General features: G+C 39.3%; 14 protein-coding genes, 1 long non-coding RNA gene and 1 other non-coding gene across 19 annotated transcripts; 7 read left to right on the top strand and 9 right to left on the bottom strand.

The window, feature by feature from the left end:
- The first annotated feature begins 52,128 nt into the window (after positions 1-52,128).
- Positions 52,129-64,173, top strand: LOC134656003 (dihydrolipoyllysine-residue succinyltransferase component of 2-oxoglutarate dehydrogenase complex, mitochondrial-like). Its single transcript, XM_063511519.1, has 9 exons — positions 52,129-52,571; positions 58,113-58,232; positions 58,789-58,951; positions 59,705-59,872; positions 60,027-60,187; positions 60,830-60,988; positions 62,641-62,774; positions 63,396-63,553; positions 64,016-64,173. The coding sequence occupies exons 1-9, from the start codon at positions 52,129-52,131 to the stop codon at positions 64,148-64,150; spliced, it is 1,641 nt and encodes a 546-aa protein (XP_063367589.1). The 3' UTR covers positions 64,151-64,173.
- A 4,038-nt stretch (positions 64,174-68,211) lies between these two features.
- LOC134655651 (uncharacterized) lies at positions 68,212-82,073 on the top strand. Its single transcript, XM_063511086.1, has 9 exons — positions 68,212-68,499; positions 68,684-72,101; positions 72,147-72,500; positions 72,911-73,102; positions 74,704-74,823; positions 75,597-75,683; positions 76,750-76,920; positions 78,895-79,083; positions 81,799-82,073. The coding sequence occupies exons 1-9, from the start codon at positions 68,372-68,374 to the stop codon at positions 81,874-81,876; spliced, it is 4,737 nt and encodes a 1,578-aa protein (XP_063367156.1). The 5' UTR covers positions 68,212-68,371; the 3' UTR covers positions 81,877-82,073.
- Positions 82,074-82,807: 734 nt separating this feature from the next.
- Positions 82,808-104,014, top strand: LOC134655898 (ras-related protein Rab-1A). Its single transcript, XM_063511394.1, has 5 exons — positions 82,808-82,992; positions 83,544-83,808; positions 94,241-94,372; positions 94,976-95,194; positions 103,641-104,014. The coding sequence occupies exons 1-4, from the start codon at positions 82,979-82,981 to the stop codon at positions 95,174-95,176; spliced, it is 612 nt and encodes a 203-aa protein (XP_063367464.1). The 5' UTR covers positions 82,808-82,978; the 3' UTR covers positions 95,177-95,194; positions 103,641-104,014.
- LOC134656165 (U6 spliceosomal RNA) lies at positions 101,697-101,800 on the bottom strand. The gene has a single exon (XR_010097481.1). It is a non-coding gene; the product is annotated as a U6 spliceosomal RNA (small nuclear RNA).
- A 5,123-nt stretch (positions 104,015-109,137) lies between the features above and the next one.
- On the bottom strand, positions 109,138-112,314 carry LOC134656150 (uncharacterized). Its single transcript, XM_063511676.1, has 3 exons — positions 112,180-112,314; positions 110,617-110,730; positions 109,138-109,235 (listed from the first exon to the last, which is right to left on the bottom strand). Exons 1-3 carry the CDS (start codon positions 112,298-112,300, stop codon positions 109,138-109,140), a joined length of 333 nt encoding a protein of 110 aa, XP_063367746.1. The 5' UTR covers positions 112,301-112,314.
- Positions 112,315-116,579: 4,265 nt separating this feature from the next.
- On the bottom strand, positions 116,580-126,219 carry LOC134655721 (two pore potassium channel protein sup-9). 2 transcript variants are annotated; one of them, XM_063511183.1, is made up of 8 exons: positions 125,929-126,219; positions 125,649-125,836; positions 124,608-124,825; positions 122,545-122,719; positions 121,781-121,887; positions 120,716-120,834; positions 118,187-118,301; positions 116,580-116,713 (listed from the first exon to the last, which is right to left on the bottom strand). In XM_063511183.1, exons 2-8 carry the CDS (start codon positions 125,773-125,775, stop codon positions 116,609-116,611), a joined length of 966 nt encoding a protein of 321 aa, XP_063367253.1. In that variant the 5' UTR covers positions 125,776-125,836; positions 125,929-126,219; the 3' UTR covers positions 116,580-116,608. The 2 variants fall into 2 exon arrangements, with proteins under 2 accessions (XP_063367253.1, XP_063367254.1); XM_063511184.1 differs by having other exon boundaries at positions 118,196-118,301.
- Positions 126,220-126,445: 226 nt separating this feature from the next.
- LOC134656044 (bifunctional glutamate/proline--tRNA ligase-like) lies at positions 126,446-147,108 on the top strand. Its single transcript, XM_063511560.1, has 14 exons — positions 126,446-126,565; positions 126,656-126,988; positions 127,498-127,648; positions 128,319-128,432; positions 129,182-129,308; positions 129,597-129,789; positions 131,314-131,485; positions 133,400-133,558; positions 139,080-139,154; positions 141,565-141,709; positions 143,251-143,498; positions 144,349-144,556; positions 146,385-146,944; positions 147,024-147,108. The coding sequence occupies exons 1-14, from the start codon at positions 126,529-126,531 to the stop codon at positions 147,106-147,108; spliced, it is 2,607 nt and encodes an 868-aa protein (XP_063367630.1). The 5' UTR covers positions 126,446-126,528.
- LOC134655684 (bifunctional glutamate/proline--tRNA ligase) lies at positions 146,986-229,036 on the top strand. Of its 2 annotated transcripts, none has more exons than XM_063511132.1 (20): positions 146,986-147,146; positions 189,060-189,251; positions 189,666-189,860; positions 189,940-190,155; positions 190,549-190,740; positions 193,251-193,412; positions 194,865-194,969; positions 198,529-198,633; positions 199,699-199,860; positions 200,487-200,604; positions 201,542-201,690; positions 202,740-202,940; positions 204,576-204,612; positions 204,967-205,047; positions 205,680-205,819; positions 206,747-206,873; positions 225,364-225,605; positions 226,366-226,526; positions 227,867-228,010; positions 228,803-229,036. In XM_063511132.1, exons 1-20 carry the CDS (start codon positions 147,108-147,110, stop codon positions 228,966-228,968), a joined length of 2,934 nt encoding a protein of 977 aa, XP_063367202.1. In that variant the 5' UTR covers positions 146,986-147,107; the 3' UTR covers positions 228,969-229,036. The 2 variants fall into 2 exon arrangements, with proteins under 2 accessions (XP_063367202.1, XP_063367201.1); XM_063511131.1 differs by having other exon boundaries at positions 194,865-194,974; positions 198,534-198,633.
- LOC134655681 (protein PF3D7_1417600-like) lies at positions 149,799-157,119 on the bottom strand. 2 transcript variants are annotated; one of them, XM_063511124.1, is made up of 5 exons: positions 155,079-157,119; positions 153,299-154,990; positions 152,356-152,633; positions 150,638-151,002; positions 149,799-150,126 (listed from the first exon to the last, which is right to left on the bottom strand). In XM_063511124.1, exons 1-5 carry the CDS (start codon positions 157,085-157,087, stop codon positions 149,890-149,892), a joined length of 4,581 nt encoding a protein of 1,526 aa, XP_063367194.1. In that variant the 5' UTR covers positions 157,088-157,119; the 3' UTR covers positions 149,799-149,889. The 2 variants fall into 2 exon arrangements, with proteins under 2 accessions (XP_063367194.1, XP_063367195.1); XM_063511125.1 differs by having other exon boundaries at positions 155,100-157,119.
- On the top strand, positions 171,908-173,473 carry LOC134655704 (EF-hand domain-containing family member B-like). The gene has a single exon (XM_063511163.1). The coding sequence runs from the start codon at positions 171,908-171,910 to the stop codon at positions 173,456-173,458; it is 1,551 nt and encodes a 516-aa protein (XP_063367233.1). The 3' UTR covers positions 173,459-173,473.
- On the bottom strand, positions 174,000-174,956 carry LOC134655741 (allergen Tha p 1-like). Its single transcript, XM_063511207.1, has 2 exons — positions 174,741-174,956; positions 174,000-174,196 (listed from the first exon to the last, which is right to left on the bottom strand). Exons 1-2 carry the CDS (start codon positions 174,916-174,918, stop codon positions 174,015-174,017), a joined length of 360 nt encoding a protein of 119 aa, XP_063367277.1. The 5' UTR covers positions 174,919-174,956; the 3' UTR covers positions 174,000-174,014.
- Positions 204,252-204,528, bottom strand: LOC134655768 (uncharacterized). Its single transcript, XR_010097463.1, has 2 exons — positions 204,417-204,528; positions 204,252-204,375 (listed from the first exon to the last, which is right to left on the bottom strand). It is a non-coding gene; the product is annotated as an uncharacterized LOC134655768 (long non-coding RNA).
- On the bottom strand, positions 215,016-224,607 carry LOC134655713 (phenoloxidase-activating enzyme-like). Its single transcript, XM_063511174.1, has 9 exons — positions 224,491-224,607; positions 223,905-224,062; positions 222,616-222,761; positions 221,161-221,297; positions 220,474-220,636; positions 218,797-219,005; positions 216,788-216,942; positions 215,753-215,849; positions 215,016-215,186 (listed from the first exon to the last, which is right to left on the bottom strand). Exons 1-9 carry the CDS (start codon positions 224,549-224,551, stop codon positions 215,026-215,028), a joined length of 1,287 nt encoding a protein of 428 aa, XP_063367244.1. The 5' UTR covers positions 224,552-224,607; the 3' UTR covers positions 215,016-215,025.
- A 1,331-nt stretch (positions 229,037-230,367) lies between the features above and the next one.
- Positions 230,368-231,029, bottom strand: LOC134656059 (uncharacterized). Its single transcript, XM_063511577.1, has one exon. The coding sequence runs from the start codon at positions 231,002-231,004 to the stop codon at positions 230,372-230,374; it is 633 nt and encodes a 210-aa protein (XP_063367647.1). The 5' UTR covers positions 231,005-231,029; the 3' UTR covers positions 230,368-230,371.
- Positions 231,030-233,350: 2,321 nt separating this feature from the next.
- Positions 233,351-234,102, bottom strand: LOC134655865 (uncharacterized). The gene has a single exon (XM_063511355.1). It carries the CDS (start codon positions 234,047-234,049, stop codon positions 233,378-233,380), a length of 672 nt encoding a protein of 223 aa, XP_063367425.1. The 5' UTR covers positions 234,050-234,102; the 3' UTR covers positions 233,351-233,377.
- A 565-nt stretch (positions 234,103-234,667) lies between these two features.
- LOC134656042 (zinc finger protein OZF-like) lies at positions 234,668-242,902 on the top strand. The gene is made up of 11 exons (XM_063511558.1): positions 234,668-234,768; positions 235,065-235,193; positions 235,541-235,663; positions 236,977-237,142; positions 237,529-237,653; positions 238,477-238,558; positions 240,078-240,264; positions 240,701-240,849; positions 241,405-241,476; positions 241,965-242,057; positions 242,751-242,902. The coding sequence occupies exons 2-11, from the start codon at positions 235,071-235,073 to the stop codon at positions 242,900-242,902; spliced, it is 1,272 nt and encodes a 423-aa protein (XP_063367628.1). The 5' UTR covers positions 234,668-234,768; positions 235,065-235,070.
- Positions 242,903-288,358: the final 45,456 nt, after the last annotated feature.

Below are 288,358 nucleotides of genomic sequence, written 5' to 3'. Positions count from 1 at the left end.
CCCCTAGTGATTTCTACCTATTTCCGAGATTGAAGGAATACTGAGATGCAAGAAATTTGAAGACGACGACGCGGTAGTCGCTGCAGTACAAGATTTTTTAACTACTCAAGATGAAACCTTTTTTAGAAATGGAATTTTAAGTTTAGAAAAAAGATATACTAAGTGAATTATGCTAAAAGGTGACTATGTCGAAAAATAAAATAACATTTAATAAAAGTTATATATAACATACTCATTCTCACTTTTTATTGAACGCCCCTCGTATTCACCTCGCAAAATATTGCTAAAGATTGGAAAAATATACTGTCATACCCGCAGATAAGTATATACCCGCGAGATAGTAGTTACAACAACTACCACTCATATGTATTTAAGGGGTGGTATATAACCCTAATACCCGTATAAGACGGGGTGGGAAGACGAAGACGTGGAACTATATAGAGTTGCCCGCGTTAGTTACAATAACTCCCACTCATATGTAGGTACAGGGGGCGGTATATACCTACCTACGCGATAAGACGGGGTGGGGGCGTGAAGACGGCGTGTGAAGACGGGAATGGAATTATATAGAGTGGTAACCTGAGCGTTTTTTTTTATACAAAGGGACTAGGACAAATAAAACTATGGCGAAAGAGAGTCAACATGTGCCGAGAACCTTCAATAAAATTTGTAGGCCCAAAATGACACTGAAAGTCGCAAAACGCTAGCACAATAGCTGAGAACAACATTGACAAATGACCAGCATCCTACTAACTGGCATTTACATTTACTCCTCGACTGTTGTAGTTAAAATACTTAGGTTTTAGATTCATAAGTCATAAGTATACCTACTTTTTATTTGTTTAAAAAAATATTAAGCGCAATCAAACGTGATAAACTCGATGATTGTTGTCGTCATCAATGAACTTGATAATTCGTTTTATCATTTTACTAAGCATATAACTTTTTATCTTGTTTCAGGTACTGAAGGAATGGGGATACCTAAGTGGTATTTAAAGCAGCGTCATTAGAAAAATCAAAGGAATATGTACCATTTTAAGCAGTACGTAACATACACATTTGAATTTTCCCTTCGATCATATTCATCGTTCACATCCACTCACACCGAAAGATTAATATCAGGTGATTTCTTTCTTTACAAGTAACGACAAATTTTTGAAGATTCAAGATGGCGCTGCTTTCGAGATCCTTGCTTAAATGGAGAGCGAGAAGAGAGAAGAACAAGCTCAATAAGCTTAATAAGATTACTGTAAATAACGTAAAGTACCTAACAGTACCTACCCTAAAACCACCGAACTATAACTCGTCTAAAATCTCCCAACTATTGTCAAAAACGAACTCAAATATCTTCGTCTAGGTGTAACTATAGTCTGGCAAACACAACTAGTCAGTCAGTAAAAACGAGAAAATTTATATTCATCCCTTTCTCTTCATAATCATGATTCATGATGGTGCCGCCATCTCCTTCGAGGTCTGCCGTGACGCCGCGATTATGGTTGGTGTACACTCGGTAGATTTTCTTCGTCCACAAGTCGTCTGGCATACGACTGATGTGTCCAGTCCAGTCCCATTTAAGCTTAGCGTTGTATCATCTCTAGCCGTATATTTCGGGGCCCGCTCGACAGAAGCGACTTTCGAGGGCGAAAGCAGTTTGAAAGTCGCCGGTATTGATCGAGCGTCTTCCCCGCGCCCCGCCCGCAATTTTAGGGTGCTAAGAAAATTGCGGTTCACACAGTTTCACAATTATTTTCGCAAAACAGGGTAAATCTAAACATATAAATGTGCTACTCTATGTAAAACGTCAAAACTATTTAGTGGGGAACGCTTAAATATTATTTCAGTGTTTTTAGATTATTTTTTTAATGTTTTGGCAAAGCTAACAATAATAAGTATTGCAAACACGCCTGTTATTTGATAAATAGTTAAATTAATTGACCAATCAATGCGGATCACGATTTTGAACAATAGAGAGGTTGGAAATGGAATGCCACACAAATGTACACTTACTAACAAAAGTCGGTTTAGTTACATTACAACATTTACACCACGGCTGGACCGATTTTAATTATTATCTTTTGTTATTTACACGATACTAGTTTTTGCCCATGTCTGCGTCGAATGATTGTAATAAGATAAGATAAAGTTTATTTCATTGAAAAATATCTAAAAAATTAAAAACAATCATAATTCGCTCAAATAGCATAATAATGATTGAATAAAAAACTACCCAGTATCTTTCCCCGGGCCTCAAATTATCTCCATATACCACATTTCGTCTAAATCTGCGGTTTAAGCGTGAAGAGGTAAAGATATTTTTTTTACGTTTTGCAGATTGTATTTTTTTTCTTCTATATTTTAGATGTTAAAAAATAACAATAAAACTCCTGTAAGACTTACATATAACCAAGGCCCGAAGAGCAAATGCGGATTTGAAATAATTTTTATTAAATTGAAAAGTTACTGTCAAAATTTTTTATAAATCCTCGTCATCATTCCAGACGAAGTCGCGGGTACAAGCTAGTATCACATACGTCTTTATCGTGGTGCCTGGTTATTATGTAACAGATACGTGTACCCGGGCGCCGTAGGGTTGGCAACGCGACACCGCTGCCGCTCTTCACTTGATAAATTACCACTCGAGATCGCCGTCTAAATATGGGGCATTATCTATGAAAAGGGACCTTATTGTCGATGGCGCTTACGCCGCACAGCGTCGCGCGGCATTGTATTTATATCGGAGCATCGTTAATAATGGCGTAAGCGCCATCGACAACAAGGTCCCTTTTCATAGATAACGTCACATATGAGTTCACGTAGGACTCGCGGGCGCGGAGGCGGGCGCGAAAGCGGGCGCGGTAGCGGGCACAGATAATTTGGCGATTAGGTGAATACCCAAATAACAATGACTTGTTATTAAATTAATTGCCATATTACTATACATACAAACCTTGAATTTCATGGTGGTCAATATAATAGGTACCTACATGACATTTACATACTATCTTCTTCAACCTAGCGTTTTCCCTGCCTAATAGCGCCAGGGTCCGCATTCCTGCTCGGTCATTTCCACTTAACACACACACTACATACACAATACAAATACTATTTATTGCACATCTGAATACAGAAAACAACACAATGAACACAAACTCAAGTAGAGGTAAACAACAGGCCGTCTTAGCGCTAAAAAGCGATCTCTTCCAGAAAACCTTTAGATAGCGGAAAATAATTAAAAAAAATATGGAGCAGGTCATCCAAGTCGGCCAACCCTCCATACGGAATAAATTAATGTAAGTCTACCTGTCAAAAGTATCTTTCACTCATTCAGCCGCAGCCCCGAAAAAACACAAACCAAAATATAAAATAAGTTTTTGGCAAAAATTTCATTTTTGGTACATGCTTTTATCACTGACTGTACTTTTCTTACGACAGACAACTAATACTCATCGAGACAATTCTAAAAACCCCTAACACAATTAGCTTGCGTTGTTTCATCACAGAGTTCCTATGGCCACCTCCTGTCTCCATCATCAGATCAGCTCGATGGTACCATAATATTGCATTGTCACCCGACTTACATGTGTATGCAAAATTTCAGCTCAATCGGAAACCGGGAAGTGGATCAAACTTGCAAGATTTGATTACAGACAGACAACGGTCAGGTGAAAGTAAATAAAAGCTTGTAATAATAAAAATAAAAGCTTGTAATAATTAGATTTGTTCCCAATTCATCTTTCTAGTTTCTACTTACGAATTGTTTACCAGCGCTACCCGGGCGCCGTAGGGTTGGCAACGCGACACCGCTCCCGCTCTTCACTTGATAAATGACCACTCGAGATCGCCGTCTATTCGTAATTATCACGATAAATATTAGACGATAAACACGAGGTTTGAATTACGTCTGGAATGGAATTATGTACATTATTTGAGGGGCCGTGGGATTGCTTAGTTGGAAATCGATAGCGGTGAAAGTAAGGTTTCATTGAGTTTCGTATTTATTTTCACCCGTAATTTGATTGTGTTAAAATTTAGGTATAATTATGTTGCTAGATAAGTTTTGTTCAAAAGTCACCTTCATCAACCTTCAAGAAAAAAGCGTATTCTTACTGTACAAGCCGATAACGCACTTACAACCCCTCTGGTGTAGCGGGTAGTTTATTCAATAGGTATGAGAATTCATTGAAATTAAAAAGCTACATACTGCGTAGATGCAACGTATCTAGATTGATTTGGATTGATTAGGACCAGCCCTAAAATCAATTACAACATTTAAAAACCTACACGAAAACAAATTCAGAAGGTCCATTCTCAAATTAACGAATTAAACTACAAAGGCGACCTCGCGGCGACCCATTAACCGTTCGGATTGGTTCCCCGAAAACATTTCAGTCTTCACTCCGCATAAATAATGGACATCCTACAAAGTGGGCATTAAGACGGGGCGTGGATCGATAGCAGGGTGACCACACTTTAAGGTTCGTTCCTTGCGGGGGGACGGGTCGGGTCTCTGCGGTCGTGGCGGGTGTTTCTTCTTTCGTTCCTTCGGCCCCGACGCACACATGCAAGCTAACTCCACGGCCAGTTTGCGAAGAACTTTGACAATTCATTCCGTGGCTGTGTTGCTAGAGGGGATCCCACCCGCGCGGGGGGTGAGGTAGCTCTTATTAAACTAGTCGTGTTTATATCTTCTTCCTTTCCTTTAGTAGGGTGGGTGGGGGTGTTTATGTGTGTGTGTGGGTGGGATCCGCAACTTTAAGACTGTTAGTGGGGTCGCAATCAGAACTAGTGCTTTTCATTAGAGGAGATGGTTATCGCTGAACGCTGGTACGTGTTTTGTTTGACGAGAACGGCCGGGTATTTGCTTTCGGATTGTTTTTTTTTTAAAGATATAATGGAAGTATAACATAACATAGTATGGGATGTAAAAGCTAGGAATGCCAGAGTGTTTTTAAGCTGTAGATGGATTAGATTAAACGTTAACAATGTACTTACATCTAGTTTTCGACCAATAACCATCTTCTCCTGAAAAGGAGGTTCTCATTTGACATGATATCTCTTGATATGACATTTCTCCTTCTTAATATACCTATACCTATTGGCAATATTTGAAGGAAGTTTCGCTTCCTGCCCAATGTTCCCAAAAAATGACATTTTTATTTTAATGGATTACCAAGATATAAAATAATAATAGGAACTATGGTTTTAGTCTTAATCACAAAATTGGCAAAATTAAAAGGAAGACAATTATTATTATAATTACATGAAATAGATATTAGCTGTCTACTAAATAGTTAATTAATTTATAATGTTCATTTTTATGAACATTTAGCACAAATGTTATAATTTTAGCAACAACAAAAAAAAACATACCTGTTGCATATTAGAGTCTAATTGTGAACCTCCTTTTTTAAAAGTTCGTTAGAAGTGATGATAATGTATTACATCGTTGTATTTTAGGATACACATACTTATCTATCCTAAAATATAATTACCACGAACTTCGGATACCTATTGCAGGTATTATACCTATTAATAGAGTGAAAACCCCATTCAAAAAATTAAATCCTTCATGAGACTAAGTTGAAAAGCATTTGAAGTAGAAAAGGAAAGTAAATCCTCGGTAAAAAGAAACTCAACGCTGTCTGGAGTCGAGAAATAGTTAGGGACGTCAGCTTGCAGCCAGGGTTGCCGCCCATGCGCTAATTTACTAAACCATAAAATCTAGAGATGCCACGAATTTGTTAGCGAACAGTTTTCATAATAATTGTGACTCAAAATGTTCACATGTCATGCCGAATATTCGGTATTCGGCCAAAACCACAATTCGTAGCATCTCTAATAAAATTACACCCGTGGAAGAAATTATAAAAAAATAAGAAAGTAAAAGTCACTGTTTTATTTTACAATTACATATTTATCGATGTGAAGAAGAAAAAGAGAAATCTGTTAAATACTTCTTAACTAGAATGAAGACAATAGCTGTAAGGTATGATAATCAGTGGCGGATTTCCCATAAGGCACAGTAGGCACGTGCCTAGGGCGGCGAGATATTAGGGGCGGCAAATTGTGACAAGAAAAATCGCTGATGATAACAAGAAATAACTTAAAATTAGGCCAGGCAACGAATTCTCAAAAAAAGGTATAGAGGGAAATGCTTGGAACACAATTTTTGACTTCGTAACTTTGTTTGAACTAGTTAGGAGGTGAACATATCAAAAGTGCCCGGCCGTAGCCTTTGAGCCGGGGGAAGAGGGAGGTTTGAACTTCTTTGAAGGTCTTATTTTTCGGTTTTTCGCTTATATCTCGGAAACTATGCGTTCTAACGACCGATCATTGTACAAAATGAAAGCTGATTAAATTTGCTACAAGTTTTATTTAGTACAGTTTTTCGATATCTTGAGGGCCCTCCACAGTTGTGCGCGAATCGCGGCGCGAAGCCGCGAACGCGAGTGTGGTGTCGATTTCACAGATTGATCACGCCTTCGCGCCTTGTTTCCCGTTTTTTGTCAGTTTTTCAGCCAGCGTCAAAGGAGGCGCAAAGCGCGAACTTGCAAGACTCCACAATACACACTATTTTGGCTCATCAGTTGCAAGATAAATATTAATTCTATTAGATAAATATATAGCGGCTATATTTTACGGTTATACAACAAAACAAAATGGAAAAATAGCTACAACAAGTATGATGCCTTAGATAAATGACAGTTAAACTCGATCAGCTGATGCTTTTCAGCCATCTTGGCCCGAACTAAACTGCGAAATCACCGAGAAGTTTGCGAGTGTGGAGTCATAGGTACGTCAACGTCGCGATATGTTCGCTCGGCGAAGTCGAAGTGTCTGGTCTGGAGGGGGGCTTGTATAGGGCCCTCCACACTCGTGCGCGAATCGCGGCGCAAAGTCGCGAATGCGAGTGTTGAGTCGATTTCGCAGATCTGCTACACTGTTAAAATCTTTCGGGTTCCTTTCCTCGTGAGCACCGTGAATATTATTGATGGAAATTTAATGCAAAATTATAGACATTCAAGAGCGGCTATCTCAAAAACTAAACAAGATACCTATCGAAAAACTCGACTGTATAAAACTTGTAGCAAATTTATTCAGCTTTCATTTTGTATAATAATCATGTCACAACGACGCATAGTTTCTAAGATATTATAAGCGAAAAACCGAAAAATGAACCTTCAAATCAAACCCTACCCCCGCTCAAGGGCTACGGCCGGGGACTTTTGATATTTTCACCTCCTAACAAGTCCAAACAAAGTTACTAAGTTAAAAATGTGTCCCAAGCATTTCCCTCTATACCTTTTCTTTGCCTGACCTAAATGTAGTCAATATGATGGGTGCTGATGCTGAAGGGGCGGCTACAGGGTCTGGGCCTAGGGCGGCAAAGACTGCAAATCCGCCACTGATGATAATGTACACTTAATTAAAAATACGTTGTCATTAGTGAGTTATGAATGCTGTGTCATGAGTGAGTTTTTATAATACTAACAAAGTGGAACTTGTTGTCTAAATAAATAAACGTTTATTATTGTTAACTACAAAACCAGTAGATATGGTAATTGATATTTCATAGCAGTGACAACCCTAGCCATGCTAAGTCCTAACGGTAAAAATAGTAGGAAGCTTAACATAAAATTGTCTTCTTACAGCGGGTAATGCCAAGTGATAACTGCCATGAGTACAGTTTTCAGACTAAACCTATTATCTCGGCTCTAAGGTTTTCAAAGCATCGTTATTAGAAGTTTGGTGCCTTTGATAGGGAATTTTTTTAAGAAAAACATTCCGCCAAATAATTTCCAAATAATTTCAGGAACATTGTGAAAATACTTATTATTGGATTAAGTCGTATGTATAATATGTTGGGAAAGGAGTAGGATAGACGGGAAAAATGGAACCTGATAATTTTCACATCAAAGTGAAACCAAACCAAAAAAGAAAATATTTCATACTTTACTGTGGCAACCCTAGCCGCGTTAAGTCCTCTCGAACGTTAAAAAATGTAAAAGTAGTAAGATTAGCATAAAATTGTCTTCTTAATGCCACGTGATAACTGCAATTAGCGCCATTTTCCGTCTAGACTTTTATTCGGTCTGGGACTATACATATATGATGTGGTTTTAGGTTCGAAAAACCATAATTTAAACTCGGAATTTAGAGTACTATTTAATGAGACAAAGAAAAAAAGTGTCCCCAGTTTTGCATATAGTTTTTGGGTGTCAGTTTTGTAAGGATCCATACAAAATATACCTACTTATGTGAAAATGCGTTACTAAACTGGAATTTTAATTGGGATCTAGATAATAGGGGTCATTAATTAGTGAGCACAAACACACTAACACACAAATAGCTTCACACTATACAGTTTACACATAAACCTCCGTTCCGTCGTAGGTAAGAAGGGAGTCGAGAATGCAAGCCGCTAATGAGTTTCAAATAGTCGAGCGAGGCCGGGACTCGCGGTTAGCACTTTTACCAGGCGTGACTCACTCCGCGATTTCATTGTTTTGCTACAGGTAGCTAAAAGTACATCCGTTCCACACCAATATTGGTGGCTAGCCATAAGCCGCGCGTGGCGCTGTCGCCACCTAGCGGCTATATCTGTGCTGATCGTAACAGCCGCGTTTTCTTAGAGAGTGTCTTCTGTACCTAGTACTTACTTATTTATTCTGTGACTTTACGAGTATGTTTTCGATGTTGTAGTTCTTAATGGCGTTATTCATAAACTTGATCAGTTGATGATCGTCGTTTGTCCCTATCTGTCGTTATGCCATAGAGAGGGACAAACGACGATCATCAGCTGATTAACTTAGCCAGACGATTATGAATAACGCCGTAAAACTTAGGGAAAGCAAGGCAAGCTATACCTAACTGTAGGGCTAAGATGGTCGGTTTTTTATCATCATGCCTAACTTCTAACATACATATGTAAGTGTGAAAGTGACGCATGACATGACAAGTGATAAATGCATGACATGACATTCGTATAAATCGGGGATGGAAATCATTTACGGGATCACATTGACATTGGGAGCCTGGGGTCCGCTTGGCAACTAATCCCAGGAATTGGGGTGGGCACTAGTTTTTACAAAAGCGACTGCCATCTGACCCTCCAACCCAGAGGGTAAACTAGGCCCTCATTGGGATTAGTCCGGTTTCCTCACGATGTTTTCCTTCACCGAAAAGCGACTGGTAAATATCAAATGATATTTCGTACATAAGTTCCGAAAAACTCATTGGTACGAGCCGGGGTTTGAGCCGGGAATGACCTCCGGATTGCAAGTCGCACGCTCTTACCGCTAGGCCACCAGCGCTTTCACCACCATTGCCATTGACACCATGCCGAAGTAAAAATATCTAAAATTAAAAAAACCGGCCAAGTGCGAGTCGGACTCGCGCACGGAGGGTTCCGCACCATCAACAAAAAACAAGCAAAAAAACGGTCACCCATCCAAGTAGGTACTGACCTCGCCCGACGTTGTTTAACTTCGGTCAAAAATCACATTTGTTGTATGGAAGCCCCACTTAAATCTTTATTTTATTCTGTTTTTAGTATTTGTTGTTATAGCGGCAACAGAAATACATCATCTGTGAAAATTTCAACTGTCTAGCTATCACGGTTCGTGAGATACAGCCTGGTGACAGACGGACGGACGGACGGACGGACGGACGGACAGCGGAGTCTTAATAATAGGGTCCCGTTTTTACCCTTTGGGTACGGAACCCTAAAAAACGACGTGTGTGTTTGAAAGTGGATTGAATTATAATTTTTAAACGAAAAACAAAAGTAGTTTCAAGAATTTCCAAACTCCACTAACCATAATTATTTTTAATTATGTGTTGTCGCCGGCATGTCCCGAATGAGCGACAGACCTATGGTGTGAACTGTTTATAAAATATACAGCAACAATGAGGTCCGAATCTGGAAGGTCCGAGGTCATATTTTCATTAATACGGGTGCCCCGGGGGCCCGGGCTTGTCGGCTGAATCCCAATGTTCGTATTAAGTATACAATAATTTCTGGCGAACTTTGCTGTAGTAAGATTTATAGGTTTAATGTTTAATTTTGGTGAGTTAAGAAAGATATTGTTGAGGCCTGGGTGCCTAGCCAAGATGTCAATCGATTGCGGCATATCTATCGATACGCTAATGTTCTCTCTGTCGCACTACTTAAGTATGTAATATGAAAGAGTGATAGAGAGAGATTACCTATCTTATAACAAGCCAAGATAGATACCTATCTTGGCTTGTTTTTTCATGTTGGTTGGTGAAATTGAACTTTAAGTGGTTTTTTTATGATACATACTTACTAATTAGCGTTCATTGGGATTTGTAATGTTTTACATTTGGTCTGGCGAACATTTTTGTGTTTCACTCAATAGGAAAGTTTGTTTAACCCTCGCAAAGTTCAAACTTCCACTTTTCATTTTGGAGTCATTCGCTTGCTCGGCTATCAAGGAGTTAAACAACTTCGAAATTAGTAAATTATTTACACTGAATTATCTAGAATACTTACGAGTGTTATAGGTGTTTGGTACTTATTTGGCGTTCGACGAAATGATTCGTGAAGAATTCTGCAGAAGCTAGTTTGTGGTAATTAAAATTGGGCTTCAAATATTCCATTACAAGTAATAGTTTCAGCCATATTATCCAACCGTCCAACTGAAACCAAAGCTAACAGAACACATAATATGCCCTAAAGATAACCCGACCAACTTTATATTGATAGAGGGCCAAAATTTAATATGAAATATTTCCAACTGAACTATCGTAACTATCGTACACTACACGCACACATACAAGTTAAGTACAAAGTGGGGTGTCTTTGTTGTACATTAAGGAAGGGCTGAAGATGGGTAGGGGAGGGGAGGGGGTGCGTTTTGTATTCGGCGCCCGTTTACGATTCGCGCCCGACGATTTCATGGCGTCACTGTTGGTTGGGAATTTCTTTATTAACGGGTGTGGTTACATTTTTGGGGTTTCGGGTCGATTTTTTATTGATTTTGTTAAATTTTTCATTAAATAGTGGTAATCGGTGCCAATTCTTTATGTTGACTAGGTACTAAAACAATACTTATAGGAAAAAAGGTACACAGAAAGAAACATCCTTTCATTTGTTGGTGGATTTTTTACTATTTTCAATTGAGTAACGCCAGTGACGTCACGGACGGTAACACACACTGTCACACTCGCGATACTTCCTTAGCTTATAAATAGTATTCTAGTCTAAATTTATAAATATAAACAAAAGAGAGGAGGGTTGACTAGTTTAAGTTATTGCCTTGGTTTTATACTGTAATGCTGTGTTACTTATTTTATCAATAAATAAAATAAATAAAAATAAACTAGGTAAGTAATTATGAATTATAATGTATTTCCTATAGGTTATTCGTAAAAACTTTATATTAGAGTCGAACCATGTTTAAATTTCGAAACATCTAGTCCGATTTCTTAATTAGGTAGGTACCTTGCGCAGAATTTATTTAAGAATTTTTTATTGGTTTCAATTTTATTTTTAGTCGTGTATATGTATATTATGTATTTTACTAATTGTAACTTGTACTGTGTAATTCGTACTTACCTTCTGATCTGTTGTTATATCAATTTAAGATACTATCCAGCGTGTTATGCAGTAGTCGAGTTCAGTAAAATTATCAATTGAATCAAAATTCGGCTTTTATTTTAAACTTTTTTAGCTAGGTATGTCAAAAAAACATTACAAATTAATCTCAAGTTAATTAAACACTTATTGCCAACACATTATTGGTATCGTGATACTTAATTAGTAGTTTTTTCTGTTTTAATAAGTTATTTTTGAGCATCTGTAATTTATATCATATTTAAGTGGAAACTCATGTGCCTACTCACTACTGTATTATTCATTTTAAGGTATACTGTACAATTATAAGCTATAATTAAATAAAAATAAACAATAAAATACAGCAATGTAAACTCAAACATATCCCTTCAAAGTGTTCAAAGTATCTGAGAATAAAAAGCGTCAGCCGCGGAAAGTTACGCGGTTTGCGGCGCGTATTTAAAACTCATTAGCGGCCGGTCTTACCAGCAGAGTTCTGTTCCAGATACAGTGTTAACTGGAAACTTTAGCTTTTTGTTGCAATTGGTGTAATTTTTGTACATGAATTCCTATAGATACATAAACAAAGGGAAACAACTGCCGTTTTGGCCACCTCTTCTAGCTAAAAAAGATTATCTCAGCCTGTTATAGTGCCCCACTGCTGGGCAAAGGCCTCTCCCCTTGATCTCCACAACTCCCGGTTTTGTGCTTTTTCCGGCCAGTTACTGATAAAGGTATATAAGTCCGCCATTTTTGTCTGAAAAAAAATATAATCAACACAAAAAAAAATAGTGTTTATTCCTGATACAAAATCTTCACACATGTCAAAATAAACTACATCTATAAGTTTAATACATAGAAAAGGTAGGTATTAACATTCAGTATACTTATTATCATTTTTTTCGCCACTTTCCCAGGTTGTGCTCCGTCGATTTTCGCCCTCTTTCCGGTGTCATTATGCTAATATTGTATACAGAGGACAATACCCTTTATAAATTATATGGAGCATTATACGAATGTTATATGAACGGGTGACGGTATAGATGAAACTGCAAATATAAGTACGAGTATAATTGTGAAATATTTCCAAATATGTATTAATTATTCCATATTTAAGTACGAATAAATACGGTAGTCGGTCTTATTGTATAGTTGAAATCACTACATAGTATAAAACAAAGTCGCTTCCCGCTGTCCGTCTGTCCCTATGTATGCTTAGATCTTTAAAACTACGCAACGGATTTTGATGCTAACGACCCGCCCCGGCTTCGCACGAGTTAACAAATGATACATAAACCTTTCTCTTGAATCACTCTATCTAATAAAAAAAGCGGCCAAGTGCGAGTCGGACTCGCCCATGAAGGGTTCCGTATTTAGGCGATTTATGACGTATATAAAAAAAACTACTTACTAGATCTCGTTCAAACCAATTTTCGGTGGAAGTTTACATGGTAATGTACATCATATATTTTTTTTAGTTTTATCATTCTCTTATTTTAGAAGTTACAGGGGGGGGGGGGGGACACACATTTTACCACTTTGGAAGTGTCTCTCGCGCAAACTATTCAGTTTAGAAAAAAATGATATTAGAAACCTCAATATCATTTTTGAAGACCTATCCATAGATACCCCACACATATGGGTTTGATGAAAAAAAAATTTTTGAGTTTCAGTTCGAAGTAAAATCTTAATGCGGTTCACAGAATACATCTACTTACCAAGTTTCAACAGTATAGTTCTTATAGTTTCCGAGAAAAGTGGCTGTGACATACGGACGGACAGACAGACGGACAGACAGACAGACAGACAGACAGACAGACATGACGAATCTATAAGGGTTCCGTTTTTTGCCATTTGGCTACGGAACCCTAAAAACCGCATCAAAATCTGTTGCCTAGTTTTAAAGATCTAAGCATACATAGGGACAGACAGAGCGGTAAGCGACTATGTTTTATACTATGTAGTGATCAAAACAGAGATACTAATAGAGATGAAGACGGATTCGGTTTCCGCCATAGAAGTGCTCTGTAATGTAATTTAATTAAATCACCTCTTGCATACATTTATTAAACAATTTAACAAACTACAAAAAACCTACCATGTTTAAATAAATAGCTACTGAAAAAGTGTTATTTTAAATTTTCACGATTGTTACACATTATTAAATTGTAAAACGGGACTTAATCGCGTACGTCACAGCGTCACAGTGACGCGGTGGGCAAAGTTAGGTTAAAGGGCAAAGTTTTAAACTTATGCGGTATTTAAGTCTTAAAACTTAAATATTAAGTCTTGTTTTACAATGTAATAAAATGGTATTTTTTCAATATGAAGTAGGTACCTACTCGCATTATCCTGACAATCAATTTTATAAATGAACCTCAAGGTGAAATATTTGTTTTTACCAAAACAAGGTTGCGTAGATAATGCCTAGACCGCCTCCATTACACCTGTCCACCAACCTGTAAACAAACAAGCAACTATGACCTCTATCACCATGTGCTAAGGTTATGTTCCAGTCTAGATAGCACGAAAATGAGGTATTTTCGACAGGTTCCCCCGCTAATTTTCTTTAGAGCGCTCCGATGGTGCGAAAAATTGTGTTTTTCAAAGGTTTTCGACGAAGATCGGATTGGACGAGTTATGCAAGCGTTCAGGCGAATTACTCTTATGAGAAAAATTCTGAAAATAGTTTGTAAAAAACGGTGAAAATTGTTTTGAAATGTTATAAATGTTGTTACAAACTAATGCAATGTAAATCTAATAAAACTATTAAAACGGATTATATCGCATATATTGAATTTATTTTACATCCTGACGTTCAGAGACACGTACATGCATGTACAAGTACATGTTAAGAGATTTGATTAAGTAATTGAGATGATGGGATTTTTTAAATATCTATTGTAAGACAGAGCTTCTTTGTTTAATTGGTAATCAATTTTCTGGTTTATCAATATTCTTCTCATCTTGTATTTAAAATGTATGCAGTGTTTTGTGCATAATATTAAAAAACTTATTATGTTCTAAATAAACTGGTGTAAGAATCTAGTGCATAGCACCATCTGTTATGGAATAGTCAAAACTAAGAGTTGTAACCTACTCGTCACTAGATGGCCAATGAACTAAAATTAGTTCCATCGAAATTCCGCACGCAGCGCTACAGTCGCGTGTTTAGCGTAAGCACGCCATCTTGTGTCGAGTAGAAGTATTAATATTTAAAATTGTAGATTTGAAACTTTTGAAAGGGTTTATTTATAATTAAATGTAATTTTTAGAAGGACTGAACATTAATCGTTCTCAAAACACTGTAGCAAAAACAATACACTCCTTTTTTGGGCAGTCGTGTAAAAATATAAGAATATTTATTTATACTTTTAGGTGACGTTTGTAAATTTAATAATGTTACATAAAATATGAATAAAATAACGCAGTTTAGTAAAATGAATTTTCATTCATAACCATTTAGAAAATTCACGGAATAAATACTTGTCATTGTTTCATTTTATTTAAAATCATCCACGCAGCTACTGAATTTGTAACTTCGTGTGAATGTAATTTAATTTACTTTTAAGTACGTACCTGCCTATAAAGGTACTCAGGTAAATGGTTGGTTTGCATTGCTTAATTATAGTGTTTCCAGTTTAATCAAATCAATGTCTAATGTATAATTAAATGCCTTAATTATACATTAATTAAATGCCTTTTATTGCAATTTAATGCCTTTTATTGTTATGAATATACCAGGTGGGGCTAAAAATTAAACATAATCATGTAAGTACTCCTCAAACTCACCAGCATTTGTTCAGACTTTTAAAAATAACTTGTGTTTTGATTTTTACTACTTACACCTTAAAGTTTATTTTTTATGACTCAATGTATTGCGAATTTTGTTATTTTAAAAGCGTGACAAGCAACGTCAATTAAAATGATGATAGTGTCCATTGAAAATAATAAGTATTTAATTTGTATGAAAAATAGGAAATCTAAAAACTTCATAATTTTCAGAATTATTGAACAAAAGTGTCATCGTTTGGGGAGTAAAGTAGGTCTATGTTTTAATTATTTACTCATGTTACAGCCCCATCCGATATACTTGTATGACTGTAGATATGATGATTTGTAGGTCACTCAGTTTGTAGTAGACAGTCAAAGTCTGACAGTCGTACTCGACGAAACGCCTCTTACTAAACGATATATGATCGTGACGTCACACTTGAGTTGAAACCGTTTTGAATTATGGCAAAAAAGGAAATTTTATGTTGACTGCGAAATATTGATGGCAATCTATTTTTTATTAAAATATAAAGAAACGAATGGTACCACTTTTTTTAACTTTGGATGTTATATAAAAAACTTAAATTTTGAAATTTGTATTTTTTTATCACTTTCATATATGTATTAGAACAAATTAAATTATTTTCAGAAAATATCTATAAAATATAAAATATTAATACTTCCATATATATATGTCGGCGACAGACGGTCCCGATGGCGGTGGGCGCGTGGGGGTAGTACCTAGATGTATTACTTCACAGCCAAAATAGTAGGTATGCTCATGGACCTAGAATATTACGGACGGACTGTCACCTAAGACAAACTGTGACACTGCAATGGCGGACGGTTTGAATGTGTGCGTGTAGACGAGTGTTACCATGTAACACAAATTCTCCCCTAATGGTGAAACAATTATTTTTAATATCGTCCTTGTTTTCAAATAAAAAAATTAGGACAGTTTTACGTTAGACAATAAAAAAGGTGTGTACGTATCTGATTTTATAGGTCTTGAAAATGCGCAATATTGCACAATTACTTTGTGCAAACATTATTTTCAATACCTAATGAATAATGATAGTTAGCATCGTAATGAAATCAGTTCGTCATGTTTTTTTAATTTATACATTTAACTTGAAACATATATGGTTTTCAACAAAAGAAATATAATACATAACAAACAAACGTTAACTATCAAACATGCATGTAAGCGTCTAATCTCCTTAGTATCGGGAAATTACCATACCAACCTAGTTTGAAATGCACAATCAATAATTTAACCATTTACCTAAATGATCTCTTAATACATAATGATTTAATAAGAAGGGTATCAATTACCCTACTTTCGGGAAATTACCCTATTCATGTTCCTGGTCACACTCCTGTTTTGCAGTTTGATAATTTATAAACAACAAATTATCGTGATTTTACGTACTAATTGATAAACTTAAGTATGAAAAGTTATTCCGTGACTTTTTTTCTTTCGATCGGTACAATTCTAGCAGGATTTAACTACGCATGCCGCGATATTTTATATTTTTCTTCGACATGTTTACTTCAATGACGTTTCGATTCGTCTGACGGCAAACTGGTGGATGTGGGCTGTCAATGTGTGTGTGTCACGCGTAAATACTATGAAACTGGTGGATGTTGGAATCACAGTTGTGTTGTAAGCGAAACTCTGTCCGTAATATTATAGGTTCATGGGTATGCTACCTACGCATGAAATAAACATTCGGACTCATTAACCATACTAGTGCCTACTATTATTTGAGTACTAAATAATAAAAATAACTAAACGATCTTACGATGGAATCGGAATTCAATAAAAATAAAAAGATCACATGAAATCGTTCAAATCTTTATTTAAGTCAAACTAAACCGGTTCCAACCCTACACCTCTGACCCGAGAAGATTTAACCCGGCAACAAACTCGGCGGGACACATCTTTTCAAAACAACACATAGTTTCTTTATTTTACAAAAGTAAGCTTCTAATGGCACATAAGAAATCAAAATAACACTTGGAATAAAACACTTAGCTAAACGGTTAAACAACGTGAGAATCTATACGCTTTCAGAATAATCCTTCAGGTGTAAGCCTTCAGGAACGTAGCGAATTAGGCACGAGCTTGGCTAACGTCCGATCTCTAGCGCGGTCCGATCAAGAAGAAAGAAGCCAGTTCCAGCGGCGGAGCCAACCGCTCCCGCCTCCAATTCAAGTTGGTAAACCTGCCTGACCAGTCTACCAACATAACGACAAAAATGCCTGCCCGTGCCTACGTTCACTCAAGATAGGTACACATCTTGACGTTCCAAAGCCTTCTACCTGTCACTTTAGTTCAACAATACGCCAAACATTGCTAATCGATTCTATACAGGCGTCTAACTATGAACTGTAATGCCGCAACACGTCTCTCCGGCGTCCCGCTCCGACACGGCCGTCCTGCGCTACACACGTCCTCGTGTGTGGGTGTATGCATTTGATACTGAAACAAAATACTCAGCACAGTATCTCATCGCTCGGTCATTCCTGACCAACAATTTGGGTCTCACTCAAATTACTATTAAAATCAAACTTTGTTATCAATCAAACCAGAAAAAATAATTGTTCAAAATTACTTTAACAATCCTCAATTCTCTAGTCAAAAATAGTCCATCGAGCAACGACTAAATAAAATAATCATCAGTAATCATCGCCGCTATCTAACGGATACACTCCAATAATCATCGCCTCCATCTGGCGGATACTCTCAAATTTATGTGAAAACAGAACAATCCCAAACATCAAAAACACAAATCACAACAGCTCTAATTCATTGCTCGACAGTATCACTACTATTGTCGTCAATATCAATTTACAGGGAAATTATCTGGCATTTAAAAAAAAATTGGTCATATGTGATCTAAATTTTTGTAAGACATCTTAAAATAATAACATTCTGAATTGATAGTTTCAATTTTACTCATATGAACACAGTACATAAACAGGAATTCATTTTTAACAAAACAACACCAGTCCTTCGGTGCATTGCCAGTCCTTCGGCAGATACCAGACCCTCGTCAGAAGTAACCATCTCAGCCGCGTAAGTGCTACTCCTCGCAAAGAGCATTCTGCACATAAAAAGCAGACCACGTGCACCTCTTACATGCTCCGGCACTTCTGATGCGGTCACTAAACAATACCCAGTCCATCGAAAGCAAAACACTAGTGCCCAGTCCATCGGGCGTACTTTCAGTCCATCGAAAGCAAAACAGTATTGCCCAGTCCATCGGGCATGCCTTCAGTCCATCGAAAGCATGACAGTATTGCCCAGTCCATCGGGCGCGCCTTCAGTCTATTGAAAGCAAAACAGTAGTGCCCAGTCCATCGGGCATAATTTCAGTCCTACGAAAGTACAAGCTTTCAGTCCGTCGAAAGCAAAACAATGTTAACAGTGAATTCCAAAAAAAAAGAAAATAAAAACAGGTCTTTAAATCATGTTACTCAGAACCATTGGTACTATCAGCGTCAACTAATCAACTGAAACTGAACATTACTGATCAAAATCACTAAAGATAGCTTTCTTCTTTAGCTTTAACAACAGAAACTCGCTCAAGACTTCTATGCAGAAGTAAAACATCTCAAAATAATCCCAACGAAATGGGAACTGCTCACCAGCTTAATAAAGTATGATGCACGCGACCAAGTCAAAGGTGGTGGTGGTGAGGTCCAACCCAAGCACGGAGGCTGATCCTTTCCGCTTGCCGTTGCCGTTGCTGTCGTTTATCGTCTAACTATGAACTGTAATGCCGCAACACGTCTCTCCGGCGTCCCGCTCCGACATATACATACATATTTTTAAGTGCCCAATTTATTGTAATTAATCGCTCATTTTTAATCTAATAAACTAGATTATCTTATAAAATTCGACGTGTGCTTCATCTCAATTCTTTACCTACTCAAAAACGTTCGGGAAATCGGGCCTCGTCCCAGTGGACAGGAAAGTTAACGATTTGGATTCAATGATATTATATAACCATAGATAGGTTATCCTCGTACTTGAGGAGCGCAAAAAATTCTTCCATATTTATTTCTGTGCCTACGAAGAAATCTGTTATTTTTGTCACACTCGTTGTTAAACATAAGGTCGTCTCTTTCTCTTTCGGTGTGCCGGAGCTCGTTAGCACGTGCACATTTCTCGCTTGTCCAGCCGCGACTAAAGGCAACTTGTCCAATTTGTCACAAGTTACGCGCTTCAATTTTGGAATACCTATAACCTATCTTGAGTTATAAATCATTGTTTGGATTAGGTTATTAAGGTTCTCATTACATATCATTTAGGTAATTAATCGAAGGTTAGAACATGCCTATAAGGCCAACGGCCTGGCAAGAAAATTAGGCCTTAAAATCCACAGGAAAGACGCATAAAAATGTTTTAACCTCTTGCGCAATCAATGTACGTTACGGTCTAATAGGGCCCACTGATTACCAGTCCGCCGGACGATATCGGCCAGTCACTTGTTCGGAGCTGTCACCTTTTGCGTTTAACTGACAGGCCGATATCGTCCGGTGGACTGGTAATCAGTGGGCCCCTTAACTGAGAATCTGGTCTAGATTTGAAATTTATTTAGGTAGGTACATTTCCAGTTCCACTTTTACCTACTTAGATATATAAAATGTATATCGGTGGGAGCGAGATGCATAGTACCTACCTAATGTCAAATCAAAACCAAAAAAAGTCAAAACCAAATTTCAAAAGTTCGATCACAACCAAATGTTATAAGTCCGATTACTCCAGATCCAGACATTGTCGAAGTGTTTCCCGATCACCCCAATTCGGTGTTTACAATGCAAACCAGTTACCCGTGTCCGGCTCCACGCAGCTGCCGGACTCATCTCAATCCGTCATAGAACACGAAATATGTGATACGAACGATTGTAATGTTAATTAGGAATTTTTAATAATTATTGTAGCAACTGCTCATCTCAAATGTACCCGTCGTACAACACGAAATGTGGGATGCGAACGAGTATGTAGGTAAATGTAAAAAATGTTATTGTAGAAAATGGAAATGGAAAGTTTGTTACAAGTAACAATAGGACATTACGATACAAGTGCCAATTACCTTTTCGCACGTGTATTGTACAACGTTTTACTGTACATTATGACTAAAATTTTCGACATAGGCACGTATTGTGCTAGTTACCGCACTAGGGCGGTAAAGTAACACCTGTACTGTAGTTTCCCCGAATCATTATTATTGTTATATATAAAACTAGCGACCTGTCCCGGCTTCGCACGGGTTAACATATTATACATAAACCTTCCTCTTGAGTCACCCTATCTATTAAAAAAAACCGCATCAAAATCCGTTGCGTAGTTTTAAAGATCTAAGCATACAGACAGACAGACAGACAGCGGGAAGCTACTTTGTTTTATACTATGTAGTGATGATGTGTGATGCGAACGATTGTAATGTTCATTAGGAATTTTTAATAATTATTGTAGTAGAGCTTGGAAATGGAAAGTTTCTTACTAAATGTTTGCCTGAATCATTATTATTGTATGTGTTATTAAAATTAATTGAAACTTATAAATACCGTAAAATATGCTTACTTTTGCTCCCCTCTGGGTAATTGTGCTCCAACTGTTTCTAGATATAAAAATATATCACCACATAAGTGTTACAACGTGATAGTAGTGATTGTCTACTTTAAATCAGCATGCTAAATATACATATATAAATCGCACATATATACATTGCTGTATACATATATATATGTCACCACATAAGTGTTACAACGTGATAGTAGTGATTGTCTACATCAATCAGCATGCTGTACATATATGTACATATATGTTGTTGTAAATCGCTTTCTGTTTTTGTTCCACTAACACTTAGTTTTTAATCTTAATTGTTACTAACCATTATGGACCATTGTTGTCTTTTAAATAAATAAATTGAATTGAATTGAATATATAGTTGCCACAATACTTATATCTACCACAACACAATCATTATAAAACTTAAATTGAATCCCTAATTTTGGACAAAAAAGGCACATTTTACTGTAGTATGATTCTATACTTTTAATGCTGACTTTACCGTGACGTACATAATACATAAAAGTGCATAATGTACCTAATGTAATCCCGAGAAAATGATGCTAATAAACTTACATTGTGACATCAAAATAATCGGCGCGATTCGGGAAATGATTTAGAGATTCACTAGATATGAAATAGTAAAGATATGTGACGTTCCAGCAAAAGGTACCTTATGGCGGCTGGCGCTTACGCTATTATTAACGCCGCTCCAATATTCAGCCGCGGCAATGGTACATTTTGCCGTGGATCGTCACATATAGGTACATTTACTATTTCATATCTAGTGAATCTTGATCTCTAAATCATTTCCCGAATCGCGCCGATCTTTTAAATGATATCAGTCGCACGTGCGTCTTGTTCACGCCAATAGGTACCTATATGTACATGTACGAACAAGTACGAGCGACTGACATCCTTTGTGACTGATGTCACAGTTAGGTTTAAATTGGCCTCCATGTGCGTCAAATCATGCATGCACCAAACAGGGACAACAAACATACTAAACTAATCCGTGTTAACTTGAACCGCCGTGCCGGGCCGGACCGGGTCGTATAAAGGCGCTGACATCAGAGTAAGAGTAAAAAGTGAACGGTACTGTCGCATGCGAAAGCGTTACATCAATGTAACGCTCTGGGGGCCTACCGCGAAAACTGAAATTCGCAAATTGCGGGGATCTTTGTCTAATACTCTAATGAAGGCGTAGGTAATAAGAGTGACAGAGAACGATGCCCGCAATTATCGTGAACTTGTCGGAATGGCCGGAACGTTGATCATGAACTGTATCTTGCTGTTGTTGATCTTGGAAAAAAAGTACCTACCTAAGTTAGAACTTAATAATACCTAAAGTTTCCAATTAATGTAACATATTGAAATATAATTGTTATCATGTTAATTACTAATTTGACGTCTACGGTGAGTAAGATGTAACATTATATAAATAAATAAATGAATGATAGCAATTTATAACCTTTTTTTTCATGAGAATAATCCTATGGTACAAATATAAATTTATTGAATTTGGAAACTTTAATTCGATTTCGCATTGTCTACAGATAAAATATAGGTGTGGTAAAATATGAAATATCTAATTGGAAAGCTTAAATAAACACATTTAGAAACTTTTACATTTCCAATTTACGTCAAGTCATCAAAAGTTCAATAAAATCTGTGTTAGGGCCGATTTTCATTTCTCGATCGATTTTTTTCCTTAATTTTCTATAAAATTTGGTTTATATGTACATAGATAGAGTTTTCTATTCTGTACTTTATAAGCGCGATTTCACGTACAGTACCTATGTCCTAAAAAATCTTCCATTGAGTTACGAAAAAGTATGGTATTTTCGAAACTCAACGGGAAATTCATAATTTTTTTTCGGGAAAAGTTATGATTTTATAATTATTCTGGTCAGAATAAGGAGCTCTTTAAACCAGTCAAATGTTATCCAAATCTACCGAAAAAAATCGACAATAATATAAACGGCCCGTTATCGTATCCAAACACTTCTGTCCCCGCCGGTACCTGTTGAGCTCGCATCTTTTTATTCCCATACACGCGCTACTAAAAATCGAATAAATCAAAATAACCGATCACCGCACAAAAGCTCATTCACAATTTAAACCAGTTTTATTCCTTTTTAACTGAAACCGCGCAGCATCCGCGGCCATCTGGCCAGCTATTGTGCGTAAGACAATCTCGCGATAACCGGTTTTTCTTTTCACTATTATCCTTTTTATTCTTATTTTGAAGCTATTTAGGGCAACGGCCAGTCAGTGTGCGGTGAATTACGAACGTGGAACGGTTTGTTTTTGGTTGAGTAAAAAAAAAAGTGTAGTCATGGGAAATAATCAGAGATCAGTTTATTTTTTTCCGTTGAAGACGCGACTGTGTGGTAAGAAAACTCTATTTTTTTTCTCTTATTATACTCTCGCAACCTACTTTGTCAGTATAATATATATAGGCGCGAAATTCAAATTTTCTATGGGAGCACAACTTTTCGCGCCTACTTTTTCTACTGACGGAAATGGATTGCCAAACTATAGTTCTGAGTAGGTAGATATAGATAGTCAAGCAGATCTTGTCAGTAAAAAAAAGGCGCGATATTCAAATTTTCTATGGGATGCTATAAGTTATAAATGGTACCAATTGTATCTATGTGCGTTTTATAACCGGATAAGTGGTATTATCACTTTAAAGGATATTCCAGTTTATTTTCAAGCATTGAGTGAAAATAAATACTTACCGTTAAATCACCCAACCATAGTCCTGTATATACATATACTACCTCCAACTATGGTGTAAAATTTCAATAGTTAGATACCTAATACGCACATAAATGTGCTAATACGTAATTAAATATCAATGTTGTTTTTGAGTTTTGTCTGATTAAAAAAAAACACACTTCGAATTTAAAATAAATGTCCCACCTGAACATATTTGAGTTAATTTTGCACCATAGTAATTAATTTTGCACCCTTTCTACTATAGTTGAGTAATTTTACAGTACGTACAAGTTAGACAAACTGTCGAACGTATGGTGATTTAGTAGAGGCCACTTAATGTATGGTAACGGTCGTCCGTGTCGTCTTGCTCAGATCTTAATTAAAATCGACCCTTCATCAGCTATTAGTATACGCTCCCATATGTATACGTTTACATAAGATAGGTTACCTTCATCAGACCGACTGGTATAGTCAGTGACATGCAGCGACTGCATGTCATTGCAAATGCCATAATGGCATATATCCTCGCAAGTCCCCGTGTACTGGTACAAGTACAATTAATTCTAGATTTGAACTCATTTGTTTTTTTACCAACCTCGCTCGTAACACACCACTTACCGCAAACGATTCAAATCCCATCCTTACCCAGACCCAGGCAATAAGCAGCCAAAAAAGTAAATCGGCCGATACCGCCGCCATTTGAGTATCGATTTTGAGTCCCCTTTCTCTTATTATTATTTTTTACATAACAAAGAAGAAAATATAAAGGAGGAGTCTAGGGCACGCGCCCCCGGCCGTGTCTGTGTGGGTGCGTAGTGCGATAGTGGTGGTGTGTTTGTGTGCGTGAGTTGAGACGATCGGCCGCGAGAGCGAAATTGGGGGAGTGATTTATAGGGCGAATGAGTGGTCTTGATGGTTATAATACATTTTCTAATAGGAGCCGTGAATTTCAGTATTTTCAACACTGTACACGAGCCCGATTCAGAGGGCCTACCGCGAACCACGTTCGACGTGTTGCCTCTCTGTTGCACTTGTAAATTCGTACGTAAGTGTGACAGGGAGGCAACACGTCGAACGCGGTTCGCGGTAGGCCCTCAGAACCCACGGCGGGGTCCCGTTGTTTCCCATAAAGTTTTAAGTCAAAATGTATTGTTTGTCATATTGTCATTAGTCATAAAACTGAAACCGTTAACATTTCAGGTTTTTCGTTAGGTTATCCTATAGATAGGTTAGGTAAGGTTAGGTTTGTTTTATGGCAATCCTGAAAAGTGACGCGTTTCTGAACCAAATGCATTATGACTAACGAAAATGCGGGCAAACAATAGATTATGGCTTAAGATTATTTGGGAAACATTAGGGACACAGATCTAACAACTTGTTACGGACTCAACTGGGGTAAATAGGGATGGCTGGGGTGAATAGGGACAAATTAAAATGTAATTTACCTGACAATTACTTACAAAATGCTTACACAAATTATATCATTCGATTGACAATAATAGTAGATTTTGTATGATTGTGTGGATATTTTCTAAGTAATTTTCAGGTACATCATATTTTAAGTTTTGTCCCTATTCACCCTAGCCGTCCCTATTCACCCCAGTAGACGGTATCTAAATGATATCAGTTAGTTTTAATTCGCACGTTCATTTCGCTAGGACTTGCCGTAGATCTATTAGCGCGAGCGAGACGCACGGGCAAACGATACCTAACTAAATTGGCCAAATTGACCTCGCGGTTTTGATACGACCTTCGTGCATGCGAAACGAAGTAAGAGTCGTGCGTGAGATGCACCCTAATCGCCAATACGATCGTCAAGGTCGTATCAAAATCAGTTCACACCCGTAACAAGTTGTTAAATCTGAATCGGGCTCCAGCTCATCCGGCTTGACCTTACGAAGTACGAGCGAAATGCAATATCATTTTGATGTCACAATGTATGTTTGAAGTACTAAAACGACCAATGCGGTGGCTTCTGTGTGTGGTCCCATAGAGTGGCTTCGAATAGCTTGACTATGAGTTTGAATAATCAAATCCATATCATATAAATCAAATCCATAGCAGACCAGACCAGCATAGCAACTATCAAGGTGACTCAAACGCTCCATAAGAAGCAAGGAGCCGAAGAAAGCATCTCTTGGCTCTCCCCTCCTTGCACACACACACACACAAGTCACACAACTGTGTTTGTGTATTTAAAAAAATACTTGACACGTACACGCATAAGCGCAGCTACCAATAGATTCATTAGACACATTTCTTTGATACAGCCCTGCTTTTAGCGATCTGTAAAACCACCTTACGTTTTCAGTTCGAAAAAGGAATTTCGCGCGTATGCCAACCTAAACCCGATAGCAATAGGGGTTGTTTTTATTTTCTTCAGCGGTAATACATAATGTTGTCTAGGAGTAATTGCGTCTTTGGCTGTTTTTTTTTTTCTTTTCCCTTTTTGCTAGGGTTGGGACCCTACGTCGAGATGGCGTTTGATGTAAGCACGTCTTAAGATGAATGCCGAGGGTTATGAAATTTTGATTGTTGTATGTATATTTTTGTATAGGTGTATTTAGCAAATGTCTGGCGATTATGAGGGACAAAAAGTGTATACAGTGAGGTTTTGGAATAATTTTGTAAACACGCATTGCATTTTTAATTTTTTGTAGGAGAAATGGCACGGCCGTTTTGGAAAAAATAAGAAAAGTTATACAACAAGAAGACAACATAAAGACTAAAGTAAATAAAAAATAATAATTTTTAACAAGAAGAAACGTCTGCGAGCGATGCTATTAAGCTTAGAATAAATTTAAAAGTGGAAATATTACTGTCTTGGGTGAGACTTGAACTCACGGTCTCTGGGCCAGAGACCGTCGGTCTGATTCAAGACAGTAATTTTTCTTCTTTGAAATTTATTCTAAGATTAAGTACATACCTAGTTGAATCGAGCATCGTAGGTACTCGGTACAGGCCCAGACAATATATTTCCCCACTGCCTAAACTTAATAAATTCCTCCATTTTGAATAAAATACCAATAAACACGAACAGACATAAATCTTCATGTATCAATAGTTCCTGAGGGGAGGGGTGATCAGTTTCGATATTAGGGTAAGATGGATAAACCGCGGAATGCGAGGGATCGCATTAGATGCCTTGTTTATAATAATATCCGCATTTTCTATACATTTATAATAATTATACAGATGTAGGTGAGGTTTGTGCAGCATTACGGTTTTATGCAAAACTGTCCTAATCTTACTAAGATTAGGACAGTTTTATGTTACAGTAGAATGTTTTTAATTCTATGGAACTTGCTAACTATTATGTAAACAAACCGCCATATTGAAATTGTCTCTGAATGATATGAATTTACTAGTGACTTTTGTTTTCATAGTTAGCAAGTTCCATAGAATGACACTTTAGACACACATAATACCTACTCACTCATGCGCCTGTACACAGGTACACATCCTAGTTTCACATGTTTCATTAGGTATTTCTCTAATTTAAATATTGCATGTAGAGTCTGTGCGGAAAGAGCAGAGTCGTAGAATGTATTGGATCCCATACATTTCACGACTATTCTCTTTTCGCACAGACTCTAACCGGGAAGGACCTGGCTCTTGGGACACAGGGAAACCTACTTTGAGAGCCAGGTAGGTTGCAATAGCGATTATATTGTTAATTTATTTAATTAATTATAAAAAAACACACTCCAGGCCGCGTAGCCAACATGCCAATCCCTTACGCTCCGTAGCGATCTAAAATCTAAACACTAATAGAGAAGAGTGATAGAGAGACATAAAGCGGTTCGATGGCGAAGCGATAGCGATAGTCACCTTGGCTAGGCCGCCAGTAATCGTTGAGAATTTTGGTGGCAGTATTTTTAAGTAGTGGCAGAAATTCGGTCAATTTTCCGACCGGTCTGGCCTCGTGCGACCCTGCCTATGAAGCCGATGGTCCTGGGTTCGAATCCCGGTAAGGGCACTTATCTGTATGATGAGCCCAGAGAATTGTTCCTGAGTCATGGATATTTTCTATGTAGGTATTTAAGTATTTGTATATTATATATATCGCGATCGTTGTCTGAGTGTTGTTGTTGTCTACCCACAACAGAAGCCTTCTTGAGCTTATTACCGTGAGACTTGGTAAATTTGTGTAAGAATATATATACCTATAATATTTATTTATTTAGCCGTCAAATTATAAGACCATTTGCTTTACACTTAATAAATTAATTTATGTTTAAACCAAAGCTTTACGGGTCAAACCGGCGGAGCGTTTTACAGCTAATAAAATTCTAATCCATCTTGTCTGCTGAAATGATCATATTAAGTTTATATATTTCTAATCTAAACCCTGCGGATGCCACCTGAGCGTAAAACTTGTAATTATCTGTACAATAACCCCCTCTGAATGGTCTGTTATTGAAACCAGGCTACCCGCTGAGAAGAGCTGCTTGGACAATAGCCGGCGTCGCAAATGATAGGCGAATAGCGTCACGGACTCACGCTTGACCGGGTCGGGGTCGGGCCGGAGCTTCCGGCGCTTCGTTTTCTATGGAAAGCACCACGTGATCACCGTCATACAACATGTCCTTCTTGTATGATAAGCCGTCATACAAGAAGGACGTCGGACGCCTCGGCCCGGGCCCGGCCCGGTCTAGCGGTTGATAGAGAACGGCAATCGAAACTTAAATAATGTATGGAAATAATCACGCCTGCGATGAAAAGTCGAGTCACATCATCATTTCTATACAATATACTTAATGTACGTCTTCATTGGCGATTTCTACAGGACTTAATTGTTCCTTGGCTAAGCCGCCATCAGGCCAATTCAAACTTACATTTTGACATCAAAATGTAAGTTTAATTGGCAAAAGATGTAAACTCGTTATCATTTGCGCGAGTAGGTACCTATTTCACTCTTACATGCACTGGCACGACTGGCACGAGTGATACGCACGGGTGAATGAAAACAATGTGACACCATTTATATCACAATATGAGTATGAATTGTCCTTTTGTTCCAAATAGCCCGTACCATGAGTCACTGACAGTGTCAAAACTGACATATAACGCTATCGAGAACGTAATTTACTCTCTTTACATCTCGCTCGAACTAATATGCGAGTACGAGCGAGATGCATAGAAAGTAAATTACGTTCTCGATGGCGTTTATGTCAGTGCCCAACTGGTGGTAGCCACACCGCTACCGCTTATAACTCGGCCCACACAGAAGTTTACTTGGACTGTAAGTAGCCGCGTGGGCCGTATTTTCACGCGTGACTGACCACGTTATTTATCTGTCCCGGACATGTTTCAATAAGTTTATTTATTTAATTTCACATATTTAATATTCTGCGGATACTAGGTATACGAATAATATTAGAGATTCAGATTAGATTTTTTTTTTATTAATTTTGACGATGCGTGTTGCAGAAATTGCAGATGACTTTAATTGTGTGTAAAATGTACATTCTGTTTTGACGAAACCTAAGGATGAGCAAAAACAAAACATATTAGAAGGGCGCAAAATTGTAGTTAGACCATCATTGGAGCATCCGCCGCTTAACTTTTCCATGACAGATGGCCAGTTTCATAGAAAACGAGGAGCTGGAAGCTCCGGCTTGGACCCGATCCGGTCTAACATGAGTCAACCTTAAAATGTTAAAGTTGGGTCGATAAAAAACGAAAACATTTTTAGGGTTCCGTAGCCAAATGGCAAAAAACGGAACCCTTATAGATTCGTCATGTCTGTCTGTCTGTCTGTCTGTCTGTCCGTCTGTCCGTCCGTATGTCACAGTCACTTTTCTCCGAAACTATAAGAACTATACTGTTGAAACTTGGTAAGTAGATGTATTCTGTGAACTGCATTAAGATTTTCACACAAAAATAGAAAAACAAACAATAAAATTTTGGGGTTCCCCATACTTAGAACTGAAACTCAAAAAATATTTTTTTCATCAAATCCATACGTGTGGGGTATCTATGGATAGGTCTTCAAAAATGATATTGAGGTTTCTAATATCATTTTTTTCTAAACTGAATAGTTTGCGCGAGAGACACTTCCAAAGTGGTAAAATGTGTGCCCCCCCCCCCCTGTAACTTCTAAAATAACAGAATGATAAAACTAAAAAAAATATATGATGTACATTACTATGTAAACTTCCACCGAAAATTAGTTTGAACGAGATCTAGTAAGTAGTTTTTTTTTAATACGTCGTAAATCGCCTAAATACGGAACCCTTCATGGGCGAGTCCGACTCGCACTTGGCCGCTTTTTTTTCTGTTTTTTTTTTCATTTATTATCAAAATTAAATACAAGAAAACCATTAGGTACCTATCTACTTAACGTTTTTACTTTTTACCTTTAGACGTCATAAAATTCAAGGTAAAATGTGTGTGTGAATAGATATATATAGATGCACAGTTCGTTGGGCGGCTAGGGCGGGCCGCGGCGGGCGGGCGGCCCCACCGGAAATGCTAGTTACGTCACCTGACATCGTCTGCAATCACTGCCCGGTCCGGTTCGAAGACGAGTTCCTATTAATTACTTTACAGGGTATAGCTGGTCAACCAAATCTTGTCAGTAAAAAAAGGCGCGAAATTCAAATTTTCTATGGGACGATATCCATTCGCGCCTACATTTTTCAAATTTGCCGCTTTTTTCTACTGTCAAGATCGTTGACCAAGTATATTAATACTTTATACATACAATTTAGAATATTAACCTAGACAGTGGCTCTGTTAGCTGTATACCTTGCGAGTATAACTTAATACAAGAAATGTACCTATGTCTCAGAGATTTTGAAAAATTTTCATAAATTGAATCGACAAACCAAATTTTCTTAAATTTTCTTTTCTGCCCAATGTAAGCTGAAACGGAGACATTCGCTAACGCTTGATCATCGGAACCCTAAAAGAATCGGCTAAGTGCGGTTCCGTAGATTCCGTACCATTACGAAAAAATCAGCAAATAAAATCACGTTTGTTGTATGAGAGCCCCACTCAAAACCGTTTATTTTATTCTGTTTTTGTATTTGTTATTATAATAACAGATGATGATGAAATACATCATCTGTAAAAAAATTAATTATCTAGCTATCACGGTTCCGCCTGGTGACAGACAGACGGACAGTGGAGTTTAAAGTAATAATAGGGTCCCATTTTTACCCTTTGGGTACGGAACCCTAATAAAAATCGGCCTCTAAGGACACTATATAAGTATCAATTAAAATTCTAGGTACCTATTCTCCCATGGTCGTCCTGAATTGAGTAAGAACCGCGTAAGAACCAACCCACTTGTCCTTCCCGGGCTTACAACTCTTACAATCTGAGACAAATTAAGACCGTGTCGGTTTGATTACGGACGGACAGAGAGGATAATGGACGACCGTCGACCGCTTCTTCATAAACGTAGTCCCCATTTTCCTCCCTGGGATATAGACATTAAGGAAAATATTTTAACAGAAAAATTTCCCAACTCCTTAGGTCCAAAGACTCTACTCGCCTGATCTAAATCCAATGGATTATAGTTTGTGGTCAATCTTAGGGACAAGGGCCTGTGCTACTAAACATATAAGTGTAAACGCTCTAAAAGAAACACTTACCAGAGAATGGGAAAAAATACCCTTGGAGGAGCTGCGGCATTTCGTTGAAAATTTAACAAACGTTTGCGTTTATGTATCAAATTTAAATCTTCTCGGGGAAGAGGTGTAGGGTTGGAGCCGGTCTACCTAGCTTTATTTGACATTCATAAGCGCATTGTAATTATGCCTACTTGAATAAACTTTTATCTTTTATCTTTATCTTTATCTTTAAAGCGAAAGGAGGCTGTTTTGAAGACAATTAGTTCTTGTTGCATAAAAAGATTGTAGTTTTAATTTTTAACTTATTTTGTACTAGTTACGCAAGTAATTAAAAAATAATTAGAAAAAACGTTGTCAACGTATTTTTGGGCCAGCCTGTATGTATTCATCATTTGTAATTTTGTCATTTATTACCAGCTGTTTAAGTTGATATTCGAATAGTCATTTTCCGGATTATTTTTTTCTATTACCAACTCGATATAAAAAGCATTGCACGACCGCTGCCAAGGTTGAGTTTTTATAAATATTTTTTTAACACTTTTAATGTCAATGTATCATACTCGTATATGAAACAAATAATAATAGACACAAAATATATAGTTATACTTCGTCAACCAGATCTTGACAGTAGAAAAAGGCGGCAAATTTGAAAAATGTAGGCGCGAAGGGATATCGTCCCATAGAAAATTTGAATTTCGCGCCTTATTTTACTGACAAGATCTGCTTGACCAGCTATATGTGACTTACAAGGGGGCAAATTTGTCGTTTAACTCCTTGTTCTAATATTCACATCGATACCCAAACAAGCGAAAGACTCCAAAATTGAACCACGAGCGAGTGGTTCGAAAAGTAGGACCTTGAGCGTTGCGAGGGTTTCAAGGTACGAGGGTTAAACAAACTTTGCTACCGATTGTAACAGAAAACTTCACCAGCAACGTGAGGAAAATTATATTAAATATCTATCATTAAACTTTTACCCCCTTATTCATAAACGTTTACTAAAGTTGGCAAGCCGATAATAATCGTTTGTCCCTTTCCATCATACCAATACGTCGGAAAGTGACAAACGATTTTTATCGGCTTGTCAACTTTAATAAACGTTTATGAATAAGGTGATTAAAAGTCAATTCCATCGGCCAACATGAGCAAACAACTTAAAATCTTAAGAAAAGTACAATAATCACCAAAAACAACGTTCAAAACAAGTAGAGTCTGTGCGGAGAGAGAAGAGTCGTGGAATGTATCTAGGGCCCACTACATTCAACGTCTCCGAACAGACTCTATGTTGCAATGAGTCTAAAAAGTTTGTGTTATGTTATAAATACTTGTATTTTATATTTTGTTTTTTACCCTGTACAAGTCTACCAACCCAAAGGAAACTTGAACAATGCAGCCACCGCCAAAACCGTTCAATTTCCGAACCGTGCAAACTTGCCAGCCTCAAAAATTCCGTTATTATTTCTATCGAGAAGATTCCGAATTCGAAATAACGACGCCCCGGAGCGCGGCGCCGGGAAAGTTCCATGAAAGTTCTTAACCTCATTAAATATCCAATAATTCACGAATTTATGTCTTCATTTACATAAGGAAAAGATAAAGACAAGACGCCCCTTCGCCATTTTTATTTTTTAACGAGGGGTTTGCGATTTCGCTCGCTCAGCGCGTGGTCTATTGCTCGATTTCGGCCATTTTTGGAACCCCTTCGAATTTCGAATTTGAAGTGCATTATTTATTGCGAACGCGGTATTATTATATTATCGCGGTATTATTTTGGGATTGCAAATATTAGGGTTGGCACAAATATATCAAATTGAAATTTAATGACATTACTATCATGAGTAATGACACTAATGACATTACTTTAAAGAAATTATATTCTTAAATAATAACAAAATTAAGTATTTTAATAGTTTTTGAAATTTTGGTAGGTATGTCACATAATAATTACTATAAGTCAATAAGTAATCACACGAGTAATACACGTGTTACCGCGTTTATTCGTGTACCTAGTAACAACGTAATTTGGTAAACGGCGAGAGAAGAGAGAACTAAAGTCTTAAAACAAGGCCCAGGCGGTAAGCAAGCCTTAAGTTATTAATACTTCCATGTGTTGGTTCGTAGCGAAACTAAGTTTAACGGGCCAGGCGGCGAAGGTAGCATAATGGGCTAGTTTCCTACTAGTCAAATCAGCTTCTTTTTTAGAACTATCAAAACGATTTCATAATATGGAATTTATATGAAAACGTGTGTAGTGACGTCACCGTCAACTCACTTATAGTTGGTCAAATCAATTTGTCAGTAAATAGGAACAAAAAAAACTATACTTACTCATCCTTTTCTTTAGGGTGCTAGTACGAATATAAGACAAAGATAGTATGATTCTCTCTGTATATGTTTGAAATTAGACAGTCATTTGACACACTATACTTTTTATATTTCCATCCGATTTATTAAATAGAACTTGTGCTTAAAAATAACTGCTATCTATTTTTTTATAATAATTATATGGTGCTTTATTTCATGCATGGTGTGAAATAATTTATTTCAAATACAGTCAAATACCCTATTGGGCCGTATTTTATTTTGTTGTCTTTTATTTTTTATTTTTTGTCAGGTTTCGATAAAATTTGGTGGATAGATAGAATTCCCTATTCTGTACAACATGAGCGCGGAAATTTAGATACATTTTTTGTCTCAAATTGGGATTTATCGTGTTATTTCGACCAGAATGAGGCGCACTTCAACCCTTATATAAAATTATCAAACTCTGTCAAAAAAGTTAAATCGACAAAAATATAAAAAAAAACATCTAAATACGAGTGTACTACTTTATTTATGTGTTATGAACATGCAAGATACCTATTTAAAAACAAAGAACTTTTTTTAGTGTAGGTATCCGTATCTTTCAAGTCTTTTTTTTTCACTCTTCATTTGTCTTTGCCATACATATACACTTACCTAAATATTTTATCATTTTTGACCAGCCAATTTTCACTTCCACCGTTATCAGTTAGGTAAGTAGTCGGCATCGGTCGGAGCAAGTTGTGCCATCTCAGGTAATAAGTAAGCTACTGTTTCAGCTTAAACGATCAGACTTGCCGCGCAAACAAGGCGGCCGCTTCTAGTGACGGGGTGTGAGGATATCGATAAAAATTGTCGGCGGAAATTTAAAAAATTACCGGCAATGTAAAAAAAAATATAGGTGTGCCTAGCAGTGGCGGAGCGTCCATAGAACTCGATTCCCACCGGCTTGCCCATTTAAAGACATAGTCTGAGAACATTATTTTCTGAAGATCAGAAATCCCAAGGAAACAGCAAGCCAAATAAACTTCGGCTTACCTAGTGAACATTTTTGACACGCCGGTACTGGTACCTAGTATTTTGCATTTATAACTTAGCAACAATGACGGTCTTTTCGTTAATGAGCCTAAAAATATATTACACTACCGACCCGCCCTGGTTTCGCAAATTATACGCAAAACCTTCCTTAAAAATCACTCTAACGGGCAGTTTTGTTACTAAGAAGTCTCAATAAGTAGGTACGAGGGGCGTTCAAAATATTCTCGGTATTGATATCTTACAACCTCTTCTAAAATTTCTTTCGTTACTGGCCGCTAAGGTTTATTCATTGACATTAAAAAAAAGTATAATTCGAACCGAGATGTTCTTTTGTTTTTCTGCAATTGCTGAACAAACATGTACATCATGTGGGAATTGACAATGTTAACTAAATTAGAACATCGATGCGTGATAAAATTCTTGACAAAACAGGGTAAAAATCAAAAAACCATAAAAGAGGAAATGGATTGTGTTTACCGTGAGTCTGCTCCTTCTTTATCTACCATTCAAAAGTGGTCAGGCGAGTTTAAACGTGGAAGGGAGAGTGTTGAAGACGACCCTAGACCTGGCCGGCCTGTAGTAGCTACTTCACAAGAAAATATTGATAAAGTGGAAAAACTTATATTGGAAGATGGTCGAGTGAAGGTAAAATCTATAGCACAAGTAACCAATCTCTCTATTGGTACCGTACATGATATTATCCATGACCATCTTAATATGTCAAAAGTAAGTGCAAGATGGGTTCCGCGAATGCTGACTCGGCTTCAAAAAGACATGCGTGTAGTTTGTTGTTCCGATTTTATTGACCTGTGCGGTGAAAATCCTGATGAGGTGCTGCAAAGAATAGTTACTGGAGATGAAACCTGGGTTCATCATTATGACCCAGAGAGTAAACAAGAGTCCATGCAGTGGCACATTAAGGGTTCAGCTCATCCCAAGAAGTTCAAGGTCATCCCTTCAGCTGGCAAGGTCATGGCCACGATATTTTGGGATTGTGAAGGAGTATTACTGATCGATTATAAAGAAAAAGGTGTAAATATCACAGGACAGTACTACGCTAACATTCTACGTCAATTAAAGGATGCAATCAAAGAAAAGAGGCGAGGAAAGTTAACCAAAGGTGTTATGCTTCTGCATGACAACGCCCCCGTCCATACTGCTCATATTGCCAAGGCAGCTATTGTTGAATGTGGGTTTGAAACTGTTACTCACCCACCGTATAGTCCGGACTTAGCCCCCAGCGACTTCTTTTTGTTCCCCAATCTTAAAAAGGATCTGCGTGGAAATAAATTTTCCGATGATGAAGCATTGAAGGCGGCAGTGGAGGAGCATTTTTACACCAAAGATAAAAAATATTTTTATGCAGGATTAAAAAAAATAATTGATCGATCTTTTAAGTGTATGAACATAGGGGGGGAGTATAATGAAAAATAAAAATATCAAACTTTTCGTACTTGTTTGTTTTCATTCTCATACCGAGAATATTTTGAACACCCGTCGTATATAGGTAACTTACACATAAAGTGTAGTATAATTTCACGCAAATTTAGCGCGAGTAATAACAAAAAAATATCCTAGGGAAGTAATGGTCTTTGAACCAGTGAAACCTGTATCGAAACGTCGGTAAATAAGGTAATAAAATAAATTTCGCGATAGATCCGTCTATAAATGTGAGTTAATATGTGTTCAAAACGCGAAAGTTTTAAATATTATAATGGTCTTTGTTTTAATTTCTGTCACTAAATTTATTTCCTTCATCCCTCTCGCGCATGAGAGGAGGCCTGTGCCCAGCAGTGGGACGTATATAAGCTGAAATTATTATTATTGTTTTTTATTATAAATTTAATTATCACCAAAAACATTACACCCCGTGAATATCCATAATGCTGTCGCCCCAACCCTAGGCCCGGTCAGCCCGAGTTATACTTTCTTCGGCCATAAGTCCGGTCTTGGTCGGCAACTTGCGATTTATTGAATACCGCCCATAGTTGCGGATTACAGTTTGTCTTGGCAGAATGCGAAATTAGCGATATTGTCTAATATTTGTCGATAAATCGTTGAGACTTGGAAGTTACTTGGATTGTTCGAATCATTTGAAGGGGACAGTTTTGATTTTAAGCGTGAAGATTTCCAGAGCGGTTAATAATAGGGGATGTCATATTAAAACATAGTTGATAGATACACTTCTTATGTTAGTTATTTTTTCCAAATTAATCTCAAATTTCTTTGTGGGAGATGAGTTTTATTAATCTTGTACAGTCGTCATCAGATATATCGGAGCGGCCAAGGCGCTCACAAACATCTGTACAAGGCGTTAGAGTGCGTGTTCAGATATTTTTGAGCACCTCGGCCGCTCCAATATATCTGATGGTGACTGTACCAACTACATACCTACGTACAGTCAGCAATACTATAAGCTTAGTACCCCTGCATATATTTTTAACACTTTCATATTCAGGGGTGGTAAGCTAATTGTAGGTATGGCTGACTGTACGTATGTAGGTACAGTCACCTGCAATAATATGTTACTCTTCGAAGGCCGCAAAAATATGTGATGTGACACGCTCTTACGGCTCTACAAATAAGATCGTGTCAGATATATATGTTTGTGCGGCCATCGTTGTGTAACATATTATTGCAGTTTAGCATAACCCTCCTTGCCTCGGTTAAAAACGGCCCCCATGCGACTTCGCAAATCCATTCACGAGCCAAGGAAGTTCTTAATATATTCTCTCAAGTGTGCGCCGGAAGGAGCTGTGTGCCTAGCGGGGGTTTGCAGTTTTAATTCTCAGCGAGCAAGATAAAGATGTCCGTAATTTGTGAACTTCGGTATTTGCGGTAGGAACACGGCAATGACGGGACTGGATTCGTATTCAGGAACTTTAAATTTTAAGTTTTTATATATTAAAGGAAAATTGAAAAATCTAGAGTCGGACAAAGCCCTGTACGGCGATTAATGACGAAGTGTGGCTATGCCATCATTATTGACTTACAGGGTCCATGTTGTGTAATGTGTTCGCAATAAATGCTTTTGAATTTGACTGTTTTTCGTTATAAACTGAAATAAATGTCATATACGATAGAAAAGTGACTAAGGCCTCGGCTGGTGCCCAAGGTTGGAATCGAACCAGCGTCCTCTGCAATCGCGACAGATGCCTAAAACTACTCGGCCCTGGGTCAGAGCAGCATGTGTCGAATTTTTCCCTCATATACTTACCTATGCAATTTCTTAAAGTGGTAACACACTATCGCACCGCACCGCGACCTTGGTGCGTCGCACCCATAAGTGAGAGCGAGATAAAGATAGGTATATCTATGCGGTGCGATAGTGTGTAACGGGCCTTAAGGGCTTTATGGCGTCCTCTACCACTCTACCGCGCTATGGCGCTCTTTATGGTATTTCTACTTAAAATAACACAAGTTAAAAATATTTCCATTAAAAAGAAATTGTGTCGTCATAGTATTTTTCGTTAGGTTTAATAGTTTTGTTATAGAAATAGCAACCCCCAAAGAGTAGTATAATATATATATGGCAACCCCCCTGTACGGCTACCATCAGTTTGGCACTGACATAAACGCCATCGAGAACGTAATTTACTTTCTATGCATCTCTCTCGTACTCGCATATTAGTGCGAACGAGATGTATAGAAAGTAAATTACGTTCTCGATGGCGTTTATGTCAGTGCCAAACTGATGGTAGCCGTACTGTAAAGGCGCACAACCAGTGTGTTGACGTCACACCGGAACGAGTAAGACTTCCGGCGAAACATAAATCGTAGAATTTGGCAACCGCGCCTGAGACGGGCTCACAATTGCTTTGTCTTAGGGCCCGATTCGGATTTTGTAATAGACATCTATTAGATATCTTTTAGACATCGCCAAGATACGATAACGATATGTTTAAGATCTAACCTGTCAAATTTGACATTTCCGCGATTCTGGAGATACTCTTGAACGATTTCCACAAGATATTACTTAGAGATCTAATTCACATCTAATAGATATCTAACACGATCTATACTAAAAGTGACATTGGTTGCCCGAATTGCGCTGCAAAAGAAAACTAGTTGAAATCTAAACTATAACGTATCTAGAATGGATCTAGTACGTGTCGTCTCTTGTGAATATCTTGAAGTTCGAATACGGCAGTTAGTCTATTGCTTATGCTGGCATTGTTCAACCACAAACTACTTATTATTAAAATTGTACAACGGGACTTAATCGCGTATCTAAGTTACCTCCGACGTTTCGAGGACAATAGCAGAAAGAGTTAAGGAACATATTGCTGTCAAAAATCGTCAGGTGATCAAGTCTGCCGTGTTTACTGGAGTGTAAGGTTTTGTTATATTGATAAAAGAATTTAACATTAATTATTAGCTACATTGACTATTCTGGTGACGTCATGTCCGATGGCGGCAAACGGGAGTGAGGTGACCTGGCGCACAAGGGCATTCTGGGCGGGAGATCGTAACCGAACGGACGTCTGATATTGTTTACAGTGAAGTTGTTGGTTTTGTGAACTTAAGTATAAAACAGCTTTGAAATATAATTACTTTTATAAACTACAAGGTGTTGGTTATTTCCGAGGTTGTTTACAAGTCAGCCAGTGGGATAACGAAATTCCGTAAGTACTCGCTCACATGTATATTTTGTTAACAATGCATATTATAACAAATATGATTAAGGATCCCTTGTTCAATAAGGTGATGGGGTAATTTGGAGACGAGTGTATAATCAGGTTAGGTAGCATATGTGTAAAATATTATGAATATTTAATAGAAGACTCAGATTTGTAGAATAAAATGCTTTTATTTCGATAAACTATGGGTTAAATTGTGACATCACCTGTTTCCGTACTTTTTCGTTAGTGACAGACGATCATGTGGTGCAACCACGTGTTTTAACTTGATAACCACGTGTTTTATAAAACAACATTTTGAATTACGCCTGCCACGTGGTAGGTCGACATGCGGGTTATACCACCGACTTTGGGTTCTTTCTTTGTTTATAATTACCAAAAATATCAGATATGGGTGTACCTCAAGGTACTATACTGTGGATAAATGAAGGTTGGAATTTTTTTGGAAAACTTAGGATTTTCAAAATTTTTGATTTGTCAATCGTTGGGCCTAGGGTCCACAGGGGTATCACAGGGGGGCTAAATTTTCATTAGTTTTGCGCTAGGACGCACCGTTTTCGAGATATAAAAGAAAAAAGAAAATTTAAAGTTCTAAAGTTACTCTATACCTCCCTAGTTGAAGTACTAATGCTACCATACGACGAGTTTCAGATAATGAATCAAGAAGATGGGAAACACCGGAGCTTAGTGACTCCAGGGCGTGACCGATCCCGATCGAGGCGCAGTGAGACGAACGTGCGACACAGGAGTCGCAGCCGCAGCCACAGCCGCCGCTTGAGGGAGCGAGAGCTAGCTCTAAAGGAAGAGCGAGAGCGCATTCGACAGATGGAAGAGGATCTGCAGAAAGAAAAGGACGCCGAGCGTCGCTCACGGAGGAGCGAACGAGGATCGTCGTCAAGATGGAGCCGCGAGCGCCGCAGCCGCAGCCGACCACCGAGAGCCGGGACCAGCCGCGAGCCGCGCAGCCGCAGCCGAGAGCGGGGACCCAGAGCAACGCGTGACCGGGCAGGAAGGGATTCCACGAGCATCGATCGACGACATAAAAGGTCATGTAGTCCTTCTTTCTCTTCTAATGATATTGTTAAAATAATCAAATCCATTAAAGATGTCTTACCGTCTCAGCCGACAACACAAAGCCAAATTCCGATTAATAGAAATATCGACCATAAAAACATTATTCCAGAATTTAATCCATCCGAAAAAAATCAAAGGATTGATGTGTGGTTAAAAAAAAGTCAACGAGTGTGCTAAAGTTTACGGCTGGGACGAAAAGACTGTTATACATTTTGCTATGCAGAAACTGACAGGGTTAGCTAAGACTTGGTTTGAGAGCCTTAATACAATTTTGTTTTCATGGGATGAATGGCAAACTAAATTAACTAACGCATTTCCATCAGAACAAAATTACGGGCAATTACTAGAAGACATGTTGAAACGTAGGAGTAAGTACCAAGAATCCATTGAAATTTACTTTTATGAAAAATTAGCGTTGCTAAACCAATGCGAAATTACGGGTAGGTGGGCAGTCGACTGCCTTATCCATGGCATCGGTGACAGGACTATGCGATCGAGTGCGTTAGCTTTACGATGTGAGGAACCCGATCAACTGCTCAAATTTTTATTAAGCAATAATAAAGAATCATCCGTAAATTTTTCGTTGCCTAAAGAGAGGAGCGTAGCTGGTAGTGATGATAAGACGTCTAGTAAGGGCGGCGCGAAAGTAAATCCTAACATATTTTGTTATAATTGCAAGGAGAAAGGGCATATTTATTCTCGCTGTCCTAAGCCTCTAGTTAAATGTAGTACGTGCCAAAAGGTGGGCCATAAACCAGAGATGTGTAAGCTAAAGTCGGACTCTGGTTCGACAAAGGCTGACACTGTACCTAGAGTTATGCGCATATACGGATCTAACCCATCCGACAAATTTAGAAAATCAGTACAAGTTAATGGTGAGACAATGGCAGCCTTTGTCGACCTAGGAAGTGAAGTCACTCTTATACGAGAATCCAGTTTCTCTCATCTTGGGCTTTCTCATGATTGCATTCCTAGTGCAATGATAGGGTTCGGTGATAAGCTGGTGCAGTCCTTAGGATCGGCAGAGTTGACAATAACAATTGATGGCGTGTCTGCCACCGTTATGTGTAGGGTAGTTAATGATAGCCTTCTTGAGAAGTCGATGCTCATAGGTCAGACTTTTTCTGAGCAACCACATATCGTGGTTTACAAAGATGCAAATAAGTTGCAATTTTTACACATAGGTACAGAGCTTCCTAACTTACCGGACCGAGTTGATGAGAAGTTAGAACGAGTAAGAATTGTAGCACGGAACAGGATATATGGGGTAGCTAGCGTAAGAGCCGCCACTGGGACAGAGTTTAGTGGTAGCGTTGTGTTAAATACGAATGTGGTAGGGAAACCTCAAGATCAGTATGTAGTTTGCGGCGGGATTTATGAGGTGAATAAGGGTAGTCTTTTTGTAACGGTTATGCCCTGTGCTTCGTCTTGTTACCTACAAGAAAATTTTGTATTTGCGCGAGCAGAACGTGTAGAGGCGGTATATAGGTTGTCGGATATAGGTACAACATTATGTCAGTCTGAAAAGGAAATACCTGTAGAAGAAACCGCGTCATCACCGTTTGATGAGAAACAGCTCCACATAGGTAAAAATGTTACCGAAGGTGATAAAAACAAGCTCGTTAAACTTCTCAGCCGTTACGGTGATTGCTTTGCTTCTGATTTAGCCAGCCTAGGTTGCACTAATACAACCGAAATGAACATAGAGTTAAATAGTGAGCGACCGGTCGTATATAGACCCTACAGATTGTCACATCATGAACGTGAGAAGGTCCGTGCGATGATAGATGATATGTTACAAGCCGGTATAATCAGAGAATCCGTGTCTAATTACGCTAGTCCTATTATACTCGTCCGAAAGAAGGATGGCGGCGTCAGGCTTTGCGTCGATTACAGATTACTGAATTCAGTAACTGTAAAGGAACGCTACCCAATACCGGTGATAGAAGACGAGATCGCTCGTCTGGCCGGCCAGTCATGGTTCATCACGTTGGATCTGATGTCCGGGTACTATCAAGTACCAATCTCAGAAGGTAGTAAGCATTTGACAGCGTTCGTCACGCCGGATGGCCAATACGAATATAACCGTATGCCGTTCGGCCTGGCAAACGCGCCAGCGGTGTTCCAACGTATGATGAACCGTGTACTGGGACCGGCCAGATTCGATAAAGCTACCGTGTATATTGACGACCTGTTAATTTTTGGTAAGACCTCCGCGGAATGTCTGAGTAGGTTAGAAGAAGTCCTTTTGTCGCTTAAAAAGGCTAATCTGAAGCTTAACTTATCTAAATGCAGTTTCCTACAAAACGAAATCAATTATTTAGGGTTCGAAATCAGTTCGGCAGGCATGCGGCCGGGAAAGACAAAAATTCAATGCGTGGTCGATTTCCCACGACCTGAAAATGTGCATAATGCTAGACAATTTCTTGGGCTCGTGAGTTATTTTAGAAAATTCATACAAGGTTTTGCTCAGTTAGCCCAGCCTATAACAAAATTACTTAAAAAGAATGCCATTTGGGAGTGGGGAAACGACCAGGAAGAGTCGTTTACAAAGTTGAAAGAAAAGTTAGTTGATAGGCCTGTACTAGCAATCTATGATCCTACTGCAGAGACCGAACTGCACACGGATGCGAGTAGGTTAGGCGTAGGCGGAATTCTCCTTCAACGACCCGCGGGGAGTGGGGGTTCTTTTCATCCGGTGGCGTATTACAGTCGCCAAACTACCCCGGAGGAGAGGAACTTCCACTCCTATGAATTGGAGACATTAGCCGTGATATGCTCGCTTAAAAAACTGAGAGTGTACTTATTAGGTAAACCATTTAAGGTAGTCACCGATTGTAGTGCCCTCCGCTCCACCTTCGTAAAACGCGATCTTATACCTAGGATCGCCAGGTGGTGGTTAGCGTTGCAAGAATTTCAATGCACGGTGGAATATAGGGCAGGAACTAAAATGGCACACGTCGATGCACTATCTAGAAATCCCATTACTGATGTAGATACCGAATGTCCCGAACAATACCCTTCTGTCATGACAATTTGCGATGATGACTGGCTTCTTACGCTACAAATGGGTGATTCGGAACTGTGCCGCATCCGCGATACTATTAGTAGCAATCTAGACCCCAAAGGCGTAGAATACATTAGATCAAATTACGTTTTACGGGACAATAAAGTATTTAGATGCATAGGCGGTGATAAGGAATGTTTGAGGTGGGTAGTGCCGAAGGGCGCAAGATGGCAAATATGCAAGCGTAATCATGACGATATAGGTCACGTAGGTTTTGAAAAAACACTAGATAGAGTTAAAAGAAATTACTGGTTTGCAAAGATGAAAAAGTTTATAAAGAAATATGTAGGAGCATGCATAGAGTGCGCGTATGCCAAAAAGGGTACAAACGCAAAGGAAGGCCTTTTACATCCCATAGAAAAGATTGAAAAACCGTTTCATACGCTGCATATAGACCATCTTGGGCCCTTCGTTAGATCAAAAACAGGACACACTCACATATTAGCCGTAGTAGATGCATTTACGAAGTTCTTATTTATAAAACCGGTTAAAAACACGAAAACTCAGAACGTAATCAGGGCATTGCAGGATATATTCGACACCTTCCGGGTGCCTGATCGAATCATTAGTGATCGTGGGTCATGTTTCACTTCTCATGCGTTCAGAAGGTTTTGTTTAGACAAAGGCATCAAACATGTACTGAACGCAGTGGCCAGCCCGAGAGCAAATGGCCAAGTCGAGCGATACAATAGAACGATCCTTGACTCGCTGACAGCTCAGGGCCTTGGGACGGATGAGAGAGAATGGGACAGGGAATTAGGGAAAATTCAGTGGGGGCTAAACAATACAGTGCAGAAGACAATCGGTAGGGCACCAGCTGAAGTTATGTTCGGGGTTGAAATGACAAGCGAATATAATCCTGTGTTAAATCAAGTTTCAGATAAGGCACAAAATGATTCGTCCTTAACGTCTATTCGTAGAGAGGTTAAGGATAGGATTGACAAGGCTCAAGACGCTCAAAAACTACGTTATGATCAGGGTAGACGTCCTGCGCGTTCCTATAAGAATGGTGATTTAGTAAAAATTACTAAAGTAGCATTCCAAAACAATGGCAAGAGTACCAAACTTATGCCTTCATACGAGGGCCCCTTTAAAGTCGTTAAAGTACTAGGTAACGATCGTTATAAGGTAGCTCCCATTTCTGGTTATGAAGGTATGAAGAATAAACGGAAAACTACAGTGGCTGCGGACAGAATGCGTCCGTGGATCCATATAGCCTCATTAGAAATCGATAGCGATAACGAAAGCGATAACGATGTTTCTTACATAGAGGAGGTAGATGATTCAGAAAACTAGATATCGCAAATGTATTTTTTTTTGTCTCGTTTCAGGTCGAGTGCTAGAAGACGCGGAAATGGTTGGCGTGCTTAGCTTGGCCTGGAACGAGATGAATTAATTTGGATATATGCTCGATTGCATATTTGGTTACAAGGTTACAAGGATATTTGGTTACAAGGTTACAAGGATATTTGGTTACAAGGTTACGAGAATATTTGGTTACAAGGTTACAAGGATATTTGGTTACAAGGTTACAAGGATATTTGGTTACAAGGTTACTAGGTTATAAGGATATTTGGTTATAAGGCTACAAGGATTATTGGTTATATGCCTACAATGATTATTGGTTATAAGGTTTCAAGAATAATTGCATACAAGGCTTTTTAGTTATACGATTACTGGATTATTTGGTTATATACATAGTTCCCATGATAAAGAGTTAAATATCTACTTGGATAAATGATATTTTTTTTTTAATAATGTAATTAGTATTTGAATAGATAATCACTTGAACATAATCTTAATTATGTAACAGGCAAATTGATATTAAAATATATATTTATAAAATACCTACTTAATCAAGAAGCTCCATTGGAGATGTAAATTTGGAAGTATAAATTACTATAAATACTTTTAAATAGATTTTATGTCTACATAGATTGTTTGATAATTTATATAGTTTTCTAGAAAATTATCTTAAATGTAAAACTATTTCTAGGGCTGGAATGTCCTTGCTCGCCGAGTGTAAGGTTTTGGTTTCACCAGATACGTGCCTGGGGACATGCACGTCATCAGGATGGTCGAGTGTAAGGTTTTGTTATATTGATAAAAGAATTTAACATTAATTATTAGCTACATTGACTATTCTGGTGACGTCATGTCCGATGGCGGCAAACGGGAGTGAGGTGACCTGGCGCACAAGGGCATTCTGGGCGGGAGATCGTAACCGAACGGACGTCTGATATTGTTTACAGTGAAGTTGTTGGTTTTGTGAACTTAAGTATAAAACAGCTTTGAAATATAATTACTTTTATAAACTACAAGGTGTTGGTTATTTCCGAGGTTGTTTACAGGAGTCAGGACCAAACCACTGGATTGAGCTGTATAACCCTAAAATCCTGTCCACGGATCGTCATTTCTACAGCAGGAAAGTACGGGAAGCTATTGAAATCAAAAAACATAGTAATTTCTATCGGGACGAGGGTTTCAAGATCTCATCCACATGGAATCCAGTCATTAGTAAATGTAAGCGTAAACGAATATCGGCAGTCGATAAATCGAATATCGTTAGTGTTGTGTGTCGACAGAGTGACATCCCTAGTGCGGAAAACGTTCAAGCTGATAAACAAGACCAAGTGCGGGTAGTTCGAAAAACTCGCGCGGTTAGAAGATGCCGATGTTAACTTTAGCCAGTCTTCTCCGGGACCACAGGGACAACGTCGTCCTCGAAACATCGGAGATAAATCTTAAAACTTAGATACGCGATTAAGTCCCGTTGTACAATTTTAATAATGTGTAAAAATCGTGAAAGTTTAAATCAGTGTTACACAAACTACTTAGGTATCAAGTTACATGTACGTAGTGTGCAATAAACCTTAGCAGTTTATTTTACTAGTGGCTTCTGTGAGCTGTAGACCTCGCGAGCATGACTTATTATTTATTAGGAGCCTATAATGTCCCACTGCTGAGGGAAGCGCTGGTGGCCTAGCGGTAAGAGCGTGCGAAATGCAATCCGGAGGTCGCGGGTTCGAACCCCGGCTCGTACCAATGAGTTTTTCGGACTTATGTACGAAATATCATTTGATATTTACCTGTCGCTTTTCGGTGAAGGAAAACATCGTGAGGAAACCGGACTAATCCCAATACGGGCCTAGTTTACCCTCTGGGTTGGAAGGTCAGATGGTAGTCGCTTTGGTAAAAAGTAGTGCCCACGCCAATTACTGGGATTTGTTGCCAAGCGGACCCCAGGCTCCCATGAGCCGTGGCAAAATGCCGGGACAACGCGAGGAAGATGATGAATGTCCCACTGCTGGGCAAAGGCCTCCTCCTGTAAACAACCTCGGAAATAACCAACACCTTGTAGTTTATAAAAGTAATTATATTTCAAAGCTGTTTTATACTTAAGTTCACAAAACCAACAACTTCACTGTAAACAATATCAGACGTCCGTTCGGTTACGATCTCCCGCCCAGAATGCCCTTGTGCGCCAGGTCACCTCACTCCCGTTTGCCGCCATCGGACATGACGTCACCAGAATAGTCAATGTAGCTAATAATTAATGTTAAATTCTTTTATCAATATAACAAAACCTTACACTCGACCATCCTGATGACGTGCATGTCCCCAGGCACGTATCTGGTGAAACCAAAACCTTACACTCGGCGAGCAAGGACATTCCAGCCCTAGAAATAGTTTTACATTTAAGATAATTTTCTAGAAAACTATATAAATTATCAAACAATCTATGTAGACATAAAATCTATTTAAAAGTATTTATAGTAATTTATACTTCCAAATTTACATCTCCAATGGAGCTTCTTGATTAAGTAGGTATTTTATAAATATATATTTTAATATCAATTTGCCTGTTACATAATTAAGATTATGTTCAAGTGATTATCTATTCAGATACTAATTACATTATTAAAAAAAAAATATCATTTATCCAAGTAGATATTTAACTCTTTATCATGGGAACTATGTATATAACCAAATAATCCAGTAATCGTATAACTAAAAAGCCTTGTATGCAATTATTCTTGAAACCTTATAACCAATAATCATTGTAGGCATATAACCAATAATCCTTGTAGCCTTATAACCAAATATCCTTATAACCTAGTAACCTTGTAACCAAATATCCTTGTAACCTTGTAACCAAATATCCTTGTAACCTTGTAACCAAATATTCTCGTAACCTTGTAACCAAATATCCTTGTAACCTTGTAACCAAATATCCTTGTAACCTTGTAACCAAATATGCAATCGAGCATATATCCAAATTAATTCATCTCGTTCCAGGCCAAGCTAAGCACGCCAACCATTTCCGCGTCTTCTAGCACTCGACCTGAAACGAGACAAAAAAAAATACATTTGCGATATCTAGTTTTCTGAATCATCTACCTCCTCTATGTAAGAAACATCGTTATCGCTTTCGTTATCGCTATCGATTTCTAATGAGGCTATATGGATCCACGGACGCATTCTGTCCGCAGCCACTGTAGTTTTCCGTTTATTCTTCATACCTTCATAACCAGAAATGGGAGCTACCTTATAACGATCGTTACCTAGTACTTTAACGACTTTAAAGGGGCCCTCGTATGAAGGCATAAGTTTGGTACTCTTGCCATTGTTTTGGAATGCTACTTTAGTAATTTTTACTAAATCACCATTCTTATAGGAACGCGCAGGACGTCTACCCTGATCATAACGTAGTTTTTGAGCGTCTTGAGCCTTGTCAATCCTATCCTTAACCTCTCTACGAATAGACGTTAAGGACGAATCATTTTGTGCCTTATCTGAAACTTGATTTAACACAGGATTATATTCGCTTGTCATTTCAACCCCGAACATAACTTCAGCTGGTGCCCTACCGATTGTCTTCTGCACTGTATTGTTTAGCCCCCACTGAATTTTCCCTAATTCCCTGTCCCATTCTCTCTCATCCGTCCCAAGGCCCTGAGCTGTCAGCGAGTCAAGGATCGTTCTATTGTATCGCTCGACTTGGCCATTTGCTCTCGGGCTGGCCACTGCGTTCAGTACATGTTTGATGCCTTTGTCTAAACAAAACCTTCTGAACGCATGAGAAGTGAAACATGACCCACGATCACTAATGATTCGATCAGGCACCCGGAAGGTGTCGAATATATCCTGCAATGCCCTGATTACGTTCTGAGTTTTCGTGTTTTTAACCGGTTTTATAAATAAGAACTTCGTAAATGCATCTACTACGGCTAATATGTGAGTGTGTCCTGTTTTTGATCTAACGAAGGGCCCAAGATGGTCTATATGCAGCGTATGAAACGGTTTTTCAATCTTTTCTATGGGATGTAAAAGGCCTTCCTTTGCGTTTGTACCCTTTTTGGCATACGCGCACTCTATGCATGCTCCTACATATTTCTTTATAAACTTTTTCATCTTTGCAAACCAGTAATTTCTTTTAACTCTATCTAGTGTTTTTTCAAAACCTACGTGACCTATATCGTCATGATTACGCTTGCATATTTGCCATCTTGCGCCCTTCGGCACTACCCACCTCAAACATTCCTTATCACCGCCTATGCATCTAAATACTTTATTGTCCCGTAAAACGTAATTTGATCTAATGTATTCTACGCCTTTGGGGTCTAGATTGCTACTAATAGTATCGCGGATGCGGCACAGTTCCGAATCACCCATTTGTAGCGTAAGAAGCCAGTCATCATCGCAAATTGTCATGACAGAAGGGTATTGTTCGGGACATTCGGTATCTACATCAGTAATGGGATTTCTAGATAGTGCATCGACGTGTGCCATTTTAGTTCCTGCCCTATATTCCACCGTGCATTGAAATTCTTGCAACGCTAACCACCACCTGGCGATCCTAGGTATAAGATCGCGTTTTACGAAGGTGGAGCGGAGGGCACTACAATCGGTGACTACCTTAAATGGTTTACCTAATAAGTACACTCTCAGTTTTTTAAGCGAGCATATCACGGCTAATGTCTCCAATTCATAGGAGTGGAAGTTCCTCTCCTCCGGGGTAGTTTGGCGACTGTAATACGCCACCGGATGAAAAGAACCCCCACTCCCCGCGGGTCGTTGAAGGAGAATTCCGCCTACGCCTAACCTACTCGCATCCGTGTGCAGTTCGGTCTCTGCAGTAGGATCATAGATTGCTAGTACAGGCCTATCAACTAACTTTTCTTTCAACTTTGTAAACGACTCTTCCTGGTCGTTTCCCCACTCCCAAATGGCATTCTTTTTAAGTAATTTTGTTATAGGCTGGGCTAACTGAGCAAAACCTTGTATGAATTTTCTAAAATAACTCACGAGCCCAAGAAATTGTCTAGCATTATGCACATTTTCAGGTCGTGGGAAATCGACCACGCATTGAATTTTTGTCTTTCCCGGCCGCATGCCTGCCGAACTGATTTCGAACCCTAAATAATTGATTTCGTTTTGTAGGAAACTGCATTTAGATAAGTTAAGCTTCAGATTAGCCTTTTTAAGCGACAAAAGGACTTCTTCTAACCTACTCAGACATTCCGCGGAGGTCTTACCAAAAATTAACAGGTCGTCAATATACACGGTAGCTTTATCGAATCTGGCCGGTCCCAGTACACGGTTCATCATACGTTGGAACACCGCTGGCGCGTTTGCCAGGCCGAACGGCATACGGTTATATTCGTATTGGCCATCCGGCGTGACGAACGCTGTCAAATGCTTACTACCTTCTGAGATTGGTACTTGATAGTACCCGGACATCAGATCCAACGTGATGAACCATGACTGGCCGGCCAGACGAGCGATCTCGTCTTCTATCACCGGTATTGGGTAGCGTTCCTTTACAGTTACTGAATTCAGTAATCTGTAATCGACGCAAAGCCTGACGCCGCCATCCTTCTTTCGGACGAGTATAATAGGACTAGCGTAATTAGACACGGATTCTCTGATTATACCGGCTTGTAACATATCATCTATCATCGCACGGACCTTCTCACGTTCATGATGTGACAATCTGTAGGGTCTATATACGACCGGTCGCTCACTATTTAACTCTATGTTCATTTCGGTTGTATTAGTGCAACCTAGGCTGGCTAAATCAGAAGCAAAGCAATCACCGTAACGGCTGAGAAGTTTAACGAGCTTGTTTTTATCACCTTCGGTAACATTTTTACCTATGTGGAGCTGTTTCTCATCAAACGGTGATGACGCGGTTTCTTCTACAGGTATTTCCTTTTCAGACTGACATAATGTTGTACCTATATCCGACAACCTATATACCGCCTCTACACGTTCTGCTCGCGCAAATACAAAATTTTCTTGTAGGTAACAAGACGAAGCACAGGGCATAACCGTTACAAAAAGACTACCCTTATTCACCTCATAAATCCCGCCGCAAACTACATACTGATCTTGAGGTTTCCCTACCACATTCGTATTTAACACAACGCTACCACTAAACTCTGTCCCAGTGGCGGCTCTTACGCTAGCTACCCCATATATCCTGTTCCGTGCTACAATTCTTACTCGTTCTAACTTCTCATCAACTCGGTCCGGTAAGTTAGGAAGCTCTGTACCTATGTGTAAAAATTGCAACTTATTTGCATCTTTGTAAACCACGATATGTGGTTGCTCAGAAAAAGTCTGACCTATGAGCATCGACTTCTCAAGAAGGCTATCATTAACTACCCTACACATAACGGTGGCAGACACGCCATCAATTGTTATTGTCAACTCTGCCGATCCTAAGGACTGCACCAGCTTATCACCGAACCCTATCATTGCACTAGGAATGCAATCATGAGAAAGCCCAAGATGAGAGAAACTGGATTCTCGTATAAGAGTGACTTCACTTCCTAGGTCGACAAAGGCTGCCATTGTCTCACCATTAACTTGTACTGATTTTCTAAATTTGTCGGATGGGTTAGATCCGTATATGCGCATAACTCTAGGTACAGTGTCAGCCTTTGTCGAACCAGAGTCCGACTTTAGCTTACACATCTCTGGTTTATGGCCCACCTTTTGGCACGTACTACATTTAACTAGAGGCTTAGGACAGCGAGAATAAATATGCCCTTTCTCCTTGCAATTATAACAAAATATGTTAGGATTTACTTTCGCGCCGCCCTTACTAGACGTCTTATCATCACTACCAGCTACGCTCCTCTCTTTAGGCAACGAAAAATTTACGGATGATTCTTTATTATTGCTTAATAAAAATTTGAGCAGTTGATCGGGTTCCTCACATCGTAAAGCTAACGCACTCGATCGCATAGTCCTGTCACCGATGCCATGGATAAGGCAGTCGACTGCCCGCCTACCCGTAATTTCGCATTGGTTTAGCAACGCTAATTTTTCATAAAAGTAAATTTCAATGGATTCTTGGTACTTACTCCTACGTTTCAACATGTCTTCTAGTAATTGCCCGTAATTTTGTTCTGATGGAAATGCGTTAGTTAATTTAGTTTGCCATTCATCCCATGAAAACAAAATTGTATTAAGGCTCTCAAACCAAGTCTTAGCTAACCCTGTCAGTTTCTGCATAGCAAAATGTATAACAGTCTTTTCGTCCCAGCCGTAAACTTTAGCACACTCGTTGACTTTTTTTAACCACACATCAATCCTTTGATTTTTTTCGGATGGATTAAATTCTGGAATAATGTTTTTATGGTCGATATTTCTATTAATCGGAATTTGGCTTTGTGTTGTCGGCTGAGACGGTAAGACATCTTTAATGGATTTGATTATTTTAACAATATCATTAGAAGAGAAAGAAGGACTACATGACCTTTTATGTCGTCGATCGATGCTCGTGGAATCCCTTCCTGCCCGGTCACGCGTTGCTCTGGGTCCCCGCTCTCGGCTGCGGCTGCGCGGCTCGCGGCTGGTCCCGGCTCTCGGTGGTCGGCTGCGGCTGCGGCGCTCGCGGCTCCATCTTGACGACGATCCTCGTTCGCTCCTCCGTGAGCGACGCTCGGCGTCCTTTTCTTTCTGCAGATCCTCTTCCATCTGTCGAATGCGCTCTCGCTCTTCCTTTAGAGCTAGCTCTCGCTCCCTCAAGCGGCGGCTGTGGCTGCGGCTGCGACTCCTGTGTCGCACGTTCGTCTCACTGCGCCTCGATCGGGATCGGTCACGCCCTGGAGTCACTAAGCTCCGGTGTTTCCCATCTTCTTGATTCATTATCTGAAACTCGTCGTATGGTAGCATTAGTACTTCAACTAGGGAGGTATAGAGTAACTTTAGAACTTTAAATTTTCTTTTTTCTTTTATATCTCGAAAACGGTGCGTCCTAGCGCAAAACTAATGAAAATTTAGCCCCCCTGTGATACCCCTGTGGACCCTAGGCCCAACGATTGACAAATCAAAAATTTTGAAAATCCTAAGTTTTCCAAAAAATTTCCAACCTTCATTTATCCACAGTATAGTACCTTGAGGTACACCCATATCTGATATTTTTGGTAATTATAAACAAAGAAAGAACCCAAAGTCGGTGGTATAACCCGCATGTCGACCTACCACGTGGCAGGCGTAATTCAAAATGTTGTTTTATAAAACACGTGGTTATCAAGTTAAAACACGTGGTTGCACCACATGATCGTCTGTCACTAACGAAAAAGTACGGAAACAGGTGATGTCACAATTTAACCCATAGTTTATCGAAATAAAAGCATTTTATTCTACAAATCTGAGTCTTCTATTAAATATTCATAATATTTTACACATATGCTACCTAACCTGATTATACACTCGTCTCCAAATTACCCCATCACCTTATTGAACAAGGGATCCTTAATCATATTTGTTATAATATGCATTGTTAACAAAATATACATGTGAGCGAGTACTTACGGAATTTCGTTATCCCACTGGCTGACTTGTAAACAACCTCGGAAATAACCAACACCTTGTAGTTTATAAAAGTAATTATATTTCAAAGCTGTTTTATACTTAAGTTCACAAAACCAACAACTTCACTGTAAACAATATCAGACGTCCGTTCGGTTACGATCTCCCGCCCAGAATGCCCTTGTGCGCCAGGTCACCTCACTCCCGTTTGCCGCCATCGGACATGACGTCACCAGAATAGTCAATGTAGCTAATAATTAATGTTAAATTCTTTTATCAATATAACAAAACCTTACACTCCACTTTTTCCAGCCTTCCCGATCCTGTGCAGTCTCTGGTCATTCCTTTAAAAAGGAGTCTAACTCGTCTCACCATCGCCGACGTGGTTTGCCAACTCCTCGTTTTGAGCTGGGCTGCCACTCTGTGGCGATATTGGCCCACAGCTCACTCGCAGCCGAATGCCGAGTGATAACGTAACACTGAAAAATGTGTGGCTCCGAAAACCTGCACCGACATAAAATCAACCTTTAATCATCAAACCTGCTCACAGAAGTCACGAGAATCGGTTGAGAATTGCGACCAGCGGACGGGCTACCTACCGTGAAAACCGAAATTCGCAATTTGCGGGGATCTTTCTCTTTTACTCCAATGAAGGCGTAATTAGAGTGACAGACAAAAATGCCCGCAATTTGCGAACTTCGATTTTTGACCCGAATACGAAAACATTTTGCCCAAGCTGAAAGTGCTGAAACGGAGGCCTCCATTTACCCATCTAAGTTGTAAGACCCTGTAAAGGTTCGTCTGTAGATAATTTCAATTACATCTTAGAATTCAAGTTACCCCAATGCATTCAAGAGACCCCAAGATCGCCATTCAACAAATTAGCCCAAAAGATAACTTTAACATCTTTCACAAACTCTTATCTTACCCACGTGACAAGAAAAATACCACCTTAAGGCATTGAAATACAGTCCAAATTTTAATCAAACGCCAAACTTTAATTAGACATTTTCAAAGTTACTTCGTAAGTGAGCATCGATACAAGGTCTACGAAAATGTTCGGTTTAGGACGTTGTCGTAATAAACAAAGGTTGCGAGTGTCTACGGTGGTGGAATGTCGGGAGAAGCGTTTGGATACGACAAGGTTGTAAGTATGCTATTCAGGAACCGGACGATAGATTTCTAATCAAAGATGCGGGTGAATCTTAGCAAATTAGAGGGGAGCTACCCTTTATGGATAGGGCTGGCGATACGACAGACGATATTTTTTCATAGTACCTATGAAGTATGAAGTCTTTAAAAGTAGGGTTGACTTTTTACATACATTAGGGTTTAGATACATTAACCCTCTTCTTAGCAATGTATCTTGTGAGAAATGTAATATACTTTGTTCTTTTTTAGGGTTCCGTACCCAAAGGGTAAAAACGGGACCCTATTACTAAGACTCCGCTGTCCGTCCGTCCGTCCGTCTGTCACCAGGCTGTATCTCACGAATCGTGATAGCTAGACAGTTGAAATTTTCACAGATGATGTATTTCTGTTGCCGCTATAACAATAATTACTAAAAACAGAATAAAATAAAGATTTAAGTGGGGCTCCCATACAACAAACGTGATTTTTGACCGAAGTTAAGCCACGTCGTGCTTGTTTCTTTTTGCTTGTTTTGGTCTATTTTTTGTTGATGGTGCGGAACCCTCCGTGCGCGGGTCCAACTCGCACTTGGCCGGTTTTTTTTTAATTTTATATAAGTAATAGGTAGGTACTTAGGTACATGTTAATATTTACAATTTTTTTTTAAGTTTATAGGTATACCTATACCTATACTTCGTTTTTTTTTAGGATTAGAAATTTGGTAAACAATCTTGACGTGTCTTTTAATTGAAAAACACATTTTAAAAATAAGTTGCGGTAAATATGTAACAATTATGAATCTAATACGATCTTTTATAGTCTTCAGTCTTCTGCTTTCATAAGTAATAGTTATTGATTTTTAAAAAGTGTTTTTCAATTAAAAGAACTTAATTCAATTTGAGGAACAAAATACCCACATCACATTTTTTGTTAGTTCACGACTTTTTTAATTTTCTTTCCTTGTGAACTTAAATTGTTAAAAAAAACGGTTAACAATATTTATTTAAAATATAATCTAATACCTTTAAACGAGCATAGGCGACCATAGGCGGACCCCGGGTCCTCGCGCCCCGCGCGCGGGCACAGCTGGGATTGACGCCAGGATGATGATGATGATGACCTTTAAACGAGCAATTCTTGCATATTTATTTATTTATATATTTATATGTATATATATTTCGGGGATCTCGGGAACGGCTCTAACGATTTCGATGAAATTTGCTATATGGGCGTTTTCGGGGGCGAAAAATCGATCTAGCTAGGTTTTATCTCTGGGAAAACGCGCATTTTTGAGTTTTTATATGTTTTCCGAGCAAAGCTCGGTTTCCCAGATATTTGTTACTGACACCCCTGCATATTATAACCAAGAAGCTCGCTCGACAAGTCGACATATCGTCTTAAGTGGACGGCTCTAATGTCCAAAATGCGTCTGGTTCTTATGTGTGTGTGTGTGTATGTATGTATGTATGTATGTTAGGTGACTCATGGACACAGCAACTCCATTAGTTAGCCTAAGTAATTTATTTCTTGTGTCTTATCACTTTAGAGATTTCTAATAATTTCTTGTGTAAGATACCTCTACTTCAAATAGGCACATTGAATTTTTTTACAAAATCTAGTTGAATAAGTAGATAGTAAATTAGCATTTTTACAATAAATTGGATAGGTACTATAAAATATATGAAAACAAAATTATATAGGTACCTATAAATATACAAGTTTCAAAATAAAGTTTTACTTTAGATTTGAATTCAAAAGTGAGTTAACTAAATAACATAATACAATAGTCGTAAAATAAAATAAAATAAGTATTGTTAATTAATAATGAGCTGAGTGAGCAAGTATTGTGATTTTAATAAAAAAAAGTGGAAAAATTAAGGCAGGGCAGTAGTTTTTCCTCTTTTAGATTTATTCTAAGCTTAATAGCATCGTTCACAGACGTGTCTGCTTGTAAAACAATAATTTATTGTGCTTTTTTTCTCTGGATTAAAATATTAAATAAATAAAATCTTCAGTTAGCCACCTAGCGTCAGAGACGCCAACTGACGAAAAAGTGGACATTAATACCACCGCCATCTAGCGTCGAGTAGATAGATGCAAGTCGCGCTTTTCATAGTTGCCTTTTACCGCGGGTTTTTGACCAATTTACTTTAAGCATTTATTTTAAAAGTGTTGTTTGCGTAAGGTCAAAAAGATTTTTTGGTTACATAATATCAAAATAAGTTAAGTTATTATTATGTAAAATGTCGAGCATATTTACGACCTATTCATAATAAAATTCTGTCAGAATTAAGAAAAGAAAATTTACGTCAACGCTTGTCAAGTAATATGAAAGTTTAGCATTGTTTTTCGTAGTAAATTATTAACGTTATAATTTATAACGTATTTAGTATTTAAAAGAACATGTTCAGATGTAGAATAGCGTGGCTTGTAAGTGTTTTATTTTGTAAGTCGTTATAACTTAACTAGGGAACTAATCGAATTATTTTATGAAATATCTTTTGATTCGTTTTTTTAGGTAGTCACACTTCAGTCAACTTACTTATAAATAATGATGTGTTGTTCTCTTTAGAGAAGCTATATTTTATCACATAAATATACACTATAAATATAATACCTAACTGATGAATATACCTACTGTGATAAGCAAATAATTTATGCAATCACATATTATTTCTGAATTGAATCCTCTCAATTGATACTTGACATTCGCCTCAAACTACGTCCATACCAGATTTCATCTAAATTTGTTCAGCGGTTTAAGCTCGAAGAGGCAACAGACAGACAGACAAGAGTTTCTTTCGCATATATAATATTAGTAGGTTAGTACTTTTCTTGAGCATATTTTGCGACGTTTTATTTTATAGCATTGTTTAAATGTTTACAGATAGTTCGAAGTCAAAAAAACAAATGGGTTCATTTACACCACGCACAGAAATTCATCCCACGAAGCAGTTACCAGAACAATCACATTCACATGACTCACAGCCATTCATTGAGGTATGAAATTATAAACTCATGTCTAAGATCAAGGTGGATAAGAGCGACTTGTAACATTTTTGATTGAGAAGACCGTCATAACCTCCTAAGGCCCAGCCATACAAATGAAAAATCCAAAATTTGCCACTGAAATTTGAACCTAAAGTGATGAAATAGAGTTGATTTAGCGTTATTTGATAATTGAACGAAACAAAGCAAAAGCGACTCTGTTCCAATTGAATATGATTTAAATTTCATCGAACTGAAGAAGTACTATAGGTAGGACCTCGGCCTTAGGAGGATAGGGCAAGAACTCTGATATTAATTTGTACACGTACGTTGCTCAGACACAGTTAGAAAGGAAAAGCTACGCTCGTTCTGGTCTACCGACCTTCTGTAAGTGGGGTATGTGTACAAGCGCAAGATAAAGAAGTGACGAAAGAGCCTGTAGACGGTCTTACCTGATAGACGTTCTTTGCCACGTTGACCTTACTCACTTTTATTATGACTCTACCTACAGCATGTGTCAGATATTCGGGGTACACTCCGCCTATTTTTGAGGCTTTTATTTCAGACAATTCGATTGAAGACAATCGTCAAGGTACTTTTGACGCTAAGCGAAGTGGAAACATTTTCAGTGAAGTTATAAGTAAAATGTTTTTATTGTGTCCTAGTTTAGTCTCTGGAGAAGGAGGATTAGGACAGCCGACCCCAATTAGAAATGGGACAAGGCCGGAAGAAGAAGGAGATTGTGTGCTAGTTCCATTTCAATAAATAAAACCTTGTAATAAAAAGAACCATGTGTCAACAGCCACTCAAAGTTGAAATCGAGAGCAGCGCTTCGCTCCATCCATTTCGCTGTTGCGCTGCGGAAAGAAGAGGAAGTGAAAGCGCCCAATTTTCCCGACTCTGTCACCACTGGCGATGTTAAGTAAGTAGGTATAAGTTGTGCCGTTCCCGAGAACGTTCTCCGTTTAGTCGTTTAGATACTACGGGGAATATTCTTGAGCGAGAACGTTCTCCATGCAAAGCAGCTAGAGAACGAATTCGAGAACAGCACAACTATAAGTATATTTAACGTTTACGGGAGAGGAGTAATGATCCCCGCTCTGGATCTTGGCTAGTCCAACAAATTTCCATTCCAATAACGCTGTATTGGAGAATGCTGCAACCATAATGGGAATTCTTGGACTGGGCTGGGTGCAGGGGGGGGGGGGCATTATGTACCTAAATTATGTTCGTTGAAGCGCTGTATTATGTGAAAGTTCCACAGGTTTTATGACAGTTTCACTGTTAAACTAACAGGCTAATTTGAAAGTAAGTACCTAAAGTACCTATACACTTGACATAAAACGATATCTGTAACTACAGGGGTTACATTCCAGCTGCAAAGGTGACTTTATGAATGGAATTCATTCATTCATAAAGTCACCTTTGCACTTTTGCAGTCGGGTGCGCATGTAAACAAATGACATTGTCTTTGACAGATATATAAAGAAAGAAGGCGACGCAGTGGCCATGGACGAAGTCGTGATGGAGATTGAAACCGACAAGACGGCGCTTCCAGTCATGTCCCCGGGTCACGGGAAGCTCGTGAGGTACCTGGTGAAAGAGGGGGAGGCTATCAAGTCACAGCAGCCCTGTTTTATAGTAAGTATATGAAACAGACAAGACGGCGCTTCCAGTCATGTCCCCGGGTCAGGGAAGCTCGTGAGGTACCTGGTGAAAGAGGGAGAGGCTATCAAATCACAGCAGCCCTGTTTTATAGTAAGTATATTATGAAGTCCGGCAAGGCACTTACGGGTATTTTCACTTGAAAGTGTACCATTTACTATTTTTGGAAAAACCATCAACTTTTGGGTTATTTTCTAGTCAAAATCACGAGGACTATATAGTTATCGATTTAAAAAGGAAAAGGTGTCTTAAAATGTGACAGTTTTGTGACGCATTTTTGCGTACCTACATTTTTGTATAGACCCCAGTCCCCAGATTTAATTGGATGAAAGCTGGGGACACTTTTTTCTTTCTTTTAATCAATAGTCCTGTGTGATTCTGAGTCGAAATTACCCAAAAGTTGTTAGTTTTTTGAAACAAAGTAAATGGTATACTTTTTTCTGAAAACCCCCTTACAACGCAGAAGCGTGTTACAACCAGAAGGTGTCGGTGTCCATGGGCGACGGTAATCGCTTACCATCAGGCGATTAGATAGATAGATACCTACTTTAAGAAGATTATAAGTGTAGTGTCATCAACCCATCGCATATATTTATAGTTTTGTTGAACTTGTGGCAGTCGAGTTTGAGTTCTCTGGTAATTCGGGAGTTATTTTTCTTTGATGGAGGGTGTTGTTATGACGTCCCGCGGACACCAGCCGGGTTTACATAGGGTAAATGTTTTTTATAGGTAGATGTAACTGGCGTGGCGCCCGCTGCCGCCCCGGCCGCCGCCCCCGCGCCTGCTGCCGCCCCCGCCCCCGCCCCTGCCGCCGCGCCCGCCCCCGCTGCAGCGCCGGCCGCAGCCCCGGTTGTGTCCAAGGTCGCAGGCAAAGCGAAAGTAGCAGCGGGACCTACCGTAAGAATTTTTTTTAAACTATGTATTAACTTTTGATGTACCAGAACTTAAGGCAGTAGAACTCCCTGCCTTCGGCTCTTCATGGTAACACATTCCCATAGTTCAATATAGCAAGAGACAAAAAAAACACACATTTAAAATTAATTAATTTCAGTTAGCAGCGCAACGTCTCACAGACCCCACGAAGACGATATCAGGCACGCGCACCGAGCATCCCGTGCCTATGAATAAGATGCGCTTGCGCATCGCGCAGCGGCTCAAGGAGGCGCAGAACACCACGGCCATGCTTACTACCTTTAACGAGTGTGATATGAGGTACCAACTTCGTATTTTCGATTCATCGGGAACTTTATAATATAGTCTACAATTTTTGTTCGAAGGGGTGAGGTCATCAAGTCAGGGCCAACCTCATCAGGTTCTCATCATCTAGGGATCCTAGTAAAATTGAGGGTACTCTTCCAACACACCTTTGATTTTTTGGGGATTTGGTGAAATAGAAACTGTAGATGAAAATGAAATCCATAGGTATTTTATCCGAAACTAATGGAAAATTTTATAGATATTAAAAACCGTCCATTTTCGAAAAATCAGAATCTCTCTTTTTTTAAATATTCATGACCTTTTGCACTATGTTTTAGCAAATAAAAAAAAGATGATTCTGATTCTGCAGTACTGGCACTTAACACCTCGACTTTTTTTTTTTTTTTTTTTTTATTTATTTCAAAAAAATACTTATGTCTAGGTATACAAAAGTTTCGCCAAACTGTAGACAGTTTGTTGGCGAATAGTGCGCTCTCGATTATAAAACTGCCTTGTCCCGTATCCGTCCCAGACAATTTGAACTGTAATTAACAGTTGGAAGGTAATTCAGTAGCAAATTTTTGACACTGGCGTTCGAGGGGTAAACCAATATTTCATTTTTTCTATAATATTTATAGCAGTTTTTTTTTTTCATAGCAAGCTCATGGAGTACCGCAAGGCCAACCTAGCCGCGTTCACGAAGAAGTTCGGCGTGAAGCTCTCCTTCATGTCCCCGTTCCTGAAGGCCTCCGCCAACGCGCTGCTGGACCAGCCCGTCATCAACGCGGTCATTGTTGACGGCAATATTGTTTATAGGTATCTTCTCTTCTTTCCATCCTGTTACCCCCCGCTGGGGTGTAGGGCTCGAATCTTTTCCTTCCACTTACTCCGGTCCTGGGCAGCTTTTGGATAGCTCCGTTCCTGAAGGCCTCTGCCAACGCGCTGCTCGACCAGCCCGTCATCAACGCGGTCATTGTTGACGGCAATATTGTTTATAGGTATCTTCTCTTCTTTCCATCCTGTTACCCCCCGCTGGGGTGTAGGGCTCGAATCTTTTCCTTCCACTTACTCCGGTCCTGGGCAGCTTTTGGATAGCTCCGTTCCTGAAGGCCTCTGCCAACGCGCTGCTCGACCAGCCCGTCATCAACGCGGTCATTGTTGACGGCAATATTGTTTATAGGTATCTTCTCTTCTTTCCATCCTGTTACCCCCCGCTGGGGTGTAGGGCTCGAATCTTTTCCTTCCACTTACTCCGGTCCTGGGCAGCTTTTGGATAGCTCCGTTCCTGAAGGCCTCTGCCAACGCGCTGCTCGACCAGCCCGTCATCAACGCGGTCATTGTCGACGGCAATATTGTTTATAGGTATCTTCTCTTCTTTCCATCCTGTTACCCCCCGCTGGGGTGTAGGGCTCGAATCTTTTCCTTCCACTTACTCCGGTCCTGGGCAGCTTTTGGATAGCTCCGTTCCTGAAGGCCTCTGCCAACGCGCTGCTGGACCAGCCCGTCATCAACGCGGTCATTGTTGACGGCAATATTGTTTATAGGTATCTTCATATCAGCCTTTTATCGCCCACTGCTGAGCATAATCCTCTCTTCGAGTACGCCACTTATCCCGGTCTTGAGCCAATCTCATCTAGAAGTGACCCGCAATCTTCCGAATATCATCCACCCAACGAGCCAACGGACGCCAGGCACTCCTTTCGTCTGAAAGCGGCCACCACTCTTTTAACATTTTGGTCCACCTGCCATCACTCTGCCTGGCATCATGTCCCGCCCAGCTCCATTTAAATTTGGTAATGACGTATCCGACGTATAATTGGTATAGACACTTAAACTAGAAATGTTTGATTAAGAGCCAGGAAATCTCCCACCGCTTTGTTCAAGCGAAAAATTGCAGGATTTATTAAAAATTTCAGAAAATTTTAATTTCACAGATATGTGGTAGTAGTAGTAAACTCTTTATTGTACAAAAAGACATATTAAAAATAACATACAAGTAGTGAGAAGTACAAAGGCGAACTTATCCCTATGAAGGATCTCTTCCAGTTAACCTTTGAGTAGATGAGAGGAGAAAGTGAAAAGAGGGTGACGAATGCAGCAAAAATTGAATGGGACAAAAAGGAATGGGGAAAAGACACTAAAATTGGAAAGAATTAGAAAAATATAAAGCGCTATACAATAGAAATATAGACAAATTAATCAGCCAAATCAGATAACCATAGCTTCTTAACGTCTCCTTGAACGACGCAACCGATTGCGCCTGCCTCTGCCATATGTATAGGTAGTTTGCATGAACTTGAAATTTTTCAGTAAGTAAGTAAATCTTTATTGCATACCATGGTATGTATACCTACATATTTCAAATTATGGAAAGTTTTAGATGGGCCCCGGTGGGGTGGGGCTGGGTGGGGCTTTATGTTAATTTTCAGGAGAAAAATAGATAGGAATCTATTATTTTGATGTTACAGGGATTTCGTGGACATCTCAGTAGCAGTGGCGACGCCGCGAGGGTTAGTGGTGCCGGTACTACGGAACGTGGAGTCCATGGATTACCCGAAAATAGAGCTCACTATAAACGGCATCGCGGAAAAGGCGAGGAGCGGTTAGTGACAAAACATACAAAGCTTACCCAAAGGCCAGACCGCGTGCGCTTCGAGTATGCTCGTACGACGCTGACGCCCCGACCAACTTACGTTCTATCTGTTATCCTAAAGGGACTCACTGATTACCAGTCCGCCGGACGATATCAGCCTGTCAGTTGTTCGGAACTGTCACCTTTTTCGTTTAACTGACAGGCTGATATCGTCCGGCGAACTCATAATCAAGGGGCCCTTAAAGGCCCAGGGATTTTTGTAGACAGACCTCTCCGTAATACGTCGACACTTCGTTCATAGAATTCATATAGATGCGTATGTTATTACTGACTTTGTTTCTGCAATGTCGGGGCAGAGTTCTTACTTCTTAGCTTAGGGCCAGTTGCACCAAACCATCTGGATGAGGAGTTCCGTTAGTAGCCTGTCAATTTTGCGTGGTACTGGTACCCGCACCCCACCCCACACTAGCGTATCCTGAGCCTCAGCGTCTACTCAACTCAGGTCAGGGCAGGGACGCTATTTTCCATAGCGCTGACTAGACATCGACGCTCCAAAGACGCGTCTCACTCACGCTCTACCTATCCGTATTTTTGCGCATAGACCCACTAATCCAGACATTCATATTTCAGGCAAACTGACCCCAGCGGACATGCAAGGCGGCACATTCACGATCAGCAACGGCGGCGTGTTCGGCTCGCTGCTGTCCATGCCCATCATCAACCTGCCGCAGTCCGCCATTTTGGGCATGCACGCCATTTTCCAGCGGCCTGTCGCTGTCGGGAAAAAAGTTAGTACACAATGGATTAGCACTGCACCGAAACTTTGCTGCTTGCATCAGTGTTGAATATAAACAGTTTCTAAGTATAGGTCCAGCCCTTTATCCGTGCGTTCCAGGGTCTGCCGACTAACTTAACCATTTATACAAGTTTAACTGTACTGTATAAATAAACGGTTAACTCTGAGTTAGTTGACTAACCCTGGAACGAGCAAGTATATTATTGATAAAACTGATTGAGGTGGAACTTTGTATGGGGAATCTCAGAGGGCCTCAGTGGTTCGCGCACTGTGGCTGCTCACACGCATATCGCATTTGTTTAACTTGAACGCCGCGCTGCACGCCTCTTTTTAAATCATCCACAATGCCATGTCGTCAGCATACAATTCCTTCATCGGAAAATGTATTTAAGTAAATTTCGTTATATGCCTCTTACCAGTCTTACTATGACACAAACTTATGATCTTTTTCTAGATCGAAATCAGGCCCATGATGTACCTGGCACTGTCCTACGACCACAGACTGATCGACGGGCGCGAAGCGGTGCTCTTCCTCCGAAAGGTCAAGTCAGGAGTTGAAGACCCAACGTCCATCCTCGCTGGCATGTAGCGGAAGATCCAGCTTGGAACCAGTGATTTGCCTTCAAAAGGACATAGCCGTGTGATAGAATTTTATAGTGTTTACAGACGGCCGCACCGGACCGCGCACGTTTTATCGTGTGTAAGGTAGTCCGCCGTACGTCTTCGTCCTTTAAGGAGTAAGGACGCAGCTAGCTATAAGTGCGAGCGAAAAGGGGATATATTGACCACACCAACGTCGCGTCCCCCGTCTGTACCGGCTTTTAAAAGTTTGTCTCGATATTCAACAACGCCATACCCATGCGCAATTATTAAAAAAAATGCTGTGTCAAATATTTAAAGGGCCCCTTGTGCGCGAGTGTGGGCGCTTTAAATATTTGCGTATGCACATAGTCTGGGGGTCACGTCTCATAGGGAGCTTAATGGCGCAAACGAGCACTCGATACATGGTTGCTATACTCTGCTCTGGCCCACTCAGTTTGTCAGTAGAAAAAGGCGCGAAATTCAAATTATCTACAGGAGGACAAGACTAAACTGCCAAACTAGGTGTGCCAAACTATTTATTTTGTTTTTATGACACCTCTACTAAATTATGGTCTATGTCACATAATGGATTATCAAAACCTATTAAAATGACGTAGGGTAATTCGCCAGTAGGTAACTGGCCACCCTAAACTAAAAATGAATTTATTCACCTATAAACAGAATTAATTTTTTAGCTTTTTTATTATTTCATAGGTGGCTAGTATGTAATTATGTATGTATGTATGTATGTATAAACTCTTTATTGTACAAAACAAAAATTTATGGCACAGGATAGGCAGTACAAAGGCGAACTTATCCCTTTAAGGGATTTCTTCCAGTTAACCTTCTTGCTAGTTCTTGAAGGCTGGCCAGTTATTGAAACCTTATATACTAAAATTAATTCTGTTTAATAGGTGAATAGAACTCATTTTTATAATAGTTTATTGGTGGCCAGTTATTGGCCGGTGGCCAGTTACTGGCGAATTCCCATTTGCTTCACCTATGACTTGTTGTATATGAAAGTGTATTATGGATGTTTGTTTTAGTGTAATGACCGGCCTGAATAGCCTATAGCCGCTATACTTACTCAACCTCGTATCTGCAACACCCATTTGATGACAAAAACACCCGTATTCCGAATGAAAGAAAAGCGACATTTCCATCAAATGATGCAGAATGAGGTTGAGTAAGTATAGCGACGCTATGTACTTTAATAATGAAGTCAATATATACGTGAATTTGTTACGCTCTTTGTTTTATTTATTTCGTTTGGGAGTCGTCCATTAATAACGTAAGTGTTCAATGAAGGGAGTTCAAGCCAAATGTGGGGGCAAGAATCACATATATCGTTTTCTTTCATGCACGAATAGTGAAAAAATGCGAGAAAATTATATAAAGCATGTTTTAGACTAAAACATGTGGTACCCGATTCCTTATGGTTGAAAACGTAATCGGGCAGCTTAAATGTCCATAAGTGAGAGCGAGAAAGAAATATCTCTGTCGGTGCGCCGAACCAAGGTCGCGGTGCGGTGCGGTAATCTGTTCAAATCTGTTACGGCTCACTTGCTATCGGGGCATAGATATGAGCGCCGCGCCGGCGCGCCGCCGCCGCCGACAAAATTTTCGCGCCGCCGCCGCCGACGCTGCGCTATCGGCGTGGCATCGGCGTGACCTTGGTAGTTACTACTACTTTCGGAATCAGATAATATATTTTTAATCGAGTTTAGATCATTAACGGCACCACTTCGAATAGTTTAAAGGCATTCAAAAGGTATTATAGGCCCATATAATTAAAAAATATCGAAGGCAAATGCAAACTTATATGTCTAGTAACCGCGCTAGTAGTCTTGGGGAAACGAAATTATTTAATATCAATTTTAACATCAATATGCTTGTAATAAACATACTGATTTCCTTCAATTTTTATTGTGGAACGTTCCACATTACAATTTATATTGTATATATACGAGTACACTAGACATATGTCAATCACAATGAAAAAAATAACTGTGATCAACTCTGGCTAACGTGAGACTCGAACCCACATCTTTGGATTACCGATCCAATGCATAACTAATTTTGCCAGCTAACCATCCGTCATTTACCGCGAATTTAACCATTGCAAGCATGGTTAAACGTCTTTAAAAGGTATTAAATGGGGTTAATTTTGAGATATTAAGCGTTTCCACGTCCAAATGTCCGGCCGTTGGCGAAAGGCGTCGGAATCGGGTCTCAAATATACTTGGCCACTGTTCAAATTTCAAGCTTTGCTCTCTCGCAACTCAATCTTTGGCCTTGCATCGTTCGCATGGAATTAAGCCGCTATCTGAACCTGCAAGTTTTTGGCCCTGTTTGGAGCTCAACTTTCGGCCTGTTTTAAAACGCTTGATCCTTCGCGCGTCCTTATGCGATCTTAGCTCCATTGTAGCTCGGCCTTTGGCGTCGCACGAATGCGCCCGCAGGAAAGCTCCAGATCTTTAACACTATGGCTTCAGTCTTTATCGGCCTGCGCCCTCGCTCTGCTCTCTTGCAGCTCGGCCTCGCACAGAAGCGCGCCGCAATCAGCGCTCTAGGCGTTCGGCCGTCAGCCAAGCTTACACTTGGCGTTCGATTCTTAGCTGTATGCTTACCTGCAGCTCATCCTCTGGCCTCGCATTGGGAGGCGTCGAAATCAAGTCTTCGGTGTTACATGGAGCTCGGCGTTGGGCCTCACTTTTTGACATAAATTGGTTTTGATGAATCGATATTGGTTAATGACGGAGCTCGATTTTCTTTGGACTGTCGACAAGACGTTTCCCTGATACAGTCAATCCGCAATTTTTAACTTAGCACAAAAGATAAGGGCCTCGCTAAGATCTTCCGGCCAGAGCCTCGCCAAGATTAAGACCGCCTCTGATGCCGCGCGATACCGCTTATCCACAGTTTATACGATATCAATTTTTTTCGTACCATTATTCAATAAATTATCCTTGAAAATAAAAAATGCATTTATTTCATAACTTTCTTACAGCAAATACATGTTTTTTCGGTAAAATTTTGGTTTGAATTCTTTTTTCATTAATCGAAGGTGTTTCAAGGCCACGCCGCCGATTCGCCGCCGCCGCCGACCAATTTTGACCGGCGCGCCGCCGCCGGCTATATGCCTATCGGCGCTCATATCTATCGGGGCATTATCGGAGCCTGACCAAGAGTCGTTTTCCGTTTCTCTTCTTTTTCTCATCTTTATGAATATAATATGGCATGTAAAAAATACAATTAATATTTTTGCATATGAATCGGGCCCGTTCGCAAGTATGGATGTATTGGCCTTTGGTAAAGGTCCATTACGGGAAACCTGTGCAGAACACACGTATGCAGTGGAATGAGATGGACGTATGAGGTTTGCGAAAGTAGTGTAATGCACTGAAACAACTTGGCTTGATCATTTGATCAATGCCTGATGCGTTTGTCAAAGGACTGTCTCATTTCAAACTGACAGAGAGAATCATACCATCTTTGTCTTACACTAGTACTAGCACCCAAAAGAAAAGGATGAATATAGTTTTTTTGTTCTTATTTACTGACAAATTTGGTTTGACACATAGATGGTAGGATATGATAGATGTGGTATACCTATGCTTGCGTCCGTGAGGGACAAAACATAGGCAATGCGACACTATGATTGGTCGAATTTATTTGTTGCCCACCATAATCCATACTAATTTATGGTGAGAAATAAAATAAAATGTGAGACTGTGACAAGGACAAACAATAATAGCGCTTTCGCGGCTACTCCCACTGAAAGATACATAAGACTATCCCGTTCGGTCATTTCCCCCCACCCCTCATGCCTGATCCAGTTAAAATACTAGATTCATGGTTTGACACGTTTGCTACCTTCTATGCGCGTAGCATTTTATTAAACTTCTTCTTCTTCTTCTTTGATTTTATGGCGGTCTGGCCAACATTTTATTAAACGACTGATAAACTACTCGATTCTAAATCGATTGCGAGAAAAACATTCGATTCAATGGCAACATTGATAAGTGTCAAATTATCAACAATAAAAAAAAAATTGCTTGGTAGATACGGATTGACGGAAACGTTTGCTCTGTATTTTTATTATTTAAGCGGGATTACTTGTTTATTCACGAGTTTTATCTAAGTTTCGACGCTATTATTACGTTTCTCTATAAATATTAGTTTTATTTCTCATTTTTGTGGTCCGAATATGTGGTAAAACCGCAAAATGAGGCGAGGTCATTCTGGCATCGGTGGATGGCGGAATGAAAATCCAAGACATTTTTGGCCTCGCGGAGGCGGTGTTCCTCGGCATGGACCTCCCCAACAATACCCTCTACTGGACCTACCCGCCAAGTAAGTCAAAATAAACACTAAGCAGTAAATAATTCGATTGCATCATATTGCGCGCCTAAAACGTGCCCTAAGTTTTTTTATTTACTTACGTTATTCTGCCTTCATCTTATTGTAATAAATTACTGGTTAAGCTTGTAGTTAGTAATTAGTTTGAAATTATAAACTTGTAATTTCTTGTTTAAAGATATGGAGGGCCAAGAATGAACAGAGGAGGACAACATTACAATCCTCACATGGGACCAAACCACCGAATGCGAGGAGTTGATCGTAGATCATTTGGACCTCACGATAATCGGCCTCGATTTCCAGGTCCCTCCGACCGGTATAACTATCAACCCCATTTAAGAAATGATGACACCAGCGATAATTACAAAAATTTAGTCAGTTACTGTGAGAGCAGAAAAAATGACCACAGCCGCATTAATAGTATGGGGGATATAGACCATAGGCAAACCTTTAATTCGCCTCATACTCCAAAACCTTATGGCCCACATCCTATTTCACCGTGGGTGCACCCTCCAACTGAAGACAGGAGGGCTAGTTTCGAAGACAGAGTTCATAGACGACCAAGCCAATACCATGAGAATGTAGATGGGAACATTATTCCCAATTTTACAAGCCATAGACCACCGTCATCTGACCATTACGGAACAAATGTAGCCTCGGCTATAGACAACTCGAATTCATTCAGCCGCTCTGTTGATGACACTGTAGATATTGTCAGAAGAAGGCTATTAAATCGGAATGAATCTCATAATAATACAGATCCTTCTACGGATCAGAACCCGAGGGCAGATTCCGAGGCAGCGTCAACCACCTTATACCAAAGTGAACCAGAGACACCTCCGACCAGAAAGAGGATACAGAGACGAAGACAGAACACACAGTCTAATTGTGATAAAATTAAAAACAAAATTGTTCACCAGTTATTCAAAATGGACAAGGAAAAACTTAATAAGCTGATGGACAATCCAAATTCATCTTCTAAGTTTGAATATGCCATTAGCAGTCTTATAACAGAGTCTCAAAACAGCTTGGACAGACATTTGAGGTCTGTTGCAGAGAAGTCACTATGTAGCTCAAGTACAGAGTTTATACATGATGACAACAACACTATTTATGAAGATACATTTTTGAAACAAATGCAGTGTATCCTAGAACCTCAAGATACAGTTTTGCTTGAAGATATCAAGCCGCTGGTAATGGCTGAGTTAAACAAAGTTCTGCAATTAGACGAATTTGATCAGAGATTTGAAAGAGGAGACGAAGATCCTAATTACTACCTATCGGAAGAATTGGCTACCGATACAGACTATCCTAATAACTATGCATATGATAACACAGATTTCAGTAAAGATGTACTGCCAAACTACCCCGAAGAAGAAAACCACTCTTACTATGAAGACAGGCAGTTTTCACCAACCAACTTTCCTGAACAAGACACTCCAGAAAGTCCAAGAGGGTGTGAGCAAAATGAGCAGTACAACTATGACCAGCCTGATAAATTATTTGAAAGAAGAGCTGCTAGAAAGAGTTGTGACTACAGCCAGCTCAAGAAGGAAAGTGCTGAAAGTCGCCACCAAATGAGACGCAGCATTGATGAAGAACGGAATAGGTTTAATGATGCAAGACGTAAGCTTGTGACTCCACCACCAGTGTTTGATACAAACGTAGAGCAGCTCTCTGAAGAAGAAGATCCTTTTGCAGACTTAGACAAGCAGTATCATGTTGCTGTTGACCACAATTTTATTGAAGAGGAATTGGACAAACAATACATGGCTGCTAATGAGAATAACCTTGTCAAGAACAATAATGAAACGAAAATAGAACCAATAAGCTCTGTTAAAGATGTTTCGCCAAACAAACCTATCAAAAAGGAAGTTTTGCTTAGCCCAGAAATAGATCCAGTTTCTATAAAAAAGGAAATTGATAACCAGTTACTGAATATTGCGAAATCTCCCTTAAAATTGTCTTCTTCCACTAATAAAGCTCGGAGGAGTCATAGAACAAGACATTCAAAAAGTGAGATAAAAAAAGAAGATAGTCATGTATCCATTCATGACACTAATCAAGGCAAAGATGATAATCAAGAATTGAATACTGAGAATATAAAGCACGAAAACAATCCAGAGCTGACGGACAGCCAAGAAAGCTTAAAGTCAGAAAACTCGAATACAGTCAAGTCTACTATTGCACCAAATTCTCGAAAAAGATCCATTGATCAAAAACCTTCTCATCGAAAAGAAAAGCGCAAAAAGAGTGACGTCAGTCCTGAAGCCAATAAACAGATATTAAATAAAAATATTATCATAAATGTAAATGATTGTGGTTCAAAGTCCACAGAAAAGAAATGTGATACGGCTAAGTCCATATTCAATTTATTTTTCTCTAAGGACGAAAGTGGAAAAGAGTTACCAAAAGAGGGTAAAACTGTCGAATCCAGTGATAAAGCTTATTCAGATAAATATGTTAAGAGGAAAGAAACACCTAAAAAGAAAGATAGTGGAGATAAGAGGAAACGTTCCTCAAACAGTCATTCCATTGTTAGCCCTATAGATAGCAATAATAGTTCTAGTGAAGCACAACCCAAAACGGATAGTAAGAATAAGCTTAAAACAATAGATATGTTTGTGACTCATCCAGTTAAAGTATCCAATGTGCACCAAGCACGTAGAAATACAGCAATAGCAACAGTTTCTAAAAAAGAAGATAATATTGACAAAAATACACCACAATCCACCAAGGTGACCAAACGAAGTGTGGGGACACAAATGATTCATAAATCACGTAATAAAGAAACACAGACAACTTTGTCTAAAAGCTCAGTATCAAGACTATGTCAAACAGAAGTTAAAAGATTTACAACAAGAGCTATTCAAACTGATTCTGTTGCTTTCGGAAAGTCGCGTATTAAATCCAGTGACACTTTTGAAAGGATGAAAGAAATTGATCTCGAAATACAAGTATTACTACAAGAGAAGTTTAAACTGTACAATTCTATTGAGACAAGAGAATCATGTTCTAATGCTATGCAGAATTTGGGTATGACTGTATTAAATGTTACTCCTAATGAAGATAAGGATGATGATACTAATGACGACGGCTTATCCGAAGACGTCATAGTGGATAATTTTACCAGTATCCCAGTGGAGGAATTGGAACAAATTGCTTTTGAGAGTGTGCAGGATATACCCATTGAATCCCCTAAAAAGAGTAAACGCAGTCAACGTCGTGCTGCGTTAGAGAGGCAACAGAAAAGCTCTCAGAGTCCAACTGTTCGCAATAAAACCAATAAGAAATCAGCTGCTCCCAACATATCATTAATAGAGCAGATTATTACTGATGACCGGCCTTTAGAAGATATCATATCCCTGGACGATTTTGAAGATCCAGGGGAAGCCCCAGTCACAAAGAAAAGCAAATCTAAAAAGGCACAAAAATCTAAAGCTAAAAAACAGCCTCCAAAAAAAACTAAATCTACCAAGCTTGCTGTCAATCTCTCTGATTACATATTAAAAGAATGCCAAGTAGTTTTAACTAGAGAAGACTTCAGCAAGTACCTGCCTAGTTCTAAGAAATCAGATGAACCGCCAAAAGAGCCTGTAGTAAAAGATGAAAAAGTAAATGAGCTTAAACCGCCAAAAGAGCCTGTAGTAAAAGATGAAAAAGTAAAAGAGCCTGAACCTCAAAAAGTAGTAATAGAAGTACCAGATGTAGTAGAACAGACAGTAGATCCTACTGACATGTTAGACATGTTAGATGTATCCGAAGATATAGTTATCGGGGACAATTGTGAAGTCAAGTCAGGAGAGAAGGAGACAGAGAGAGTATCGATAGGTGATGACATAATTGTGGATAACAGTCAGTCGTCAGATGATGTGGTGGTGGTAGAGGGGCAGTGTGAGGATGAGTGTAAGATGTTTGACTACTCATCAGATGAGTCTCTGAAGCGAGAATCAATCACGGTCACTGGAAATGCTGATGCTGTGCTGGCAATAGAGGTATGTGCACTATTACTGAATAAAAAATCTCTGTATTTTGAAGTCTATAGGGCCGCCCAGAATTGGGTGCTTAGCCAATATGACAATTGTTGATCGAAAACGCCAATCGATACTTGTTTAGGACCCATGGGGACCCATTTTCCTCCCCGGATATTGACATGGAAAAAAAAACAATTTATTGTCTATTTCCCACGTGACTTTTATCGTTTTTTTTTTATTTAACACATTCAGTGCCGAAACCCGACTATCGGGTATTTTTTTATGATTTAGTTCCCAGGCCGGACAACCATTAGTCGGGATCGTGGTACTACAGCTTTATATGACGAAATTTTTGTGGCCTGGCGCGGATGTCTTGGTCGGTGGCAATGAATGTGTTAAAAAAAGAAAGCTAGAGTTTCTAATTTTTTCAGGCTATAGACAACAACTTCGTGGCAGCATGCCTAGACGGCAACGTGTACCATTTCAACAGCGACGGTCAACTGTTGACCACATTACGAGGGTCAAACTTGGCGGTCACCTGCCTGATCATCGTCAAGGAGAAGTACGGGACCACTGTGTACACGGGCTCTCTGGACTCGAGGATACGATACTATGATTTAGAGGTACTTTAAATACTAGTGGCTCTATGAGGTGTAGACCTCGCAATGGGGTTATGGCGCCATCATAGCTTGCCCTGTCAATCCCTAGAATTGTGTAAATTTTTTGTTTTTTTAGGGTTCCGTACCCAAAGGGTAAAAACGGGACCCTATTACTAAGACTCCGCTGTCCGTCCGTCCGTCCGTCCGTCCGTCCGTCTGTCACCAGGCTGTATCTCACGAACCGTGATAGCTAGACAGTTGAAATTTTCACAGATGATGTATTTCTGTTGCCGCTATAACAACAAATACTAAAAACAGAATAAAATAAAGATTTAAGTGGGGCTCCTATACAACAAACGTGATTTTTGACCGAAGTTAAGCAACGTCGGGCAGGGTCAGTACTTGGATGGGTGACCGTTTTTTTGCTTGTTTTGCTCTATTTTTTGTTGATGGTGCGGAACCCTCCGTGCGCGAGTCCGACTCGCACTTGGATGTCCTGGATGCCAGCCCTTTAAGCCAAATCTCATAGAAAAAGGGGCAGGCTATGATGGCGCCATCTATACAAACCTTTGACAGTTGCCAACCCCATTAGCTTAATCACTATCTTCCTTTCGTTGTCTCGGCATTTTGCCACGGCTTATAGCCTGGGGTTCGCTTGGCAACTAATCCCAAGAATTGACGTAGGCGCTAGTTTTTACGAAAGCTACTGCCATCTGACCTTACAACCCATAGGGTAAACTAGGCCTTATAGGGATTAGTCCGGTTGCCTCACGATGTTTTCCTTCACCGAAAAGCGATTGGCAAATATACATAGCAAGATTGTGAAATTGATATGTCATGCAAGCCAGCGGTGTAAATAATCGACCGCGGAATCACCGGAAATTGACACCATTATTTTTTTATACTGATGCAACTTAGCATTCCGAAGAATTGCAAATTGCTAAGCTTGTAAAATCTTGTATCATTAACGCATGTGACCTATTTATGTGCACTCGGCAGAAAGGCGAATTGTTTAACTTTACATTTTGGCACATAATTACATTTTATTTTGTCTTTTAGTTTTTCTATAAAAAAAGAGCAGAATCAAAATCAGAATCAGAATGCTTTATTTGTAAAACATAGGTATACATGGGTCTTAGGTTACATTTGAGCGCTTTGTTTTACCGGTTGGCATACAAATGTCAAAGAGAACTAAAATATAATTTAGTCTTGCATATGTTACCTTTATAAAATAAATAAATTACAGTTACAATTATTATTAAGTACATTATACATTTAAATTTAAAATCCAATAAAATATAATTCAAATAAAATTAAAATATATCATTAGTCATGGTTATAATTAACTTGGAGGATACAACTAAACGGAGTAGCCATTAACAGGCTTTCCCCTCTGTCGAAAATAGGCGGCCAACGGTCATACACAATGTATGGACTGACGTTTATCTGACATGGCTATTTTTACGTTACGCATACATTTGACGTTCCCCTCCCCCGCAAAAATCGGCAGACTGTTTTGTACAGAAAATTACAGACATGGCGTCTCCGTTTGATTATATCCTCTAAGATAATTAATGTTTATGTCATATGTATGAGAAAATGTAGTCACGATATATTTTTTTCAGACTGGGTTGGAGAAGGGTCCGGAATGCAACGTGCTGAGCCCCATCCAGACCATGGACCGCGCGTGGGACACCGTATACGTGGGCACCAGAACGGGTTTCGTCACGCAGTATGAATGCAAGGTGTTCAGATAAATACATTTTCACTTCTCATTCTCGTAAAATTGAGGTTTAAGCAGGCGTGTCTCACTCCGCGATTTCGTCGCTTTGCTACAGGTAGCTAAAAGTACATCCGTTCCGGCCCCAATTTTGGGGAAAGCCATAAGCCGCGCGTGGCGCTGTCGCCACCTAGCGGCCATATCTGTGCTGATCGTAACAGACGCGTTTTGTTAGAGAGTGAGTCTTCTGTACTTAGTACTATTATTTATTCTGTGGTTTAAGCCACGTGTAAGCGGCGCAAAGTTGCTTTTTATGCTCTAGAGCATAAAGTAAAATTATCTATTACGACTCTTATTGACTGCCACTGCTGCAGCTGGCGACCGGCGCGCCTCCGACCGGACCGAGTACGATTTTCGGCCAAATCGGGCATAAATGCCTCATTTTATCCTCGACCTATATTGCCTCGCATGAAATAGGTTGCTTTATGCCCTTGTTGTAAAATGAAATTAAGGTGTAATGAAACCAAAGCTTATAAAAGCCTAAAGCCTAAGCACAGAATAAGAAGATTCACTCTAACAAAACGCGTCTATTACGATAGATATGACCGCTAGGTGGCGCAACCGCGAGCAGGCGTCCGTTCCGTAGCGGCGCGCGGCAACTACTATGGCTAGACACCAACATTGGTGCGGGCCGCATGTACTTGTAGCGACGCGACGAAATCGCGGAGTGAGCCACGCCTGACCTAAGTTTTTAGTAAACAGATTTGTAAGTGTCCTAAAACTGTTTCCTCGTTTCAGAACAACATGCTAATACCGCGGAGTACTATGAAGTTCTCGGAGCAGTCGATTCTGGCCCTTCGTGCCCTGAAGGAGGGACCTCGGAAGGTAAGATGGTAGATCACTGACAATCCAACCTCTAGACTGAGCTTAGGCCAATTTCTTCATGAAACCGATGCTGCCAAAAATACGGGGGTGCGGGGGGACGAGGTGAGCGAATCCCGTGCCGTGATTGGTCCGTTCAAAGACACGGACCAATCACGGCACGGGATTGACTCGAAGATGGAGTAACGCTACCGTATGTGTGGCAGAGGGGGTAGCGCGACTATGCTATGTCTAGAGGTTGGATTGTCTGTGTGCTAAATAGATTCGGCTCACAATGGAAGAAGACAGTAAATAATAACATTGCCTAGTTTAACCCCCGACGCTACTCAAATATTACTTATTTTGTACTTATATTTTAAGGTATATTACAGAATACAGATTTTATTGGTAGGTATTTCACCTTACTATACATTTTACGTGTTTTTATATCTAAGTATGTTATGTACTGTCATGTCATAAGCGCATTGTAATTATGCCTACTTGAATAAACTATCTTTTATCTCTACTTATTTTAACCCGTTAATGGTGAAGATTTAAACATATACACGATTCAAGCCTCACTTTAAAGTCCTAAAAAATACAAAAAATGATGTTATAAGTTATTACATGGCATCTTCGATATTTCTTTGATATTCTAGAATAGTATTTAGGTAAGGATAATGATTGATCAATTTAGCTAAAATAAATTAAATGCAGAAATATACATAAACAACTGAGATACCGAAATGGAATACTGGTTCATTTGTATGAAAAACATACCGATATTCGGTCCCTGGGTATAAGGTGGTCCTTTTTGCCATATAATATCTAAGTGCGCCCTATAAAGGGTTAATACAGTCAGCAGCAGAAGTTGCTAAGCGGGCGAGGTGTTCAAAATTACCTTGACGCGCTCTTATTCTCTTAACAATAAACTCGCGTCAAGATCACTTTGAACGGCTCGCCCGCTTAGCAACTATTGCTGCTGACTGTACAATACAGTATTTCACTAGATCACTTTTCCCTTAAAAGCTCTAGAGTAATAAACTTTGAAGTCTCAGAGCTAAACAAAATATACATATTCTTTTTTTAGGTGTTGCTAGTGGCAGCGCGGTCCGAAAACGTGACAATCAAGGACGCGCAAACAGGTCTCCTCATGCGGACCCTCGAGGGTCCACGCATGACGGTCTACACGCTCGTGTTCGAGGAGGGTAAGGTCTACTGCGGCACCTCCAGCCACCAGATACACGTGTTCGATTACAATGTGAGTACTAGTGTAGACTAGAAAGGTCTTATTCAAAGTTACAATATGTTTTTCACCTCAGCAGCTCGAACAAGGGTACTTTGCTACTTAAAAACAGTGAACAAAATCGCATTTTGCTCACTGCTTTTAAGTAGCAAAGTACCCTTGTTCGAGCTGCTGAGGTGAAAACTTAATTGTTGGTATATCTTAAGAAAACATGAGTGAATAGGTAAGTGATGAAGAAGGAATACATTTTTCGGGTTCTCTAATATGTTCTCACTGCTGAGGTGAAAAGTTTTGTGAACTACACGAGATCAAAGTTATTTACATCTCGTGCGCTTTTGAGTCCCTTACTACGCTCAAGATTCTAAATTATAGAATCTTTCGCTTGCACGGGACTCAAAATAAGCACTCGAAGAAATATCAAACTTTGATCTCTTGTTGTACAAATAACTACCTATACAATAGCCTTCTGAGACCCAGAAGCATTTGTTTTGTTTTTGAATTTGGAACCCTTAGGCCAACCTCCATTCCACTAACCCGGTTACTCGGTCAGGTGTAACCGAGTAACCGGGTTACCATGGTTACCAGTACAATTTGACACTAGGTTAACGGTTTAACCACTTAACCCCGGGTTAGTGGAATGGTGCAACTGGGCCTTAGTTACTTAATGAAAGTTAAAAATAATTTTTGGAATATGTACAAAAATTTGTACGCAGTGTTTTAGGAGGATAGAGACCCGAATCGAAAGCGAAAACAATTGATGCTTCTAAGCACGTGCTGCCCCCTACATTTCACGCTGGCTCTATTTTGGGCTGTCGTCTAGTGGCTTAGATCTAAAAATGGAAACTTGATATAATGCTTCGCACCAATGAATAGGGGGCTTCGGTGCTGCCTTCTACAGTTCACGCACGCTCTATATACGTAGCGAAGCGCATATAGCACTAAGAATGCTGTTTTATTTTAACTACATCGTATATAGCGATAGGACCGCGATGCATTCTTGCTTTATCAGTTTCATTTTAACTGTATAAGCGAAGCTATATACAACTGTGTTATAGTTCGGCAGAAGAAAAAATGGGTTAATTAAAAAAATGCAGGCGCGAAGGGTCGTCTTCCATAGAAAATTTGAATTTCTCACCTTTTTCTACTGAGAAAGCGGGTTTGCCAGAGTATATATAGGTATAGTTTGATTGGGCAAACCAAATTGTCAGTAAATAAGAACAAAAAAATACTATTCGGGCGCTAGTCATAATCATATATTTGCACATAAAAAGGGTTTTACATAGAGGTGTTATAATTTTATAAAGTTACGTGTCCAAGCCTACTAGTACTAGTGTAAGACAAAGATAGTATGATTCTCTATGTCTATGTTTGAATTGAAACGAGACAGTTTGACAAACTATACTAAATAATTGTAAGCCGATGGTCCTGGGTTCGAATCCCGGTAAGGGCATTTATTTGTGTGATAAACACTAATATTTGTTCCGGAGTCATGGATGTTTTCTATGTATATAAGTATGTATTTATCTATATAAGTATGTATATCGTCGCTTAGTACCCATAGTACAAGCTTTGCTTAGTTTGGGGCTAGGTTGATCTGTGTAAGATGTCCCCCAATATTTATTTCTTCTTCCTCGCGTTGTCCCGGCATTTTGCCACGGCTCATGGGAGCCTGGGGTCCGCTTGGCAACTAATCCCAGTAATTGGCGTGGGCACTAGTTTTTACGAAAGCGACTGCCATCTGACCTTCCAACCCAGAGGGTAAACTAGGCCCGTATTGGGATTAGTCCGGTTTCCTCACGATGTTTTCCTTCACCGAAAAGCGACTGGTAAATATCAAATGATATTACGTACATAAATTCCGAAAAACTCATTGGTACGAGCCGGGGTTCGAACCCGCGACCTCCGGTTTGCAAGTCGCACGCTCTTACCGCTAGGCCACCAGCGCTTCCCCCCCCCCCAATATTTATTTATTTATGTTATAATGTGTAGAGCGGGTCGCACTGCGGCACGCACTCGGGCGGCAAGGGCGCCGTGTGCCTGCGCGCGACGGGGGGGCTGCTATTTGCGGGCTGCTACGACGGCTGCGTGTACGTGTACCGGCAGGGCGGCGCGCGCCCGCTCGCGCAGCTGCGCGGCCCCGGCCTCATGCTGCTGTCGCTCGCCGTCGTCGGCACCAAGGTCAGCCCTAGCGTCCATGTTGGCGACCATAATCATTATAATGTGTAGAGCGGGTCGCACTGCGGCAAGGGCGCCGTGTGCCTGCGCGCAACGGGGGGGCTGCTACGACGGCTGCGTGTACGTGTACCGGCAGGGCGGCGCGCGCCCGCTCGCGCAGCTGCGCGGCCCCGGCCTCATGCTGCTGTCGCTCGCCGTCGTCGGCACCAAGGTCAGCCCTAGCGTCCATGTTGGCGACCATAATCATTATAATGTGTAGAGCGGGTCGCACTGCGGCAAGGGCGCCGTGTGCCTGCGCGCAACGGGGGGGCTGCTACGACGGCTGCGTGTACGTGTACCGGCAGGGCGGCGCGCGCCCGCTCGCGCAGCTGCGCGGCCCCGGCCTCATGCTGCTGTCGCTCGCCGTCGTCGGCACCAAGGTCAGCCCTAGCGTCCATGTTGGCGACCATAATCATTATAATGTGTAGAGCGGGTCGCACTGCGGCAAGGGCGCCGTGTGCCTGCGCGCAACGGGGGGGCTGCTACGACGGCTGCGTGTACGTGTACCGGCAGGGCGGCGCGCGCCCGCTCGCGCAGCTGCGCGGCCCCGGCCTCATGCTGCTGTCGCTCGCCGTCGTCGGCACCAAGGTCAGCCCTAGCGTCCATGTTGGCGACCGTAATCATTATAATGTGTAGAGCGGGTCGCACTCGGGCGGTAAGGGCGCCGTGTGCCTGCGCGCGACGGGGGGGCTGCTACGACGGCTGCGTGTACGTGTACCGGCAGGGCGGCGCGCGCCCGCTCGCGCAGCTGCGCGGCCCCGGCCTCATGCTGCTGTCGCTCGCCGTCGTCGGCACCAAGGTCAGCCCTAGCGTCCATGTTGGCGACCGTAATCATTATAATGTGTAGAGCGGGTCGCACTCGGGCGGCAAGGGCGCCGTGTGCCTGCGCGCAACGGGGGGGCTGCTACGACGGCTGCGTGTACGTGTACCGGCAGGGCGGCGCGCGCCCGCTCGCGCAGCTGCGCGGCCCCGGCCTCATGCTGCTGTCGCTCGCCGTCGTCGGCACCAAGGTCAGCCCTGGGGTCCATGTTGGCGACCATAATCATTATAATGTGTAGAGCGGGTCGCACTGCGGCAAGGGCGCCGTGTGCCTGCGCGCAACGGGGGGGCTGCTACGACGGCTGCGTGTACGTGTACCGGCAGGGCGGCGCGCGCCCGCTCGCGCAGCTGCGCGGCCCCGGCCTCATGCTGCTGTCGCTCGCCGTCGTCGGCACCAAGGTCAGCCCTAGCGTCCATGTTGGCGACCGTAATCATTATAATGTGTAGAGCGGGTCGCACTCGGGCGGCAAGGGCGCCGTGTGCCTGCGCGCAACGGGGGGGCTGCTACGACGGCTGCGTGTACGTGTACCGGCAGGGCGGCGCGCGCCCGCTCGCGCAGCTGCGCGGCCCCGGCCTCATGCTGCTGTCGCTCGCCGTCGTCGGCACCAAGGTCAGCCCTGGGGTCCATGTTGGCGACCATAATCATTATAATGTGTAGAGCGGGTCGCACTGCGGCAAGGGCGCCGTGTGCCTGCGCGCAACGGGGGGGCTGCTACGACGGCTGCGTGTACGTGTACCGGCAGGGCGGCGCGCGCCCGCTCGCGCAGCTGCGCGGCCCCGGCCTCATGCTGCTGTCGCTCGCCGTCGTCGGCACCAAGGTCAGCCCTGGCGTCCATGTTGGCGACCGTATTCATATATTCATATTTATTTGCAGTAAAAGGGTTACTTCCAGGTCTTAAAGTTAGGTTAGTAATCCACCTTGATCCGCTATCTCATGACAGCATGCAAATTATTCTTAAAACTACATTCTACAACATTCATATAGGTATTTACAAAGTACATTAATTAGCTATATACACTTATACACAATACATTTACATTAATTTATGAATAATGTCAAGTTAAAATTATGCCAAATAATAAGAAAACAAATAATTAAAAATCAATACATTTTTCATGTCATCATGTTTTTATAATTCCAAAATTCTTTCAAGTTGTAAAAACAATGATCTTGGAGTGAATCATTGATTTAGGACAATCAATATATATAATAAATAAATATTATAGCACAGGGCGGACCCGCCCACGCCATACATCAAAAATCATTTGCGTTTATATGTGTGCGCTGCACGTCTGTACACGCGTCATTGTGTATGTGTGGGTAAGTCGCTTTACTGAGAGGACGCCAGATTCATGTCGCGGCCAGTCGCGGGGCGAGGTAATGCGAGTCGGTGCGTGGCCGTTCTGTATGATAATACTATTACTTATTCTGTGATTAATAGGACAGTCTTACACCGTAGAGAAAAAAATACATAGATTTCTCACTCCGTACATCAGTTTTGGTACCAAAAAGACTATTATTTTCAGTGTCTACATCTAGCATCGAGTAGCGGAATTATCAGTACTGCTACATCTATTGTCAAGTAGCAATACTGATAATTCCGCTACTCGATGCTAGATGTCGTGACATTGGCCGCTGGCATCATGGGCGTGTCAGCACTGTACGAAAAATCGTCCTTCTTTAGCTTGGTACAGTCACCTGCAATAATATGTTACCCTTCGAAGGCCGCAAAAATATGTGATACGCTCTTATGGGTCTACAAATAAGATCGTGTCAGATATTTTTGCGGCCTTCGTTGTGTAACATATTATTGCAGGTGACTACTGCTAAAAGGAATAAATAATGTTTATTTTTTGCAGATCATCGCCGGATACAAGGACAGGAGTTTGTACATATGGAAAATTCCACTTAGCATACTAAAAGAAATGATTTTGTAAATTCTATCTTCTACCATACTTAGTGTTGTAGACGTTTTGCACTGTTTTAACTGTGTGTTAGGTTATTTTAGTTACGGGAACATGTATTTTACTTTATTAGATCGTAATGTTTTAATTAAAGTTTAATTAAAATGTTAATTGGTTTTAATGTATTTGTTTTATTTATAAGAGAACTAATATTAAAAATTTACTATAAATTTTGTCTTATTTTTAAGCCATTCTCCAAAGGAATAGTGAGAGTTCTTATTTAAAAAAGCAATTTAGAGTTTGCAAATTGCAAATTGAGGACTCACGGGTCATGCGTCTTATACACCACCGTACTGTATATAAAATAACTGACAAGGACCTAGCAATACATGGCAATACGTAGAAGTGATTTCTATCGTGTCTCACGTACCTATATTTTTATCCTCGTAAGACCGTTTCTACACTTGTAAGTTTTACTTACGTAAGTAGGGACAAAGCTATTTGTTAGAATGAGATAACGATATTCATCTCTCATTCTCTAGTATAGCTGTGTCCCTACTTACGTAAGTGAAACTTACAAGTGTAGAAACGGCCTAAGTGTCATAAGATCCACCACACAAAATTTTCCTATTTTTATTAATTTGAACCTTGTTGGGATGAATTTTGTTTGTGGAAGCAATGAAACAAAAGAAATATTATGTTGTAAAAAACTCAATCCTGGATTTTCTCCAAGTTTTCCTTTATAATCACTTAACAATTTAAATAACGAACATCTCAAAAACATGAAAAGCACGTTATAGAAAGCGACATATTATATCACTTTCTTTCTTTTCAACCCTAGTGTTGTCCTAATCGAGTCCTAAATGAGTTAATTAAAAACCACAGATAACAAATATCGATTCTCCATTTACTTTTGTTATTTATGAACGCAGTTTACTTTCTGCCAAGTGGCACTCCTGTGAACGTTCTGACTTACGTCAGTGTGGGTGTTTCGGTTTCAGTGTGGCGGCCATTATTCTACGTTTAATTATTTAGTTTTTTTGCTGTTTAGTGCTTTACCAAACAAAGAACTTGAATATTTTAGATATATTCTCTAAAGCCATACTTTTGGACAAAATACGTTTATAGTACAAATATGAATCCAGAATAGTAAGTACCAATTCCATATCGTGGCGATTGAAAACAAGGCTGGGCAGAAATCCGTTCTATTTCGCATATTCATTGTCTCTCGATACAATTTCTCTTTCACCTTAAACAATTTTTAAACGTAAACCTTTGTTTGAAGTGATATTAAGCTTAAACATTGAAGAATGATGTGGTGACTCATTGTGTTCGTGTGAGGTACATTCGAGGAATTTATGGAGAAAAAATGTAATCGAGTGTAATATATGAATGGCGCACTTGCTAACTGAGATCATGAGACGGCCACGATTACACTCTGAACTCTGCGCGTGCTAGATTTGTGATGAAATATTTTCTCTTTGTTACTCGTATACGCCTCCTTTGCAATCGCATATTTATAATCTATGTCATTTCAAAGTTTGCTCACGTTTGTCATTCATTCTACGAGTATCACATAAAGTAAACGATAGTACTGTTTGAAGAACACTAATATGGGTCTGATTTGCATTGTCTTCACTGTAACAATCTTTATTTTAATATTTACAAGCAATTATTAACTCCAATACTATCCTTTCCAGCGACTATCTGTTCAAGCTGCTCCTTATCGGAGACTCCGGAGTGGGCAAGTCCTGTCTCCTACTCAGATTCGCCGATGACACATACACAGAAAGCTACATCAGTACTATTGGTGTGGACTTCAAAATTAGGACTGTAGAATTAGACGGCAAGACAATAAAGCTACAAATATGGGACACAGCAGGTCAGGAGCGGTTTAGGACCATCACCTCGTCATACTACAGAGGGGCACATGGCATTATTATTGTCTACGACTGCACAGACCAGGTCAGTATTCTGATATTATCTTGTATTTGGGTTGGTCAACAGTATCTTGTTGTTCTGTGCCTTTGCATGCAGGCTACTTTGAGGGTTTCTTTAAAAAATTATTAATAATGTTTTTTTACCATAAATTGAGTTTCAATAGTGACCCAAAAGGCAGAGCCATGGCAACAAAATTGGCAAACAACAAGAAAAAATGGATTGACCCTTTCATAGTTTTCTTATTGTTTTGGTAATGTTAAAGAAACTGAAACCAATAGCTACTCATATCCAATTAATTTAAAATCAAAGCTTGGTCAGTTCTATATATGTATGAACATTAAATAAATAAAGAAAAACAATTGGCAGCTAGGTTAAATTTTGTTCATACTTGGTGCTTTTGGCGGTCAATAGATTAATGACACATGAGGTAAATCAAGTTCAAGTTTTAGCTATATCTTGGTAAATACATGCCTTGTAAATAACTGATTAAAGTGATTAAATACCTACTTTTTCCTGAATAAAATACAATGAAATCAATGATCTATTGCAAAGTAGATACGATTGTTTATAATTATTAGTACATTATACATTTATTTTTTATAATCTGTACATTTACTCACGTTACACAAGCACATTTAATTATTGTACACATACTAACACAGATTATATAAAAATACATAGAAAATAAACTTAGTAGCTATAACAACAGGCAGTCTTATCACCAAATAGAAATCTCATCTTAGCAAGAAAATTAGTAATATCAGGTGTGGCTCTCTCCGCGATTTCGTCGCTTTGCTACAAGTAGCTAAAAGTACATCCGTTCCACACCAATTTCGGTGGCTAGCCATAAGCCGCGCGTGGCGCTGTCGCCACCTGGCGGCCATATCTGTGCTGATCGTAACATACGCGTTTTGTTAGAGAGTGAGTCTTCTGTACCTACTTGACAGAGAATACGTAATCAAAACAACATATCATATTGTATTTTTCTAGTTTGTCCTCTACTGTTTACAAGTTATTTGTAGATAAGCTAAAAAATACTTAAGTATTTTACTTATGGTTCAATGTATCAAAGTCCTATTATGACTCATAGATAAACAGATGATCATGTTCAATATAATAATTGATTCAATAAGATAAGGGCATGAATAAATTGCTCATGAACATTATCTGCCAGACCATCTACATACAGTAGAATCCGCTTATAATGACATCGAAGGGAAGTGACAAAGACGTCATACTAAGCGGATGTCATATAAAGCATAGTGGATGAACTTCTTATTTTTGTTAATTTTCCTGAATTAATCTCAAATGCCATTGTAAGAGATGAGTTTTAATAACCTTGTATCAATCAACAACTTACACGCCACGTACGCACGCGTACTCGCAGGGAAAGACGTGGGGACGGCCACGAAACCTAGCGAATGTGTCAGTATAACCGGACATAATTTCATGAAAACAGGATTTACGAGGGGCGTTCAATAAAAAGTGAGAATGAGTATGTTATATACAACTTTTATTAAATGTTATTTTATTTTTCGACATAGTCACCTTTTAGCATAATACACTTAGTATATCTTTTTTCTAAACTTAAAATTCCATTTCTAAAAAAGGTTTCATCTTGAGTACTTGAAAAATCTTGTATTGCAGCGACTACCGCGTCGTCGTCTTCAAATTTCTTGCCTCTTAGGTATTCCTTCAATCTCGGAAATAGGTAGAAATCACTAGGGGAGAGGTCTGGTGAATACGGAGGATGCTTAAGGATATCGAACCCAGCATCACGTATTGCAGCCATTGCAACGGCGGACTTGTGTTCCCGTGCATTGTCCTGATGGAACAACACAATTTTCGAGAGTTTACCTCGCCGTTTTTCACGGATCTAATTGCGCAATGTTGCTATTTGTTTGGCATATAAAGAGCCCGTAATAGTGGCTCCATGCTCGAGATACTCAATCATTACGACCCCTTTACCATCCCAAAAAACAGAGCCCATGACCTTACCGGCAGATGGGCCCACCTTGAATTTCTTCGGAGTTGGAGATGATGGCCTTTTCCATGTCATAGACTGCAGTTTCGTTTCAGGGTCGTAATGATGGAGCCATGTTTCGTCCATTGTTATAAATCGCGCCAAAAAAAGTTCCCGGTCTTGCTGTATCAGGTCCAAAGCTTCTTGACAAATCTCGACTCTAGTTTGTTTTTGCGTGTCAGTAAGCATTCTGGGTACCCAACGCGCTGATACCTTTTTCATACCCAAGGGTTCATGTAAAATATTATGCACGCTCCCCGTTGAAATCTTTACATTTTCAGCAATAAAACGAACCGTGACACGACAATCCGCCAAAACTAAGTTTTCAACTTTTTTCACAATTTCTTCAGTTACTGCTGTAGTAGGGCGTCCGGAGCGGGGGTGATCCATGGTCGATGTTCTTCCACGTCTAAATTCGGCGCACCAACGTGCGACTGTCGAATACGGAGGAGCATTAGACCTTAAAGTGTCCCGTAAATCTAAATTGACTTGGTCCATAGAAAAAAATTTCAAACACAAGTATTTGATAACGGCGCGCAGTTCAATTTTCTCCATTTTCGCTAACGTACTCAATAGCATCGCAAAGAAATCGCCGTATTTTTTTTTAAACAAAGAACAGTTAGTTTTTTTTTTCATGGCAATCAGCTAGGTAGATTAGCTTTGTCGGCCAGTATTTACTTTCCTAATATTTAAAGAGTTTGCATCTCATTCTCATTATATATTGAACGCCCCTCATATAGGTCATAGTAAGCGGTTTGTCACTATAAGCGAAGTCATCTTATCCGACTTTGTCACTATGAATATTATATGAAAACCAAACTTTGCACAGTAATTAAGTCATAGTAAGCGGTTGGTCAGTCTAAGAGGAGTCATAATAAACGGATTCCACTGTACATACTTTAGTTTAATTTCCAATACATTTAGGGCTGCCATCATCTGGATTTCCCATGATTTATCTCAGTTTGGACACTTTTTCTCTCCTATTAGAATAGAAAGAGCTCGTGATTCTGTGTAGAAATAACATAAAAAATCCCAAATATGAAAAAAAAGTGTAGGGGACAACAAAAAAAAACGCCCATTAATCAATTAAAAGTGATAATGTTATCAATACTCCAATCAAATACTGATTACCAATACCATATATTATTAGAATGTATATATGGTTGTTATATATTATAGTCCTACACAAGTTACACAAAGTTATTTTAACCCTCACATTGATTTAAAAGTGTAATTTTTGAAACTGAATCTGTTTAATTAATATAAATTCTAAAGAAGGTCAGTGAAAGTGTGTAGAAAGTACAGAACTAGATCTGTATCAATATTTCCTAATTATGACCACAGATCCGAATGGTTTACGCCAATTATATTTGCTAACGGTAAACATAATTATCACGTATTTGCTAACACTATTAGATAAATATAATTGTCACGAATTATTCTCCGTACGGTCAGCAACAGCTTATAGAACAACGCGCTAAAAGTACAGTTGTAGTATAGGTTGCGTTTCACATAGAGTATCATCTCTTTTTGTAAAGCCATTAGATCAGGGGTTTTCAAAGTGGGGGGCGCAGGGCCTCGGGAAATTTGAACACGATTACCTAATAGTTCTCCGTCTCCTTGCATCGAAGCGAAAAGGGGGGCGTGGGAACTTCATTTTAGGCAGCAGGGGGGCGTGCCTGAAAAAAGTTTGGGAACCCCTGCATTAGATAATGGTAGAAACTTTTCGTAGTCTCCTTCGTTGCTATTGATGATGACTACATATCACAGTCAAGAAAATTTATTTATGTAGCATTTCGTACCATGTCACAGTAGCAGTCAATATGAAACCCTCTTGGTGTCTTATATTATTGTCACTGTGACAGGGTATATACCTAAATAAATTTCCTTGACCATACATATTTTATAATTAATTTTATTATAAATATAACGATCCAAAAGTAGGTTACTAAGTTTTTCCGTGTACCTCGGTGACCTAGCGTCCAATTATTGGGTAACCTTCAAGATAACTAGTTTACGCGTTCAATACACTGTGCGTAAATTATTATGTTAAGAATCTAAACGTCTTTGATAATCTGCGTCTTAATTGTTTATCTATTGTTCTATGTTTTAGCGGTTCGCACGAAATATGCAATCTAATTGTTTTTATTGTTGAACAAAGTATTCGTATTATTATGAATCAATTACTCCTAGATGATACGACCAAGTTGTCCATGTCCCCACTATATACATACTTCGTATTTACCATTATTTTTTGATAAAGCAAAAAATAACCAAAATAAAACTTTGTGACAAAGACCAAATGTTTGGGAATCAGTAGGACAACAATATGAATGTACTGATTTATACAGATATTAATAGAAAACACATTTGTCCTAATGAGGGCGCCACTGGACGGTCGAACTAGTCTATACCTAAGAAGCACTATCGGATAGATTTTCAAAATTCGTAAAACAATAGGGAGTATTACTGCAATGTTTTGCCGCCAGAGTGCAGGCAGCAGTAGTGACTTAAGTATACCATACAATAACTTATACCTACATCCTGTACCTTAAACTGTTTTTTGACCAGTTTTCTTTTCACATACAATCAAATATGACATTAATACATCAAGGCGGTTTGTTTACAAAGGGTCTACCGGGAAACGCGAAATCGAAACTCAGCTACCTGCCACTTTATCACTCGAATATGCAAGAGTGATAGAGAGGTTAGATAACAAAATTTCGACTCTTCGTTTGCGGTAGACCCTTAGATTGTGGCTTATTGTGGGAGTGACGCCACCTACGCAGAGTTTCGCGTATTATTCCCTATTAAACAAACATTTCTAAATAATTACAGTGCCAGCTCATTAGTACTCAAGTACGTATAATTTGCACTAAAACCGCCTGTTTGGCGGCGCGCCAAGTTCGCCTAACTTCAATATGTAAACAATGCCAGGAACCACTAATTACATAAACACTGACGTCTAAACTAAACAGTTAATGCTAAGAGCGTAAGTTTACGTTCAAATATTATTGTTTTATGTAATTTTCTCCTCAAATGGGGCATTCTCTATGAAAAGGGACCTTATTGTCGATGGTGCTTACGCCGCACAACGTCGCGCGGCATTGTATTTATATCGGAGTCGTTAATAATGGCGTAAGCGCCATCGACAATAAGGTCCCTTTTCATAGATAACGTCACAAATATATTAAAACGATTCACGTTTTTTAAGTCGAAAATTGCTTAACATTTTTCGGCCATAATGAGGAGCTTCATGTACGTTCGAAGTCTTCGAACCTTTTCTTATCATATATGTATTTCTTGGAACTTATGTAAGTACGAAATATTCCATATTTACCTGTCCGATAGATTATCTTTGGGTAATGTTGGACCCCTAAAGTCAGGTAAAAATATTAGCTGTTAGGGCCGGCGCAGACGGACTGCAACTTGTACGTGAACTGCACGCCGACGTTGCAGTTGGCGTGCAGTTCCCATAGAAATTGCAGTCGGGTTGCAGTCCGTCTGTATCGGCCCTTACTGTTAGAAAATTTCAACTATAAACTACTATTGTTAGCAGTCCCAACTAATCGCCAAAATGTCGCCATAATCACTGAGAAGTGAGAACTGATAATACTCTGCGTGTCTATGAGCTTGGGGTCAATGACTCATTATCAAGCTATTAATGTCACCTGTGATATATACTCGGCGTGGATTGACTGAATATGTCTGCGTTATCGTAGTTTAATTAAACTTAAGATAGTGCCTACGGCCTTACACTACACTACATATCTCTTACAGACATGTGACGTTATCTACGAAAAGGGACCTTATTGTAGATGACGCTTCCGTTATTAGGTACGAACGATGCTCCGATATAAAGATATAAATAACGCCGACGCAGTGCGTCGTAAGCGCCATCGACAATAAGGTCCCTTTTCAGAGATAATTCTACATTTATGTTCCCTGTGAAAGTGCATTACAATTTTCTTTTGCTGTAAATAACACAAGGAAGTATAGGATAAATAAGACATCAATGAACATAAGGCATAGAACATATTTGTGTAATTTTTAGGCAAAACGGTGTTTATGTCGGTAGTCAATAAGGCGCTTCTGCCATAAACATTCAATTAGAAATTGACCTTAATCCTTATACATTCAAAATTTACACAATATTTTAACAACACAGTACAATAACTCAAACATAACGCTGTTTTAGCGTGACATTCCATTACAAGGCAATACTTGTCAACTTGACCAGGTTCTTGTTCTTGAAATAATTCAGTGAAATTAGATTCCTTTATACATATTTGTAAATCTATTACTAGTAGTTCGCCCCGAACTGAGAACTCGCGGTTCGTCAAAAAGATCAATTGAAAGCAGTGCTACTTAGTCCAAGATGGGCATTTCGTAATTGAATCCTGATTCCACGATTACTTGAAATTACTTTTTAATCTGATTACCGATTCCCAGATTAGGTACTTTGTAATGTAACAATACCGAATTACTAAGTACAATTCCATTTGAGGAATCAGGAATCAATTTCTCGAATATTACAATTACTAGTAATTGGAATCAATGTCGATTCCTCATTACAGGAATGCATTACTTGATTCCTTTCAGATTACATTTCGTACTACTACTATCAAAAGTACATTTCGATAGTAGATATAGATGTTGTTGACTTACTAGGATGCATCTATATCTTATTTGAAACAGGTGCGCAGATTTCGAATATGATGACCATGACCTATAAAACGACATCCATGACGACTTTTATGACATAGTGCATGGCCGCCATCTTGGATTCCAAAATAGTCATCATTTTCGAAATTTGCGCCGGGCCTAAACCTATAAAACGACATCCATGACGACTTTTATGACATAGTGCATGGCCGCCATCTTGGATTCCAAAATAGTCATCATTTTCGAAAACTGCGCCCCCTAAAACCTATAAAACGACATCCATCACGACTTTTATGACATAGTGCATGGCCGCCATCTTGGATTCCAAAATAGTCATCATTTTCGAAATCTGAGCCCCCTATAACATATAAAACGACATCCATGACGACTGTTATGACATACTGCATGGCAGCCATCTTGGAATTCAAAATGGTCATCATTTTCGAAATCTGCGCCCCCTAAAACCTATAAAACGACATCTATGACGACTTTTATGACATAGTGCATGGCCGTCATTTTGGATTCCAAAATGGTCATCATTTTCGAAATCGGGGCCCCCTAAAACCTATAAAACGACATACATGACGACTTTTATGTCATAGTGCAAGTCCGCCATTTTGGAATCCAAAATGGTCATCATTTTCGAAATCTGCGCCCCTATAATCTATAAAACGACATCCATGACGACTTTTATGAAATACTGCCTGGCCGCCATCTTGGAATCCAAAATGGTCATCATTTTCGAAATCTGCGCCCCCCAAAATCTATAAATCGACATCCATGACGACTTTTATGACGCAGTGCATGGCCGCCATCTTGGATTCCAAAATAGTCATCATTTTCGAAATCTGCGCCCCCTATAATCTATAAAACGACATCCATGACGACTTTTATAAAATACTGCATGGCCGCCATCTTGGAATCCAAAATGGTCATCATTTTCGAAATCTGCGCCCCCTAAAACCTATAAAACGACATCCATGACGACTTTTATGACATACTGCATGGCCGCCATCTTGGAATCCAAAATGGTCATCATTTTCGAAATCGGGGCCCCCTAAAACCTATAAAACGACATCCATGACGACTTTTATTTCATAGTGCAAGTCCGCCATTTTGGAATCCAAAATGGTCATCATTTTTGAAATCTGCGCCCCCTATAATCTATAAAACGACATCCATGACGACTTTTATGAAATACTGCATGGCCGCCATCTTGGAATCCAAAATGGTCATGATTTTCGAAATCTGCGCCCCCTAAAACCTATAAAACGACATCCATGACGACTTTTATGACATACTGCATGGCCGTCTTTTTGGATTTCAAAATGGTCATCATTTTCGAAATCGGGGCCTCCTAAAACCTATAAAACGACATCCATGACGACTTTTATGACATAGTGCTTGGCCGCCATTTTGGATTCCAAAATGGTCATCATTTTCGAAACTTGCGCCCCCTATAACCTATAAAACGACATCCATGACGACTGTTATGACATACTGCATGGCAGCCATCTTGGAATTCAAAATGGTCATCATTTTCGAAATCTGCGCCCCCTAAAACCTATAAAACGCCATCCATGACGACTTTTATGACATAGTGCATGGCCAATATTTTGGAATCCAAACTGGTCATAATTTTCGAAATCTGCGCCCCCCAAAATCTATAAAACGACATCCATGACGACTTTTATGACACAGTGCATGGCCGCCATCTTGGATTCCAAAATAGTCATGATTTTCGAAATCTGCGCCCCCTATAATCTATAAAACGACATCCATGACGACTTTTATAAAACACTGGATGGCCGCCATCTTGGAATCCAAAATGGTCATCATTTTCGAAATCTGCGCCCTCTAAAACCTATAAAACGACATCCATGACGACTTTTATGACGTACTGCATGGCCGTCATTTTGGATTCCAAAATGGTCATCATTTTTGAAATCGGGGCCCCCTAAAACCTATAAAACGACATCCATGACGACTTTTATGTCATAGTGCAAGTCCGCCATTTTGGAATCCAAAATGGTCATCATTTTCGAAATCTGCGCCCCCTATAATCTATAAAACGACATCCATGACGACTTTTATGAAATACTGCATGGCCGCCATCTTGGAATCCAAAATGGTCATCATTTTCGAAATCTGCGCCCCCTAAAACCTATAATACGACATCCATGACGACTTTTATGACATACTGCATGGCCGTCATTTTGGATTCCAAAATGGTCATCATTTTCGAAATCGGGGCCCCCTAAAACCTATAAAACGACATCCATGACGACTTTTATGGCATACTGCATGGCCGCCATTTTGGATTCCAAAATGGTCATATTTTTCGAAATCTGCGCCCCCTAAAACCTATAAAACGACATCCATGACGACTTTTATGACATAGTGCATGGCCACCATCTTGGATTCCAAAATAGTCATCATTTTCGAAATCTGAGCCCCCTATAACCTATAAAACGACATCCATGACGACTTTTATGACATACTGCATGGCCGCCATCTTGGAATCTAAAATGGTCATCATTTTCGAAATCTGCGCCCCCTAAAACCTATAAAACGACATCCATGACGACTTTTATGACATAGTGCATGGCCGCCATCTTGGAATCTAAAATGGTCATATTTTCGAAATCTGTGCCCCCTAAAACATATAAAACGACATCCATGACGACTTTTATGACATAGTGCATGGCCGCCATTTTGGAATCCAAAATGGTCATCATTTTCGAAATCTGCGCCCCTCAAAACCTATAAAACGACATCCATGACGACTTTAATGACATACTGCATGGTCGCCATTTTGGAATCCAAAATGGTCATCATTTTCGGAATCTGCGCCCCCTAATACCTATAAAACGACATCCATGACGACTTTTATGACATACTGGATGGCCGCCATCTTGGAATCCAAAATGGTCATCATTTTCGAAATCTGCGCCTCCTAAAACCTATAAAACGATATCCATGACGACTTTTATGACATACTGCATGGAGTGCATGGCCGCCATTTTGGAATCCAAAATGATCATCATTTTCGAAATCTGCGCCCCCTAAAACCTATAAAATGATATCCATTACGATTTAATGACAGTGCATGGCCGCCATCTTGGATTCCAAAATTGTCATAATTAAAAAAAAAAATCTTTAAAAAAACAATATTATAAATGTGTAAACCGAGCACTTTCATTTGATACCAAACTCGACCATACTTTCTTGCAATTAACATAACCAGAATAGCAAGACCCCTCACAAATGGCTTTTTAGCATTTTAAGCTCTTCTAGCTCAATAACCTCTTGTTCAAGCCAGCTCAAAATGTAATGACTAAAATATAATGCCCTCGACTATACGTTCACCCAATTTCATTTAAATTAGAATAAATTTACTTAAGTTATTGAGTATCAAACTATCCTCTGAAAGTTCAGCTTAAAAACATTGAAATGCCGGGACGTGCCCCTAGCCAGCCGTGTGTTCAAAGTCGAATGTAAGAACTTCGCTTCGCTTCGCTCGCTCGTTCGATTAACCCTTTGACCGCCAAAGATGTCAACTGACGCGCGCGGCTACAGCCCAATATCAACATTCATGCATTCCGACAAGGTCCACGATGACGCGCCGCACACGATAGGCGTGGCGTTCAAAAGGTTAATTAACGATATTTTTAGGGTTCCGTACCTCAAAAGGAAAAAACGGAACCCTTATAGGATAACTCGTGTGTCTGTCCATCTGTCACAGCCTATTTTTTTGTTATTTCCCAGGATTCGTTCAGCAACGTGAAGCAGTGGCTTGAAGAGATCGACCGCTACGCGTGCGACAACGTCAACAAGCTGCTAGTCGGCAACAAGTGTGATCTCACCACCAAGAAAGTGGTCGATTACACCACGGCCAATGTGAGTGTATTATACTTTATAAAATAATTGGTTTACCTAATAAGCTAACTTGCTATAACAGTTTTGAATGATTCATGGTTAGTTTCACCTAGAGTTACCCGTGAACAAGCAAGATGCATGTAACTGCGTCGAAATACTCGAAATATCGGGAGCTCGAAAACAATACAAAGGGTAATCACGGTTCATATCCCGGTCGATATAACTCTAGTGAAGCTAACTTGCAGTTTCTAATATTCTGTCAAGTGAATGTTCGCGCATTATGTTGTATCTCTTTCATCGTAAATTATTAGTAATTTTTGTAGGAATGGAGACATTTGTTAATCGTAGAAAGAATTCGCTGTAACATAATTGTTATGGGATTGAAATCAACAAATCGTCAAACAAAACCATACGGTTAGGTTCGCGGTACTAGATTTAGGCTAGTAAATACTAGCAGAGTATTTACTGGACAATGTTTAGTACCTATTATATTTGGGACTTGGTTGATTTTAATGTAGACATAGAAAATATCCGTAAATGCCCTCATAAACCCCTATTCGAACCCGGCACCACTTTACTACCAACTACCAGCAGCCATTTTGACATCACCTAACCACCTTCAAGCAATACGCGGAGCAGCTGGGCATCCCGTTCCTGGAGACGTCGGCCAAGAACTCGACCAACGTGGAGCAAGCCTTCATGACCATGGCGGCCGAGATCAAGGCGCGCGTCGGGCCGCCGTCCGCGGGCGCCGCGCCCGCCGGCGCCGCCGTCAAGATCGAGCAGGGCCGCCCCATCGACACCGGCAAGTCCTCGTGCTGCTGAACGTGAACACGACACCAGGTGAGTCCTTACACCCGCTAACATACACCTGCTCTATCTTACTATGTACTTCAATAGGCCACATGACTAATTTTCAATCGACACCGGCAAGTCCTCGTGCTGCTGAACGTGAACACGACACCAAGTGAGTCCTTACACCCGCTGTCTATCTAACTACTTCAATAGGCTACATGACTAATTTTCAATCGACACCGGCAAGTCCTCGTGCTGCTGAACGTGAACACGACACCAGGTGAGTCCTTACACCCGCTCTCTATCTTACTATTACTGAATCGTGATTAGAAAGGGATTGAGATAGCTGTCAATCCATATTGATTTTGACGTAAGTGTATGGAAATCTGTTATTTCTAATCCCTTTCTGATCGCGGCATGATAATACTTCAATACGCCACATGACTAATTTTCAATCGACACCGGCAAGTCCTCGTGCTGCTGAACGTGAACACGACACCAGGTGAGTCCTTAACCCTTAAATACATGATTTTTTCGTTTTGCCCGAAATTAATATATATATCACATAATTATTTGCCGTTTCTAGGAAAAATAGTAAAAAAAAATATATCATCGATTTTCACTGGGAAGTTGCATAGTCTAAATCATATTTTTGGAAATATATAGCTATTAGTAAGGGGTATAGGAAAAATCTTAACTGCCAACAGAAAGGTACACTATTTGTGATGTTCCTATGATAAAATTTGTAAATATAAAATAATTACAAACCCCGAAAAATCTGCCCAAAATCACATACTAAAAATCATCAACTTCCAGGTTTTTCCAAGTTTTCCGACATTTCGTCTATAAACAAATGTAACTTTTATAAATTAAAATACTGCGTAAATTTATGTAATAATTCGGAAAATTTATTAGTTTTACTATTAAAATAATATACAAGAACAAATAGAATTTGTTTAATAATGCATAACATTTGATGTTTATGTTGTGTGTATAAATGCATCACTATGCATTTAAGGGTTAAACACGCTCTCTATCATACTACTTCAATACGCCACATGACTAATTTTCAATCGACACCGGCAAGTCCTCGTGCTGCTGAACGTGAACACGACACCAGGTGAGTCCTTACACCCGCTAACATACACCTGCTCTATCTTGCTCCGTCAAATTACCGTGACTTAGGGCCAGTTGCACCAACCACATGTGACTAGAGATGGGTAAATACCAGAGAGTGGGTATTTACCCGGTATATACCCGATATTTACCTACCCGCGGGTAAATATGCGGGTATTTTCGTTTTTCTTCTAAATTTGATGTGTTTAATGGTATGTGAGTATAAATAAGATTCATTGAAGTAATTTTTTATGATGTTACATAAAATGTATGTTCAAACTAATTACGAAAAGGTTGCTATGAGGTGAAGTTCGATTTTAACATATAAGTCAAATTATGAATATCGTGTAAAATCATTCCCTTGCTTCCGGAAATGTTTTATAACGCTTTTAATATACATTAGAAAGATGAAAATAAAGACTACTTATGAATGATACGAAAAAAAAAATTGTTCAGTGTCACAACTTGGGAAGCTCATAAGTCAAAAACAGTTCGTTTTAGGACAAAAATGTATATAACTTTTTTTGTAGGAAATTCTGTGTACTTTAGTTTGTACATACAACACCTTTCGATATTAATGACAGATTCCAAGAAATATGAAAAAGTTCACTTTTACCCCCCTCCCCCCAACCACACCCCCCGCCGCCTGAAGTTCGAATATGATCAACGTATAAGTATGATAATTTACTAAAATCTAAAAAAATACTCTTATGACGGTCTTATTTTAATATTTATCAAAAGTGTACTAAAAATTCCTTAGTTACAACTGCAGGTTTCACTAAACCTTTTAATTTTAAATGACAGCGTTTTACACAAAAATAAAACGCTAATTAAATAACTTACCATATTCGGAACCTAAAGTAATATATTGAGAGTGGCAACACTGTAGTTAGTCGTATTGTCCTTTTCTAGCATATACGTCCATCTCTCTCCCACACCCCCACCACTTCAGGCAGTTGCGTTTGACAATTTTGACAGTTAGAAACAAACGCAAATTACCTCATTGTCTCAAAATTATACATATTTACACCAGGCAGGATTAAAACTTTAGGTTCCGAATATGGTAAGTTATTTAATTAGCGTTTTATTTTTGTGTAAAACGCTGTCATTAAACAACTGTACCGATATTCGGAACCTAAAGTAATATATTGAGACGTGTTTGTTATCGCCTGGTGGTGGGAAGACGCCAAGCCAATGTGATTATACATGTACTTACATATTATGTATATGTAATATTATTATATTAGGAGTGTTTAATTAATTAATTAATTATGTAGTACACCCTTTATTTTAATACATGTGAGGAGAGAGGTATTTAGTAAAGCATACAATTTTATATACCATTATATCATGATACTAACTTTCCATTTTATATACGTATTTAATGTAGTAGGTACTTATAAATTTTCAACGAAAATAAGTGAGTCACCACAAGGGTGCTATAGTACTTAATTATATGTATGTGAGACTATGTAAAAGAAGATAAGTCAGTCTACTCTTCAGGGAGCATACAACATCTGTGATATGGAGTGATGTAATTAAAATATGAAAAGATAAAAATCATAAAGTACTCGAGTAGTTTTTATTTATAACTCCCAATTATTGACAAATTTGATAATAATTATCTAGTAAGGTAAGCAGTTGCAGGATATAACAAGGACAAGACCTTTCTTATTTCCAGAATCCCTCAGGATTAAGTAGACGAATATTTTAAATATTCGTTATATCACTATCACTACCCACAAAGTTAATATTGGGTAGGTACTTAATAAAATATCATAGGGAATACTTTTAATGATTTTACTGAATTCTTTTAATGACTGAGCCAGTGTGAGCTATTTATTTGGTTATAGCTATAAAATGCATTTAATCGTTTGTACGCTTTACTAACGCGAACGCGAGCTAATGGACCTAAACAAACCTTACTTAAAATTGTGAAGGTTACTTTGAGAGCTTAAGCCATATCATAATACTCATGTGGGCACTAGTTACGACGCTTTTTGGTGCTCTTGGCGTTCAAATGGTAAATGTAGAATTGCCACAGAGCTTTATCAATGATATTTGTATAGGTGCAGCTCATTCTGCTTATGTTCATGTTTAGCTATCATCAAGTGACCTTAATTGTACTCATTATTGTCTATATATGCAGTATGAGTAGTTTACCTTATCTGGTGCCTACTAGTAGACATAAACTTGATTGTTTCTGAACGCTAAAGTGGCTTAATTTATGTAAACCATTCATAGACATAGCTTAATTCTGAATATTCAGTCTTCTCTTTCCAGATTAAGAATAAGGTACTTAATTCGAAACCTTAGCTCATCGCATATGTGTTTTTAACCAAAATGAAAATTTGTGTTTATTTTGTGATTTTACATTATTTGCAATAACTGTGCGGAACCATGGGGTCCCCGACCTTTTGCCGGGCACCCGTGGGCCCAAAGCCAACAGCGCAGATGCCGTTTAAGAGGAACCTCTATTTTATCCAATGCTAGGGTCAACACTTTGTCGAATATATTTGATATTTATGTATATTTATCCTCCTTATGACCTAAGGGTAGGTAATTGTAACTTTTTGATATCAAATATACGCAGAATAGTCAATTATTTTGTATTCTGAAGTGCATATAATATTACTGGATTTGGGCCAGTGTGCTTTTGTATACTATATCTCTGGCCTACTATATAGGCTAGTCTATTAACATCCCGCCTCCTGGAAGGCAGTATACAGACTTCTTAGATATATTCACGGTAGTGCTAAGAGTGTGGACCTGGTTTTCCGACACTTGACTGCATGAGATTATTTTTTCAGGTCTCGAGCAAGAAGGGTGCCTAGATAGGTTGAGGTCCTCAACTTGTGGATTTGGTAGGAGCAAGACACAGACGGGGTGTAAATTAGTTAATCCACCATGTTTCAAGAGATTCATGTGCATTCATGCCTTCAGGTTACACTGTAGAGACAGACTAACACTTTGGCAGAGTTTTGCTAACATATAATAAATGATTGCATTTGTTTGGGTGTACAATTACATGTTCCACACCAAAAACATAATTATTTATATATTTCAATCTATTTTTGAAAGGTTTGCGTTTCAAAATAGCTTCGCCTTTTCGCAAGGCGTGCTCCTGTTCCCCTATTTTATTGTGCAAAGCGAACAGTATCACAATGCTATAATTTTGTATAAATTGAGAACTAGAGGGTCATGCCCTAGACGTGACCGCCCAGAAACTGTGCTAGAACCGTTCGTACAAACCATTCAGTCACTATTTTTAAAAACCTTTTGTAGTGGGTACATTCCACGGTCTTAAATTTATTAAACGTGTAGTATCAAACTATGACAAGTCATGATAAGTGAAATAAGTGACAACAGTATCTGGTCCGTGCATAGAAGCACTTGCCCTTGAGGTTAGGGCATGGGTAGTTTATTATAAACTTAATCCGTGCATAGGAGCACTTACGATACAGGTGGTTTAAAACTTCCAGGGTCACAATACAGACACAAGGGTGTAAAATACATAATTCATAAACGCCCGTTAGGCCAGTTTTGTATATTTTATTTCAAACATGCTTGTGCAGCACCGCCAGCACATGATAATTTTCCTAATATACCATGGCAGTCAGGGATATAATAATTATGTAAAAAGGTAGGTAACCTTGGTCATGTCGTGTACATAGGTAGGTACTCGTAAACATGTTAACTGAAAGACAAGTGCTCTCCAGCCAAATATAATTTATGCAACTGTGAGCTGCTCTTACATTGGGATCATATGTATTTATTTCTAGTCTGTCATATTGTAGCAGGCCTAGACTTCAAAGGTTTGTAGATGTTTATAGGGCCGTTAAACGGACCCTTTGTACACCTTGAGCAGGCTGTTTGTTTCACACCATGGGTAATATATATTGTAAACATAGCTTATTTCAGAATGGAATCGTAAGCTCTGTCGTGTCGTGAGCTTACCGAGCCTGATTTAATTAGAGTCCACAGATTGTATGGACCTTGGAGGATTGACCACTCCTTATTCTAATTATCAATATTCTGCCTGGGCTTATAGTCGAAATTAGGTGACTAAATCTCTTAGTATTATCTATGCCACCCAAGTTATGAGGCTTAGCGTCTCCAGACCACAATTTTATATTAGGGTGCAAAGATTTTTTCCATCTTTAAAATAAAAATGAGTCGAGATAGGCCTGGAATCTTAGGTTTTTATTTTACCTATTATAATTTTAGAAATGTTATGTAAATGGAAAGCAGTTTTCACTTTTACCACAGTTAATTAGCCCAATTTCGGGTTTAGCCAATAGGGTGTTCGGGACCCTTGAAATAGATTGGTAAACAAAAATGAAAACTCTAATAACGAAGCCTTGCCTATTTCGACTGATTTTTACCCAAAACATTATTTTAAACCATTTTTACATTCTCTAAAAAGAGATATTTACAACTTAATCTTTGTAATATTTTTGTGATTGTGGTCTACTCGCACGCCTGTGTTATGACCATATCATTTATATTTCTGTGAATATGTCTGACGTGCCTTGCGCAGGCTTACATAGGTTATAATATCATCATCAATAACTTGACGTCAGTTTGTGAACGAATCAAAGATTCTTTTGGCACACCTTACGCAGGTGTAAACATGGCAGCCTTGCGCAGGTTTAGATAGGTACATAATATATTGGTTTCATCACAAATAACTTGACGTTAGTTTGTGAACGAATCAAAGATTCTTTTGGCACACCTTACGCAGGTGTAAACATGGCAGCCTTGCGCAGGTTTAGATAGGTACATAATATATTGGTTTCATCACAAATAACTTGACGTTAGTTTGTGAACGAATAAAAGATTCTCTTAGGCGCACCTTAGCAGGTGGAACCATAACAAACGTAAGTTTAAGAATAAGTATCATTCAAATCAAATACCCTGAGTTTATGGGTAATATTCCCTAAGTTGCGGGTTCCTTGCTCGACAAGGTGAAAGGCTTTACGCCGGCTTTAACAGGCACTTTTAGAAAGTGTCATTCACGGTGACGCGCAGATTTGCCAAAACTAAACTTTAACTCTACAGTTAACTAATATAATTTGACAATATGAACCAAACCATGCGTCTTCGTCAATGAATCAATCTAAAGATTCCCGTATCGTTAATGCCCTTCCATGTCACAGGCTTCCGATTTTATTTGAAACGTTTAATTTAAGTGTACTATTTATGTAGGTAGGTAAGTAGGCTTAAGAATTGACCCTCTTGTATGTAGTTACGTATAGAATTAATAATCAAGTTATTCAAATTCAAAATAACACAAGCACATATAGCACCTACATGCAAGAGTTCTTTTCCTTAACCTTTAAAGCTGTAAGTACCTGCTAAGTTATAGGTATATTTAAGTAGGTACCTACCTACATAAATCAAAGATCTAGTTGGAGAGATATAAGTTGATAGATACAGAGTGAAATACTTCACGAATTCGCATGTCATTCTTGCGCAGAGCCATGCTAATCTCTCTCTATGTCTAGTCAGATTTAAGTTTATGTACTGCCGAAGTACTCACTTTCCACAAAAATAAATGCAATGTTTGCGATGTAGGTTTGTTCGTTACCTTGTGTCCCTTAGAGCGGAAATATCGTCGACTCCTATTCGGGTACACGTTATTTATCAGCAAGTTTATTACCAAAAAATTAATTTTGCAATATTATATTAACCCGGAACGGGATAAAAAGATAAATTGCTGATAGATACTTGGACAGATAAAAAACCTACACGTCTATAAGCTTCTACCTTAATACGTAGGTTCTACGTAACACGTATTAACTATCCGATCCATTCGTATTCGAAAACACAAATCACTTGAAAGGGTATACCTCCACACATCACCATTTAAGTATTATATAATTTCAACCGTTATTATACACACACAAAGATTTAAACTAACAAGACTCGGAAGGACTTAATAAAATTAAATTATAATGGTGACACGTGCACGCTTTACCAGCTCGATGTGTTTTCTACCATGTGTTTTAGTATTTTCATTGGCATAGCCACGGTGCGCGCAGGCAGCCTTTGAAAACACTTGCACATCACTATTCCGGATCATTTTTATTTGCTAGATAGTTTAACGGACAACTAAATTTAAATATTTATTTCGAACGGCAAAAGCCGTTAGAAACTGTTTTTCAATATAGTCAGCTAAACTGGGGTACAAATTCAAAAACTCACCAGCAGTTTAGCTTCACGACCTTCCAGATGGAAAAACAGCAAGCCAATGAGGTAATTTGCGTTTGTTTCTAACTGTCAAAATTGTCAAACGCAACTGCCTGAAGTGGTGGGGGTGTGGGAGAGAGATGGACGTATATGCTAGAAAAGGACAATACGACTAACTACAGTGTTGCCACTCTCAATATATTACTTTAGGTTCCGAATATCGGTACAGTTGTTTAATGACACACATTAATTACAACCATTAACCCGTCAACTCCCACGTGTGTGACGTTCGGTTTATATCTCCACTTTAACACAACTCGACATGTGCAATAAGAAATGAATCTACCCGTCCATTTGGGTAGATACGGGTAAATACCGGGTAGATGGGTATTTACCGGGTATTTACCTGGGTGGGTAAATTGGGTAAATACCCGCGACCCATCTCTACATGTGACAGACTGATCAACGTCAGCCGGCCCGGCGCTTTACTATAAAACTTTTCAATAGGTACATAAAAATTTAGCGAACTTAACGATACGAACAATTTGGTGCAACCGAACCTTAGGGTCCGTCTGACGTCCGTAGAAACCGTCTGTAACGATTAAAGGTTTCGCTGAATTTTATTGTATGGGAATTTTCATAATTCTCTGTTGAGTGACGTTGATCAGCCTGTTTAGTGTGGTTGGTGCAACTGGCCCTAAGTGCCAGTTGCACTATCCGGACTTGACAGACTGATCATCGTCACCCGGCGCGCCGCGGCGGTTTACTATGAAACTTTCCATACAATAACATTTAGCGAACTCTTTTTACGGTGACAGACGGTTTGGTGCAACCGACCCTAACCCGTGAACCGTGTATGTGGACCCTCTGAGCTCCGGGATTGCCATCTGTATTGATCTATTTCTGATACTTGGTACAAAGTTTAATGTTTGTACAGAGTAATGTCGTGGCCAGATCTTAGATTTGATCATTTCGTGATATGGCAATCATTTTATGAAATCAATACCACTTTGCATAGTTGCCAAGCTAAATGAGCCACATTGAGAGCCTGATACAGAGGATTACAATTAATTGAGCGGCAACAATGTACATGTACAGTACAACCAACCTTCCTATAGTAACTTTTAATGACTGACGTTTACCGGAACTGCTACTTTTTCTAATTGATTATTATTTAAATTTCCAGGCCGGCGGCTTGGCTCGGGCGCTGTGCGATGCGCCGGCCGCACCACACATAACAAATGCAATTACCACAAATCGTTTCATCGCATCGTTAATTATATAAACTAATATAGTGCCCGACTGGCGGCGGCACAGTACGTAAATGGTAATGAAATAATAAATACAACAATATTTGCTCCAACATGTTTCCTGGCCGGGAAATTGAGCATAATAAATAAGTAATTAAAATCAAGTTAATAAATAATATTCAGCATTTTAAATCTATTTCTATGTGCTCTAAAATTCGATTTATGCTTGTCTCATTTATTAAGTTTACTAACCTTAAAATTTACAGAACTAAAATTGCAATTTTATTGTAAATAAATGTTTTGTTTACAATAGTTTTTCAGTTTAGTAAAATATAAGGTTAGAAAATTGTTTTGATATAAGATAAATAGACTTATCACTATCATCTGAATGAATGCAATACTGTCTCAAAGACCCGATTCACGTTCCAAAACCGCACCAACTAATGATAATGTTAAAATTACCACCAGTGTATAGTTGGTTCCCTGAGCTGTCAAGTTTAACACAAAATATCTAAAATCAAGTATACCATAGAGATATTAACGCATTCACTGCCAGGGGGCGTGGCCTAGGAACAAACTTGTATAACGGTGGACGCACATGTGCGTCGGGGGCAGTGAATGTGTTAAGGTAATAATAATACCAAGTTTGAACGGGATGGCCTTATGGAACTTTCAACAGGAGTAGCAGCAAGCGCTATTATTGTTTGTCGTTGTCATAATTTGAATTATTGCCTACGACTAAAAAATTCCACGTCAAAACGGCACGTCTTGTTCTCCCAACCAAAGTTTGGCGGGCAAAAACGAACCCAACTAAATGACGTAGTTAAGCTAGGTTTAGACGAAGCCAGTGCTGGCAGCCAGCTGTTAATACGAGGCCAATAACAAGCCAGTGCTTTCACTGGCTTCGTGTAAACCTAGCTTTATTGGTAGCAATTTAAAACGAGTTTTTAATGTCGTTCCATTACGTATGTCTCACGGGCGCACGCGTGCAGTTCTATAGTATACTTGCTTTTAGCAAAATATCTCCGAAAGCGCCATCTATCGGTAGTGTCAAGCGTTAGGCGAGTCAAATAACTGTTTATACCCGTACTGTGCCGCGTGTGGTGTATAAGTAAGCTGACTTAAGTTGCTATGTCCGAGTATCTTGATAGTTAAAGGGAACGATATGGATGGGTGTATGTTTATACATGTTTATATATAATGAATATCGTAGGTTAATTTTGTGCTGTATCCGCGAGGTCAAGCCGATTTCAACTTAGGTCAAATTTGTATGTGAGGGCTCGTTTTGTATGTTCTAGGGCGTTTTTTTTTTAAGTTGTCCCCTACACTTTTTTTTTCAAATTTGGTAATTTTTATGTTATTTCTACTCAGAATCACGAGCTCTTTCTATCCTAATAGGAGAAAAAAGTGTCCCAAATTTTCCATACATTTTTCGATCTTTCCATTCCGCGACCGCTACACAGTCTATGAAAAATGGTGACGGAATGGAAATAAAAACCTTAGGACACTTTTTTTTCTCCTATTAGGATAGAAAGAGCTCGTGATTCTGAGTAGAAATAACATAAAAAATCCCTAATTTGATAAAAAAGTGTAGGGGACAACTTAAAAAAAAAACGCCCTCTAATGTTAGTGTTAGGTACATGTGGGGGAGGTAAATGGTGTCTTTACAGAGTGATATTCACAATTGCATAGCTATAGTTGGTCAAACCAATTTGTCAGTCAGTAAGAACCAGGAAAACTATATTCATCCTTTTCTTTTGGGTGCTAGTACTAGTGTAAGACAAAGATAGTATGATTCTCTCTGTCTATGTTTGAAATGAGACAGTCCTTTGACAAACTATAGTTGCACAAACGCTCGCTGGTACAGTCGCCATCAGATATATCGGAGCGGCCGAGGTGCTCAAACATATGTAAACATGCACTCTAACACATGACAATAGAGGAATGTTCAGATATTTTTGAAAACTTCGTCCGCTCCGATATATCTGATGGCGATTGTGCTCTAACACTTGTCAATATGTTTAGATATTTGTGAGCATCTTGGGCGATCTGATGTATATGATGTCCACAGGACATTAAATGCTAATAGGGAATATTACGCGAAACTGCGTAAGGGGCGCCACTCCCACAATAAGCCACAATCTAAGGGTCTACCGCAAACGAGAGAGTCGAAATTTTGTTATCTAACCTCTCTATCACTCTTGCATATTCGAACGATAAAGAGGCAGATAGCTAAATTTGGATTTTCGTGTTTCCCGGTAGGCCCTTTGTAAACAAACCGCCTTGATGTATCAATGTCATATTTTATTGTCTATGAAAACTTGTCAAAAACAGTTTAAGGCAAAATATCTATGATTTACGATGGGTGCTATAGTTCGTTTTTTTTAGCATTAGAAAGAATTTGAAAGAAGGTAAGTGATTTTGACATGTCTTTTAATTGAAAAACACTTTTTAAAAATCAATAATCAATAACTATTACTTATGAAAGCAGAATACTATAAAAGATCGTATTAGATTCATAATTGTTACATATTTACCGTAACTTATTTTTAAAATGTGTTTTTCAATTAAAAGACACATCAAGATTGTTTACTTATTTCTAATGCTAAAAAACGAATTATAGTGCTGCACTCTAGCGGCAGAACATTGCAGTAATACCCCCTATTACCTACAACTTGATTCTTTTAAGAGAACAGAATATCACTGATGTAAAAGCGCTATTTACCTTCAGGTTTGAACGCACACAAAACTACAACTAATTAACTGGATGGATCAATATTATAATTTGTGATCACATATATCGACGTATCGAAAATATTGATATCTGTGTTGACTCATACTGACAGCGTGAAAGCGCGACCATACTGGCAATGTGCGAAGTCGGTGGAGAGGGAAGTGGCGCTGATCGTCACAAACAAATGTATTCTTATGTAATGTCCGATATTAGTACTAGCGGCAGCCGCTTGAACTAATTTTACTCCATAAGATTCAACGTAGAAAGTCCGACAAAATGAGGGCAGCACCAGTCGTGCACGTAGCGAATACGTCAAATTGTAATATGATGTTTATAGTGGCACTGCCATACTTTGTCGATGTCGCAGCGATTGCAGAGTCATCTGAGACGGAGTCTTTAAGTCGATACATTAAAGTAAGGACTCCAAGCACGAAGAATTTCGTACATCGGCGCTGTTTCTATCTCTATCGCACGCGCATAATTATATTGCTGTCCCGCTCGCATGTGGCATTGACCGCCGGAATTATCAGCGGAACAGTAATGTAAGCCCGTGCGATAGACATAGAAACAGGCGGATCGATGTACGAAATTCTTTGTCGTGTTTAGCGTCCTTACCACAGAACATATTAAAGAGATTAGAATGGCTTTCGCACGCAGTCAATATCGGAACCGGTGTCGCCGCTCGTTCCTCTCCACATTTACTAACACTCGCGCAACGGTAGTAAAAACTAGCTAGCGCCTTGTGAGCGTGGTGAATGGATACGCCTCCTTAGACAGATTTGATGTCTGGCTTCTTAATCTGAACGTTATTGTGGCGCAAAAAGGCATGTTTACTTCGTTTTTCGGTCAGCGCGGGCGAGTAGCATGCGAGCGTTTGCTCAAAACCGGCGGCGACACGTACCCTGCTCGCATCGCCATTCTAACCTTATTACTTGTTCTGTGGTCTTTATAAATTTTGTAGATTTGTGTGTCTTCGAACAAAAGTATCATTCGAGCGAGCTAGCAGCGATTCTAGTTATAAGTCTATACTTACCAGGCCCGTCTGAAGGGCTATTTCGTTTACCCGCTGATTTCACTGAGGTACTAATTTTATATACGCACTGAGTGTTTAATACAAGACCGAGCTGTGTTGGGTTTTGTGTTCAAATATAATGTTTAACACAAAATTGTAGATATAGCATTATGGCCTTAGAAACGAGATATTAGCATCTGTAGGCAAGGGGATATAGTATTAAAATAAAAGACATTACATATGTCATACCGCAATATGATAATTTTAAAATTAAATTGTCTTTTATTCTAAGCACCAGTATAAATGTGACGTTTTCAACCTAAAGGTACCACATTGTCGGTTGTCGATTAGGTTGATTTCAAATTGAAGCTATATGGAAATAGCGCCGTATTGACAACCGATAAGTATAATTTCAGTTGAAAATGGCACTAATTATGATTTCGTCCTTTATTTAAAGTATTATATTATCGCTGGTGTTTAAAATGATGGGCCGATAATTTATTTTTTAAATCTATAGCCGACTCACTTATTTATGTGGTTATTTTTCTACATCAGTTAGTTAACCAAATCAAGCGCTGACCCACTGTAATTCTGTATGAGGGTTCTTAGAAATTAAAACAGTATGCTATTATAAAGATGTTTTATTTTATAACCTATCTTATACTAATACATACTGACTCCCTTAATTTAAGCTGAGGTTGAGGCAGGCATGGCTCACTCCGCGATTTCGTCGCGTTGCTATAAGTACCAACAAGGGCATGCGGCCCACACCAATTTTGGTGTGTAGCCATAGTAGTTGCCGCGCACCGCAACGGAACGGACGCCTGCTCGCGCTTGCGCCACCTAGCAGTCATATTTGACGTAGAGTTTTGTTAGATAGTGAATCTTCTGTGCCTATAGTACTATTATTTCGAGGGTTGGGTGGTCAAACCCGATAAGTCGAGTAAAAGGGTTTTTGAAATTAGAATTATATGTGACATGCGTAGAACTCTTAGCGCCACTTGCACCATTCCACTAACCCGGGGTTAACCGGTTAAACCCGGAGTACCATGGTGACCAGTACAATTTGAGACTGAGTTAACGGTTTAACCGCTTAACCTCGGGTTAGTGGGATGGTGCAAGTGGCCCTTATTTGAATAATAAAATATTTTTCACCTCAGCAGCTCGAACAAGGGTACTTTGCTACTTAAAAACAGTGAGCAAAATCGCATTTTGCTCACTGAGTGAGACACAATGAGCAAAATGCGATTTTGCTCACTGTTTTTAAGTAGCAAAGTACCCTTGTTCGAGCTGCTGAGGTGAAAAGTTTTGTGAACTACACGAGATCAAAGTTATTTACATCTCGTGCGCTTTGAGTCCCTTACTACGCTCAAGATTCTAAATTAGATTCACTCGCTACGCTCGTGAATCTAGTATAGAATCTTTCGCTTGCACGGGACTCAAAGTAAGCACTCAAAGAAATATCAAACTTTGATCTCTTGTTGTACAAATAACTATTGATTTATCGGGGTTGACCGTCCAGCGGGCTCAGCACGGATCCATTTTTATCCACTATCATTATGCCCGTCACTTTCGCACTTACTTACTTGTTAGAACGTGACAGGCATGGTGATAAATGATAAAAATGCGACCGTGCTACTAGGGCTGCCCTCGATTTATTCTGTGCCCCTGCCTACGCCCTTGGTGGCTAGCAGCAGCACCTCATCATGTATTCATAGTCGTGACACAGCCCGTGCAAGTTCAGCGGGCACTGCAGAAACTCCGGACACAGTACTGGTAGTTTGTCTGGAATATAAAATAGTTTTATTCATAGTAAGGCTTGGAGGATATAATCAAACGGAGACGCCATGTCTGTAATTTTCTGTACAAGACAGTCTGCCGATTTTTGCGGGGGAGGGGAACGTCAAATGTATGCGTAACGTAAAAATAGCCATGTCAGATAAACGTCAGTCCATACATTGTGTATGACCGTTGGCCGCCTATTTTCGACAGAGGGGAAAGCTACAAGCTAAATGGCTACTCCGTTTAGTTGTATCCTCCAAGTAGTAAGGTAGGTACATCATTATTTATTAATTTGATTTATTAAGTACCTACTACTAATATCTAAGCCATCGGTATCGCCGATTATTTACTTCAAAATCGGTATCGTATCGGCGAACTCATGTATCGTTACATCCTTAGGTACAACCTTGTACTCGTAGCACAAAGTGCTGTAAACATTCATTCGGGACTGTGTATGTAACACCTATATTTTACTGAAACTGATTCAACAAAAACAATCTATGTATGTCGCACTTACACATAATTTAACGAGAATTGATTAAGAAATTCGTAGAGAAGAACAGCCAGCTGGCCATGGACAGGCGTGTCTAGGGTTGCCAACCGTACTATATTATATAGTATTGTACTATATTTTGGCTCTCTGTACTATATATTTTTGGAAAAATATATAGTACGCTAAAATACTATATTTCCGATTAAACGTATTCGGTGTCTCTGACCATAGGGCTTTAAATCCAGGGCTTGATTTTACTCGCTAAACTGAGCTACTTTTACTGTGGGACAAACCCTAAAATCGGGGAATTTTTTTTGCCTTTTCCATAGAAAACGTCGACATCTGATCAGCTAAACTGTATGAAAAAGTAAAAAATTATTTTAGAGATTTCGGGGTTGGTGCCATAATAAAAGTAGCTCAGTTTAGCGAGTAGAATCAAGCCCTGGATTTAAAGCCCTATGGTCAGAGACCCCCTGTATTACACTGATGTATAGTATTTTATCTAAAAGTACTATATTTTTTTGAAATGTACTATATTTTTGATGCCTTATTCTGGAAAATACTATATTCCACCAAAAAATAGTTGGCAACCCTAGGCGTGTCTCACTCCGCGATTTCGTCGCTTTGCTACAAGTAGCTAAAAGTACAACCGTTCGGCCCCAATTTTGGGGAAAGCCATAAGCCGCGCGTGGCGCTGTCGCCACCTAGCGGCCATATCTGTGCTGATCGTAACAGACGCGTTAGAGAGTGAGTCTTCTGTACTTAGTACTATTATTTATTCTGTGCCATGGACAGTACGAAAGCATTTGCACTAAATGCCGGTACCCAGCCACGGCACGTTCCCTTTTTAGACACTAGGTGGCGCTGTTATCACTTAGTTTAGGATCCTACCTAAAGAATAAGCGCAACCGCAGCAGTAGCCATGTATGATGGCGTCATCGTCCTCGCAGCTCTTCGGGGGGCAGCCGTTGCACCATATGCCGATACCCAGCCAGGGCATATTCCCTTTTAACAGATACATTTATTGATACATGGTTATCACAGTGTGCAAATTCGCACGGCGCTCTGGTGTGAGCGATACAACGTTATGTGAATACTATCATAGATTTATGAAATGAACAACCTATTATTTATAAGTATTACTAAGTAGGTACTCAAAGGTTTTGGCCTTTCCATTGTGACCGCACTTTAGCCCTTTTGGGTACCTACGTAAAACCTCCCAACTATAAAGTCCAATACTGCAACTATGGTCCACAAGTTAAAAAATTAATGAAGTATCCATACCAATGTTCCTTATGGTTTACTGCGAGTGTTTTCTTCCATTTAACCTTTTGGACGCCAATGACCGATATATACGCACCGTAGGTTCAACGCCAAAGACCGATTAATCGGTCACAGACCACAGAGCAACATAAACCTACGTGCATATGCATAAAGTTCAATTTCAGGTGACGTGGCAGCTTTTGTGTTTGACACGGCGTCGAAAAGGTTAAGAACATTACCTTGCCTGAGAACTACAAAAAATACAGTAAAAGACACACCTGCCAGTCACATGATTAATATTTTTCAGTGACCTCTATTATTATATACAAGGTGTCCCAAGAAGTAGTGATATACTGAAGCTGGGAGGTAGAGGACCTAGAGGGCTATCTGAATCACCCCCATGTATGTTCCGCGATTTTTCGTATTTTCGGAGTTATGATTTTTTTTTAATTTTTCACCTATCGCCGAGTACGATGAGATTTTTATTTATGGTGACGTGAATTATTGCTTGATTTTTTTTGTGTGCTAAGCTGATAGATAGGCCAATTCAGTATGGTAACATTTACTATCGTTAGATCTTTGATGGAATTAAAAAAAAAAATTAATGCCAAGAAAGATAAGATTACCCAGTATGTTTTATTTTTTTAAGCGCCCTTGAAGTTGTGAACATACTTACTGGGTAATTTTATCTTTCTTGGCATTAAATTTTTTTTAATTTCATTCAAAGATCTAACGATAGTAAATGTTACCATACTGAATTGGCCTATCTATCAGCTTAGCACACAAAAAAATCAAGCATCTACCGCAACAATTCACGTCACCATAAATAAAAATCTCATCGTACTCGGCGATAGGTGAAAAATTAAAAAAAAAATCATAACTCCGAAAATACGAAAAATCGCGGAACATACATGGGGGTGATTCAGATAGCGCTCTAGGTCCTCTACCTCCCAGCTTCAGTATATCACTACTTCTTGGGACACCTTGTATAATAAAATAAGGATGACAGCTGATGGCAACTACAGTGGCCAAAAGCATATGAGTAGGAACGAAAAAAATTACAGCTAATTTTGAACCATAGTTTGGAGCTTTGGACTATTGTGGGGAGGTTTTACTGCGTGATCAAAGCTTTCACATTTACAATTTCAACAAGGATAAAAACCAAATATTAGTAGGCAGGTATATACTTACATCGTGAAGCTTTCCTAACTCCATCTAACCCTGTATCAGTCGAAGAAGGCCACAGCAACCCCACTACGTTCCCTACAAGACACACCACAAGCAGTAGACACGAGGTCCTGAGAACACCCATTTTGTGTAAATGGATCCTAGTGGGCTCAATGTGGGGTTTTAAACGGGTTAACTTTATAATTAGTGGTAGGTCAGTGTCTGATAAGTTAATTGGTTAAATAGTTGGAAATACTTAGATAATTAGCTACCTACATAGACTAGGAATCATCTAGACGGAGTTTAGAGCAATTATTTCATGAAACCAAGGCTGCCGAAAATACTGGGGTGCGGGGGACGAGGTGATTGAGTCCCGTGCCGTGATTGATCCGTTAAAAGACACAGACTTCACACAAAGACACTTTGACTCGAAAATGGAGTAAAACTACCGTATATTTGTGGCAGAGGGGGTAGCGCTACTATGCTCAGTCTGGAGAATGGCTTGTCTGTGGCTACCTATGAGTAATACATGCTAAAAAGATATTTCGTTGTTTTTGGATAGGTGCTCAGTATTGACATAAGTATACCTACAATTACATTATCCAGGTGACAAAGGCATTTTATGGTTATAAAGCACTTGGGACTAGGGTCAAGATTAAATGCCTTAACACACTGACACAAGGTATACTTTCGATTGGCAAAGAATTTTAGTAGTTATTTGATAATTGTGATACAAGTGCAGAAAATAATCAAAGCGACTCGAGTTTTAGTGTCATTAGCCGCCGGCGTCATGGGCGGGACAGCAATATTAATTACCCGCGTGCGATAGAGATAGGAACAGGCGGGTCATGCACAAAATTCTTCGTGCTTAGCGTGCTTACTTTAGACATGCTGTAGAGGTAGTCAGCTGCAGAGAAAAGGTACCACCCCTGCATAGAAGATTGTATGCAGGGGTGGTACCTTTTCTCTGCAGTTTACTGTAAGCTACTTTTTGTGGATTGATGTACCGTCAACTGGGGTGAATAGGGACACGACCAAAAATCACATTTTTTACCTGACATTTACTTAATAAAGATACACAAAATGTATCAATCGATTGAAAATAATAGTAAATTTAGTATGAAACAATTTGTGTGGGTACTTAGGTAGTTATTAGGGAATTGTCAGGTAAATCACATTTAAAGTTATATTCTCTATTCACCCCGGTTGACGGTACCTGATCAATAATTTTGAATTAATAGAGTTGCATAGAGTTGGACCAAGAAAAATCTGCAGCGATTTTGATAGCCCACGCAGTGCAAGTGTTATTTACACGTCATAAATTCATAGAAGTTTGACGTTTAAAATGACACTTGCACTGCGTGGGCTATCAAAATCGCTGCAGACTTTTCTCGGTCTGACTCTACACTATTTCAAATTCAACTGCCATTTTTTCTAGTATGATGGGACCTTAGGAGGAATAAATAAGAAACATAATTACATAAAACATTTATTACTAAACATTGAACATTGGTACAATACCACATTAAAAACATTAATAACATTTTTACGAAATAAGATACTAAATTCAATAATAAAGGCCCACTTGTGTTGACTAAATTATTAAACAACAAGTAAATGAGATCAAATAAATCACAGATTGGCGATAAGATTAATTTGTGCTTAACGTATGTTGCAGTGATTATAATTATATTTGGCTAAGCATGCATTGAACAATAGTTTGCGCAATCATCGATTAGACAGAAGTTTCAATTCATGGGAATGAAGAATTTTAGTCCTTTAATGCCAATCACGACACATTGACGTCAAGCGGGTGCAACCTTTTTAAGGCAGGCTACCACTAAGTGTAAGGCCTGAATGGACGCTCGAGTTGGGCGTGCAGCGGGGCGGGGCGTGCGGCGTGCATGTTAAACAAATGCGCACGTATAGGAGCGGCCTTAGTGCACGCTGCTCATATCACGCGTGAGCCCACAGCCACGCTGCACGCCCCGCCGAACGCTCCGCTCCGAGCGTCCACTCAGGCCTTACACTAACCGAGCCCATGTACGCAACGTATGCAATGCGTTACTTGGAATGACGCACACAGCATACTCATCATGCGTTGCGTTGCGTAACATGACAAGTATCAAGTACCTATGTTTCCAAGGACACAAATTTACATTGTCAAATTCTAAATATATTATGTGACGTTATCTATAAATAGGGACCTTATTTTCGATGGCGCTTACGCCTTTGTTAACGATGCTTCGATATAAATACAATGCCGCGCGAAGCTGAGCGGCGTAAGCGCCATCGACAATAAGGTCCCTTTTCATAGATAATGCCCCATATTTTAGAGTTTCGTAAAAATATCTGTTATCCTAAAGGACCTAAACCCAGCGGTCGGTCATTACGTCTGACGTTAACGACACTGTTTCGTGATTGTGGTTAAAGGTATCAAACCGTAACACACGACAAAATTAAAGGGGTCTGTTTTAAGAAAGCGAGAGTATAGGTACAGTTTATATTTAAGCATTAATTAAATATAACTAGACAAAGAGAAACGTAGACAAGATATTTTAAGGATATTTTTTTCAATTTAATTAAGTAAGTACCCTGTTGTTCAAACTAAAAAAATAAACTGACTTTAAAAAAATATTCCTAAAACAATCAATAAACTAAAAATCACCATGACAAACAATTTCAACTTCTGTCATTTTATTATTACAATACATTAAAAATGTGTATAAAATCTTTGCTTAAAATACCTATTTGTGTTTGTCATACCTAATTTATTTATTTAGCTTATTTTAAAACCAGACTTACTGTTGTTCGTTTGTGATTAATGTTCCTATTTTATTGACTTTCTATATTATTGTTTTATTTAGAAGATATACTAAATAACCTTGAAGACAGTGGAGTATAATACCACAAAGATATAATATCAAGTAAAACAATTAAAAAAACTACTTTGTGACATAAATTAGATACTTGGCAATATTTAACCACGAAACTATCTTTGGCACGAAACATTTTAATAAGGAAGATCCGATTTGTAATGACCAACTTAATAATTAAACTTATAATATATATAAGCGTAGGAAGTATGGTGGGAAGATTCTATTTACATTAGGTACAAGAATTTGGCACAAAACATACTGATTATTACATTCACATCACGTTTGGCTTTTCTGATATTTGGAAATTACTTATACTTTTTCTTATTAATGCTAAAATAAAATGGAATAAAAGGATTTCATCGTACAACATTTGCTTTAAATAAGTTAAACAAATATGCTTTGCAAATATGAATAAATATCTTATTTTTTAACATTTTAAATTGCATTTATTAATATATATGGGAAGCCCTACAACCTACAAAATTATTAGAGGAAAAGAAGCACTGATAGTGCATGACTAGCACACTTAATACAACCCTAGAATAAGTTAAAACTTAGTGATTTAATAATTTCAAATGCTTTATCATCGTCACCTTAGTATTTATTTAAACTCTCTTTTTATTTTATTTGCAATTACGTTAAATTCGACGCCGAGGCGAGGTAATTACAGTTAAATTACGTTTCTAATTAGTGACTTCATTCAATTTATCTATTTACTATTTACTTTCCTTTTATCTTCATCTTTTACGCTTAATCTAAGTTAAGACGGTTATCCTTATTTATTATCATTTCAATTTTAACTATATTTTCCAACAAATTTATTCTTTTAACCAGCTTTGAGAGTGCCTCACAGGTAGTGTAGGTAAATGTCTTGAACCAGCCTATTTGACACGACCTCGATACGCTATCTGTACGATACTCGTACAGATAGCGGAACGGAATAGGGTTAAACTATTCATCATTCATTACGCGAATATGATTATAGGGAATATTACGCGAGTCTGCGTAGGGGGCGCCACTTCCTCAATACGCTAAATGTGGCTAAATAAAGACGCTAGATGTGGGGTGGCCCTTAGATTGTGACTTATCACAATCTAAGGGCCACCCCACATCTAGCGTCTTTCGAGCGTCAGCGTCTGGTCAGCGCTATGGAAAATGACGTTGCGTCGACGTTCGGCCATAGATTTGTAGACGCCGACGCTCGAAAGACGCTAGATGTGGGGTGGCCCTAAGGGTCTACCACAAACGAGAGAGTCGAAATTTTGTTATCTAACCTCTCTATCACTCTTGCATATTCGAGCGATAAACAGGTAGATAGCTGAGTATCGATTTCGCGTTTCCCGGTAGGCCCTTTGTAAACAAACCGCCTTGATGTATCAATGTCATATTTGATTGTCTGTGAAAACTTGTCAAAAAACAGTTTAAGGTACAGTATGTATAAGTTACTCTATGGTATACTTAAGTCACTAGTGCCGCACTCTGGCGACAAAACATTGCAGTAATACTCCCTATTGCGTAGTTAAAGTGATGTTTTTGCAAAGCTCCACTGAGTGACCGATTCTCCGATGCCGTGTTTAGACGGAGGCGCGTTCAAGTATTTCCAGCGAGCCCCTATGCGTGGAAACGGGCAGTAACTCGCCCTCGCACGCTTTGCTGCCAAGGCAGTTGCACGAGCACACCTGCATCGACAACCAGTAACTTTAGACAACCAATGCGGTTATAGTTTGTCGATTTCGAACAGGCCCCGAATGGCTTATCCTTTATTATTAAGTTAATCCGCACGTGCTTCTACCTGCCTAAAAAAATGGGCCGTTTTTACCGGTTATTAAATTACCACTCTATGGAGATTGCAATAAGGTTCAATCAATCAATCAATCAATATTTTATTTGTCATAATACGGTTTACATAGGATCTTAATCTAAACTAATGGAAAAATATTTTTCTAGGCTGTGTGTGGTCCATTTGACTCGCCGGCACTCAGTACTACGGTTACTGAGCGCCGGCGAGTCGAACCTACAGAATCAGTCTAAAATGTGTTATCGAGACGCGTAACAAAGGCGCGTTATCGGAGAGCGCACCTAAACTGGTTTTTTTGAGCGTCAATTAGAATAAATAAGACCCTTTTTTGCAGGTATAAGTAGCACGTGCGGTTTTACTTAACAATAGACAAAGGATTCGCCGTCGGGGCCTGTTAGAAATCGACAAACTATACCTACAAATGACGGTCATATTACTATCCCTTTCACTCTTCTTACCTCTAGCGGTCCAAAGGCCTCTAAAATGTCTCCCATTCCATTCTATTTTGAGTCTTCAGATTGACAAGCGTGGCTCACTCCGCGATTTCGTCGCTTTGCTACAGGTAGCTAAAAGTACATCCGTTCCACACCAATTTTGGTGGCTAGCCATAAGCCGCGCCTGGCGCTGTCGCCACCTAGCGGCCATATCTGTCCTGATCGTAACAGACGCGTTTTGTTAGAGAGTCTTCTGTACCTAGTATTATTAGAGTGTGTATTTTTATTTAATTTGTATGCCAATAGGCACGACATAGTGATACTGAAACATTTATTTAACATCTTGTAACTTACCTATGTCATAGAGAAAAAAATACATAGAGTGCTCACTCCATACATCAGTTTTAGTACCAAAAAGACTATTAGCATCTAGCATCGAGTAGCGGAACTGCTACTTGACAATAGATGTAGCACCGACCGGAAAGTCTTATGCTGTTGAGATAAGACTTTCCGGTCGGTGCTACATCTATTGTCAAGTAGCAGTACTGATAGTTCCGCTACTCGATGCTAGATGTAGACACTGAAATTAATAGTCTGAACTGATGTATGGAGTGAGCACTCTATGTATTTTTTTCTCTATGCCTATGTTGAACAAATAAATCTTTGAATCTTTATTATTTATTCTGTGGTAGAGATAAAGGTAGAAAGTGAAACTAACGATTTTGTGGTAAAGTGTCATTCAATAGAACTTGCTAACTATGTAAACAAAAGTTACTAGTAAATTGACAGTCAGTGTCAGTTTTAGTATGGCGGTTTGTTTACATAGTTAGCAAGTTCTATTGAATGACACTTTAGAGATAAAGGTAGAAAGTGAAACTAACGATTTTGTGGTAGAGATAAAGGTAGAAAGTGAAACTAACGTCGCTTACCGAAGCCTGGTCGTCATGGTGGCGGCCCTCTAGGCCGTGCGCGTCAAGTTGAAGTATGGTTCGCGCGGCTTCCTTCTCTTCGTCACGGGCGTTTTCTTCTGCTTGCCTGTTGTTACGTTATGAGGTTATAGAGTTTTTCGCAAAAAATAGTAGTTTATGTGACTGCTACATAATGAGAGGCATTAAAATACGAGTGTGGGTTTAAGAAACGAACGTTAGTGAGTTTCTTAAAAGGATCACACGAGTATTTTAATGCCTAATTATGTACAGTTACATACACTACTTTATCTAAACACATACTTAAAACTAACTAAAAGATAAACTGTACGTCAAATGAATGAAAACTTTTTTCACGCATGTCACACATCCGTAGTTTTTATAATTCCTAGACAAAAGAATGAAGTCCCTATTCTCATGTCACTCGAGATCAAATATCGTGCGGTTTATATTAAAAAAACATACTAAATTGACGTTTCGTATCGATAAATGTTTTAATATCTATGGATACTAGAGTAGAGACCCACTTGAGTTTTGACCTTCGATCAACACGGAAGGGATGCGGCATTCGCACTATTTCCCCTCTGCCTAGGTACAAGATCAACTGATCTAGCGCGGGTAATAAAACTAGTTGCGCTCGGATTTTTACTTAGACCGAGTCCAGACGCGCGAGTGAACACAGCAGCAGAAAAAATGCCTAATTGCTCGGTTTTTTGTTGTAAAAAGAGGTAGGGGACATACAATTTACAAAAAGAAGGTGTTACATTTCACATGTAATATTTTTTTTACATGTCATACGATTAATTACATTTAAACACAATTATTATGTTTTAGTCTCATGTAATTGCTGGATTTATCGATTTTGCTCGCCCAGTACAAATTGCGGATCGGTCGAGGGACAAATCCGACTTCTCATCTCTCAGAAAACAATAAAATTCTTTGACGAAAATGTATTAGTGTGCGTGTTGTGACACTTGTAACTCATCCGTACACAAAAAGAGATCGAGGTTTGCAAGATTTGTCTTTGACGTGTGTCTTTTTCTATGTATTTGTGTCGTCATTACAGATTGGATTTTGTATGTAAGTGTGTGAGAAGTGCGACTGTGTGCACGTTCCCCCCCCGCGAAAAATGGCAGAATGATTTGAATGTCAAGATATCGCTTGGGCCTATCCCTTCCGACCTGTCGGAAGCCAGTGTTGATCGAAGGGTTATAGAGTTTTTCGCAAAAAAAAAAATGTTAACACATTCAGTGCCGAAGACCCGACTAGGTATCGGGTATTTTATGATTTCGTTCCCAGGCCGGACGGCCCGGATTTATATGACGAAATTTTTGTGGGCTGGCGCGGATGTCTTGTTTGGTTGGGTGGCAATCTTGGAGGATACAACTAAACGGAGTAGCCATTAACAAGCTTTCCCCTCTGTCGAAAATAGGCGGCCAACGGTCATACACAATGTATGGACTGACGTTTATCTGACATGGCTATTTTTACGTTACGCATACATTTGACGTTCCCCTCCCCCGCAAAAATCGGCAGACTGTTTTGTACAGAAAATTACAGACAAGGCGTCTCCGTTTGATTATATCCTCTAAGGTGGCAATTAATGTGTTAAGCAATAAAAAGTTATACAGACAATAAACATGTTTTCACCACACCAGCTCGGAAAGACTTACTTTGCACTTCAAAAACTGATAGCAAAGTTCCATTTTATTCACATGTGAGGCAAAGTAATCAAATACAAATTTTGAGTTGTTTTCTTATGTTTGCTGGTAAAATTGACTTTTAAATGATGATTTTGGATGATAAATATTTAATAACATTAATTTGGATTTGATTTGGTTTGATTTTGTTTGATATTTTACATTTAATATTTGCTTCGGGTTGGTGTGGTGAAAAATTTTGTGTTTCACTTTGGGGCAAATTTTGTTTAACCCTCGTGCTTTGAAGCCCTCGCAACGCTCAAGATTCCATTTTTCGAACCACTCGCTACGCTCGTGGTTCAATTTTGGAATCTTTCGCTTGCTCGGGTATCAATATTAACACGAGCGGTTAAACAATAAACCCCCCCCCCCTTGTAAAACAAATAACTATTGTAGTCCTAATTTGTAAAGATTTTTACCGGACAATATTCTCTTTTTTTAGGGTTCCGTACCGAAAGGGTAAAAACGGGACCCTATTACTAAGACTCCGCTGTCCGTCCGTCCGTCCGTCCGTCTGTCACCAGGCTGTATCTCACGAACCGTGATAGCTAGACAGTTGAAATTTTCACAGATGATGTATTTCTGTTCCCGCTATAACAACAAATACTAAAAACAGAATAAAATAAAGATTTAAGTGGGGCTCCCATACAACAAACTTGATTTTTGACCGAAGTTAAGCAACGTCGGGCGGGGTCAGTACTTGGATGGGTGACCGTTTTTTTGCTTGTTTTGCTCTATTTTTTGTTCATGGTGCGGAACCCTCCGTGCGCGAGTCCGACTCGCACTTGGCCGGTTTTTTTTTGAAGTTATTTAAAGAACTTACATGGTCATAAATCGAAGCACCAGCAAGTTGATGCTAGCAGCTACCACCGCTAGCCCGAACAGAATGAACACTAAACTCAGGGCTACATAGCCTGGCTTACTAGTCAACGCTTGGTCGTTCTGAAAAAAAAAAAAAAAAACATTTTTTTGTGTATTTTTTCTACCTTTCGGAACCCTAAAAATAAATGATCCGGATTTGTTATTAAATCTTAAGTCACGTCACATACCTACAGTTGAAGGCAATTATCAAAAAAAAAACCTTTTGGACGCCAATGACCGATATATCCGCACCGTAGGTCCATCGCCAAAGACCGATTAATTGGTCACAGACCACAGAGCAATATCGACCTACGTGCATACACAAAAAGTTCAATTTCAGTTTAGACACTTCACTGACGTGGCGTCTGAGTGACAGCTTTTGTTTTTGACACGGCGTCGAAAAGGTTAAAACAGGATATCCGATTGTATTATAATTTACAAGCTTTTATGAAACGGGTCAAACGGGTACCTATTACAAAATTAAAAATGTAGATTAAATTAATATATTCTGACAAACAACTTATCATCAGGTAGTATGAACCAGGAGAAAATTTTACTCCACCATTTTTTTAGATACTATTAGGTACTAGATTACAAAGACAGTATGATTCTCTCTATGTTTGAAATGAGACTGTCCTGAGCCAAACAATTTTATTTGGACTTTTTGTCTGAAATAAAGTGATTTAATTTAATTTATTTATTTTAATAGATTGAAAATTGCATCCATCAAACTCAGAATTTCTAACATTATTTGGTGCGATACAATGATACAGTAAAATCAAGGGTAAATGTACTCATTTCTTCACTCGCTCTGTAACAAAAATAGTACATTACATACCTAGGGAGGTGAATTCGTAAATGCTCCAGATCGCAGGTGTTTGTGGCCCGAACCGAAAGAGAGGGCCATAAATATGCGATCTGGGGCTTTACGAATTACCGCCCGTGGTTTGTCTAAAGTTTTACGTCTCAGGAAGTGAGATTTTCTTCTCGCGTAAGTAGCGTGGGTGACGTAAAAAATTAAAATAACCTGTAAGGCCACGTAGTCCCCAAATCCGATGGTTGTCAGCGTCACAAAGCAATAGTAGAAGCTGTCGAAGTAACTCCAGCCCTCGTAACGAGAAAACACTGCGGCACCTGCAACAACGTATTCTATAATCTATAATGCCAATGACGACACGTGTGCGTTAAACTTTTTATTAAATTATTGTAGTAATTTTATTTAAAAAAGGGATCATTTTATCATTGCATTAGATCAGTGGTCGGCAACCTTTTAGCAGCCAAGGGCCACATAGTAGTTAACGAAGTTGACGCGGGCCGTACTTTGTTAATATTTATGACTTATCAGACATTGTCGTTTGTCAATATTACATACAAAATAGCCAGGGAGGCTCGCGAGCCGCAAGTGACAGGTTCACGGGCCGCAGGTTGCCGACCGCTGCATTAGATGAAACTTAATTTGCAAAAGGATGGAAGTAATAGAGAATAATATGCTGTTCTACGAATTGTTACGAATACTTACCAGAAAATGGGTAAAAAATATATGAGATTAATAATTATCCCCTTAACAGACCAGATTTAAATAAATCCATAATTCAAGCCTCATTTGGCAGTCCTAAAAAATCAGCATTAAAAAGAATACAAAATGATAATGTTACTACCTAGGCAGTCATTTTTGACTTACAATGTAGATTGCATCCTATAAAGGCCGAGTTATTGAGTAGGTTAATACAGACCATACATATTAAGCTATCTGTAGAACAGTTCTACAGTTTATTTACGGTTTAACATTACCTGTAGTAATAATAATACTAGACAGCATCCCCGTGGCGAACATGAGGTTCATTTCCGTGGCCTCCGTGGTCTCGCAGCGCAGATAACACTTAGCCCTTCGTATCACGACTGACGCGAACTTGTTCAAACGCTCGCCTATGCTCTGGAACATCACGAGTCCTAGGGGAATGCCCACCTGAAATAAGTTATGAAAAATACCTATAGGTAATAAAGAAAAAAAACCCGGCCAAGTGCGAGTCGGACTCGCGCACGGAGGGTTCCGCACCATCAACAAAAAATAGAGCAAAACCACAGACTTAAATATCCTAGATGACGCAAATGCATCTACTTCGCGTGTCCGAACCCCGACGAATCGTCGAGGTTGACCGTCGCTACTGACAGTCCACGCGCGTCAGTTGTTGCAGCCGGTAGTTCGTAAAAAATTTAAAAATGCCTCGTTGCGTGATAAGTAACTGCAACAGCCCAAAAATTGCAAGCACCCAAGGGCAAGGACATATTTCCTATCACAGGTAAGTAATTTTAAAATGATATTATGCGTAAATTCATTTTAAAACAATTTTTTAAGTATTCCAAGTTGTGTTTCCAATAATATACCTAAGTAACTATAGATTAACGTTACAAAACTATATTTCCATTACATTGCGCGTTTGCTTTGAGCGTTTGATCTGACGTTGTGTGTTAAAGAGTCGATGAATATCGGAACTAGCGATACTGTCGCGCATCGCTTCGACTTCGTGGTACAGGCCAATTCTCATTCGTCCGTCAAATTTAGCGACTAGTGTTGTTCGTTCTACAATATCAATAATCGATTCTAATCGATTACTTGATTTCGAACAGACGAATGATATTATCTAGTATAAAAAAAAAACAATTTAATCGTTATTATTAAAAAACCGGCCAAGTGCGAGTCGGACTCGCGCACGGAGGGTTCCGCACCATCAACAAAAAACAAGCAAAAAAACGGTCACCCATCCAAGTACTGACCCCGCCCGATGTTGCTTAACTTCGGTCAAAAATCACGTTTGTTGTATGGGAGCCCCACTTAAATCTTTATTTTATTCTGTTTTTAGTATTTGTTGTTATAGCGGCAACAAAAATACATCATCTGTGAAAATTTCAACTGTCTAGCTATCACGGTTCGTGAGATACAGCCTGGTGACAGACGGACGGACGGACGGACAGCGGAGTCTTAGTAATAGGGTCCCGTTTTTACCCTTTGGGTACGGAACCCTAAAAACCAGCCAAGTGGGAGTCGGACTCGCGCACGGAGGGTTCCGCACCATCAACAAAAAATAGAGCAAAACAAGCAAAAAAAACGGTCACCCATCCAAGTACTGATCCCGCCCGATGTTGCTTAACTTCGGTCAAAAATCACGTTTGTTGTATGGGAGCCCCACTTAAATCTTTATTTTATTCTGTTTTTAGTATTTGTTGTTATAGCGGCAACAGAAATACATCATCTGTGAAAATTTCAACTGTCTTGCTATCACGGTTTCTGAGATACAGCCTGGTGACAGACGGACGGACGGACGGACAACGGAGTCTTAGTAATAGGGTCCCGTTTTTACCCTTTGGGTACGGAACCCTAAAAACTGACAGGTAGACTCCCAATTCTTATACCTGAATTAATTGTTCCATAAATTAACTGTATAATTTGAATATTCTGATAGAAATGAACTCTTTTGTATGTCAAAACGAGGGCTTTGGAATGTTTTTTTTTACATTGATTTAAATTATTTTTGCCATTAATTTTAGCTGTATTTATCCCTAAAAAGTGCATTCGCTATAGCTTGGACATATTTTTAGCTCCAGATCCAGATCAAAACCAGGCCTCAATAATTTTATTTAAGAGGCAAAAGTAGTAATTTTATTACCATTCTTTTAAGCATTACTGTTACCTATTACTATGCTATCGGTAAGCATTACTATGATATGAAATTAACCCTTCAAGTGGCAGGCGGCCGGCTCGTGGTCGATTAATTTAATTAAATTTAAAATTTGACTAATTAATATAAAGTTTAATTTCCAACTACGGAAAAGTGACATACAGATAAGGTACTTACCATGGCATATGCCATACAAAACGCTTTGCCCCCAACAGTCACAGGAGTAGAGTGTCCATACCCAATCATAGCCAACACAACAGTGGCAAAATAGAATGCTCCGGCAAACTTCCACTGAGGCCCCGCCTTGTGGGGCTTGTTCTCTATTATAACTATCTCTATCATATGGTAGTCTTCAGGCGTTATGTTGTATTTGCGCATAAGACCATTTCTCATGTCTGCAATAAAAATAAATGGGCATAAGGACATTTCATGAAATTACCAATATAAATAATTAAAAACTGCAATAAATAGATGTCATAATTATGCGAAAGAAAAAAAAACTATTGCCATTTATATGTAATTTAGAGATAGAGATAGAGATCTTTATCAAATTTTCTATGGGACGATATCTCTTTGCGCCTACATTTTTCAAATTTGCCACCTTTTTCTACTATCAAGATCTGGTTGACCAAGTATAAAATACATATTACACAGTAGTTTGATTCAGTAGAAGAATACTCGAGTGGCGACCATGGGGAGAAGAACGTCCTCCAAGTAGACCCAATATGCGTTGGGAAGACGACGTCAAAAGGGCTGCGGGGATGAGATGGCTCCAGGTTGCACAGAACCGTGACGAATGGAGAAGAATGCCTTTTTCTACCCTTCGGGTGTAGGCCTCCTTCTACACCCGAAGGGTAGAAAAAGGCTAAAGAGAGAGAAAGAGAGAGAGTTTGATTCTTACACTTGTTTGTATTTTTTTATTTGTGTTTTGTTATTTTAAAAAAACGACCCACTGATTTTATGAAATAATTTGATTTGTTCCTTAGTTGTAAAAAAATACATGCTAAAAATCTCGATCGTAAATTTTTTTTATTCCGTAATTAATCACGAATTCACGACAATGTGTCGTGAATGTACTTAATTATTATTTATAAAAAATTTTAATGTGCTAAATAGTAAATTTATGTAATTAAGTCACAATTAATTACTGTATATATTATGTGAATTATCCAGCATGATTATCTAAAGTAAATTATAAAAAATGTTGACAAAACTGACCAGAAAGAACTTCCCATCTCTTGCTCTCAGTTTCAGATTCCAAAGCGTCGAAAACTGCCGCGCCGATCAGCAAATATGTAAACGTGCACACCACTAGGGACAAAGTGCGGACGTTTTGCCGCTTCATGATACCAGCAGCAATGCAGCAATATGCGGCAAAATAATATTTATCGCACCGAGGCGCACACCTGCAAAACAGTCGTAAATATTATCATAATTAATATTATTCATGAAAATAGTAACATACTGAGTAAACGAAATTTTCCCATGATGCATTTACCGTTTTATAAATAGAATTTGTGCGAAATACGATAATGTATAAGTGAGGTATTTAAATTCTGCCCTGCAGATTACGATTAAGTAAAAAATGTAAACGACTAATGATTAATTTGGCTTTCAACAGTCTTCCAATTAAATGATAAGTATAGACGAAGCTATTATAAATTATAAAAGACTTGACGTGCTATTTTTAATAAATAAAATAAATAAATTGTTTGTACAAAATCACAGCACAAATGAATACACAAATCGGCAGTCGATGTTTCTATTATAAAAAAAAAAACTTTTGTCAATAATAGTGTTGTACTATTAAAATTCCTATTATCGGTTTTTTATTTAGGAATTAAATCGTATCTACACGGTCCAGCATTTCAGAATTCAGATTGAAGAATATGCTGGAAGAAGTTCCAACGTTGTTTAAAAAAAAGTTCCAACGTGGATCGAAAGAAGTTAAATTTTTAAAAACGCCTTAATCACGTCAAGTGTCAGTGTCACACCCTGTTTGACAGTGACAGTTCTCATGTGCTAACGTGGGTCGGCTACGCTGTGCCTTTTCCTTTACGAAAATTATTTAGGATCGGCAGCCAAAAATAGCGACACCATGAAGATCTCCTGCAGTAAATCTAACCCGCCTTTAGGTAAAAAATATCGGTTATATACAATAAACTTACGATTTTCCTCACATTCAGAACAACTTGTAATTAAAGTACTTTCTCTTTAATTTCTAGGTGGTTTGCTCGCTGTAGAGCTGTACCGGGCTGCCGGGAAGAGCATCGAGGTGTCATGGGGAGCTGACTCCTCTGTTACCCTGCCTAATGGGTCTAAAACCGTGCCATATGGAACTAGTAATGATTTGATAAGAATACTGGAGAATGCTTTCAATAAAGCTGCCGGACCACTCCAAAAGGTCACAATGAACCACTGGCTGTCGTTCAGCCTCATCTTGGACGACGAGATCCCGAAATCAATTGAATATCTGGATAAAACGTTGGGTGCATTGACATATCTAGTAGGAGAGGCCTTATCAGTCAGTGATTTGGCTGTGTTTAGTGTGCTTCACGGTGAGTCTTTATCAGATGTTATAAATATAGTTTAATATACACAGTTTTATTAAGCTAGAACGGTAGAGAAGGTTGTATGAGTGGAGCGCCTTTAAAGTTTGGATCACATGATGTAAGACGCAGTAATTATGACTCAATATAACAGACAATGTATATAATGGTGGTAATTTAAGGTTTGTGTAGTGTAATTGCATCACTTTCTTTCGCCGTATAAAGAAAATAGATGCAACACAAATTCATATATATTTTTTGTATTAATCAAATTTAAAATATTGTGAATGTATGTCAAATGAATTTAACTCGCGGTTGTTTTATTCTGTTAAAGCTCTCACTTGCCGCCCGTGAGCCCCCCTGGTTATTTTGTATGTAATATTGACAACAATGTTTGATAAAGTCATAAATATTTAACAAACTGCGGCCCGCATCAACTTTGTTAACTACTATGTGGCCCTTGGCTGCTAAAAGGTTGCGGACAGCTGTGTTAAAGGGTTAAATTGTAAAAATTACAGTATCCAGCAAGTTTAAGGAGATCTCCAAATCCGGTGCCCCGGCTAACATTCTGCGCTGGATGAAGCTGATCCAGGCCCAGTCACCCATGGCTAAAGCCCTGAAAGAACTGCCTGCCGATGCCCTGGAGAATCTGACCAAGGCTTCTTCTAGGTATGCTTTTTGTTTGGTTTATTTATCCATTAAAATACTTTTTCCTTCAACAGTTTTCAGGTGTCCTCTAGGGGCTCTAGGCATCTACTGTTGATTTATTTAATTGGCAGCAATGTCATATCAATTGTCACTTTTTGCTATACCTATAAGTTCATATCATGGTTCATATATCAGATATCACCATTAAAGAGACTTATACCTTTAAACGAGCAATTCTTGTTTATTTTATTTTATAGTTCATTAGATTATTAAAAAAAAATCGGGGATCTTGGGAACGGCTCCTACGATTTCGATGAAATTTGCTATATGTGGGTTTTCGGGGACGAAAAATCGATCTAGCTAGGTCTTATCTCTGGGAAAATGCGCATTTTCGAGTTTTTATATGTTTTCCGAGCAAAGCTCGGTCACCCAGATTTAGTAAAGTAAGCACGAAGAATTCCGCACAATGGCGGGTCACCATTTCCTATCTTTACGCACGCGCTTAATTAAGTATATGCTGTCTCGCATGATGCCAGCGGTTAGCAATATAATTATGTATATCAACTTTATGTATTTTAGAGTTTCTATGTCTATGATTAAAACCAAAAGTTAAGTGATAGATTACAATTGCAAGAACAATTTGTATTGTTAATTTTGCGTTGGAATAAACAAATTCTTATTGTAATTTCAGGAGGTCACCACCAGCTGGCGATGGCTCGGGTCCCAAGCAAGAGGGCAAGTTTGTGGACCTGCCCCACGCCGAGATGGGGAAGGTCGTCGTTCGATTCCCACCTGAAGCATCGGGGTAAGTAACATGTTACTAACTAAAGACAGTATAAACTGTCTTGAATTTCATTCGAGTCAACTTTTAGACGAGTTCTCACGTCTCGGGCGTTACCAAAATGTCTCCGGCGCTACCAAAATGTCTCTGGCGTTACCAAAATGTCTCTGGCGTTACCAAAAATATCTCTGGAATTACCAAGAACGTTTCCAAATCAAACTTTTGTCAAAATAATAGGCCTATCAGGCAGCAAATCGCTTGTTATTAAACAGGATTCGAAAGGATAATTATCAATGATAGTTATCGTGATTTTTATGCCTGATAATTATCGATTTGATAATAAACTAAAATTTAAAACCTAAAATATATATAACGCCCCAGTCATTATTTCTTACTATCAAAGAATTCAAAGAAAATAAATATAGCACCATCCATACCTGGGATAATTATCCAATATTTATCGGATAATTTCGAACCCTGTTATTAACCTTTTAACCGCCAGCAATTTTTGATCGAGCGTGCTCGTGTCGCCACCGACAGTAATTGTACCACGCAGAGTAAGGTTGGCATAGTTACGGGAGTTTTAATGTGCTATAATAACCACATCAGATCTTTGTCTTATTTATCAGACTGTGGCGAAATGACCTGGATATGTAATGTCTTATATATCAGACTCTGGCGGTTAAAGGGTTAAATAGGTTTTTGAATGAAGTTTAGTCATGGACAGATTAGTGTTGGTCCAAAAGTTAACTAACATCGTTGCTATGCCACAGCTACCTGCACATTGGGCACGCGAAGGCCGCGCTGCTTAACCAGTACTACCAGCAAGCGTTCGAGGGGAAACTTGTCATGAGATTTGATGACACCAACCCTGCTAAGGAGAACGTCGAATTTGAGAAGGTATGTTTTATTTAACCATGTTTTTAACGTGTGGCGTATGACATGGTAGGCGTGCCATCATATTATATGACGTAAGGCACACCTGCCGTATCATAAAAATTTCCACCCCCTTCTTACCCCCTTAAAGCGTGATTTCTGTGATAAATACCCCATGTGCTTCCCCGGGACTCAAACTATCTCCATACCAAATTACAACTAAATCGGTTCAGCGGTTTAAGCGTGAAGAGGTAACAGACAGACAGACACACTTTCGCATTTATAATATTAGTATGGATAATTACTTTCCAGGTGATCCTCGAAGACGTAGAGATGCTAGAAATCAAACCGGACCTCTTCACTCACACGTCCCAGTACTTCGACCTGATGCTGCAATACTGCGAGAAACTTATCAAGGAAGGCAAGGCTTTCGTGGATGACACCCCGGCTGAGCAGATGAAAAACCAAAGAGAACAGAAGGTTGACAGCAAGAATAGAAACAACTGTGAGTATACTAAACTAGCGACCCGCCCCCGCTTCGCACGGGTTAACAAATTATACATCAACCTACCTCTTGAATCACGTGTACTCTATCCACAGTAGAACCCGCTTAAGACGATTCTGAGGGGACCTAGCAAAAAGAGCGTCTTAAACGAGAAATCGTATTAAGCGTGAACAAAAAAACTAGAATAACGGTGATAATGAGCGAATGAAATCTAAGTGTAGGCAGGTAATCTAGGAACACTAACGATATTAGGCTCAAGTAGAAAGTCGTGGAGTAAAGTAACTAATAACTGCCTGCAAATAAATCTGAGAGCGATAGCTTGCACTCCGTGGTCCATAACGGTCAAGCAGATGGCATCGCATTCTTACGCCGATAAGGACCCGATAAAATATATTAGACAAAACCAAAAACTGTAGGTAATAAACACATAAAAAATGTTGGCTAACGGCGTATTGCATAACAATACGACGGTTATGTCAAAAACACAAGCGTGCAGATGGTGCGTAACGGAACGGATAAGTAATATATAATTTTAGATGGCGTATTAAACGGGACGCGAGTCGTATTAACCGTGAAATAATGTATGAAAACAGGCCTAAAGTTGCAGGGACCGTCGTAAAATGGCGTATTATGCGGGAAATCGTATTAAACGTGATCGTATTAAGCGGGTTTTACTGTATTAAAAAAACCGCGTCAAAATCCGTTGCGTAGTTTTAAAGATGTAAGCATACATAGAGACAGACAGCGGGAAACGAGTTTGTTTTATACTATGTAGTGATGATTAAGTCGCGTCAAGATCATTTTGAACCCCTAGCCCACTTAGCAACTTCTGCTGCTGATTGTATTTCATTGAGCCGAATCTACCCCAATTTGTCCAACAGATTATAGAACAGACAGTTCAAATACGGTCCAAAAACATAATGGTTGGGTAGTATGGCCAAATCTAACTGTCATTTTAGTATCTTGGATAAAAAAAGGTTTAGATAAGCTTGGACGCCAGTCCAATACAAGGCCGCATTGGCAGGGTCGCCATGAAACGTTTAGGTTTAATGTTGCTTCACACACGTCTCACTTAGATCTGATGCACTTAGCTGATCAAGGGTAGGGTAAGGAACTGAACTTCACTCCTTATGCTCTAACGACCTTCTGTAAGTGGGGTATGTGTTCTGTAAGTAGACTGTGTTCTGAAAGTGTAGTATGTGTACAAATGCATGAGTTAAAGTTGATGAAAGAAACGTGCTTGTAGATAGTCCTCCCTTATAAACGGTATTCTTCACATTGATTAAATCAGACAATTTTAAATGCCATAATGGCGCCATAAGCATCCAGTAAGAAATGCATATACTTGGAAACATTCGACCTATGCCGCTGTGGCCCGGTGGCCGAGTGGCAACAGGCAACTGCCGCGATAGCAGAGGACGCTGGTTCGATTCCAGTCTGGGGCACTGGATTCCTGGGTCACTTTTTCTTAGTATATGACATTTATTTCAGTTTACAATTTTAAATGGATATTTTTCTCCATAGCTGTGCAAAAGAACATGCAACTCTGGGATGAAATGAAGAAGGGATCTTCCACCGGAGTCCAGTGCTGCGTCAGAGCTAAGATCGATATGCAATCAGCGAACGGGTGCATGCGAGACCCGACCATCTACCGCTGCAAGCCTGAGCCACACCCCCGGACCGGCACGCAGTACAAGTGAGTCTCTGTCTACTGTGCGAGCGAGATGACATACAGTCGACCCACGGGTGCATGCGAGACCCGACCATCTACCGCTGCAAGCCTGAGCCACACCCCCGGACCGGCACGCAGTACAAGTGAGTCTCTGTCTACTGTGCGAGCGAGATGACATACAGTCGACCCACGGGTGCATGCGGGACCCGACCATCTACCGCTGCAAGCCTGAGCCACACCCCCGGACCGGCACGCAGTACAAGTGAGTCTCTGTCCACTGTGCGAGCGAGATGACATACAGTCGACCCACGGGTGCATGCGAGACCCGACCATCTACCGCTGCACTGCAAGCCTGAGCCACACCCCCGGACCGGCACGCAGTACAAGTGAGTCTCTGTCTACTGTGCGAGCGAGATGACATACAGTCGACCCACGGGTGCATGCGAGACCCGACCGCTGCAAGCCTGAGCCACACCCCCGGACCGGCACGCAGTACAAGTGAGTCTCTGTCTACTGTGCGAGCGAGATGACATACAGTCGACCCACGGGTGCATGCGAGACCCGACCATCTACCGCTGCAAGCCTGAGCCACACCCCCGGACCGGCACGCAGTACAAGTGAGTCTCTGTCTACTGTGCGAGCGAGATGACATACAGTCGACCCACGGGTGCATGCGAGACCCGACCGCTGCAAGCCTGAGCCACACCCCCGGACCGGCACGCAGTACAAGTGAGTCTCTGTCTACTGTGCGAGCGAGATGACATACAGTCGACCCACGGGTGCATGCGAGACCCGACCGCTGCAAGCCTGAGCCACACCCCCGGACCGGCACGCAGTACAAGTGAGTCTCTGTCTACTGTGCGAGCGAGATGACATACAGTCGACCCACGGGTGCATGCGAGACCCGACCATCTACCGCTGCAAGCCTGAGCCACACCCCCGGACCGGCACGCAGTACAAGTGAGTCTCTGTCTACTGTGCGAGCGAGATGACATACAGTCGACCCACGGGTGCATGCGAGACCCGACCGCTGCAAGCCTGAGCCACACCCCCGGACCGGCACGCAGTACAAGTGAGTTTCTGTCCACTGTGCGAGCGAGATGACATACAGTTGACCCACGGGTGCATGCGAGACCCGACCATCTACCGCTGCAAACCTGAGCCACACCCCCGGACCGGCACGCAGTACAAGTGAGTCTCTGTCTACTGTGCGAGCGAGATGACATACAGTCGACCGACGGGTGCATGCGAGACCCGACCATCTACCGCTGCAAGCCTGAGCCACACCCCCGGACCGGAACACAGTACAAGTGAGCTAGCACAGTCTTCTTTCTCGTTCCCTCATTGATGAGGATCGCAATCACATGTTTTGTCTCCATTTTGTGGGGTGTGGACTGCACGGTGCAGACTGAATGTTAACACCGCGAAAATACATAGAAACCACCACCAAAAGTAAAAAACTCGACACGTGTTTCGCCTTTCTATAGTTCGTTTTTTTTAGCATTAGGAAAAGGGTAAACAATCTTGACTTGTCTTTTTATTGAAAAACACTTTTGAAAAATAAGTCATAACAATTATGAATCGTATTATTTACATTTTCATATGTAATAGGGTGGATCAACTATTTCTTGTTGTTATTCTGTCCGGTCAGCCAAGAGACAATAGTAGCATAGTTTGTTAGAAGACATTGTACACCACCTTCTTCTGACACGCTTGGTAGACGTCCCTCAATGGAAAGGATTTATAAGTATCATTAAAAAAGCGTGTTTGGTGAATTTAAATGCCTAAAAATCAGGTTTTAAAGGGTGACCCAGGAGAACGTAATCATGGCAACGAGTGACAAGAAAAAGTTGATTCACCCAATAGTTACTGATTTTTAAAAAGCAATATGCTTTTGCACCTCCTACGACTAAGTACTAATGATGTATATAATTCCAGGGTGTACCCAACATACGACTTCGCGTGCCCCATTGTGGACGCCGTAGAGGGCGTCACACACGTGCTACGCACGATGGAGTACCACGACCGCGACCCGCAGTTCTACTGGTTCATCGACGCTCTGGGGTTGAGGAAACCGTATATTTGGGAATATAGTCGGTAAGTGACAATTAGTAGATCGGTAATTGGTCCAAAAGTCTTCTAGAAATCGATTTTGACACAAATCATCTCGGATGTAGGTAACCTATACTTATATAGTATCGTCGCTGGCGGGCGCCCGCCCGAGGCGTACCTACTAACCTGCAGTATCTCCGATCACTACCTCATAGGACTACGGATACCCTACGGTGGTTACAGTGCGAATGTGTCAAACTCCAGTAATATTAAGATAATAAAACTGAATAATCGGTTAGTGCGCGAAAAACTGGAAGCAGTCAAGTGGGACAATATAGCGGCGATTAAATGTCCAATGTTACTTTTTTCAACACTCGCAAATGTGTTTACTAATGTATATAAAGAGTCTGAGTTTTCAAGTACACGCGGTGATAATAAGCGAAATGCGCAACCATGGGTTTCTGTAGACTTAAAGAAAATGATTCATAGACGTGACGAACTATTTAGGATATGGAAATCAAACCCAAATAATATGAACTTCAGACTGCAATATACTAGGTATAGGAATAAGCTTAATAAACACATTAACAAAGTCAAAAATGAGTACAGGCAAGGAGAATTAAAGCAATGTAAACAGGATAGTAGAAAAATATGGGCTAATATTAACTGTTGGATCGGTAAGAATAAAGTTAGCTTGGATGATGTCATTATGAAATACTTAGGCAAAAAATATAGCATACAAAATATATGTAATTCTTTCTCTAGCACCTTTACAGACGAAATACACAAGATTAAACACAACTGTAATGAAAAGTTTTTACCGCGGTCGAGTTACGTTCGAGATTCTTTGGTGACGCTTCGATATGTAAACACTAGTGCAACAGATGTTGAACGAGTTATTGATAGACTGTCATGCAAAAAATCACCTGGCGCGGACGGGATAAGGATCGAGGATGTCAAGCGTTTTAAGGTACAGTTAAGCCCGATTATTGCTTCTTTCATTAACATGTGTGTATCGCAGGGTGTATACCCCGATAAACTTAAACTTGCAATAATTAGACCAATCTTTAAGCAAGGTTGTCACCTTGATTTTTGTAACTACAGGCCGATTGCTATTCTTTCTGTTATTAATAAGATAACAGAAAAAATAATAGTCCGCCAGATAACCGAGTTTTTAGAAAAACACAACATTATTACGGACGCGCAGCACGGTTTCAGACGGGGTCGGAGCACCGCCACTGCACTTGCCGAGTTTACGGATTATGTTAATGAGCGCCTCAATGAGAAAAAGCAGGTGGTGGCGGTGTTCATCGACTTCAAAAAGGCATTTGACACCCTCGACCACTCGCAGCTACTGCAGGCCATGCACGAGTGTGGCGTGCGGGGCCCGCTGCTGGCGTGGCTGCGCGCCTACCTCGCGGAGCGTGCGCTGCGCACGGTGGTATGCGGCCAGGCTGGCGAGTGTGCTTCCGTGCGCTACGGCGTGCCCACCGGCTCGGTCTCAGGCGCGGATCCACCGTTGTGGGCACGGTGGGCATGCCCACAACCCTAAATAGTATGTCCTATCGATTCCCTGACTAGCCGATTTTTCACAGACGCTTTGGCAGAGGAACCTTTCGCAGAATTTCATTGCGAATTAACCTATTGATATGCGAATTAACTTTACTAGACTGATCGTTTGGTACCTAACTGTCACGATTACCCGAGTAACCATTGGTTGAAAGTGTTGAAACACAGTAGGTAGTGTGATCAACTGGTAGTCTGGTACCTATGAATTAGGAATTCTCTAATTATTTGCAAGCATAAAGATTATTTACTAACAGGGGCAATTATTTTTAGTTTATGGGGTCTTAAAAATCTTAGACATTCACAAATATTAGTACAATTTCCTAAATTAATAATGCCAGCTTTTAATTTACAGGTGTATTTACGAGTTTTTTTTTCCGCGTAGTTAGCGTTGCATTTATTTTTATATTTAGGTATCTATGTATAAAAAGTGTTATCTATGCATCAATGAATCAATATTGTAAGCACAGATCATATAATGTTGTAAGTAACGCAATTGCTAAATCACTAATTTACTTACCTGTAACTTTAGTAGGTACTTTTAGTAGTCTAGTCTACAAGCTCAAAATGATGAAAAATTGAGATACTGCACCCAAAAATACGTGTTTATTCGAAGCGCACATCAAAAATTGCTAAAGTTATAATTATTAACATTAAAAAATACATAGGTATGGTATTTCGTTTTTGGCCAGTACATATCTCATAAACTAATTGGCGTGAAAAGGTAAAATGTTATAAAGGTATTAAATATTCATTTAAAAATATGGAAAAAAATAATGGTGTAGGTATGGTGTATTTTAAACATGTCAATGCATGTACTACTGTTAGAAATTTCTAGACATTATTCTGAATTCAATGAGGCATCGCACGTATCTCTAGCAGCAGTATCTCTACTTTCCACCACCCTGAACTCGTCGACTAGACTATCTACTTAACGAAATCTTTAAAAAAACCGGCCAAGTGCGAGTCGCACTCGCGCACGAAGGACTATACCATTACGCAAGAAACGGTAAAAAAAAGCGGCCAAGTGCGAGTCGGACTCGCCCATGAAGGGTTCCGTATTTAGGCGATTTATGACGTATTAAAAAAAACTACTTACTAGATCTCGTTCAAACCAATTTTCGGTGGAAGTTTGCATGGTAATGTACATCATATATTTTTTTTAGTTTTATCATTCTCTTATTTTAGAAGTTACAGGGGGGGGGGACACATTTTACCACTTTGGAAGTGTCTCTCGCGCAAACTATTCAGTTTAGAAAAAAATGATATTAGAAACCTCAATATCATTTTTGAAGACCTATCCATAGATACACGTATGGGTTTGAAGAAAAAAAAATTGAGTTTCAGTTCTAAGTATGGGGAACCCCATAAATTTATTGTTTTTTTTTCTATTTTTGTGTGAACCATCTTAATGCGGTTCACAGAATACATCTACTTACCAAGTTTCAACAGTATAGTTCTTATAGTTTCGGAGAAAAGTGACTGTGACATACGGACGGACAGACAGACAGACACGACGAATCTATAAGGGTTCCGTTTTTTGCCATTTGGCTACGGAACTCTAAAAATCACGACTAAAAGTTCCTTAAACGAGAAGATTACTCTACCAAATGAAATTCTTACAATAATTAATTGTTCTGCTAATTAACACAAAAGCGAATTGAACGGTATGTGAACCAAAACTAGAAAATGTCGTCTAAAAGTTAGATGTTCGGTGAAACATAGTCTGTGAATCGATATTCTGCGAAAAATTGTTCGGAGAATCATTAGGTACCCCCCTAAAAGACTTGTGACGTCATCAAGGTCTATTGAGATCGGGATGGTCGTTCAAGAGTCATGATTGTTCATGAGCGAGTTCGACACCTTACTCTGACTCGTACTTGAAGATTTTTGGGTTCCTGTGACCACAACCTTTTTTGAGGGCTGGATCCGCGCCTGCTCGGTCTATGGTCCTGTCGGCTACATCATGCACGTAAATAGTCTCTGTAATGTGGTACGCGACTGTAAGATTTATATGTATGCGGACGATACGTGCATGCTGTACGCGGACAAAGACATAGCGGTTGTGATGAAAAAAGTGCAAAATGACCTAGACAACTTAATTAAATGGGCACACGATAATGGCATTATCATAAACCTGAATAAGACAAAATGCATGCATATACGCTCACCATATAATAAAACCCTGCAGGTGAATTTAAGTATAGTTGGGCATGACTACGACTGCTTGCACAGGGGGGGGCGAGACTGCAGATGTAGTGAAATCGACTTTGTGAATAGCTATAAGTACCTCGGGTTAACAGTGGACTGCGATATGTCATGGTCGGCACATGTTGATAACGTATGTGATAAACTCAAATCTGTGCTCGGTAAATTTTATCACTTACGAGGTGTAGTAAACAGAGCTACATTATATATGTTGTATCACGCACTTGTAGACTCGCTTCTATCCTACGGTCTCAGTAGCTACGGTCGCACCTTTCCTTCATACCTAGATCGAATAAAAGCAATACAAGTTAGATTTTTAAAATATTTAGTCGACAAAAAAACAAAGCTGGCCAATAGAAATAACTATGACAAACTTTTTCCGATTTGCAACATATTACCAGTGCATGAAAAACGGTCTTTGCTTATAGCTTTGGAACAGTATCAACGTAATGATTATAAAAAACCGGTAGACCATAAAATCCAAACAAGAAGCGTCACCAAAGAAATAAACCTTCGCAGGTTGTTTGTACCGAAAGTCTGTAATTACTATGGAAAACGTACACGAAAATATTTAGTACCTATAATTTTAAATAATGTACCAGATCAGTTAAGATCCTGCCAAGGTGTATCAAAGGTGGTGTATAAAAAACGATTGAAAAAAACATTTATGCTTAGATTGGAACGGATCACATGATTAAAATGCCAACCGACTGTTTTATAAGTATGTACCTATTTTGCCTACAACCTTAAATTTATACCTTGCACATGTTACCGTAGAAACATATAGTTATGTATAACGCTAATATAAATATCTACACTCGGGGAAAGTTGAAGCGGGTCACCTTGTATGGAAATACCGATGCAAGATGACCCGCTTCTGTTGTCCTTACGTACAATAGAATTACAGGATCATTAGATCGCTTGTTTACTGAGCTATGTGTAATTAAGGGTCAATATAAAATTGTCTACTTTAGATAGGATGAGGATATTAAATTGTGGTATATATAGTTGCTAATGACTTTATTATCTTACACATGGTATTTGGCTTCACTCCGTATGTTTGTTGTTTCCCGATGTCTGGTTGAGATGATACCTACCTACTTTTTCACATGACAATAGAATATAATAGAATATAATATATTAATAATTACTAATGGAACTAAGGTATGTCTGTTACGTATAACCGTTTGTAAGAAATCGCACACGAACAACTATAATTTAAGTAAGAAATAACTTACTTTACGATGGTGGAGGGTAGAATAAGTTTTCTGCCAACAAACTGCTATGCAGTTTGGCAGATAAGTAACAATGATTATGTAACTTCCCCTTTTAATAATAAATAAATTAAAAAAAAAAAAAAAAAAAAAAATGGGTTAACCATGATGTCCTAAATACAAATAAGTAAATAACTGAGATGACAACCGCAAAAATGGTGGGGTAGTAAATATGACGTCATAAAGATGAGGTACAATTTTTTTTTTTTCTTTTAAATATATCGAATGAAAGGGCTTTTTGAGTAGATTACAAATATATAATTTTCAGTATTTGGTTTAAGAAATTATTATGTTTTTAGACAAGTGGTCTTACATGTGACCACTGATGTGATGTGTGTGTGTGTGTGTGTGTTGTGTGTGGTGTGTGTGTGTGTGTGATGTGGTCGAGTAGGGTCCATCTACGCTGAACGCCGAGGTAGCATCGACTTTCAGAATTCAAATAAAATATCAACAAAAGGGCTATTTTGTGTCAGCAGTGTCAGCGAATACATTTTAATAAATAATAAATTTTATTCCAGATTGAGTATGACCAACACGGTGTTGTCTAAGAGAAAGCTGACGTGGTTCGTAGAACAAGGACTCGTCGATGGATGGTACGTAGACATTTTATAACAGTACAACAGCAATACTGTTAGCCAAGGCTCGGAACCGGTTTTTTTTTTCATACAAAAAATATCGGTATTATTTCGTTCTAAGTTCAAAGTTCAAAATATACTTTATTCATGTAGGCCTAGCAACAAGCACTTATGAATCGTAACATATATCTAATACCTTGAAACGAGCAATTCTTGCATATTTATTTATTTATATGTATACATATTTCGGGAATCTCGGGAACGGTTCTAACGATTTCGATGAAATTTGCTATATGGGGGTTTTTGGGGCGAAAAATCGATCTAGCTAGGTTTTATTTCTGGGAAAATGCGCATTTTCGAGTTTTTATATGTTTTCCGAGCAAAGCTCGGTCTCCCAGATATTATTATCTTAAGCTAATTATCAGAGCAATTTATTGATGTTATTATTCCATAATAATATTGGAATATTATAAAAATAAAATTTAACAAAAAATTAAGAATTTCACAAAAGGATCGTCAAACATGAAGAAAAAAATTGTATAAAAAATACTAGTCTAGAATGTGTCTAGAATAAAATCTAAATGTCAAATAAATAAAAAAAAACAAAAGGTTCTTTGGTTTATTATGTATTTCATTTTTAATTTTGGTTTATTATTTAATAATTAATAATACGAAGTTGTTACCTAAATACATGATTTAGTCCTAGGTAAAGAGCATAAAATAATTAAAAAACTAAAGGGCTATTTTGGGTTTTAAAAATAAACTGGTTCCGAGCTCTGCTTTTAGCTGTCCATCGGTGGACCTTATGCCTTTTGTAATAAGTTCCACCGATGGGTTTGGGGTTTTTAGAATTGTCCCGATAAGTATTATAATGGGTCAATCAACTATTTCTTGTTGTTATTCTGTCCCATCAGCGAGGAGACAATAGTAGCATTTAGATTGTTAGAACAACTTCTGTACCATGTTCTACTAACATGCTTAGTAGATGTCCCATTATGGAAAGGTCTTATAACTACCATCAAATGCAAGTTTGGTTCATTTAAATACGGAAAACCTAGAATTTTAAGAGTGACTCAGGAGACCGTAACAATACATGGTATAATAATATACTCCGCCTGGTACTCTATTCCGAGATTCGCGAATGACCTAACTGGCACTTGCCTACGTCATCATGCTGTTTACAGGTTCTCAAACTTTAAAATGTGGGAGAATTTTAATCAAGAGTGAAAATTATTTTAACGGCATTAATTTTAAGTTATTCATGTAGAAACATAGTAAAATAAAACAAATCTATACAGTCTATACTGCACTTTTCACTCCTACTCTTACAGTTCCGAATAGAGCAGCCAACCATTTTCGTAACAAAACATTAATTACGAAGCTTACGACGTGAAAAGTTTGGAAAACACTGCGACTGCTGACACTGAGCGAGAAGGAAATAACAATTAACACGCGTTCGACAAGGATGACGGTCAGGGACAAAATGGCGGATTGTCAAATGTGACAGCGCTATCCTGTGTTGCCAGTAGTGTAAACAGAATTACCCGAACGTCTGAAATTTCTTTCGTGAATCGGAAGATATTGCTAACGAATAATTAAAAATGACGTGTTATTGTAAAATTTAAGATAAAATACATATAAATGAAAATTATTAAATTATAAAGAAATAAATTAACTTATTAACCATAGATATAATGTACCCATGTAACATGTTATGTTGAAATAAAGTGGCAATGTTATTGTGACGTAGGCAAGTGACACTCTGGGAAGAGAAGACCATGTTTTATTAGACCATGGTAACAATAGCAACGTGTAGAGATGGGTAACTACCCGGGTAAATACCCGAGAGCGGGTATTCGGGTATTTACCCGGTATATACCCGATATTTACCTACCCGCGGGTAAATACGCGGGTATTTTCGTTTTTCTTCTAAATTTGATGTGTTTAATGGTATGTGAGTATAAATAAGATTAATCTAAGTAATTTTTTATAATGTTACATAAAATGTATTATCAACGTATAAGTATGATAATTTACTAAAATATAAAAAAAATACTCTTATTACGGTCTTTTTTTAATATTTATCAAATGTGTACTATAAAATCCTTAGTTACAACTGCAGGTTTCACGAAACCTTTTCATTTTAAATGACACATTAATTACAACCATTAACTCGGTTTATATCTCCACTTTAACACAACTCGACATGTGCAATAAAAAATGAATCTACCCGTCCATTTGGGTAGATACGGGTAAATACCGGGTAGATGGGTATTTACCGGGTATTTACCTGGGTGGGTAAATACCCACGACCCATCTCTAGCAACGTGTGACAAGAAAAAGTTGATTAACCCATTTGCCTGTGGAAAGAAAGGTAAAGTCAGCGATAAAGGTTTGTACCAAAAATGAAAAACTTATTTTGTTTCAGGGACGACCCGCGCATGCCGACGGTGCGCGGGGTGCTCCGCCGCGGTATGACCGTTGAGGGGCTGCGCCAGTTCATCAAGGCGCAGGGCTCCAGCCGCTCCGTCGTGTTCATGGAGTGGGACAAGATCTGGGCCATCAACAAGAAGGTATTTTATGGTTTAAGACATTTATTATCTCATTAAGAATTTACAAAATTAACTTACATGAGATACACTATATAAAACAAAATTTTTTTTTAGGCTAGCGTGCACTAATTAATTTACATGTAAACAATATTATATACATACTATATTTTTTGTTATGCATGGTAAAGTGGGTAGAAATAATTTGAAACAAGTATTAACCAGCGGCTTAGAGAACAAGTTACTTCGACCGTCCTGTTCAGATGCGTTGCAGCGTAGATAACGAACTAGTATTAATCTTTGAAATCTTTATCTTTATTGTCATATTGTGAGTTACAATGATCTTAAAATTATGTTAAGGTAGAATCATCACAATCAACCGCGATGCGGAGTACAATATTAATACTAAAACTAATCTTACAGCTAAATACTTATACAAATATCATGCCATTAATGTTCACGAGTTACAATGTAAGGCGACATGGATGGATTTTAACTGTGGTCAGGGTTGGAAAGGATAATTATGAATGATAGTTATCTTGATAATTATCATTTAATCATTTATTTGCGTTAAAAAAGGTTATATACAAGTTCTTTCAATAAAATATACATTTTCAAGTCCCATCTTTCTTGACTGACTACGCAGCCTGCAAATCTTACCGCGATAAGTATCGTCATTTTTATGCCTGATAAGTATCCTCAGGATATATATCGCGATAATTATCAAAAAGACTATAATTATCTAGATAATTTCGAACCCTGGTAGTGGTAGCAGGGCTCGGAAACCATTTTATTTTACAAACCGGTTTCTTTCATTCACTCGGGAACGAAAAGGATTTCGTTTCCGTTTCCCGATTAAAGAACTATTGAGATACGTTTCGTTTTGGTGGAACGAAATTTATCGCTTACCTAAATTGAAAATATCTAAGCAAGATAGAACAATAATTTTATTGCTGTTTTACGTATGACAACGAGTTTAACCGAGAGTCTGAAAGCCGAAAGTAACCGGTATTACTTACTCGTATATCGTTCCGAGAACCATAAAATTCCGTTTAAAAGACAATGTATTTTTTTAGTTCGCGTTCCATCAATTCTCTCAAAATAGGGAGTATTACTGCAATGTTTTGCCGCCAGAGTGCAGTACTAGCGACGTATGTATACCATAGAGTAACTTATATGTACATACTGTTCCTTAAACTGTTTTTTGACAAGTTTTCACAGATAATCAAATATGACATTGATACATCAAAGCGGTTTGTTTACAAAGGGCCTACCGGGAAACGCGAAATCGAAACCCTTAGATTGTCTGGAAGAGATCGCTTTTTAGCGATAAGACCGCCTGTTGTTTAACCTCTTCTTCCTGTATTATCCGTATTGTTTTCTGTAATGAGGTGTGCAATAAAGAGTATTTGTATTGTATTGTGACTTATTCTGTTAGTGGCGCCACCTACGCAGAGTTTCGCGTAACATTCCCTATTAGGACTATTTCCAGGCACAGATACATAACCATAACTTTTAGCCCCGTACCCGGCTCTCATTAAACAATATTTTTTTTATTATCCCAGGTCATTGACCCCATCGCCCCGCGCTACACCGCCCTGGAAGCCAACCCGGTACCCGTGAACCTAAAGGGCGTAAGCGCCGACGCCACCCTCACCGTGCCGCTGCACCCTAAGAACGCGGACATAGGGTCCAAAGTCGTGTGGATCTCGCGGCGGCTGCTGATCGACCAGGTCGACGCGAGGACGTTAAAAGAGGGCGAGAATGCAACGTTCATTAATTACGGGAATGTTATGATTGATAAGATTCACAAGTGAGTAGCTTTTGATATCATTTAATAGTAGTTTATGCAACAGTGATATAATAAGGGTTCTTAAAATTCAAGGGTCGAAGTTACAAAACGAGACGTAGTCGAGTTTTGTAAAAAAAGACCCGAGAATTTTAAGAACCAATTATGAGCTGTTGCATAGACAAATCATTCAAATGACATTGCTTTAGATATCACTGTCAGTCATTTAATTGACACATTTAAGTGCTGGAGTAGAAAAAAGGATATTATGACATCATAAAAATATTTGGCGTTTTACATGACTTTGACGGCTCGGCCACGACATAGCGCGACTGGCGACGGCGGCAGCGACAACCATAGGTGGGAACGAAAGGTCCGATCGCTGTGTCTCGCTCCAACCTATGGTTATCGCTGCCGCCGTCGCAAGTCGCTCAATGTCGTGGCCGAGCCGTGACGGCCTCCATGCCTAGTCGGTAGTGACCCTGCCTACGAAGCAGGGGGTCTCGGGTTCGAATCCCGGTAAGGGCATTTATTTGTGTGTTCATCTCGAATATTTGTTCTTGTTTTATGGATATTTTCTGTGTATTTTAATTTTAAGTTTACCTGTTTCCATACGGACAAAGCTAGAACTCAAAACTAGTATATAGCGCGACCTACAACAATGATGACCCCTATATAATATCTCCGTGTCTTACGGAAGTTTTGTTATTACACTGGCAAACCCAGCTTTGTCAGTAGAAATAGGCGCGAAATTCAAATTTTGTATGGAAGACTGTACTACGCGCCTACATTTTTCAAATTTGCCACCTTTTTCTACGCAAATGGCTTTCTAAACTATAAAATCCGTACATCTGATTCTTTTTGCCACCATCAGATCTTCCGACGGTACAGTGACAAGCATCGACGCGACACCAAACCTCGATAACAAGGACTACAAAAAAACCCTCAAACTGACCTGGCTGGCCGACACACCACAGTCTCCCCCCCTCGAAGTATACTGCGTGTACTTCGACCATATCATATCCAAGGCTGTGCTTGGAAAGGACGAGGATTTCAAGCAGTATATCGGGCATCAGACTAGGGTATGTCATTTATAGTATTTTATGCAACCGTTGTTTAAGAGGGGTCAAAAAAGGCGAGTGGCGTGGGTAACAATTTGAGGCGAAGCCGAAAATTGTTAATAAAGACGCCACGAGTATTTTTTGACTCAGTTAAACAACGTTGCATACAATACTTTTTCTACGACCAAGCACTTACTTTGAAATAAAATTGTAAATTTAATAAATATTTTTAAATCAAGAAGTAGCAAAAATGGAGGGTGCGGGCGGGAAAAGAACGAATGAATGAATGAAATTAAAAAAAAAAGTCTGGTTCACTTATTTGTCAGAGATGACATTTAATATAAGGTTGGCAACACTGTATTTCATTCAATATTTTTTAAGTGGTCATTACACGGAGTATCGTAAAATCGCCAAAAAGATACTGCGTGTATACACAAATTCTTTTTTGGGGAATAGACTAGACTAGACTTGTCTTGACAACTATAAAGTAGGGTTTTAAAGTTGTGTGCACGACCCTTTAAATGACAAATAAAAGTACGGGAGAAGAAAAAAATATTTAAATCCTCTCAAATCCCACAGTTCTGTATCAAGTCAGTCAAAAAGCGACCATCGAGTTTAGCATTTAGAATTGAATTTAGAGGCTCTTGGGCTGAACCGATATCGAGCTGGTGGGAGTCTTATGGTACAGGTGTCATGGTAGAAAACGCTTTTAAATTATAAGGCGTCCGCTGTCATAATTTCAGTTAAACTTATAGTTCTGCACCATGCGTAAAAAAGCTAGTTTTAAAAACTCATTCGCGACTGCCAATAAGGAGTATATTGGCCATCAGACGAATGTTCGATGTGTAAAAGTCCACCTTTTGACGGCTTGAATCCAACTGTCAAAACGATTATGCTACTATGAAATTTATATGAAGCACTAGCATGTGACGTCACAATCAAATTACTTACTCTTTATAGTTTTATACGGGTTTTAAAATAGAAATTTTGTCTAAAAATAACTGCTGTCTACGTTTCTGTATTAATCTTCTAGTGCTGCTTTATTTCATGCATGGTGTAAAATTATTCATTTTTAATACAGATGTCAGTCGCTCGGGCCAATACATAGACTAGGAATTGTCTAGACGGAGTTTAGAGCAATTATTTCATGAAACCGATGCTGCCAAAAATACTGGGGTGCGGGGGACGAGGCGAGCGAGTCCCGTGCCGTGATTGGTCCGTTCAAAGACACGGACGTCACACAAAGACACTTTGACTCGAAAATGGAGTAAAATTACCGTATATTTGTGGCAGAAGGGGTAGCGCTACTATGCTCAGTTTGGAGGATGTCTTGTCTGTGGGCCAATACCTGCACATTCTGTTGTATTCTGCTTCGCTTTTGTTTTTATGTTCTGTGTTGTTTTGTGTTTGTTTTAAGTGTCAATGGGTACACTGAAAATCAGCGTCGTAACACAACTCATGTGCTACGACACATGCTGAGTGTTATCCTTTTCTGGAACCCCTCGCAGCACTGTTACTTACCTACTAATTTACCTACATTTAAGCCTATTTTAGTGTTGTTGTGTATGTGTGTTTCGAATAAATTATCATTCATTCATTCATTCATAAGTAAGTAAGTAAGTAATATTTATTTGTGAAACACAGGTTATATACAGATGACAGTGAGTTGATACAGTACTCTGTGATTTACCATATAGGTGTACAAATATTTAGTCTTCTTATATCTAACTTATTATCTAGATAGCTTAGAACTTGTTACATATTTACATCATAGCAAAATATGCTCGGTCTGGAGGATGTCTTGTCTGTGGGCCAAGCTCAAAAGGTTAACCAATGATATTTCTTCCAGTGGGAAGTACCCATGATCGGTGAGCCTGAGCTCTCCAAGCTGAAGGTGGGTGACGTCATACAGCTGCAGAGGCGCGGCTTCTTCCGCGTGGACGCCGCGCCGGCGCCGCCCTCCGCGCACACGCAGCGCGCCGCGCCGCTCGTGCTGATGCACGTGCCCGACGGACACACCAAGATGCCCGGACAGGTGAGTTGTATTAGTCCCCATGACAGCGAGCCTGAGCTCTCCAAGCTGAAGGTGGGTGACGTCATACAGCTGCAGAGGCGCGGCTTCTTCCGCGTGGACGCCGCGCCGGCGCCGCCCTCCGCGCACACGCAGCGCGCCGCGCCGCTCGTGCTGATGCACGTGCCCGACGGACACACCAAGATGCCCGGACAGGTGAGTTCTATTAGTCCCCATGACAGCGAGCCTGAGCTCTCCAAGCTGAAGGTGGGTGACGTCATACAGCTGCAGAGGCGCGGCTTCTTCCGCGTGGACGCCGCGCCGGCGCCGCCCTCCGCGCACACGCAGCGCGCCGCGCCGCTCGTGCTGATGCACGTGCCCGACGGACACACCAAGATGCCCGGACAGGTGAGTTCTATTAGTCCCCATGACAGCGAGCCTGAGCTCTCCAAGCTGAAGGTGGGTGACGTCATACAGCTGCAGAGGCGCGGCTTCTTCCGCGTGGACGCCGCGCCGGCGCCGCCCTCCGCGCACACGCAGCGCGCCGCGCCGCTCGTGCTGATGCACGTGCCCGACGGACACACCAAGATGCCCGGACAGGTGAGTTCTATTAGTCCCCATGACAGCGAGCCTGAGCTCTCCAAGCTGAAGGTGGGTGACGTCATACAGCTGCAGAGGCGCGGCTTCTTCCGCGTGGACGCCGCGCCGGCGCCGCCCTCCGCGCACACGCAGCGCGCCGCGCCGCTCGTGCTGATGCACGTGCCCGACGGACACACCAAGATGCCAGGACAGGTGAGTTCTATTAGTCCCCATAACCAGTGAGCCGGAGCTCTCCAAGCTAAAGGTGGGTGACGTCATCCAGCTCAAAAAAAAAATCAAAAAAATCAAAAATGGTTTATTGTTTAACAGTACAAGTTTTACATAAAAGAAATGTCTGGCGGAACCCAAACTAAGCTGAGCCTGTATCATGGGGCCCTTGAGTGCAAAGCAAGTTTGACATTAAGATTATCATGCTAGTGCTACACTTATTACTTACACTTAACAAAGAGCATTAACTATAAAATTTATAAACTAATAGGATACAAAATAATCGCGCATGCAACTTATATGGTGTGCGAGTGTGGGTGTGTTTGTATGTGTGTGTGTGTGTGTGTGTGTGTGTGTGTGTACGTGTATGAGCTGCAGAGGCGCGGCTTCTTCCGCGTGGACGCCGCAGCGCGCGGCGCCGCTCGTGCTACTGCACGTGCCCGACGGACACACCAAGATGCCAGGACAGGTGAGTTGTATTAGTCCCCATGACAGCGAGCCTGAGCTCTCCAAGCTGAAGGTGGGTGACGTCATCCAGCTGCAGAGGCGCGGCTACTTCCGCGTGGACGCCGCGCCGGCGCCGCCCTCCGCGCACACGCAGCGCGCCGCGCCGCTCGTGCTGATGCACGTGCCCGACGGACACACCAAGATGCCAGGACAGGTGAGTTCTATTAGTCCCCATGATAGCGAGCCGGAGCTCTCCAAGCTGAAGGTGGGTGACGTCATACAGCTCAAAAAAAAAAAACAAAAAAATCGCGCATGCAACTTATATGGTGTGCGAGTGTGGGTGTGTTTGTATGTGTGTGTGTGTGTGTGTGTGTGTGTGTGTGTGTGCGTGTATGAGCTGCAGAGGCGCGGCTTCTTCCGCGCACACGCAGCGCGCCGCGCCGCTCGTGCTGCTGCACGTGCCCGACGGACACACCAAGATGCCAGGACAGGTGAGTTCTATTAGTCCCCATTATAGCGAGCCGGAGCTCTCCAAGCTGAAGGTGGGTGACGTCATACAGCTCAAAAAAAAAAAACAAAAAAATCGCGCATGCAACTTATATGGTGTGCGAGTGTGGGTGTGTTTGTATGTGTGTGTGTGTGTGTGTGTGTGTGTGTGTGTGTGTGTGCGTGTATGAGCTGCAGAGGCGCGGCTTCTTCCGCGTGGACGCCGCAGCGCGCGGCGCCGCTCGTGCTACTGCACGTGCCCGACGGACACACCAAGATGCCAGGACAGGTGAGTTCTATTAGTCCCCATGACAGCGAGCCTGAGCTCTCCAAGCTGAAGGTGGGTGACGTCATACAGCTCAAAAAAAAAATCAAAAAAATCAAAAATGGTTTATTGTTTAACAGTACAAGTTTTACATAAAAGAAATGTCTGGCGGAACCCAAACTAAGCTGAGCCTGTATCATGGAGCCCTTGAGTGCAAAGCAGGTTTGACATTAAGATTATCATGCTAGTGCTACACTTATTACTTACACTTAACAAAGAGCATTAACTATAAAATTTATAAACTAATAGGATACAAAATAATCGCGCATGCAACTTATATGGTGTGCGAGTGTGGGTGTGTTTGTTTGTATGTGTGTGTGTGTGTGTGTGTGTGTGTGTGTGTGTGTGTGTGTGTGTACGTGTATGAGCTGCAGAGGCGCGGCTTCTTCCGCGCACACACAGCGCGCCGCGCCGCTCGTGCTGATGCACGTGCCCGACGGACACACTAAGATGCCAGGACAGGTGAGTTCTATTCATTTCAAGTGTGTTGAAAAACGTATGAAACTAGTGTCCGAAACATGTTTTTTTGCCGAAACCAAAACTTTACTTGTTAAAATCGTTGAAAAAATGTCATAAACCGCTTTTATACACATATTAACCTTTTCGACACCGCCAACTGAAATTGAACTTTATATGCAGCTAGGTCTATGTTGCTCTGTGGTCTATGACCGATTAATCCGTCTTTGGCGTTGGACCTGCGGTGCGTATATATCGATCATTGGCGTCCAAAAGGTTAAGACTGCGTCGACCGTCCAGTGGCGCCCTCAGGGAATTGTGTTTTCTAATAAACCAATTCATTGACGTATCTCTCGCAGGCAAATTGTAGGAATCCGCCGTTTACAAACGGCGTCGTCAATTTACAAACGGCTTCACGTTTGTCAATTGCCGAAGGCAAATTGTTAGTGCGCTCAATAGTGTCAACGTAAACGTGATGGTTGTCTGAATGGCCACGATCTTTTATACCACACCACTATCCTCGCGCGCATTTTAACCGTGGTCCCACTGCTTTTAGCCACAGTGGGTATTTTTTTACCCGTTGTCCCACCGTTCTAAACAGTGCTCGCCAGTGGGTCTTGTAAGAAAAAATAAGGCGTGGTCGAACTCCCTAAAGCGATTTACGTAATAGATGAATGGTGCCTTGGTTGATTAACTTTGTATAGGTATTGTAGAAAATAAAACAAGACAAATAGAAAACTTAAAATGTACTCTTCACATAACAAAATTAAACAAATTAAACGTAAACATTATCCTAAAATCTCCTCTTAACTAATCAACACATCAACAGTCATCAAACGACTCGTAAATAAAAGGGTTCGCAAACACGAATTCAATAGCGATCCTGCACCGCGGATGCATAACTAACATATTTTGAAGTAGGTCCAAAAACGCACGGAGTTTCCTCTTGTCCTCTCGCTTGCTCGCTGCGTCTCTCTCTTTCCCCCAATCGGAGGTGTAGACTTGGAATAGGGTGGAATTCAGTCTTCCGTTGAATTCGATCTCGTTTATTATGATTTTCTGTAAAAAAAACGTGTGTTATTTTATTTGTCATCTAAACATATTCACAGTCCAGTGATACGACACTGAGCGCCATTTGCACCATCCCACTAACCCGGGGTTACCCGGTTGAACCGTTAACCCATTGTCAAATTGTACTGGTGACCATGGTAGCTCCAGGTTTAACCGGTTAATCCCGGGTTAGTTAATGGTGCAAGTGGCCCTAAGATACGACAAACACTCCTAAACAAACCTAATCAAGAGATATTTTTTAATCGGCCTTTCTTTGAATTCTCGTTAAATTTGTCAACTAAAGATTTAGCTGACGTTTCACGATTTTTCTGAAATTCACATGTCTTAAACAGTCAATAACTCTTTGGTTAAAAGTGTAGGTAGTAAAACTCTGGCCACGTTAACTTTGCACAAACTTGGCAGTAAGTATAGGTACATAATATATCTCTATAATCTTTATACTTGGCATGAAAACTTAGTGGGGTCCGACTAAATAAAAGTGCGTTAAAAAAATGCATACCTCTTTACTCCCAACTATTTTCATAAACGCCGTACCCTTAAAATGTGCATTCCTAAATTTAGACTCCATCAGCATTTGCATAGGTATAGCACCGAGCGAGCACAACTGCTGATACAGTATGTTATTATTATAAAACCCAGGAAACAGTTTCCTATTGGTCGCCATTTCGTACATCACTAGCGCTGTCGACCACACGTCTATACCGTACCCGGCTGGATAGCCTAGTATGAGCTCGGGTGCCCTGTAGTTGACAGTGCCGGTCTTTGGTAAAAGGTTGCTGTCTTCGAGGTAGGTCGCTTGGTCGAAACCGCAGAGTTTAATTCGGGTTTGGGATGAGTTGATGAGGATGTGGCTTGGTTTTATATCTGCAAACGATAAATAGAAATAACATCAGAAATTATTATTTTTAAGAGTAAAGGGGACGAGCGCGTCTCTGTAGCCGTACAAACATAGCCCCATTTTCATTTCTGGTTATTGACATTGAAAATATTTTTATGGTGTATATGAACCATAGCCATGCCCCTACTTTTTAACTTTTTTTTAATTTTGTAAGTATTCGGAGCGAAAATAAATTCCATATCTTTTTTAAATTAAAAATCAAATTGTTGTTAAATATTTCCAATAATGTTATTATCCAGGAGAATGAGGACTACTTTTGTATAATAGAAAGGCGATTCGCGCGGTCGTCTTTCGTCTTACTTAAGTTCATGTTTTTATTGCCGACTGTACAGGCAATATTAAATGACCAAATGTCTATGAAACACATTGTTAGACATATGTTCTATGAAAAAGCGAAACCCATAATTCTATTTTTAGCTCCTGACCTCATTGCCAGGCAAATAGCAAACTAACGACAAAGTGAAGTGCGTAACTATTATTTTGGGTGAACTGAGCACAATCAGGACATTATAACGTCCCCTGATACACATTATAATTATTGGAAACTAAACTTTAATATTTATTAATTAAGATTGAATCTCAAATAATCATAAATTTTGAGATGTGACCGTATAGCAAGGGGACAATAAGCTAGAAAGTACTTTACACACACTGTAAACTTGAAACTTAAAGCAAACGTATTGACGACATACTTCGTAGTTTGTACAGCCATGTACACACGCACATACATAAATAAGAGGTAGGTGAAGAAGAAGAAAAATCACTCCCATACAATCGAAGTTACGCTCACGTAAAAAAAATCCCAGAAAAAAAGTAAAATATCGAATCTATAAAACCTTAAAACTTCTCGCATCGAATGATGGTCTCTATGACAGTTCATTTTTATATGGAGTAGCTGTCATGTAAAATATTTATAGACATTTTTGACAAATTTAGCACATTAATTTATTTATGATGTTTTCATTTAAGTGACAAAAACATGGGTGAAAACTTGGAGGATATAATCAAACGGAGACGCCATGTCTGTAATTTTCTGTACAAAACAGTCTGCCGATTTTTGCGGGGGAGGGGAACGTCAAATGTATGCGTAACGTAAAAATAGCCATGTCAGATAAACGTCAGTCCATACATTGTGTGTGACCGTTGGCCGCCTATTCTCGACAGAGGGGAAAGCCTGTCAATGGCTACTCCGTTTAGTTGTATCCTCCAAGGGTGAAAATCATATTTTTTCTACCAAGACTTCACGGAACTGTCATAGGGACCATCATACAACGCGAGGGCCATAGACAATACCAAACTAAAGGTAAACGCATAGGTACCTGAATGTATGATGTTATTGTTCCTCAATATAGTAACAGCGGAGACCAGCTGGCCGCTCAAAATCTGCACATGATCAATGTGGAAACTCCGCTTGTTCTCAACAAAGGCTTGCTGGAGATTCATGGGATAGTATTCCATTAAGTAACACCACAGCCCTGACACCACAAATCCGGTGATCAGACGGACACAGTTGAGGTTGTTCTCTGGAACGCCGTTTTGTAGTTCCATCATCATATTTTGTTTCTGAAGGCCTACGTTGTAGCCGTCGAATTGTTTCCTGAAAGAATTTACACAATGTAAGCTTAAAAAAAATGATAATGTTTACAAAGTTCACAATGAAAAGGAAAGACCGAAAAAAACATGTCTATGAACGTATGAACCACCGCTAGAAAACTTGGTTCACCCTTTAAAGAACTACGCTGTCACAGACAGACACACATAGGCCCGAGATACACTTGTAAGTTTTACTTACGTAAGTAGAGACAAAGCTATTTATTAGAATAAGATAACGATATTCATCTCTCATTCTGTAGTAAGGCTGTGTCCCTACTTACGTAAGTAAAACTTACAAGTGTATCTTGGGTCATATACACAATCATTGCGGTTAAACTTACAAGACCACTTTTTTCTCTCATTCTGTAGTAAGGCTGTGTCCCTACTTACGTAAGTAAAACTTACAAGTGTATCTTGGGCCATATACACAATCATTGCGGTTAAACTTACAAGACCACTTTTTGCGTCGTAAAAGTAAGAAATATTTTTGCAAATAAATTAAACATTTAGGGTCCCAGGTAAATTGGTTTTCAATACGTCTGCTGTGGAATGTCCAATTTAGCTAGAACCCTAAATGGCAAACAATGAAGGAGCATGATTGTACCAATACTTTTGGAGCTTCCAGCAAAGTTATAACTGAAATACTTGAAAGAAAGTTAATGTACTCACTTCAATGTTTTTATGGCGTAGTCCTGTTTGCAAGAATCTTTGCAACGATATATTTTGGAGAACCTTCCATCGTGTCGTATTACGTCTGTAACTGTGCATTTTTGTCCCAAAAACCAAAACAACTTTGATTCCAGTGTTTGTACAAACTTGTTATTGGCTATACAGCGGCTTCTTTCAACTCCGTTGTTTTCACTTTCTTGGACAACTTCGTCTTTTTCTTTATTGCGAGCCTTTGCATCAGCTTTTGAGCTAACATTCTGCGTTTTTATATTTATTGAAACTGTATTTGGTGTAGATTTTTCGGGAATATCGTCCTTTCCTGTTGGTTTTTTACATGGAGGCTCATCAGATGGGTTTGTATTAGATTTACCGGCTCCTTTATCTGCATCCTGTAAATTATCTTTCTTGTCTTTGCTATTATGTATATCTGTGTTTGCTGTTCCAGGTTGTGTTTTATTTGTTACATTATCTTGGATTAATGTTTTTTCACTTTCCGACTGAATTTCAGCATTAGTATTGGCTTTAATTTCGATGGAAGTATCTTTCAGTGCCGTTTTGTTAGGCTCGCTTTGTTCAACCATAATTATATTTTCACTATAAGCGTTCTGATTACTTTCATTTAACTGGCTAGTATCAATACTTTCTTCAATGTCGTAGTCTGTGTCTAATATTAATACTGAGTCTGAATTTACGCCCGTAGGTTTAATAATGATTACTTCATCTGATTTCACTGGGCAAGTTTCCTTAGCAGACTGCAAGTCTTCTTCATTTGTGTCTAATATTAAGGTTGATTCAGAGTTTTCTTCAGCAGGTTCTATAATTACTACTTCATCTTTTTTATCTGGCGAAATTAACTTGCTAGGCTGTACGTTTTCTGCATTTTCGTCTTTGGTCGTCTGTTTGTTTTTCACTTCCGTTTCATTTTCGCTGTCTGAATCATCAATTAAAATAACTTCAGGATCTGGTTTAATGCACGTCAATATTTCAGTGGTATTATGGTCAGAAGTCATGACTGTCTCCATTTGTTTAATCTTAGTTTTGTAAGGCGTATTCGAATACTTCGTTACCGTCGACGACATTTCAACTTTAGAAGGTTTTAAATTATTTTCATCGGTTTTATCGTTCATAGAGGCAATAAAGGATTTAATCGCATTCATTTCTAAACTATCATCTACACTATTATCTTGAAGAGCATCTATAAGATCGTTGTGATCAGAGTAAATATTACTATCGGAATTCGACATTGCCACAGGTATTTCAGAAGATGTTAGATGTTGTTTATAATTTTTATTATCTTTTATGATTTCTGAATAGTCCATTTTGTTCACTAACAGCAAACCGTTATCTATATGTGTTTTCTCAACTCCTTCAGAATTATTCTCTAGCATTGTAATGAAATTGTTGTTATCGTTTATTTCTATATCAACATTTGCTTTCATATTCATCGCGGTAGATTCTTGAGTTTTATTAATTGGTATATTGCTATTGCGATCAGAGTCAGTACAATTCTCAGAACTCATCTTTACCGTAGGTACTTCCGAAGATAGATCCTGTATGTTATTGTCTTGAGAATTGTAATTCTGGAATATATCCGTTTTATTTTTAGTTCTGGCGCTTTGTTTTGTACTTATATTATCTAACCCTGTGCTTATATTAGACTTAATTGTGTTTTGGGTTTCTTCACAGCAGGCACTGTAATCAATAAAAACAACCATTAAAATAATAAAATAAAATATAGAACATTTGGGTAATTTACAGTTTTAGACATTAACAAACCAACCTATTTTTATCGACTGTTGACTGCAATGCGGGTTCTTTGCGATATTCTGTTTTATTTTCAGCAAACTCATCATTACACATACTTTCATTTGTATTAAATACCGCACTTTCTTTATTAGTCATAGCTTCTGTTATCGTATTGTTGTTTGTTATAATGTGTTGTGCGTTGACATCAACAACGGCTTCTTCCTCATTCATTTTTCTAGTACAGTCTTTACACTCATTTAGACTTTCAGCTATTTCATCTACATTGAAGTCATCAAGGAAACTAAGGTCCATATTTTCCACCGTCTCGACGCTTGTCTCAACCTCACCTTTGGTAGATTCTTCATCAGTTGAATCTCCATGGCCAAATACAATATTTATTTCTAGCTTAATTTTTTTACGTTTTTTATCTTTAGGTGACGATTGCTTACGCGCCAACTTCTTTACCGGTGACTTTTTTATTGTGGGTTTTTCTTCATTGTCGTCTTCCGCATTAAATGATATAATCAAATTTTCCTCGGGCACAAATCGGTCTCCGTTTGGTACTGTGGCAAACTTATCTTTCTTATGAATATGGTTCCAGTTACAGTCTTCTTTTCGATAATCGATTTTAGGATATTTACGCTTAAGTTTTGTTCTTAAATCAACGTCTGAACCTCTTTGCACATGTTTTTCTGAATTTTGACAGTGATAATTAATTTTTTTGCCCGACGTTTTTTCATAATGCGAGTGACAGTAGCCCGATTCTTTATGGTAAAACTTTTCAGAATTATGAGATTGACGGTCTGTATTTATTCGGGAAACGACGCTTTTGACCGGGGAGATACTTTTACTTAATTTTTTTTCGTGGACAGATTTACACGTGTTCATTTTGGCTGTGTTAGTATCCGGCGAAGACAATTTAATTTTTTTAGTCTTACTTCCCGAATATTCACCTTGACTCGTTATTTTTTCTATGGCACGTTTCTTTTTTAGGTTATCATCAATATCTTCCTTTGTTAAAAGAGTTCGCGGCAAATGCGTTTCTTTGTTACTTACTACCTTGTCCTTAGGTTTTTTGGATATTTTTAGGATTTCTTGGCTTCGATTGTCTTTCGATTTAGTATGTTTTTCTAATTTGCTGACTTTTTTAGATATATCTGAAATATGTTCTTTTTTTGTTTTAAGTTTAGTAGAAAAGGTAGGCTCTTTTTTATTCTTTAATTTATACATATCTTTAATAGCTTTAATATGAGCAATAATAGCTTCATTTGTTTCAGGAGTTATATTTTCGTTTGTGTTTCTGGATGGCCCCTGCCCATCTTTATAATCCCTTGGCCTAGTTGTTTCTTTGATTGCTTTGCGCTGTTTAATTACCTTTTCATACTTTGGTTGATCGTTTTCTTTATTGTTTACCGGTTGACTTTGATGATTTTCTTTATATTCAGGTGGCATTCGTTCATCACATTTTGTTGTATATTGTTTATCAATGTGCTGAACTGTAACTTTCTTTTTCAGCTGTTTTATTTCAATACCATTATTGACATGTTCGGTATTTTTGTTCATCTTTACCTGAGCTTTGTCTTGGTTATTTTTGTACTGGCTATTATTCAAATCATGTTTTAATTGATTTGGCTTTTTATTCTTATTTTGGTCAGCAATTTCTTTGGTCGTTGCTGTATTAGGGGTCGCAGTTTTATTATGGTTTGTTTTAATGACCTTGTTATTATTTTTTGATGGTGAAATGAATGCCTGTTTTTTCAATATAATGCTGTTTTGTATACAAATGCTATTGTTAATATTTGGCCTACCAGTTTCATTGTCTGTTACTGGATGAATTGAAGGTTTATTGTATTTTGATTGCATGGGTATCTTGTAATTTTTTGGCAAAGACGGTTCTTTTCGTACATTGGTAGTACATGTTGATGTAATATTGTTTGTGTTACAATTTGGCTTACTAGTTTCTTTGGCCATGGTGGGTTGTGGTACAGGTTTTGGTTTTATAAGATTGATGTTGATCTTTGGTTGAGAAGTTTTTTTCTGCATTGTTTCCTGAGCTGATTCTGTTGTAGTTTCTTGTTGATGTCTGTTTCCTGGCACGGTTTCCGTATGTGTGAGAAGGGACGTTGGTTTTGACGCCAAGGAATAAATCTGTCGAAAAAAAGGGAATTATGTAATGGTGAATGAGAAACATTTCATAGATGAATTCAATAAATTGTCTACATTTTTCTACACTGTCATGGCAGGTTTATATAAAGATTATAAAGTTGTATTTCATAAAGAACTTATGGGAGTCCAGGGAGGAGGAGCAGAGTAAACAGCGGTATGATCAGTTAAATATTGAACTTTCGCCCCTTGCCATAAGAGCGGCTTTCAAGGTTACCCCGATAAAAACGTATGGGGAAAAAATCAATCCAGTTATGGGAGTTCAGACAGTCTGTGAGCTGAGAAGATTTCTAGGCATGTAAAATTTTTACCGTGCCTGCAGCATGTCCCATAAACTATTATGGGTATAATTCTACTTGTTTCACTTTGTGTAAGTAAAATATACCGAATTCAAACAGTTTAAAGAATGAATATTTACAAGCTATACGTTCTAATACGTTTTTTATTTGTTAGTTATGTTAACATCATCATAACATAGGTGTCTTTTTAAATACAACACTTATAAAATAAATATTACTTATGTATCTGATAGATAACAGTCAACATGACTTGTTTTATTTTTATTGACTGACTTTTTCACTATAGACTTTTGATGCTATAAGCATGTAATATCTGGGAGATCGAGCTTTGCTCGGTAAACATATAAAAACTCAAAAATGAGCGTTTCCCCAGAGTTAAGACCTAGCTAGATCGATTTATTGCTTCCGAAAACCCCCTTATACCAAATTTCATTGAAATCGATAGAGCCGTTTCCGAGATCGCCGAAATATATATGTATAAATAAATAAATAAACAAACAAGAATTGCTCGATTAAAGGTATAAGATAAGATAATCAATTAATCAATAATCATCAACAAATTTATCTTAGCTTGCTTAAATTATTTGCACTAATGTTATTTTGCTGACCACAGACAGTCGCAGATCACTCTGCTGCTAACTGTACAGTCGCCATCAGATATATCGGGGTGGCCAAGGTGCTCACAAATATCTGAACACTCCTCTATTGTCAAGGCGTTAATGTGCGTGTTCGTGCAGTCGACGTCTAAAATATGTTTACACTTTTGCACCTTACTCCTTTGTAATAAGGCGAAAAATGTAAACATAACTTGACTGTTACTACACCTATAAACGTATCGAGATGACGAATACTATGAAAAGTCACGTGACTTCCATACCACAGAACACGAGTATTAAAGAGGTAAACCTGACACCTGGAGTGGTATCCAAACTATATATCTGGGCCGAGAGCCTACCTATTTGAATACTGACAAATCTTATACATCCGGTCTGTGAAAAGGTAGTGGAGTGGAGGCCTGCCTGTGGCACTCTTACCAAAATGTTTGGAGACCCCTGCATTTCAAGGCGATCCAAGAATTTCATTTGGGTTTTAATATTTATATGATGTCAATGTGTGGCAGCGGGGTAAGTGTGGCTGGCTTTCACATTATTAAAATGTTTAACCCGAGTTCATACATTAGCCACCAAACGCAATAAGCACAGGCAGTAGTATGCTACCCTTACCCATATTGACCTTAGTTATTTTATTCTGAGAACTAACATGAATTTGAGTCTAGCCATATTTGTAAAAAAATTAAATTAATCATTATGTGTGTGGTTGGTACTCAGTAGACATACAAAACAAACATTCTTGCATTATAATTAATTAACCGAGTCTCGCAATTTCTTGCCTGCATCATTCATAAAGTGAAATTTCATACTTAATCAACACAGAATGGAGACTTTTCTTTCACAAAATATAAATTAAAAGAAATAGTACCATAAATATATAGAAGAGATGTTTTTTATTTCTTATTGTTACAACTATTCTCGTGGAGACCCAACTGAGGCTTTGCGGAGCCCTAGGGGTCCGTAGACACACTTTGAAAATGGCTGATTTATACCATAATTTGGTAATTTTATTCAATGGTCAGTAAACTGTTTTTCTTTTCTAGATCTTATTTTATTCTGCCCTCTGGGTTTATGGCCTCTTCTTTCCTAAAACTTTACCATACCAATAGTAGCACTTTCAATTCAGTTTGTATTAAGATTAATGAATTAAGTTGGTAGGTCATACAGTAGGCCACGTCTTCGCCTCAGCTAGTCTGTGGCCATGAGTAAGCCCATTTATAATAAAAAAAAAACAGTTAATTCACACTTGTATTGTAGTGCAGGTGATTTTCCGCAACTGGACGACTGGCGCCTATTTTGCGTGATGAGAGTACGGTAGTCTTGCCAGCCCAGCTCCTCAAGGAATCCTATCAAACCTGTGATGTTGAATAGGACCTCAGGGACATCTCTTGGAGATCCGAGAGGCATTGCCCTGTATGGAGCCACTCCGCTGCATTCCAGCACCACATGAGAGGCTGTCCTTTGTCTCCATGCATACTCGCCATCGCACACTTATCATTAACTAAGTGATCACAAACTTACTCTGTCAAACTTTGTTGAAGTCCCACCGATACTCTGAAGATAATTAGTCGCCCAACTTGTTGGTGACCTTTGAACTTTACGTACATCAATCAGCACATCATTATTTCTGCCACTGAAATTCAGTTTTGCACCAGATTTTCTTGCAAAAACACTAGTATGAGGAATGCTTGGAGTAGGAGCAGGATTAGGAGCATCACTTTCTTTGATTTTCTTAGGTGACGGCTCGTAGAACGTATCGATGTTATCAACAGGCACAATTACAAGATTTGGACTGTTCTCCTGAATAACGTAAGGCTTCTTCGACATTTTACACAGAAATATAAATAATAAGTCACGTTTGCGAGACGCTCGTTCATTTGTTACTCGATGTTCAAAAGTGCGATAAAATCAAAGAAGGTAGGTAAACAAATTCGTTCTGTCAGCAGAAAAAACAATTTCGCAGTCTGATTGAAAATGCTGAACATTTGACTTAAATTAGCAGTTTTCGTAAATAATACGCTTGCATTGGATATTGTCATGCATTGACATTCCATAATTCTTACATTTTAATTCAATAAAGTCGTTAAGAATATCAAAAATAGAACTAACATAGAAATGTTTACTTTAACAGTCATGAATGTCATGATAGATTTGAAATGAAATACGACTCGCGCACATTTTATAACCTTTCCAAAGCTAATTCCTTAGGTACTCTGTTTACGACCTTGAGATATAGGTAATTATCTAATTAATGTTTATATTACGAATATACTATAGTTGTATTTAACGTAAACTTCCACCCGACAAAAATCACTTAACAATATTTGAATGGTCGCTCCCGATAAGTTTTTCTTGTTTTGATCCTACTTGACATTGACTTGACATAGTTTGTGTTGCCAGGTCTCTTATGCAATTCCCTCAACTTTTTCAGCAGTATTAGTTACATAAACCTTGTTAGGGTTCCGTACCCAAAGGGTAAAAACGGGACCCTATTACTAAGACTCCGCTGTCCGTCCGTCCGTCCATCCGTCCGTCTGTCACCAGGCTGTATCTCACGAACCGTGATAGCTAGACAGTTGAAATCTTCACAGATGATGTATTTCTGTTGCCGCTATAACAACAAATACTAAAAACAGAATAAAATAAAGATTTAAGTGGGGCTCCCATACAACAAACGTGATTTTTGACCGAAGTTAAGCAACGTCGGGCGCGGTCAGTACTTGGATGGGTGACCGTTTTTTTGCTTGTTTTGCTCTATTTTTTGTTGATGGTGCGGAACCCTTCGAGCGCGAGTCCAACTCGAACTTGGCCGGTTTTTTTTTATATCCCAGATAAATATTAAAATCACAGTTCGATTGTCCCATTTGTCAAAGTAAAAGTATGTCTGTCGTTAGAAAATAAAAGCCATTTTTTTTCTAAAATGACACAATAATCCGATTGTGCAGAAATTTGGCCAATAGAATTTTCATTTTGGTATTTGGGATATAAAACATAGCTCGTTGACATTTGGCTCGAATTTGTCAGTCGTCGATCATAGCACGAACGAGGGTATGGACTTAATCTGGGATTAACCATTAATTAGTATAAACTTATTTTAGGTCCACTTGCACCATCCCACTTACGCGGGCTTAAGCGGTTAAATTGTACTGGTAACCATGGCAACGCCAGGTTTAACCGGTTAAGCCCGGGTTAGTGAATGGTGCAAGTGGCCCTTACCAACTTGACATAGTTGCTAGAGTTAGGCCAAGCTAAGTTGGCAGTGATTTTGATAGCCCAGTATGTGCAATGTGCAAGTGTTTATTTAAACGTTATCATTTCATAGAAGTATGACATTTAAAATAACACTTGCAAAATCTAGGCTAACAGAATCGCTGCCAATTTAGCTTGGACTAACTTATTATACGGACAATAGGTAAATAAAATTGAGCCGCATAGTAATTTAAAAATTAGTGTAGGTACCTACAGCTGGCCTGATAATAAGCGACCACTTAGCGCTTATGGAGTTATGGACGTTGTTGCCCCTTTAATATCTATGAGTTCTATGACTACATTGAACTATACATATTGTTAAGTTTACGTTTTATACTTTTGATACATTTTCACATTTATATTGAATCGAAAATTTTAAAAGTCGCCATGATAAGATATTATACATAAGGAGGTAAAAATATGCTTCGCAAATGCCATGTCACAAACTTTGGTTCAGGGGGCCAACCGCGAAAACCGAAATTCGCAAATTGCTAGGATTAGGATTTTACTCTCATTAAGACGTAATTAGAGAGACAGAGAAAAATGCCCGCAATTGACGAACTTAGATTTTCGCGGTTATAGCCCTGTATATTAAATATTAGCTAGATCTATTTGCTTGTAAAAAATACTCACCATCACAATACAATGATTAGAGCTTGTTGTGTTCAAAACGCGAAAGTTTAAATATTACAATGCTTAGAGCTTTCAGTTTTTAACCAGAATAGTATGACACTTTAATTCGCATTTTCACACACGAAACATTAAGGTTATTTAAATAAGGTTTAAAAAGATTGAATAATTAGTTTTTGCCCCATTGACCGCACAAGGGAGCGTTAAATGACTGAAGAACGACTGATTTCGGCGTTGTAATGTCACAAGTAGTCATAACAATGATTTTGCAACACCCAAATGCTCAAGAGAACCGGGCGAAGCGCGTTCACGGATTACGTGTAATTGTTTCGGATAATAAGGTCACGTTACACTGGTACAATCCAGAACAATTTGCCTGCGCTCGCTCAAGCAATAGGCATATCGATTGTGTGGATGGTGGGGACAAAAAAAGGTTAGTCAGGTAACGTCACCCCGATTTCGATAACATTTCTCCGTTGAAAACACTTACTACTTATTGCTGGTAGCTTGACTTTTGGTTTCATAACCTTGAAAAAAAAACTTTTTAACAAAATATTTTTAAATTCCATCACTTTATTTTATAATCTTCATCAGCTTTACAAATGCTTTCAGACAAAAAATGTACGAGCTTTTATAATTTATTTATTTATTCATCAAGTAGGTAACACAGCATTACAGTATAAAACCTAAAACTACAAAATATAAAAGAAAAGATACAAAAAAAAATAACAATATTCATAAAAATGAAATTAACTAAACATTCGATTTGGGCGACGACGTAACAGCGTGGCTCCGTAGCGTCGTCTGAATCGGCGTAGGGTTCAGCAGGTTGCCCCGTAACCATGAAATATGTACCAAAATCACTAGAAGTGCGCGTGTGTCTTCAAGACTTCCCTCGATTTTTTCAGGATCCTTTACCAACTAGTAAGCATAGACTTTCAAACAAAATAAAATTGAAATCTGTCTAAGTCTCAAGTCAAGTCTAATTATTTTATTTTATTTATTGAATAATAACAAGTTACAGGCATGTTACTATTATTACAAGACCCATCGTGGGCAAAACCTTGAGGAGGCTTGTGTGCTGATGGGGAGTTCAAGAAAAAACATATATACATATATTTATCTTATAAAAACTAAAATTTTAGTGTAGTGTGTGGTTTCAAGGTCGGCAACGCGCATGTAACACCTCTGGAGTTGCAGGCGTCCTACGTCCATAGGCTACGGTGACTGCTTACCATCAGGCTGGGTATGCTTGTTTGCCACCGATGTGGTATAAAAAATAGAAGTCTCAAAGTAAATGGTGAACAATGGAACATACATTAAAAAAGATTCTGACTACTTCGTTTAAAAATGCATTCCCAGCTCACCCAGCATATTAAACCAAGGACCGGTATAAGTGTCATAAACAAAAAACAAAAATAAATAAGCGTATTAAGGTTCGATAAATCCGTTGCTGTAGTCAATATTTTCTTGACAAATATCTCACTGTGGTCTTTTGGGAAGACTACTACTAGACAGGGAGCTTAACATCAGTGGACATGGAGGAAAATCATAAGTAATATGATTGTAGCTAGTATCTAACCTACTTCACCTCTTTTGAAAACATAATACAGTTATAATGGTAACGAAGTTGGTCAAGCAGATCTCGACAGTAGAAAAAGGCGGCAAATTTAATAAATGTAGGCGCGAAGGGATATCGTGCCATAGAAAATTTGAATTTCGCGCCTTTTTTTACTGACAAGATTTGCTTGACCAGCTATAAAATATATTTCAAACGTTCCTACTAATCACTTCCACTTTAGTAGATAAAACAAACGTACTGAAATAATTAAGTTCGCGCCTAAATACCGTCGAAACCCTTGTAGAGGTCACTCTACAATACACTACAATATACTCTACAATTCAATGTTGTAATGTAAGTATTGTACCTAATAAGACCTGTACACCAACATGTGAGTAATAAAGATATTCTAGTCTAAAGAAAAATATCTAACGAAGATCAAATCTTTTAAAGCGAGTTTAACGTAATTTGCTGGCAACACTTTCAGTACCAAGAACTGTTCATTCACTTCGCTCGCCTTCGAAGTCCGAGCCCGCCCCTGTGGATACAGATAAGATAACAATACAAAAAAAAATGAGTTTGCATTGTACAATAATTTGCGCCACGTTTGCACATGGTAGGAAGGAAGGGATAAGTGCCTACTCGGAATAGTTTTCTATTGTTTTAATTTTTCGAAGGTCTCTTTTGTATTCTGACACCAGTGACACCGTTTGCGATGCTCTGTTTAGAAGAGCTATTATTATTTTGCGGAAAGATGCAGGTATTTGCTCAAGAAATGTCGGGAATTTAAGTTAGGTACGAACGCTATATTATAGGTATATGGCACACGCGATTTAATACAAAATGTACCCTATGTGTTATTAGGGTTCCGTACCCAAATGGTAAAAATGGGACCATTATTAGGGTTTCGTACCCAAAGGGTAAAAACGGCACCCTATTACTAATAAGACTCCGCTGTCCGTCAGTCCGTCTGTCTGTCACCAGGCTGTAGGTAACTCATGAACCGTGATAGCTATTAGACAGTTGAAATTTTCACAGATGATGTATGTATTTCTGTTGCCGCTATAACAACAAGTACTGAAAACAAAATAAAATAAATATTTAAGTGGGGCATCCCATACAACCAGTGTTGGCCGAACGTTAATCCCAATTACCATTAAAAATTAACCATTGAAAAGGTTAATTCGAATTAACCATTAACCATTGAAGGAAAATTAATTGTCAATTCGCATTAACATCAATTTGCATTAATATTAATTTATTTCGAACCATTAAAAATTAAAAAGAATTAATGGTTAATGCTTCACAAACCATTAAAAATTAAATCAATTTTTAATGACAATTAAAAATATTATTGATAATTATCAATTAACAAAAATATATCGTAATTTTATAAAGGCGCCTGTAATTTTTATCTAGCTAGTGGACCTCAGGTTTGGTGCAACATAGAAACACGCCGTTTGGTCATCCGACTCGTCTTGATGAGCACTTGGGAGACCAGTACCCAAGATAGAGCTGATGCTGAACCCTGGGTGTACCTAGTGGAATTCAGGTTTGGTGCAACATACACACACGCCGTTTAGGCTATTCGACTCGTCACAATGAGCACTTGGGAGAGCAGTACCCAAGATGGAGCTGATGCTGAACCCTGGCTGTACCTAGTGGAACTCAGGTTTGGTGCAACATAGACACACGCCGTTTAGGCTATTCGACTCGTCACAATGAGCACTTGAGAGAGCAGTACCCAAGATGGAGCTGATGCTGAACCTTGGCTGTACCTAGTGGAACTCAGGTTTGGTGCAACATAGACAAACGCCGTTTTGGTCATCCGACTCGTCTTGGTGAGCACTTAAGAGAGCAGTACCCAAGGTAGAGCTGATGCTGAATCCTGGCAGTACCTAATGGAACTCAGGTTTGGTGCAACATAGACAAACGCCGTTTTGGTCATCCGACTCGTCTTGGTGAGTACTTAGGAGAGCAGTTCCCAAGATAGAGCTGATGCTGAACCCTGGCTGTACCTAGTGGAACTCAGGTTTGGTGCAACATAGACACACGCCGTTTAGGCTATTCGACTCGTCACAATGAGCACTTGGGAGAGCAGTACCCAAGATGGAGCTGATGCTGAACCTTGGCTGTTCCTAGTGGAACTCAGGTTTGGTGCAACATAGACAAACGCCGTTTTGGTCATCCGACTCGTCTTGGTGAGCACTTGGGAGAGCAGTACCCAAGATAGAGCTGATGCTGAACCCTGGCAGTACCTAATGGAACTCAGGTTTGGTGCAACATAGACAAACGCCGTTTTGGTCATCCGACTCGTCTTGATGAGAACTTGGAGAGCAGTACCTAAGATAGAGCTAATGCTGAACCCTGGCAGTACCTAGTGGAACTCAGGTTTGGTGCAACATAGACACACGCCGTTTTGGTCATCCGACTCGTCTTGATGAGCACTTGGGAGAGCAGTACCCAAGATAGAGCTGATGCTGAACCCTGGCAGTACCTAATGGAACTCAGGTTTGGTGCAACATAGACAAACGCCGTTTTGGTCATCCGACTCGTCTTGATGAGCACTTGGGAGAGCAGTACCCATGTTAGAGCTGATGCTGAACCCTGGCTGTACTTAGTGGAACTCAGGTTTGGTGCAACATAGACACACGCCGTTTTGGTCATCCGACTCGTCTTGATGAGCACTTGGGAGAGCAGTACCCAAGATAGAGCTGATGCTGAACCCTGGCTGTACCTAGTGGAACTCAGGTTTGGTGCAACATAGACACCCGCCGTTTTGGTCATCCGACTTGTCTTGATGAGCACTTGGGAGACAAGTACCCAAGATAGAGCTGATGCTGAACCCTGGGTGTACCTAGTGGAATTCAGGTTTGGTGCAACATACACACACGCCGTTTTGGTCATCCGACTCGTCTTGATGAGCACTTGGGAGAGCAGTACCCAAGATAGAGCTGATGCTGGACCCTGGCAGTACCTAGTGGAACTCAGGTTTGGTGCAACATAGACAAACGCCGTTTTGATCATCCGACTCGACTTGATGAGCACTTGGGAGAGCAGTACCCAAGATAGAGCTGATGCTGAACCCTGGGTGTACCTAGTGGAATTCAGGTTTGGTGCAACATACACACACGCCGTTTTGGTCATCCGACTCGTCTTGATGAGCACTTGGGAGAGCAGTACCCAAGATAGAGCTGATGCTGGACCCTGGCAGTACCTAGTGGAACTCAGGTTTGGTGCAACATAGACAAACGCCGTTTTGATCATCCGACTCGACTTGATGAGCACTTGGGAGAGCAGTACCCAAGATAGAGCTGATGCTGAACCCTGGCAGTACCTAATGGAACACAGGTTCGGTGCAACATAGACAAACGCCGTTTTGGTCATCCGACTCGTCTAGATGAGCACTTGGGAGACCAGTACCCAAGATAGAGCTGATGCTGTACCCTGGCTGTACCTAGTGGAACTCAGGTTTGGTGCAACATAGACACATGCCGTTTTGGTCATCCGACTCGTCTTGATGAGCACTTGGGAGAGCAGTACCCAAGATAGAGCTGATGCTGAACCCTGGCTGTACTTAGTGGAACTCAGGTTTGGTGCAACATAGACAAACGCCGTTTTGGTCATCCGACTCGTCTTAATGAGCACTTGGGAGAGCAGTACCCAAGATAGAGCTAATGCTGAACCCTGGCTGTACCTAGTGGAACTCAGGTTTGGTGCAACATAGACACACGCCGTTTTGGTCATTCGACTTGTCTTGATGAGCACTTGGGAGAGCAGTACCCAAGATAGAGCTGATGCTGAACAGCTGGCTGTACCTAGAGAACTCAGATTTGGTGCAACATAGAAACACGCCGTTTTGGTCATCCGACTCGTCTTGATGAGCACTTGGGAGAGCAGTACCCATGTTAGAGCTGATGCTGAACCCTGGCTGTTCTTAGGGGAACTCAGGTTTGGTGCAACATAGACAAACGCCGTTTTGGTCATCCGACTCGTCTTGATGAGCACTTGGGAGAGCAGTACCCAAGATAGAGCTAATGCTGAACCCTGGCTGTACCTAGTGGAACTCAGGTTTGGTGCAACATAGACACATGCCGTTTTAGTCATCCGACTCGTCTTGATGAGCACTTGGGACAGCAGTACCCAAGATAGAGCTGATGCTGAACCCTGGCTGTACTTAGTGGAACTCAGGTTTGGTGCAACATAGACACACGTCGTTTTGGTCATCCGACTTGTCTTGATGAGCACTTGGGAGAGCAGTACCCAAGATAGAGCTGATGCTGAACCCTGGCAGTACCTAATGGACCTCAGGTTTGGTGCAACATAGACAAACGCCGTTTTGGTCATCCGACTCGTCTTGATGAGCACTTGGGAGAGCAGTACCCAAGATAGAGCTGATGCTGAACCCTGGCTATACCTAGTGGAACTCAGGTTTGGTGCAACATAGGCCCACGCTATTTAGGTCATCCGTCAGGGTTCAGCATCAGCTCTATCTTGGGTACTGCTCTCCCAAGTGCTCGTCAAGATGTGACGGATGACCAAAACGGCGTTTGTCTATGTTGCACCAAACCTGAGTTCCACTAGGTACAGCCAGGGTTCAGCATTAGCTCTATCTTGGGTACTGCTCTCCCAAGTGCTCATTAAGACGAGTCGGATGACCAAAACGGCGTTTGTCTATGTGGCACCAAACCTGAGTTCCACTAGGTACAGCCAGGGTTCAGCATTAGCTCTATCTTGGGTACTGCTCTCCCAAGTGCTCATTAAGACGAGTCGGATGACCAAAACGGCGTTTGTCTATGTTGCACCAAACCTGAGTTCCACTAAGTACAGCCAGGGTTCAGCATCAGCTCTATCTTGGGTACTGCTCTCCCAAGCGCTCATCAAGACGAGTCGGATGACCAAAACGGCGTGTGTCTATGTTGCACCAAACCTGAGTTCCACTAGGTACTGCCAGGGTTCAGCATCAGCTCTATCTTGGGTACTGCTCTCCCAAGTGCTCATCAAGACGAGTCGGATGACCAAAACGGCGTTTGTCTATGTTGCACCAAACCTGAGTTCCATTAGGTACTGCCAGGGTTCAGCATCAGCTCTATCTTGGGTACTGCTCTCCCAAGTGCTCATCAAGACGAGTCGGATGACCAAACCGGCGTTTGTCTATGTTGCACCAAACCTGAGTTCCATTAGGTACTGCCAGGATTCAGCATCAGCTCTATCTTGGATACTGCTCTCCCAAGTGCTCATCAAGACGAGTCGGATGACCAAAACGGCGTTTGTCTATGTTGCACCAAACCTGAGTTCCATTAGGTACTGCCAGGGTTCAGCATCAGCTCTATCTTGGGTACTGCTCTCCCAAGTGCTCATCAAGACGAGTCGGATGACCAAACCGGCGATTGTCTATGTTGCACCAAACCTGAGTTCCATTAGGTACTGCCAGGGTTCAGCATCAGCTCTATCTTGGGTACTGCTCTCCCAAGTGCTCATCAAGACGAGTCGGATGACTAAAACGGCGTTTGTCTATGTTGCACCAAACCTGAGTTCCACTAGGTACTGCCAGGGTTCAGCATCAGCTCTATCTTGGGTACTGCTCTCCCAAGTGCTCATCAAGACGAGTCGGATGACCAAAACGGCGTTTGTCTATGTTGCACCAAGCCTGAGTTCCATTAGGTACTGCCAGGGTTCAGCATCAGCTCTATCTTGGGTACTGCTCTCCCAAGTGCTCATCAAGACGAGTCGGATGACTAAAACGGCGTTTGTCTATGTTGCACCAAACCTGAGTTCCACTAGGTACTGCCAGGGTTCAGCATCAGCTCTATCTTGGGTACTGCTCTCCCAAGTGCTCATCAAGACGAGTCGGATGACCAAAACGGCGTTTGTCTATGTTGCACCAGACCTGAGTTCCATTAGGTACTGCCAGGGTTTAGCATCAGCTCTATCTTGGGCACTGCTCTCCCAAGTGCTCATCAAGACGAGTCGGATGACCAAAACGGCGTTTGTCTATGTTGCACCAAACCTGAGTTCCATTAGGTACTGCCAGGGTTCAGCATCAGCTCAATCTTGGGTACTGCTCTCCCAAGTGCTCATCAAGACGAGTCGGATGACCAAAACGGCGTGTGTCTATGTTGCACCAAACCTGAGTTCCACTAGGTACTGCCAGGGTTCAGCATCAGCTCTATCTTGGGTACTGCTCTCCCAAGTGCTCATCAAGACGAGTCGGATGACCAAAACGGCGTTTGTCTATGTTGCACCAAACCTGAGTTCCATTAGGTACTGCCAGGGTTCAGCATCAGCTCTATCTTGGGTACTGCTCTCCCAAGTGCTCATCAAGACGAGTCGGATGACCAAACCGGCGTTTGTCTATGTTACACCAAACCTGAGTTCCATTAGGTACTGCCAGGGTTCAGCATCAGCTCTATCTTGGATACTGCTCTCCCAAGTGCTCATCAAGACGAGTCGGATGACCAAAACGGCGTTTGTCTATGTTGCACCAAACCTGAGGTCCATTAGGTACTGCCAGGGTTCAGCATCAGCTCTATCTTGGGTACTGTTCTCCCAAGTGCTCATCAAGACGAGTCGGATGACCAAAACGGCGTTTGTCTATGTTGCACCAAACCTGAGTTCCATTAGGTACTGCCAGGGTTCAGCATCAGCTCTATCTTGGGTACTGCTCTCCCAAGTGCTCATCAAGACGAGTCGGATGACTAAAACGGCGTTTGTCTATGTTGCACCAAACCTGAGTTCCATTAGGTACTGCCAGGGTTCAGCATCAGCTCTATCTTGGGTACTGCTCTCCCAAGTGCTCATCAAGACGAGTCGGATGACCAAACGGCGTGTTTCTATGTTGCACCAAACCTGAGTTCCATTAGGTACTGCCAGGGTTCAGCATCAGCTCTATCTTGGATACTGCTCTCCCAAGTGCTCATCAAGACGAGTCGGATGACCAAAACGGCGTGTGTCTATGTTGCACCAAACCTGAGTTCCACTAGGTACAGCCAAGGTTCAGCATCAGTTCCATCTTGGGTATTGCTCTCCCAAGTGCTCATTGTGAGGAGTCGAATAGCCTAAACGGCGTGTGTCTATGTTGCACCAAACCTGAGTTCCAGTAGGTACCTACTGCCAGGTTTCAGGGTCATTTTGTTGTCTCATTTTAAAATATCACGAGTCACGACCTGATAATTCACTGAAGCTTGTATTCATATGCTTATTTTTAATTTTAATACCTAGCTCCAAGTTTCTAAGCAATAGTAACATTAATTATTAGTTTATGAAAAAATTGATTTAATTGCATTAAACGTTAATTTAGATTGACAATCAATGTAATTAAACGTCTCAAAATTCAATTCTAATTAACTTAATTTAAATTGATGCGTAATGCAATTGACTAATTGCGGATTTAATGGTTAATGGAAATGATTAATTGTTAATTAGAATTACACATTACGGCCAACACTGCATACAACAAACATGTTTTTTTTTGCGTAATGGTACGGAACCCTCCGTGCGCGAGTCCGACTTGCACTTGGCCGGTTTCACTATACTATCTATAAAAAAGTTCAAGCGTGAGTCCATCTTAAGTACCTATATATAAAAATACCTTAAAAAAGTGCGTCATAAATAACTGAACTCGGAGTCGAGGCGAGTCCGATTCACTCTCGGACGGTTTTTAAAGCCGTAACACACTACCTGACCGCACCACGGTCGCGGTGCGGTGCGGTAGTGTGTTACGGCTATTATAGAACCCCTCGCTACTCTCGGGATACTATTACAGAATCCTTCGCTTCGTTTAGGATTCAATTTAATGTACCTACGCCCTCGCCGTAAATATGTACGGGACGCAGCCGTAGATTAGCTGACGTTGGCCCAATGTACGGGCTATGCTATATGAAATACTAGCTTTTGCCCGCGACTTTGTCTGCGTGGAGTTAGTAATTTGGGCAGCTTATTTTTACCGAATCTGCTTTTTATCGATTTCCCATACAAATTTCCACCCCCCCTAAAATGTTGATTTCTGGAATAAAAACTACCCTATGTCCTTCCCCGGGATTCAAACTATCTACAACCTAATTACAACTAAATCGGTTCAGCGGTTTAAGCGTGAAGAGGTAACAGACAGACACACTTTCGCTTTTATAAAACTTTCTTTACAAATATCTTTTAAAATAATAAAACCTACATATACCTACCTACGTCAAAGAACATTAGGTATTAACTGTGGTATTAACCTACATAGACAAAAGGAAGATAACTTTAGAATTTTGACTGTGACAGAATGTCAATTACTTGATCAACCATCAGAAAAGTCATATTTCTGTGTTACCTTTCCTGTAGAAAGATATTATTATAGTAATTTATAATGCCCGTGAACTGCCAAAGATTGACCACAGGTGGTAAGGGGAATTTAGGGATGTTTATAGAAAGAAGCCCTCATGTTTGCGCAGCCGGCTTACCAACGGCTCAACCAGATGATAAAATAGCAGATGATATGCAGCATTACCTCTTAAAAGAAGAAGTAGATGCTTTAATTCAGGATGCGATACATCCACCGAAACCTCCGCGACCCCTTCCCCCTTTACGCAAACCTTTCCCCCAGGATAAGAGACATGCCGCGTTTTTTAGCGAAGTCCGAGAAGTAATGTTTTCGAAAAACGAGAAGAAGTTTCAAACCCTAGCCGAAGATTTGAAATCCACCGTATATGCTTCCTACTGGAAGCCTCTCGGCCAATGCAGGGATCCTACTCCTATGTTGCCAGAAGGTTTCGATAAAAATACAACTTTCGGTAAGAAAACATATCAAAGCGTGTCGTTATACGATGTAGTCATGCCCAAGGTTCCTTTACCTGACCAGACCCCGCCTTCCAAACTAGCTGGTATTCAAAAGAAGCGCAATTATTGTGAATCATTCAACCCAAACGCGTTTTTCCCTAACAAGACAGGAATCAATAAGTCTGGAATATATGTAAAGAAATGCCTGACAGATGACAATGTTGAAAATGGTATCACTACCGCCTTAGTTACAAGTGGCTATGCAGACTATTTAAACGCTACCCATCCACGGGTAGGAAAGGTATTGGCCCCTTACGATAACATAAAAGAAGTACCAGAAGGCACCAGCTTTGGCGCCCCATCTGGAACCCAAATACCCTCCGTGGAATCTTTTATTTCCTGTAAACTATACCCAGAAAAAGAATTCGTCAAGAAATGCTTTGCTCATCTCAATTGTGTAAGAAAAGTCTTAGCCAAACTGTTCATACCAGATTTCTTCGCTAAATTCTACTTAATCCTTAAACACTTTGATAGAGAAAATTCGGGATGGCTGTCAAAAGATATCGTTTACGAACAGTGTGTTATAAAGAGGATCAAATTAGATTCTGTCTTAATCGAAACTCTGCTATCATTGTGGAAAGCGTTCGACGGATCCCGAATAGAGTATAAGACGTTTGTTCACGTGATAAATTATAGAGAACCTTCGCCAGAGATCCCAAAAATACCTGACATACCAGCCAATTGCCTAAACTACGAAACGACATACATGGAGTTGAGCGAGCCAAAATGTCCTGAAGTAAGTCCAATGGCGGGCGTTCCATCCGGACGATATTTCGACCGCGACTACCCGATAACACCTGATTATTGCTGCAAGGCGGATACATTTTATCTTTTACAAGAATCTGACGCTAAGTCCTGCTTGATCCCAAGCGTCTTTACCAATTTTAACGTCAGTCACCGTGACATGTACGCTAAAAGGGAACCTCAACTGGTTAGAAAAGTATTTGAGAAGAGCGGGGAACAATTTACACATGATACTTTTGAGGAAATTTGGCAAGAAGCTATGAAATATCATCCTGAGGGATGGGTGTGCTTTGAAACGTTCAGGCGCGCATTGATTAAGCATCAAGGTAGAAAATAGATTCTCGTTAAGAGCAATGTACTTAGGTGATGAAGTTATTCATAGTATTACTTTTAACTTATCTTAAAGAAATGCTGTAATAGTCATATTCATATACTTAAAAAAAATATAGGTCAAATTTTATCGCGAGTAAACTGATCTGATGTTTTGTAAACAACATGCAGGTAAGGTACCTATTCAGTTGCGTATACGCAGGGCGGATGCAATTGTATTTATAAATGATATTACGTATTTCTTTCTAGTACCTATTTAGATTGATATACAGTGTTAGTTTAGATGTTCGGTTTACTTTTAAATAGGGGTTTATATTAATATTGATTAATAAACTATATTATTCTTAATACTTTTTATTATAAGTACAATAAAGTATCAGTGAAGGAAAATATGTAACAGAAGTCTTCAAAAACATCGACTCCCAAATATAATTATACACAAGTACCTAAAAGAAAACCCGAATCTTCACCAGACGGATCAATATTTTGCGCAATATTAGCTGATTGAAAGCTAATTGCGCAATAAAATTGATTATCTAAATCGAGCCTAGCCATAGACAAACTTAGTTCTTCAGGAAGTCTTCGAAAGACTTGTGGTATTTCCCGTTAGGGTCGTATTTGGAGACCAGCTGTTTCCAGAGGTCAGGGTGTTTCTCTTTCAGCTCTTTGACCAGCTGCTTGCCGACGCTCTTTTGCTTGTCTGTGCACTTGGCGCATCGGGTTGCCAGGGCCTCGGGAAGTTTGTCTGTTGATAAAATAAATCCTCTTTAGAATAGCCTCCTCCTAGCCTAGCTAGAGAACAGATTTCGATGGGCACCAATACAGGTTATCTTTCCGTACCTAAGAGAGTACCTATTAGGTGTTCTAGTTTAGAGTAGGTACAGTCGGCTGTAGACATAATTGACGCCCTGTCTAAAAAAGATCTATGCAGGGGGGGGGGGGGGGGTCAGTTAGCGTCATAGGGCAAGAACTCTCGTATTGCATACGTACCTACGTCGTCGGTTATACATCACAGACACAGTCAGAAAGGAAGAGCTTCACACGTTCTGAGGGGCTACCGCGAAAACCGAAATTCGCAAATTGCGGGGATCTTTCTCTTATACTCCAGTGAAGGCGTAATTAGAGTGACAGAGAAAAATGCCCGCAATTTGCTAACTTCAATTTTTATACTGTTCTACCGACCTTGTATAAGTGAAGTATGTATACAAACGCAAGTTAATTAAAAGCAACAAAAGAGCTCGTAGGCGGTCTTTTACATAATGTTACAATACAGTACAATTACAACATACCTTTCAGCTGCTTCACCTCCGGAGTGCACGGGCCCTTGTCCACCAAACAATTAGTATATCCCACCAATAACCGCTCGTTCCCCAACACCTCCGACAGATCTATGTCATCATGAGACGAGTCGTATTTAGTCTCCGCGGCAACGTAGGCTATCAAACAGACAATCAGTACCGTCTTCATCTTGGATGATTCTGTGGTCTTGTTACTGCGACCCTGTATTTATATGCGGCAGGAACTTGGATAGTCTAAGTTAAAACGACAATGGCTAGTGGCGGTTACGACTTTTGAGTTTAGAACGTGTTAGCAGCGAATTTAACAGACGTAGTCCTTATCTAGTTGGAATAAGGTTTACGGATGGTCGTACTTACTTAGATTATGGATTCATAAGCTTTACCGAGTCGATCACTGGTGAACCAGTATGATATGCAGTATTGCATTCATCGTGAGCGATAGGGAAAAACTGATGTTAAATACGGTGTGTTCCCATCCGTCCCCCCCGGGCACAGATGGGATTAGGCGCTAATACAAATCATTCCCATTTGTGCCCGCCTCTTGTATGGCGGTGGTCACTTAGGCAGGCACAGATGGGAATACACTGTTAAATACTTGTTTTAGAGGATTGGTGCTTTACGTCTCATTATTGGTGCGGTAATGCAATTGCCATAGGGCTTCGGGAAATTTCGGTATCTGCGTCTTTATCTCTCGAATACATATAAAAGAGTGATAGAGAGGCAGATAATTTCGCGTTAGGCCCTCAGGTCCATTACAGTGTATTTACCTACTATTACCGAATCGCCTACGATTAGTAGCGATTGCAATAACAATAATCAGTCAATAAAGTTTAGAAGAAGGCCGTAAGTGCCAGAAGCGTTGTGGTGGGTTTTCCTATACTTTACGGAAAGCTAAGGCATTATGATGAAGTTGTATCTACTTAATTGTTAGCATATTTATCTAAGTAGTAATTGCGCATATTAAATGATTCGCTGTACTGATATATTTGTTCGATACATGTCTGCTATAGGATAAGGATATATCTGAGAAAACGATCTTTTTCCATGAACTTTCGAATTTTTTGAAATAGACTACTTGTTTCCTGGTCTTCATTCACATTCATAACATAAAATAAGGAACTTTGACGCTTAAGTGATTGTTAATCTACCCTCGCCTTAATAAGTCCAAAAAGGGCGCCTCTAACTCCACGAGAATAGCTAACAAGCATATACCCGCCTGATGGTAAGCGGAGCTTTGGATCTACTATAGGTAGGTTTCGAGTCACTAATAAAACTATAGGTATATTTAAATTCGATTTTTACACGACTGCCAAAACCATAACACTCCTTTTCAATTTTTTATAAATAATCCTAACATTTAACTCTCAAAGTAGAGCAGCATAAAAAAATTAACAAAAAAAAAATCGAGTTGCATCTTTTGTCATTCAAACCCAAACAATGTAGTTCCTTTGACCACATAGTTAAATCATAATTGTGCGCTAGCGCATTGCGTCTTGATCACGATTATTATATGTCTATATCTGGGTTCCGTATCCAAGGCGTTTCCGTACTCGACATATTAATCTATAATGACAAGATGAGGACAAGGTGTTAGGATACAAAGTTACAAACTATACGAGTAAAGTGGGCGGCTTTGACCTAATTATTCATTGACATTGTTGTCTTCTAAGAGACGATATACTGTATTCATGCTAAAAGTGTCATTCCATGGAACTTGCTAACTATGTAAACAAAAGTCACTAGTAAATTGACATTCAGAGATAATTTTACTATGACGGTTTTTTTACATAGCTAGCAAGTTCCATAGAATGATATTTTAGGTGTGATGTGATGATGTGTTCATTCAGTCGGTCTGTGGCAACGGTAAAGTTTATTGTATGCTGTTTTTGACACACAGGCTAAAGTCTATTTTTTTATTCGGTAGACTGAAATGACAGTTAATAGTATGGAATGACATTTCATGTTCATACTATTAACTGTCATTTCAGTCTACCGAATAAAAAATAGACTTTAGGAAAGGCTCTCTGTTTACTTCAGTAACTGTAAGTTGATAAGATTCGTGAGCAAAGTTTGTCGCTCTCGCTACGCTCGTGGTTCAATTTTGGAATCTTTCGCTTGCTCGGATATCAATGTTAACACGAGGGATTGTATAAACAATTACTTTGGCCCTTGTAAGACATAATATTAACTATTCATTTAAGAACATAATTATTACAAAATCGTATATTCTAGTGATGCTTTTTTTGTGAGGAGTATTTTGAAAATAAAACTAAATTACGTTTAGTTAGTAATATTTTTTTATTAAACTGACATAATTTGTTTAGGCACGTTCTCTAAATCAACTAGCAAGAATCATGCTTGAACAAAAACATACTAATTTTAAAAAGGTAAGATGAAATCACAGTAATAATATATTTCAAAATATATTATTATTACATAAAAATACTACGACTGTTTTAACCTTTTGGACACCTTTTGTGTTTGACACGGCGTGGAAAAGTTAATGTGTAGGTAACTAGATTAGGTATAAACCGCAGTAACTAAGTAAATCAAGCCACATGTATTTTATAATCTAAAAAGTTATTTTTAGGTAATAAAACTAATACATTTCAAATGTATTGAAACATCATGTGTTTGAATCAACTTCTTAGCAACATGGAACTATAAACACTTAAACCTAAAAGCAAGTTTTCTTCAATAGTGTTCAGATTTAATGTTAACATTATTCTGAAAGACCCTTGAGTCCGAATCAACATTCGTATATTCCTCTTTTTCAATTTTGACGACTATTTCATTCGAATTAGCTAGACTGTGTCTCCCTTTCTCACGATCCCTTTCATTATTACAACGAATTGTATTGTTCATATTATAATCAATATCAGTAGAGTAATCATAATACTCTTCACAAGGTTCCCTTTTTATTAATTCCTTAGTCAAAATAGTAGAGTTTAGCGAACTAGTATAATTATTAATCGTAGCTTTATCACTTACATTCTCCTGTTTAATCATTGTTCTAATAAAATGTGGCACATTTGGATTATTCACAGTGTTCATTTGTGTGTTAACTGCAAATTTGTGTATATCCAGAGTTACAGTAGGAGAACTAGGCGAATATCTAACGTTTTCAAATGCATTCATATTAAAACTGTTATTCACGTTAGAACTATTTGTTTTTTCCATTCCGTTCATTGTAGGCGAGTATGCCTCGTTTTCATTAAGATTGCTCCTGATGTTATCAAAATTTTCCATTTTGATTAAAACAGGTGAATATATAGATGGTACATTCATGTGTCTAGTAGCATAATCTATTTCAATACGTTCCGGAGTAAACGTAGGAGAGTATGGCACGTTATCATGAATAGTTCGTACTGGGGAATAATCCATATTCCCTATTTTGATTAAATCACGAGTCATTGTAGGAGAGTAAGGTTGATTAATATCAACCATATCATTAGTTATATCATTTTCCATGAAAGATGCGGTTGGGGAATAAGCTTCGGAAAGTGGGTATAGTACCATAGTGGTGTCAGAGTGTATGGATTTTTTGTCAGTGTCGATGTCGATACTATAGGGACTTGGTGTGGGTATATGGTCGATTTTTTGCATTGGTGTGCTGGTGTACTCTCGTGCTGGGTAGAAATGGTTGATTTGTCTTTCTCGCTGAAAAAAAAACATTTATTCAATACTTTAGAGAGTCCGTACGTAGCCTTCCGTTGTCAAACATCACTTTGTCAAACATTCGTTATGAAATTAAAATCTTTATTTCAGGCAACTAGTGGCTTATAAATCCCCTAAAACTGAAACATATTATAAATATGCATTGTCAGGAAGCCGGCCGCGGAACCACCGGAAATTGACACCCTTCGACCAAAACATTTATAATTTTAGACAGTGAAAAGTCAGTTAATATTAAGTAGGTACCTAAAGTCTATTTTTTTATTCGGTAGACTGAAATGACAGTTAATAGTATGAAATGACATTTCATGTTCATACTATTAACTGTCATTTCAGTCTACGGAATAAAAAAACAGACTTTAGTACTATTATCAGGGGGCCGATTTTTGAATTTAGATCGCTCGATTTCGTCACTCGAAAATCGGTGGAAAACGGCGAAATGCTGATTTTTGAAATACGAGCGATAGAAATTTGGAATCTAGTGGTATTGACCACTCGATTTCATTCTATTAGTAGAATTTAAATGCCTAGCAGTGGAGATATTATTGAACAAAATACACGAAATCGAACGGTCGAAATTCAAAAATCGGCCCCCTGTTCTGTGATTAAGGTAGGTAAACATGTTTGGATGACCGTGCAGGCCCGATAAATTCAGAAAAAATCTTTACATAAGGTTTTATGAAAGTACCTAATAAATCGATAAAAAAGGCACAGATAATCTATAACCATGACAAATCAGTGTAAACTTATTTTATGGAACCCCGTTTCTTGGTAAACTGACCTTATCATTCAATACCTTATTATTCTTATTAACTTTGTTGCGAATTTATTACTCGATGTGACGTCAATGCACTAATACGAGTAGTGGAAAGAAACGAGTTCAATGGAAATTTCTTAAGGTGACGGTAGAGGTGGGTAAATTTTCAGATTCTGTCAATTTACCCCATTTCACACACAAGCGCACTTCACGCACACTACCTCACTTTACTGGGACAGGTCACTGACCCATCAAGTTTTTTTTTAAGATAGCGTTTTGAGTTTAGTGGCCTCCTTTTAGGAAAAGCGTTCCATTGAAAGAAGAAAGAGAAACAATACATTTAATCTTGCTTTCCTTGTCTGTTCATGTCACACGTGACGTATTTAAATTCTAATAATTCATTTGGTTGTTGACAATTTTCTACATTATGGCTTTGTCGAGGTACGCGTTTTCTAAAGTTAAACCGAATAAAACCAGATGTCATTAAGTCAGATGTAAAATTTTATTTACTACTCTATACGACTTTTCATAAGGCTCAAAATCAATTAAATGAGAATTTAAATAAATAAAGTTACGGCAGGGTGCAAAATTTAATTAAGGCGGACAAAATAAAATTTGAAAATATATGGAAACAGTGTTGGCTAATGTACCCCTAATATCTTTACCGATTTACTTTTATGTGGTATATTCGCCTTTTGTTTCACTATTAAATTAATACAGTTAAAATAAAAAATATTATACCGGTATTCCACCGGTATTATTTCAGTGCTGTTGATAGTTACTTACGGCGGTAGGAGCGGCAATGAACCCCGTGCAGAGTAGAACGTGAGGTGCGTTGGGATAAGTGCATATATCTACTATCTACTTATAATTCTTTGGCTGGTTGGTAACCCTCTATATTTTATTTTTTGTTTTACTGTTATTAGGTTAAGGGAGTTTTAGGGAGTGAAAAAAAATGATTTTCGTTTTATGCCCTCGCGTGATTGCCGATGGATTATAATTAGACAAAAGAACTTGTTTTCCACGCATCGAATGTAGATCCCTATCCTCCTTCCTCCAAGTCTTCTCCAATAATGTTTATACCGTATTTTAATTACCTACCTTAAATGTTACATTTCTAAATATTTTTTTTGGGCTATACATACTTCAAAAAAATCGCTGGAGGCCTAGCGGTAAGAGCGTGCGAATTGCAATTCCGGCTCGTACCAATGAGTTTTTCGGAACTTATGTACGAAATATCATTTGATATTTACCAGTCGCTTTTCGGTGAAGGAAAACATCGTGAGAAAACCGGACTAATCCCAATAAGAGCCTAGTTTACCCCCTATGGGTTGGAAGGTCAGATGGCAGTCGCTTTCATAAAAATTAGTGCCCACGCTAATTTATGGGATTAATTGCCAAGCGGACCCCAGGCTCCCATGAGCCGTGTCAAAATGCCGGGACAACGCGAGGAAGATGATGATGCTGTGACACATACTTCCAAAAAAATCTACAAATATTTTACGTGACAACTGCTTATAAGTAAATATTATGTAGGTACACTTATAAAGTATAAAGTAGAAAATATCTTATAGGTACATAATATAAAAACCGATCATGTACGAGTAGGATTCACTATGGGTTCCACAGTTACACATTTTTATTGCATATTTTTTGTTTAAGACCAACTCAGGACATAGGTCTTCCATTAATCTTTTGGCGTTGAACTATTTTTTGTATATGTATTTATGTAATACAATTCTGAGTTAGGTTATGGTACATTTTTGCTCACCTACTTATAATTATGTATTATATCTGATATGTCACATGATACCAAAAATCGCCGCAAAGTTAAAAGTTCATTTATTTACGTTACTCATCTTCGGATCACCGACTTACTACTTCCTTACTTGACATATGTGTACTAAATTTCAATTGAACTAGTCCAGTAGGTACGGTGAAAATTGGCTTTAACAAAATGGCAGACACACGAGTGATCTTATAAGGGAGATTATTTTCCTTGAGTGAATGGTATGCATTTACCCCAATGCACCTCACGTTCCACGCGGCGCGGCGTAATCTGGCCCCTATTTCACCACGGTGACAGGTACGACAAAAACATCACTGTTATTGACGCCATAGGCATCCATGGACTACAGTTACCGCTAACACTGATTTAAACTTTCACGATTTTTACACATTATTAAATTGTACAACGGAACCGCAAAACGTTCAAGCGGATAAACAAGACCAAGTGCGGGTAGTTCGAAAAACTCGCGCGGTTAGAAGATGCTGATGTCAACTTAAGCCAGTCTTCTCCGAGACCACGGGGACAACGCCGTCCTCGAAACGTCGGAGGTAAATCTTAAAACTTAGATACGCGATTAAGTCCCGTTGTACAATTTAATAATACAGTTACCGCTTACCATCGGGCGGGCCGTATTCGTGTTTGCCACCGTCATTGTACCTATTATTAAAAAAAAACTTTATTATATCGGATAAAACAGACATTTCTGTCGCGAAAAAATCTTGTGACAATTGTCACAAGATTTTTCAAAGAATTTTCGGTAAGTCTTGACAGGAAATGAGTTCTGTGTCGCAATTTCGATACAGTTGCCGTGTTTCTTGTGACAATTGTCATTAGCTTCGCAAAATAAGAATTTTTTAGTGGCAATATAATGGAGTTTATTTATTAATTAAAATGTTGGTGGCAAACAAGCACATCGCCCGTCCGATGTTAAGCGGTTACCGTAGCCTATGGAGGCCTGTGACGTCAGCAACAGTGATGTCGACAACTGTCGCACCTGTCACCGTGGTCGTGGTGAAATAGGGGCCAGTAAGTACCAAATAATCGCAGTGGTCTTAAGTGTCACAGACCCTACTAGCGCTTAAGTCCTTTATGACAATTTCTGCCTATTTTAAATTGTTCAAAAAAAAAAGAAACCGAATAATTATATCGGACTACCGAATTTTCACGAGAATCAGTTGAGAAATGTGATATGCAAAGGAGAAGAATTCGGACATACGAAAGCATTTTTGCCCAAGTTGAAACGGAGACCTTCGCCAACGCTCGGTCAATGATGGTTTAGGTACAGCTAGCTGCAGAGAAAAGGTACCACCCCTGCATACAATTATCTATCTGGTCGTACCTTTTCTCTGCAGCTGACTGTACACCTATAAAAATGGTTGTCCCTGCTGTAATTTTATACCGGTACCGTACTTTGTATTTCAACCGGTATAGTTTTACCTTCAAAACGAACCGGTATTGATAAATAATAACGGTACCATACCGCTTATACCGTAAAGAAAGCATGATGCAGTCTCTGCTTTGCACAATTATTGTGTGGACAAAATTCTTATAATCACCGAAACATACATACCTACGCACATAATGTCATTGAAATAAAACATTGTTATTTTATAGTAAATTTATATAATACTCGATATATACACATAACAATAACCAGACCGCAGCGGTATTAGCCTGTAAGCTTCATCTCTTGTCTCCAAATCCGCAAAAACTAGTTAGTACTAAATGCTGGTCTTGCTGTTATTTTATTCTTGAAGATTATGGCTTGTTTCTTGATTATTGAGAACAGCACGTAATCGCACACATATAGACGGAACGAACGGCAACAAAGTAGGTGTAGACACTAAGACTTTCAGGTATTAAACGAATTACGCTTCGTATTAATAGGTAAGTAATATTTAAATGAATATATAATATTCTCTAACGTAAATACAAGATTACAATTGACATCAAATGTCATTGACGTACAGAAGTCATATACTTTTTTTTAATGACGCAAAATTGATACCAGCATAATGAAAATCAATCCCAATCAGTAAAACGAGTCTTTAAACTTTTTTCATTTTAAGCGGGTTTTGAAGGAACAAGTTACTTAAATTCAATTGTAATCGTATTGTTTTAGGATAGTTTACTGCTGTTTTCGATCGTTACGACCTGTAAATAACAACAAATCAAATTTTAAATAAATTTATTTACCCTATTTTTTGAAATACAATTTATCTACTGGTATACATTTTCGTATGCGTATATGATGAAATGTCTAAATAATGTCAAAAACGAGCTACGACGATGTACACGTCTGCTTCGATCCAAGGCCAGCGGCCATCTGACTCGAAGAAGAATTTTGAGTGATGTCGTCAATGTATGGAAATTGTACGAAAGTTTACATTTGGGATTGAATTTCTGTGTTGTATTTGTGAGTAAAAATATAAGTAGATAATAATTTGCTAGTTTAGTTATCTAGCTTTCAAAATCACACAACAACTCAATTACTGTTAAAGGCAAAACTGTAATGCGTGTTGCTCAAACGGAACTCCATATTTTGATTTTTGGATACTTTTAGTGTCGATTTGTAGAGAATTACAGCAAATAAAAAATATTATGCCGTGAAGAGCCGGTACACGGCTTCTTCGTGAACAAATTTACGTATAATTTAATGCAGTTATTAAACATTTCTTGAACAAATTGATTGCACAAAGTGAGCTCTAAATCGAAAACGTCATATACCGTCCCCTTAAGTCGTAGGTACAGCCAGAATAAAAAATAGCAGGTCAGACTACGCGTTTAAAGTACCCACAACATCAGTTTTTTGAGCTTACCGTGGTACTATGTTGTGTTGTCACGTTTCTTTTGATATTGGTGAGTAGTAAAGAATGTATTGTATGTTTCTACAGCTATATACATCACAGATTAAATAATAGTACATACTAGGTACAGAAGATTCACTCTCTAACAAAACGCGCCTATTACGACAGATATGACCGCTAGGTGGCGCAAGCGCGAGCAGGCGTCCGTTCCGTAGCGGTGCGCGGCAACTACTATGGCTAGACACCAAAATTGGTGTGGGCCGCATGGACTTGTAGGTACTTTACTTGTAGCGACGCGATGAAATCGCGGATTGAGCCACGCTCGCCTACATGCAATACAATAAGATCTATGCAAGAGTATCCAAATCCAACAATATTTATTAATTAACCCTTTACCTGTTTAGTGCGTTTAATGAGCGTGTCCAATTCTTCAGAGTCACTCGAGAAACTTCCATTGCTCACGTCTTCGTACGAAATGTTATTACAGGCGAACACATCAGTTAAGGCTATAGACGATACCGGGGAGAGATTGTTGTTCGGGTTACGACATTCCTAAAATGTAAGAAAATTAAAATAATTTCAAACGAAAAACAGACAGGAAAATGTAAATTGCTACGTAATTCAGACAATGGAGTGACGACGTTGTAAATAGGGAGTATTACTGCAATGTTTTGCCGCCAGAGTGCAGCACTAGCGCCTTTAGTAATACATACTTATACATACTGTACCTTAAACTGTTTTTTGACAAGTTTTCACAGACAATCAAATATGACATTGATACATCAAGGCGGTTTGTTTACAAAGGGCCTGCCGGGACACGCGAAATCGAAACTCTGCCTCTTTATCACTCGAATATGCAAGAGTGATAGAGAGGTTAGATAACAAAATTTCGACTCTCTCGTTTGCGGTAGACCCTTAGATTGTGACTTATTGTGGGAGTGGCGCCCCCTACGCAGGTTTCGCGTAATATTCCCTATTCGAAGAATTCGTACAAAAATAGCAGCTTATCTAGGTGGCGCTAATTATGCCATATAAGTAAAGTGTTAGGGCGTTTTCGCGATTTCGGGGTTGGCCCCATAGTAAAAGTCGTTCAGTGTGACCTACATATTCACCCCTCAAAGTTTGGTCAGAGCACCCTGTATAGATATTTCATATACTGATCTGATCTGTCTGTTCTATTTTCAAATTCAACTTACTCTGCTCAATTTTGACCTGCAACAGCTAGAAATATCAGAACACATGTCTCTCAAACACATCGGCACAATCCTTTTATAATAAGCTTCTTTCTTACACACATTATAAGCAGACCTCACAATAGACGCCGCACTCTCTCCACATGTGTTTACGCTTAAAACACATTTAACCTTTTTCTTTTTAACCTTCAACTTCCGTGTGATCAAAAGGTTATCCATGTTGTAGATATTAATTTTCCGTTTACGTTTTTTCTTTTTTTTATTATGTTTTTTTGGAGTCGATGTTATTGAGATGGTGTCGGGTATATCGTCGCAGTTGATAATGTTAGGGTCATAATGGAGGTCTGTTTGTTGGTCCATTTTTGTGCATTGGGTCTTGGATGCTGGAAAAATAGAGTAGTGTTTATGTTTTTTATTAGAGAACTAGCGACCCGCCCCGGCTTCGCACGGGTTAACAAATTATACATAAACCTTCCTCTTAAATCACTCTATCTAATAAAAAAAACCGCATCAAAATTCGTTTTCGTAGTTTTAAAGATCTAAGCATACATAGGGACAGACAGACAGCGGGAAGCGACTTTGTTTTATAATATGTAGTGACATGTAGGGTCATTGCGCTAGTTTTCGTCCACTTGACGGAGTAGCAAATAATATATTACATACTTAATTTGCTACTTGCGAAATATTATTATGTAGACAGATATGTTGTTTAGACATTAAGGATTGCAATAAGTCTAAACTTGTGCGGCACGGTAGGTTTATATTCAAATTTCGTCAAGTGGACGAAAACTAGAGCTGACGGAATCTAGTGCAATGACCCCATAAATAAACATTTTTATTCTAAAATTCTACTACGGCACCTGGGAAACGTACAAATCATACAATCATCATAAAATATATAGTGCCTTTGAAAGTGGCCGAATATAAATTGGAATCCCAGTAAGGGCATTAAGGCTCCTCTACACGATGGGCCAACGCCGGCCACTCCAAGGGACGCAGCCATGCGGTAGAATGAGATAGCAATATCACTTGCTCCCTCTAACGCATAAATGCGTCCCTTGGAGTGGCCGGCGTTGGCCCATCGTGTAGAGGAGCCATTAATTCTTGGTTTATCACGGATATTTGTGACGTTATCTATGAAAAGGGACCTTATTGTCGATGGCGCTTACGCCATTATTAACGATGCGCCGATATAAATACAATGCCGCGCGACGCTGTGTGGCGTAATCGCCATCGACAATAAGGTCCCTTTTCATAGATAATGCCCCATTTGTTCCTGAGTTATGGATGTTTTCTTTATATGGGTGCTTGTTTAAAGCTCATAATTGATAATTTCACCACTCAGGCCTTAAGTTGGTTCCAGACAGTGCAGACTTGCGCTGCGCAGACTGTTGCACGTACAAAAGTATGTGCGACTCACATCGTCCACATGATACAGACATGTTAGTTGTTCTTTAAACCTCGTGGTGTGCGGATGTCTTCATATCCCTATTATTGTACTCTTTGGACTTAATTTTCCATACAGCTGGAAGGGACTTGTATAGATCTATAAATTCAACTAAGAATTCTCTCGAATATTTTCTTAAATCGTTCATTTTTATAATAAAAACAAAGCAAACTGTGAATTAACTAACCAAAGTTGTCGTAAGTTGACCCAAACAAGTCTGAACATGCGTCCACACAGTGCAGTAGTCGGCGCAAACACGCATGTCTGCGCCGACTTTTTGATGCCAGATACAAAAATGCACAGATGTCATTACAGACTTGAGACTTCATGTCCACACGTCCCATTTGCACCAACTTAAGTCTGTACAGACACCTTTACACTTATGAATAAAAATGCAAACAGAACATTTTTTTATAGCGGTAGGTATTATTGCATTAATATACAAGTATCAAATTACTCAGTTTAGGTATTGCAAAATAATATGTATATGTAAAATATTTTAGAGCCAGCTATCAACAAGCAAGCTTGCTTACAAGATTTTATATTTTATGTTGACTATTATTATTAACCATAATCACATGTTTACATTTTTAAAATACTATTTCTATTAAGATTATCTTAATTATTCAACGAAATAAAATTTATATTAATCTACAAGATAACAACAGTTAGACAAGAATTTAAAAAAATCAGAGGTCATTTTACATAGTTTTAACCACTTTTACCTTTTTCTAAAACTGTCTTTAAAGTACCTAAGGCAATTATCACACTGATGCATGATCCATATGTGGCGCCCGTGTGATAACTGCCTAATGGCTCCTCTACACGATGGGCCAGCGCCGGGCACTCCAAGGGACGCATTTATGCGTTAGAGGCAAGTGATATTGCTATCTCTTTCTACCGCATGGCTGCGTCTCTTGGAGTGGCCGGTGTTGGCCCATCGTGAAGAGGAGCCACAATGTATTCACATAACCTCATGGTGTCAGTTAACCGACAGCAGAAACATTGAAATTATGATTCCTATAGGCTAAAATTCTTTATGAAGGTTTTTTACCAGTCTGTGAACATATTTACCATAATAATAACAGTAAAACTACATCGTGGCGACGCTTCTAACTTAAAGTGATTGCAATTAATTCAGTTTTCTCACACGTATGGTAATAATTAGACAAGACACCCGAAAAGTTTTAGGTGTTATTTTGAAATGAGTTTTTAACTTTTTACGACTAATTCACGTAATATTTTTATAACTTACCTTTGTTTACTTCAGTGAACTTGCAGATAATTTGATATGTATTCTGGTATACAAGAAAAATCTACCCACATTACCTTATTGAATATACAATTTAAACTTCCCTAGTAGGCCTGCAAAGTAACACAATTTTACATCAATGTATAACACGAAACCAGAAGTCACAACTACAGTTTATCGCCCTTTAAGTAGTAGTGCTAATATTCTATCACAAACATTCATTTTAAAGGTAATTAGAGTTGAAAACATTCATTTCGTAATCCAAATTTTACTCGAAGAAATAATCGCGCCGAATACCCTTTTTGGATTTTATTTGACAGCCGTCACCTGACACTTGACACTTGAGATTGCGTTTTGTTTCGAAGATTTTTTGTATCATTTATCCACTTGTCATCGAACTTTTTTCAATAAACGAAATTTAGTAGTTTAAGCCCCCTCCACACTCGCGTTCGCGGCTTCGCGCCGCGATTCGCGCACGGGTGTGGAGGGGGCTTTTGGTCTGTACGAAAGAGTGAAGTGACCTATATCTGCTCTCGCGTACGCTCGATAAAATGGGATGCGGCCTTTATACTACCGGTTATTCACAACAAATGAAATGATTTTCGGGCTAATCAAGTCTACATGACCCTTTGTCTTTCAAGTAGGTACCCTTGTTTTTTAAGAGGCTACCTAAGAATTGCCGGCGTTTTGTTTTGTTTCATATTTCACGCCGGGTCAGTCACTTGACGTTTTTAGGGTTCCGTACCCAAAGGGTAAAAACGGGACCCTATTACTAAGACTCCGCTGTCCGTCCGTCCGTCCGTCTGTCACCAGGCTGTATCTCACGAACCGTGATAGCTAGACAGATGAAATTTTCACAGATGATGTATTTCTGTTGCCGCTATAACAACAAATACTAAAAACAGAATAAAATAAAGATTTAAGTGGGGCTCCCATACAACAAACGTGATTTTTGACCGAAGTTAAGCAACGTCGGGCGGGGTCAGTACTTGGATGGGTGACCGTTTTTTGCTTGTTTTGCTCTATTTTTTGTTGATGGTGCGGAACCCTCCGTGCGCGAGTCCGACTCGCACTTGGCCGGTTTTTTTACCAATAGTTTAGAGCAAGTTTAGAATCAGACCAAGATAGCTCTGCAGCGATTTTTACAGCACAGGCGTGCAAGTGTTATAAACGTCGTAATTTCATAGAATTTTGTGTACCACCGACATAGTACATAAATAAAACAAGAAGTACAATACACGAATATACGTAGGTACCTAATTTATACTTATTGATTCGTACATAGAATTAGTAAGAGGAATGCCATGCGGAGTTAGCTTGGTCCAACTCTAGCGAAGTATAACTCTATAATACCTACCTACAAGTTTACTCACAACAGTTTTCTTTTCAGCCTAAACCAGTGCAATCAATGCAAGCCAAGCAGCCCGCCGCAAACGACTCTGCCAAGTTGAGTGATGAGGTCGCCAAGCAGGGTGACCTGGTGAGGTCACTGAAGGCTGCCAAGGCTGATAAGTCCAAGGTTGACGCGGCTGTCAAGACGCTGCTTGACCTTAAGGCCAAGTACAAAGCTGCTACTGGTCAGGTAAGGACCATCTTAAATCACTTTTGCCAAGTTGAGAGACGAGGTCGCCAAGCAGGGTGACCTGATGAGGACACTGAAGGCTGATAAGGCCAAGGTTGACGAGACTGTCAAGACGCTGCTTGACCTTAAGGCCAAGTACAAGGTAGCTAATTGGTCAGATAAGATTTAAAAAATCTTTTTGTAATATTTGTAAATCAACAGTTTTTGATTGTACAGATTTAGCCAGAGCCAGGCTCTTTTTGCCCTACCATATCAACATTTACGTAGTACCTATACTAGCTTGAAATAATGAAATAACTTTAGAACAGAACTGTACAACATAGCCAACGCTACTATTCGGCCTTATTAAGTATACATAGTTTCATATAAACTTAACACATTATCAGTCAATAAAATCTCTTTAATATGAACCAGGACTGGAAGCCGGGCACCGCTCCTGCCGCGGCCCCTGCTGCATCTGGTGACTCCTACAAGTTGAGTGACGAAGTTGCCAAACAGGGCGACCTTGTGCGTTCTCTCAAGGCCGCCAAGGCTGATAAAGCCAAGGTTGATGAGGCGGTCAAGACCCTGCTTGACCTTAAGGCCAAGTACAAAGCTGCAACTGGACAGGTGAGAAGAAATTATCATTAATAAAACAGGATAGTATTACACAGGACAGTATTTAATGTATAATTATTGGGACAAACAGGAATGGATGCCTGGCGCACCCGCTCAGCCCGCTCTTGCTGTTCCTGCACCCGCCCCGGCAGCATCAGGCGACGCGGCCAAGTTAAGCGACGACGTTGCCAAACAGGGCGACCTTGTACGCTCTCTTAAAGCCGCCAAGGCTGACAAGGCCAAGGTTGATGAGGCGGTTAAAACCCTGCTTGACCTTAAGGCCAAGTACAAGGCAGCTACTGGTCAGGTAAGGAGCATCTTCAATTACTTGGTGTGACTGTCAGTTTGGACTAATTTACTTCTCGTGCAAGCTTGACCTAACACAAAGGGTCATGTAGTTGTCATGAGTCAGATAACAAATCACGAATTAAATTACTGGTACTGGCTTCATCGTAGACGCGACTTAGATTTTGTTTTGTCACCATTGGTGTCATTCAAGTGCGTTTGGCGGATCTAAATAGCGCCATATAGCATAATTTATTCCTTGGCGGAATAATATGTCCGTCTGCGTCGTACTTTAAATATAAATTGAAAGTATTATCATAAAAATCTCGTGGACTCGTCCCGTAACTTTAGTGAACATACTTCGACATTTCTCTCAAGTAATTATAGTCTGTTACATTTGATATATCTTTTTAAGGAATGGAAGCCAGGCGCGGCCCCAGCGCCAGCGGTCACACCATCGAACGGTGCTACATTGAGTGATGACGTCACCAAGCAGGGTGACCTTGTGCGTACGCTGAAGGCCGCCAAGGCCGAGAAGGCCAAGGTTGACGAGGCTGTCAAGAAGTTGCTTGACCTTAAGGCCAAGTACAAGGCTGCTACTGGACAGGTAATCTATTATTTAGACCACTTGTTACTAGATATACATAGTCATTTAGTCATTTATTCAATATTGCATTGTCATGTACATAATAAGGTGAGGGGTAAGGTCATGTACATATATGTGATAAATCATACTTTAGTATTTTTCAATCAGCTTGGTTACGGTGACAGAGATGTCATCTCAATACAAATTTGCGGGATTGCGTTTTAAGGTTATAAATTGTAATGGAGATGACATCTGTCACCTTACCCAAGCTGTTTGAAATATACTACCAATTAGTAAGGGAATACCTATATGTGTGTACAAATTGAGATGTAAATAATATTATCTAAATGAAATGAGTTGTTGTGGTAAACATTTACTATTCGCTAGGTGCACGACTGGTGCTGCTCTCATTTTGGCGGACTTTCTACGTTAAATCTTATGGAGTAAAATTAGTTCAAGCGGCTGCCGCTAGTACTAATGGCGGACATTCCATAAGATTACCTGTGTTTGTGACGATCAGCGCCACTTCCCCCTCCACCGACTTCGCACCTTGCCAATTATCATAGTGTAAGATCTAACTCGGTAATGCCACTTTTGGCATAAGTTAGTAATTAACAAATAAATCTACTTGAAGTAAAACTTCAACACTGTGTGGTTAAGTATAGGTACTGTAAGTCTGTAATAATAGGTATGTAGCAAGGCCTAAAAAATCAAGACCTTCAATATTATTACAATTTATAAAATACAAATATTAAGGACTCCAAACAAAAGACCTACATTTTGTACGTTATTACGTCACAATACGACCCAATATGCATCAGCAACTGTGTAAACATTCACGGCACATTAACGTTTATCAGTAGATCAGTCGTTACTCATATCTGGAGCATAATCGGTCTGTAGTTAATATTTTTTATTTTTATTAAAACTTATACTCGAATCTAGAATTAAAAACAGTAAAATGACAATTGGTGGCGTGCTTTTCATGAGATTATCGCGTTATCAAAGAACTCTTACACTTTTTTTACGTGGATAGATGTCTTCTCATCATATTTTTATGTAAGGGCGTCCGCTAGCTCGCGCGGTTGCACAGAGCGGGTTAACGAAAAATAGTATGAGCAACGCTAACTGGCGCGGTGCGTATGCGATGGATTTTGCTTACAATGGCACCCACGTACGCGCCCGCTCCGTGCACTCGCGCCAGCTAGCGGAACCGCGAAAACCGGATTTCGCAAATTGCGAGCATTTTTCTCTGTCACTCTAATTACGCCTTCATTGGAGTAAAAGAGAAAGATCCCCGCAACTTGCGAAATTCGGTTTTTGCGGTAGCCCCTCTAAATACGCCTGAATCTAAAAATATTTCTAAAAACTTCTATCAGATTATTTTTTCAAATCTGAATATCAGAGGTGCGCGATATTTTTGATTATTTTGTTAGAATTAATAATATTAATTTAATATACCTACTACGGCTCGCAAAATCAATAAGTAGGCCATACCATAACTCGTTATCTATTAGTCATATTATGGTGAGTGATATAACTTTGTCTTCCATAATGCATGTCCATGATGACGTGATAGGTGTATTTTATACGAATGTATTTTTATTACTTTAACACGCTCGTACGCTTAAGATGGTCTGAATTTTATCGTCTTTCATCGTGGCCGTCACTTTCTAATACGTAACAGTAAGTAACTAAGTAAAAAAGTGGAGGAGTGACGCATGACACGACACGATAAGTGTGCGACCATTATATCCTACTATTACAGTCGACTTGATAATTGTTATTAGTATTACGTGTGGTGGATTATTTCTTCATTGTCAAGTTTTCACTTCGCTGAATTAATATTTTTCTTGAAAACCATGATTTTTGTTTGTTACGCGATATCTGTGCTATATAATCGTCTGTTGCAGAAAGTAGGGTGATCATTATTAAGTATACAAAGTCACATTTTTTTTAAGTGGCCTTATGTGAAGTGGTTTTTATGATTTATCATATTTTGTATTTTTTATACCACATCGGTGGCAAACAATGGTAATGGTAAGCAGTCGCCGTCGCCTATGGACGCCTGCAACCCCAGAGGTGTTACATGCGCGTTGCCGACCTTTTAAAAACCTGTACACTCCTTTTTTATTACCTATTTGATTCGTGCTTAGAGAGGTTCGCGTATTGGAATATGCCAGTGTTGGCCGAAACGTTAATGCAATTGAAAATGTTGGCCATTAACCATTATAAATTGAACCTTAAACCGTAACGGACGACTACAGTTTACGGTTCAATTTATAATGGTTAATGGCCAACATTTTCAATTGCATTAACGTTTCGGCCAACACTGGAATATGCGAAGCGCATTGCGGGGGAACAGAGAGCTTTGACAGCGCACGCCGTGGCCATAATGTCAACTATGATCTCAAAAAAATATAAAAAAATCACATCATCAAAGTCACATACATATTATAATTCTACGTGGAGGTGTCCTGTGAAGGTGTCACGTGACATATAGCCAATTTTTTAACCTATTTTTGATCTAGGACTGGAAGCCCGGAGCAGCCCCCGCCCCAGTAAAGACCGAAGCCTCAGCCCAAGGGTCAGGGTCTGAAGTAGCCACCGTGCTGCAGCAGATATCCACGCAGGGAGACAAGATACGCAAGCTCAAGGCAGATAAAGCTGAGAAGACCGTCATAGACACTGAGGTACGGTGTAACGTAAGGATATTAAGCGTCACTTGCACTAACCCACTAATCTGGGGTTAATCGGTTAAACCATTAACACAGTGTCTAATTGTAAAGTGTCATTCAATAGAACTTGCTATGTAAACAAAAGTTACTAGTGAATTGACATTCAGTGTCAATTTTTGTATGGCGGTTTGTTTAAATAGTTAGCAAGTTCTATTGAATGACAGTTTACTGGTAACCATGGTAACTTCAGGTTTAACCGGTTAACCCCGGGTTAGTGAATGGTGCAAGTAGCGCTAAGGGTCACTTGCATCAACGGGGTTAACGGGATTGTATTGTCTATTGTTCTTGACAACTAGTCTGGCCTAGTGGGTAGTGACCCTGCCTGTGAAGCCGCGGTCCTGGGTTCGAATCCCGTTAAAGGCCATTTATTTGTGTGATGAGCACAGATATTTTTTGTCGCTGAGTCTTGGGTGTTTTTGTGTATTTGTATATTATATATATCGTTGTCTGAGTACCTACCCACAACATAAGCCTTCTTGAGCTTACTATGGGACTTAGTGCATGGTATAATAATATACTCCGCCTGGTACTCTCTTCCGAGATTCGCGAATGACCTAACTGTCACTTGCCTACGTCATCATGCTGTTTACAGGTTCTCAAACTTTAAAATGTGGGAGAATTTTAACCAACGGTGAAAATTATTTTAACGGCATTAATTTTAAGTTATTCATGTAGAAACATAGTAAAATAAAACAAATCTATACTGCACTTTTCACTCCTACTCTTACAGTTCCGAATAGAGCAGCCAACCATTTTCGTAACAAAACATTAATTACCAAGCTTACGACGTGAAAAGTTTGGAAAACACTGCGACTGCTGACACTGAGCGAGAAGGAAATAACAATTAACACGCGTTCGACAAGGATGACGGTCAGGGACAAAATAGCGGATTGTCAAATGTGACAGCGCTATCCTGTGTTGCCAGTAGTGTAAACAGAATTACCCGAACGTCTGAAATTTCTTTCGTGAATCGGAAGATATTGCTAACGTATAATTAAAAATGACGTGTTATTGTAAAATAAAATACATATAAATGAAAATTATAAAATTATAAAGAAATATTTTAACTTATTAACCATAGATATAATGTACCCATGTAACATGTGACGTAGGCAAGTGACACTCTGGGAAGAGAAGACCATGTTTTATTAGACCATGACTTAGTGTAAGGTCTGAGTGGACGCTCGAAGCGGAGCGTTGGGCGGGGCGTGCAGCGTGGCTGTGGGCTCACGCGTGATGTGAGCAGCGTGCACTAAGGCCGCTCCTATACGTGCGCATTTATTTAACATGCACGCCGCACGCCCCGCCCCGCTGCACGCACAACTCGAGCGTCCACTCAGGCCTTACACTTACACTTAGTCAATGTGTGTAAGAATGTCCTATAATATTTATTTATTTTTTTCGCAGGTGAAAAACCTCCTGAACCTGAAGGAGCAGTACAAGTCCATAACCGGCACCGCGTGGGCGCCTAACGCTGCCCCGCCTGCCGCATCCCCCGCATCCAAAACTGAGGTATAGTTTGTAGCTTTCTAATAGACCCCGAAGGCTAATCCTATTGTCTATTGTTAAGAAAAACCGCTCGTGCCACGTGCCACAACCATCTGCATAAAAAATCGGTACTTCGGTTACTGAGTGCCGGCGAGTCGAACGCTATATGTAGAACCAGTCTAAAATGTGTCATCGAGATGCGTAACAAAGGCGCGTTATCGGAGAGCGCACCTACACTGGTTTTTTGAGCGTTGGACTAGCCCGCGCTCAGGTGCCAAATAGAATATGGTGAAGTGACGTTTAGCGTCGCATTTAGAGTTGGAAAGAGGTAGGAAGGAAATGAAAGTTGGATAGAGGTAGGAAGGAAATGAAAGTTGGAAAGAGGTAGGAAGGAAATGAAAGTTTAATTTAGAAAAGTTAATTAATATTAGGTATTTAGAATTACAATAAGTTAGCTAGGGCCGTGAGTCCTTATAACTGAGCCGGCAAGAATGAAATAATGAAACAAGTCTTTAATAGGAGGCACTTTCCTGGGACTCTACTTCGCAGGCGGGCATTTGTAGATGGCTCCGCTGAACAAAGCAGGCATCGCAGTCGCAGGTCCAGAGTATTCTAAGAAGGCTCTGCACTGTGGTCCAGGATCCTCAGCCCGGAATGGAAACCTTCCAGATTGTGGAGCATGCGCATAGCGCAACCCGGGGTAGTGCAGGCTAGTGGGCTTTCAGAGTCAACCCCAGACTTGTTAAGCTGTCAATAAGTAGTCTTCTATTTCTGCAATCGATAATAATACCATAATGTGCAAGAAAATCTGCGCCGATTATAGGTTTGTTTACATTTGCTACGACAAAGTTCCAAATAAAATCTCTGCGTAATCCTATGTCTAATTTTTGCTTGATTATGCCATACGTTTGTATAAGCGAACCATTAGCGGCAGTAAGTGAGTAGTTGTCAGGCGACTTGCATTTAGGCATAAAATTGCGTGGCAGAACGCAGAGGTCAGATCCGGTATCAATGAGGTATTGAATTTTAGTTACTCTATCCGTGATGAATAGGCGGCTGGTTGTAGTATGACAGTCGGCAGCCGCCACGGTAGACTGTCTTGCTAGTTTTCCGAATTAAAGTTGCACGGCGGAATGCAATTCCGTGCGTCTGCATTAAAGTGACTATGGTACCAGCACATACCTGATTTGACAGCTCGATACCGACCGTGTGACTTCGATCTGCTGCGACTGCGCGACCTGTTCCTGTTAAAACGCGAACGTCGCTGACCGCTGCCGTTACCGGTGCTTAGCTGAGCAATCTGTTGCGTCATTTCGCTCTGGATGCGCGCCGTTATAGATTGCTCCATCTTCTTAAACATGTCTTCGAACGAAGTCATGCTTGCAACCTGCTTAAAAGAAGAACAAGGTGTCAGTGTCTATGATTTGGTCTGCAAGGATCGCGATGTCGTCTAAAGAAGCCGTCTTCTGAGACGCGATGATCGCTTGCACTTGAGTAGGTAGGCGAGTAGACCATAAACTTCGGAGAAAATCGTCAGTGACACTATCGCCAGCTAATCCTCGAAGGTGACGAAGGAATTGGCTTGGTTTCCTGTCTCCAAGTTCTTCAAATTGCAGCAACTGACGTCTTTTGTTTTCTTGCGACGTTGACAGTCGGTCGATCAATTGTTTTTTCAACTTTTCGTATTTATCTGTTTCTGGGGGCTTCGTTATGATATCCCGTACTTCTCGAGCCGTTTTGGGATCTAGCTCTCTGATCACTTGAAAATATTTCGTAGAATCTGCTTTCACGCCCCAAACGGCGAACTGCGCCTCGACCTGGGCGAACCAAACTTCCGCATCTTCTGCCCAAAAAGGTGGTAATCTCATGGTGAGACGATCAACCGCAGCACTTGATCGTTCGGGCTCTATATTGCCGGTAACAGAATCTTCGAATTCGTCGGTCATTTTTTAAAAATTTGAAAATTTTGAAAGTCGCGGGTCACCAATATGGTGCCCTTGCCTAGAGCACTATTTATATGTGAAATAATACGCGGAGATAGAGATGATGAATATTTACATATAATGAGAGAATATTTACAGCGAATATATTACAATAGGATTAAACAAGATTTAGGCTTCCGTATCATAGAAGGGAAATTTAGTTGTGTCGAAGTGACATGACCGACACGTTGACGTAGACTTGTAGACGGGTTGTGGGCAGCCAGTATTGGTGCGCCACAATTAGGACCCTTTTTTGCAGGTAAGTAGCACGTGCGGTTTTACTGAACAATAGACAATAGGATTAGCCTTCGGGGTCTATTAGAAAGCTACAAACTATACTAGCATTATCATCATCATACACCTGCTGCGTGTGTGGCCGAGGGATCCTCTCGTATAGGGCTTTACAGCCACGAACACAAGTGTCGTATCCGGGATGCTGCTTAAACATCTGACACAGATGGTAAAGGCCTATTATTATTACGTTCAACTGCGAGGCACTGGGACAAAATAAGTAATAAAAGTGCATAAATCAGCGGGATAGATGGCATTTTATCCTCTAATGGCCACTTGCACCATTCACTAACCCTGGGGTTAACTGGTTAAATCTGGCGTTACCATGGTTACCGGTACTATTTGACACTGGGTTAATGGTTTGGCCGGTTAACCCCGGGTTAGTTGGATGGTGCAAGTGGCGCTCAGTAATGTGATGCTTTTGAGTTATTTCCTCTTTTTAGCTTACTAACTGAAGCTATATCATAACATCATGCTATGCTATGATTATGAATATATAATAGCATTTATTTGGATTAGACTAGTTGTAAAGTAAGATTTTCCTCGCAGCTAAGTTTGTTCACCTCTCATGCCTTGAAGGGCGTTTTTTTTTGTGGTCCCCTACACTTTTTTTTCAAATTTGGGATTTTTTATGTTATTTCTACTCAGAATCACGAGCTCTTTCTATCCTAATAGGAGAAAAAAAGTGTCCTAAAATTTCCATACATTTTTCGATCTTTCCATTCCGCGACCGCCATACAAAGTCTATGAAAAATGGTGACGTAATGGAAATAAAAACCATAGGACACTTTTTTTCTCCTATTAGGATAGAAAGAGCTCGTGATTCTCAGTAGAAATAACATAAAAAATCCCAAATTTGAAAAAAAAGTGTAGGGGACAACAAAAAAAAAACGCCCTGAAACGCTCGTAACGTTGACGATTCCATGCACTCTTTAAACATTGGGATCTTTCGCGGGCTTTGGTCTCAATTTGTTCTTAACTTCTTATTAGCATGAGTAAACAACAATTCTGCTCTTTTGTCAAATACATATTAGACGACTGGTCTGGTCTAGTGGGTAGTGAAGCCGCGGTCCTGGGGTCGAATCCCGGTAAGGGCATTTATTTGTGTGATGAGCACAGATATTTAATTTTGTTCCCGAGTCTTGGGACTCTTGGGTGCTTTCTATGTATTTACATTGTATATTATATATATCGTTGTCTGAGTATGGGTACTTTTGTGGGCAACACAAGCCCTCTTGAGCTTACTGTGGGACTTAGTCAACGTGTGTAAGAATGGCCTATAATATTTATTAATTATATTTTTTATATAGGAAAGTGCCACAATGAATGGGGATGAGAAAGCCGCCGCACTCGCGGCTGAAGTCGGTAAACAGGGCGACCTTGTACGGGACCTCAAAACTAAGAAGGCTGATAAGGTATGGATATATTCACCATCTTGCTATTAACGTTCATATCTACAGAGACAATAATATCGCCGCTATACTTACTCAACCTCGTATCTGCAACACTCATTTGATGACAAAAACACCCGTATTCCGAATGAAAGAAAAGCGACATTTCCATCAAATGATTGTTGCAGATATGAGGTCGCTATACTTACTCAGTATAGCGACGATATGCTGCTTACTTGTCATCATTCGCTTGCCCTTGTTCCATTCACTTGGGGTTGGTGCAGCATGTCTTTTTCTTCCATACTTCTCTGTCACCCGTCATCTCAACATTCAGTTGCGTTTCATTTCATTTCATTTCATTTATTTGCAATAAACATGGTACAGTGGTTCTTATGCTATTGTTATTAGGTAACACATGATTAACTACATAGTAGCATGCAAATTTACACCTTAAACTCTAGGACATACAACACATTAATCAAAATAGACAGTTATATACAACATAATTCAAATGTCAATGCTAAAGCTAAGAAATTTAATCATTTGAGACAGCTTTTACTGTAGAGTGCTAGTTTTGGAGTAACATCTAATACGGGCCTGTTAGGGTCTCTACGAGGACGCTGGTTCAGGTCAGCTGCCTTTTTAAAGAGATGCTTATTTTTGCTGACAAACATACATATTTCGTATATATATAGTGCGGGTAGCGGTAGTAAGCCAAGTTAATTAAAAATAGGTTTACAACTTTCCCAAGGTGGGAGGCCGCAAATTGCTCGAACACATTTTTTTTGGGCGATAAATAGTCTATCCTTATCAGTGCTATTGCCCCAGGCTAGAACACCATATCGTAGCGTGGATTCTACGTATGCTCGGTATGTTGAAATTGCGGTAGCGACGGTTGTAACTTTCCGTACCTGCTTTCCGTAGCTGCGTTCGTTTCATATCATCTCTCACACAGTCGATCCACCTTTTCCTCTGTTTTCCTCTCGTACTTCCCTCCACTTTCATTCGTGATAACTTTCTCGTCACATGACTTTTATATGTTGCTTACTTGTGCTGTTTGATTATTTTAACTCCCTTCGCTCTTCCCAGGCCGCTATAGACGCAGAAGTGAAGAAACTTCTAGAACTAAAAGCCAAGTACCAGGCCGAGACGGGAATGGCGTACGTCGCTCCCGCTGCGCCGCGCGAACCTAAGCCTAAAGACAAGAAGGAAAATAAACCTAAGGAGAAGAAAGACAAGCCTAAAGAACAGGTAATACCCAAGCCTACTAGTTTAATAGGGAATATTACGCGAAAGTCTGCGTAGGGGGCGCCACTCCCACAATAAGTGACAATCTAAAGGTCTACCGCAAACGAGAGAGTCGAAATTTTGTTTTCTAACCTCTCTGTCACTTGTATATTCGAGCGATAAAGAGGCAGATAGCTGAGTTTCGATTTCGCGTTTCCCGGCAGGCCCTTTGTAAACAAACCGCCTTGATGTATCAATGGCATATTTGATTGTCTGTGAAAACTTGTCAAAAAACAGTTTAAGTTACTCTATGGTATACTTAAGTCACTAGTGCTCCACTCTGGCGGAAAAACATTGCAGTAATACTCCCTATTATTTACTGAAATCATTGACGTACAAATTTGCTGTCACTTTTATCGCTGACTGTACTTTTTTTTCAACAAGCAATTCATTGGGACATTAGGGTACTAGTCAACTAAATCAGTTTCTTTTTTCGAACTGTCCATACAACATAACAATGCTTTTCTGGACCATAGAGAAATATGTGTAAAGAAAGAGTGGTTACTCAATACAACCGTTTTCTTACCAAACCGCGAGTTATTTCATCGACATCAACATCTCTATTTAACATTGCGTATTGTTTATTTCAGTCACCAAAGCCCGCCAAGGAGGAATCAGCGAGTGGCGTGAAAAAAGTGACTCGCTTAGGACTTGAGGCCAGCAAGGATACAGACCTGTCCGAATGGTACTCGCAGGTCATCACCAAATGTAAGTTCAATCTCAACTAACCATTGTAGACCTTATTGTATTTACAATACGAGTCACTATAGTTCGCGTTAAGAAAATTGTAACTCATCGCTGTTATTCGGCTTAGCCACGCCCCTAGACCAAAGGGGTTGGCAACTGTCAAAGGTTTGCATAGATGGCGCCAACATAATTTGCCCCTTTTTCTATGAGATTTGGCTTAAAGGGTTGACATCCAGGGCCTACAATTCCATTAAAAAAAACTAAAATTTGACACAATTCCAGGGATTGACAGGGCAAGCTATGCTGGTGCCATCTGCTAAATACTTCGACCGGCCAACTCCCATTAGATGACAGTAATGCCGTGTTCACATTGACCAGTTGAAGTAAGCACTTCAGACGTCGTCAATTTTAAAAGTACCTATGTGGCATGAATATGGCCAGCTAGTACAGCGGTGTGACACCGGTACAACGCGATTGGTTGATGAGTGCGCATCACGTGGGGTACTACTCTACCCGCCCCCATTGGGAAAAGACCAGGAACTCATAACTCAAAACTTCTGTACAACTCAAAACATTCTGTACCTAGCGTTATTGTTTTTGCTACAAATTAACTTCTCTTCTCTTCTCTATTCTTGCTTTTCTCTTTTCTTACTTCTGTGAATTTCCTTTCCCTTTCGTCCTTGGTGGTGACGTGGCCCTTCCGGCCACGTCACCAATCTTCTACCAACAAGAGCAGTCGCTGGTCACAAGGTCGACCAAACTGCATACTAATTAAAAAAAAAAAAATCACGTGCGCGATTGGTCGCAACTAGTTGCGTTAGACTGCACGATTGGCTCAAATTCGTGAGTGATACCGCTGAACTAGTACCATTTTTGTGCACGTAAGACCCGTCCTGAGTACGTCAATGGTCAAACCCAAAGTCAAATTTCATTAAATATTTTTTCCTTTTTTCCGCAGCGGAAATGATAGAGTACTACGACATATCTGGCTGCTACATCTTCCGGCCGTGGTCGTACAGCATCTGGGAGGTGATACGCGAGTTCCTCTCCACCAACTTCAAGAGGCTCGGCGTCAAGGACTGCTATTTCCCCATCTTCGTCTCCAAGGTAAGCGAAATACCGGAATGGATTTCTGTGCAACATTGCCGGCCTAGGCCGCGGCGTGACGCGACTCGCAGTAAATGCGCTGTGCGGTCAGAAAAGGAATCACCAGCCCAGTATCCCTATACATACAGTCAGCAGCAATAGTTGCCAAGCGGGCGAGGTGTTCAAAATCATCTTGACGCGACTTTATTGTTAAGAGAATAAGAGCGCGTCAAGGTAATTTTGAACACCTTAGCAAGTCCTGCTGCTGACTGTACCTTCTTATCGTCTATATCTGCTTGGCCAGCAATCCCTAATTTCCTGGTCACTGTAACTACCTACATCACTATGTACTTATATGCTGCTATTCCAAACTCGCGTGTTTATAAAACCTATTTTATTGCAACTTATTTCGGTCTTGCCTTGAAGCTCAGACTGACAAATTGCCTCAAACACAGGTTTTCATTGTACAGTCAATTCCCTTACATAAGTATCCACTTTCATAATATACAGCTAAAATGGGGACCTGTAGGGCTAAGATGGCCGGCTCTTTATCATTTGTGACCATGACTGTCACGTTCTAACAAATATGTAAGTGCAAAAGTGTCGCATAGCATGACAGGTGATAAAAATGCAACCATGACAGCTGGTCTGGGTTGGGGCATTTACTTCAGTTGGGGCATTTACTTCAGTTGGGGCATTTACTGTACAATACTTGTTTTGTTAGGGTTCCAAAGGGTAAAAACGGGACCATATTACTAAGACTCCGCTGTCCGTCCGTCCGTCCGTCCGTCCGTCTGTCACCAGGCTGTATCTCACGAACCGTGATAGCTAGACAGTTGAAATTTTCACAGATGATGTATTTCTGTTGCCGCTATAACAACAAATACTAAAAAGATTTAAGTGGGGCTCCCATACAACAAACGTGATTTTTGACCGAAGTTAAGCAACGACGGGCGGGGTCAGTACTTGGATGGGTGACCGTTTTTTTGCTTGTTTTGCTCTATTTTTTGTTGATGGTGCGGAACCCTCCGTGCGCGAGCCCGACTCGCACTTGGCCGCTTTTGTTTTAGGCGGCCCTCGAGCGCGAGAAGACCCACATAGCCGACTTCGCCCCAGAAGTCGCATGGGTGACCCACTCGGGGTCATCAGAACTGGCCGAGCACATCGCTGTCCGTCCTACATCGGAGACGGTCATGTACCCAGCGTACGCCAAGTGGCTTCAGACTTACAGAGACTTGCCTATCAAGCTTAACCAGTGGAACAATGTTGTGGTAAGTCATAGATATACCACTAGATAGCCCATCAAGGTTACTAAACAACTTCATAGCTACAGTCCAAAACGCAGACATATTCGCAGACAAGTGGCCGTCCCTACAACGTAGTATCAGGATTTTTTAAACTCCACCTATGTTATTTAATATCAGATTTTTTTTTAAATCTCTATGTAACTTAGTAATACTTACTATGTACTTAACTATGTTTAATTCTAGAGATAGTTCGAAAAGTGTATAATGTGTGTAATACAAGTGTACTAATTTTATCATACTGACTACATATCTATTAACAGTATAAGTGTCTTGGCTATAGCTGTAAACTTATACCATAGAGAAAAAATACATAGAGTGCTCACTCCATACATCAGTTTTAGTACCAAAAAGACTATTAGCATCTAGCATCGAGTAGCGGAACTATCAGTACTGCTACTTGACAATAGATGTAGCACCGACCGGAAAATCTTATCTCAACAACATAAGACTTTCCGGTCGGTGCTACATCTATTGTCAAGTAGCAGTACTGATAGTTCCGCTACTCGATGCTAGATGTAGACACTGAAATTAATAGTCTGAACTGATGTATGGAGTGAGCACTCTTGTCTTACTTATTTCTCTATGCTTATACTTAGTGTTTGCCTGAATAAAGAATAAAGAGAATAAAGAATCAAATTGACATCTCAATCTTCTTATAATATCTTCCTCTCAAATTCCGTTTTCCTGACAGTTGTCTCAGGCGCATTTCCTTTATTGTCACCGCAAACTACCTCTTTAGGCGTCCGATAACTGGAGCGGTTGCACGAAACGGGTGAACGGGTTACCTAAAATAGTATGAGCAACGCTAAGGGGTTGTGCACAAATCACGCGAGGTGTTATCGGCTACTTTTTGACCCCCCCTTCCCCTTGGTGATATTTGGTGAGGTTTTTGTGTTATTTTCTTTTGTATCGTTTCACTGAGGTGTGCCAATAAAGATAAGATAAGATAATCTTTATTGGTACAATACAGGTACACGTCAGATACAATTTTGTACAATATTCATACAAATTCCACATTACAGAGTATTTCAACTGAAATATAAACAACATAGGAATGTCAACAATTCAAAATAGAAAAAAAAAATAAAAATTAAAACATGTTTTACATAGTCATTGGCAGTGCCATTATTTCATTAAAGGTGTAAAAGTTTTTTGTGAGTAACCACGATTCTAAATTTTTTTTAAAGGATTGGTGAGACTGGGCATCTCTTATGCTATCAGGGAGGCGGTTGTATATCGCAAAAAGTATTCTATTTATCTATGTTGTTGACAGCGTTGGGAGTTCAAGCAGCCGCAGCCGTTCCTGCGCACCCGCGAGTTCCTGTGGCAGGAGGGGCACACCGCGTACCGCACCGCCGAGGAGGCGGGCGAGGAAGTGCTTCAAATACTCGGTAAGTACCTATGTCAGCAGCTGTATAGGAACGAGTGTATATGGTCAACAGCGTTGGGAGTTCAAGCCGCCGCAGCCGTTCCTGCGTACCCGCGAGTTCCTGTGGCAGGAGGGGCACACCGCGTACCGCACCGCCGAGGAGGCGGGCGAGGAAGTGCTCAAAATACTCGGTAAGTTGTCAACAGTATGTACATGTATATTGTCAGCAGCGTTGGGAGTTCAAGCAGCCGCAGCCGTTCCTGCGTATAGTTTGTAGCTTTCTAATAGAGCCCGAAGGCTAATCCTATTGTCTATTGTTAAGTAAAACCGCTCGTGCCACGTGCCACAACCACCTGCATAAAAAATCGGTACCTCGGTTACTGAGTGCCGGCGAGTCGAACGCTACAGAACCAGTCTAAAATGTGTCATCGAGATGCGTAACAAAGGCGCGTTATCGGAGAGCGCACCTACACTGGTTTTTCGAGCGTTGGACTAGCCCGCGCTCAGGTGCCAAATAGAATAATCAGGACCCTTTTTTGCAGGTAAGTAGCACGTGCGGTTTTACTGAACAATAGACAATAGGATAAGCCTTCGGGCTCTACTAGAAAGCTACAAACTATACCCGCGAGTTCCTGTGGCAGGAGGGGCACACCGCGTACCGCACCGCTGAGGAGGCGGGCGAGGAAGTGCTTCAAATACTCGGTGAGTGAGTGAGTGTAGTGTGCTTGGATAGAACGGACGCACCGTTGGTAACGTTGAAAGCGAACGCAGCCGACGCGCACGAATGAGGGTAAACCGAGCGCGGTCTACACAACTTTGACACCCACCCGCAATCTTCAGTTACCCGTGAACAAAATGCATGTAACTGCGTCGAAATATCGGGAGCTCGAAAACAATACAAACGGTAATCACGGTTCATATTCGATATAAGTCTAGTGAAACTAACCGTGAATCATTCAAAACTGTTACTCGGTAAGCTGTCAACAGTACATGTGTGTTTCCCGATTTCCGATATTTTGAACACGAATTGGACAATAATATAAAATTCGGGGAGATATCGGCGCAATATACCTACTTGAAATATTATATTATACCTTTCGGAAACCATCATCATCATCATCAATAGTTGATGAAGATCATAAACTATTTTTATACCACATCGGTGGCAAACAGGCATACTCCCTGATGGTATATAAGCAAGCACCGTAGCCTATGAACGGCTGCAACTCCAGAGGTGTTACATGCGCGTTGCCGACCTTAAACTGATGCCTTTATTGTCTTATAAAGATATATGTTAAAAAAGAAATATTATTTAACATAATACGGTATTACAGATCTGTACGCGCGCGTGTACGAGGAGTATCTCGCCATCCCTGTCATCAAGGGGCGGAAGACAGAGAAGGAGAAGTTCGCGGGTGGAGACTACACCACCACGGTAGAGGCTTATGTGCCGGCTAGCGGCCGTGGAATTCAGGTAAGGGATATTTCCTTAGAGCATTTAGTAACTGGAGACGCCTTGTCTGTCATTGTCTGTACAAAACATTAGCCTGCCGATTTTTGCGGGGGAGGGGCACGGCCTTAGAGGATACAACCAAACGGAGTAGCCATTAACAGGCGTTCCCCTCTGTCGAAAATAGGCGGCCAATTATACACATTATACACAATGTATGGACTGACGTTTATCTGATATGGCTATTTTTACGTTACGCATACATTTGACGTGCCCCTCCCTCGCAAAAATCGGCATACTATTTTGTATAGAACATTGCAGACAAGGCATCTCCGTTTGGTTATATCCTCTAAGGGCACGGCAAATGTAACATACAAATAGCCATGTCAGATAAACGTCAGTCCATACAAAAGTTTGCACAATTGTGCAACGTTTTCGGCAGAGGGGTGTAAGCTCTTCAAGCCGACTCCGGTTATTAAATGGTCTAAGGATATTTCACACGCATTTTTAATTAAACATTTAAAATAGACATTCATTTATGCTGGTCTTTGTTATGGAATAAATATTATAGGTCATTTTTACACAAATTGAATAAGTTCCACAGTAAACTAAATAAGGCTGTAAATATAAGACGTTGCTCAATATGACGTGTATAATGGCACTTACACATTTTGTCGCTGCATTTTGAGTTAAGTTACTTAGACGGAATCTAGTAGTAATAGGGCAATTCATTAATTTTCTCATTTCCAACCCCTTTCCACCCTCTTTAGGGATGACTTCCGACATAAAAACTATCCTATGTCCTTCCCCGGGACTCAAACTATCTCTATGCCAAATTTAAACTAAATCCGTTCAGTGCTTTAAGCGTGAAGAGGTAACACACAGACATAAAGACAGACAGACACACTTTCGCATTTATAATATTAAGTATGGATATTATATTTTTAACAGGGCGCGACAAGTCACCACCTGGGCCAGAACTTCTCAAAAATGTTCGAGATCGTATATGACGACCCGGACACACAGGAGAAGAAATACGTGTTCCAGAACTCGTGGGGTCTCACCACCAGGACTATTGGTAAGTGGCTATATTTAAGAGGTTATTAACACATTCAGTACCGAAAACCCGACTATCGGGTATTTTATGATTTCCTTCCCAGACCCGATAGTTGGGAGCAAAGAGTAGAGTAAGCATAATAGTCGGGATCGTGGTACTACAGCTTTATATGACGAAATATTGGTGGCCTGGCGCGGATGTCTTGTTTGGCTGGGTGGCAATGAATGTGTTAAATCTACACGGTCGCCGGGACTTGACGGACGGGACCAGTATCACAGTATAATAGTACATTACATACCTAGGGAGGTGAATTCGTAAATGCCCCAGATCGCAGGTGTTTGTGGCCCTCACCTTCGGTTCGGGCCATAAATATGCGATCTGGGGCTTTACGAATTACCGCCCGTGGTTTGTATAAAGTTTTACGTCTTGCCTTGGCCAGGAAGTGAGATTTTCTTCTCGCGTCACCCTAAGGTGACGTAACTGTTTTTTTGATTCAGTGGTCCAACTTCCAGCAATTTATAATTCTCGTTCGAAACTAAAAATCTCTAATACATTTGCTTGCGCGCGACGGTCCGCCTGAATAAAGAATAAAAACAAAATAAAGTCAGTTCACTTTTTCTAATTCTGTTTATCAATATAGTCAGTATAATCAAGGTAGAATAGTGCTCCTAATCCACGGCAGGTACGCGGCCACCTTAGTGTACACTCCGGGCACGTTCACCAGCCCGCACGGCGAGGGGCCGAAACTGACGATGCCCACTACCTCGAACGCGTCCGTCTTGGCGTACATTATAGTCCGGCCTAGCTAAGTCTTTGACATGACAAAGTGTGGTGTGCATAATAAAGGTCTTATTATCATAAGACGTTTACTTATATTGACACATTCACACTTTATCGTACTTTTAATTACGTGTCTAGTTATCTTAAACATTTTTACATAAATACGCCTGGATAAAAAAAAAACAATATACTGTTAGTTCACTTTTTCTAATTCTGTTTATCAGTATAGTGCGTGTAATCAAGGTAGTATAGTGCTCCTAATCCACGGCAGGTACGCGGCCACCTTAGTGTACACTCCGGGCACGTTCACCAGCCCGCACGGCGAGGGGCCGAAACTGACGATGCCCACTACCTCGAACGCGTCCGTCTTGGCGTACATTATAGTCGAGCCAAGCTAAGTCTGCACAGACTCTGACATGACAAAGTGTGGTGTGTATAATAAAGGTCTTATTATCATAAGACGTTTACTTATATTGACACATTCACACTTTATCGTACTTTTAATTACGTGTCTAGTTATCTTAAACATTTTTACATAAATACGCCTGGAAAAAAAAACAATATACTGTTAGTTCACTTTTTCTAATTCTGTTTATCAGTATAGTGCGTGTAATCAAGGTAGAATAGTGCTCCTAATCCACGGCAGGTACGCGGCCACCTTAGTGTACACTCCGGGCACGTTCACCAGCCCGCACGGCGAGGGGCCGAAACTGACGATGCCCACTACCTCGAACGCGTCCGTCTTGGCGTACATTATAGTCGAGCCAAGCTAAGTCTGCACAGACTCTGACATGACAAAGTGTGGTGTGTATAATAAAGGTCTTATTATCATAAGACGTTTACTTATATTGACACATTCACACTTTATCGTACTTTTAATTACGTGTCTAGTTATCTTAAACATTTTTACATAAATACGCCTGGATAAAAAAAAACAATATACTGTTAGTTCAGTCTTTCTAATTCTGTTTATCAGTATAGTGCGTGTAATCAAGGTAGAATAGTGCTCCTAATCCACGGCAGGTACGCGGCCACCTTAGTGTACACTCCGGGCACGTTCACCAGCCCGCACGGCGTGGGGCCGAAACTGACGATGCCCACTACCTCGAACGCGTCCTGTCCCGTCTTGGCGTACATTATAGTCGGGCCTAGCTAAGTCTTTGACATGACAAAGTGTGGTGTGTATAATAAAGGTCTTATTATCATAAGACGTTTACTTATATTGACACATTCACACTTTATCGTACTTTTAATTACGTGTCTAGTTATCTTAAACATTTTTACATAAATACGCCTGGATAAAAAAAAACAATATACTGTTAGTTCACTTTTTCTAATTCTGTTTATCAGTATAGTGCGTGTAATCAAGGTAGTATAGTGCTCCTAATCCACGGCAGGTACGCGGCCACCTTAGTGTACACTCCGGGCACGTTCACCAGCCCGCACGGCGTGGGGCCGAAACTGACGATGCCCACTACCTCGAACGCGTCCTGTCCCGTCTTGGCGTACATTATAGTCGGGCCTAGCTAAGTCTTTGACATGACAAAGTGTGGTGTGTATAATAAAGGTCTTATTATCATAAGACGTTTACTTATATTGACACATTCACACTTTATCGTACTTTTAATTACGTGTCTAGTTATCTTAAACATTTTTACATAAATACGCCTGGATAAAAAAAAACAATATACTGTTAGTTCACTCTTTCTAATTCTGTTTATCAGTATAGTGCGTGTAATCAAGGTAGAATAGTGCTCCTAATCCACGGCAGGTACGCGGCCACCTTAGTGTACACTCCGGGCACGTTCACCAGCCCGCACGGCGAGGGGCCGAAACTGACGATGCCCACTACCTCGAACGCGTCCGTCTTGGCGTACATTATAGTCGGGCCTAGCTAAGTCTTTGACATGACAAAGTGTGGTGTGTATAATAAAGGTCTTATTATCATAAGACGTTTACTTATATTGACACATTCACACTTTATCGTACTTTTAATTACGTGTCTAGTTATCTTAAACATTTTGACATAAATACGCCTGGATAAAAAAAAAACAATATACTGTTAGTTCACTTTTTCTATAGTCAATAGTCAAAATATACTTTATTCATGTAGGCCTAGCAACAAGCACTTATGAATCGTAACATACTTATAAATTATCTTAAGCTAATTATCAGAGCAATTTATTGATGTTATTATTCCATAAGAATATTGGATTATTATACAAATCAAATTAAACACAAATTAAATTAAGAATTTCACAAAAGGATCGTCAAACATGAAAAAAAACTGTATAAAAAACACTAGTCTAGAATGTTTCTAGAATAAAATCTAAATGTCAAATAAATAAATAAAAAACACAAAAGAAGTATGTCCATCGGAATATCAATTTCCTCATCATTAATCAATCATACCTAAAAAAATAATCATTTCGAATAACAATTAATCCCACGTTGTTAAATCATTCATGTAGTCTTGTGTGGTATAATACGCTTTAGAAATAAGTTTACGCTTTGCATAATTCTTAAATTTATTAATAGATAATTCAGTAATATGGTTTGGAAGTTTGTTATAAAATCTCACACAATTACCCATGAATGATTTTTTAATTTTATGGAGCCGAGTGAAGGGCACTGCGAGCTTATGTTTATTTCTAGTATTAATATTATGAATTTCACAATTTTTTCTAAAATTTACAATGTTTTTATGTACATACAGAATATTCTCATAAATGTATTGACAGTGCACTGTCATTATGTCAATTTCCTTAAATTTATCTCTAAGTGAATCTCTATGGTTCATTTTGTATATTGCTCGAATAGCCCTCTTCTGCAGAACAAAAATGGTATTTATCTCTGAAGCACCACCCCACAGTAAAATACCATATGCCATAATGCTATGGAAGTAACTAAAATATACTAATCGAGCTGTTTTCACATCAGTTAACTGACGGATTTTGCTCACTGCAAAAGCTGCAGAACTCAGTCTATTCGAAAGAGTATCAATATGGGGACCCCACTGGAGTTTAGAATCTAAAGTTATACCAAGAAAAACTGTACTATCAACTAATTCCAATTCCTCATCCTTCACAATGACACTTGTTTGCACATGCCTAACGTTACTACTAGTGACAAACTTAATACATTTAGTCTTTTTCTCATTTAACAATAAATTATTAACATTGAACCAATTTACTACTTTTGAAATAGCATCGTTTACATCACTGTAAGCTTGTTGCTGTCGTTTGACTTTGAAAATAAGTGAGGTGTCGTCTGCAAACAATACTATATCATGGTGGGTCTTTACAAGGAATGGCAAGTCATTTATGTAGATAAGGAACAGGAAAGGCCCCAATATTGACCCCTGCGGTACACCCATAGAGACCAATGACCCCGGTGATCGCTGTCCACTCACATCGACCCTTTGTATTCTACCATTTAAGTAGGACTTAAGTAAATTCAGTGCCGATCCTCTAACTCCATAATAATGAAGTTTCCTGATTAATGTTTCATGACAAACGCAGTCGAAGGCCTTAGACAAATCACAGAAGATACCTAAAGCATCTCGTGACTCCTCCCAGGCATCGAAAATATGCTTAATTAGCTCAACACCAGCATCGGTTGTTGAGCGACCCCGTGTAAAACCAAACTGCTTATTATGCATTAAATTATTAACGTTAAAATGTCGTACTAATTGAGAAAGAACTAATTTTTCAAAAATCTTGCTAAATGTTGGTAGCACAGATATCGGTCTAAAGTTAGTGGGGTCAGAGCTGCTACCAGACTTAAATAAAGGAGTTACTTTACTATGTTTCATTAGATCAGGAAACTCGCCGCAATCAACACTGTTGTTAAATATAACTACCAAGTCAGGCGCTACAATTTCTACTAAGGATTTGACAGCATGGACAGAGACTCCCCAGAGGTCATTAGTTTTTTTGACATTAATTGATTTAAACGCCTTTATTACATCTGAGGTAGAAACATGTTCAAAATGAAGGTCTCCACAACATTCTGGAGCGTTATGTTTTAATAATGTAACAGCAGATGAGGGTGATGAATTTAAATCCTTAGTTGTGGATACTGGTACCTCGGTGAAAAATTTTTCAAATTCTGTAGCTACTTCTAAATTGGAATCTATAATTTTGTTATCAATATTTAGTTTAAGTTCTTTAATTGTGTGTTTCGAGCGACCAGTCTCCACATTTATTACTTTCCAGGTTGCTTTAATAATGTCGGAACTACTTTTTATTTTCTGACTTAGATAATTTCGCTTAGCTATATGACAATCTACTTTAAACTTCTTCGAATATTCCTTGACATGTTCTTTAAATTCATCACTCTGATTAAACCGCCGTTCCTCATACAAGGCATACAGTTCACGTCTTCGTTGATGTAAGTCCGCAGTAGCCCACTCACTAAAAACTGATGCACCATTAACTACGACCGATTTTGAGGTGAATATCGCATTATAATGTTCCATAAAAGTGTGAAAGAATGAATTATACATACTATTAGGACTCATATCGGAAGACAAAAAGGGTAGCGCCTGAACTAAACTTTGCTTCATTCTTTCCACGCGGTCCGAGGTTACTGGTACAAAAGTTATTTGTTTTCTCATAGTATTTTTCCTTAATGCCTCAAATACCATTAATTGACCTAAGTGGTCTGATTCTAAATTGCTGATAACTTTTTTAGTAATAGGAAAAATATCAGTGAAAATATTATCAATACAGGTTGCACTAGTAGCAGTCACTCTAGTGGGCTCCATAAACATGTGGTTGAGATTACAAGATTTGAAAAGATTCAATAATCTACAAGACATTGTTGAATTTTCCAAAATATTTACATTAAAGTCGCCGCATATAAGCAATTTCTTACTAGAAGATGATATTTTAAGTAGGGCAGATTCCATTATGCTTTCAAATAGTTCAAAATTACTTAATGGCGGCCTATACACACAGACAACAATAAATTGCTCCAATTCTACTGCACTTAGTTCTATAGTCCGTTCAACAGACATGGATACAATGTCCTTACGTTCCTTAAATTTTAACTGACTATTTAATATAATTAATGACCCACCATGTATGGAACTAAGTCTGGTGAACGAACTTCCCGCCTGGTGATTATTAAATTGAGGCATTAATTCATTATTATTTAACCAATGTTCAGTAATACATAAAATATCAATATTAAAATCATTCAAAAAAAGTTCAATCTGTAAATCTTTACCTCTAATACATTGAATATTTTGATGCACCAGGTGGATATACTTTCCATGTTTGCAGTATTTTTCATTATATTTATTTAAAACTAAATTGCCAGAGACAGAATCTTTTGTCTTAACAGCTAGTTTAAATCATTGGTTATGACTGGAACCAATTCCATGTTCATACTGGGCTGCTCAATAGGAGCAGAATTGACTGCCAAATTCTTGGCAGAAATGTCAAGTAAATAGGATAGCGATAAAGCTATTTGTCTTTTGTAATAATTTGAAAGGCAATACTTGCCTTTAGTCAAAAACATCATAGGCATATGGTATTTACTAACAAAATTGTTAGTGTCAATTATCCTAAACTTACTACTATATGTACAAAGATTATATAGAGATATATTTAACTTATGTCTAGTGGTATTTTCTGCCTCTGACATTTGCTCACAATAGGGGAATGTGAAAAAAATAATTTCATGTACTGCCAGTGAGTTTAACTGTTCAAAGTATTTAATTAAATTACTTTTGTTCACATTACCCCTATTCCCCATAAGAATAAGCAGTGTTGTCTTAGAATTAATATTACTGTCATTTAAAATTTGTCTTAAGATATTTTCAAAACTACTATGAGGCAGACAATTGCTGATTGTACTAAGTCCCTTTAGGTAAAAGTTTAAAAATGAGCCCATATTGCTTCCAATTTCATCACAATACATAATAACATTAGGTTTAGGTGTGCTTTGTTGTGTAGTGTGGAAGGAGCTATTATCATTTATTTGCTCGTGTGGTAAACCGTCACACAGGCTTGGGTCGAGTACACTGGTCGACAAATGTTCAGTCACTTGCTTACAAACACATGACTGGGCATTGGTCAGTGACTCAAACCGCTCTGAATTAAGCTTAATCTGGGATATTAAGTCATCCATGGCCAAAGAATATTCATTAATCACCTTTTTAGAACTGTCATTTATTGTTTCTAGGGATTGTATTGAATCCTCCAAACTCTGAATTTTTAATTTTAAAGTCTGTGTGTCGGTTTCATATTGTAATTGACTATTTTCTAACTGAGCAGAATACAAATCTAACTTATCCACTAAATTAACATTAATTTTACAGAATCTCAGTTTTTTTAAAAACAATTTGTTTATTTTTGACAACTTTTGGTTTTTTTTCATGAGCCTATTTAATTTAATATATTTCTTTAGTTTGTTTCCGCTGCAATTTACTAACCTTGGTGTGGTAGTATCATTGGCTAAAACTGTAGTGGCCACAGGGTTTTCAATTGGTGCGGCAACCAACTGAGAGTCGGGCCGGACCAGTTCTTCGAACAAGGTCTGAGTGTGTGCCGCTGCTGCATTGTTTTGGGCCTCCTGTAGCTCATAGATTTGTTCGTGGGCGTCGTGCAGTGCTCTCTCCAATGAGTTGATGTCCTTCAGGGCCTGCTCATACGCAGCACTACACTCAGTGAACCTGTCAACCATCTCCTGAAGCCGGGCCCGCTCTGAATTTACATTATTGTAATCAGTTTCTAACGAACACAGTTCCTTTTTCAGCTTATCATTGCTATTAATTACTAATAATAGTTCCTTCTCACTGTCTTCCCTTTCACTGAGCAATTGAGCACAAGATTCCTTGGATATTTTCAACTCCAGCAAGGTAAGTTGGAGTTTATCAGTCTCCTGCTGGCGAGCTGCTGCAGCTGCTCTGCGGGTTAGCATTGTAGATGGTTAGGCAATTTATATTAAACCCAAAATAAACAAGGAATCGCTTACTCACGCCAAGTGATATTTAGGTACTTACATGAAATAGTGACGATTGACTGTGTCTACACTGTGTTCTAACCCTGTACAATGATTATTATAAACACACTTGGTAAATACTAGTGATAAAAAACCAGAAAGGATTCTAAGGCGAACACAGGTTTCAAATTTATAACCTCTAACGGCTACAAATCTGAGATATTACAAGACACTTGTAAACGTCACTAAAGCACTTCACTTATTATTTATACATATAACTTAATGTTAAAACTATTTAATTCACACTTATAATGCTTAATATTACATGAAATATCATTAAAATTAAAATAATTACAAGGGACCTAGCAAAATCAGCTGCTTATCGTTTGACAGCCGGGGTTGCCACCAATTCTAATTCTGTTTATCAGTATAGTCTGTGTAATCAAGGTAGAATAGTGCTCCTAATCCACGGCAGGTACGCGGCCACCTTAGTGTACACTCCGGGCACGTTCACCAGCCCGCACGGCGAGGGGCCGAAACTGACGATGCCCACTACCTCGAACGCGTCCGTCTTGGCGTACATTAGGGGGCCTCCAGAGTCCCCTGTAAACGGAAATAAAGTTTTACTTGTGATCCTGGGTATGCATCGCTTCTCCTTGGCAAGAACCAGAGGCTTATCAAACTTTATTGTGTGATGGAATACCCCTATACAGAATCCAGGAGTGTACAAGCTGGAGTGTGAGTGTCGAGTGTGGCCTGTCACATGTCGGGCAGACGAAGCGGAGCATTTCCACTCGGGTAAAGAAACACATCGCTGATGTCAAGCACCGCGGGCCTAGATCTGCAGTCTAGGAACATGTCATGGATAGAGTCAATCACACAATAAAGTTTGATAAGCCTCTGGTTCTTGCCAAGGAGAACCGATACATACGCAGAATGTTACGCGAGGCCATTGAGATTAAGAAATATCCAAATTTTACTTGTGATGTTATAAATCTAGATACGTAGATAATAGAGAACGTCGGAAATAAAGTTAACAAAGTAAATTCACGATATACTCGGTACATCAAATATTTTTAAAATTAAGCCCAAGTATATGAGACTTGGTGCCTATAACAGTTTATAGGGACCATTAGAGAGAGGTATCAGACCACGAGTAAGTAGTTTACCTTTGCACGTGTCCCTCCCCTTCTCGCCTCCGGCGCATATCTGGTTGTCCCACAAGGCGACGCGGCGTTTCGGCACGTCGTAAGCTGGTTGACAGGACTGAAATTATTGAAAATAAATGACATTACTATACAAAGTAGTCCTACCTAGCTATAAGAATACTTCCTATACCCTTTATAGGATGCCATGTGATTCTATGTTTTTATTGTATCATCTATGTACCATGGTTCGCAATAAACGATTTCTGATTTCTGAAAAGAAATAAATCTTTACAACCTATGTCCCTGGTTACATAATATGTTACTATTTTAACGGCCTCCGAGCCCAGTAACGGTAGCAGCATGCAGGAGGTACCGTGTTCAAATCCCGGTAAGGGCATTCATTTGTGTGTTCATCGCGAATGTTTGTTCCTGTGTTGTGTATATAGTCCCCAGCCTGCCGCGAATAGCTTCTCGGTGAACGGAAAGATAGCGGTCACATAGACACACATTGTCTATATGGCAATGGGGTTGGCAACTGTCAAAGGCTTGCCTAGATGGCACCGTCATAGCTTGCCCCGTTTTCTATGAGATTTGGCTTAAAGGGCTGGCATCCGGGGCGGTAAAAAAACAAAAATTTGACACAATTCTAGGGATTGACAGGGCAAGCTACGCTGGCGCCATCTGCTAAATACTTCGACCGGCCAACCCCATTGTATGAAAATATATTCCCGCCGTCTTGTTTAGGCGCGCGCAACATGTTTCGCAGCCTATTACCACAGAATAAGTAATAGTATTATCATACGGACACGCACCGCCCCGCCCCGACTCGGATTACCTCGCCCCGCGACTGGCCGCGACATGAATGTGTGCGTAAGTCGCTCTACTGAGAGCATGCCAGAAGTCCGTCAGATACACAACGACGCGTGTACAGACGTGCCGCGCACACATATAAACGCAAATCATTTTTGATGTATGGCCTGTCCGGCCTGTGCTATTACTACGAACGTAATGACGATATTTCCACGCATGTTTCAGAAAATATTAGTTTTATATTACCTCAATGGTCTTGTAAGGCAAGTCGACGTGCAGCTTGACCTCGCTGTTTGAATGCGTTTCGTTATTAGGGCCCCAGCCCGCCGCGAATAGCCTCTCGGTGGACGGGAAGTGGGCAGTCGAATCGCTCGTTGGGAGGCAGATGGGTCTGATGAAATCTGAAATGTGAAAATAATTCTCAATAGCCGTGTTTGGGTAACAAATTAACAATTATTTCAGTTTACCTCACACACATATATCACAGAGCAACATAGACCTACGTGCATATGCATAAAGTTCAATTTCAGTTTTGACACTTCGGTGACGTGGCGTCAGCGTGACAGCTTTTGTGTTTGACACGGCGTCGAAAAGGTTAAATGGGTTCGAAATAATATCGTGGAGTGTAAGTTCTTGCCTTATATCACAACATACAAAGACACCATAGCCGCATCTTTGTATATTACATCCTACAGTGACTTGATAAAAGAGAAGAATTGATTCTCTAGTGAGATCCCGAAAGAGCGTTGGTTAAGTAGTAGGTCCCTTTCGACGGAGATGATCACCGGCACTTTTATGCAGTCATATCCCCAGAGGCGTAGCTAGGCGTGGCCGAAGCGGCCGGCACCTCGCCCATGGTCTTGCACTTAAGGAGGCCCCGCCAGCCCTTTTTTAACCGACTTCCAAATCTAAAAGGAGGAGGTTATCAATTCGGTTGTTTTTTTTTATTTATTTTTTTATTTTTTTATTTTTATTTTTTTTATTTTTTTTTTTGTTTGTTACTCCATATCTCCGTCATTACTGGACCGATTTTGAAATTTTTTTTGATTATATGTATATGCATACAGATTGGTCCCGTTTTTGTCAAAACCCAGTTCTGATGATGGGATCCATGAGGAATCGAGGGAACTCCTCAAATCTTAAAGGCATACATATAGTGATTTTTGTGTTTTTATCAACAAATCAAGCATATACATTTAAAAAAGTGACATTTGATGAAGTGGAACTGCTGATGATGATCAGAACGGAACTCTTCAACGACGCATAGTACACGTTTGACGATTTGTCCTCTTCGTTATGTTTGTTAAGCAAGTTAAGTTTTTAAGCCACATTTTTGTCAAGCTCGAGTTCTGATGATGGGATCCATGAGGAATCGAGGGAACTCCTCAAATCTTAAAGGCATGCATATAGAGATTTTTGTATTTTCATCAAAAAATTAAGCATTTTCATTAAAAACTGTCGCATTTGATGCAGTGGAACTGCTGATGATGATCATAACGGAACTCTTCAACGACGCATAGCTCGCATTTGGCGATTTGTCCTTTTCGTTATGTTTGTTAAGCATGTTAGGTTTTTAGGCACATTTATGTCAATCTCAAGTCCTGAACATGGGATCCATGAGGAATTGAGGGAACTCCTCAAATCTTAAAGGCATACGTATATAATTTTATATATTTTCATCAGAAAATCAAGCATTTACATTACAAACTGTGGCATTTGATGAAGCGGAACTGCTGATGATGATCAGAACAGAACTCTTCAACGACGCATAGTACACGTTTTGTGATTCTGAATTTCGATTTTGACTTGGACTGGGCCCGCCTCGGCCGGACTCGGACCCGTAGGTACTCGGACTCGGACCCGTACTCGGACTCGGACCCGGATCCGGACACGGACCCGGACCTTGATCCGGAAAACCACTATGATACCTAAACTAAACAAACCACTATGATTACCATAAAATGTATACATATTACCAAATAAAGTATAAGCGCCGTTAAGTGGGTCCAGGCTAGTAGTTAGAGAAGTCGGTTTTTTTCTATTAAAGATTATGTTACTATACTTTCCCCACGGCTATATTAGTTCACGCTACGCCTGCATACCTGTATAAGGTGCAAGTCTCGGCAATCTCAGCAGAGCGATATCGTTCCTTCTTAATCGATTGGTCGGGTCAAAACCTGGATGTGACGTGGCCTATTCGATAGGATTTACCACCGGCTCTTCTACTTATGCAATTCATACCCTCTTTTGGTTACCTGTATAAGGCGCAAGTCTCGACAATCTCAGCAGAGCGATGTCGTTCCTCCTTAATCGATTGGTCGGGTCGAAGCCTGGATGTGGTATCACCCGTTCGATGGGGATCACCACCGGTTCTTCGGTGCAGTCCATACCGTCCCCCCCTTCGACGGGCACGCAGTCCGCACCCGGGTTTGATATGTCGTATTCGCCGAGGCGCACGTTTGCTCTAGAAACAATAAAATAGTTATTTTCGATACAAGTGCGAAAAAGAGGAAATCCGAAACGAGTGGCAATAAATTAAAACACGACCGAAGGGAGTGTTTTAAATCGACACGAGTTGCGAATTACCTATTTGCACGTGTATCGAACAACGTGTTACAGTACATATGGCACTTTAAAGTTTCGACATACGCACGAAATGTGCTATTTTACGCACTAGTGCGGAAAAGTAGGCAAAGTAGCCCCATATGTACTGTAAAAGTGTTTTTCATACGCGTATACTGAAGTTCAGGTACATACGTGCCTGTATCTAGAAATGGGTTAAGATTTACACTTTGTCAAAGTATTTTGTCATTATCCAAAGTATTATACCGTAACTTGTCGGTTACTATATTATAGAAACAGAATAAATAAACTACGATGACCAAGTTTTAGAGCATCAAAGACCTTCACAGAGTCGCAAACCACCTTTGACTCTTGTTCTCTTTTCTACGTAGGTACCATGTAAATCCAGACTTAAGAGTTGATTAATATTGACAAATATGACCTCGCATGGCGACCCTGTCATAGCTAAGGAAAGTATCTTACGGCGTCCCAGCGTTCGAGTCCAAGCCTTTAATGACCAAGGAAAGTATCTTACGGTGTTCCAGCGTTCGAGTCCAAGCCCTTAATGATGAATTGATGACCAAGGAAAGTATCTTACGGTGTTCCAGCGTTAGAAGGCAATAACCCCTTCACACAGCGCCCCGCCTTCAGTACCTACATAGCGTCTAGACATGAGCGCGACCCCTCAAACTACCTTGGTTATGTCGCTTGTTTTGTTTTCTATGACCCTGGCATAACTAATGAAGTTATCTTACGGTGTCCCAGCGTTAGAAGCCAATAACCCCTTCACATAGCGCCCCGCCTTCAGTACATAGCATCTAGAAATGAGCGCGACCCCTCAAACTACCTTGGTTATGTCGCTTGCTTTGTTTTCTATGTCTATGACCCTGGCATAACTAATTAAGTTATCTTACGGTGTCTCAGCGTTAGAAGCCAATAACCCCTTCACACAGCGCCCCACCTTCAGTACATAGCGTCTAGAAATAAGCGCGTCCCCTCAAACTACCTTGGTTATGTCGCTTGTTTTGTTTTCTATCACCCTGTCATGGATAATGAAAGTATCTTACGGTGTCCCAGCGTTAGAGGCCAAGCCCTTCACACAGTGGCCCGCCGTCAGTACATAGCGTCTAAAAATAAGCGCGTCCCCTCAAACTACCTTGGTTATGTCGCTTGTTTTGTTTTCTATGACCCTGGCATAACTAATTAAGTTATCTTACGGTGTCTCAGCGTTAGAAGCCAATAACTCCTTCACACAGCGCCCCGCCTTCAATACATAGCGTCTAGACATGAGCGCGACCCCTCAAACTACCTTGGTTATGTCGCTTGTTTTGTTTTCTATGATCCTGGCATAACTAATGAAAGTATCTTACGGTGTCCCAGCGTTTGAGGCCAAGCCCTTCACACAGTGGCCCGCCGTCAGCACATAGCGGCCGGAGATGAGCGCGCCGCCGCAAACTACCCTCGTTATGTCACTTCTTTTATTTTCTATGATCGCTAACCACGGGTACTGTTCGATGGATGTCGCGTTTCCACCTGAAAAAAAAAACTGACTAGATTTTTGTTGCCATTTTTACTAAACACTTTCAAAGCAAGGGGTTTTGCAATCACCAGAATTATTGAGTCAAAGAGGCTTAAGATATTGTCTTTTTTAGCGAATCAAAAAAATTAAGACCACCATTTTAACTTCCATTCTGTTTTATGACTGCAGTAGTCAGCAGTGAAGCGAAGTTTACAAGAGTCTTGAGATCTTTTAGCAGTCAGCTTGCTCACTCACTTGACAAAAGCCCTCTTCTGTCTCTCTCTTGACTTGTGCTAACCCAACCCGCTTAGACAGTTGTTACCCTAGCTCCGCAACCACAACGATATGCTTGTTTATTTATAACGTCTCGTTCACGCGTCGTAGGCTCATTTAGACGGTGCGAGAACTCGCATGCGATTTCATTACATTGCGTCATTTCATCGGTCGGCTGAATTGATGTAACCCCAATGGTCCGCAATGTAACGGAAATCGTATACAAGTTCGCGCGCCGTCTAAATGAGCCCTAAGACCGCCTTACCCGTTATTTTGTTGCCGCTGCTCCCATCGACCCCACAGCACCCGCTCTCAGGGTGGGGCGGAGCCGTGGAGGGCACACAAAGGCCGGGCTCCAGCTCTGTCCCGCAGCACACGAAGAAACCTGTGGGGCTGTGACATCTGGAAGGAAAAAGACATACTTATCATAGTATTATACAGCTTGTCTTATATGATTATTCCGTCAATGTCTAAAGCTTTAGCAATAGCATAGGTGCGCTACTTTACATACACTAGAAATTAGTACTATACCGGGCAAAATCCTTTCGTCCCGGGTTTCTGCTATGAGTTTACCTTCATTCCTTCGAATCATAAAGTCTTGCCTTGTTGCATCACCCACACTGTTAACTGAACGTTTCTTTTATTTTTTGCCATTTTTATATATTGTGACCTTTTTTGCCACTTTTGTGTTATTTCTATTCAGAATCACGAGCTCTTTCAATCCTAATGGGATAAAAAAATATCCCATGGTTTTTTTCCTATTGTGTTACCATTTCCCCATACACTTTGTATGGCGGTAATAAACTATTTACTAGATCTCGTTCAAACCAATTTTCGGTGGAAGTTTACATGGTAATGTACATCATATGTATATTTTTTTTAGTTTTATCATTCTCTTATTTTTTCTATTTTTGTGTGAAAATCTTAATGCGGTTCACAGAATACATCTACTTACCAAGTTTCAACAGTATAGTTCTTATAGTTTCGGAGAAAAGTGGCTGTGACATACGGACGGACAGACAGACGGACAGACGGACAGACGGACAGACAGACAGACAGACATGACGAATCTATAAGGGTTCCGTTTTTTGCCATTTGGCTACGGAACCCTAAAAAGGCAAAAAATAAAAGAAACGCTCAACTGATAGTTGGTAAACCTTATTACAAAAAGCATAAGGTCTACCGATGGACAGTTAAGAGTGTTGCTGTTTGTATATTATCTAATCTATCTATTGCAGCATTTAGTTTGCCCGTTTCTGACATGTGCCTCCTCCGAATTCGCCCAAGACTTTCTGTCCCTCGCCACTTGGGACCAGTTGTGGCCTTAAAAAACTTATCTTTCTGGTTGGCAACCACTACCCCGCTGATCTTCCCTGGGTCTTCCCGGCCTCCACTCCAGGTTTTCCTGGTCCAGCGTTCGGCATCCATACGTGCGGTTATTCCCTGGCTTAAGTACTCGTAGGTACGCTAGAAAATTAACTGACCAAGGGCGGGTTTAAATTCAGCACGCTGTACCCGCACCTTTTTCATTACTTACACAATTTGTTGCACAATGTTTAGATAAATACTTACCTACTTACTTCATATACCTAAGATGGGCTAATTATATACCTACCTAACCCTTATATTATACCTATGAACTGATGTAAAAAGTAATGAAATAAATGCATTTGTATTTGTAAAATTTCAGAGCAATCTAACAATCAATACCGAATCTTACCTTATACTGTTAACATAAGCTTTATCCTTATCCGAGACGTTCGGAGATTGCAATATCTCCGCTATATGCTGACATTCGAACACGCTTGTACACTGGCCTTCGCTGCCTTCTGGTGTAAGGCAGGCGTCGGTGGTTGCACAGCACACCTGTAATTAAAACGTAAATTACAAAGTAAATAATAGTATGTACGTACGAGTTCTGACTGTGACGTCTTGAATCATATAGTCCCTCTCTAACACATTCTCACTTACACAATTACTGCTGAAAGCAACCACGATCCAATTGAGTGACATTTACCAAAGACGAGATTAATTTAAATGACCTTCTCCACTTTTGGTTAGGGTTCTTCATTATAATATGGCCCCAACCAACATAAAACATGATACTTGGCATCTTTGTGAGCTCTGACAAAACGTCAGGAACACAGGGACACCTAGTCGTCTAATACTGATACCTATGTGTAAGTACTTCTTTAGTTAGAGCTGCTCTAATGTAGCCAGTGTAGGCTTTCCCCTCTGTCGAAAATAGGCGGTCAATAGGCTACATGACTAATTTTTTTTATGGTATCAATCGATCGGGTTTGTTTTTAGGATCAAATGTCTATATGGGACCCATTGCATTAAAGTAACACAAAAGTCAGAAATTGTAGTCAAAGTTCGACAGTCGCACTTCACTCGCGAAACGCCCTATACAAAACGGCCAGAGGCCGTGACGTCATCGCCCACGTTGTAGTATGGACAAAACAAGAAAATTGCGTTTTTGTCGGTGAAATATTGCGTTTATGTATATAGTTGCTACACAATATTTTTTTTGGTAAAATGTAAGGAATCGAATGGTACCCTTACTTTTATCGTTTTTGGAAGTTAAAAAAAACTTAAATTTTGAAACTTTATGGTCCTGTATTTTTGTAATTTTTCAATATTTTATTTTAATATCCACATTATTGTGATAAATTGCTCGTTTGCTATCTATTTTACTAGATTTTGTTATAAAATTCAACATGTGTCAACATCCCTATTGTCATACACAATCCATGGACTGACGTTTATCTGAAATGGCTATTACAGGAAAGATGTCTCCGTTTGGTTATATCCTAACCACCAACCAACCAATCAACGCGTGAACCATAGTTCACGCGAAGAGAAGATATCCTATTGTGCTATCTTATTTCGTTAAATGCTCATCCCGAATCTGTCCACCAAGACAAGACAAAGGGCACTGCCTACTCTTTAGTGGAGCGTTTCGTCGTATATTCATTATAGTTATAATTATTTTAATGTATACTTTACCTTAGGGAGGCCGCCTGTGAATCCACATCCTGATTTTATCAGAAAGTCCGACTCGTAGGGAGTCATTATAGTCTTGTTTACTATTTTCCTGAGCTCTGGGCACTCTACTATACTCCGGCATTCACCGCCTTTGCCATCAGGGGTTAAACACTGAGATTCTGTACAAAATAATTAATTGGTATTATTTATTTGAAAATAGTGCCATCTGACCTGAACTCAGAAGGAAAACTAGGTCTTATTGGGAATATTTCGGTTTACATATAATGTTTTCCTTCACAAACTAAAAGTGACTAATGAATAATTGAATAGGTATAAATAACTAAAAATACTTCAAGCGACATAAAAAGTCTCTTATTGAACTTCTACATACACCTACTTCTACAGAAAAAAACTTCGCCATATTTGAGTTTAAAAGTGTAAGATAGAAAAGTACCCAAAGTACCTAAGTGCTGATACTATATTGCGCCAAACTCAAGGAACACATTTAGTCTGTGCGGAAAGAGAAGAGTCGTGGATTATATGGGAACCAATACATTCTACGACTTTTCTCTTTCCGCACAGACTATTTTAAAACTGGTTTACTTACGCCCTTCCACAACACATAAATAAGTCAACGTTATAACAACAGGAAGCCATATCGTCGGCATTTCCACTTTCACTTGACAGATCACAGTATTTTATAATTTATTGCTGGTATTCGGCAAACATACTACAGGAATAAAATGAAATAAATGTAATTTTAGCCTCTAATCTTCTATAGCTTGTATATATACTCGTACATAGTCTTAACTTAGTAACCGGTCAAGCAAGATGAGGTCATTTAAGCGGTTGATTTTCCTCGGCGTTATTAAGACCGGAATTTTGCAACTATACGAGTAATGTGCTTTGCTAAAGCTGTGAGCACTGATATTCGTACCTACTAAAATGTAGATACTTACTTACTTACTTAGATTAACCTCTCGTCTGTGTCATAAAGATCCTGACCAGGTTTTTAGTCTTCTTTTTTTACACATGTTTTTGGCACTAGTTAATGTTTGATTCTACGTTTTTTGACCGCCACACATACGAAAGGTTAATGGTCTACTTACATTCGTTTATTCACCCGCGTGGTAAAAACTGAGCGATGTAATGGTGTCATATTCTACAAAAAAGCAGCAATTTGCCTATCAAAAACTCCATTGTGAAAAGACCCTAAAATACAAGCCATTGAAAACAAGTTCAAAGTTGGAATTTGTAGCTCAAGAATACGGGAGACAAATTGAATAAGTTTTCCTATGGCTGTTAAACCTGTGGTGGGCAGAATAGGTACTTAGTTGCACATCTTTTGTTTTAGCCATGGGTAACACAATGACGCCAATGACCTATATTTTTTCTCTGGCGTCCATATGCCTACTAGGATATCCTAACCTCGATTCTATTTTTGTAAACCCTAAAACATTTCTCCTTTTCATTATTTAAGGTGTAATGATCCTGGTCCACGGCGACGACCGCGGTCTAGTGCTGCCTCCCCGCGTAGCCGACATCCAAGTAATCGTGGTGCCTTGTGGCATCACAGCCAGCACCAGCAACGAGGATCGTCAGAGGCTGATGGACGAGTGCAGCAAACTGGTTGTAGAGCTGGTGGCCGCCGGCATCAAGTCTGAGGGCGATTTCAGGGATAACTATTCGCCTGGATGGAAGTTCAACCATTGGGAGCTGAAGGTAAGCTTTACTGTAGGCCTAGCACATGATTGGCGCGACAGCATCTCGCGGCGAGATAGGACTACCCGTCTTTTTCTATGTTAATTAAAGAGGGACGGCCGCTGTCTCGCCGCGAGATACCATCGCGCCAATCATGTGCTAGCCCGGCTGGTGTTGCCTCCCCGTGTAGCCGACATCCAAGTTCCATTTCAAGTTATCGTGGTGCCCCGCGGCACCACGGCTACCACCAGCAGCAGCAGTTTAAATCTTCTCGGGGCAGAGGTGTAGGGTTGGAGCCGGTCTACCTAGCTTTATTTGACGTTCATAAGCGCATTGTAATTATGCCTACTTGAATAAACTATCTTTTATCTTTAGCACGAGGATCGCCAGAAGCGGACGGACGAGTGCAGCAAACTTGTTGAGATTGGTTGCCGCTCGCGTCAAGACAGAAGGTCACTTCCTGACCTCAGGGATAACTATATCTACTAAAATGTCCACACCATTATGCACACAATGGTCTCACAGTCCTATGTCTTGCTTATTCCTTGTTAAGTTCCTTTATTCTAATCCTTATTAGCGCCACTTGCACCACGCCGCTAATCCGGGGTTAACCGGGTAAACCGTTAACCCAGCGTCAAATTGTACTACTAACCACGGTAACTCCAGGTTTAACCGGTTAACCCTGGGTTAGTGGAATGGTGCAAGTGGCCCTTAAGGATTACTGTAACCCGTGTCAGCTAAAACATGTCAACTTACGTTTGTACCAATATTTTCCCATCAGGGTGTTCCAGTCCGCGTGGAGCTAGGGCCCAAAGACCTGGCCAAGGGCGAGCTGGTAGCGGTCCGAAGACTCACGGGAGAGAAACTCACGTTCAAACGGGCCACGGCTCCTAAGGAGCTGACGGATCTGCTTGAGAGGACGCACCATGAGATGTTGGCCAAGTGAGTGTTTTCTTCAAGTTGACAGTAGGTAGTTACGTAGTGGCATGGTATTATACTATACACTGTGGGAGTCAAAGACCTGGCCAAGGGCGAGCTGGTAGCGGTCCGAAGACTCGCGGGAGAGAAGCTCACGTTCAAACGGGCCACGGCTCCTAAGGATCTGATGGATCTGCTTGAGAGGACGCACCATGATATGTTGGCTAAGTGAGTGTTTTCTTCAAGTTACGGAGTTACGGAGTGGCAGTGGTATTATACTATACTAAATCAATTATCGACTGCCCTGAGCCCTCTAGCGAGCGAGCGAGAAAAAGAACATGCGTGGGTTATGGAGGAACAATTCCTGACCTTTTGCTGTAAAACATCGGTTTTGGTAGATAGTGAGAATTCTGTACATGTATATTCTATTTTGTAGGTCACGGCTTATAAAGGTGCTGATAGACTTGAGCATTTTCTCTCTAAATTAATACGAGAACGCATAGGCGTACATAGGTACAGTCGCTATCAGATATATCGGAGCGGCCGAGGTGCTAAAAAATATTGACAATTTAGAGGCGTGTTCAGATGTTTTTGAGCATTGGGCTTCGATATATCTGATGGCAATTGCTGTACTGTGGTGACCACGAAATGTCTTATACGATTTTGTAGTCGAGATGTTCTGTAATAGGCTACATGACTAATTTTCATTTATGGTATCAATCGATCGGGTTTGGTTTTAGGATCAAATGTCTATATGGGACCCATTGCATTAAAGTAACACAAAAGTCAGAAATTGTAGTCAAAGGCCGACAGTCGCACTTCACTCGCGAAACGCTCTAAACAAAACGATAAGGGAACGTGACGTCAAGGTCTCTGGGTCTGGGAGCTCATCTTGTAGTAATGGACAATTGGACAAAACAAGAAAATTACGTTTTTGTCGGTGAAATATTGCGTTTATGTAGGTATATAGTTGCCATACAATATTTTTTTGGATGAAATGTAAGGAATCGAATGGTACCCTTACTTTTATCGTTTTTGGAAGTTAAAAAAAACTTTAATTTTGAAACTTTCAGGTCCTGTATTTTTGTAATTTTTCAATATTTTATTTTAATATCCACATTATCGTGATAAATTGCTCGTTTGCTATCTATTTTACTAGATTTTGTTATAAAATTCAGCATGTGTCATCATCCCTATAGTGTATATGACACCGTAAGATTGTGAACCCGTTAGTTTATAATCTAACGTAGGTTAGGTTAGATTATAATCTCCCTACCGTCAGTTTATAATGTAACTAGCGAGATTATAATATGACGAGTGTTTACAATTTTACGGTGACATATATATTGAAATGTTCTTCGCAGGGCGACTAAAGAGCGCGATGAGCGGCTATCGTCGGTGACCAAGTGGGAAGACTTCACGGCGGCGCTCGAGAGAAAGCATATCCTGCTGGCGCCCTTCTGCGGGGAAATACCGTGCGAGGACAACATCAAGAACGACAGCGCTAGGTACATTTACCCTATTATGACCAGAGGACCAAGTTACAATCGGATTTCTGCATCGCTAATATCGCGATACAACATCGATATAGTATCTAATATATATTCGCAATGTAGTCTGCCTGTCTGAACCAGCGCAGCCGTGACAACATGGGTATATAGGTACAATATGTATATGAGTAGGTGACTTTTAATTGTTCTAAAACCACTAAGGTGGAAAGCGAGAATTATAACGATTTCGTCGCGTCGCTACAAGTACATGCGGTCACACCAATTTTGATGTCTAGCCATAGTAGTCGCCGCGCACCGCTACGGAACAGACGCCTGGGGCCCGTTTCTTAAAAGCTTGTAAGTTGTAATACAAGCGGATGTCACTTTTTGACAGCTTTTGTTATAGTGACCCTGCCTGATGTGAAGCCGCGGTCCTGGGTTCGAATCCCGGTAAGGGCATTTATTTGTGCGATGAGCACAGATATTTGTTCCTGAGTCATGGTTGTTTTCTATGTATTTAAGTATTTGTATATTATGTATATCGTTGTCTGAGTACCCACAACACAAGCTTTCTTGAGCTTACCGTGGGGCTTAGTCAATTTGTGTAAAAATGTCCTATAATATTTATTACTTATTTATTACACGTTACAAACTTGTGAGACACGGGCCCCTGCTCGCGCTTGCACCACCTAGCAATCATATCTGTCGTAATAGACGCGTTTTGTTAGAGAGTGAACCTTCTGTACCTAGAACTATTTATTTATTCTGTGGTCAAGCTTTTTAATTTATTAACACAAGTTTATTTGTCAGGACGGATGACGACTCAACAACGGACGTGAAGGCCCCCGCCATGGGCGCCAAGTCCCTGTGTATCCCGTTCGAGCAGCCGCGCGCGCTGACCGCCGCCGACCGCTGCATACACCCGGCGTGCAACAACAAGCCGAAGATGATCACACTCTTCGGACGTAGCTACTAACCTATTAAAAGCCTAAAACCTATTAAGTTCAAGTTTTATATTCAGTAAATAAATTATTGACAATATTATTATAGTTGGTCTTTGAAAGTCCCATCCTGCATCCAATCTGTAGCAGCCCTAATTTATAAAAGAGACAAGTAGAATAAGTTTTTGGCAAAACATTCATTTTTGGTACAAACTTTTATCGCTGACTGTACTCTTCTTACAACATACAACTAATACTCATCAAGACAATTCTAAAAACCCCTAACACAATTAGGTTGCGTTGTTTCATCACAGAGTTCCTATGGCCACCTTCTATCTCCATCATCAGATCAGCTCGATACATAGGTACATTGCAAGTAAAATAAAAGCTTGTAAAAAGTTAGAAAATAATTTATTTCTATCACCAGATAATTTATTATTTGCATATAAACAAAATGTTCCTTGATAGCACAATTATTAAATGAACTTATTTTTACCACTAACAAAACATCTTTGATGAATTTTACTAATCAAGAATAGTCAACTAATCATAGATCTCAATAACAAAAAATCTATTGACTATTCCTAAACTGAATGATACAGTTTAATGTTTTACGTCACCCTAGGCCCGTAAGTGGGATTTTCTCCCCACTACGCGAGGAGTAAATCTCACTTCCTGGCCAAGGCAAGACGTAAAACTTTAGACAAACCACGGGTGGTAATTCGTAAATGAATGAATGAATGTTTCTTTATTCAGGCAATAGACCCATTACATAATTTTAAGATAAAAATACAAAAAATTTAAAAATAAAAATAAAAAGGAAAGAAATGTAAAAATAAAATAAAACTCCCCAGATCACATATTTATGGCCCTCTGTAATCTGGATTCACGAATTCACCTCCCTAGGTATGTTGTACTATAATCTATACAGATAAAGGTAAGTAATTTGGAGTTTAATAATAAAATTCAAACAAATACAGACATATTTGACTGTGGGAAACTCCAGTAACTTCTAGTAACTCACAATCAGTATATAGTAATCACTTACAATCCAACCTCTAGACTGAGCTTAGGCCAAATCTTTCATGAAACCGATGCTGCCAAAAATACAGGGGTGCGGGGGGACGAGGTGAGCGAATCCCGTGCCGTGATTGGTCCGTTCAAAGACACGGACCAATCACGGCACGGGATTGACTCAAAGATGGAGTAAGGCTACCATATGTGTGGCAGAGGGGGTAGCGCGACTATGCTATGTCTAAAGTCTATTTTTTAATTCGGTAGACTGAAATGACAGTTAATAGTATGAAATGACATTTCATGTTCATACTATTAACTGTCATTTTAGTCTACCGAATAAAAAAATAGACTTTAGAGGTTGGATTGTCTGTGATAATAATAAAGATTACAGATAATAATAATTTAAATTTCTATTTGTAGTTTAAACATTCTTTCCTTGAGTGAACTTCTGTATATTTTCTTCAAGAAGTTCAATTCTCCTTTTCTTTGTATTCAATATCTGAACAAACTTTCCATACAACACAGACTCTAAAGAGGTTTTGATATCTACATATTTCTCCATTTCCTGTTTGCATTTGTCTAGTTCTCCAGTCAATATGTTGGTCTTCACATTAAAATCTGATATGGCTTGCTGTAAACATTTATTTTCATCCAATAAGAAATCTATCAAAACGTCTTTGGATTCAGGAGCCTCCAGTTTCAAGGACACCGATCCGTGGATTCTAGTTGCACTAGAACCTGTATATTTCTTCTTCCAAACGAACGTTGCCTCATCATCGCCAGTCTCACTAAAAGCGTAAGTAAAATCATCACTGTCACCTTTTAAACTCTGCTCAACATTTTTCAAGTATTCTGATTTAGTTTCGTCAAAACACTCCATGTATTTCTCGGCAAACTCGACAGAAAACCGCCCGGACCAAGTGCGTTCTCCTTCGTACAGTTTTAAGCGAAACACGTCGGTTTCGTTATCCTTCCAAGAGACTTTTATGTAAATACTTCGACCATTTATGTTGAATTTTGTTACGAATGTATTATTTTGTTCATTTATGTCCATTTTTATAACATTTTAGTGGTGCTATTGCTATTATTATGAAAAAAATTGCATGTGATGTGATTGACAGATTGACACTATTGAATTGACAGTAACGGTTTTTTTTTTCGGATTCGGTTGACGTAAAAACCATAACAGACTACCGCACCGCACCGAGATATTTCTTTCTCGCTTTCTCGCTCTCACTTATGGGTGCGGTGCACCAGCCCTCTCCGCACGCGCATAGTCTGGAGGGGGCTTAAGGTTGATATTCCACCTGTCCAATATCTAGGTCCAGTGTGCAGTGAGGTGCAGTGTGCATTGAATGATATTACATTTTTATCATTCTAATAGTTATTATTATCACTTTAAAATCCATCCTATCAGCTAAAATGATGAAACAACTCAAAATTTTCATGAAATTACTATGCCACTCTTGTGGCTAATATACAACATTCCTAGAATATCTGTTTTTGAAATACAGGGTGTCCCAAGAAGTAGTGATATACTGAAGCTGGGAGGTAGAGGACCTAGAGGGCTATCTGAATCACCCCCATGTATGTTCCGCGATTTTTCGTATTTTCGGAGTTATGATTTTTTTTAATTTTTCACCTATCGCCGAGTACGATGAGATTTTTATTTATGGTGACGTGAATTATTGCGGTAGATGCTTGATTTTTTTTGTGTGCTACGCTGATAGATAGGCCAATTCAGTATGGTAACATTTACTATCGTTAGATCTTTGAATGGAATTAAAAAAAATTAATGCCAAGAAAGATAAAATTACCCAGTATGTTCACTTCAGTAGTAAATGTTACCATACTGAATAGGCCTGTCTATCAGCTTAGCACACAAAAAAAATCAAGCATCTACCGCAATAATTCACGTCACCATAAATAAAAATCTCATCGTACTCGGCGATAGGTGAAAAATTAAAAAAAATCATAACTCCGAAAATACGAAAAATCGCGGAACATACATGGGGGTGATTCAGATAGCCCTCTAGGTCCTCTACCTCCCAGCTTCAGTATATCACTACTTCTTGGGACACCCTGTATAAAGAGAGCCTGTACCTGGAGTGGCCGACGATACAAGCGTAGGAAAGAAGCAGCATCTACGCTACGGTTCTACTTATACTACCTATGCTCCAATACCAGCCACGCAACACGTACTTATAACATTGATAAAACTAGTGGCTCTGTGAGCTGTAGACCTCGCGAGCATAGCTTATTGGGACCGTGCACGATGACAGCGCCACACTGCGGTTTGATCAATCATGAATACAAAGATTTTAATTTATTAAAAAAAAATACGAAGTTTAAGTGAAAAAAAAAAAATACAAAAAGTTATATCTTACTGGGGATCGAACCCAGACTTTCTGTGTGCAAACAAAAAAAGCGATTGTTTACAAAATCCACCATGATAGTTCTTAGCCAAGCTGACGAAATTCGGCTACTCATTCTCGAGTACAAACTAAATATCTAAATACCGCCTAAACCAGCAATACAATTTGTCTGCATTTTTTGCCATTTACTATGTAAATATGTCTCAAAAATAAAATACTCTTATGATATCGATACGACTATTTGTTTAAGCGCGAGGTATCACAACTCCTCCATTTTTGAAAATTTCCAAAAACGGGATCGACAAAAAAAAATTATTTACTCATAGAATCTGGTCACAAAATTTCACAAGAATCGGTTGAGAATTGTGACCTGTAGAAGAGAACATCCGGACATACAAAAGCAAAATGCCCGAGTCAAAACGTAGACCTTCGCTACGCTTCGGTCAATAAAATATTAAAAAAACATATTGTGTTAACAAAGAATTCTTTATTAGACATTAAAATAACTTTTAAAACAATACCCGTTACAAAATACAGCAAAAAGTTCTTGTTATAACAAACTACAGTTTTTATGCCCCGTTGATGAAATGGTACATTTTAAAGTCGTGTTGTTTGACTTTACCTATTTCGACTTTTCAGGTAAACTGTAGAAGTATACTTATATTTTTGCTCAAAAACTCCTATTAGTGTCAGTACCTACTGTAATTTCTTAGGCTGGGTTTATGTTAAAACTCTAGTGCGCCATTCGTGACCTTCTCGAGTTGAAGAATGACCCTGTGATGGCTGTGATAATGTATTACATGAACATTAAAGCAAGCTTTTGTGCAAAAACTAACGCTCTCCAATTGGAAACGAGGACTTTAACGATAAGAAGGTGTTACCATATTTTTTATCGCATTTTTAACAATCTCATTCCAAGTCCTATTATTATTCCTAAAAATTTCCTTTTTAGTAGTTCTTCTAGTGTGGACGTGGTTAGATTTTTGGATGCCGATTTAACAATATGCTTAATTTTTTTCATATGCTTAAATTACCTAATGCTTTTTTGAAAATCAATTCTTAATCTCGTCTGGATAAATCTTGCTCAAACGATTTATAAATAGTTTGGTGTCAGCGCACACTGCGTTCGAAGTCTTGAATGAGTCCACTTCAGATTTTTTAAAATGAATTATTGTGTTTAAAAATCTACTACAAAGTGCTTTCTCCATCTCAATTTTTAAATTGAAAAATTCTTGAGTGTCTTTTAAGCACGTTTCATAGTCTGATTTAATTGTTTCATACTCGGTTTTGAGTTTGTTTACTTTATATTTTAGTTGCTTATTTAAAGTCAAAAGAACTTCTATCAAATCTGGACGAATCTTGTTTGACGAGGTATCCAATTCAACTGGCATGAATCCTCGAATTATCATCATATCTCGTTTATATTGTTTTAATCCGTTTTGAATTTTTTGTTTCCAATAGAAAAACCCGTCCTTAAGTTCATATTGGTAATCTTTTCTCTTTTCAGATAAACAACGTTTTATGCTGGCATAATACTCCTTCTCGGTCATGTTAAAACTTTTACTAAAGGTCGCTAGTCTGTTGTAGGAAAATTTTCCTTTCCATACAACATCTGCATTATATAAATTTAGTCTGAATGCATTTTCCAGCCAACTGATCATCACATACCATGGTCTACCATCGATTTCTAATGGTGTAACAGTAATAGCATCATCTAAATCCATTGACTTGTAGTAGTAAATGTGGGTCCGGTTATGGTTTTCGATATTTTTGGAATTGGTACGGTTTATTTAATTCCCATGATTGTAAAACGGATGTCGCATTCTTATACTATTAATTAAAAACAACAAGAAAGTGTCAAGTGCCAGACTGTCATTCTTTGATAGTTGATAGCTTGCTATTTGGCTTCGATGCGAAAAACTTTTCATGTATTTTATCTTTGGTTTTTATACTTCATGGTTAACATTGGTTAAAGTTTATTACTGCTTATGACTTAAAGCTATACCAGACGGGCGGACCAAACTGCGATCTTAGTCTGGTCAAAATATCTCTTTTTCACTCTCACTTACACCTTCGTCCTTACGCTCCCTCCACACTCGTCTGGAGGGGACTTTAACGACGACCACCTTAAACGTACGGGCCAAGGCCGCGGTCCGGTACGTCCGTCTGTTATGGTTTACTAGACGATAATTACTTTGGTTCAAATGTTTCTGAACGCCAGAGGAGAGACGTACCATGTTGCAGTTTCTAAATGCAGCCATAAATGCAGCTGTCATATCACTGTCAATGTCAACCATATGTCAACTTTCAATGTCTATTGCATCGGAATCATCGGATTGCAATTCGTTTTGTTATTGTAATTGCAATTTAATAAAATCCAAGACTTTCTTAAAGCTAATGATCTATTGTAAGACGCCATTTAAATAAGACTAAATAATAATTGGTATGTAACTTAGTACAAAATTGTATGTATTTTCTGTAAGTTTGCCGGTCAAAACGTTTCAGTACCGATTTAAAAGTTTTAACGCAGATATCGCAGAGTAGACTCTTTATTTCAATATTTATTTATTAATATTAGATTTCAATAACTGAACATGTCCTATAGGTTTACTTACTGTCCTACACTTACTGTACTGTACTTTGTTTACTGTCCTATTCGTTTTAAGACATTATTTTATCTCTCACTGCCACATTTTTGGAATAGATTGTCTTAATAGTTTTTGATATTTAATATGACAGAAGGAGATGGAGGTCCGTTTGGAAGACTTCAACAGATGTTGTCGCTGCTGCCTTGCGATGGTGGATGCAATGAAACCTATATTTGGTGCTTGTCTCAATGATATGCTTACAAAATTAATGAGTTTTCAGGTACATACTTTAAAAAAAGTTGTATTTAATATTAAAATCTTGCATTAAGCATGTAAAATAAATTTAAAGGGATGCATTACGTATCTAAGTATATCAATTTAGTATTTTTGTGTAGGTATATGCATTTTTACCAACACATTGGATTTGTTTTTATAAAAAAAAAAAAAAAATTGCCATTACAATCTTCAAGATGACAAAATAAAGTTTTCTAGAGGTAGTTCTTAGATATATTATGTTTGATCAAAACCCATACATTGCATCAGGGGTTTTCAAAATTTTTAATTTAATAATCACAGATAAGATTAAATGAAAGCATTTATTATAATAATTAATTTCCAATCCCTCAGATAGCACAGAATGATGGGTTCCCGCAACAAATGTGTTCCCGATGTGTTCTCAAACTGAGCTCTTCATACACTTTCTACACAATGGTGATGAGAAACCACAAGACTTTAGAAGAAATATTAGAGGTATTAATATTAACAACCTAGCCTAGGCTGTAGCATAGAGAAATATAGGAAGACAAGAGTGCTCACTCCATACATCAGTTCAGACTATTAATTTCAGTGTCTACATCTAGCATTGAGTAGCGGAACTATCAGTACTGCTACTTAACAATAGATGTAGCACCGACCGGAAAGTCTTATCTCAACAGCATAAGACTTTCCGGTCAGTGCTACATCTATTGTCAAGTAGCAGTACTGATAGTTCCGTTACTCGATGCTAGATGCTAATAGTCTTTTTGGTACTAAAACTGATGTATGGAGTGAGCACTCTATGTATTTTTTTCTCTATGGCTGTAGTGACCCTGCCTATGGACAAAGAGAATAAATTTTATAGAGAGTTACTGTCATGGTAAATTACGTAGCCACATTAGATTTACTGCCATCTTTTGACAGAAGATTAAAACTGTTAGAACACCATTCGACTTTGATCCTTATTCTTTCACTGACATGTGTTATAGTTTGTTTTTATTAGCATTAGAAAGAACTTGAAAGAAGGTAAGCGATTTTGACATGACTTTTAATTGAAAAACACTTATTAAAAATCAATAACTATTACTTATGAAAAGCAGAAGACTATAAAAGATCGTATTAGATTCATAATTATTACATATTTACCGTAACTTATTTTTAAAATGTTTTTTTCAATTAAAAGAAATCAAGATTGTTTACCTTATTTCTAATGCTAAAAAAAACGAACTATAATTTGTAGATATTGAAATCAACGCCATCTAGTCGAGCATAGGCCAAAGGTTATGGTGCCATCGTTCGAAAAGAATGCACCATACCTTTGGCCTATGCTTGGCTACATACATAATTTACCATGACAGTAAGTCTCTATAAAATCTAATCTCTTTGCTATGGAGAAATAGGTTTTGGGCCCCAATCTAGGGCATTTATTTGTGTGTTTATCACAAATATTTATTCCTGAGTTATGTTATCTATGTATTTAAGTATTTATCTTATATCATCATCATCATCATCATTGTATATACCCATAACACAAGTCTTATTGAGCTAACTTTGGGACTAGGATGAGTTGTGTAACATTGTATCATAATATTTATTTATTTATTCAATTCTATGCTAACTCTACTGTGATATTTGGAGTTAATAAAGAAAATATTAATATACAAAAGGCGGAATTAATGCCATAAGGCATTCTCTACCAGTCAACCTTAAGGCAAAGCAGACAAATTATGGGTGGTGTACCAAAACGAAAATACAAAGGCAAAAAATGTAGGTTAACATATGAATTAGAAATTGTTATGAATTTTCAGACTGCTGAAAAAAATGGAGAACTATCTGCCTCAGCAGACAACAAGGAACAAGGGAAAGAGAAAGTATACACCGAAATAGAAAAGACAGAAGAAACTACATCAGAGAAATGTCAAATCGCATCAAATATTCAGAGGAAAGTGCCTTGTGATCAAAATTTCAATCCAAGTGAGTATGGGTCGAAATTTTAAACTATCTTTCACTATATCATTTCATATTCACAATTAGGAGAGCCAACCCCAATTAGAAATGGGACAAGGCCTGAGGAAGAGATCATTTGATGTTCATAAGTCTCTTTTCGGTGAAGAAATACATCGCTAGGCAACCAAACTAATCCTAATTCCCAATAAGGCCTAGTTTCCCCTCTGGGTTGGAAGGCCATGGCAGCCGCTTGCGTAAAAACTAGTGTGTACGCCAATTCTTGGGATTTATTGCCAAGCGGACCCCAGGCAGATGATACTTACTTGGCTGGCGCGATGAGTCTTGGCTTTCAACACAAGAGCACGCCACTTTGCTCGGCAGGCAGATGATGATTGAGTCTAATTATATTACAGAAATAATTACAGCAAAGAACACACCTATAGTATCGGAATCGGAGCATAGTGAGGATTCTGATAAAGAAGACGATTATCACTGTTCACAGTGTGAATATACTTCAAAGAACCAGGGAACTTTTGAGGTAAGTGGCGAAGAATAATAATAATAACTTCGTGCCGCCGACTAATTTGTTATGTTTATAACTTATATGTTTGGTATAGCTGACATTAATGTAAGTTAGTCAATAATAAAAAAAAGTTTACAAGTAGAAAAAAAAGACCATACAAAATTTATGCTTTGAATCTAGTTGTACTTTTGACCCCATAAGGCCCAATGTACATTACAATGTACATATTTCACATATTTGTTCCTATCTAATTAGAACCCTTTCGTGAACCAAATAAAGTAGTATTTCCTTTGAATCCTTTGTTTAATTGCTTTCTCAAATAAACAAAACTCATCCCAATTTACTATCAAAATTTACAAGTCAGTTATCTCTGCAACTTACTGTACAGTCGCCATCACATATATCGGAGCGGCCAAGGTGCTCAAAAATATCTGAACCCGCACTCTAAAACCTTGACAATAGAGGCGTGTTCAGATATCTGTGAGCACCTTGGCCGCTCCGATATATCTGATGGCGACTGTACATTGGGTGGCACGATTTTGCTTATGTTCTAGCTCAGGCGATTCTAAGAATATTTTTAGCCGTCATGACCATGCATCTGCTTCCTTTTCAATAGGCCAGATGGTATCAAATCTGGTTCCTTTCACAGGCCAGACTCGGCCCGCAGGCCGTAGTTTGCAGTCCCCTCTTCTGGCTAGGTACAACGTAACAACATGCTTTCTTAACACTAAATAGAGTTAGAATTATTTACTACACGACACTTTAAATTCGAATATTTTATACACTAATTCGAATACACTAACGACAGTTTAAATTCGAATATTTTTACTATTAACAGGTTCATTTACAAACACACCTTGTTGGACCTAAAAATATATCGAAAGACCTAGACGCCTGCGCGCAACTATGTAATATCTGTGGTATGTAAACTATCTATATTCAATATTTTATTTAAATAATAAACTGGAACTAATGTCATATATGACAGAAAAAGTGACCAAACCTTCCAGTGCCTAGGGCAGGAATCGAACCAGCGTTATCTGCAATCGCGGCAGATGGCTATAATCGCTCGGCCACCCGGATCACGGCAGCATGGGCACAGAATATATAATAGTTCTAGGTACAGAAGATTCACTCTAACAAAACGATATGACCGCTAGGTGGCGCAAGCGCGAGCAGGCGTTCGTTCCTTAGCGGTGCGCGGCAACTACTATGGCTAGACACCAAAATTGGTGTCGGCCGCATGTACTTGAAGGTACTTGTAGCGATGCGACGAAATCGCAGAGTGAGCCACGCCTGGGATGGGTCGAATTTTCTCAAGCATATGAATAACTGTTCCTTTAGCCCTTAAATGCATAGTGATGCATTTATACACACAACATAAACATCAAATGTTATGCATTATTAAACAAATTCTATTTGTTCTTGTATATTATTTCAATAGTAAAACTAATAAATTTTCCGAATTATTACATAAATTTACGCAGTATTTTAATTTATAAAAGTTACATTTGTTTATAGACGAAATGTCGGAAAACTTGGAAAAACCTGGAAGTTGATGATTTTTAGTATGTGATTTTGGGCAGATTTTTCGGGGTTTGTAATTATTTTATATTTACAAATTTTATCATAGGAACATCACAAATAGTGTACCTTTCTGTTGGCAGTTAAGATTTTTCCTATACCCCTTACTAATAGCTATATATTTCCAAAAATATGATTTAGACTATGCAACTTTTAACACTGATTTCCCAGTGAAAATCGATGATATATTTTTTTTTACTATTTTTCCTAGAAACGGCAAACAATTATGTGATATATATATTAATTTCGGGCAAAACGAAAAAATCATGTATTTAAGGGTTAGGGTTCCGTACCTCAAAAGGAAAAAAACGGAACGTATTTTCTCCGAAACTACTGGACCAATTAAGTTGAAATTTGGCACACATATGTAAGTTTGTGACCCAAAGGTATAACGTAAATAAATGAATTTTAAATATGGAGGCCATTTTTGGGGGGTAATGAGAAAATTAAAAAATAAAGTTTTTCAAACTATATCGTGTTACATATCAAATGAAAGAGCTCATTGTAAGAATCTCAAATATTTTTTTTAATAATTTTAGGATAAATAGTTTAGCAGTTATTCAAGAAAATAGGCAAAAAATGACCATCCCCCTTATCTCCGAAACTACTCTAAAATAAAATTTTGAAAAAAAATAATACGCAAAATAGTTCTTTACCTATAGTCTTCGCTTGACTACAGGAAAACCTATTAGAAATGTGCAGTTAAGCGTGAGTCGGACTTAATGTACGGAGCCCTTGGAACGCGAGTCCGACTCGCACTTGGCCGGTTTTTTTGTTAACCCGCCCACCTGCTACGTCCCGCTACGTGCGCGTGCGACGTTGCAGATGCCCTAAGGTATGAGTATGTTTTTGCAGGAGCCAGGTTCCGTTGGCGAACGTCGTTGCTCAAGCATTTGAGGCGGCATAGCGGCGGCCGACACCGGTGCGAGGTCTGTCAAAAAGTGTTCGCCGAGGCGGAAGCGAGTGGAAACTCTAAATGCGCATATGGTGTAAGTATATTATATGTAGTTAAATATTTAAAATTAGCAGCGATTTCTTCCGCGTAGAAGGGCCTAGAAGGGATTCTAAAAAAATACACGGACATATTCTCAAAGAATGACCCATAAATGTTTTGTCCGTCCTCTTTCGGGTTGAATTTACAAAAATCCTTGGTCTTACTAACAGTTTGAAATATATTCTCAAAAGAAAATATACTGGGTCTCTATTGTTTCCCAAATAGTTTTAAGCCATAATGTATTGTTTGCCCGCATTTTCGTTATTCATAATTCAATTGGTTTAGAAACGCGTCACTTTTCAGGATTTCCATAAAACAAACCTAACCTAACCTATATATAGGATAACCTAACGAAAATCCTGAAATGTTAACGGTTTCAGTTTTATGATTAATGATAATATGACAAACAATACATTATGACTTAAAACTTTATAAGAAACAACGGGACCCCGAATATTACTTTATATGTAATATAACTTTACAGAAGCCACAGCTTAAACCAAAAACCCCACGAATGCAATACGTGCGGCCGCTCGTTCACCCAACAATCCAGCCTCAGGAAACACGCGCAGGCGCACGATGCCCGCTCCCAACATAAGTGCATCGACTGCGACAAGAGCTTTCTGCATAAATGTAAGCTGTCAACTTCATATATTCACATTCACCTACCTTCAAGAAAAGATCGTCATCATCATCATCTGAGGCATTACAGCCGCGGGTAGGCCTTAGCCTGGTCAAGCAAGTCTCTCCAGTCCGATCTGTTTGTGGCCTTCCTTCTCCAACTTTTCACTCCTGAAGTCCTGATGTCCTGGTATGCGCCGTCCAACCTTCTAAGCTTGGGTTTGCCTTTACTACTCTACGAAAAGAGCGTACTCCCATCTTATAGGCTGGCAACGCACTTACAACCTCTCTGGTGTTGCGCGTGTCCATGGGCGACGGTAATCGCTTACAATCAGGCGATTAGTCTGCGCGTTTGTCTCCTATATCATTTAAAAAATCCTATTTTTATCTAAACTCCTCGTCACGCCCATTATACAAAATTCTAGCGAAGGAAGTTTGAATCTAGTTGTGTTTTGTTTTGAATTAAATTTGTTCAATAATTGTGTACATCCTATTGTACATTGGGCGGCACGAGGTTGTATAAGCTTGTAAATTGACGGCACTAATAAGTAACGTAATTGTTTGTAGATTCATTGCTGAGACATCGAGAAAACGCACACTCGGCTAACGAGTGTCCACTCTGCAGAGAGATATTTAGAGGTTGTTACTTATGTATTTAATTTCGTTAATCTGTTTAGATGACAACGGTTCCACTCACTTGAATTTTTAGTCGCTATTGGCGACATGTTTCGGGCCCGTCGGGGGTCCTTCCTCAGGCTCGAGTGCTTCGTGCACTGAGCGCGCCGCCTGCCTCTACGCTCGTTGCGCGCGCGCTGACAGGGCCGCAGTCAGTTTAACCTTTTCGACGCCGTGTCAAACACAAAAGCTGTCACACAGACGCCACGTCATTGAAGTGTCAAAACTGAAATTGAACTTTGTGTATATGCACGTAGGTCGATATTGCTCTGTGGTCTGTGACCGATACATCGGTCATTGGCGTCCAAAAGGTTAAAATATGTCTCACGAAAGTTTAATTTCGAATTTCGTTGCCTCGTTTTTGCTAGAAAAAGTGATTAGTTAATTCGTGAGACGTAATTTAAAAAATATATAAATGCGAAATTAGTTACTAATAAGTGCCTTGTTTTTAGGTAAAAAGCTTATTGATGCCCACATGAGGCTTCATAAAAAGGAGACGGACAGCCCAAACGCAGAAATGTTGACGGACAATGAAATGGTGACTGGTAAGTATGGTTAGGTCCTTAATTTTTTTAAGGTTTCGTACCAATCGTACCCACAGTGCCCACGGGACCATTTAGGGAGGGCCTACATTAATAGGCTATTTGACTACTATAGTTCGTTTTTTTTAGCATTAGAAAGAACTTGAAAACTCTTTTAATTGAAAAAACACTTTTTAAAAATCAATAACTATTACTTATGAAAGCAGAAGACTATAAAAGATTCATAATTGTTACATATTTACCGTAACTTATTTTTAAAATGTGTTTTTCAATTAAAAGACACATCAAGATTGTTTACCTTATTTCTAATGCTAAAAAAAACGAACTATAGTCAAATCAGTTTCTTTTTTCGAACTGTCAAAACGATTTGGCTACTGTGGAATTTATATGAAACACTAGCATGTGACGTCACAACTAAATTACCTACTCTTTATAGTTTTAAATATACGGGTTTTAAAATAAATATTGTGTCTAAAAATAACTGCTGTCTACGTTTCTACATTAATCTTTTGGTGCTTTATTTCATGCATGGTGTAAAATAATTTATTTGAAATACAGTCAAATACAATATTATACCCCTCGTCTTAAATATTTACTAGTCTCTGATTGCCACTATAAAAACAGATTTTTAATATAAAACAATAGTTCAAATGTTTCCTTTTTCTGAATAATTTGACGGTATTTTTCGTTTTTCAGAATCAATAAATATTCAGACAGTTACGGTGGAATTCCTCTGTCTAATATGCACTCAAAAGTTCCAAAGCAGAGAGAGTCTAGAGGTATGTGTTGATAATTACAACAACGACATACTAATTCGTAGTATGTGTCAGATAAGTGTGAACATATGAACCGTAAATGTATATAACGGGTTGGCTTAAAGTAATGAGAATTTTTATTTTCAAAAACATCAATAAAAACTCAGGTTTAAGGATTTTAATATGATAAACTCAATCGTGTTTTATGTTTTAATTTAATATTATAATATTGCAAAAGGTCCCGCATCTTCGATTTTTCTTAGCTTACTTTTCACCTTTAGCATGATACTTTGGACGACATTCAAGTCAATTTGTTTAAATTGACTTTGTATCCTTCGTTTCAATTGTTGCGATGATTTTGCTTCCCAGCCATCACTATACACGTGTGTCACGTGTCTACTCAAGATTGCCCAGAAATCTTCGATCGGTCTAGCTTTAGGGACGTTCGGAGGGTTGGCGTCATTTGGTACGAAATGTATGCCATGGCCTTTCAACCAGTTTTGTGTGCTCGTGGCGTAGTGAGAGCTAGCTAAATCAGGCCAAAATATATATTTACCATCAGAATGATACTTAGTAATGAACTGGCGAACTACAGGTAAGCAGTCACGTTGATACACGTCGGCATTTATTGCTGGACCCGACGAGTCTCTGACCACTGCCCTCGAAATCCCTTTTTCCCTTTTTGAATGTCGTCCAAAGTATGATGCTAACGGTGAAAAGTAAGCTAAGAAAAATCGGAGATGCGGGACCTTTTGCAATATTATAATATTAAATTAAAACATAAAACACGATTGAGTTTACCATATTAAAATCCTTAAACCTATAGCAATTGAGTTTTTATTGATGTTTTTGAAAATAAAATTCTCATTACTTTAAGCCAACCCGTTAGTTCTTTTTTTTTAGCTTTAGAAAAAGAACAATCTTGACGTGCCTTTTTTTTTAAATAAGTCGCGGCAAATATGTAACAATGATGAATCATATACGATTATTTACATTCTTTTGCTTTCATAAGTAATAGTTACTGAATTTTTTTAAAAGCGTTTTTCAACTTAAAGACACGTCAAGATAGCGTAGTCTTTTACTAATGCTAAAAAAACGAACTTTAGAGATATTCGTCTTTATTTATTCCGTCCCTGCAATATTCTTTATTGTTATTAACTTCTTTGCAGGTACACATTTGTGCCAGGGATAAAATGACCTGAAGACTTTAACTAGAAACCAACTTCTTGGTTATTTAAGTATGGTTTGTATTGTGAATAAAAATAAAAAGATTTGTTATCATTTGTCTTTCAATTATATTAAACCAGTCAGATTTATATAAAAGGCCTGTCTGTGGGCTGTACCGAGGTTATTGTCTTGTCATTATTTTTGTTATAATTTGTGTTTATTTCCTCAAACATTACCTATCACTTCTATGTATAATAATAATAAAGAAGAGAAAGTATTTTAATTTTACACGTGTACCTAAGTTACCTAAGTGTCTCATTTCCTGTATTTATTCTTTAGCAATATAACATCAACGAACAAAATTGATAAATTCATCGACAAAGCAGCGATTGCTTTTAGTTTCAGCAATCGAAAGCAAATGTTTTTTTTCCCTACGATTGAAAATCAAAGAAATATACGCTCGTGGAATATGACGTGAAATAGTCCCTATGACGGAATTAGTCACATTGACCTTATAACAAAGAAGAGAAGGTACCTATTTAAATTTTTACACGTGTACGCTTAATCCCGGGTTAGTGGGATGGTACAAGTGGGCCTAAGTGACTCATTTCCGGTATTTATTATTTAACGGCCTTATTCATAAATGTCTGCTACGAGTAAGTTAATCAGCTGATGATCGTCGTTTGTCCCTCTCTATGGCATAACGACAGATAGGGACAAACGACGATCATCAACTGATTAAGTTAGCAGCCGTTTATGAATAACGCCATACCAGTATAACATCTATTACTTATACCACAGAATAAAATAAATAATAGTACTAAGTACAGAAGACTCACTCTCTAACAACACGCGTCTGTTACGATCAGCACAGATATGGCCGCTAGGTGGCGACAGCGCCACGCGCGGCTTATGGCTTTCCTCAAAATTGGGGTCGAACGGATGTACTTTTAGTTACTTGTACCAAAGCGACGAAATCGCGGAGTGAGACACGTCTGCTTATACTTAGGGCATACTGAAAATTCCTGGACTAGCCACTTAGAAAAAATAAGTCGTCTCATATATCAGAATCCAGAAACTTTCAGTATGGCCCCTGGGATTGAATCGGAGTATCAGAAATCATCTATTAACGCGGGTTCCATGTTCTTTCCTGACACGTACTTAACCCACATCGAAGACGAATTCGTGTCGATTGATATCACAATAGATAGGGCGGGGGCGCAATCAAACAATGTCATACACATTTGTTCTCAATATGGCTATTATTAATAGTAATAGCGGAACCGGAGACTGATTCTGTATTCACGTTTTGATGTGGGGTTCAATTGTGACGATTCAACCAAAAGGTATCACATTGTCGCTTGTCCATAAGATTGATTTCAAATTGAAGCTATATGGAAATAGCGCCTTATTGACAACTGACAACTTTTGGTTGAAAATGGCACAATAGGCTACACGACTAATTTTTTTTTATGGTATCAATCGATCGGGATTGTTTTTTAGGATCAAATGTCTATATGGGACCCATTGCATTAAAGTAACACAAAAGTCAGAAATTGTAGTCAAAGGCCGACAGTCGCACTTCACTCGCGAAACGCCCTATACAAAACGGCCAGAGGCCGTGACGTCATCGCCCATCTTGTAGTATGGACAAAACAAGAAAAATGCGTTTTTGTCGGTGAAATATTGCGTTTAAAATGTCATTCAATAGAACTTGCTAACTATGTAAACAAACCGCCATACTAAAATTGACACTGGATGTCAATTTACTAGTAACTTTTGTTTACATTGTTAGCAAGTTCTATTGAATGACACTTTATGTATATAGTTGCTATACAATATTTTTTTGGATGAAATGTAAGGAATCGAATGGTACCCTTACTTTTATCTTTTTTGGAAGTTAAAAAAAACTTAAAATTTGAAACTTTCAGGTCCTGTATTTTTGTAATTTTTTAATATTTTATTTTAATATCCACATTATTGTGATAAATTGCTCGTTTGCTATCTATTTTACTAGATTTTGTTATAAAATTCAACATGTGTCATCATCCCTATTGTTCATCTCATTTTGATAACACCTTGAGCCGTGTTATCAAGCATTTCACACACACCGATAAGTGGGTAAAGTGCGAGCGAAATCGCGACCGCCAAAAAGCCGCTCTCATACAATCGAAGTTAGACTCACTGCATTTCGTCAGCACCAATCAGCGAGAGCCGCTAATGCGATTGGTGCTCACGGTCAAATGTGGCTATCACGAGTTTGGCACTGACATAAACGCTATCGAGAACGTAGGTAGGTAAGTTACTTTCTAGGTATGCATCTTGCTCGTACTCGCATATTAGTGCGAGCGAGATGTATAGAAAGTAAATTTTGTTTTGACACTGTCAGACTCATGGTACGGATAAGAGTCGTATCAAAACAGAATGAAAACCACATCCATTTGGTAAAACAAAATCGGCTTCCCGTGAAGTTACAAATTTTACATGAAATTTAGGAAATATACAGTTTGGCCTGAAATCACGATTGACATAAATAAATTAACACAGAAATTGTACCTATTTCTATTATAATAAAGAAAAATACGTAGTAGTAGTAAATCACTTTATTGTACAAAAACAGGTTCACATGAAATTCACATAAATTTACAATACAAAGGCGAACTTATTCGTATAAGGGATCACTTCCAGCTAACCTTAGAGTTCATTAGTGGATAAATCGAATTAGATAGACAAACTTATTAACGGACAATAATATTTGAAAAGGAAAACTATATGTATTTATACTATTTATACGTAAGTATTTAAATACATATATTGGTTTATAATAGGCTACCTTATGGTAGTGTGTGCATATTTTTGGTATGGTATGTCCGTGTCGATATTTAATACCTTGACTGCATCTTCTCTTTACAAAACCACATCTTTCAGTTAATTTCTTATATGACGTGAAATTCTTGGCAACATTCGAAAATAAAAACAATTTTACTTACAAATCGGAAAACCGTGCTTTAATAACATTACAATCAATTAAAACATTATTCGCTGGCCAAGTGCAAAACGAAAGGAAAGAAAACGGTTCGTTGTTGACGCAAGAATGGCGAGAAAATTGTAATTGGATATGAACTGGATTCACAATTTGGCTCAATGGGATTGAAGAGCGAAAAACTAAACTTTTTTCGTACCTAGCCAAAACCTAAACGCATTTTATTTTTGTGATATTAAAAGTAAACGGTTTCTTATCGTGTATGTAGTTGCCATAAATAATCTGATTTTTATATTGTGGTTGACTTTCTTTTCATCAGACATCGATAAAAAATGGTAGATAGAGTTATGTGTCCTATTCTATACCTACAATATAATCGCAATTTAACCGTATGTCCTAAAAACTTTCTCCGAGTTACGAAAACGTATTTACGTAAGGTAACTCAACGGAAAATTACATACATTTATTTACGGGATTAGTTCTATCGTCTTAACTACTTACGATTATGATTGATTAGTTTTTCTGGCAAATTTATAACCCAGTGCCTTCATTAGGTTCGGTTTACTAATCGCCATAAAATACGTTAATAATAGATTATTAGTGAGAAATATTTAATGCCTCCATTCGCAACCAATAACATCAATTACGTAACGTGCCAACGGTGTTAACCAAATTTCTGTTACTACCTATGATTTCTGGGGTTACGTAAATTTTATTAATCACTTACCCTACGCCGTTGCTTATTTAATAGCATACGTAATAATTAGTATCATTTTGGATGTATAACTATAAAAAAAATATTTTTTACAAAGTAAACTTACAAAATCTAAGATGTAACAATTGAAGGCGGATTACAACCTTTGAACACAGTTCTTTATACGAATATATTTTAACTAAAACATTATATTTGTTATGGAACTCTTGGCGCGCGAGTTCAAGCACCTGGCTACTAGTTCATTAGCGTTGTATTCACAACTTCATTTCAATGAAGTACTAATAAACGTACTCATATACCTTTAAAAACCTAATCACAATTCTAGCGAATTTGCAAAAACGAAGCGCGCAGGCTAGAATCTCATTACCCGAGCGTCCCAAATTAGCTGGTGACATAATTTGTTTTGAATTCATATTAAACTCGCCTGGACAAAGGGATGGATGCGTGTCACGTGCGCAACGATACGACACAGTGTAGCAAAACTGCCTTTGTAACCGTGCCAAGGGAAATTCGAGTTTCGTGCACGCCATTTGGACTACCGACTGCGCCAGCTAACGTGGTTTTCATTGCGGTGCTTTTAGGATTTTGGATCTTTTTCACCATTACGGATGTATTTCGAAGTTGATTTGGACCTGAGTTTTTTAGGCCATTAAGGCAAGGTATAAGAGTAGGGGGTAGGATTAACGTGTCGAGCGCGAACTAAGATTGAAATGATAAAGAAATTCGACTATAGGATTACCATTTAACTGAGGCGGTTACTGAGAAGTTATATATTATAGTCAACTGCGGACTGGCTAAAGGCTTGGATGCATAAAGCTGACTTATGTTATGATAAAAGAGGTAATAAAGTTATATAAAAACTAGCTTTAGTTCCCAAACTCAGCTACCTTCTACTAGAAAATCACCGTGCAACTTCTTTGCCAACCGCCTCAGAAAATTGGTAGACCTATACAATATAGTAACCTACCTACATTAATCTCAAGTAACAAATAAATTTATTGACAACGAAACCAATTTTATATAAAAATCTTACAAACATTACATTAAAAATACATTAAAATTAACTATAAACTAAATTTAAACTTAACAAGGAAAGTCTCATGTCTGTTTACAAACAATCATGTTTTTTTATCTCATTTTCGGGATTTTTAGGGCAAAGCTCATTTTCCCAACTTTCATTTTCAAACTATTATACAAGCTAACCGTGGTTTTTAAACCAACATCAAACTATAAAACTTACATCCTCATAAAACATTCAATATCCCAGAATCCCCTCTGCCGACGCTACCTAATCAATCACAGGCATATTAGCATGCGCCTCATGCGCGCATGTTATGTCTCCCGCTGTATCATTGATTTTTTTGCCGTCAGTACCTCTTGATTTATCGTTCGACGCTTTTGCATATCCTCCCCTTGTCGCGTTTAACGAGTGGAGTTAGTGATGACAGGGAAATATATGTAAGGTCGGGGACCTCACACGGAACAATGATAAAAACATACAAAACTAAATACCCTACTAAATTTTGCCCGCGATTTCGTTCACGCATAATTAGTATAAGTCATCATCTTCCTTGCGTTGTTTCGGCATTTCGCCACGGGAGCCTGGGGTACCGCTTGGCAACTAATCCCAAGAATTGGCGTAGGCACTAGTTTTTACGAAAGCGACTGCCATCTGACCTTTCAACCGAGAGGGTAAACTAGACCTTATTGGGATTAGTCCGGTTTTCTCACGATGTTTTCCTTCACCGAAAAGCGACTGGTAAATATCAAATGATATTTCGTACATAAGTTCCGAAAAACGAATTGGTATGAGTCGGGGTTTGAACCCACGACCACTGGATTGAAAGTCGCACGCTCTTACCGCTAGGCCACCAGTATAATTAGTATAAGTATCTATAGTAAATTCCACCTCCCTTTCGCCCCCTTTATTCTTTATTATTTATAGGTAAATTCGCCTTTGTACTACACATTATATGTTCTGCTGTAAAATATTTCTTATTCGTACAATAAAGTGTTTATCTTACTTACAAAAATATGGAAAAGTAATTACTGTCAATACCACTGCAACTAAAAAGGATTAAGTGACGTCATATCAATATTTATTCAAGATCTAATTTTAAAGTAAGTGCTACTCCTCACATTATCAAAATCAGATTGAATAAAAAAATGAGGTTTATTCACTTCTTACTTCCACCATTAATTATGTAGTTTGCTCCCCCAAAATCTTGCTGAGAAGATAATTTGATTTCAATTACGGCAAAAAATCCAGTCTTGTCAAAAAGCGTGTAACAAGGAAAATCTTGAACGTGTACGTCTTTGAACGGTTACTGTATTTGTAAATATGTATACGATTTCGAACTTTAACCCATTGGAATAAGGTAATATTTGTACACATATTTATGACCTTGACAGTACGTCTAGGTACTTATCCGACGGCCATTATACGACAAACAACCGACAAAAAATTGAAACATTTTAACAACGCGGCTTTAGAGATGGGGTGCGGGCGCCGAAAATCGGTTGGACGAAATTGAAAAAGAATCCGAATAAATCATTAAAAAAAACTCTGTTTTACAGAAACCTATCTTTTAAATACGCAAATTAAAGTCAAGTTCACGGTGACCAGTTGAATGCATACTTTCTAATTAGAAAAAATTTGATTGGTCACGAGCATGGCTAGGCCGGCAGATAATCGTAATTTTACTGCATTCTTAAGCCATGTCCTGACGAGCTGGGCAAATCGACCGATTTGATCAGGAACCGAATAATTGGCGCTAATCTCCAATTTAATCACCAATTTAAGATTTATGGTGATATTTGAGCCCTCTAAGTTAAAATATGCTCAAAAACGAAAATACTAGCGTCACAAATTGGTATTCTTGCGTCCGCACCCCATTTTATTGGTAATATCGGTCATAATCGGCGGTCGAATTCGGCGAGCCAAATTGGCGTTTGCGTCCGCACGTCCTGATTTGATAGGACAATTTCATCAGATTGGCGAAAAATTGTCTCGTCTGGACACAGCTTTAACGTGAACGAACGATAAGTAGTATACCTTTGAGTATATAGCCTAAGGAGATGTGATAACGTAAACTCTTCGAACAAATTTTTTCACCACTTTAAGCGGGGGGCGAGGTAAACACCTACAGCACACCACCAAAAGATAAGTAACTCAACAGACACAGATTTTGCTGTTGCGACAAACGCACACTACAATAAAATTCAACACATCAAAAATTACACGCACACAGACAGAGTTTTCACATAACTATGCAGCATACATACGAACATAATAGTGATGGGTCACATCTGAAGAATGAGTCAAATCAGTTTGATGAATGAACTGAATTGTCTTATACTATTTATTATAAAATTGTAAAAGTGAAAATTCTGTACATTGAAGATATTAGGTAGCCAATAAAATGATTGTTTGTACATATGTATGGTTGTCTGTATTTATGTGTCTTTGTGTCTTAGCCCGCACGCACAGCTAAACTGTGGAATGAACTGTCGCCCGCGGGTTTTCCGGGTTTATAGAAAACTAGCTTTTGTCCGCGGCTTCGCACGCGCAGGAGTTTTTTTTAAATTTTGGACCCCCATTTCACCCCTTTAGGGGATGAATTTTGAAAAATCCTTTCTTAGTGGACCCCTAGACCTTATAAGGAACCTACTTGCCAAATTTGGACTTTCTAGTCCCAGCGGTTTGGGCTGGGCGTTGATTTAAGTCAGTCAGTCAGGTCTTTCACGTTTATATATATATAGATTTGAATTTCGCGCCTTTTTTTTACTGACATTATTTGCTTGATCAGCTATATTAAACAAACTGCAGTGATTGAATGAATGAATGATTCATTCAATCATTCAAATGTTGAGTCGCTTTTTTGACTTTGTCACATCCCTTAAGACCGATTCGTCCCCGTACCACTGTATTCATGTTTACATTTTTCTGTCGTTTATGTATCGCAACAGTTTTTTCTTTAAATGGAGATTGTACTTCAATATACATTTAATAGTTAGTATAAATACTTATTTATGATAGGAAACGCAATCTTGTTGCGAATTTGAGCTATCAGATCACCTTTTACACGATAATACTGAACAAGTCACCACTTTTTAAGAGAAACGTCTCGCGACACGGAACGATGCAAAATGGCGGTGAACTTGGCGGTGACTTCAAGTAGTTTTATATAACGTGTTTGAACAGTTGACCAATGTACTTTGCCGGAGGGGGTCGCCCGTGTATCACATCTCCTTAGGCTATATACTCAAAGGTAGTATACAGTTTGGCTTTGACGCGACAATAACGCAATATCCGCCAAATATTGATATTTAAACTTCAAAGCAGCACTGATCAAAGGAAGGTCACTCCGACAGTTCCTGACATGGAAGAGTGAACAGCCAGTTTCCCATAATTTGGATAGGCTTTTCAGAAACACTCCCTTGACCCATTAAGATTGTTTACAAACTTTGAGACCCCTTCTGAAATTGTCAATCGGGCATCCAAAGCAAATATTTGAACATTTTAAATGGGTAATAACATGACTTGATGATTTATTTACACTTTGTAGTCTACTTATCAGGGTTCCGTAGCCAAAATGACAAATGCGGTAATTCAATTAACCCATTTCCAGGTACCTCATGTAGTACGATTTATCGACTACATAAGTTTCAATATAATTTAAACCTTAGCACTTCAAATTAAGGATTAAATGTGATCGCATTTTCGAGAAACGTGCCTAGCCTTCAAAATAATCACCAAAACTTAACAATTTTGAATATATTTGGATTTTTTTGGGAAGATTTCGTGCGGGCTAAAAGGGGCCACCCTACACTAGCGTCTCCCCGGTCTCCCGACTCTCCTGAGCGTCGTCGGCGTCTAGTCAACTCTACGGTTCGACGCAACGTTGGCGCAACTGCGCAGCGACGCCATTTTCCATAGCGCTGACTAGACGGCGACGCTTAAGAGACGCTAGAGCGAAGGCCCTATTCGCCCACGCCTAGCTACGCCACTATTCTTGCCGATTGTAAAACGCCTCGACTATCATCCCCGCCCTACACAAGGGAAAGGGAATGCTTAACTGCAGCACTCTTTGATGTAGGGCTGTTTCTTTGTATTCCCTAATGGAGTCACGCGTCGAGTTAAATGTCTCGATTACGGCCTGATCGCGTTACGTATCGAATCGATGCCACGTCTGGAGCTCTCGATAGCCTTGTTGATTCTTTGTGTTTCAAGAATTTCAAGTTTGGGACATATTGGATCTTTGTGAGAATAGGTAATGTACCTATGTACTTGAGTTTGAGCCTTTTTGTAGCGCTAGGTGCGTTTCAAACGAGTATATAATTGTACTCCATATGGTTTTAAGTTGTTTTGGAACTAAAGTATGTTGTTATACTTAGTCGTATAAAATATAGAGGTTCCGTTTTGACCCGTTTATGACACATTTAGTTTTATATTCATTCAGTTGTTTATTGTACGTGAATGTTTGTCTAGAGTTGCAGGCGTCCATACGCAACGGTGACTGCTTACCATCAAGCAGCCCGTACGCTTGTTTGCCAGCAACGCAACGTGGTATAAAAAAAATCTCTTTTGTTTGATTATGATTGAAATTGAATGTAACATATAGCATAACATATAGCGTAACATGTACCTACGTTTCGGTGACCTAAATATTTGCGTCACTTTTATTTCGTGTGGCAAAATCGTTAGGTTTAATATAAGGCTAATATTGTCAGGGACCTATTTGTAATTTGCTATAACGCTTTTTATTCAGCTCACAGATCTACTACAAAGGTTTGTCTAGAGGACATCGCTCATTAAAGGATCAACTCACGCTAGAACGGCGTCCGACATTTCGTTTTCTGCGACGGGAGATCGGTGAGACTTTCTATAAAAGATGCCTCAGTTCGGACGCATGACTGTTCTACAGTGAGCCATTCTTACTTAACGCTTAGGCTCTTAAGGGGCCCACTGACTACCAGTCCGCCGGACGATATCGGCCTGTCAGTTGTTCGGAACTGTCAACTTTTTGTTCTAACTGACAGGCCGATATCGTCCGGCGGACTGTTAATCAGTGGGCCCCTTTAGCTGCCTATTACTATTATTGTATATCTGTACCCATCACGAAACAATGGTGTTCCGGACATTTGGGAGCCGGGCGCAGAGCCGAAGCAAACACGTAGTAGCCATTTTGACACTTTAATGAAATGTAAAGGGTACACCGAGCGTCGAGCGGATGCTGCCCTTGCCCGTGTGATGGGACGCACGTAGAGGCAGCACCCGCCAGGGTGTAAGGACTATTGAGAGTTGGTGGAATCTGAAATTAACTAGGTTATTGGGTGAAAGCGATGGACTTCATACTGGGGTACAGGATATAAAAGCGGATGCCTGCCTTATAAAACTACTATTCTAATTATTATTACTGCTCGGTAGAGATTATTGCATTGTAATATTAGGGTACATTTAATTTCAAGCATTGTATTATCGCCACGTACATTGCGAATAAATAACCAAACGGCAGATTTATAGCGTTTAAAGCGCATTATAGCACCCAATTATGCGTAAACACGAAAATTAAAAGTTTGCGGCTTCAAAACAAAAAAGTCCTAACTTAAATATCCATTATTTCAAATTTAATACTTACGTTCAAGTTCAAAAGGGGTATGTTTCTTTGTAAATGTATGAAATGTTGATATATTTTTATTGCGAGGCCGCGGGTTGTCGATGGGATGCGCTGCGCCGTGCGATTGCCGCCATTTTGAATTATTGATGATACTTGCATTCACATTTCTATAAGTAAATTGGGTCGCTATGTGGGTTTTTCGGTTTTATCACCCAGTGCAGTACTTTTTCCATTTCTACATAACATTTTTAGTTCGTAATTGCTACGGGTAATTTCAGAAAAGTGACCGATGTATCGGCGTTGAAAACAATTAATTAAAAACAATATTAGGTAATGTAACCTAAATTAACCTAAAACTACGAGTATATATGAAACGAAAACTAGCAATTCCTATAAATAAATAGGCAATACTAATTTTAAATAACGAATATTCACATAATTATAAAAGTCCTAAATTTTGGCAATAATAACACTTAACTCTGTTGTAAATTGCAAACGTTACGCTTTTTTTATTATTTGTAATTTTAGTTCAACCATACCTAATAATAGATACGGACTTTTAACACTCATTATTTGCTTCATACATTTAACGTTTATTATACAGTAGATACAAATCTCAGGCAGATCTAACCAAGAGGCATAAACCCGGGAACTATTCGAAGGGCCGGAACAATCAATTATTACTGGCGACGTGACCACTCAAACTTGGATTTAATTAATTTAGTTCAATTAATCCGACCCGGGCTTAATTAGTCGTTTTATAAATTTAATTATAGGTTTGACAACCTGGGGTGTTTTAATTGCTTGTTATTTACAATGGTAGCCTTGTGAATATATTCTTTTTGACCGCACCAGCTGGTCATCATCTTCCTCGCGTTGTCCCGGCATTTTGCCACGGCTCATGGGAGCCTGGGGTCCGCTTGGCAACTAATCTCAGTAATTGGCGTGGGCACTAGTTTTTACGAAAGTGACTGCCATCTGACCTTCCAACCCAGAGGGTAAACTAGGCCCGTACTGGGATTAGTCCGGTTTCCTCACGATGTTTTCCTGGTACGGGCCGGGGTTCGAACCCGCGATCTCTGGATTGCAAGTCGCACGCTCTTACCGCTAGGCCACCAGCGCTTCGGACCACACCAGCTGGTAAAGGCTCTTTTTAATATTCAAGAACTGATGAGAAAGCATTTTATCCGCATGTGTGGCAAAGTAATCTAATGTAAGTTTTGAGTCGTTTCCTTTTGTTGGCTAGTGGAATTGACTTTTAAATGATGATTTGGAATGATAAATATGTAATAACGTTCATTTGAATTTGATTTTGTTTGATATTGTACGGTTAGTTTTCCTTGCGTTGCCGTGGTGAAAATTTTTGTGTTTCACTCGGTGGCAAAGTTGTTTGTTAGACTGTAATATCTGGGAGACCGAGCTTTGTTCGGAAACATATAAAAACTGAAAAATGCGCGTTTTCCCAGAGATAAGACCTAGCTAGATCGATTTTTCGCCCCCGAAAACCACCTATAGTAAATTTCATCGAAATAGCTAGAGCCGTTTCCGCCGAGATCCCCGAAATATATATGTAAATATAGCTGGTCAATCAAATCTTGTCAGTAAAAAAAGGCGTGAAATTCAAATTTTCTATGGGACGATATCCCTTCGCGCCTACATTTTTCAAATTTGCCGCCTTTTTCTACTGTCAAGATCTGGTTGACCAAGTATAAACAAGAATTACTCGTTTAAAGGTAAATATTAGATAGATTAAAAGAGCTTCGTCTATATTAGGGAATGCTCCCGGTACTGAGTTTGTATGGCTAGAACCAAGAATTCCCGGTTCCGGTACTGTAGGTGAGCAATTCTCAAAAAAATTGTTTTGAAATCTGAGATGTGATCGAAATGTACAAACTTTTTGAGAATTGCTCAGGTATGAAGAAAACCAGCACCGGGAGCACTCCTTAGTCTATATATATTCCGTCACTAGCCCCGTGGCTGTACTTCATATGAATCCGCATCAGCATTCACTCCTCGTTGAAGTAATTAGTCCCAGTTTTTGCACACACGGAGGTAATTGCGCGAAGGAGCTGCGCAAGACAGCGGGTTATTAATGGCGGGTATTTACAGGTCATTAACCCTACACGCCCCGATTTCAAGATAACTAACTTCGACCGGTACGTACCTAAGGTACGTTTAAATGCTTGAGCGGTTTCAGACTGAAAATTTGATTTTGTTTTGACACTTAGTGTAAGGCCTGAGTGGACGCTCGAGTTGGGCGTGCAGCGGGGCGGGGCGCGCGGCGTGCATGTTAAACAAATGCAAACGTACTTATAGTAGCGGCCTTAGTGCACGCTGCTCAAATCACTTGTGAGCCCGACGCCACGCTGCACGCCCCGCCGAACGCTCCGCTTCGAGCGTCCACTCAGGCCTTACACTTACACTTATAGTGCCGTTCCTTGTAGAGTACCATCGTCATCTCCCTAGCGCTGCGCTGTGCCGCCCGTTTTGCCATGGCTTTTTGGGAAGCATGGAGTTCGCTATGGCAACCTAATCCCAAGAATAGACATAGGCACTGACTGCCATCTGACCTTCTAGATAGGAATAGATATTAGTTAATTCGGATAGAAGTATTAATTAAGGAAGAAGAAGTATTCGTACTACTTATTAAACCTTGGGTTTCCCTTTAATCCCAACAACATTCTCTATAGCATTATAAGCTGCATTACTCTCACGTTTCTAGACATCTCGTTATACAACTAGAGAGCAACACTTATTTATTTACCCCTTGTATTTACAGCGCTCACAGAACCTAATTAAACCACGAATAATTATCATGGCTGTTAATTCAATTGCGGGAAACAAAAGACGCTGGATTAAAAGAAACAGATTATGTTTCAGAAAGCTGTCTTTAGTCAGAGAAAAACTCCCTCAATAAATATTCTTCAACGTGTACCTACACAATCGGATAAAAATTATATACGACATAAACTAGAATTTCCAGCGACGGAACGGAATACATACATGTAACTAGATCAAGTTCTTAGTACATTTTGATTTCAAAATACAGTCCAAATGACTGATGTTTATCTGAAACGTATCACTGACTGTTATTCCTTTCCTTCTTCATAAATAAATATCTGGGAGACCGAGCAAAGCTCGGAAAACATATAAAATCTCAAAAATTAGCGTTTCCCCAGAGATAAAACCTAGCTAGATCAATTTTTCGCCCCCGAAACCCCCCATATACCAAATTTCATCGAAATCGTTAGAGCCGATTCCGAGATCCCCGAAATATATATATATATAAATAAATAAATAATTAAATATGCAAGAATTGCTCGTTTAAAGGTATAAGATAAGATAGATACCCACAGCATTGAATATTACCCAATACAAAATTTCCCGTTTTGAAAAACAAGTTGTGTGTAGGTAATGAAAAACATCTTGGGGGCTATTCATAAATTACGTCATTTCAAATAAGGGGGGGGGGGGGCAGTGGCGGATTTGCAGTCTTTGCCGCCCTAGGCTCAGACCCTGTAGCCGCCCCTTCAGCATCAGCACCCATCATATTGACTACATTTAGGTCAGGCAACGAAAAGGTTATATCAATAATATTCACGATGCTCACGAGAAAAGGAACCCGAAAGATTTTAACAGTGTAGCAGATCGACTCCACACTCGCGTTCGCGGCGATTCGCACACGAGTGTGGAGGGCCCTATACAAGCCCCCCTCCAGACTATTGTGCGTGAATCGCGGCGCGACTTCGCCGAGCGAACATATCGCGACGTTGAAGTATGACTCCACACTCGCAAACTTCTCGGTGATTTCGCAGTTTAGTTCAGGCCAAGATGGCTGAAAAGCATCAGCTTATCGAGTTTAACTGTCATTTATCTAAGGCATCATACTTGCTGTAGCTATATTTCCATTTTGTTTTGTTGTAAAACCGTAAAATATAGCCGCTATGTATAATAGAATTAATATTTATCTTGCAACTGATGAGCCAAAATAGTGTGTATTGTGGAGTCTTGCAAGTTCGCGCTTCGTGCCTCCTTTGACGCTGGCCGAAAAACCGACAAAAAACGGGGAACAAGGCGTGAAGGCGTGAACAATCTGTGAAATCGACGCCACACTCGCGTTCGCGGCTTCGCGCCGCGATTCGCGTACAACTGTGGAGGGCCCTCAAGATATCGATAAACTGTACTAAATAAAACTTGTTGTCCGAAAATTTTATAAAATAATACTCATATGCCCGAATTTTATTTGCCCGAATTGTTTGTTTACCATAAAAATGATGTGACATACTCTTTGTTTACCCGATTATTAGATTTCAGAACGTACGAGTGCCATTACGTGTTGTTGTCCATATTATTAATTGTAATAATACTATTTAATAGAATATTTAAACGCCATACTAAATAATGGTTTTTCCCCGAATCTATCTAGTCACTATAATTCTGGCATACGATTACGATTACGCAGTTCGCCCTAAGAGCCGGAGCAAGGCGCGCAAAAAAAAAGACCTAACATCGACTTCTGAACCTAACCTATCCGAGTCGGAGTGCCCCGGAAAGTCTTGCTCGCTCCCTTCGCTCGCTCGCTTGTTCGCAGTTCTAACCTAATCTAACCTACTTTCTGGTAGCCGTTTTATTTTGTAGGAGGTCACAGTTCTAACCTAACCTAACCTACTTTCTGGGAAGCAATTTGAATGGCAAATTTTATTATGGCTACAAAACAAACAAAGTTTCTGGCACGTGACTAATATAGTAAACAATAAGTATTGCATATGTAATTATGGGAAACAATATAATGGCTGTTGACTATTATGGCAGATGAAATTATGGCAAATGAAATTCTGGCAAGTGGGTGTATACCGTTTCCGAGATATAAGCGAAAAACCGAAAAATAGGACCTTCAAACCTCCCTCTTCCCTCGGCTCAAGTGCTTCGGCCGGGGACTTTTGATATGTTCTCCTCCTAACTAAGTTACGAAGTCAAAAATTGTGTTCCAAGCATTTCTCTCTATACCTTTTTTTTGAGAATTCGTTGCCTGGCCTAATTTTGTGTTATTTCTTGTCAGCAATTTTTTTGCCACAATTTGCCGCCCCTAATATCTCGCCGCCCTAGGCTCGAGCCTACTGTGCCTTATGGGAAATCCGCCACTGGGGGGGGGGGGGGGGGTCTAAACATCGGATGATGGTAGCATGACGTAGGAGGATCAGGAGGTCATTCGAAGCATGATTTTTGGATGATTTTAGGGGAGGGGGGGGGGGGTCAAAAATCGTCAAAAATAGATGACGTAATTTATGAACAGCCCCTTGCGTGACAATATTTGATATTGTCAAACTGCGCGCAGTAATACGCCTATATCTATAGGACGAACGAAGGGGCATATAGCTATGACCAATATACATCAAATTGTGTATAAATATTTTCCATAATATCAATATCCAGAAAGGAAAATGATACTACGTCTATATGGATAAATCGGCCACTATCTTTAACAGAAAAAAACTAAAAGACTTATCTGCGTATACACAATCTGTGGCATTGTTCAAGGCGCGAAGAGCATGCACTTTCAGAATTTATTCATGTCTTACTTGTTCTCTCTGTAAGCTCGCTGCCAAATAAATAATAGTGGTTGTTTCAACTCGGATTTATTTAAGGACCTCAGTGGATTAAGTTAAGTACTTATGGCTCCTCTACATGATGGGCCAACGCCGGCCACTCCAAGGGACGCAGCCATGCGGTAGAATTAGATAGCAATATCACTTGCTCCCTCTAACGCATAAATGCGTCCTTTGGAGTGGCCGGCGTTGGCCCATCGTGTAGAGGAGCCATTAAACGTAAATCTTGTCCACATAGAGCACAAAAATAAATAAATACACATATTGAGGCATAATGCATTTAAGTTTATATTTTAAGGTTTTGATATTGGTATGATTACGCCGATTTACCTCTTGTTGTGTAATAAGTATTATTATTTTTGTAATTTTTTTGAGAACCATTTTTTCCTCTGTACAGCTCAACCGAGGTACGATTTATGACCACCACACACACATATGAAAGCTTAGCTACGAGTTGTATCGTAGGGCTCATTTAGACGGCGCGCAAACTCGTATACGATTATAGTTACATTGCGAACCATGGAGGTTACATCAATTCATCCGACCGATCAAACGACGCAATGTAGGTAATCAAACTCGCATGCGAGTTCTCGCCTCGTCTAAATGAGCCCTTAGGCACCTCGCTCGCATTTATCACACTTTACCAAATTGCAAAGATTACCGCTTTAACTAAGAATATTATGTACACGCGGACTTAAAGAGCCTACAAAAAACTACGAGTGTAGCTAAACACTGAATACGTAAAAGAAAAACACCTATACATTATCAGTATTATCTCTTTGTACCTATACTTGTCAAATAAAGGCACACATCAAAAACACATTCGGTTTAACCAACTGCATCTAATTTTTTACACCTTTTCATACAATTTCAAAGCAAATTCTAATTACATTTTGAGGCGTAATAAATTTGCATGCCATTTCGCAATAAAAGCGTATGTACCAGCAATTTAATTAAACTTGGGATCTTTTAGTACTGCAGGTGTGTTAACTATACGTAAGATAGCAACTAGGGTAATACATTCGCACCATACAATCGAGCCAAATTAAATTAGGTACGTGTGAAAGAACCTCAGCCGGCAAGTGTTTGTGAGATCGGATCGCTAGTTGAGTGATAAATATTAGTTGTGGGAAAGAGACGACGATACCGAAAAGTTATTTTAAATACGAGGGTTAGAGATATGGACGTCACGCGGGTTTTTACCTTTTATCTCCATTACTCTGAAAATATACTTTTATTTAAAATTTGGTTGTCAGATCCCTTGGCTATCGCTAGCTACTCGTATTTTATACTAAAAACATTTTGCTGTGTATAGGGATATGCAACTCATAATAAATGAAAATTAGACATGTTTTCGTGATATTTTTCTATCGACCCATCCTTTAAAAATTTTGGTTGGAGTTTGCCCTTGCACCATATGGCATTTCTTTTTATTGTAAGGTGCAAAAATTCAATATAAAAAACTACAATTTTGCGTTAGCCTTCTCTTAATTTACTTTAATTTAGTTCTTGCTGCGCATTCATGCTGTCTACTGATCCAAGCAGTAAGAAACTTAAATAGTCGTGCACTGGGCGGTTTAAAAGAAATTTCCTCCTCTGTGGAATCTCTGGATACTCTCCGGCTGTGGAATGAGCTCCCTGCAGAGGTTATCCAATACCACAGTATGGGAATCTTAAAAAAAAGGATTGGACAGGTTTTGAATGGGTCGGCAACGCGCATTTAACTGGATTTGCAGGCGTCCATAGGCTACTGTGCCCGTATGTTTGTTTGCCACTGACGTGGTATTAAATAAAGTTTGGTGATGGCGAGCTGGTCGCAAAAACACAGATCCTAGTGATCCTAAAACTCCTCGCGCTGGCAACCCCGCACAAAGAGGTTTTAATTAAAATACGGCAGACTGCGGACCGTGAACGGACAAGTCTGGCAAGACTTTACATTTAAATTAACCGGGGCATGCAGTGTATTTGCGGGACTCACTGTAATTACTTGATGGCCTTATTTGTGGCGTTTGGACACGATTGCAGCCATATTGCAGCGGTAACAATGCAGTAGCAAATAATTACAATTGGGACTAAGCAGAACAACGATGATAAAATCCAGTGATTTAAAATTTGTATTTAAAAGTTAGAGCAGAAGCTGAATATGGATTGACTCGGGCATCCTTGAGCTTTTTTTGGTTTTCAAGGATACTTTTAATTGAAAACAATAACATTCTCGTAACATAACATGTATATGATGGCATTAGAATTAAATACCTGTGACGATCTGACGACCTAGAAACTACTTCTCTGGTAAAGGATTATTAGAGCCGACACGTCGATTTAAAACGGAAAAAAGCCAGAAGAAGATAAAGAATTGTCTGAGAGGCCACTTTATTGCCGTAAAATTACTTTATCCCTTGTAATAAGTGGGTGGCCGTTCAAAATATGCCCTAAACTGGCTTTTCGGCGAAGCAATATTTGGTTCGAAAAAATCTCCTGTGGTATTTGCAGAATATTAATAAAATAAGTCGCCCAGAAATCAACTTATCCGCCCACTTAGCCTACACGAAAATCCTATTTCTAAATGTCATTACTGTTTTAGGAGAATTTGTGGTTAAAGTAATTTAATAATTTGTTATACAGGAAACTGAAAAAAGCTTTCGTCGAAAATTTTATTTACGATACAAGCTTTTTACCTATTGCACTGTTCGATAGACATATCTATGATTTTATTCTGGTAATTTTGTTTTGCATTATTTTGAGTGCCATGCTGTATATTTGAACCAATCAAAAACATAAATGTGAAATGAAAGAGTTCAATATTAAGAATAAGCGTCGTTGTTAGCTTCGCCGACAAAAGAATTGAGGTCAATTATGGGTGCCAGGTTCCAGTTTAACTTGATATGTAATTAAAGTTCATGAGTCACTGACAGTATCAAAACTGACATTTTAAACGCCATTGAGAACGTAATTTACTTTCTATACATCTCGTCGTTCGCACTACTATGCGAGTACGAGCGAGATGTATAGAAAGTAAATTACGTTCTCGATAGCGTTTATGTCAGTGCCAAACTGATGGTAGCCATACAGGATTGAACTTGGCTAGTTTTTACGTACACTCTATATTCGTTATTATTATCTGTTTAGTATCTATATCGTTTGCCACTGAGTATAAAAAAGGTGTATATCTTATACTGTCCACTCATTTTCTCATTTGCGCTTGTCATAGGCTTTACGTAACTTAAAACACCCCTCGAAAATCGCACCCTTAGGCGACGCAGTAATTCTAATTATTTCAAAAGCGCCCCATTAAGGTAAAAGCCATTGAACCTGCAATTAATTACTCCATACTTAAAATTGTTGATGAGAAAAATTGGAAGGTATCCAGTTACTTTATTTTTACTCTTAAGACTAATTACTGGAATTTTTATTATCTTTAATTAAGTGTGATTTATTTCCTTTTCTCTGCTTTTGTGGTTGAAATTAAGGTGGACATGAATTTTAAGTCGTCAATAAAAGAATGCTTAATTAGGTGTACCCAGTTTTGTGTAAAACAATTGTGTTGAAGAGCGCTTGTGAATTTCCACGATTTGAATTTGCCTGTTGATTCTGAAGCTACTTATTTCGGTGGAACAAAGTTCATTATTGTACCTACTTATTTTCTGGTCTAATAGAAATTTTATTAAATTGGAAAGTTCCCATGAATCGTTCTCAGAATGTTTTGAAGTGAAAACTTCTTTAGCGGCGCTGGGCACTTTTTGAGGTGGGGAAAAAATGATAAACTCGAGAGCGTAAAGCGATCACGTGACCGTAACGGGCGTAAGGCGATCACGTGACCGTAAGCCCCGTAAGGTGGCCACTATTTGACATTTATGTTGCGGACTCCTTTTCAAGACTCTTTACCTATGTTCAAATAATTTGGCGTTGTCATGGCAGTATGTAAATAAACATGTCAATGAAAAATTGTAATATTATTTGAAAATGATAATAATATGTATATAATAAATAAATAGAATACCTTCGCTAAACGTATGTATCGTGTTACCGGGCGTCGGTAACATAGTGAGGTGAGTTTTCACTTCTATCGGCACTCCCGGAGTGCAATCGTTGTTGCTTGTTTTCGTTCTTACAGTTTTTATGATTGACGAGTCGATTTTTATGACACTTGAAATAGACGCTAATGAATGAGTGACAACAATGTTAAATAAAACACTCGTTAACAGAACATTGAATAATCCCTAATCGGAACAGAGACTTCCTAAGTGTAAGGCCTGAGTGGACGCTCGAGTTGGGCGTGCAGCGGGGCGGGGCGTGCGGCGTGCATGTTAAACAAATGCAAGCGTATAGGAGCGGCCTTAGTGCACGCTGCTCAAATCCCTTGTGAGCCCGACGCCACGCTGCACGCCCCGCCGAACGCTCCGCTTCGAGCGTCCACTCAGGCCTTACACTAAGTGGAAACTTGCATGAGTATTTTCTCATAAAAAATTCCAGAAATTTTGAAAACTTTCAGAAGGCAACTTCTGCAACTTGTACATTGCTAGGTCTTATTGATAACACGCCTCTATTGTCAAGGCTTTTGAGAGCGTGTTCACATATTTTTGAGCACCCCGGCCGTTCTGATATATACCTATGATGGCGACTGTAGGTACCTACGTTACGTACTGGAAAAAGCATTGTGCAAAGGCCGCCGACAAGGTGGACTAGCCATATAGGCAAGTGACAGAGAACTTACATAGGCGCGATCGAAACGTTATTAATAAGTTTTTGGCAAAAATTTCATTTTTGGTACATACTAGCTTTTATCGCTGACTGTACTTTTCTTACGACAGACAACTAATACTCATCGAGACAATTCTAAAAACCCCTAACACAATTAGGTTGCGTTGTTTCATCACAGAGTTCCTATGGCCACCTCCTGTCTCCATCATCAGATCAGCTCGATGGTAACATAATATTGCATTGTCACCCGACTCACATGTGTATGCAAAATTTCAGCTCAACCGAAAACCGGGAAGTGGATCAAATTTAACTTGCAAGATTTTATTACAGACAACGGGACAGGTGAAAGTAAATAAAAGCTTGTAAAAAATAAATAAAACCAATCGTGCTAAATTGCTACACAGAAAATCGAACGGGTATATAGATGAACATGAAGAAACTAGGTATAAGGTTTAAGGATGATTCACGCTCGAACGGTCCGGGTCGGGGCCAAGGCGACACCTCGTTTCCTATAGAAAGCATCACGTGATCACTGATAACGATAAGGACGAACGATAAGAAAAAAATCGGCCAAGTACGAGTCGGACTCGCGTTCCATGGGTTCCGTACATTAAGTCCGACTCACGCTTGAGCGCTTGACTGCAAATTTATAATAGGTTTTCCTGTCATCTATAGGTAAAGAACTATTTCGTGTAAAAATTTTAGACCCAGTAGTTTCGGAGATAAAGGGGGGGGGAATGGTCGGACAGACAGACAGACAGACGCACGAGTGGTCCTATAAGGGTTCCGTACCTCAAAAGGAAAAAACGGAACCCTCCATTTTTTCCTTTTGGGGTACGGAACCCTAAAAAAAGATAAAAGTTATTTATTCGTGACGATCACAAAACGTGAACATGATGTTTGCTATCCTGTTCACGGAACTCAGAATCTTGTGACTTTACCAAATAATTAAGCAGTCTAAGTAGGTATTTAGTGTCAAATGACTCAAGATATGCATGCGTCACCAAGGGTTCTCACATCTGGCGGCGGAAGGTGAATGTCATTAGCGCCGAACGTGCCTAAATAAATATTGGGCCAATCGCAAACGTCTCGTTAGTGAGATCAGGGTGCGTGGTAGCTCCGTATTTGCTGTGTTCTCATTAAAGTCGATCTTAGATTATTTAATATATAACGAGTTAAAAGAGAGTGACTTTGATTGGTATTTTTTCAAGGATAAGTTAAACCATGGACCTATAATATTACGGACAGAATTTTGCTTACAACACAACTGTGATTCCAACATCCACCAGTTTCATAGTATTTACGCGTGACACACACACATTGACAGCCCACATCCACCAGTTTGCCGTCAGACGAATCGAAACGTCATTGAAGTAAACATGTCGAAGAAAAATATAAAATATGCCGGCATGCGTAGTTCAATCCTGCTAGAATTGTACCGATCGAAAGAAAAAAGTCACAGAATAACTTTTCATACTTAAGTTTATCAATCAGTACGAAAAATCACGATAATTTGTTGTTTATAAATTATCAAACTGCAAAACAGGAGTGTGACCAGTAACATGAATAGGGTAATTTCCCGAAAGTAGGGTAATTGATACCCTTCTTATTAAATCATTATGTATTAAGAGATCATTTAGGTAAATGGTTAAATTATTGATTGTGCATTTCAAACTAGGTCGGTATGGTAATTTCCCGATACTAAGGAGATTAGACGCTTACATGCATGTTTGATAGTTAACGTTTGTTTGTTATGTATTATATTTTTTTTGTTGAAAACCAGATATGTTTCAAGTTAAATTTATAAATTAAAAAAACATGACGAACTGATTTCATTACGATGCTAAGTATCATTAGGTATTGAAAATAATGTTTGCACAAAGTAATTGTGCAATATTGCGAATTTCAAGACCTATAAAATCAGATACGTACACACTTTTTTTATTGTCTAACGTAAAACTGTCCCAATTTTTTTATTCGAAAACAAGGACGATATTAAAAATAATTGTTTCACCATTAGGGGAGAATTTGTGTTACATGGTAACACTCGTCTACACGCACACATTCAAACCGTCCGCCATTGCAGTGTCACAGTTTGTCTTAGGTGACAGTCCGTCCGTAATATTCTAGGTCCATGAGTTAAACCAATAAAAATCATTAAACAGAGAGATAATTACTGAGAGATATGCTATTGATTCGGCCAAATTATATTTTTCCTTTCTAAACCAAGTCACAAATAATGGCAGCATCGCCAAAAAGGAGTTTTTCACTGAGTTATTACAGAAAAAAAGATTTAATACAAGATCTATTTTAGAAAACATTGTATGACATTTCAGTCTCTAAATGCGGTCAAGAATAGAATACGACACCTTTAACATCTGTCGGGTTACCCGAGCCCACAGCTTTGCACATTTATAGAATAGTATAGAATGGAATATCATTTATTTTGTTTATTAATAAACACGATTTCCCGCTCATAAAAAAGGTGTGATTGGTCAATAAAAGTTTTGAGTTTTTTTGTGCAATTAGTACGGCTGTTGTTTAATAGTAAGCGTACCGTACCCATGCACATCTCTTGCAACTCCAGCCCTAGTAGCACGGTCGCATTTTTATCGTTTGTCACCATGCCTGTCACGTTCTAAGAAGTATGTAAGTGCGAAAGTGACGGGCATAGTGATAGTCGATAAAAATGGAACCGTGCTGAGCCCGCAAGGGTACACAGTCATTTACCAGCTTTAAAATACCAGGTACACTCCTTGACGAACCTCATATTGTAGTTTTGAGAAAACCTTGAGTTCATTCCACAGCCGGAGCATTTGTGGAAGGAATTCCTTTGAGTCTGCACATAGTGCAGCCATTTACTTTGCAACATGAACGCCATGTAGGCAGATTCTGTATTCACAATTTGATATAGTTTTCATCTTATTTTGATACGACCTTAAAACATTGAAATTTTATTAGTAACGTATACAGGGTGTTTCCTGTAACAGGAACAATAAATTAAACTGTAGGCTGTACTCCTCAAACTGACCAACATTTGTTCAGCAACTTTTGAAAATAACTCATGTTTTGATATTTATTACACTTTAAAGTTTATTTTAAGACGCAATGTATTGCACATTTTGTTATGTTTAAAGCGTGACAAGCAACGTCAAACACACTGATGTCAACGTACATTGAAGGCAATATTTATTTTGTATGAAAAAGAGGAAGTCTAAAGGATTCATAATTTTTAAAAGTTGCTGAACAAATGTTGGTCAGTTTGAGGAGTACAGCGTTTAGTTTAATTTATTGCTCCTGTTACAGGAAGTACCCTGTATACTTAGAATCGGCACAGAGAACCAGCATTTTGCGCCATGAGTTGATGTTGTTTTGACATCAAGCCATTGAAGCGGAGCGTGATTCTCGCGACCTAAACGCGTAAGCGCCGTGAATTTTAAGGCGCTTACGATGTTTTGGCCGCATGCTACAAGTTGTGATTGCGACAATTTCATTGTTTGGTATGGATTCTCTATAGTAATAATAACTCAATGCCTGAAAGCGGGGGTCGTATCTCGTCGCATAATAATTGATTGTCCTAATGTAATGTTACGCATAAAACTCTTCACGCATAATTTTTCTCCAGCTGAAACAGAAAGTATTTTCGAAAATATTTTGCACAGGCTGTGTAGAAGAGGGTAGGTCAGGTTAGGATCCTTTTATAATTTTTCAGAAATGATAATAGTTTCAGCACAATAACAATTATGCGAAATGAGTTTTATGCGTAACATTACATTAGGACAATCAATTATTATGCGACCCTTATTGCGCACTAATAAGTGCGATTAGGGTGAAATTTGGTATGGAGATTGTTTAAGGTCCGGGAAAGCACATAGGATAGTTTTTATCAATCGTCATCACCGCTCCACGCAGGCAAAGTTGCGAGTAGAAGCTAGTGTGTATATTTATGTAACCGAACCCTCCTTAATTTGGTTCTTTGTTATAAACAGAATGGTGTCAACTAAATGCTGACATCCGCAATCATGCTTTCTAGTAGGTTCTATTATCATGAAGGAGCAGATGAAGTATCCTGGAAAAATTGAGGGAACTCCTCAAATTTTATAGGCATACCTACCAATATTGATTTCAGTAGGTATATTTTTAGTGTTCCGTACAAAACTTTGTTCACGGAACACTTATTAAATTTATTCTAAGCTTAATATTTTTTAGGGTTCCGTACCCAAAGGGTAAAACGGGACCCGATTACTAAGACTCCACTGTTCGTCTGTCTGTCCGTCTGGCTGTCTGTCACCAGGCATCGTGTCATCATGAACCGTGATGAACAATTGAAATTTTCACAGATGATGTATTTCTGTTGCCGCTATAGCAACAAATACTAAAAAAACTAAAGGAACACTCGGTGGGCGAGACCGACTCGCACTTGTCTGGTTTTTAAGAGTCACACGAACTAAAAACTAGAAAGTCGCTCCCATACAATCGAAGTAATGCTCTTATTTTCAACTGCAACATTGATAAAGAGGTTTGATGATTATTTGGTAAAGGATGACTTACGCTAGACCGGTCCGGGGTCGGGCCGGAGCTTCCGGCGCTTCGTTTTCTATCTAAAGCACTACGTGATCACCGATCAGCCGTCATAGAAAATGACATGTCAGACACCTCGGCCTGGGCACGGCCCGGTCTAGCGTGAGTCATTCTTTAGGTAGGTAGGTACTAACTTTTTTACCCGACTGCAAAAGTGACAATAAATATTTTTCGGAGAGTACGAGCATGTGTAATATTTATGTAACCGAACCCTCATTAATTTGGGGTCTTTGTTGTAAACACAATGCCGTCAATTAAATGCTGACATCCGCAATCATCATACTTTGAGTGGGCCAAGTATAATGCTACGCATTATAAAATAAACAAGCATTTATTATAAAAATCATAATACATAGGCAAAGGGGTAGACAATACATAGGTAGGGTAGAAAAGGGGTTTCAATCGATGTGTGGAAGGGCGCCACCGTCGTAGAACCCAAGTCACCTGGCAGTGGACTTAATAACATGCAAGGTCTGATGTTGACTTTATAATTTTACACAATTTATTATAATTATATTAACCTCTAGTAGCTATGCCCTTGCACTTGACTTTTTTTAAATTATAATTTAAGAGTTAGGAGAGAAAAAAACAATTTTTAAAAGGTCTTAACTCTTATACATAATACGAGTAATCAAAACATAGCTAGCTGTGGTAAATATGCATCAAATTTGGTAAACATAATTTTCTATAATCTGGATATTACCAAAGAGGAGAATGGGGACTACGTTTGTATGGAGAAGGGATAACGTGACTTTTTCCTCTTTCCTCTTAATGTCCTCATCATCACGCTATCTTTTACAACATATACCATACATATAAGGTTACGTCGCTTTCCACGGCTATTGTGCGTAAGTTCCCGATGTCTGCGATAAGTTCGCTAATAATTATTAGGGGAATGGGAGGTCCGAGAGCGAAGGTCTGAAGCTTAAGCACCTTTGGAGGCCTATTCTGTTTTTTCAATTTGATATGATTAGATCGGGTCTCTATCGTTTCCCAAAAAGTTTTGAGTCATAATGTATTGTTTGCCCGCATTTTCGTTAGACATAATTCATTTGGTTCAGAAACGCGTCACTTTTTAGGATTGCCATAAAACAAACCTAACCTATCTATAGGATAACCTTACTAAAATCCTGAAATAGTTAACGGTTTCACTTTTATGACTAATGATAATATGACAAACAATACATTATGACTTACAACTTTAAGGGAATCAAAGGGACCCCGATTCGATCAGAAGCTAGTTATTAGTAGCTATAAATGTGAGAGTAACTCTGTCTGTCTGTCTGTCTGTTACCTCTTCACGCTTACACCAATGAACCGAGTTAATTTTGATATAGAGATAGTTTGAGGCCTGGGAAAAGACATATTATGATAGTTTTTATTAATCATAATGATCCCATACAGACGAAATTACGACCAGAACCTAGTGTTACCTATATAAATACATCAGCAAGTATTTTAAGTGCTTCTACGCTATTTATCTTACAAAACTTTTTCCTTTATCATTCAGTTATAATTCTAAACGACTGAAAGTATCTGAACATGTGCAGCATTTACCGAGTTTTGTACTAGTGTGGTATGCATCATTAGGTGCGATTCATGCAGGTAAGTAAGCGTATTTAGATTTAAAAAATATGACGGAGGCACAGGCGACGGCGATGGGCGTAGTACCTCAATGTATTACTTCACAGCTAAATTAGTATGCTACCAGTACATGATATAAGCATTCGGACTTGTTAACGATACTAGCGCCTACTATATTCCAGTACTAAATGATAAAAAGAACTAATTGCTATTCGAATGCAAACGGATTTGTTGTGAAATAAAAGAGCACATGAAACGTTCAAAGCTTTATTTAAGTCAAGCTAGGCCGGCTCCAACCCTACACCTCTGACCTGAGAAGATTTAGCCCAATATGGGACCGGCAACAAACTCAGCGGGACACATCTTTTCAAAACAACACATTCTTTCTTTATTTCACAAAAGTAAGCTTCTAATGACACATAAGAAATCAAAATAACACTTGGAATAAAACACTTAGCTAAATGGATAAAGAACGTTGGATTCTATAAGCTTTCAGAATAATCCTTCAGGTATAAGCCTTCAGGAACGTGGCGAGTTAGGCACTAGGTATGGCTAACGTCCGATCTCTAGCGCGGTCCGATCAAGTCTGCCGGCGGAGCCTCATCACTCCCGCCTCGAAGTCAAGCTGGCAAACCTGCTCGACCGGTCTACCAACATAACGACAAAACTGCCACCTTGTACCAACTTCACCCAAGTTAAACAACTTGACGTTCCAAAGCCTTCTACCTGTCATCATAGTTCAACAATACGCCAATAGACGGCGTTACTATCTACGTTATGAATTTCGTTACAACTTCAGTGATACGTAGCCAAACATTGCTAATCGATTGTATACAGGCGTCTAAAACTATGAACTGTAACGCCGCAATACGTCCCTCTGGCCATCACGCCCCGACACGGCCATCCTGCGGTTCACACGTCCCCGTGTGAGCGAGCCGTATCTGAAAAGGAAAATAAATTTGCAACAGTAATTGCTGTAAAGCTCGGCCAACCTGACCATGTGAATAATAATAAAGAGTTGACCATGTCACAAGGTATTGTCTTTATTTTATGACAGAAATGTACAAAAAGTATTCGCATGAAGATAACTGACAACAGATAGTTCATTAACCTTACACATGATACACAATTTAAAGTCTATTTCCTCTCAAACTCTTTGCTTAACTGACCGATATTCCTGGACAATCCTCCAGGGTGACCGAACCTCATGGACAACCCCGGAAGACGACCGACATTACTAGACAATCCTGGGGTAACCGACAGCCACCTTGTCTTAACCAGGTAACTCCGAGGATAACCCCAGGACGACCGACTTTCCTGGACAATCCTCAAGAACGACCGAAATCCATGGACAGTTCCTGAGGATGACCGATATTCCTGGTCAATTCTCAAGGGCGACCGAAATCCATGGACAGCCCCTAAGAAAGACCAACACACATGAACAATCCTCAAGGACGACCGAACCTCCTGGTCAGCCCCTGAGGACAACAACAACTACAGAAACTCGCTCAAGAGTTCTTAAACAGAAGTAAAACATCTCAAAATAATCCCAACGAAATGGGAACTGCTCACCAGATTAATAAAGTATGATGCACGCGTCCAAGACAAAGGAAGTCCAACCCAAGCACGACGGCTGATGCTTTCCGCCTTGCAGTTGCCGTTCGTTGCTGCAACAGATGGCGAGATGCACGATGTGGTTTATCGTAGCTGGCTGATACTGAAATTATCATTTGCACGGTATCAGTTCCCTTGTGTACCTAAGTAGGTTAAACTTCAAGGATTGCGAGTGTGCTCTAGAAGCAGAAACTAAAACATGGATACAGGACTTTTAATTCTTTTATCTCAGATTAAAATTTAAACTTCAATGAGTGTGTTTTATTTTATTCCACGAACAAACACGTGCTCCAATAACTTGTAAAACGGCTTTAAAAAAAAAACGAATATGAAAAGCGACAGCTAATTAGTTACGTTAGACTGTTATGTTTAGCAATTACACTCAAAAAATAAAAAAATAACAACACTAATAAACAATTGGAACGAAACCTGTCCTTTTATTTCCCAATCTCCAGCACAGCAGATACCGCACAGCTGCTTCTGTGTTACAGGCGTGATGGCGTCTGTAAATTGTCTCGGCTCAGGCTGCTGCACACTGTAACATTAATTTTCATATGCGTAGCTCATGTTTTCAAAGTATACACGGTTCGTGATCTATCACGGCATTACGGGCAATAATTTGTCGCAATTTATTGATTACTAAACGATAAAAAGGATGTCATAATCTTAGAAACATCTTTTATCGGTGCAATTGTATTTTCATGAAAAAAAAGATTTTTTGAGGGTAGATGCACAAGTGAGCGATGAAATAATATTACGTCGCGACAGCCAATATTTGATTTTAATTAACAATATGGATTTCACATCAAAATAACTTAAGATCACTTAGATTTAAATGGATTTTAAAAAATTAATTGTATTTTCATGAAAAATCTATTATTGAGGGTAGATTCACAAGTGAGCGATGAAATAATATCACGTCGTGATAGCTAATACTTTGTTTTAATTAACAGTATGGATTTCAAATCAAAATAACTCAAGATCGCTTCGATTTAAATGGATTACAAAAATTAATTATAAAGAAACGTGGCGATACCAGAGATGACGTCACGTCACGACCACTCTGTTCGACAGCCCCATTCATAATTCACAATAATTCACACCAAATAACATAATGAATTGCACTCACATCTAAATGAAGGTTAGACACGTGAGCTTATTACCACGTGTCCAGATTAAGGCATGTGGGTCACCGAATACAAACCGGAAATACACCTGCGCTCCCAAGCAATAAATGAGGATCGGAATATTATATGAACAAAGACGTGTTCCAAAAATTAATAAAACTCTTTAAAAAAAAACTAATACGAAAAGCGACAGTTCATTAGTGACGCTCGACTGTTGTTTAGAAAAAAAAATTCACTAAATAAGTGGAACGAAACCTGCCCTTTTATTTCCAATGCTCCAGCACCGCAGATACTGCACAGCTGCCTCTGTGTTACAGGCCTGAAAGCGTCTCGCGATGTCTCTGCTCAGGTTGCAGCACACGGAAATACACCATGTTCCCACGTGGCTGTGCAAGCAATACACGAGTATCCCAACTTCTGATGACGGAGGCACAGGCGACGGCGATGGGCGTAGTACCTCAATGTATTACTTCACAGCTAAATTAGTATGCTACCAGTACATGATATAAGCATTCGGACTTGTTAACCATACTAGCGCCTACTATATTCCAGTACTAAATGATAAAAAGAACTAATTGCTATTCGAATGCAAACGGATTTGTTGTGAAATAAAAGAGCACATGAAACGTTCAAAGCTTTATTTAAGTCAAGCTAGGCCGGCTCCAACCCTACACCTCTGACCTGAGAAGATTTAGCCCAATATGGGACCGGCAACAAACTCAGCGGGACACATCTTTTCAAAACAACACATTCTTTCTTTATTTCACAAAAGTAAGCTTCTAATGACACATAAGAAATCAAAATAACACTTGGAATAAAACACTTAGCTAAATGGATAAAGAACGTTGGATTCTATAAGCTTTCAGAATAATCCTTCAGGTATAAGCCTTCAGGAACGTGGCGAGTTAGGCACTAGGTATGGCTAACGTCCGATCTCTAGCGCGGTCCGATCAAGTCTGCCGGCGGAGCCTCATCACTCCCGCCTCGAAGTCAAGCTGGCAAACCTGCTCGACCGGTCTACCAACATAACGACAAAACTGCCACCTTGTACCAACTTCACCCAAGTTAAACAACTTGACGTTCCAAAGCCTTCTACCTGTCATCATAGTTCAACAATACGCCAATAGACGGCGTTACTATCTACGTTATGAATTTCGTTACAACTTCAGTGATACGTAGCCAAACATTGCTAATCGATTGTATACAGGCGTCTAAAACTATGAACTGTAACGCCGCAATACGTCCCTCTGGCCATCACGCCCCGACAAATATAATATTGATCTGACATTAAACTCTTGCTCGGATATCAATATTTGGTATGTTACTTATATATTAATTTTGTTTTTTATTTATGTTAACTGTCGTGATTGTTTCGCCGTATGGTCTCATCGGAAGATCAGCGCTGGAAGTCGCCAGCAACATGCTGAGGTGAGACCATTTCGTGGCATTTTATCCTTTTATGTTTCTTTGTTTTGTATAATTTTCTATTTTGTGTTTGTGCTCATGAATAACATTATTTCTATTCTATTCTATTCTAATATTGGCACGAGAAGTTAAACAACAACTTTGCCCCCTTGTAAAACAACTACTAATGTGCAATTGTGCATAATTGTTGATTATTTTAACAAAGCTTTGCGTTTGTGTGAACCAAATGAGAATGTATTGAAAATAAAAATGTGTTGTTTCAGTTACACGATTGTTTGTTATTTTTATGACATTTTGTAAAAGGCAGTAAGAAAATTATTCCTAAAATATTTTCGTTCATCGTATTTTTGGGCCATTGTGTAATAACCGATATACGCGTATTTGATGTCAAAACTGTAAAATTGTAAAAAAAAACGTAAAAATTAGCATCAAATCATCATTATCATCATTAGCATTATCATTTCAAATTTCGCTTTCGCTTTCTGTAGAATATTTTACATTGTCAATAATCTGAGACGAGAAACATAATCTCGTGATTGTTTCTTGAAGGAGTGTATTGTGTATTAATATATGCGTTATTCATCTATGAGACACGGCCAAGTGTGTTAGCACGTATGATTACTTGTTACACACTGTTGCGAAGCGCGACATCTTATGCCATTTTTCCAACTTTAAAGAGTGGTAAGTCCAAACGGGATGCTCAAATGGATCAGAAAATAAATTGGTCAATCTCATCTTGTGTGGGGACACAAGTGTAGACTTACACAAATTTCAAAGTGGAATCGGCGAGCCAATTTCATTTTTGCGTCCACACAACCAGATTAATTGTCAATTTCCTCGTCTGGGCTGGCCTTTAGCACAGTATAATAAAGAGTACTAATGTACAGTATGGATGCTCCCTGCCTCCCGTTGAAAGTGCCGCCCACCCGCTCTCGGTTACCTCACAGTTACCCTACAATGTCTTATCTCACTCACACAAGCATGGTACTCGTTCACCTACACGAGCTTAGGCTGTGTGCGTAGCAACGCGTTTGTTTCATACATTTGATCGCCAGTGTCCGAGGTGTCCCTTTAGTACAACCGACCATCAAACTCGATGTGTCATTCTTTATAACCGTGTGTCTCTACTGCTGTAATTAACTCTCGCACAATGTGCTTGTTCCGAGCGATGATTAGTAAATTAACCTGTGTATACGACCCTTTATGCTGCGATACGAATAGACTCCGTTCCGTTCGACGTATGGTTCAGACAACCTCGTAATTATAAGCGCATAGCTTTTTAATAAAAGGCGTCTGGTAAGTATGCGAGCAAGGAAATATTAATTAGGTACCTAAACTATAAAGCACCAAGTTTAAAAATAGCTTGCTTATCTTCACCTGATGTAGCTGCTTTAAAGACTTTTCTATTTTTTTTATTACTTTATGCGTGTTAAGTGCCGTGCAAAATTATTATTTTTTTAAATAAATGTACGTAGCATAATCACCAGGTTACGACTATAGGTATTATACAAGCTTCTTATTACTACAAGATTTCGGTCACAGTCCACACGAATGCGAAAAAGAGCGTTCACAAGAAAAAACTAAACATTTTATAATTCGTTAACAACTACGTACAAAATGTTCAGCAAAAAAACACAATGCTCCAATATTTCACACAACATCGAAAAAAGAGCCGTTCGAATTTCATAAAACAACTTCGAAATTCAAAAAGCGCGCCAAGCGGCCGTTATCTTCGAAAAAGAAACAGCAAGTCTGCCTATATTTCATTGTACCGCACTCCCTCGCCGCAGCCCGATAAATCCAGAGATTTCTATTACAGATAACGCCATAACGCCCTGATTCTTTCCGGATATTTAATTTTATGTCCATTCTGGTTCTGGTTCTTACTTTTAAATTAATATTCTGCGAGTTTGGAGTTGCGCGTAGACATATGTAAGTGTGACATTGACGTATATCAGGACGGGCCTTACGGTCACTAAAAATGGTACTAGTTCAGCGGTGTCACTCAGGAATTCAAGCAAATCGTGCAGTCTAACGCAACTAGTTGCGACCGATCGCGCGCGTGATGCAAACTCATCAACCAATTGCGTTGTAGTGGTGTCACACCGCTGTACTGGCCCCATTCTTATTGTCCGTAAGGCCAGTCCTGAGATATACGTCAATGAAGCGTGGTATTCCAACGTGGTATTTATTGGCACAATGTGCGTTGCATCTCACTCTCTCATTAAGCAAAATGTGAGACGCATTGGACGTGTCCAAGAAATTGGACACGTCGAATACCACCCTAAAGCGCGAGGAGATTGTGCCAGTGCGGGGCGGCTTGTGGTAGACTAGCGGCTTCCAAACTGGAGGTCGTGAGTTCGGAACATGGAGCCCCATTCTGATGTAACGATTTATTATGGTTTTGATACGACCTTGAAGATCGTCTTGATGATTGGCGCGCATCTCACGCATGACTTTCACTTCATTTCGCATGCACCAGTCAGCGCGAGCAATCTTCAAGGTCACATCAAAACCAGTTCAACACTATTACAAATTGTTAAATCTGAATTGGCCTGGCCTGAAAGTTTGTTTGTATTGGCCCCTTCGCTGTTACCGTAACTAGATCTCGTTTTTTTTTGGATGCAACTGGGAGGCTAATTCGTATTTAAAGCTTCTCGCTCGAGTCAATATAATAGCCATATATAATAGGTATGTACGAACAAGTACGAGCGAAATACACGCACGAATGGGCGAAATATCGGAATGTATGTCCGAATTGACCTGTGGGAACCAATAAGGAGAAAGAAAGGTGAAGAAAGAAGGAAAGGTGGAGATATCCAAATCCAATAAAACTGAACTGAGCAAGTTCCACAAAACAATATACGATTAAAAACAAATAAAACTTCCAATAAAATATATCGTCAATTTATTCAGAATGCCTCAAACATGATTTCAGCATACGAAGAAGCAATTCGGGTGATAACGCTCACAGAAAATTGGTTTCTGGCCTCTAGATTTATCGCTCCATTCACACTGAGTGATATTTATTGCGCTGCGATCGACGCAAAATATGTATCCGGATGTTTTGTTGGACAGTTTTGAAAAACAACAATATTGTAACGTGAAATTGGAGTTTCAGCTGGCCATGAAAGAGGCTCTACTGTATTTTGGTATTTTAAATTTAAAAATTACTGCCTTGGGTGACTTGAACTCAAGGCCTCTGGATCGATAATCCAGCGCCCTGCCAACTGACTCACCAAGACCTCGTCCATAGCTAGCGAATCTTTCCACCACAATACATGGGTCTAGGGGATCCTAGCGACATCTACCGTAAGAGCGTTACACTTTTAAATGTGGTATTTATTCAGGGTATGAATCCAAATGAGATTTTTTCAGAAAAATAAAGGCGTGGTTCCATCAGGGTGCGGCACTGTGCGACACAAGGATATTCAGTACAGTGGTGCCGTGCCGTACACTGGTGGAATCCCACCTTAAAGAGATTATTGTTCAGTAATGTTTCTTGTTCATTAGATATTCTATAGGTATTAAGATACCACAAAGCTTTACATCCTAATACCTAGGCCTTATCCAAAGAATCCTATAAAAATACATATTACATTCGCCGTCAAAAATTCAAGAAACTATGCCAAGATATCGTGACCTTCACGAGCAACATTTTCCAAAGAATATTCCTTATTCTTCCATCCTGAGAGCAAAACAGCGTATGTTTCGAAGCTGTAGTGGTACTTACAGCGTTTATGTTTTGGTGTTTCCTTACAACAGTTTCTGTGCGGCAAAAAGGCGTATGTGTCGAAACGTTTGTGGCGCTTACGACGTTCATGTTTTGTGGGATGTTTCTTACAATAGTTTTATGCTGGCATTCCCGCGGGCTTCTTTTGTCTTTGATGTCGTCATAACGATACGTAAAGGGTCTTATTCAGGGATTAGTACGCTTTTTATCTGGATACGTGGTCACAAACTGTACCTAAATGATGATTGTACGCGGCCTACCTCCCCTCATTAGGCATCGCGATTGAACTTACACGAAAGGTGCACTGCGAGACGTCAAGGTATTATTAAAATTGACATTAGTTAAATTGTAATCAGAACTGGTGGCCTAGCCAAAGTGACGATCGCTATCGCTTCGCAATCGAATCGCTTGTCTCTTTATCACTCTTCTATATCAGTGTGACAGTGACAGTTGCGTTTCGTTCGCTACGTAGCGTTAGCGATTGGTATGTTGACTAAGGGCCCAGGCCTCCAGTGTAAGACAGAAGTCTGCTACAATAGCTAATTATAAATGTATACGCGCCCTATTGATCCCTTTGGGCGTGCATTAATTCCACCAATTACTATCGACAAATTGGACAACTTGTATGTCGATTTAGGCTTGTTGGTGTATCGATTTAAAATTAAGCTTTCATAGCGTTATTGTTGAACTAATTTGTTAGGTGTGATGTGCGTGCAATCGTGCATTCATGTAAATAAACTGAAATAGATGTAATATAGTATTTTGTATATGCAATGAGATTTTGTAATGACTGATTATCTGACAAACATTCGTTTACTGCAATTAATATAGCTGTTGATACATGTTGAATTTTATAACTAAATCTAGTTACATAGATAGATAGAAAATGGGCAATTTATCACAATACATTGGAACCTTAAAAAATATGTGGGAATAATAAAAAAATACAAGAATCTTCCAAATAGGAAAAAATAATGGTACGATTCGATTCCTTACATTTTATTTAAAAAAATATTATACGGCAACAATAATATACCTACATAAGCGCAATATTTCACCGATTAAATCGCTATATTTCCTTGTTTTTTATACATCGAATGCTTTAAGACAATGGGTCCCATATAGCCATTTGTTCCTCAAAATAAACCTTATCGACTGATACCATTCATAATAAAATGACAAATACCCTATTGCATTTGTATGTTATTGGCGCAATCAGTAGGATTATATGAACCTTAACATTAGAAAAAAAGGCGAATATTCGATGTGGTTTAGGTTTTTATATAATATTCAGCGGCAAAAGCAAGAACGTAAACTAAATCCAATTCTGTTACCGTCTTTTATTTTAGAAATCGGGTTAAAAAAGGCGACCGTAAAATGTTCAAAGGTCGACCAATTTATAATAAACACTATATTAACTCCCTTTAGTTCTTAATACCTTACCTGTAAGGTCAGTTTTCATTCAGTAAGAGGGGTGAATGTAGTATGTTTGTAAAGCTTTTGTTTCAAAAGACAGCCTTCCTTAGAATTTGACCCGATACGTGATCTATTTAGCGTCTTTGAGGCTGATTCTGTTTTAAAATATTGTCACGGTTTTCATCGGTTTACGGTGCGAGCGAAACGTATTAGAATTCGTGTCATTATACATCCCGCTCGCGCTTATTCGTGCTCGTGAGATGCACTGCGAGTCGTGTCAAGTAGAATAAAATAGAATAGTTTTGATTCGTAAACACACAGACGATACACATAATTACACAAAAAGAACTTAATGAAAATAAAGTGTCACGAAATGGCCCCAACTCAGCATGTTGCTGGTGACTTCCAGCGCTGATCTTCCGATGAGACCATCAAGTGAGAAATAATCACGTATAAGTACGTATCATAACAAGATCAAAACCATAACAAATTGGTAAATCAGGATGCCGATTCTGATCCTCATTGACGCAATACAAAGGGCTGTGACTCTCTAATAAGGGTAGTTCCTGTACATAGTTCGTGTCGATGTGGGGAGTTTCGAAATGTTCTTGGTTTGGATAAAATAAAGATACAATAAAACATTTTAATCTCTGTAGGTCTGTATTTTAACCTAAGAACTTATTTGTTAAAACTGTGGGTAGACCAGACTGTTCACAAATAACTATGGATACAGTTATTTCTGGAACAATAAACGTGATTATTAGAACATTTGGAATAATTGGATATTTGATATTTATTGAAATAAATTTTTACAGCATTACAGCTAAGGATCGCCAATGCGCTGTAAAAGTAAGTAAGTAATAATACTAATAATAAAGCTATATGTAATAAAATTATATTAAGATAAAAATGACAGTAATTAATAAGCTACCTATGTTAATTCGCAAAAACGTATAAAAACTAGAAAATGTATGACTTTGGTCGGCATTCTGCAAACAAGTTGCAGTAAGGTGCAAAAAATAAAAAATATTGAGGAGTGTCCGGGAACGGACAATTGGAGAGATTTCATAATGTAAATTGAATGTGACACCCACATCGTTTTTAGCGACGTAACCCACAGACTGCTTGGTAGGTATTGATAAAAATACTCCGTAAATATATTTATTCGCATAATTTAAAACTGATTATTTAGTAGTTTAAATATTTGGATGGATAAAGTTTTTTTATGTTGTTACCAACTACAAACTGTTACAACAAAATGGTATATCATGTTCTACTAATCGCCCATGGGAATCACTAATAACGACTAAAATGCTTGTTTAGTAAATTTTAATATTATAAAATCTGGCTTTTAAGAGTAGGCGAACGTAGCAATGGCTACGAGTGACACAAAAAAATCGATTACACAGTTATCAAGTTACATAATTATGAAGGGTCCACGGACAGAACATGTCTAGTCACACTAGTGACATTTTGAGTAATCGCGGTTTTAAAATTTGGAACAATGTCAAAACGTATGGTAATTCATTGATACCTGAAGGTCACGTATTTAACTAAAAATAAAGTTGTGTTACATTTATTATACAGTGATAGCAAAAGGTATAACTAATAGTTTATTAAGAGCTCTTCATTTTGAGATAAAAATCTCATTCTCCGAAAAATGTGACTAGACATGTTCTTTCCGTGGACCCTTCATATGCTGTACTTATTTTATTCAAAAATTGTTGTTTTTAATATATTTATTTTTACAGCTCTGTAAAAAAAATCCCTTAATAAATCCTCTCGTAATTTACCATTCAACCAATTTAACGAGAGTTTAATTTGATTGAACATTTCGAAAGCGATCACTCCCAGCTTTTTCTAATCCTTTGCCAAAGTTCGAGCCTCTTGTAATTGAAATGGGGCCTAATTAGTGACTAAGTGCCACGGCACTGTAAAGCATTAGGAACCAGCTAGTTTACTTATTAGCAAACCTGATAACCTACCGTAAAAGTATAAAACTTTGCCCTGAAACGTAACTTTGCCTACTGCGTCACAGTTCAGTAAAAGCGAAATCACTTAAAAGTAGTTACAGATACTTACACTTTTTGAAGAAAGTTAAAAAGCAAAGATTTATACTTTGATGGTATGTCTCGACATAGACTAGCTGGTTTGCTAAAAAGCTAAATTGAGGTCCTCTGTGACCCAATGACCAAGGTTACTTGAACGTTTATGTCACAGGTAATACCGTTTTGTAGGATTTTCTTTCTGCTTTGAAAACAAATACTACGCTTTTCTTCCCGTTGTACTTTGTATAATATGTACTGTTGTTCTTTTTAATGTGAAATATTTTTTTTATCTTATATTATCTGTCTCATGCGAGATCAGGGGTTGCGATCCTAGGTCTAGTTCATACCTCAGGTAGGTGTGGGTCCAACGTATTTTATTGACTCAACTCGGAAACGCCGCTGGTATTTTGGGGATGTTTGTACCAGGTAAATAATTACCGGATTTTTTTTATTACCGGATTAAGGCTGACTCACGCTAGACCAAACCGGGGCCGGGCCGGAGCTTCCGGTGCTTCGTTTTCTATGGAAAGCACCACTTGATAACCGATCAGCTGTCATAGAAAATAACAAGTCGAACGCCTCGGCACGGGCCCGGTCCGGTCTAGCGGGAGTCATCCTTTAGGGTATAGCTTTGAATTATTTGTTCTCCATTTTGACGGTGCGTGTTACAGATGTGTAAATGCACGTTTTATTTTGACAAAACGTAAGGTGAATGAGTTTTCTGTAAGTTGACGAAGCCAGCGCTGTGGATCTGAAGGAATGTCATTTTTTAATTCATTAAAGTTCTAATAGTCTTATCTTTTATGTCAGATAAAAAGTGGAACTTTTGCTTTATCTAATCTACGACTAAACTGGTCCATGGAAAACTTCGAGATATTATGGAAAAACTTGTCAGCTCGGCGAGAATCGAGTTTGCCCTGCTCGAGTCGAGTTACTGAACTAATTATAGCCAGTTCATTCATAAAGTATGACTTGATAAGCCTACTGCCAATTTGAAGGCCTATTTGTAGCGGATCCTTGATTTCGTGAGATACAGCGATGGAATATACACGGACTTAGTACATTTTGAGAGCGAAATTACATTTTTGACTCGAAAACAGACCATAAGTCTAACACTTATCTAACACGTCATGCCCGGGGCCGGGCCGGAGCTTCCGGCGCTTCGTTTTCTATGGAAAGCACCACGTGATTACTATGTAGTGGCCAATAACTATAGCAGTCACCCTACGTGTACCACTACATAGTATTAAAACCGCTATCTGTCTGTCCCTATGTACCTATTATGCTTAAATCTTTAAAACTACGCAACGGTTTTTTTAATTGATAGAGTGATTCAAGAGGAAGATTTATGTATAATTTGTTAACCCGTGCAAAGCCTGGCGGGTCGCTAGTTAGTTATAGAAAAGGCATGTATAATTTGCTAAAGATTCATCCGATTGCAATAATACGTAGGTACACTATTACTATTAAGTAAGACGCGGGAACTACAGGGGCCTAGTATCATTGAAACTGAAATAAATCCATGCAGACACGTTACTGTCGCGCCTATAACCAATAACTACATTTGAAAGGTCACTCAAAACTGAACCTTACTGCGTGGCAATGTGATATATAATAAAATGAGCTCTCGATTTTAGTTAGGATGGATATTCTTAATATACGAAACACGCTCGCTTGAGGCGTCTCGAATGATAAATGGCTCAGCAAATCCAAGGATATATTCTCATCCCTTTCCTACCACTCGTTTCAGTAACCACTATGAGCGAGAACTCCGATTCGTTTTATTTTTTTAACACGTGATTATTTTATTTTTACTTTTGGTGATCGCTTACCAACAGGCGGGCCAACAGGGCCGTATGCTTGTTAGCCACCGATGACACCGACGTGGTATGAAAAAACTTTCACGATTTTTACACATTAAACTTTTAGTAAGTTATGAATTAGCTTTTTCCTCTCAGGTATGTACTTTAATGTCTGTCTGCACCGCTCTACTTTGACATAACAAAATGTGAAGTGTCATTATAATCGTCATATTTTAATAGAAATTTGACGTTTGTGATTAGGTACTTTTCCACACTTTATCACTGCAAATGGCATGCAGCTTACGCTTATTGGTTCCCGTGGGCTGCTTGCTTTTGTTAGGCCACGGGAATATAACCCTGGTTGATACGCACGCCTTATCACAGCGGGTCGAGTATTGTGACACAGATTATGTCATACAGATATGCAACTCTCGGAATAACAGCCCGTATTGTTATCATTCTGTGTCAGATTGCGAAGGTCGTTGTTGAAAGTTGTTTGTGCGATGAGAAAAGCAGTTTTATTTAGTTATATGAAAAATAATTATGAGGTTAACTGTTGTATTCAGAATTAAAGTGACGTTCGGATGTCAATTGCAGCATCGCTGTTGCGAATATCAATCATTTTATCAAGTAGATTGACAGATACAGCGGCGACAACAACGACGATGTAACAGGAAATATCCGAACTGCACCTTTAGAAAGAGTAAACTAACGGCGTTAAGGATGACACGCTAGAACGGTTCGGGTACGGGACGACGCGTCCGTCACTTCAATTTCTATGACTGGTGATCGGTGATCACGTGTTGTTTTCACGTGGATCAAGTGTGGGTTTTGTGATTACATCGATTATTGTTCTTTTTTTTTTAAATGGCGGAGTTCGCGCGGTCGCTAAGAGCTTACGCAGCCACTATAGTATTTTCCTTTGTTTTCAGAGTGGAGTCTCGCCTGTAGTACTTGTAATCTAGCTTCGTGACCTTATTATTAAGGAATGCGCAAGGTATTGGTTGTCATAGATGCTTTGAAGATGAGGATTTAGGGGGAATGTTACGAAATACAACTGATGAAAGCACGTACGGTGGGAAAATACAGCGTGAAAATGGGTTCATCTCGGATTGAAATTCTGTCGTATGTTGGCATGGTTTTTTTTTCTTTATTTTCTCGTAATGCATGTTAATTATAAGATGTAATTTTTTTTTGTGTGTATGTATGTGATGTAATGTGTCCCGCCGAATTTGTTGCCGGTCCCTCCTCCAATTGGTGGGGGATTTAAATCTTCTCGGGGCAGAGGTGTAGGGTTGGAGCCGGTGTAGCTTTATTTGACGTTCATAAGCGCATTGTAATTATGCCTACCTACTTGAATAAACTATCTTTTATCTTTATCTTATCTTTATCATGGGTCTTTAGTTTGTTGACACTATATTTCTAACAAGTGCGTTGATCGGAACTGTCAAATGTTTGTTCTGACAGGCCGATACCGTCCGGCGGACTGTTAATCAGTGGGCCACTTTTGTGAAGAAGCTGTGCGGCGATTCCTAGTCGATATAAATCAAAATAAATTAATATTATATTATACCTAGGTATATACATTTTGAGGAACGCAAAATAAAAGTTTAATTAGGTACTGCGCTAAATTAGTTTAGAAATTAGGAATTAAACTTAAAAATAAGTTCATTTTTAGAACTACCCGACATTCTGAGGTTTTCGGAATTACCCGAATACACCTTATATGATTATTATTTATCATCGCTTTGAATGAGGCAAAACATGTGTTAGCGTTGAATGGGTTAAATTTAAAGAAGTTATTTTAAAGTATCATAAAACGCTGTTGAAAAATGCAAACTAAAGAGCCACAAATTCTCTAACAAGGAATCCTATATCCGGCGAAATCTGTTTAGGTTAGGATGGAAATCAGGTTAGATCTCGCTGCTGCTTAGCCTCAAGTGCCTAGAGCGATATTCTGAATTTCAAATATGCCCAAATTTCGATATTGTTATGATACGATGTTGACAAGACTCGCCATGCATCGAGTGAGATTTACTTTGTATTAAGAGAGGCTAACGCAATATTATAGTTTTTGGGGTACGGAACTCGAAAGGTAAAAACGAGATATTACTAAGACTCCGCTGTCCGCCTGTCTGTCCGTCTGTCTGTCACCAGGCTGTAACTCATGAACTGTGATAGCTAGAGTTGAAATTTTCACAGATGTATTTCTGTTGCCGCCAAACAACGAATACTAAAAACAGAATACAAAAAACAGAATTCAATAAATATTTAAGTGGGGCTCCCACAAAAAACGTTATTTTTTTGCCGTTTTTTGCGTAATGATACGGAACCCTTCGTGCGCGAGTCCGACTCGCACTTGGCCGGGTTTTTATATTGAATTATTACACATTTTAATCAAGCATCGCAAAGCATCGCACTTATTCGCGTTAGTACCTATTAACACTGCGAGTCGCGTCAAGGCCGATAACAACATCAAAAAAATTACAAATTCTAAAATCAGAATACCACAATATGTAGCTGCAGAATTTTGTGATTTATGAAATCGCTGCCTCACAAATTGGACAACTCTCGAGTCTCGACATGCAGCGATGTACTCGTAGCTAACGAGCGAGCAGCGGGCCACTCGGCAAACGAGGTGTTTTAAAAACGTGCTTACTGTTTAAATTAGAAAGTGGTCACACACTTTAGAAGGACTAGGACAGGTTGGAAATCTAATTATGAAGGCCAATTAAGCATTTAGACATTAAAATGATATCTAAATGTTGTATTTTTGTTGTCATTCGACCGTGCGTCTATCTCGCGCCAATATACAAATCTCCATATACCGTCAGTTTATAATTTAACTAGCGAGATTATAAACCAATAAACTGACGAGTGTTTACAATTTTACGGTGGCATATACGTGTAAAATTTATTTGTAACACCCAATTTTATAGTAAAATTTAGAAACATACGTACCTATATATGTTAAAAAAAGCGGCCAAGTGCGAGTCGGACTCGCCCATGAAGGGTTCCGTATTTAGGCGATTTATGACGTATAAAAAAAAACTACTTACTAGATCTCGTTCAAACCAATTTTCGGTGGAAGTTTACATGGTAATGTACATCATATATTTTTTTTAGTTTTATCATTCTCTTATTTTAGAAGTTACAGGGGCCCCCCCACACATTTTACCACTTTGGAAGTGTCTCTCGCGCAAACTATTCAGTTTAGAAAAAAATGATATTAGAAACCTCAATATCATTTTTGAAGACCTATCCATAGATACCCCACACGTATGGGTTTGATGAAAAAAAAATTTTTGAGTTTCAGTTCGAAGTATGGGGAACCCCAAAAATTTATTGTTTTTTTTCTATTTTTGTGTGAAAATCTTAATGCGGTTCACAGAATACATCTACTTACCAAGTTTTAACAGTATAGTTCTTATAGTTTCGGAGAAAAGTGGCTGTGACATACGGACGGACAGACAGACGGACAGACAGACAGACAGACATGACGAATCTATAAGGGTTCCGTTTTTTGCCATTTGGCTACGGAACCCTAACAATATGGCCCATTTACTGGAAACTATGAAGAATAATTAGAAGTGTAAATGCAATTGACTTAACGAAAAGACACGTGACTATATCCATACCATCCATACATTATTTAGGTAAGTTCCGATTAGCGTCTATCAACGATTGTCATCTTGGCTAAGCCGGGCAGATGGGCGGGTAGAGAGAAAACTACTCAAATCTTTAAAATAGTTAATTTTTCAATTAGGTTATTATGTATTAGCTTTTGCCCGCGACTTAGTAACCCCCGCGCTTAGTAACCGCGACTGTAATGTATGACGTGCTAAATGTAATGTACTTACTTATATTACATGGTCAATAAATTAATTATCTTATCTTATCTTATATTATCTTAGTACCAGAATTAGTACCAGCATTTAGAGTAAGTACCTATAGCGCCTGCATACAATCTAATGGCAATAATTTTGAGCATAATAATATGTTTAATTGCTTTTGGTGTTAACAGGCAATTCATTAATTTTCTCATTTCCACCCTCTTTAGGGACTTCCAACAAAAAAAAATATCCTACGTCCTTCCCCGAGACTCAAACTATCTCTACTCTATACCAAATTTAAACTAAATCCGTTCAGCGGCTTAAGCGTGAAGAGGTCCCAGACAGACAGACACACGTTCGCATTTATAATATTAGTATGCATATATGGATTTTCCCAATGTAATCTTTAGTGTCTAGATTCCCTCTCAAACTCACCAAGGAAGACAAATATGAATCTATCAGACAAGATGGCTGGCGCTGTAGTAATTATTGCCTGCACTATGTTTACACAAGCCAGAGTTAGGAAGTAATAAGTAATAACTGATACCAGTACTGTTACCATGAGTTTTACGCGGCCTTAAACGCTACTGCGAA

Source organism: Cydia amplana, chromosome 17 (genome assembly GCF_948474715.1).
Source record: "Cydia amplana chromosome 17, ilCydAmpl1.1, whole genome shotgun sequence".
Taxonomy (NCBI): domain Eukaryota; kingdom Metazoa; phylum Arthropoda; class Insecta; order Lepidoptera; family Tortricidae; genus Cydia; species Cydia amplana.
The sequence above is the reverse complement of the archived record's forward strand: the minus strand, read 5'-3'. Positions and strand labels throughout refer to the sequence as shown.

Bases quoted from the DNA above. Each gene is read 5' to 3' on its own strand.
- LOC134656003 (XM_063511519.1), top strand. From the start codon at position 52,129: ATGACCTTTTATGTCGTCGATCGATGCTCGTGGAATCCCTTCCTGCCC. The intron at 58,952-59,704 runs GTAAGTATATGA...TGTTTTTTATAG, and splicing joins CACAGCAGCCCTGTTTTATA to GTAGATGTAACTGGCGTGGC. The intron at 59,873-60,026 runs GTAAGAATTTTT...AATTAATTTCAG, and splicing joins AAGTAGCAGCGGGACCTACC to TTAGCAGCGCAACGTCTCAC.
- LOC134655651 (XM_063511086.1), top strand. From the start codon at position 68,372: ATGAGGCGAGGTCATTCTGGCATCGGTGGATGGCGGAATGAAAATCCA. The intron at 76,921-78,894 runs GTGAGTACTAGT...TATAATGTGTAG, and splicing joins TACACGTGTTCGATTACAAT to AGCGGGTCGCACTGCGGCAC. The intron at 79,084-81,798 runs GTCAGCCCTAGC...TATTTTTTGCAG, and splicing joins TCGCCGTCGTCGGCACCAAG to ATCATCGCCGGATACAAGGA.
- LOC134655898 (XM_063511394.1), top strand. The intron at 83,809-94,240 runs GTCAGTATTCTG...GTTATTTCCCAG, and splicing joins TCTACGACTGCACAGACCAG to GATTCGTTCAGCAACGTGAA. The intron at 94,373-94,975 runs GTGAGTGTATTA...ACCACCTTCAAG, and splicing joins TCGATTACACCACGGCCAAT to CAATACGCGGAGCAGCTGGG.
- LOC134656150 (XM_063511676.1), bottom strand. From the start codon at position 112,300: ATGGGTGTTCTCAGGACCTCGTGTCTACTGCTTGTGGTGTGTCTTGTA. The intron at 110,731-112,179 runs GTAAGTATATAC...ATCTGTTAAAAG, and splicing joins AGTTAGGAAAGCTTCACGAT to GGAATATGCCCTGGCTGGGT. The intron at 109,236-110,616 runs GTAGGATCCTAA...TTTATATTCCAG, and splicing joins CGGTTGCGCTTATTCTTTAG to ACAAACTACCAGTACTGTGT.
- LOC134655721 (XM_063511183.1), bottom strand. From the start codon at position 125,775: ATGAAGCGGCAAAACGTCCGCACTTTGTCCCTAGTGGTGTGCACGTTT. The intron at 120,835-121,780 runs GTTATTTTAATT...TTTTTTTTTCAG, and splicing joins GGGACTACGTGGCCTTACAG to AACGACCAAGCGTTGACTAG. The intron at 118,302-120,715 runs GTAAGTTCTTTA...ACGTAACAACAG, and splicing joins GTGCTTCGATTTATGACCAT to GCAAGCAGAAGAAAACGCCC.
- LOC134656044 (XM_063511560.1), top strand. From the start codon at position 126,529: ATGAAGATCTCCTGCAGTAAATCTAACCCGCCTTTAG. The intron at 126,566-126,655 runs GTAAAAAATATC...TTTAATTTCTAG, and splicing joins TAAATCTAACCCGCCTTTAG to GTGGTTTGCTCGCTGTAGAG. The intron at 139,155-141,564 runs GTACGTAGACAT...ATTTTGTTTCAG, and splicing joins CAAGGACTCGTCGATGGATG to GGACGACCCGCGCATGCCGA.
- LOC134655684 (XM_063511132.1), top strand. From the start codon at position 147,108: ATGCACGTGCCCGACGGACACACCAAGATGCCCGGACAG. The intron at 202,941-204,575 runs GTAAGTCATAGA...TATTGTCAGCAG, and splicing joins ACCAGTGGAACAATGTTGTG to CGTTGGGAGTTCAAGCAGCC. The intron at 225,606-226,365 runs GTAAGCTTTACT...TTTTCCCATCAG, and splicing joins TCAACCATTGGGAGCTGAAG to GGTGTTCCAGTCCGCGTGGA.
- LOC134655681 (XM_063511124.1), bottom strand. From the start codon at position 157,087: ATGCAGAAAAAAACTTCTCAACCAAAGATCAACATCAATCTTATAAAA. The intron at 152,634-153,298 runs GTGAGTACATTA...AAATTCTTTCAG, and splicing joins TACGCCATAAAAACATTGAA to GAAACAATTCGACGGCTACA. The intron at 151,003-152,355 runs GTACCTATGCGT...TATCGTTTGCAG, and splicing joins CAATAACATCATACATTCAG to ATATAAAACCAAGCCACATC.
- LOC134655704 (XM_063511163.1), top strand. From the start codon at position 171,908: ATGCCCGTGAACTGCCAAAGATTGACCACAGGTGGTAAGGGGAATTTA.
- LOC134655741 (XM_063511207.1), bottom strand. From the start codon at position 174,918: ATGAAGACGGTACTGATTGTCTGTTTGATAGCCTACGTTGCCGCGGAG. The intron at 174,197-174,740 runs GTATGTTGTAAT...TTTTATCAACAG, and splicing joins GGAGGTGAAGCAGCTGAAAG to ACAAACTTCCCGAGGCCCTG.
- LOC134655713 (XM_063511174.1), bottom strand. From the start codon at position 224,551: ATGCCGACGATATGGCTTCCTGTTGTTATAACGTTGACTTATTTATGT. The intron at 220,637-221,160 runs GTAAGGCGGTCT...TTTTTTTTTCAG, and splicing joins CAGCGGCAACAAAATAACGG to GTGGAAACGCGACATCCATC. The intron at 216,943-218,796 runs GTAACCAAAAGA...TTCACATTTCAG, and splicing joins GAGACTTGCGCCTTATACAG to ATTTCATCAGACCCATCTGC.
- LOC134656059 (XM_063511577.1), bottom strand. From the start codon at position 231,004: ATGGACATAAATGAACAAAATAATACATTCGTAACAAAATTCAACATA.
- LOC134655865 (XM_063511355.1), bottom strand. From the start codon at position 234,049: ATGGATTTAGATGATGCTATTACTGTTACACCATTAGAAATCGATGGT.
- LOC134656042 (XM_063511558.1), top strand. From the start codon at position 235,071: ATGGAGGTCCGTTTGGAAGACTTCAACAGATGTTGTCGCTGCTGCCTT. The intron at 241,477-241,964 runs GTTGTTACTTAT...CCTTGTTTTTAG, and splicing joins CTGCAGAGAGATATTTAGAG to GTAAAAAGCTTATTGATGCC. The intron at 242,058-242,750 runs GTAAGTATGGTT...TTCGTTTTTCAG, and splicing joins GGACAATGAAATGGTGACTG to AATCAATAAATATTCAGACA.